Here is a 278,682-nt window from a genome sequence, read left to right on the forward strand (position 1 = left end):
AGCCTGGGAACAAGGCGTCAGCTTCTGCCAGGAGGGGAATGACCCAGGGGGGGCGATTTCCCCGGGCCCTGGGGGGGCTCCTGCCAGGGGTGAGGTTTAAATCGGGTGGGTTCCTTCTGGACCAGCTGCCCTGGGTCAAACAGGCGGGAACTGGGCCGGGGGGGCGGGGGCATTGGGGCTGTTTGCAGCCCGGGATCGTCTCACGAAGCGATGGAGGTGGGAGCAGGACGCGCGGCGCGGGCTGGTGGGGCTGCGAGCCCCCGACGTTGGCGCTGAATAAAGTCGCGCCCATGTAAGAAGCTGTTGACCTAAATTAATGTGTCCAGTACGTCTGGCTCCCAGTTCCCCTGCTCTAACCACTAGGCCCCACTCCCCTCCCAGAGCCGGGGAGAGAACCCAGGAGTCCTGGCTCCCAGCCCCCCCTTCTCTCACCACCAGCCCCCACTCCCCTCCCAGAGCCGGGGAGAGAACCCAGGAGTCCTGGCTCCCAGCCCCCCCCTTCTCTCACCACCAGCCCCCACTCCCCTCCCAGAGCCGGGGAGAGAACCCAGGAGTCCTGGCTCCCAGCCCCCCCCTGCTCTAACCCCCCAGCCCCCACTCCCCTCCCAGAGCTGGGGATGGAACCCAGGAGTCCGGGCCCCTCCCCTCCCCCCTCCCTTGGCCCTTGGGCCGGAAGCCTGAAGCACGCCAGGAACCGGCCGCGTTAGGCGGGTGGTGCTCAGAGGCTCATTTCCTGACCCCCCTCCCCGGTGCGAGTCGCACCAGCCCTGCAGCCGCTCTCCTGTGCCCTCACCCCCGGCAGGCATGGCCCCAGGCCCCCTGCTCTGGACGCTGGCGCTGATTGCAGGTGAGCGGGGAGGGAGGGGGCGCGAGGCTGGGACGGGGGGATTTGAACCCACAGCCCAGACAGACCGAGCGGGGCGCATGGGGCACTGGCCAGCCGGGTCTCCGTGGGCACCGAGGGCCAGGGGGGGTCTGTGGGCAGAGAGATGCTGTACGGGCCGGGTGGGTGGGCACGTCGACCCATCCATCCCTATGTATCCAGGGCCCTGCACCCGCCCTGCCTATCCCCAGCCCCTGTGCAGCGCTGCCCGCGGGCCGGGATGAATGTACCACTCGCGGCGAGCGTGAACTGGAGCGGTCCGGGCCATGGGGCATCGCTCCGAGCCGGTCCTGGCGGGCACCGGCAGAGCCAGCCACGTGTGCATGGGCCCCATCCCTGGGGTCGCTGGATGGGGCCTGCAAGGGGTGATCGCCTCGAAACCAGGGGTTCTCACCCTTTTCCTGCCCGAGCCCCCCACAACATGCCCGGCAATTGTCCAGGGCCCCACGCCAAGGGGGACCCGCAAAGCTACATCGATCAGGCTTTGGTTTCGGCGCCAGCCGGCTCGGGGCCCCGGGCATCAGTCCTGGCTTTCTGCCCTGGGCCGGCCTGGCTGGGGGGCCCCCTGAAACCTGCTCGGACCCCTGGTTGGGAACGGCTGCTCGGAACTAACCTGGCCGATCCAGGCATCAAGTGAACGATTCGGCCTCCGAAACGCAAGTGATTCAATAATGAACGTGGCCCATTTCTCAGCGAGCGGCTCTGTCAGTCTCACACCTGAATTCATCTGATACTGTCCGGAGCCGTTCTATTTTCACAGCTAAGGCCAGGAAATAACGATACACGATTTAACGACTGAGCCCAGTTAACGATTACATTTTCACAGCTAAGCCCACGAAATGGTTGCAAGTTCTGAATGAAACCGGGAAAATTATTTCAAAATTCATGTAATTTACTTCATGAGCTTTTCTTACGACCGGCCTCATCCAATTGTGGCGATTTCTTTGTTACTAGGACGTTACGGCAAAGTATTTAAATCAACCCAAAATTCTTGCAATTTCTTTGAGCGAATCCGAGCGATTTATTTGTTTGCCCTTTCCAAATTCTTGCCATGTCTTCAAAGAATTAATCCTAGAAACTGATAGAAATTGATTAAATTAATCAGAGTAATTTGAGGAAGTTTAGGAGGTAATCCTGGATCATTCTTCCATATTTAAATATTAATTATCTTGCAATATTTAAATATTAATCCCAGCCAACTCTGGTAATTTAAAATATAATTCCAGCAAATTAATTCACCATTTGAGTAACCCTAATAAACTCTTTTTCTTTACAATTTAATTGCTGCTAATAAAGATAATTTATTTGGTTATTTCTTGAAAATTACTGCAAAGTCCACTGATTTTTTGCGGTTCCTTTAAAATATAATCCCAGTTTGAAATAATCTTGCTGAAATATTGCAAACTATTTAAGAGTTCATCCCACTGAATAATTACAATCTCTTTAAGAGTAAAGTCAGGAATTTGTTGCAATTTATTTCAGAGTTAATGGTACTAAATTATTATTTAATAGTTAATTAAACTCAATGATCACAGTCTGGTTCCTAGTAAATGGATGCAGTTCTTTGTAATTACTAGCCGAGTATTGCAATGGATTTGAGATTCTCAGCAGAATTATTGCAATGTCTTTAAACCAAATCCTGAAACAATTGTTGCAGTTTAAAAAAATCACAGTAAATTATTGCAATTTCTTAAAAACTATAATCCCAGCAATTTATTTGCAAAGTCCTTTAACATTAATCTCAACACAGCAATTGCAATTCAATACATTAATCCGAGGATGTTGTGAGAACGTATCTGTTACTCCCTGGAAATGGCTGCAGCAGATTTAAAATCGAATTCAAGCGAACGATACCAATTTATTTCCGAGTCAAAGGCACAAAATGATTGCAATGGCATCGTTAATCCTGCGAACTGTTGAAATTTAGTTAAATAATAATCCCAGGGCAACTATTTCAATGTCCTTAAAAATCATTGTAGTAAATTGTTGTGATGCATTTCAGAATGAAACCCAGAAGATTAGAAATTAATTCCAGGGAATGTGTCTGTTAATCCCATCAGATTATGGTAATCCTTTTAAAATGAAACTGTAGGAAAAATAGAAGTTTCTTAAAGCTAATCCATGGGTCCTTTCAAAATTAGCCCCAGAAGTTTATCATTTAATCCAAGGAAATTGTGGGAATTAGATTGATAACCTCATTCGATCATTGAAATTCCTTTAATATTTAATCCAAGGAAAATACTGTTTTCTTTACAAACGTAGCCCAGTTAATCGTGTGAAAGCAGCTCAGAATTCAGCCCCGTACATTCTTGCAAGAGGTTTAAGATTCATCCCAGCTGTGAATCATAACCGATTTCAGACTCAGAGGCACTCAGTTATTGCCCCATGTGTGACTATCGCGTCAGCAAACGCCTGGAATTTCTTTGCAATGTAACCGTGTTACAATCCGATCCCTGACACTAAACCGACCGGGGTCTGGGCGTGATAGGTCCTGGGTCTCACGCGCTTTTCCACATTTGCTTTGTGTGGAAAAGTACAAAGGCCAAGGACCCAAACGGAAAGGAAACGAGACTCGAACTGTAGAAAACGAAGAAAATATGAAAGAAGGGAATGGGGAATTGTTCCGTGAGGGGATGAGAGAAACCGGCGAGTGTTTCCTATCTGTGCATCAGTCAGAAATATGTAGAGTGTTGGAAAAGGTGATAGATAGATAGATAGATAGATAGATAGATAGATAGATAGATAGATAGATAGATAGATAGATAGAGGGGGTGGCTGGGGATAGATAGATAGATAGTGGGGATGGATGGATGGATGGATGGAGGCTGTGTGGGGATGGATGGATGGATGGATGGAGGGGGTGTCGGGATGGATGGATAGATAGATACATAGTGGGGGTGGATAGATGGAGGGATGTGTGGGGATGGATAGATAGATAGATAGAAGGGGTGGCTGTGGATGGATGATGATGATGGGGGTGGATGGGGATAGAGAGATAGATGGATGGATGGATGGGTGGATGGGGATGGATAGATGATGATGATGATGATGATGATGGGGGTGGATGGGGATAGAGAGATGGTGGGCGGGGGAGGAGGGGGCTCGGGTGGATCCAGCTACTGAAGCCAGCCGACGCATCGTACGAATTACGTGGCGGTTTCTCTCAGCAGGAGAATCACCATTTCACAAGCTGGTTTTGACTCAGGTTTGAGGCCGGTTTGGAGCCAGAGGCTGGGACTGGCCGGCCGGGGCTGGAGCCCTCGATAATCGCCCGGTTCTGTTCATTGCGGGGCCTGCCACAGACAGGCCATCAGGCTGACGTGGTCTGGCCGACATATGGCCCCGTGCCCCATTCCCTGCCCCCCGAGCCAGCCAGTTCCCGCCCTGGGGCAGATGGGAGCCGGTGCCCCCAGAGGGGACAGGTCCGTGCCCCATTCCCCGCCCTCCTGAACCAGGCAGTCCCTGCCCTGTGCCCCATTCCCTGCCCCCCAAGCCAGCCAGTCCCCGCCCTGGGGCCGGGTGGGAGCCGGCGCCCCCAGAGGGGACAGGCCCCTGCCCCATTCCCCACCCCCCTGAGCCAGTCCCCGCCCTGGGGCCGGGTGGGAGCCGGCGCCTCCCAGAGGGGACAGGCCCCTGCCCGACTCCAGGGCTGATTTCCCTCTGTCCCGTCTCTTTGCCAGGCTGCTGGGCGCAGGGCCTGTGGGTCTCCCAGCCCGGCTCCGTGCAGGGCACCGAGGGCGGCTCCGTCACCCTGCCCTGCTCCTACAACAGCACCCGGGAGCCCCGGCTGGGCAGCTACACCTGGGTGAAGGAGGTGGCGGGCGCCCGGCTGGAGCTGAGCGACGGGACCCAGGAGTTCAGGGGCCGGGTGAGCCGGGCCCAGGACCGCAGCTTCCTGCGGGAGCGGAGAGCCGACGTGGAGCTGCGGGACCTGAGACCCTACGACACCGGGACCTACCGCTGCCTGGTGAAGATCCCCACCCTGGGCGAGGGGGCGGGGAATGGGACGTGGGTCCAGGTGCTGAAAGCGGGTGAGTCCGGGCAGCCCAGGACGCCTGGGTTCCCTCCCCAGCGGTGGGAGGGGAGTGGGGGCTGGTGGGTTAGAGCGGGGGGGCTGGGAGCCAGGACTCCTGGGTTCTCTCCCCGGCTCTGGGACGGGAGTGGGGCCTAGTGGTTAGAACAGGGGGGGCTGGGAGCCAGGACGCCTGGGTTCTCTCCCCAGCGCTGGGAGGGGAGTGGGGGCTGGTGGGTTAGAACAGGGGGGGCTGGGAGCCAGGACTCCTGGGTTCTCTCCCCCGCCCACATAGTATTAATTTCCTACAATCCCTTTCTCCTCCCTTCTAACCCGTTCAGAGCCCACGGACGTGAAGCCCGACGGATTCGTCCTCTTGTGGCTTTTCCTGCGTGGGCTGATCTGCACCTTTGGCCTCGCCGCCGGCGCCCTGGGGACCAGCTTGTGCTACCAGAGGAAACGTGAGTGACCAGATCCCCCCCGCTCTGCCGGTGCCCCTCACTACCAACCTGCAGCCCCTGCTAGCCCAGCCCTGCCCCCCCCCAGCCCTGCCGGTGCCCCTCACTCCCGACCCGCAGCCCCCTGCCCCCCCCCCTTTCTGCCGGTGCCCCTCACTCCCGACCCGCAGCCCCTGCTAGCCCAGCCCTGCCCCCCCAGCTCTGCCGGTGCCCCTCACTCCCGACCCGCAGCCCCTGCCAGCCCGGCCCTGCCCCCCCAGCTCTGCCGGTGCCCCTCACTCCCGACCCGCAGCCCCTGCCAGCCCAGCCCTGACCCCCCCAGCTCTGCCGGTGCCCCTCACTCCTGACCCGCAGCCCCCGCCAGCCCAGCCCTGCCCCCCCCAGCTCTGCCGGTGCCCCTCACTCCCGACCCACAGCCCCTGCTAGCCCAGCCCTGGGCTCCCCCCAAGCTCTGCCGGTGTGCCTCACTCCCGACCCGCAGCCCCCGCCAGCCCAGCCCTGACCCCCCCAGCTCTGCCGGTGTCCCTCACTCCCGACCCGCAGCCCCCTGTCCCCCCTGCTCTGCCGGTGCCCCTCAGTCTCGACCCGCAGCCCCCTGCCCCCTCCCGCTCTGCCGGTGCCCCTCACTCCCGACCCGCAGCCCCCTGCCCCCCCCCGCTCTGCCGGTGCCCCTCACTCCCGACCCGCAGCCCCCTGCCCCCCCCAGCTCTGCCGGTGCCCCTCACTCTCGACCCGCAGCCCCCTGCCCCCTCCCGCTCTGCCGGTGCCCCTCACTCCCGACCCGCAGCCCCCTGCCCCCCCGCTCTGCCGGTGCCCCTCACTCCCGACCCGCAGCCCCCTGCCCCCCCCAGCTCTGCCGGTGCCCCTCACTCCCGACCCGCAGCCCCCTGGGCTCCCCCCGCTCTGCCAGTGCCCCTCACTCTCGACCCGCAGCCCCCTGGGCTCCCCCCCCACTGCCGGTGCCCCTCACTCCCGACCCGCAGCCTCTGCCAGCCCAGCCCTGGGGTCCCCCACAGCTCTGCTGATGGTATCAGATACTTTACTGGATGCCAGGTTGGGGAGACGCTGTTTTCCACCCCACTTATTTGAGCCCTTCACTTTTCTCTCTCCTTTTTCTTGTCCTAGTGTCCCGGAGGAGACAGAGACGAGTCAGGGAGCGTCAGTCCAAAGCCCAGCTGCGAATGTGAATGTTCATGTCCCCTGCTCTAACTACTAGCCCGTACTGCCCTCGCAGAGCCAGGAGAGAACCCAGGAGTCCTGGCTCCCAGCCCCCCCTGCTCTAACCCACCAGCCCCCACTCCCCTCCCAGAGCCAGGGAGAGAACCCAGTAGTCCTGGTTCCCAGCCCCCCCTGCTCTAACCCACCAGCCTCCACTCCCCTGCCCAGCGCTCCCCTGCACACATAACCAACAATTGCAAGTTTGGGCCCTTTTCTTCACGCCCCAGCTCCAGGAGTCCCGGGGACCTGGGCTCTGGGTTAAAGATGTGTCTCTTTTCTCCCTGTCCCGGCCGGGGAGAATGGCTGGAAATGGTGACCCCGAAACGCTGAGAGAAACCCAACGGGCAGTTGAAAGGAAACGTCTGGATTTGTGGACGTCTCGCTTTCCCCCGCCCGCCCTGCTCGCGTTCGTTTCCAGCCAGTCTCCTCCTGCCTCCTGTTCTTTTCCCAGACAATCGTGGGGCCTGTGACAGGTTGGGTCACAGAGGCCCCCTTGGGACCGTATCAGATTTCACCTCTGAGCCCGTTTCCCCAGCCAGCCTGGGACTCCAGAACCCTGCCCTGTTGGGCCAGACACGCCAGCCTGCTGGAACCGCGACCCAGGTCTGGGCCGCACCCAAACCTGCAGACTGTAACCAAAAACTGCTCAGCAAGTCCCCTGTCTCCAGCACCCACCCAGCTCCCAGTGGGGTCCAAACCCCAAATCAACCCGTTTTACTCTGTATAAAGCGTATACAGGGTAAACTCATGAATTGTCTGCGCTCTGTAACACTGATAGAGAGATCTACCCAGCAGTTTGCTCCCCCAGGGATTAATCACTTACTCTGGGATAATTAATAAGCAAAAGTGATTTATTAAGTATAAAAAGTAGAGATCTTTTGCATGAAGCATCTTCCAGTTACGTTATATTCACACTCATGAGCATATTTTCATAAGGTCACATGGAGTGCGACGTCACACCCGCTTCCTGAACTGCCTGCCAGAGACCTGGACACTGCCCATGGCAGAGGCAGTGTACCTACAATTCCTCTCTGGGCCCCCCTCTGGGGCAGACACTCCTGTGTCCCCCAAAAGGGAAAGCGACCCTGATCCCGCTGTGGGCTCGCAGCTACCAGCTATGACAGACCCGTCACTGGCCAGCAAAATCCCCCCCTTTCACTCAGGTTGGGTTTGCTTCCAGCTAGAGTCCTTGGGGTCCGTTCCCACCGCAGGGGTCACCAGGACCCCAACTGCCAGCTCCAGGATACATGTCTCTGTGCCCCTCTCCCACTGCATTACAGCCAGGTCATGCTTCTGGGTCCCCGTTTGTGCTTGTCTCGGGGCCTCAATTGCTTTGTCTTTCAAGTCCAGGGTTTGCTGGTGGGCAGCCCCTTGTCTGGCTGCTTCTGCCTCCAGGGCAGCGTTTTCCCGGGCAAATGGCACATCAGTTTCTGTTTGTTTCCCCCTGAGACCGTCACTCGATGGGCTGGGATACCCCAGAGACCCCCCCATGCCAGAACAGGCCCCTCCACTCCTGTCTCGCTGCGTTAGACACTCCAGCCAGCTCCAGCACAGACAGAGGTTGCGCCACACCCCTCTGCACTTCACTGAAACTGAGATGCACTCGGCTCAGGGGCCTCTCAGTTAGCAGAGACTTTCCCAGGCCCAGTGTTCAGCCGTCCTGGGCAATTTGCAACTTGCACAGTTTTAGCTTCTTCTGCTCTTCACTCTTATTTATTTCGCTTGCTTTTCTGTCCCTATTTCCCTTACCCGAAATAAGCAAACAGAAAATAACAAACCGGTAACCACTTTGTCTGTTCTCCAGCCAGCACGCTTAATGCTCACGTAACATCACTACCAGCATTTCAAAGCAATCAGTGCACTGACCCTGCTCGCTGCCCCCCTGTGACGGGTTCGGACACAGAGACCCCCCCTTGGGAGCGTCACCTGACGTGCTGAATTCACCTCTGAGCCCGTTTCCCTGCCAGCCTGGGACTCCAGAGCCCTGCCCTGTTGAGCCAGACACGCCAGCCTGCTGCAACCGCGACCCAGGTCTGGGCTGCCCCCAAACCTGCAGACTGTAACCAAAAACTGCTCAGCAAGTCCCCTGTCTCCAGCACCCACCCAGCTCCCAGTGGGGTCCAAACCCCAAATCAACCCGTTTTACTCTGTATAAAGCGTATACAGGGTAAACTCATGAATTGTCCACCCGCTATAACGCTGATAGAGATATGCCCAGCGGTTTGCTCCCCCAGGGATTAATCACTTGCTCTGGGTTCATTAAGTCACAGAAGCATAACAAGTAGGATTTAAGTGGTTCCAAGGAATAACAGCCAGAACAAAGTAAATTACCAACCAAAATAAAACAAAACACACAAGTCTGAGCCTAACACAGTAGGAAACTAAATGCAGGTAAATCTCCCCCTCAGAGATGTTCCAATAGCTTCTTTCACAGACTAGACTCCTTCCTAGCCTGGGCCCGTCCCTTCCCCGGGGACAGCCCTTGTTCCAGCTCAGGTGGTAACTCGGGGATTTCTCATGACTGGCCCCTCTTTGTCCTGCTCCAGCCCCTTTGATAGCTTTGGCCCAAGGCGGGAATCCTGTGTCTCTGGGCCCCACCCCTCCTTCTAAATGGAAACGCCCCAGGTTCAAGATGGCTTCCAGTACCAGGTGACATGGTCACATGTCCTGGGAGACCCCAGCGTTCATTCCTCCCAGCCTGACTCACAGGGAGGCCTGCCTGCAAACAGAGCCATCCACAGTCAATTGTCCTGGCTGATGGGAGCCATCAAGATTCCAAACCACCATTAATGGTGTGACGAACTGGGACTGTTCTTACTGTGATCTGTAAGTGCTGACAGGGGAGTGTGGCTAGGATGGTCTCCATTGGGGGATGGGAGAATGACTGAAGGGAAATACCTGAGCCTGTAACATGAGAACCCAGGAGGGGGCTGGGGCGAGGTGACACCTTTGCCCGGGAAACTGAACAAAGGCTGTGGGAGGGGTCGCTGAAGGCAGACTCGGGGGAAGCTGGCTGGTGAGGTGGCTGGAGGCAGGGAGGGCTCTGACCTCTGGAGGGGGGCTGGGGTGCCCGAGGACCCCAAGATGGACCTAACTGAGGGGTATCCTGTTGTCTGTGCCTGCACGACCTGTCTCGGACTGTATTCCCATCGTCTAAATAAACCTTCTGCTTTACTGGCTGGCTGAGAGTCATGGTGAATCGCAGGAAGCCGGGGGTGCAGGGCCCTGAGTTCCCCCTTACTCCGTGACAACTGGTGGCAGCGGTGGGATCTACTGCACCCCGTGGACGGCGCTTCCTGCAGTAAGTGACTGGGGAGAAGTAAAACGAAGGGGGATTGACGGGGACCAGGCGTGCTGAGGAGTCAGAGAGAGACGGTTATCACCCCTGGGAGTGTGTGACCAGCGAGAAGGACTTTTGCAGTAACAGGGTCCCCCGGGGGATCGCAGCGAGTGGTCCCAGGGGCGGAGGAGTCTGCAGCTCGACCCTGGCAGAGAGGTGGTGACCTCGAGAAGGGCTGGCACACTAGGGGTCTCCCTGGAGACTGTGGGGAGCGGTGAGCACACAGGCCTGTGAGTGGCCAGCAGGAAGATGTATGCCAAGCGGCTTAAGAGCGACCTGGTGGAGCTGTGCAAGCAGAGGGGGGTGCGCATTGGGAAGCTCACCAAAGAACAGCTCATTGCCCAGCTGGAGAAGGGAGATCGCTCGAATGAACTGATCCCTGTCTCTGAGGGAAGCAGCCTGGCAGATGCAGCGCAGGCCCCAGTGTCTGTCCCATCTGGGAGTGGTCAGCCGGCTGCTGAGGGCTTCCCGAGACCCCTCCTTCCTATGCCTAGGGGAAGGGTGGGGAGGAGCCCAGCAAATACCGAGGGCGCAGGGACCCCCCCGGCCAGCAGGGGATCCTCCCGGCAACGCTCGCCGGCCAGCAGGGGATCCTCCCGGCCACGCGCATCCGTGGAGCGGAATGGGCTGGAATGGGAGATAGAGCTAAAACTGAGAGAGCTGGAGGATCGTGAACACCAGAGACAGCATGAACGGGAGGAGAAAGAGAAACTGAGGCAGCATGAACGGGAGGAGAATGAGAGACAGAGGCTTCATGAACTGGAGCTGGCGAGGACGAGGGGCCGCGAGCCCCCGGCTGCGGTGAGTGAGGGGGGACCCAGGACTGCACGAAGCTTTGATAAGTGCATCCTGGCCCCACGCAAGGAGGGGGAGGACATGGATGACTTCCTGGATGCCTTTGAGACGGCCTGCGAGCTGCACCAGGTTGATCCTGCAGACAAACTCCGGGCTCTCACCCCCTTACTGGACCCCAAAGCCTTGGCCTTGTACCGCCAACTAGAAGAGGCGGAAAAAGGGGACTATGAACTATTCAAAAAGGCCCTGCTACGTGAGTTTGGGCTGACTTCTGAGATGTACCGGGAAAGGTTCCGGAGTCAGGATAAAACCCCGGAGATCTCATATCTGCAACTAGCCGTCCGCATGGAAGGATACGCCAGCAAGTGGGCTGCTGGGGCCCAGACAAAGGAGGACCTGGTTAAACTGCTGGTACTGGAGCAACTGTATGAGCGGTGCCCATCCGACCTGAGGCTGTGGTTGGTGGACAAAAAGCCAGAGAACCCGCGACATGCAGGCCGGCTGGCCGATGAGTTTGTAAAGAGCCGGTCAGGGGCTGGCAGGGAGGAGTCCCAAAGGAACAGTCCCACCTCAACGCAGAGCGAGAGTCACCATGGGCCATCCCAGCGGGAAAATGCGGAGAAACCCCACCAAAGGGGAAGATCCAGCGTCAGGTCCATCCAACCCACTCGAGGGGACCCCTGGGACATGGTCTGCTATCACTGTGACCAAAGAGGTCACATACGGGCCCAGTGCCCCAGGCTCAGGGACAGACTGAGCAGACCAAACCCACAGAGGGTTGACTGGGTAGAGACCCAGCCGGGTGAGAGGCAGTACTCCCAGGGAAGGGGGGCTGGCAGAGTACCACCTGCTAAGGAGGGAGGAGAGCTCCAGGCCTGCTCCTCTGCGGGGCGGGATGCTCCAGACTCAGGGTTTTTGGTTTATACGGTGGGCGCGGGGCGGTCCCTCCGGAAAGAGTACCTCGTTCCCCTGGAGGTGGATGGGAGGAAGGTCGATGGATACTGGGATACGGGCGCAGAGGTGACGCTGGCCCGGCCCGAGGTGGTGCCCCCAGATCAGGTGGTGCCCAACACCTACCTGACCCTGACGGGGGTGGGCGGGACACCAGTCAAAGTGCCCGTGGCGAGGGTACACCTGAAGTGGGGGGCCAAGGAGGGCCCCAAGGATGTGGGGGTACACCCGTATTTGCCCACTGAGGTGTTGATGGGGGGGGACCTGGAGGACTGGTCAAGCAACCCACCAAGTGCACTGGTTGTGACCCGCAGTCAGAGCCGGCGAGGGGCACTGCGCCCTGGCCTTGGGGAGGGTGCCTTGCCCGAGGCGCAGGACCCTAACCTGGTGGGGAGGGAACGCCCAGGGACACGGCTCAGGGAGGCTGCGGCCTCAGACCCAGCCGGCAAGAGAGAGCAGGTGGCCATCCCTGTCCCAGCTGCTGAGTTCCAGGCCGAGGTGCAGAAAGATCCCTCCTTACGGAAGATAAGGGACCTGGCCGACCTCAGTGCGGTACAGACCATGGGGAGAGGTGGCCGGAAAAGGTTCCTGTGGGAGAAGGGGTTCCTGTACCGAGAATGGGCTCCCCCAGGGAAAATGGAGTCAGGGGGGATCAGGAGGCAGCTGGTGGTACCCCAGAAGTATCGCCGCCAGCTGCTGTACCGGGCCCATGACACCCCCCTCTCAGGGCACCAGGGAACCTGGCGTACCCAGCAGAGGCTGCTACGGAGCTTTTACTGGCCTGGGGTCTTTGTTACTGTCCGGCAGTACTGCCGATCCTGTGACCCCTGTCAGAGGGGGAGGAAGGCCCGGGACAAGGGGAAACCGGCTTTAGGACCCTTGCCCAGCATAGAGGAGCCTTTCCAGAGGGTGGCCAAGGTTAAAAGGGGGGTTCTGAACCAAGAGAGCCCGAAGCACAGACCTCCAGACTGGAGCGCTGGGAGAAGACCCCAGCCCAGTTGGAACCCCAGGGGTATTGGGGTGGGAAAAGGGCACAGGCCGCATAACTCTTCCCACATGCGAACTGCGAATGCCCTCGAGCACCCCCGACCTAAGGGGGGGCGTGAAACTGGAGGGGCCTGGTGTAATTCTCACCCACGAATGGGAGGGATGCTGGGGCATCCATGGGAACGGGGGTAGGTTCGAACTTCCCCGGGTCACTGGCTAAAGTGACCCCGCTCAGTTCGGTCTCGAAGGGGGGAGATGTGACGAACTGGGACTGTTCTTACTGTGGTCTGTGAGTGCTGACAGGGGGGTGTGGCTGGGATGGTCTCCATTGGGGGATGGGAGAATGACCGAAGGGAAATACCTGAGCCTGTAACATGAGAACCCAGGAGGGGGCTGGGGCGAGGTGACACCTTTGCCCGGGAAACTGAACAAAGGCTGTGGGAGGGGTCGCTGAAGGCAGACTCTGGGAAGCTGGCTGGTGAGGTGGCTGGAGGCAGGGAGGGCTCTGACCTCTGGAGGGGGCTGGGGTGTCCGAGGACCCCAAGATGGACCTAACTGAGGGGGTCCTGTTGTCTGTGCCTGCACGACCTGTCTCGGACTGTATTCCCGTCGTCTAAATAAACCTTCTGCTTTACTGGCTGGCTGAGAGTCATGGTGAATCGCAGGAAGCCGGGGGTGCAGGGCCCTGAGTTCCCCCTTACTCCGTGACAAATGGCCCACACTTTATATAATTACAATAGGCCCTCAGAGTTATATTTCATATTCCTAGTTTCAGATACACAAGTGATACATTTATACAAATAGGATGATCACACTCAGTAGATGATAAGCTTTGTAATGATACCTTACAAGAGACCTTTCGCATGAAGCATATTCCAGTGATGTCGTATTCACGCTCATTAGCATATTTGCATAACATCATACGGAGGGCAACGTCTCAGGGCCATCCCGGGTTGCGATTTCCCCCGGCCAATCCACTGACTTTTCAATCCCTGGACTGGCAACTTTCCCAGCCAAGCTGGTGCTTTCCCCAGGCGCTGGTTTTTGAAGCCAGTCTCATGGTATTTTGGGGCCCTGAGGCCACCCGGAGCCGGACGCCAGCCACTTCATCGCTCCCTGGTTTCAACTTGCTACGTTTCTCTGCACCCGGCTGCTTGGCGAGGAGCCGAATAAAGGCTGATTCTGCTGGAAACAGAAATCTTCATTTCAGTCAGCGCCGCTACGGCTCCTGGATCCCTTCAATGACATCCTGTAGGGCCTACAATAATACCAGGCAGAGCTGCCGAAGGTTCACTCAGATGGGGGCCCTGGAACGGGTGAAAGGGACCCACAAACACACACAAGGGCAAGGGGAAGTGGGAGGGGGCTGGGAATCAGGACTCCTGGGTTCTCTCCCCAGACCTGGGAGGGGAGTGGGGTCTAGTAGTTAGATTGGGGGGGCTGGGAGCCAGGACTCCTGGGTTCTCTCCCTGGCTCTGGGAGGGGAGTGGGAGGCTGGTGGGTTAGAGCAGGGGGGACTGGGAGCCAGGACTCCTGGGTTCTGTTCCATTTGCTTGTTGTGAGGCCGACGAGGGAGGTGCTGTAGCCAGGAAGTTGCGGGGTTGTTTTGCAGAAGGAAGGAGACGTGTATTTCACAACCAGCAGATTCTCAAGGAAGGACGGACCCCAGCCATGGGGATGGGGGATGGGGGCTTGGGTCAACCCTCTGCTGGGAACAGAACCCAGGAGTCCTGGCACTCCTCTTCCCTCCCCCCTCTCTAACCACTAGTCCTCTCTTCCCTCCCAGCGTGGGGCGAGAACCCAGGAGTTCTAGCGCTCTGCAGCCCCACTACACTCGGTTGCTCAATCCCCCGGAGCCCGGCTTGGGGGGACGAACCCCGAGCCCCATTCCCTGCCCCTCAAGGCCGGCCACGCCCCTGGGTGGGGAGCAGGGCCCCTGGGGCTGTGGGTAGATTTCACAGCTCAGCAGCGGAAATTTTGCCTCTGCCAGGCTCTCCCTTGGGGGCACCAAAGCTACCCCTCCCACTTCCCCTCCACCTGGGGAGAGAACCCAGGCGTCCAGGCTCCCAGCCCCCACTCCCCTCCCAGAGCCAGCGAGAGAACCCAGGCGTCCAGGCTCCCAGCCCCCACTCCCCTCCCAGAGCCAGCGAGAGAACCCAGGCGTCCTGGCTCCCAGCCCGCCCTGCTCTAACCCACCAGCCCCCACTCCCCTCCCAGGGCCGGGGAGAGAACCCAGGCGTCCTGGCTCCCAGCCCGCCCCGCCTCCCAGTGCTGGGCAGAGAACCCAGGCGTCCGGGTTCCCAGCCCGCCCCCCTGCTGACCCTGCAGCCCTCGAGAGCGGATACAGCTGCCTCATGAGCTTCTGGTTTTAACACTTGGGGGTTTCCGGGGCTGGGGAGCTGGTAGCAGAAGTTCCCCCCCCCCCCATGCGCAGGACGCGCAGCCCGCGGGGGAAGACGGACGGACGCTGCTGGGGGCACCGCTCACCGAGCCTGGGGCCGGCTGCTGGGTTGGCAGGGGCAGGTGAGTGCCCCCGGGCCGGGGGTGGGAAGGGAGCAGAGGGGGGCGGGGGGCTGGAGACGGCCGAGGGGTTGGAGGGAGGGATGGATAGATCGATGGGGGGGGGGGAGGGTTGAGAGAGATTAAAACCAACTGTCCATCCCGCCCTGCCACAGAGCTAGGGTACCTTCGTCCCCCACCCCTGTCTATCTCCCCCCTTCCCCTCCATCCCCTCTCCCCCATCCATCCCCCCTCCCATCCCCTCTCCCCCCTCCATCCCCCTCCCATCCCCTCCCCGTCTATCCCCCCTCCCATCCCCCTTCATCTCTATCCCCCCATTCCATTCAGCCATCCCACATTTCCCCCCGATCCATCTACCCCTTCCTCCCTCCTTCCATCCCCACCCCCTCCATCCATTCATCCATCTACCCCTTCCTCCATCCATCCAACCCCACCCCCTCCATCCATCTACCCATCTACCCCTTCCTCCATCCATCCATCCCCACCCCCTCCCTCCCTCCATCAATCTACCCCTTCCTCCATCCATCCATCCCCTCCCCCTGCATCCATCTACCCATCTACCCCTTCCTCCCTCCATCCATCCCCACCCCCCATCCATCCATCCATCTACCCCTTCCTCCATCCATCCATCCCCACCCCCTCCATCCATCTACCCATCTGACCCTTCCTCCATCCATCCTTCCCCACCCACTTCATCCATTCATCCATCTACCCCTTCCTCCATCCATCCATCCCCACCCCCTCCCTCCCTCCATCAATCTACCCCATGCTCCATCCATCCATCCCCTCCCCCTCCCTCCCTCCATCTACCCCTTCCTCCATCAATCCATCCCCTCCCCCTCCCTCCCTCCCTCCATCTACCCCTTCTTCCATCCATCCATCCATCCCCACCCCCTCCCTCCCCATCCATCTACCCCTTCCTCGATCCATCCATCCCCACCGCCTCCCTCCCTCCCTCCATCAATCTACCCCTTCCTCCATCCATCCATCCCCACCCCCTCCCTCCCTTCCTTCATCCATCTACCCCTTCCTCCATCCATCCATCCCCACCCCATCCATCTACCCCTTCCTCAATCCATCCATCCACACCAATTTCCTCCCTCCCTCCCTTCCTCCATCCATCTACCCCTTCCTCCATCCATCCATCCCAACCCCCTCCCTCCATCCACCCATCTACCCCTTCCTCCATCCATCTATCCCCACCCCCTCCCTCCCTCCAACTACCCCTTCCTCCATCCATCCATCCGCACCCCCTCCATCCATCCATCTACCCCTTCCTCCATGCATCCATCCGCACCCCCTGTCTCCATTCACACCCCTCACCCCTCGAGTTACCTATCCCCGCACAGACCCTTCTATCCATCCACACCCTCTGGTCCCCACTGGTTTGAAATGGCTGAAGTGCGGGTGCCTCGCCCGTGCCCCGTGCTATGGTGTGAGACCCTCGGGACATGGCCCCGAGGGTCAGAGTCTCTCACGGGGTGGGGGGTGTTCATGGGGCCTAGTGATGTAGCACAGGGGGGCTGGGAGCTGGGACTCCTGGGTTCTCTCTCCGGCTCTGGTAGGGGAGTGGGGACTGGTGGGTTAGAGCAGGGGGGGCTGGGAGCCAGGACTCCTGGGTTCTCTCCCCGGCTCTGGGAAGGGGGTGGGGGCTGGTGGGTTGGAGCAGGGGGTGCTGGGAGCCAGGACTCCTGGGTTCTGTCCTGGCTCTGGGAGGGGGGTGGGGGCTGGTGGGTAGAGCAGGGTGGCTGGTAGCCAGGACTTCTCCCCGGCTCTGGGAGGGGAGTGGGGGCTCGTGGGTTAGAGCAGTGGGGCTGGGAGCCAGGACTCCTGGGTTTTCTCCCTGTGCTTCCAGTCTGTGAGCTGTCTCCCTTCTCTGGCCTTAGAGTCCTGGATTCAGCTGCTGAAATGGGATGTTCCTGTACAATTGGGAACTTGCAGCCAGGTACGAATCTCCCCACGTAACCCACCCGGTCAGGAGGGGGGTGATCCCAGCCCGGGGACCCTGTGGCTGGACGTCCCGTGGGTGGAGGACGGGGGGATGGGAGCTGGGTTGGAAATGAGGCTCCATCCTGTCATCCGGGAGAGTCATCCACGTCATTTCCCACCCAAACGGGGGGACAGGTTTTCGACCAGTGGTAATTTGTGGGGGGCAGGTCTGTGTGAGAAATGTCAATTCAGCGACAGCTGAATATCACTGAATCTGCCTCGGTGGTGCCCAAATTCTTCATTTTGGGGGTGTCTGTGTGTGCGAAGACTCCCTGATGCTCAGAAAAACTCAGAACGGGGCCGGGCAAAACGTCCTCCAGGGCTGGAGGGACCACGGGCGGTCGTCACGGGACCGAGCCAACCTAGACCTGGTCCTTAACCGCCTGGGACAGGGATCCCACGTCCCGCCTGTGGACGCCGATTCCAGAGCTGAACGGCCCCGAGACCTGGAAAGTTTGGCCTTATTTCCAGCATCAGACAGCTGCTGGTCTCTAATCATCAGACAGCTGCTGGTCTCTATTAATGAAACAGCTGCTGGTCTCTAGTCATCAAACAGCTGCTGGTCTCTATTAATGAAACAGCTGCTGGTCTCTATTCATCAGACAGCTGCTGGTCTCTATTAATGAAACAGCTGCTGGTCTCTATTCATCAGACAGCTGCTGGTCTCTATTAATGAAACAGCTGCTGGTCTCTAGTCATCAGACAGCTGCTGGTCTCTATTCATCAAACAGCTGCTGGTCTCTATTACGTTCCCGGGTGTCGTCCTTTGCCTTGACTGAATTTCACAGTGTTGAATCCAGCCCCAGCTCCAGTTTCTCACGGTGGTTTTGGCCGCTCCTCCTGCCAGCCCCTCCTGGTGGCGTGGCAGCTGCAGATTTGACCAGCCAGGCCCTGGCCCCCAGCGCAGGTCCGGGGGGCAGCCGGGGGGACGGGAGCCGGGGGGCCCAGCACTGACCGCCTGTCTGGCGTTTGGTAGGTGGCAACTGCTGCATCCCGCTTTGGGGAGTCGCCATCGCGGCAGCCGGGGGGTTTGTCATGCTGGTTCTGATCCTGGTGCTGTCCGTCTGCCTGTGCCGGGTCCGGAGACGAGGTGAGTGGGGCTTGGCGGGTTAGAGCCAGGGGGGGCTGGGAGCCAGGACTCCTGGGTTCTCTCCCCAGCTCTGGGAGGGGAGTGGGGGATGGTGGGTTAGAGCAGGGGGGCTGGGAGCCAGGACTCCTGGGTTCTCTCCCCGGCTCTGGTAGCGGAGTGGAGACTTACAATGTTCTCCTTCTGTTACAGCAAAGAAGCTGGTGGCTTGGAAGGTGAGTAAGAGACAGGAGTGGGGGGCACCGGCTGACCTGTGCTGGGGGTGGGGGAGAGCCCAGGGCTGGGCTGGCGGGGGCTGCGGGTCGGGAGTGAGGGGCACTGGCAGAGCGGGGGGGGGGGGCAGGGCTGGGCTGGCAGGGGCTGTGGGTCGGGAGTGAGGGGCACCGGCAGAGCTGGGGGGGGGGGGCAGGGTTGGGCTAGCAGGGGCTGCGGGTCGGGAGTGAGGGGCACTGGCAGAGCTGAGGGGGGGAGCAGGGCTGGGCTGGCAGGGGGCTGCAGGTCGGGAGTGAGGGGCACTGGCCGAGCTGGGGGGGAGCCGAGGGGGCTGCGGGTTAGGAGTGAGGGGCACCGGCAGGGCTGGAGGGGGCAGGGCTGGGCTGGCAGGGGCTGCGAGTCGGGAGTGAGGGGCACTGGCAGGGCTGGGGGGGGGGCAGGGCTGGGCTGGCAAGGGCTGCGAGTCGGGAGTGTGGGGCGCCGGCAGGACTGGGGTAGCAGGGGGCTGCGAGTCGGGAGTGAGGGGCGCCGGCAGGGCTGGGGTAGCAGGGGGCTGCGAGTCGGGAGTGAGGGGCGCCGGCAGGGCTGGGATAGCAGGGGGCTGCGAGTCGGGAGTGAGGGGCGCCGGCAGGGCTGGGGTAGCAGGGGGCTGCGAGTCGGGAGTGAGGGGCGCTGGCAGGGCTGGGATAGCAGGGGGCTGCGAGTCGGGAGTGAGGGGCGCCGGCAGGGCTGGGGTAGCAGGGGGCTGCGAGTCGGGAGTGAGGGGCGCCGGCAGGGCTGGGGTAGCAGGGGGCTGCGAGTCGGGAGTGAGGGGCGCTGCTCATTATTAACCCCTTGCGTTGCCCGTTCCCCCCTTCCAGGGCGGCACCGAGCTGGAGGAGCACCCCGACGTGCATTATGCCTCCCTGCAGAATTTGGCCTCAGCCCAGGTCGGGGAGCAGCAGCCAGAGCCCCCTGGCCCCCACAACACGGACTACGCCACCGTGGCCGAAGTGAAGGGGCTGGGGGAGGAGTGTGGGGAAGGGGAGGGCTGGCCGGACGGGGGCGCGGACCCTGGGGAGCTTGTGCAGGACCCCCAGGAAGGGGTGGCCACCAACTGAGCCATATTGGAGGGAGTGGGGCAAGGGGGAGCAGGAGGGGGGTCCCCGATAATGGAGGTGGGGGGGAGGTACCTGGTCACCAATAATCATCACACACTGGGAGATAATAGATACCCCAGGACTGGCTCTTATGTGGGTCTGGGCAGCGCTGGCACAGGGAGGCCCCACTCGCGGTTGGGGGGGGTCTGTGTCTGTACTGAGGGGCAGGGGAGGGGGTTATGGGTCTGAGATCAGGGTAGGGCTGGGGGGCAGGGGAGGGGGCTATGGGGCTGGGATTGGGGTGGATCTGGGTGTCAGGGGGTGAGGCTGGCGGGTAGGGGAGGGGCAGGGGAAGGAGTTATGGGGCTGGGATCGGGGTGGAACTGTGGGGCCAGGGGGTGACGCTGGTCGGTAGGGGAGGGGCACGGGAAGGAGTTATGGGGCTGGGATCGGGGTGGAGCTGGGGGGCCAGGGGGTGACGCTGGCGGGTAGGGGAGGGGCACGGGAAGGAGTTATGGGGCTGGGATCAGGGTGGAGCTGGGGGGCAGGAGAGGGGGCTGGGACGTTGCACTCCATATGAATTTATTCAAATATGCTAATGAGTGTGCCTATGACGTCACTGGAATATGCGTCACACGAAAGGTCTCTCGTACGGTATCATTGCCAAGGTTGTAACGTGCTGCGTGTGGGCCGCTCACGTGTTCGCAGGTTATGTCTGTGTCTGGAGTTAGGAGAATAAGGTACAAACTTGTATCACGGATGTAAACATGTTACGTGGGTCCATTAAGGGGGCTCCACAATCGATGACCTGTAAATGGACCTGTTCACTTGCAAACCTCCCGGGTACGTGGGGCCCGGCCCGCAGGAAGGGGGGCTGGGGTCTCGCAGGACCCTTCCTGACACCTCTCTGGAGGTGAGATTTACCCGTGTTCAGTTTCTTCATGTGTTAGGCTCAGACTTGTGTGTTTTGTTTTATTTTGCTTGGTGACTTACTTTGTTCTGGCTGTTATTACTTGGAACCAATTAAATTCTACTTGTTATACTTCATAAAATCACTTTTGCTTATAAAATAACCCAGAGTAAGTGATTAATCCCTGGGGGAGCAAACAGCTGGGCATATCACTCCATGAGTGTTATAGAGGGCGGATAATTCATGAGTTTACCCTGTATACCAGGCCTGCACAACTCGTAAAGCGGCGAGGGTCATATTACTCCAAAGAAAACAGCTGAGGGCTGGAACCCCCCCCCGGCCCCGCTGAACCCCCCCAGCACCGCGCAGCTCCCCGAAACACAACACCCCCCGCCCCACAGAGACAACCCCCCCAGCGCCGCTGAAACACTCCCCCCAATGCCACCCAGCCCCCCTGAAACAACCCCTCCCCCCCAGCGCCGCCCGCCCCACAGAAACAAACCCTCCTTCCCCTGTGGGCCACACAGTGAGCCCACCTACTCACCCCCCGCGGGCCGCACAATGAGCCGACGCGGGCCGCATGCGGCCCCTGGGCCGCATGTTGTGCATACTTCATACAGAGTTGCGACGAAGTGGGTTTATTCATCTCTTTATGCTGCATGTGAGTCTTCCTGTCCTATACTAATATGGGGTGTGCCTCAGTTTCCCTGTGTGCTGCACCAATACTTCAGTGGTGGGAATTGGGGGTGTGAGTTTGCCGAGGCCCTGGGGCAGGTGAGGCTGCCCAGCTGTTTGCACCTGTGTGACCTGAGACCCAGGAGGGGTGTGTGACCAGGTGACACCATTTGCCCGGGAAGGGAGACAAAGAGAAGGAGCAGGAGCAAAGGGGTGTGTGGGAGGTGGGGTGGCTGGAAGCTGTCTGTCTGCGTAGGGGCGACTGGAAGAGGGGGGAGTCCAGGGCGTCTGGCCCAGGACTCCCCAAGTCGGACTTGGCTGAAAGTCACTGATTTCTGTGCCTACACCATGTTCCTGTCCACTAATAAACCTTCTGTGTCCCCGGCTGGCTGAGAGTCACGTCTGACTGCGGAATTGGGGGGCAGGACCCTATGGCTTCCCCACGACCCCGCCTGGGTGGACTCACTGTGGGAAGCGCATGGTGGGGCAGGGGATGCTGAATGCTCCGGGGTCAGACCCAGAAAGGTCGAAGACGTGGAAGCTTCTTGCCCTGGAGACAGTCTGCTCCGAGAGAGGAGGCTCCCCAGAGTCCTGCCTGGCTTCGTAGGGAGCAGTTCCAGAGCATCGCCCGGGGACTCCGTGACAACTGGTGCCAGCGGTGGGATAAACTGCACCCCGTGGATGGAGCATCCTGCAGTAAGTGAGTGGGGAGCAGTAGAACGCAGGGGGATTGGCGAGAGACGGGCACGCTGGAGGCTCAGAGAGGTGCGGTTCCAGGAGGCGGAGGGGCCTATGGCTTAACCCCGAGAGAGTGGACCCCCGAGAAGGGCTGTCGCACTGAAGCGGTTCCTCCCAGGGCCCGTGGGGAGCGGAGAGCACAGGCCTGTGAGTCCGTGACCACGTGGGAACAGCGTGGAGACGGCCTATAACCATCTCCTTGAGAAGGACGTTGTAGAGCTGTGCAGAGAGAGGGTGGCGCGTTGGAAAGCTCTCCAAGGCACAGCTGATTGCCCAGTGGGAAGGGGAGGATCGCGCCAAAGAGCCGGATCCTGACCCAACTGGGGCCGCGAGAGAGGCTGGGGGCAGCCAGGCAGCCCCAGGACCCACCTACCCGACCAGCAGGAGATCTTCACGGCCCAGTTCCCCGTTGGTGGAGCTGAGAGAGTTGGAGTTGGAAATGGAGCTGAAACTGAAGGCGCTGGAGGACCGTGTGAAGGAATGGCAGGACCAGGAGAAGGAACGACAGGACCAGGAGAAGGAACGGGATGACCGTGCGAAGGAATGGGACGACCGTGTGAAGGAACAGCAGGACCAGGAGAAGGAACGGGAGGACCAGGAGAAGGAACGGGAGGACCATGCGAAGGAACAGGAGGACCGTGCGAAGGAACGGCAGGACCGTGCGAAGGAACGGCAGGACCGGGAGAGGCAGAGGCAGCATGAACTGGCGATGGTGGAGCTGAGAAGCAGAGAGACCCCTACCGTGGTGTAGCGCCCCGCTCCACCTGGTTACCTCCTTTAATGCCAATCCGCGTACAGGTTTTGATGGACAGGTCTGGGTTCTTTTGGATCCCGCCACCCACTCGGCAGGGTGTATCTTCTTTCTTTTTTTCTATGAAATTATTTGGCGGTGCCTCCACCCCCCTCGCTCCTTCCTGGCAGGGTCACCAGGGCAGCTTGGGTGGAAAATTCTAACCACAGGGTAACCCCCACTTACTTGCCAGATAGTTGGAGGCTTCCAAGAAATAACACAAACACATAAAAATGCAGTCAACACAATAATTATATTAAACAGGAGACAAATACAACATAACAGGGGAAAACACTATTTTTAGGGTCACCGGTGCCCACACTGAAAATACCCGTGACCTGATGTAGCAAATGGAAGATGAGTGTCCTCTTGGTACGCGTACTTTGCTGGGGCCCGTGATGACCGATGACCACGATCTCTTCTCTGCAGTGGTTTAGCCGTGTGGCTGGCTGGGTTCAGTACAGCCCAAAGGAACCACAAGTGGGAGGAGGTGGTGAATCCCTCCACAGGTGTAATACCCTCGCTGTACGTGGAAACCCTGAAGCGTAAACCGGACCAGGGTAAAGCCTTTGAGTTGACCAGCAAGTGGGACGCCAGCAACCACTTCCTCGCCGGGGGCGGCTTCACCCGTTTTGCAGGGTGAACCACCCGTTTTGGTGGTTCATCCACCGTGCCCGGCTTAACTGCGTTCCGCTCAACGGAGCCATCCGCCACGGGAACCGAGACAAGCGTTGCAGGAAGTGCGGCTACCCCAACGAGACCCTGCCCCACGTCCTGTGCAGCTGCAAACCCCACTCCAGAGCCTGGCAGCTGCACCACTACGCCATCCAGAACCGCCTGGTGAAAGCCATCGCGCCACGCCTGGGGGAGATCTCCGTGAACTGCACCATCGCCGGTACCGACAGCCAGCTACGACCTGACGTGGTTGTCACCAACGAGGCCCAGAAAAAGATCATCCTCGTCGATGTCACGGTCTCCTTTGAGAACAGGACTCCGGCATTTTGCGAAGCCTGAGCTCGTAAGCTGGAAAAGTACGCCCCCCGGCTGACACCCTGAGAGCGAAGGGCTACGAGGTGCAGATGGACGCCCTGATTGTCGGAGCCCTGGGCGCCTGGGACCCCTGCAACGAGCGTGTGCTGCGGACCTGCGGGATCAGTCGACGCTACGCACGTCTCATGCGGCGCCTCATGGTCTCAGACGCCATCCGATGGTCCAGGGACATCTACATCGAGCACATCACCGGCCACCGACAGTACCAGGAGGCGTGAGCCCGAGTGACATCGTTCTCCCACTACGAGAAAGGGACCAAGTGACCTTCTCCGTTGGATCATATGAACTGGAATCATAAACTCCCTAAACATTAAAACTCACCAAATGAGGGTCAATCCATCCTCATCATCATATCCACTCATTATACTCCACACCCGAACATAGCCACTCTATGAACATCATACCCTCCTATCTCAATGTCTGTACTTTGACCCATCAACCTTTTACCCCCAATCGGGGATATTGCAGATTATGTATTCCTCATGCCACCTGATCTTAAACCAAACTTTGCACCCTTGATAATCTGTACGTTATTCCCTGATAACCAGAAACGTCTATGCTCAAACTCTGTTCACTATTATTTTTTTTAACATCATCTTAATAAAATTTTTAAACATGCAGCAGGTTATAAAACCCCCAACCCCTCACTCCCTGGCTCGAGGACACAGTACAGGGAGTAGGGGGTCCCCAACACAAATTCCCTGACTGACTGACTAACAGATGGTGCACTCACAACCTCCATGAATGATCCTCAGGTTGGAAGATGACGCTGGGCTCCTCGGTCACTGCAGAGGGGCTGCTGTCTGCCGGCCGGGATCCTCCTCAGGCAGGAGTCAGGCGGCGTCGGTCCCAGGATTCCCCTCACCACAAAGGGGTGCCGGGCTCAAGGTGCAGGTTACACAACTACACTAACATCCAAACGGTCGCCTCCTAGCCCAGCGTCCAGACACACTCCCAGCCGGCAGCAGCCCTGGACTAGCAGCCGGAGCAGAGCTGCCCATGTGGGGACTGGTCTCCCCTAGGGAGCTGGAGGCGAACCCAGCCTGGCTGGGGAAGTTTCCCAGCAAACGCTACAAATTGGGAATCATCCGTGGGGAAGGAAAACCCAGCTGAGGGATCGGCTGTCCGGTCCCTAGAGGCCAGTTCTCAGGGGGAACCCGGCATGCAGGCCTGGGACTCCCCAGCTCCCCACACAGCCGGTCCTGCCCCTGCCCTGGCTGGCTCCAGACTGACTCCAAAATGGCTTCTCCCCTTTCCTGACCTCCCTGGGAAGGCATCGCACTCCCTGTTGGTTGCCGGGCAGACTCTGAGTTTGCCTTGGCTCCCCCTCCCTGAGCTGCCAGCAGACAGAGCCCCAGGAATCAGGTTACAGGGGTGAGTGGGGATGGGCCCAGGGGGGCTAAGCCCGCAGGGGACGCCGATATCGAAGTGCTGCCTCAGTGTAAGGACGGGGACGACATAGCCGCCTCCCTCACGGCTGTTGAGAAGGCTGCACCATGCACCAGGATAACCCACAGGCTTCGGCATCTCACCCCCTTTCTGGGTCCCAAGGCCAGAGATGTTCAGCCAGACGGATGGGGGGGAGCAGGGGGCTATGCGCTGCTCACACAGGCCCCACTGCGCAGGTTGGAGCTGACCCCGAGGCGTACAGGAAATGGCTCCGGGGTGTGCAGAAGACCCAGGGGGTGATGTATCCGGAACTGGCCGCGCTGATGGGGGAAACACCCGCAAGTGGGTGAATGGGGCCGGGGCCCAGGCCAAGGAGGACGTGATTGACCAGATGGGGCTGGAGCGACTATCTCAACTCTGCCCCCTGAGCTGAGGATGTGGCTGGTGGACAAGAGGCCGAAGGACCTGTGCTGGGTGGGGCGGCTGGCTGGCGAGTTTGGAGACGGAGGGTCGGGCTATGGAGTCCCAGGGGGACAGGCCCACAGCAGTGCAGAAGGGGGGTCATCCAGGGGCTCCCCTGAAGGGAGTCTCAGATAAATCCCTCGCGAGAGGCACAGCCCGCACCCGAGCCGACCGACCGGCCCCAGGGGACCAACGGGGCCTGAGGTGTCATTACTGTGGGCAGAGGGGCCACAAGCGCAGGGCCAGGAGCAAACCGAGGCCTCACAGGGTAACTGGGTGGGGGCCCAGCCGGAGGAGGGGCTGCCCCCCAGGCGGTGGGGCTGGGAGCTTAGCCATGGCCCAAGAGCGAGGCGTCTCCCAGGCCAGCTCTGGACTCAAAGTTCTCCGTTTACAGGGTGGGCGCGGGGCCGCCCCTGAGGACCGAGTGCCTCGTTCCCCTGGAGGTGGATGGGAAGCAGGTCACTGGATACTGGGACACGGGCGCGGAGGTGACGCTGGCCCGGCCCAACGTGGTGGCCCCAGACTGGGTGGTGCCCAACACCTCCCTGACCCTGACGGGCGAGTGCGGGCCCCTGTTTAAGGTACCCGTGGCGAGGGTGCATCTGAAATGGGGGGCCAAGGAGGGCCCCAAGACGTGGGGGGGCACGATCAGTTGCCGACTGAGGTGCTGATGGGGGGTGACCTGGCAGATTGGCCAGGCAGCCCCCTAGAGCGCCCTAGTCATCACCCGTAGCCAGGGCCAGCGAAAGGCACTCTGCCCTGACACGGGGGCGGTGCCATGCTGGGGGCGCAGGTCCCTACCCCGGCGGGAAAGGAGCCACTGGGGACACGACTTGGGGGGCTGCAGCCTCGGATCCCGCCACTGAGAGGGAGCAGGTCCCCATCCCTTCCCCAGCCGCTGGGTCCAGGCCGAGCTGCAGAAGGATCCCTCCTTGGAGAAGCTGAGGGGACTTGCTGGCCACGGCACGGTGAAACCCCTGGGGGAAGGCTGCCGGGAGAGAGTCCTGGGGGAGGAGGGGTTCCTGTACCGGGAATGGGCTCCCCAAGGGGAAGTGGAGTCGTGGGGGATCGGGAGGCAGCTGGTGGTGCCCCGGAAGTATCACCGCCAGCTGCTGTACCTGGCCCACGATGTCCCTCTCTCGGGACACCAGGGGCTCCAGCGCCCCAGGCAGAGGCTGCCACGTAACTTTTCCTGGCCCGGGGTCTTTGATGCCGTCCGCCAATACTGCAGGTCCTGCGACCCCTGCCAGTGGGTGGGGAAGGCCCGGGACAAGGGGAAAGTGGCTTTGAGACTCCTGCCCATCATAGAGGAGCCTTTCCAGAAGGTGGCCATGGACATAGTGGGGCCCCTCAGCAAGACGACCCGGTCGGGGAAGATATACATCCTGGTGGTGGTAGATTTTGCTACTCGCTACCCAGGGGCAGTGGCCTTGTCCTCTATCGAGGCAGACACCGTGGCAGACGCGCTGTTGACCGTTTTCACCAGAGTGGGGGTCCCCAGCGAGGTCCTTACAAACCGGGGCTCCAATTTCATGTCAGCTCTGCTCCGGTGCTTGTGGGAGAGGTGTGGGGTCCGACACACCTGAGCCTCGGCGTACAACCCTCAGTCCAACGGGCTGGTGGAGAGGTTCAATGGGACCCTAAAGATGATGCTGAAAACCTTTATGGACCAGCACCTGCAGGACTGGGACCAGTATTTACCCCACCTGCTGTTCGCGTACCGGGAAGTGCCCCGGGAATCCGCCGGGTTCTCCCTGTTCGAGTTGCTGTACGGGAGGGGAGTTGGGGCCCCTGGACGTGATGCGGGACGAATGGGAGGGGAAGGCCTCCCCCGATGGAGAATCAGGGGTGCAGTATGTCCTGACTCTCCGGGAAAAGCTCACAGAGCTCATGCCCTTGGCCGGGGAGAATCTAGGTCTGGTACGGCCGCCCAGCGCGTGCCCGTTCCTATGGCACCGGGGACCAGGTGATGCTCCTCATCCCCGTGAGGAAGAACAAGCGACCGGCTGCCACGGACGGGCCCGTTAAGGTCACCCAGCAGCTGAATGAGGTGAACTGTGTGGTGGAGCTGTGTAACCGGCTCACAGCCGCCGGGTGACCATGTCAGCACGGTGAAGCCGTACTGGGACAGGGAGAAGTTGGTGCTGGCGTGTGGGGCCAGTGGGGGGAGCAGGGAGAGGATCCCCTGAGACAGGGGCCGGCCCTTTGCTGGGATCAGTTCCCCTCTCCGAGCCGCTAACCCCGGCCCGGCGGGCGGAGATACGAGGGGCACCGGGTCCCCTCTCCGAGCCGCCAACCCCGGCCCGGCGGGCGGAGATCCGAGGGGCGCCGGGTCCCCTCTCCGAGCCGCTAACCCCGGCCCGGCGGGCGGAGATCCGAGGGGCGCGGGGTCCCCTCTCCGAGCCGCTAACCCCGGCCCGGCGGGCGGAGATCCGAGGGGCGCCGGGTCCGCTCTCCGAGCCGCCAACCCCGGCCCGGCGGGCGGAGATCCGAGGGGCGCCGGGTCCCCTCTCCGACCCGCTAACCCCGGCCCGGCGGGCGGAGATCCGAGGGGCGCCGGGTCCCCTCTCCGAGCCGCTAACCCCGGCCCGGCGGGCGGAGATCCGAGGGGCACCGGGTCCCCTCTCCGAGCCGCTAACCCCGGCCCGGCCGGCGGAGATCCGAGGGGCGCCGGGTCCCCTCTCCGAGCCGCTAACCCCGGCCCGGCGGGCGGAGATCCGAGGGGCGCCGGGTCCCCTCTCCGAGCCGCTAACCCCGGCCCGGCGGGCGGAGATCCGAGGGGCGCCGGGTCCCCTCTCCGAGCCGCTAACCCCGGCCCGGCGGGCGGAGATCCGAGGGGCGCGGGTCCCCTCTCTGAGCCGCCAACCCCGGCCCGGCGGGCGGAGATCCGAGGGGCGCCAGGTCCCCTCTCCGAGCCGCTAACCCCGGCCCGGCGGGCGGAGATCCGAGGGGCGCCGGGTCCCCTCTCCGAGCCGCCGACCCCGGCCCGGCGGGCGGAGATCCGAGGGGCGCCGGGTCAGTGGTTCTCCCGCCGGCCTGGGCTGTCCACCAGGGGGAGACAGGAGCCCACTCTCCGGTAAGAGCTCCCAGCTTCGGGATTACGACATGGCCGCAGGTCAGCGTCAGTAGTTGCCGGGCAGAGTCAGCCGGGGCTGCACAAGGGAGCGAGGAAAACGGGCGGGGCGGTGGCGCGAGGCGTCAACGGCCACTGAGAGCGCGACAGGGGAGGGGCCAACTGTCACCTGAGCGAGGGGTCGGGGGAGGGGCCAACTGTCACCCTGCTTGGGCTGTCCAGCTCCGAGCACTTCTCCCACCTAGGGGACGGAGGAAGGGCCTGGGGTCAGGCTGCAGGGCTCGCCCGGCACCTGCAATGGCCCCATGGGCGTCCGGGGGCACCGCTACCCCCCAGTGCAGATGCTGGCAGAGCAGGACACACAGCCAAGAGCCTGGGGCCCAAACCCCTTTGTGCTGGGGGTGCGGGAGGACGTGTGTCTGGGGGGTGGTCGGGTGGGTCCCAGGGGAAGGTTCGGGGCTGGCAGAAGTTCTGAAGCCCAACCCCACAAACGGCCGTGTCCCGGCTCCCCCGGTTTGGTGCCTTGGCCCTGGGTCTGGGAGGACCCGTTTGGAGTGTCTGCCCCCCGGGTCCCACTCTGCCTTCAGGGGGAGCCACATGGCTTCCGTGCCCTTGGGTCAAACCTGGGAGCCGTTAGCACCCCTGCCCCACACTGTGAGCGTCCGGCAGCGAGTCCCCCCGGGCTGGGAACCTCCCAGAGACGTGTACCCCAAAGGGGGTGATGCCGCCCCAGTGTGGGCAGGGACTCAGGCAGCCTGTCACAGCGGGCGGGTTCATGAGGCGATTGGCACACGGCCTAGGAAGCCCTTGGGCCAGCCCAGAGAAATGGGGTACAGCAGAGTTCCTTTGGGGGTCTCCCAGCCCCAGCCAAACCATGTGGACCCCTTGGCTCCCGCTCTGGGCCCCTTTGTACCCTGTACCCCCTTTGTCTCTAGTTCCCGGGTGAGCTCACCCCCCACCTGGCCCCTCCTCAGTCCGTGTTCGTGGCCAGGGGAATGTGGCGCAGCTCCCTGGCTGAGAGGCAGGAACTCGACACGCTCTGGGCCGTTGGGCCTCTTCCAAGAGTAAACGGCCATTTCCCCCCCACCTAGTGAACAATGCAGCATATAGGGGAAACTGAGGCACACGCGGTATTACAGACAATTCCCACCCCGTCCCACCCTCCCGCTCCCATCCCATCCTGACGGGTGCAGTGTGACCATCCAGCGCGTTGGAGGGAGCTGGGCAGGTGGTGCCATTGGGGGAGGCTGGGTCTGGGCGGCGGACACGGACCACGCTCCACAAAGGGGCACAGACCAGACCCCATGGGGAGGAATTCTGGTCACTAACATCAGAGCAGAGCTGGCACCGCAGGAGGGTAAAGGCCCTGCCAGCCCAGCCCCTCCCCTCCCCTGCATTGCAGCCAGTGCACCCTAATAGGAAAGGCCGGGGGGCCCATTCCTCACCCCGCTGAGCTGCCAGTCCCCCCACCCTGGGGTGCATCAGAGCTGGAGCCCCCTGGAGAGTAACGGCCCCACATCCCAGTCTCCCATGGATGGTCCCCCTGAACCCTGCCTGTGGCCTGGTCTACACTTAATGCTTATCCCCGCAGAGCTCTGGGAGTCAGGGGTGTGACCCCACACCTCAGCACAAAGCTGTGTTGCCAAGCCCCCGTCAGGGTTCCCTCCCCACTCTGAACTCTGGGGTACAGATGTGGGGACTTGCATGAAAGACCCCCTAAGCTTATATTCTACCATCTTAGGTTAAAAACTTCCCCAAGGCACAAATTCCTTCCCTTGTCCTTGGATGGTATTGCTGCCACCAACAAGTGATTTACACAAAAATTCAGGGAAGGGTCACTTGGAGCCCTGTCCCCGCAAAATATCCCCCCAAGTCCCTTCGCCCCCTTTCCTGGGGAGGCTTGAGAATAATATACCAACCAATTGCCTTTAATGTAAGTACAAACCAGACCCTTTATCTTTAGGACACTAAAATCAATCAGGTTCTTAAAAGAAGAACTTTATTTAAAGAAAAAGTAAAGGAATCACACCTGCAAAATCAGGATGGAACGTAACTTTACAGGGTAATAAAAAGATTTAAAACACAGAGGACTCCCCTCTGGGCTCAGCTTCACAGTTACAAAAAACAGGAATAAAATTACCTCTTAGCATGGGGAAAATTCACAAGCTAAAACAAAAGATAACCTAACGCATTTCTTTGCCCTTATTTACAAGTTTTGTAATCTTAGATGAATCATTTCAGGTATGTTTTCAGGAGATGTCCCTGCCTGGTCTCTCCCTCCATCCGGACAGGGAACAAAGAGAGCACAAACAAAACCTCCCCGCCCAGATTTGAAAGTATCTTCTTTCCTTATTGGTCCTTTTAGTCAGGTGCCAACCAGGTTATTTTAGCTTCTTAACCCCTTACAGGTAAGGATTCAGTACAGCTGCCCAGGAGGGATTTTATGCTCCCCTTAGCTGTATGTTTATGACACCCCCCATGTGCACACAGCCGTTCTGCAGAACAGGGCATGTGTGGACCGGGCGAGTGCCGTGTGGGGAGGTGCTGTCCGCACATTGGGGATAGACCCCTCCTGGCAGCGCTGCGTCCACACTGGGCTGCCGGCAGAGCCGCACCGCTCGGGCCCTGCCATGCAGACACAGCCCACGGCAGCGGGTGTCTGGATGGGAATTTGTCCCTCTCTGGGCTGCTGTTCTACCTGGTAACAGGCTGGTGTCACGTTATTGACTTGAACTGGGACCATATAGAACATGGTTGCAACCAAGGTCCTGTAGTGGCACCAAATCTTGTATAAAGGGAGTCAAATAAGGTGTCTAAGACAAGGTTATGGTTTGCTGGTTGTGATTATGCCGTCTGTATGTGTGTATCATTTTTGTAGTTGAAGTTATGAATATTGGCTCTATCCTGTCTGTATTTCAAACTTGTGCTATGCTTCTGGGGAAGACCCCAGACAAGCTGGTGTCAGCTCGGCCTAGCCTGCTTGATGGCCCATTAAGGACCATCAACTACAACTGACCCATTGAGAGAAGGCAGATACACCTTGTGACTCAGCAAAGAATGCAGGGACTGGCCCATGTGACTCCAGACTCCATTTTGCTGTAATTTTCCACAGTAAGAACAAAGAGGTGTCCTTACACCTGGAAGAGACTATAAAAGGCTGATGCCTCATCTCCATCTTGTCTTCAATCCTGCTTCTTACCTCTGGAGGGACTTTGCTACAAACTGAAGCTCTACTCAAAGGACTGATGACCCATCCCAGCTGGGGATGTTCCAGAGACTTGATTTGAACCTGCAGTTTATTCTATCTCTGCTACAAGCCTGAACCAAGAACTTGGCCATTACTGGATGTCATTGATTCCATTTAACCAATTCTAACTCTCATCTCTATCTTTTTCCCTTTATGAATAAACCTTTAGATTTTAGATTCTAAAGGATTGGCAACAGCGTGATTTGTGGGTAAGATCTGATTTATGTATTGACCTGGGTCTGGGGCTTGGTCCTTTGGGATCGAGAGAACCTTTTTTCTTTTACTGGGGTATTGGTTTTCATAACCATTTGTCCCCATGACGAGTGGCACAGGTGGTGATACTGGGAAACTGGGGTGTCTGAGGGAATTGCTTGTGTGACTTGTGGTTAGCCAGTGGGGTAAAACCAAAGTCCTCTCTGTCTGGCTGGTTTGGTTTGCCTTGCTGTGCATAGAAACCCCAGCCTTGGGCTGTGACTGCCCTGTTTTAAGCAATTTGTCCTGAATTGGCACTCTCAGTTGTGTCCCGCCAGAACCAGCATCATTACAGCTGGTCAGCGCACTCACCGCTGCTCTAACTGGCCAGATCCCACTCCCCTCCTACACTGGGAACAGAACCCAGGAGTCCTGGCTCCCAGCCCCGCTGCTCTAACCCACTGGACCCCAGCCCGGTCCCAGAGCTGGGATAGAACCCAGGAGTCCTGAATAGCCCCTCCCCCCACTCGAACCCACTTCCCCTTCCGAGCCAGGACTATTATTGTTGCTGTATTACCGCAGGGCCGAGGAGCCCGGTCGTGCCCAGGACCCCCTTGTGCTCGGTGCTGCAGAGACGCAGAACAAAAAGACAGAACCTACCCCGGGAGCCCGGGTCCCTCACCCCCAGCTCTGGGGGGGCCCTGCCCCCAGGAGCTCTCAGCCCAGCCCAGCCAGCGGCTTGGAGCGGCCTCCCCGGCGCCCCGCGGGCCGTAGTGTTATCAGGGCTCCGTGTGGGTAGCTGGGCCTATGTCCCACGGGCAACCCGCTTGCTACCCGGGCACCCCAGCTCAGCCTGGACACCCTGCCAGGACCCTCCTGGGTCCCACGCCCCCACCCGCACCCATCGCCTTTGTGTATGTAGCTCGGCCTGACTCCTGCACCCAGGCCTGGCTCCTACAGCCCCGGGGGCCCGCTGGGCAGCCCCTCCCTGAAGGATTTATTGAACGGCACAGGCCAGCGCCGGCTCCCTGCGGATCCTGGATCCCAGCGATCCCACAGCGCCCCCAAGTGTCCAACGTGCCCCCAACGTCCCAGAGGGAGGCGAATCCCACCCCCCACCCCGATCTCCCAGGGCCCCGATCCAGTCCTGCCTTCGGGGCCCTCAGCTCTGGAGCTGGGCACACACCCAGCCCTGAGTTCCATGTCCCCAGGAGAGGGGCCGATCCCCACACTGGGGCCGGTGCCGCCCCCTCAGGGACTGGACTCCCCTGGTCTAACGTCCTGGTAGCCCCTGGAAGGAGAGAGCAGAGGGGATGGGTTAGGGGGTATAACAGCCTCACCCCCCACCCCTACCCCAGAGAGGGGAGGACTCACCTGCGTCTGCTCCGCCACAGCACCACGGCCACGGCGGCTACGGCCACAACCCCCAGGGTGATGCCCACGGCCAGGCCGGGGCCCCAGGGCCTGCTCTGCTCTGTAAAACAGGGGGTGCCGTGCTGGGAACGGGGACAGGAGTGTGGGCCCTGTTCCCTCAACGAACCCCTGCATTCCTCCCCATACTCTCTACCCCCACCCCACTGCCCTCAGTCCCCCATCCTGTTCCCTCTGCCTCCCCCGCAGTCCCCCCTGCACCTCCCACCCCAACCCACTGCCCTCAGCCCCCCGCCCTGTTCCATCAGTCTCCCCCACAGTTCCACCCCTTCTCCCCCCACCTTCCCACCCCCTCAGCTTTCCCCCACTCTAGTCCTGCTCCCCCATCCCAGTCTTGTCCCGTTCCCCTCAGCTCCTCCATCCTGCTCCCCCTGATCAATCTCCACACCCCCACCCACCCCCTCTGCCTCCCTCCGCCCCAATCCCGCTGCCTGGACCCACCCCCGTCCCACTCAGGATGTGCAGGAAAAGCCCCCAGAGACCACGACCCCCCCCGCCCCCCGGGGACGTGCACCTACCCCAGGGGATCAGCAGGCTCCGGCCCCCCAGGCTGCTGTGCTGCACCCGGCAGGCGTAGCTGTGCCCGGCGCTCGGCCCCACGGCCAGGGAGCTGCGCAGCTGGTAGGTCAGGTCCGCGTTGGGCAGGATCCCGCTGGAGTTCAGCCGCCCGCCCGGCCCCACCTCCTCCCCGTCCTGCAGCCAGGCCACGCGGACGGGCCGGGGGTAGAAACCGGTGACCCGGCAAACCAGCAGTACCGGCGCGGGGGTCCCGGCTGGGGGAGGCGATCGGGCAAACACCACGGCGACCGGCCGCTCTGAGACAGGAGGAGAGAGACGGGGCGGGGGAGAGGGGACGATTCAGCCTGAGCCTCAGGGACTCACTAGCCAAGCCCAGCTCCATTCCCCGGGGTCAGGCGTTGGCTGTCCTGGCCAGATCCTGCAGTTACCGTTGGTGACTGAATCCCTCTTCACTTCCTGTCCTAAACTGCTGTGCAGTGCGGCTATGAAATGGCTACTGTGCTCCACCCCAGCTATAGCTGCATTTGTACACCAGGGAAGGGGTCCCTGGATAAACAGCCCCAACCCAGAGGTGGCTGCATATCAGTACCAGGTGAGGGATCTTTGTATAAACAGCAAACGCACCCTACCCCAGAGGTGGCTGCATCTCCGCGAGTGGTGTCCAGCCTCACCTTGTCTCTCCAGAGACTCTTTCCCATACTGGACAAAGCTCTTGATCAGATTGACACATGTTCTCAGGAGAAACTGAATCACGCTGGCTGCGCCTTTATCCTGGTTGAGAACGTCCTGGGCGTAGAGCGCCAGCTTGTCCCCCTGCCGAGCGACCCATTTGCCTGTGTCCGCGTCGAAGCTGATGAAGTCCTCGCCGTTCACTCCAGCGTCACAAAATCGCCTCGAGGTGCCATTGGGGGGCAGCTCGCAGCGGAGGGAGCCCTGGGTAACAAAGGGGTCTGGAACAGGAAGGGCAGGGGGATGAGGACGGGCGTGCGGAGGTCCCAGGAGGGGGCAGAAACAGGGGGGAGTAAAGACATAACGTCAGGTGCAATGAGGATGTTGGGCCACATGACGGTGGCAGGATTGTGGGGCGGCCCTGGCTGGAGTTAGGGGTAAGTTGCAGTTTCTGTTTAAAGCTGATTTTTCACGGGCATAGTCAGATTGGCTTGAAAATCGCTGTGTTACATCGGGGCCTGAGGCAGAGTTTGTGGTGCAAATTTGGGGCCCCTTGGTCACAGGGTTGCTGAGATACAACCCCCCCCCCCAAATGACCTGCTTTCAAAGGCTCAGGGTACGTGTCAGGAAAGACCAGGAGTCTCGGCTCAGGGAGTGGGACGTGGGGCCTTTCCCCTCTAGGAAGTGCAGGCTACAATCTGGCCCCAGAGCTGGGTGGAGAATGGGACACGGGTGTTTCCCCTCTGGGGGACGCCGGCTCCAATCAGCCAAAGGGCCAGGGACTGGCTGTCTTGCCCCCAATGACACACTCAGTGGCTGTGGTGAGTGTGTTAGTTCTCAGCACCCCGGGTGGGTGGGGGGAGGGATCCCCTCAGACCGCTCCATACTCACAGCCCTTTCCCTGCTGCTGGGCTACTGTGTTCACAGTCCGGCTGAAGCTGAACAGGGAGTGATGGATCAGCAGCTCCAGGTCCTGCCACTGCTTCGGGGTCAGGCCCTGCTGGGCCCAGGGCTGCAGGAAGCGGATCTCGCAGGTGCTGCAGTCCAGGGAGTGGGTCTCCAGGTCGCCCAGCAGGGCCATCCCCTGCATGTCCGTGGAGCTGGCGTTGTGGAAGACGTCGATGTGGAGCAGCCGGAGGATGACAGACGCTGGTGGGAGAGGAGGGGAGGCTGGGGCAGGGGCAGGAAACAAGTGGAGGACAAAGCGGGTGGGGAGAGAGATTCATGAGTCTCTGTCCTGTTTACAATCCTGCACTACGGGGTCTCCCTGCTGATCCCTAGCCTGCCTCCCCCGACCTACTCCCCCAGCCAGGGTCACTAGCCCAGCGTGGCCCTAGTATTACACCATCCCCACGCATCCCTGGTAGCAAAATCAGCAGGGGGGGTCCCCACTTACCAGCCAGGGCCCCCCATGCCCAGGGGAGGAGCAGCAGAGGGAGCAGCATCCCGGCAGGGGAAGGGGGATCCGGGCTCTGGCGGGCGTCAGGGCAGCGGGACGAGGGGCCCAGGATCCGCAGGCGCTTTCAGCCTGCACGCCGCTCAGACCGCCAACTTCTCTCTTTGTCTGTGTTTCCTCAGCTCTGTGCCCGCAGCTGCCAGCCGAGGCCGTCCCTAGTCATTGTGGTGCCCTACGCAGTCCCCTTGTGGGGGGCTGGCCCCACGACTCTGCAGGGGGGAGGGGCTGTGCCCAAGGTCTGTGGGGGGCAGGAGCAGGCTTGGGGGGCGGGGGGAAACGAGCTGGCGGAGCGGGTTGGGGCTGGGTCGCTCCACTTCCTGCCACCTGGGGAGTGCAGGGCGCGCCCGACCCCTGCTGCAGTCCCCAGGGACGTAGCTCGGGGGCAGGGGTGGAGTGGGGGTGGGGCTGGGGTGGAGCAGGGGTGGGAAGAGGCGGGGCGGGGGCAGAGCAGGGGCGGGGGCAGCTTTCGTGGGCGGCTCAGCCGGCCGGGAGATCGGGCTGGCCGCTGGAGGAGCACGCAGCCGTGCAGGACACCAGGAAATTAGGGGCAATGTGGTGCCCCAACTTTCCTGGTACCCTACGCAGCTGCGTGGTTTGGGTTTGGGTAAGGACGGCCCTGCTGCCAGCCCCGAGTCAATGAGGGCAGAGTGAGTCGGGGAGCGGGGGCAGCGCGGGAGGGGGATCCCCGGCAGCGGGATCAGAACCAGGCCCTGTCCCCGGCAGACTCTTCGTGTGTCCACACTGGCACCAACCCCCCGCCCCGAAGGACATGAGTGTCACCGAGGAAAAGTGCCGGTGTGACCAGCGCTCCTGTCGGCCAAGCCGCTGCCACTCAGGGGGGTGGAGGTTTTTTCTCGACAAATAGCAACTACACTGGACCCCCACCGGCCTCCGGCCCCAGCCCTGCCTCCCCCTGCGGGGGGCTGGCACCTGCGCTCTCCGCTCGCCCCCTCCACACCCCAAATGGGACAAAGGCTCTTCTGGACGCCCGGGACAGGGCTTTAAAAAGGGACGGTCACGGCGACCACGGGACGTCTGGTCACCCTAGTGCCGGGGAGAGCCCCCTGCTGACCCCAGACCGACCCCGGCTACCTCCTCCGCACCCCCTGCTGTTCTCACCCTCCCCCTTCTGCCCCCTGCTTCCCCCTCCTGCCCTCGCCCCCTGCTGCTCTCACCCTCCCCCTCCTACCCCCTGCTTCCCCCTCCTGCCCTCGCCCCCTGCTGCTCTCCCCCTCCCCCTCCTGCCCTCCTGCTCTCCCCCTCCCCCTCCTGCCCTTACCCCTGCTGCTCTCCCCCTCCCACTCCTGCCCTCGCCCCCTGCTGCGCTCACCCTCCCCCTTCTGCCCCCTGCTTCCCCATCTTGCCCTTGCCCCCTGCTGCTCTCACCCTGCCCCTCCCCCTTCTGCCTCCTGCTACCACCGCCCCCTGCTGCTCTCCCCCTCCCCCTCCTGCCCTCGCCCCTTCCTGCTCTCACCCCGCCCCCTCCTGCCCTCGCCCCCTGCTGCTCTCACCCCGCCCCCTCCTGCCCCCTGCTTCCCCCTCCTGCCCTCACCCCGCCCCTAATGCCCCACCTGCTCCCACCCCACCCCTAGCTGCCCCACCCCCTCCTGCCCTCACCCCGCCCCCCAGCACCACCCTGGGGCCATGGGGAGCCCTGACTGCCCGGGCAGAGCCGGGGGCCGAATACACTCTCGGACAGACCAGGCAGGGGCCCGGGGCTCGAACTCGTGGCTAGTGTCCTCCAGCCTCCTTGTTCCCCGCCCAGCGCTGCTCCCTTAGCCACGCCCATCCAGTAGGGCAGCCAATGGGAGGCGCCTCTGCATCCCAGCGTCACTAGTTGCCGGGCAAAGTCAGGTGGGGCTGCACGAGGAAGGGAGGAAAAGAGGCGGAAAACGGGCGGTGGCGCGAGGCGGAAAATGGCCACTGAGAGCACGACAGGGGAGGGGCCAACTTGCACAGTGGGGGGAGGCTGGGTTGTTGTTGTAGGGTCGCTGGGGAGCGCTGGGCTGTGGACAGGCTGGGTGGTTATTGTAGGGTCACTGGGGAGTGCTGGGCTGTGGACAGGCTGGGTTGTTATTGTAGGGTTGCTGGGGAGCGCTGGGGCTGTGGACAGGCTGGGTTGTTATTGTAGGGTCGCTGGGGAGCGCTGGGCTGTGGACAGGCTGGGTGGTTATTGTAGGGTTGCTGGGGAGCGCTGGGCTGTGGACAGGCTGGGTGGTTATTGTAGGGTCGCTGGGGAGCGCTGGGGCTGTGGACAGGCTGGGTGGTTATTGTAGGGTTGCTGGGGAGCGCTGGGCTGTGAACAGGCTGGGTGGTTATTGTAGGGTTGCTGGGGAGCGCTGGGGCTGTGGACAGGCTGGGTTGTTATTGTAGGGTTGCTGGGGAGCGCTGGGGCTGTGGACAGGCTGGGTGGTTATTGTAGGGTTGCTGGGGAGCGCTGGGCTATAGACAGGCTGGGTTGTTATTGTAGGGTTGCCGGGGAGCGCTGGGGCTGTGGACAAGCTGGGTTGTTATAGGGTTGCTGGGGAGCGCTGGGGCTGTGGACGGGCTGGGTTGTTATTGTAGGGTTGCTGGGGAGCGCTGGGGCTGTGAACAGGCTGGGTTGTTATTGTAGGGTCACTGGGGAGTGCTGGGCTGTGGACAGGCTGGGTTGTTATTGTAGGGTCACTGGGGAGTGCTGGGCTGTGGACAGGCTGGGTTGTTATTGTAGGGTTGCTGGGGAGCGCTGGGGCTGTGGACAGGCTGGGTGGTTATTGTAGGGTTGCTGGGGAGCGCTGGGGCTGTGGACAGGCTGGATTGTTATTGTAGGGTTGCTGGGGAGCGCTGGGCTATAGACAGGCTGGGTTGTTATTGTAGGGTTGCTGGGGAGCGCTGGGCTGTGAACAGGCTGGGTGGTTATTGTAGGGTTGCTGGGGAGCGCTGGGGCTGTGGACGGTCTGGGTTGTTATTGTAGGGTTGCTGGGGAGCGCTGGGGCTGTGGACAGGCTGGGTTGTTATTGTAGGGTTGCTGGGGAGCGCTGGGGCTGTGGACAGGCTGGGTGGTTATTGTAGGGTTGCTGGGGAGCGCTGGGGCTGTGGACAGGCTGGGTTGTTATTGTAGGGTTGCTGGGGAGCGCTGGGGCTGTGGACAGGCTGGGTGGTTATTGTAGGGTTGCTGGGGAGCGCTGGGCTGCGGACGGGCTGTGTTGTTATTGTAAGGTTGCCGGGGAGTACTGGGCTGTGGACGGGCTGGGTTGTTATTGTAGGGTCGCTGGGGAGCGCTGGGGCTGTGGACAGGCTGGGTTGTTATTGTAGGGTTGCTGGGGAGCGCTGGGCTGTGGACAGGCTGGGTGGTTATTGTAGGGTTGCTGGGGAGCGCTGGGCTGTGGACAGGCTGGGTGGTTATTGTAGGGTTGCTGGGGAGTGCTGGGCTGTGGACAGGCTGGGTTGTTATTGTAGGGTCGCTGGGGAGCGCTGGGCTGTGGACAGGCTGGGTTGGTATTGTAGGGTTGCTGGGGAGCGCTCGGGCTGCGGACAGGCTGGGTGGTTATTGTAGGGTCGCTGGGGAGCGCTGGGCTGTGGACAGGCTGGGTGGTTATTGTAGGGTCGCTGGGGAGCGCTGGGCTGTGGACAGGCTGGGTGGTTATTGTAGGGTTGCTGGGGAGTGCTGGGCTGTGGACAGGCTGGGTTGTTATTGTAGGGTTGCTGGGGAGTGCTGGGCTGTGCACAGGCTGGGTTGTTATTGTAGGGTCGCTGGGGAGCGCTGGGCTGTGGACAGGCTGGGTGGTTATTGTAGGGTCGCTGGGGAGCGCTGGGCTGTGGACAGGCTGGGTGGTTATTGTAGGGTTGCTGAACCTACCCACGGAGTCCGGGTCCCTCACCCCCAGCTCTGGGGAGGCCCTGCCCCCAGGAGCTCTCAGCCCAGCCCAGCCAGCGACTTGGAGCAGCCTCCCCAGCGCCCCGCGGGCCGTAGTGTTGTCCGGGCTCCGTGTGGGTAGCTGGGCCTGTGTCCCACGGGCAACCCGCTTGCGACGCGGGCACCCCAGCTTAGCCTGGACACCCTGTCAGGGCCCTCCTGGGTCCCACGCCCCCACTGTGACGGGTTCGGTCACAGAAACCCCCCTGGGAGCGTCACCTGACGTGCTGAATTCACCTCTGAGCCCGTTTCCCTGCCAGCCTTGGACTCCAGAGCCCTGCCCTGTTGGGCCAGACACGCCAGCCTGCTGCAACCGCAACCCAGGTCTGGGCTGCCCCCAAACCTGCAGACTGTAACCAAAAACTGCTCAGCAAGTCCCCTGTCTCCAGCACCCACCCAGCTCCCAGTGGGGTCCAAACCCCAAATCAACCCGTTTTACTCTGTATAAAGCGTATACAGAGTAAATGCATAAACTGTCCACCCGCTATAACGCTGATAGAGAGATGCCCAGCGGTTTGCTCCCCCAGGGATTAATCCCTTGCTCTGGGTCAATTAATAAGCAAAAGTGATTTTACGAAGTATAACAAGTAGGATTTAAGTGGGTCCAAGTAACAGCAGCCAGAACAAAGTAAGTCACCAAGCAAAATAAAACAAAGTGTTCTCATAACTGGCCCCCCTTTGTCCTGCTCCACCCCCTATGATAGCTTCGGCCCAAGGCGGGAATCCTGTGTCTCTGGGTCCCACCCCTCCTTCTCAATGGCAAAGCCCCAGGTTGAAGATGGCTTCCAGTACCAGGTGACATGGTCCCATGTCCGGTCACACTTCATGCCCCACTGGCTGCACGCGGGGACACGGGAAGGCTTGGAGTAAACGGAGCCGTTTGCCACCAATTGTCCTGGTTGATGGGAGCCAGCAAGATTCCAAGCCCCCGTTAACGGCCCCCACTTTGCATAACTCCAATAGGAGCCCGGAGTTATAGTCCATATTCCTAGTTACAGATACAAGACTGACACATTCACACCAATGCGACGCCCACACACAGCAGATTAGAAGCTTTGTGACGATTCTTACAAGAGACCTGGATCCCAGCGATCCCACAGCGCCCCCAAGTGTCCAACGCCCCCTGAACGTCCCAGAGGGAGGAGAATCCCACCCCCCACCCCAGGCCCCGATCCTCCAGCGCTTTGATCCAGATCGGCCCTCGGGGGACCCTCAGCTCTGGAGCCAGGCACGGATCCAGCACCAAGGTCCGTGCCCCAGGAGAGGGGCCGATCCCCACGCCCGGGCCGGTGCCGCCCCCTCAGGGACTGGACTCCCCTGGTCTAACGTCCTGGTAGCCCCTGGAAGGAGAGAGCAGAGGGGATGGGTTAGGGGGTGCAACAGCCTCACCCCCCTCCCCTACCCCAGAGAGGGGAGGACTCACCTGCATCTGCTCCGCCACAGCACCACGGCCACGGCAGCTACGGCCACAACCCCCAGGGTGATGCCCACAACCAGGCCGGGGCCCCAGGGTCTGCTCTGCTCTGTAAAACAGGGGGTGCCGTGCTGGGGACTGGAGTGTGGGCCCTGTTCCCTCAACCAACCCCTGCATTCCCCCCCATACTCCCTACCCCCACCCCACTGCCCTCAGCCCCCCATCCTGTTCCCTATGCCTCCCCCACAGTCCCCCCTGTACCCTCCACTACCAACCCACTGCCCTGAGCCCCCCACCCTGACCCTCTTCCCTCAGCCTCCCCTACAGTACTCTCTGCTCCTCCCAGCCTGACCCACAGCCCTCAGCCCCTCCAGTCCTGTCCCCTCAGCCTCTCCCAAATTCCCACCCCTTTTCCCCCACCTTCCCACCCCCTCAGCTTCCCCCCACTCTAGTCCTGCCCCCCCATCCCAGTCTTGTCCCGTTCCCCTCAGTTCCTCCATCCTGCACCTCCGATCCATCTCCACACCCCCACCCACCCCTCTGCCTCCCTCCGCCCCAATCCCGCTGCCTGGACCCACCCCCGTCCCACTCAGGACGTGCAGGAAAAGCCCCCAGAGACCACGACCCCCCCCCCCCCCCCGGGGACGTGCACCTACCCCAGGGGATCAGCAGGCTCCGGCCCCCCAGGCTGCTGTGCTGCACCCGGCAGGCGTAGCTGTGCCCGGCGCCCGGCCCCACGGCCAGGGAGCTGCGCAGCTGGTAGGTCAGGTCCGCGTTGGGCAGGATCCCGCTGGAGTTCAGCCGCCCGCCCGGCCCCACCTCCTCCCCGTCCTGCAGCCAGGCCACGCGGACGGGCCGGGGGTAGAAACCGGTGACCCGGCAAACCAGCAGTACCGGCGCGGGGGTCCCGGCTGGGGGAGGCGATCGGGCAAACACCACGGCGACCGGCCGCTCTGAGACAGGAGGAGAGAGACGGGGCGGGGGAGAGGGGACAATTCAGCCTGAGCCTCAGGGACTCACTAGCCAAACCCAGCTCCATTCCCCGGGGTCAGGCGTTAGCCCCGCTGTCCTGGCCAGATCCTGCAGTTACCGTTGGTGACTGAATCCCTCTTCACTTCCTGTCCTAAACTGCTGTGCAGTGCGGCTATGAAATGGCTACTGTGCTCCACCCCAGCTATAGCTGCATTTGTACACCAGGGAAGGGGTCCCTGGATAACCAGCCCCTGTGCCCCACACTAGAAGTGGCTGCATCTCACAGCTGGGCGAAGGATCCCCATGTAAATAACTCCCATGCCCCACCCCAGAGGTGGCTGCATCTCTGCGAGCGGGGAGTGGTGTCCAGCCTCACCTTGCCTCTCCAGAGACTCTTTCCCATGCTGGACAAAGCTCTTGAGCTCACTGACACACATTCTTAGGAGAAACTGAATCTTGCTGGCTGTGCCCTTATCCCGGTTGAGAAGGTCCCGGGCGTAGAGCGCCAGCTTGTCCCCCTGCCGAGCGACCCATTTGCCTGTGTCCGCGTTGAAGCTGATGAAGTCCTCGCCGTTCCCTGCAGTATCATAGAATCCCCTCGAGGTGCCATTGGGGTGCAGCTCGCAGCCGAGGGAGCCCTGGGTAACAAAGGGGTCTGGAACAGGAAGGGCAGGGGGATGAGGACGGGCATCCGGAGGTCCCAGGAGGGGGCAGAAACAGGGGGGAGTAAAGACATAACATCAGGTGCCATGAGGATGTTGGTCCACACGACGGCGGCAGGATTGTGGGGCGGCCCTGGCTGGAGTTAGGGGTACGTTGCAGTTTCTGTTTAAAGCTGATTTTTCTCGGGCATAGTGACATTGGCTTGAAAATTGCTGCGTTACATCGGGGCCTGAGGCAGAGTTTGTGGTGCAAATTAGGGGTCCCTTGGTCACAGGGTTGCTGAGATACAACCCCCCCCCAAATGACCTGCTTTCAAAGAGTCAGGGTACATGTCAGGAAAGACCAGGACCCTCGGCTCAGGGAGTGGGGCGCGGGGCTTTCCCCTCTAGGAAGTTCAGGCTACAATCTGGCCCCAGACCTGGCTGGCTGACTCTGGGGTGGAGAATGGGACACGGGTGTTTCCCCTCTGGGGGACGCCGGCTCCAATCAGCCAAAGGGCCAGGGACTGGCTGTCTTGCCCCCAGTGACACACTCAGTGGCTGTGGTGAGTGTGTCAGTTCTCAGCACCCCGGGTGGGTGCGGGGAGGGATCCCCTCAGACCGCTCCATACTCACAGCCCTTTCCCTGCTGCTGGGCTATTGTGTTCACTTTAAGGTTGAAGTTGAACAGGTAGCGATGGATCAGCAGCTCCAGGTCCTGCCACTGCTTCGGGGTCAGGCCCTGCTGGGCCCAGGGCTGCAGGAAGCGGATCTCGCAGGTGCCGCAGTCCATGGAGTGGGTCTCCAGGTCGCCCAGCAGGGCCATGCCCTGTGTGTCCGTGGAGCTGGCGTTGTGGAAGACGGCGATGTAGATCACCCGGAGGGTGACAGACGCTGGTGGGAGAGGAGGGGAGGCTGGGGCAGGGGGCAGGAAACAAGTGGAGGACAAAGCGGGTGGGGAGAGAGATTAATGAGTCTCTTTCCTGTTTACAATCCTGCACTACGGGGTCTCCCTGCTGATCCCTAACCTGCCTCCCCCGTCCTACTCCCCCAGCCAGGGTCACTAGCCCAGCGTGGTACTTCCCCACCATGGCCCTAGTATTATACCATCCCCACGCATCCCCAGTAGGAAAAATGGTGGGGGGTCCCCACTTACCAGCCAGGGCCCCCCATGCCCAGGGGAGGAGCAGCAGAGGGAGCAGCATCCCGGCAGGGGAAGGGGGATCCAGGCTCTGGCGGGCGTCAGGGCAGCGGGATGAGGGGCCCAGAATCCCAATATGCTTAGTTCCTCCGCGGCCAACACCCCTCTGCCAACTTCTCTCTTTGTCTGTGTTTCCTCAGCTCTGTGCCCACAACTGCCAGCCCCGAGCCAATGAGGGCAGAGTGAGTCGGGGAGCGGGGGCAGCGCGGGAGGGGGATCCCCGGCAGCGGGAGCAGAACCAGGCCCTGTCCCCGGCAGACTCTGGGTGTGTCCACAGTGGCACTGTCACGGAGTGTGGGGGGACACAGGGCCCTGCACCCCCAGCTTCCTGTGATTCACCATGACTCTCAGCCAGCCAGTAAAGCAGAAGGTTTATTTAGACGACAGGAATACAGTCCAAGACAGGTCTTGCAGGCACAGACAACAGGACCCCCTCAGTTAGGTCCATCTTGGGGTCCCTGGGCACCCTAGCCCCCTTGGGAGGTCAGAGCCCCGTCTGCCTCCCACCCATGTCACTAGCCAGCTCCCGAAGAACTCCCCTCAGCGACCCCTGGCCTGGCCCTTAACCCCTTCCTGGGTTCTCATGTGACATGCTCAGGTATTCTCTGTGGGTCAGTCTCCCATCCCCCAATGCAGACTATCCCAGCCACACTCCCCTGTCAGCATTCACAGACCGCAGTAAGAACAGTCCCAGTTCGTCACATCTCCCCCCTTTGAGACCGAACTGAGCGGGGTCACTTCAGCCAGTGACCCGGGAAAGTTCGAACCTACCCCCGTTCCCATGGATGCCCCCGCATCCCTCCCATTCCTTGGTGAGAATTACACCAGGCCCCTCCAGTTTCACGCCCCCCCTTAGGTCGGGTGTGCTCGATGGCACTTGTAGTTCGCATGTGGGAAGGGTTATGCAGCCTGTGCCCTTTTCCCACCCCAATACCCCTGGGGTTCCAACTGGGCTGGGGTCTTCTCCCAGCGCTCCAGTCTGGGGGGAGGGATAGCTCAGTGGTTTGAGCATTGGCCTGCTAAACCCAGGGTTGTGAGTTCAATCCTTGAGGGGGCCACTTAGGGATCTGGGGCAAAAATCAGTACTTGGTCCTGCTAGTGAAGGCAGGGGGCTGGACTCGATGACCTTTCAAGGTCCCTTCCAGTTCTAGGAGATGGGATATCTCCATTAATTAAAAAAAAAAAAAAAAAAAAAAAGTCTGTGCTTCGGGCTCTCTTGGTTCAGAGCCCCCCTTTTTACCTTGGCCACCCTCTGGAAAGGCTCCTCTATGCTGGGCAAGGGTCCTAAAGCCGTTTTCCCCTTGTCCCGGGCCTTCCTCCCCCTCTGACAGGGGTCACAGGATCGGCAGTACTGCCGGACAGTAACAAAGACCCCAGGCCAGTAAAAGCTCCGTAGCAGCCTCTGCTGGGTACGCCAGGTTCCCTGGTGCCCTGAGAGGGGAATGTCATGGGCCCGGTACAGCAGCTGGTGGCGATACTTCTGGGGTACCACCAGCTGCCTCCTGATCCCCCCTGACTCCATTTTCCCTGGGGGAGCCCATTCTCGGTACAGGAACCCCTTCTCCCACAGGAACCTTTTCCGGCCGCCTCTCCCCATGGTCTGTACCGCACCGAGGTCGGCCAGGTCCCTTATCTTCCGTAAGGAGGGATCTTTCTGCACCTCGGCCTGGAACTCAGCAGCTGGGACAGGGATGGCCACCTGCTCTCTCTCGCCGGCTGGGTCTGAAGCTGCAGCCTCCCTGAGCCGTGTCCCTGGGCATTCCCTCCCCACCAGGTTAGGGTCCTGCGCCTCGGGCAAGGCACCCTCCACAAGGCCAGGGCGCAGTGCCCCTCGCCGGCTCTGACTGCGGGTCACAACCAGTGCACTTGGTGGGTTGCTTGGCCAGTCCTCTAGGTCCCCCCCATCAACACCTCAGTGGGCAAATACGGGTGTACCCCCACATCCTTGGGGCCCTCCTTGGCCCCCCACTTCAGGTGCACCCTTGCCACAGGAACCTTGAATGGGGTTCCACCCACCCCCGTCAGGGTCAGGTAGGTGTTGGGCACCACCCGATCTGGGGCCACCACCTCGGGCTGGGCCAGCATTACCTCTGCGCCCGTATCCCAGTATCCATTGACCTTCCTCCCATCCACCTCCAGGGGAACAAGGTACTCGCTCCACAGGGACCGCCCCGCGCCCACCGTATAAACCAAAAACCCTGAGTCTGGAGCATCCAGCCCCCCAGAGGAGCTGGCCTGGAGCTCTCCTCCTTCCTTAGCAGGTGGTACTCTGCCAGCCCCCCTAGCCTGGGAGTGCTGCCTCTCGCCCGGCTGGGTCTCTACCCAGTCAACCCTCTGTGGGTTCGGTCTGCTCAGTCTGTCCCTGAGCCCAGGGCACTGGGCCCTTATGTGGCCTCTCTGGCCACAGTGATAGCAGCCCATGTCCCATGGGTCCCCTCGAGTAGGTCGGATGGACCTGACGCTGGATGTTCCCCTTTGATGGGGGTTTCCTGTATTTTCCCGCTGGGAGGTCCCATGGTAACTCTCTCTCTGCGTTGTGGTGGGACTGCTCCTTTGGGACTCCTCCCTGTTATTCCCTGACCGGCTCTTTACAAACTCATCGGCCAGCCGGGCTGCATGTCGCGGGTTCTCCGGTTTTTTGTCCACCAACCACAGCCTCAGGTCAGATGGGCACCGTTCATACAGTTGCTCCAGCACCAGCAGTTTAACCAGGTCCTCCTTCGTCTGGGCCCCATCAGCCCACTTGCTGGCGTATCCCTCCATGCGGACGGCTAGTTGCAGATATGAGATCTCAGGGGTTTTATCCTGACTTCGGAACCTCTCCCGGTACATCTCCGGAGTCAGCCCAAACTCACGTAGCAGGGCCTTTTTGAATAGTTCATAGTCCCCTTTCTCCACCTCTTCCAGTTGGCGGTACAATGCCACGGCTTTGGGGTCCGGTAAGGGGGTGAGGACCCGGAGTCTGTCTGCAGGATCAACCTGGTGCAGCTCTCAGGCCGTCTCAAAGGCATCCAGGAAGTCATCCATGTCCTCCCCCTCCTTGCGTGGGGCCAGGATGCACTTATCAAAGCTCCGTGCAGTCCTGGGTCCCCCCTCACTCACCGCAGCCGGGGGCTCGCGGCCCCTCGTCCTCGCCAGCTCCAGTTCATGAAGCCTCAGCCTCTGTCTCTCTTCATGCTGCCTGTGTCTCTCATTCTCCTCCTGTTCATGTTGCCTCTGTTTCTCACGATCCTCCCGTTCCTGCTGCCTCAGTTTCTCTTCATGCTGTCTCTGGTGTTCACGATCCTCCAGCTCTCTCAGTTTTAGCTCTTTCTCCCATTCCAGCCCATTCCGCTCCACGGATGCTGCGCGTGGCCGGGAGGATCCCCTGCTGGCCGGCGAGCATCGCTGGGAGGATCCCCTGCTGGCCGGGGGGGTCCCTGCGCCCTCGGTATTTGCTGGGCTCCTCCCCACCCTTCCCCTAGGCATAGGAAGGAGGGGTCTCGGGAAGCCCTCAGCAGCCGGCTGACCACTCCCAGCTGGGACAGACACTGGGGCCTGCGCTGCATTTGCCAGGCTGCTTCCCTCAGAGACAGGGATCAGTTCATTGGAGCGATCTCCCTTCTCCAGCTGGGCAATGAGCTGTTCTTTGGTGAGCTTCCCAATGCGCACCCCCCTCTGCTTGCACAGCTCCACCAGGTCGCTCTTAAGCCGCTTGGCATCCATCTTCCTGCTGGCCACTCACAGGCCTGTGTGCTCACCGCTCCCCACAGTCTCCAGGGAGACCCCTAGTGTGCCAGCCCTTCTCCAGGTCACCACCTCTCTGCCAGGGTCGAGCTGCAGACTCCTCCGCCCCTGGGACCGCTCGCTGCAATCCCCCGGGGGACCCTGTTACTGCAAAAGTCCTTCTCGCTGGTCACACACTCCCAGGGGTGATAACCGTCTCTCTCTGACTCTTCAGCACGCCTGGTCCCCGTCAATCCCCCTTCGTTTTACTGCTCCCCAGTCACTTACTGCAGGAAGCGCCGTCCACGGGGTGCAGTAGATCCCACCGCTGCCACCAGTTGTCACGGAGTGTGGGGGGACACATGGCCCTGCACCCCCGGCTTCCTGCGATTCACCGTGACTCTCAGCCAGCCAGTAAAGCAGAAGGTTTATTTAGATGACAGGAATACAGTCCAAGACAGGTCTTGCAGGCACAGACAACAGGATCCCCCCCAGTTAGGTCCATCTTGGGGTCCCTGGGCACCCTAGCCCCCCTGGGAGGTCAGAGCCCCGTCTGCCTCCCAGCCATGTCACTAGCCAGCTCCCGAAGAACTCCCCTCAGCGACCTCCCCACAGCCTTTGTTCAGTTTCCCCGGCCCAGGTGTCACCTGGCCAGGCCCTTAACCCCTTCCTGGGTTCTCATGTGACATGCTCAGGTATTCTCCGTGGGTCAGTCTCCCATCCCCCAATGCAGACTATCCCAGCCACACTCCCCTGTCAGCATTCACAGACCACAGTAAGAACAGTCCCAGTTCCTCACAGGCACCAACCCCTCCCCCCCACCGAAGGACATGAGTGTCACCGAGGAAAAGTGCCGGTGTGACCAGCGTTCCTGCCGGCCAAGCCGCTGCTGCTCAGGGGGGTGGACGTTTTTTGTGGACAAACAGCAGCTACACTGCACGCCCCCCCCCCGAACTCCCAGCCCCAGCCCCGCCTTCCCCTGCGGGGGGCTGGCACCTGCACTCTCCGCTCCCCCCCCCGCACCCTAAATGGGACAAAGGCTCTTCTGGACGCCCGGGACAGGACGGTCATGGCAAAAACGGGATGTATGGTCTCCCTAGTGCCAGGGGAGAGCCCCCTGCTGCCCCCACCCCGCCCCCTGCAGCACAGCCCCCAGTGCCGCCCTGGGGCAATGGGGCAGCCCTGACTGCCCGGGCAGAGCCCCCTGCTGCCCCCCGCCCCACACCCTGCAGCACAGCTCCTAGCGCCGCCCTGGGGCAATGGGGCAGCCCTGACTGCCCGGGTGTAATAGTAGGATTTTATGTTTGTATTTTGTATAATTCTGTATCTGAGCTGATTTCAAGGCAGTAACAGACCTTTGAGGGTCACCACTTTTTTGTAGGCTTAGCATTCTAAAAGAAGTAAAAGAATGCCGGGATTGTTTTCCTCTGCATTGCAACTTGATGTTCTTGTTCAAAATGCTCTGTGCAAATCAATTCTGTGTTGGGTGTGAATGAGCAATGTGTGGGTTAAGAGATCCGTGTGAAGGCCATCGCTGAACCAGATGTACGAGGGAGGAACCGGAGACAGACGCAAGGGCGCCAGGAGGCTGCAACACGGCCCTATTGACATGTCAGAGGAGGGCAGATTGACGACTCTAAAGATGAGAGGCACCTATCAATGGGGACGAGAGAGCTGTGATCAAACCCAGCCTGGGGTAACTCCCCGAGAGACTCGATGAAGGAACAAGATAAAGGATGAGAAGGACAATCTAAGAAAACAAGCCCCCGTCAAACAACAGTTGATTACATCATGACGCTGCAAAACTCATTGGTCCCAATAAAAAAGAGTCACTATATAAACAGGGGGCCTTGCCATGAAACGTTGGGTTCGTCCTGCCAAGACTTCCCCGGAGCATCGCGTCTCGACCGACAGAACCCAGCTCCTCCCTACCCATAATCAACCTGGCTGGCCACTAGATCGATCCGCACTCTGGCCTGGTAACTAGAACATCGACTGGCGGGACAGCGCGTGTGTGTGTAATTAAATGCATATGCTAATTGTTGTATCTTCAATCAACGCGGCATCTTGCTTTTTCTTATAAGCTTCTTATAAGCATAACATTTTGGGTGGAGAACTGTGAAAGGGGGAAGACATGCACTGTGATTGGTGAAAATACCGCTACATACTGCTAAAAGGTATCCCATCCGTATCAAGTGATCCATCATTCAGGGGTGCACACCGCCAGTCGTAGAAGTGCCGGGCAATCGGGGAGGATTAGAGTCCTCACTCTGACCCGTCTGTCGGGGAAAACTATACAGATAAGATAGATACAAACTGTCTCAGTGTATACACCCCCGGTCGGGGAGGATTAGAGTCCTCACTCTGACCCGTCTGTTGGGGAAAAATTGCATAGGTGAATATACCCTCAGTCGTAGCAGGATCGAGCCCCAAAGGTGGGGGGCTTAGCGTTCCCCCTCCTCTCTGTCAGGCAGAGTTTTTAGTGGGTTTAGACTTTTTGTGTCGTTTAAGGCCCAGCACAAGCGTGGGTGAATAAGGAGTAGATTTCTGTGAGATCTCACCTGGAAGGATGTAGGAGTGTGGGACTGTAGCGGGGTGGCTACCCGCTCCAGCCCTGACAGGGTTAAAACCAGCCCGGGGCAGGGCCGGCTCCAGGCACCAGACAAGAAAGCACGTGCCTGGGGCGGCACATTGTAAGGGGCGGCGTTCCGGCCAATCTTGGGGCGGCACATTCCTGGTTTTTCTTTTTTTTGCTTTGGCAGCCCCCGCGACCCCCGGCTGGCTCCCCACGCTCTACAGTCCCAGCCCAGCCCTGCAGGGGCATGGACCCCGGCCCGGGGGGGCAGGAACTAGCGATCCCCGGGCTCCCCAGGACGTGCCACTCCCCGCCACCTGCACCGGCCTCCGCTCCCGCGCCGCTCTGAGCCCGGCCCGGCCCAGCCCAGCCGCCTTTAAAGGAGCGGCTGAGCCAGCACCTCCTGCAGCCCCCGGGGGCTCTGCCGGCCTGGCCGGGAGAGGCACCCCAAGGCCGCAGGGGGGAGCCCCTCTCGCCCACGGGCGGAGCGGGTGGGCGCCGCCCTTCACCCCCCTGCGAGCCCCCTTAGCCGCCCTCCACATGCTCCCTGCTTGGGGCGGCAAAAAAGCTAGAGGTGGCTAAAGCCCAGCTATAGAGAGACGCAGCAGGTCCAGCCCAACCTTGCCTGTGAGGAGTGGCGTATGCTGCAGTCTGCCCCAGGGCGTGGGGCTAGAGGGTGACTGGCAGTGGCCGTACACTGAGGCGAGGTGGGGGTTCCCCGGGGGGGTGGAGACCCTGAGACGGAGGGGTTCTGCAAGGGGGGCAGAAACCCAGTGAAGGGGCACCGGGGTCCTGGGAGGGACACGGGGGCCAGAGTGAGGTAAGGTGGATCACCGGCCTGCAGAGGGCGCTCCTGGCTGGAAAATGAGCTAATTCCCGAGGAAGACCAGCAGGGGGCGCCGTAGGGGTGAGCCCAACTCCTTACAGGGACATTGTTGTGATTTCACAATTTTAAGAAAAATGTTGAAGAAAAGGGAGCAGGAGGGGTGGGGGCTACTTGAGGAGCCCACTCTCCTTGGGACAAAGCCCATGCCCACGGGAAGGGGCGGTTCGGCGAGGAAAGCAGGATCGGGCCGAGGCAGGCAACAGATAGAGTTTGGGAGCCCTGAGTGGCAGTAAGTACGGGCTGGGGACACTACTGGGAATGGTGAAATCTGAGCTGATGGAGGTGACAAACCTGGTCTGCAGTATAAGAAGGGAAACCGAGGTACACCACCTCCTGAATGTAATAACTGAATAGTGAGATCATTTCCCCTAAATCCTTAAAAGGTAGAAGCCATTGAAACCTGGCCTGCCTCGAAACAAAAACACCGGAAAGTCGGGGGGTAAGTCCTCCCTTTTGCCTGCAATCAGCAACGTATTTGTAAAAGAAAGGGATGTTTTAAGCAAAAATCTGCCACCCCAAAAGGGGTAGAAACATGTTCATTTTGTCTTTCAAAAAATCCGAAAAAGCAGCTAAAAAGCAACCCAGAATATCATGGATCTACTGTCGCAACAAAAATTGCGTTTGATGTTTTGTCTTGTTGCTAGCATTGTTGTCAAGGCCGGCTCCAGGCACCAGCCTGGCAAGCAGGTGCTTGGGGCGGCCGCTCCGGAGAGGGGCGGCACGTCCAGCTATTCGGCGGCAATTCGGCGGACGGTCCCTCACTCCCGCTCGGAGCGAAGGACCTCCCGCCGAATTGCCGCCACAGAGCGCGATCGCGGCTTTTGTTTGTTTGTTTGTTTGGGGTTTTCTTTGGCTGCTTGGGGCGGCCAGAACCCTGGAGCCGGCCCTGATTGTTGTATATTGTGTTACAAAAAACAAAACAAAATAAACCCTACTGCATTAGGCAAAAAACAATTAATAAGCATTTTAACTGGATTTACAGACCCAACGTTGCAGAAGGGCGGAGGACAAGGAACGCCAGTCTGTTACCAGGGAAACCTCCTCAGGTACAGACACCATATTAGGAGGGATTGGTTTTAAAGCAGGAATTATAAATACTATAAAGTTGGAGGTAATTAAAAATAAGTTTCTTATCACAACTGCAAAATTGTCTCATTCCCAAGCAGGCAGATCCTTGGGAAATACAACTGCCTTGGCCAGAGGACGCACTGAGATACGAATGCTTAGTTTAGTGTCACTTGAACATGACAAGTTTTGGGTGATATCTGGGAATGTTCGGGTATCAACGCATCTTTTAAAACAACAAAAAGAGTCCTTGTTTAACACCTACAAATATAAATGGATGCAATATGTTTCCAGCATGGTTAAGCCTAATTTGTTCTTAGGTAAAATTATTGTTAAAATTGCTCACCAACAGTCTGTGGAGACAGAAATATAAAAAATGAGCCCGCTCCCAAAATTGACCATGGGGTCCTGTTGGTTACCTCAGGTTATGGGTCAGTGCGCTAAAAAACAAAGAAATGATTGGACACCCTTGGGTGTTGTCACGGAGTAAGGGGGGACTCAGGGCCCTGCACCCCTGGCTTCCTGAGATTCACCATGACTCTCAGCCAGCCAGAAAAGCAGAAGGTTTATTTAGACGACGGGAATACAGTCCGAGACAGGTCTTGCAGGCACAGACAACAGGATACCCCTCAGTTAGGTCCATCTTGGGGTCCTCGGGCACCCTAGCTCCCCTGGGAGGTCAGAGCCCCGTCTGCCTCCCAGCCATGGTCACTAGCCAGCTCCCCAGCCTCTGCCTTCAGCGACCCCTCCCACAGCCTTTGTTCAGTTTCCCGGGCAAAGGTGTCACCTCGCCCCAGCCCCCTCCTGGGTTCTCAGGTTACAGGCTCAGGTATTTCCCTTCAGTCATTCTCCCATCCCCCAATGCAGACCATCCTAGCCACACTCCCCTGTCAGCACTTACAGATCACAGTAAGAACAGTCCCAGTTCGTCACATCTCCCCCCTTCGAGACCGAACTGAGCGGGGTCACTTTAGCCAGTGACCCGGGGAAGTTCGAACCTACCCCCGTTCCCATGGATGCCCCAGCATCCCTCCCATTCCTTGGTGAGAATTACACCAGGCCCCTCCAGTTTCACGCCCCCCCTTAGGTCGGGGGTGCTCGAGGGCATTCGCAGTTCGCATGTGGGAAGGGTTATGCGGCCTGTGCCCTTTTCCCACCCCAGTACCCCTGGGGTTCCAACTGGGCTGCGGTCTTCTCCCAGCGCTCCCGTCTGGAGGTCTGTGCTTCGGGCTCTCTTGGTTCAGAGCCCCCCTTTTTACCCTGGCCGCCCTCTGGAAAGGCTCCTCTATGCTGGGCAAGGGTCCTAAAGCCGTTTTCCCCTTGTCCCGGGCCTTCCTTCCCCTCTGACAGGGGTCACAGGATCGGCAGTACTGCCGGACAGTAACAAAGACCCCAGGCCAGTAAAAGCTCCGTAGCAGCCTCTGCTGGGTACGCCAGGTTCCCTGGTGCCCTGAGAGGGGGGTGTCATGGGCCCGGTACAGCAGCTGGCGCCGATACTTCTGGGGTACCACCAGCTGCCTCCTGAACCCCCCTGACTCCATTTTCCCTGGGGGAGCCCATTCTCGGTACAGGAACCCCTTCTCCCACAGGAACCTTTTCCGGCCACCTCTCCCCATGGTCTGTACCGCACCGAGGTCGGCCAGGTCCCTTATCTTCCGTAAGGAGGGGTCTTTCTGCACCTCGGCCTGGAACTCAGCAGCTGGGACAGGGATGGCCACCTGCTCTCTCTTGCCGGCTGGGTCTGAGGCCGCAGCCTCCCTGAGCCGTGTCCCTGGGTGTTCCCTCCCCACCAGGTTAGGGTCCTGCGCCTCGGGCAAGGCACCCTCCCCAAGGCCAGGGCGCAGTGCCCCTCGCCGGCTCTGACTGCGGGTCACAACCAGTGCACTTGGTGGGTTGCTTGACCAGTCCTCCAGGTCCCCCCCCATCAACACCTCAGTGGGCAAATACGGGTGTACCCCCACATCCTTGGGGCCCTCCTTGGCCCCCCACTTCAGGTGTACCCTCGCCACGGGCACTTTGACTGGTGTCCCGCCCACCCCCGTCAGGGTCAGGTAGGTGTTGGGCACCACCTGATCTGCGGCCACCACCTCGGGCCGGGCCAGCGTCACCTCTGCGCCCGTATCCCAGTATCCATCGACCTTCCTCCCATCCACCTCCAGGGGAACGAGGTACTCTTTCCGGAGGGACCGCCCCGCGCCCACCGTATAAACCAAAAACCCTGAGTCTGGAGCATCCCGCCCCGCAGAGGAGCAGGCCTGGAGCTCTCCTCCCTCCTTAGCAGGTGGTACTCTGCCAGCCCCCCTTCCCTGGGAGTGCTGCCTCTCGCCCGGCTGGGTCTCTACCCAGTCAACCCTCTGTGGGTTTGGTCTGCTCAGTCTGTCCCTGAGCCTGGGGCACTGGGCCCGTATGTGACCTCTTTGGTCACAGTGATAGCAGACCATGTCCCAGGGGTCCCCTCGAGTGGGTTGGATGGACCTGACGCTGGATCTTCCCCTTTGGTGGGGTTTCTCCGTATTTTCCCGCTGGGATGGCCCATGGTGACTCTCGCTCTGCGTTGTGGAGGGACTGTTCCTTTGGGACTCCTCCCTGCCAGCCCCTGACCGGCTCTTCACAAACTCATCGGCCAGCCGGCCTGCATGTCGCGGGTTCTCTGGCTTTTTGTCCACCAACCACAGCCTCAGGTTGGATGGGCACCGCTCATACAGTTGCTCCAGTACCAGCAGTTTAACCAGGTCCTCCTTTGTCTGGGCCCCAGCAGCCCACTTGCTGGTGTATCCTTCCATGCGAACGGCTAGTTGCAGATATGAGATCTCCGGGGTTTTATCCTGACTCCGGAACCTTTCCCGGTACATCTCAGAAGTCAGCCCAAACTCACGTAGCAGGGCCTTTTTGAATAGTTCATAGTCCCCTTTTTCCGCCTCTTCCAGTTGGCGGTACAAGGCCAAGGCTTTGGGGTCCAGTAAGGGGGTGAGAACCCGGAGTTTGTCTGCAGGATCAACCTGGTGCAGCTCGCAGGCCGTCTCAAAGGCCTCCAGGAAGTCATCCATGTCCTCCCCCTCCTTACGTGGGGCCAGGATGCACTTATCAAAGCTTCGTGCAGTCCTGGGTCCCCCCTCACTCACCGCAGCCGGGGGCTCGCGGCCCTTCAGCCTCGCCAGCTCCAGTTCATGATGCCTCAGCCTCTCTCTCTCTTCATGCTGCCTTTGTCTCTCATTCTCCTCCCGTTCATGCTGCCTCAGTTTCTCTTCATGCTGTCTCTGGTGTTCACGATCCTCCAGCTCTCTCAGTTTTAGCTCTTTCTCCCATTCCAGCCCATTCCGCTCCACGGATGCTGCGCGTCGCCGGGAGGATCCCCTGGTGGCCGGGGGGGTCACGGCGCCCTCGGTATCTGCTGGGCTCCTCCCCACCCTTCCCCTAGGCATAGGAGGGAGGGGTCTCGGGAAGCCCTCAGCAGCCGGCTGACCACTCCCAGATGGGACAGACACTGGGGCCTGCGCTGCATCTGCCAGGCTGCTTCCCTCAGAGACAGGGATTAGTTCATTCGCGCGATCTCCCTTCTCCAGCTGGGCAATGAGCTGTTCTTTGGTGAGCTTCCCAATGTGCACCCCCCTCTGCTTGCACAGCTCCACCAGGTCGCTCTTAAGCCGCTTGGCATACATCTTCCTGCTGGCCACTCACAGGCCTGTGTGCTCACCGCTCCCCACAGTCTCCAGGGAGACCCCGAGTGTGCCAGCCCTTCTCGAGGTCACCACCTCTCTGCCAGGGTCGAGCTGCAGACTCCTCCGCCCCTGGGACCACTCGCTGCGATCCCCCGGGGGACCCTGTTACTGCAAAAGTCCTTCTCGCTGGTCACACACTCCCAGGGGTGATAACCGTCTCTCTCTGACTCCTCAGCACGCCTGGTCCCCGTCAATCCCCCTTCGTTTTACTGCTCCCCAGTCACTTACTGCAGGAAGTGCCGTCCACGGGGTGCAGTAGATCCCACCGCTGCCACCAGTTGTCACGGAGTAAGGGGGGACTCAGGGCCCTGCACCCCTGGCTTCCTGCGATTCACCATGACTCTCAGCCAGCCAGTAAAGCAGAAGGTTTATTTAGACGACGGGAATACAGTCCGAGACAGGTCGTGCAGGCACAGACAACAGGATACCCCTCAGTTAGGTCCATCTTGGGGTCCTCGGGCACCCCAGGCCCCCTCCAGAGGCCAGAGCTCTCCCTGCCTCCAGCCACCTCACCAGCCAGCTTCCCAGAGTCTCTGCCTTCAGCGACCCCTCCCACAGCCTTTGTTCAGTTTCCCGGGCAAAGGTGTCACCTCGCCCCAGCCCCCTCCTGGGTTCTCAGGTTACAGGCTCAGGTATTTCCCTTCAGTCATTCTCCCATCCCCCAATGGAGACCATCCCAGCCACACTCCCCTGTCAGCACTTACAGATCACAGTAAGAACAGTCCCAGTTCGTCACAGGTGTCCAGAGTGAAACCCTCAGAAATGGGTGTGCTTGTCCCTACCTGTCACCACGAAACCATGTAGCAAAGATACCTTATTGGAAACGTGTGTAAAACAAACTAAAAAATGTAACGCGTGTTTAGTACAACGGACAATGTGCATGTGCTACATTGGGAGAAACAGTATTTGGGGACGATGCAAGTATCAGCCAACCCCCAGTGGCTGAATGTAGCTGTAATGCCCGTGTATTATACACTAGCAATCACACGTACTATTTACCAAAGATGGAAGAAGCACAGACCACTGTAACCGCCACCCCGGTTAATTTCTCTGTTACTCTTGGCCTGGATTGGCGCCATCTAACTGATCACTTGTCAGAAAGGTGACTCCGTTTTTCCAACCGCCACAGAGGGATATCGGGAACGTGTCATTCAAATCTTACATGCCAATGGAGACATGCTAAAAATGGCTAGGTCTGAAAAAGACCTGACTGCCGATCCCTGGGACGACATTTTTACAGGCTGGCCCCTGCCCTCTAAGGGCATATTGTCTATTGTGTTTCACCCATTACTAGTTGTGTTAATATTGTCCAGTGTTTGCTTGCTAGGAACGTGTTGTATGTGCTGTTGGACAAAAAGAAAGTTTGTTAATTTACAACCACAAGCTCAAATGGCCTCTCAGTAGATTGCTATCAAAGAGTTGTATCAAATATGACCCACTCAGGGCTTGTTCTTGAGGGGTCCAAAGGGGGACATGTAGTAGTAGGATCTTATGTTTGTGTTTTGTATAATTCTGTATCTAGCTGATTGCAAGGCAGTAACAGACCTTTCAGGGTCACCACTTTGTTGCAGGTTTAGCATTGCTGTGAATGCTTTCCTCTGCATTGCAACTTGATGTTCCTGTTAACAATGTTCTGTGTAAATCCATTCTGTGTTGGGGGTGAATGAGGAATGTGTCTTTAAAAGATAAGTGTGAAGGCCATCGAAGGAAGCAGGGGTGGGGGAGGACCAATCTGGGCTAAGGGGGGCATTGGGCTGGTGAATGCGGGGAGGGGGGCAGCCAGGAGGTAGGACGGGGCTCAGGGAAGGCAGTGAGGTGTAAACAGGACCAGACCTCGGACCGGCTAAAGGGTCCCAGAGCTGGAGCAGGGGGTGGGCCAGGGTCACCTGCCAGGCACTCGGGGAGTGGCACCGTGGGGCAGCGAATGGGGAGACAGTCCAGGATGGCTGGAGACACCCTGGGGTGCCCGCGGTGGGGTAGGGGGAGTGAACACAGGTGACCTTGCCCAGGGCCGAGCGACGAGAAGCAGAGCCAGCGCGAGGGGGCTGATAGAGACGGGCTCGGAGCCCCTGTCCCTGCGCTCGGAGCTGTACGCAGAGCCAGCTGCAGTCAAGACCCAACTGCCCACAGTCCCGCCTGGCGTCTAGCTCTGAGCCCCTGGGGAGTCGCTGGGGGGAGGCCGGACCCCCGGCTGCTCTCGGGCCCAGCCGGCCCCTGCGCAGTTGCTGGGGGTGGCGGGGCCGTGGGGCAGAAGGTCAGTTTGGGGGATCCTTTCTGCTCAGAGCCACCAGGGGCCGACGGGGGCCAGTCAATCTGTTCGGGACAATGGGGCCGTGAGCCAGCAGATGGCGCCAGTGTATAACTCTGCCGGTGCCCCTCACTCCCGACCCGCAGCCCCCGCCAGCCCAGCCCTGCCCCCCCCCAGCTCTGCCGGTGCCCCTCACTCCCGACCCACAGCCCCCGCCAGCCCAGCCCTGCCCCCCCCAGCTCTGCCGGTGCCCCTCACTCCCGACCCACAGCCCCCGCCAGCCCAGCCCTGCCCCCCCCAGCTCTGCCGGTGCCCCTCACTCCCGACCCACAGCCCCTGCTAGCCCAGCCCTGGCCCCCCCCTGCTCTGCCGGTGCCCCTCACTCCCGACCCGCAGCCCCTGCCAGCCCAGCCCTGGGCCCCTCCCAGCTCTGCCGGTGCCCCTCACTCCCGACCCACAGCCCCTGCCAGCCCAGCCCTGGGCCCCTCCCAGCTCTGCCGGTGCCCCTCACTCCCGACCCGCAGCCCCTGCCAGCCCAGCCCTGCCCCCCCCAGCTCTGCCGGTGCCCCTCACTCCCGACCCGCAGCCCCTGCTAGCCCAGCCCTGGCCCCGCCCTGCTCTGCCGGTGCCCCTCACTCCCGACCCACAGCCCCTGCCAGCCCAGCCCTGCCCCCCCAGCTCTGCCGGTGCCCCTCACTCCCGACCCACAGCCCCTGCCAGCCCAGCCCTGCCCCCCCCCGCTCTGCCGGTGCCCCTCACTCCCGACCCGCAGCCCCTGCTAGCCCAGCCCTGCCCCCCCCAGCTCTGCCGGTGCCCCTCACTCCCGACCCGCAGCCCCTGCTAGCCCAGCCCTGCCCCCCCCAGCTCTGCCGGTGCCCCTCACTCCCGACCCGCAGCCCCTGCTAGCCCAGCCCTGCCCCCCCCCCTGCTCTGCCGGTGCCCCTCACTCCCGACCCGCAGCCCCCCATGAGGCCCCATGGTTAGAGCAGGAGGGGCTGGGAGCCAGGACTCCTGGGTTCTCTCCCCAGCTCTGGCAGGGGAGTGGGGGCTGGTGGGTGAGAGCAGGAGGGGCTGGGAGCCAGGACTCCTGGGTTCTCTCCCCAGCTCTGGGAGGGGAGTGGGGGCTGGTGGGATAGAGCAGCGGGGGCTGGGAGCCAGGACTCCTGGGTTCTCTCCCCAGCTCTGGGAGGGGAGTGGGGTCTAGTGGTTAGAGTAGGGGGGCTGGGAGCCAGGACTCTTGGGTTCTCTCCCCAGCTCTGGGAGGAGTGTGGGGGCTGGTGGGATAGAGCAGGGGGGGCTGGGAGCCAGGACTCTTGGGTTCTCTCCCCAGCTCTGGGAGGGATGTGGGGGCTGGTGGGATAGAGCAGGGGGGGGCTGGGAGCCAGGATTCCTGGGTTCTCTCCCCAGCTCAGGGAGGGGAGTGGGGCTTCATCATTAGAGCGGGGGTGGGGGCTGGGAGCCCGGATGCCTGGGTTCACCTGCCCTGGAAACAGAAAGCAGTGAGTTATGTCATTCCAGTGAAAGGGGTTTTCACCTGAACCCGGCTCCCTTTGAGTCACCAGGCGCTGGGGGAAAGTCTCCCCCGCCCCAGCCCTGACCCAGTTTCTGAGGCCTCGGTTCTGGGGTGGGGGAAACTGGAGGAATCGAGCAATTGGGGGGGCAGAATCTCACTCTGCTTCTGCTCCCTGCCCTGGTGTGGGACTCAGCCCGGCGCTGCCCCCTGCTGGTGGATCTGCACTGAGCGGGGTGCTAGAGGCTGTGCGGCAGGGGGCGGGGCGGGGGGGCAGCAGGGGGCTCTGCCCGGGCAGTCAGGGCTCCCCATTGCCCCAAGGCGGCGCTAGGGGCTGTGCGGCAGGGGGCGGGGCGGGGGGCAGCAGGGGGCTCTGCCCGGGCAGTCAGGGCTCCCCATGGCCCCAGGGCGGCACTAGGGGCTGGGCTGCAGGGAGCGGGGCAGGGGCACCGGGGGCTCTGCCCGGGCAGTCAGGGCTCCCCATTGCCCCAGGGCGGCGCTAGGGGCTGTACTGCAGGGGGCGGGGCGGGGGGCAGCAGGGGGCTCTCCCCGGGCAGTCAGGGCTCCCCATTGCCCCAGGGCGGCGCTAGGGGCTGTGCTGCAGGGAGTGGGGCGGGGGCAGCAGGGGGCTCTGTCCGGGCAGTCAGGGCTCCCCATGGCCCCAGGGTGGCGCTAGGGGCTGGGCTGCAGGGTGTGGGGCGGGGGCACCGGGGGCTCTGCCCGGGCAGTCAGGGCTCCCCATGGCCCCAGGGCGGCGCTAGGGGCTGGGCTGCAGGGAGTGGGGCGGGGGGCAGCAGGGGGCTCTGCCCGGGCAGTCAGGGCTCCCCATGGCCCCAGGGCGGCGCTAGGGGCTGGGCTGCAGGGGGCGGGGGCAGCAGGGGGCTCGGGCAATCAGGGCTGGCCCAAATCTTTACCTTCCTAAAATACCAGATCCAAGATTCCCACTTTGCTTTCTGTCCCCAGCTGTTCATATTGGGCAGCAAACCAGCCCACGCGCCCCACCCCAGAGCCAGCCGCATCTCAGTACTGATCAAGGGGGCCTTGTATAACCAGCCTTCGCGGCTCACCCCAGTCAGCCGCATCTCAGTGCCGGCCGAGGGGTCCCCGTATAACCCCCTCCCGCAGCCCCCCCCGAGCCAGCCGTTCACCTATAACAGCGGCTCATTTGGGGAGGGGGGGCGACTGAGGCATTCGGAGAAGCTTTTAGGATTGTGAATTCCCCCTGCCCGCTTACCCAGAAGCCTGAGTGAATCCGGGAGCAAGAGATGTGTAACCGCAGCGCTTCCCGCAGGCCCCCCCCAGTCACCCCACACCCCCTGGACTGGGGGTGTACAGAGGAGGTGAGATGGAGTTTGCTTCTAGGTACCATGTCCGGGGGAGGGAGGGGGGCTGGGAGGCAGCGGGGGATTTCGGGGCGCGTGCACGGCGCAGGAAGTGGCAGAGACAATTCAGTTCATCAGTTTCAGAGTCGGCAGATTAGAGAGAGAGAAAAAACCGCCAGGGAGATAAACTGGCCACAAGCCAGCAGAGAGTTGCTGACACATGGGGCCTGGTCTCTGAGCCAGCCGGGGCCTGCCATGGGGCCGGATCGGCGCCCCCTAGAGGGGACAGGCCCCAGCCCCATTCCCCGCCCCCCTGAGCCAGCCTGTCCCCACCCTGGGGCCGGATGGGAGCTGGCGTCCCTGGCAGGACAGGCCCATGTCCCATTCCCTGCCCCCCTGCCCCAGCCAGTCCCCGCCCTGGGGCCGGATCAGGGCCGGTATCCCCAAAAAACGTCTCCGGGCTGAGTCAGCCCAATTCTCCATGGGGCCCAGCCCCAGCCCCAGCGTGGGGGGTGCTAGCCACACGCCCCGGGAGAGCAGCCGTGAGTGGAAGCGACGGCCGCGTTTTTGTTCCACCCGCCCGGCTGCTGCGCTCAGGGAGTTTTCCTACCGGGGTGTGTGTGAAATAGAACCCAGGAGTCCTGACACACGTATTACCCCCCCCCCCCCCGGCTGTAGCCACTAGGCCTTGTTCCCCTCCCAGAACCTGGGAGAACCCAGGAGTCCTGGCTCGCAGCTCCCCTGCTCTAAGCACTAGGCCCCACTCCCCTCCCAGAGCTGGGGAGAGAACCCAGGAGTCCTGGCCCCCAGCCCCCTCCCCCTTTCACCTGCTCCCTGTGTTGTGTTGTGGCGTGTTGCGTTACTGGGCGGCGTGGTTGTGTTTTGCCGCGTTGCGTTGTGTTTTCGGACAGCGGCGTGATCCCGCGCCGGAGACAGAAGGGTTGTGCGGCAGGGGGGTTGTGTTGGGCGGCTGTTCATTGTTGCTGTGAAGCATGGTTGTGTTGCACTGTGGTTTGTCCCTGTCTTGTGTTGACGGCGCGTTGTGTCTTGTTGCGTTGGGCTGGGTTGTGAGCCAGCGTTGCCCTGTTGCACTGTTTTGTCGTTGTGTTGCATTGTGTTGCCATATGGCGTGCGTGGCATTCCTGTGTGACGTGGTGTGTCGTGGGGGGTTGGGTTGGCTGGCTGTGGGGAGTTGTGTAAAGCCGGTTGTACGTGTGTCAGCCCCACGTTTCCGGCCCCACGGCGTGGAAGGAGCCATGATGCAGGCATGATACGGTCTGGGCTGGGGGTGAGGAGGCCAAAGTGACGAAGGCTGAACCCGGCCTGGGGGTCACGTCCGCTCGCTGGGCTTCCCAGCAGCAACCCACAAGCCCTGACCCACTTTCAGGGCCAAGTCAGAGCAGGGGGGGCTGGGAACCAGGACTCCGGGGTTCTCCCCGGCTCTGGGAGGGGAGTGGGGCTGGTGGTTAAAGCAGGGGGGCTGGGAGCCAGGACTCCTGGGTTCTCCCTGGCTCTGGGAGGGGAACAAGGCCTAGTGGTTACAGGGGGTGGGGTGCTTGTGTCAGGACTCCTGGGTTCTATTTCACACACACCCCAGTAGGAAAACTCCCTGAGCGCAGCAGCCGGGTGGGTGGAACAGAAATGCGGCCGTCGCTTCCACCCGCGGCTGCTATTCTGGGGCATGTGGCTAGCACCCCCCACGCTGGGGCTAGGGGCACCCGGAGCGGGGACAGGGCGCCACGGGGAATTGGGCTGACTCAGCCTGGAGTCGTGAATCTACTTTTCTTTGGGGCACCAGCCCCGATCCGGTCCCAGGGTGGGGACTGGCTGGCTCAGAGGGGTGGGGAACGGGGCAGGGGCCTGTCCCCTCTAGGGGGCACCGGCTCCCACCCAGCCCCAGGGCGGCGGGGCTGCGGTGGGGAAGCCCCACATTTCCGGCCCCACGGCGCGCAAGGAGCCATGACGCAGGCAGGGAGCTGGGTCCCTCCGGGAATCCAGCCCCCAACCCCGCCCAGAGCACCCCGGACACGGGCTGCGGCTGGGGGTGAGGGTGAGGAGGCCAAAGTGACGAAGGCTGAACCCGGCCTGGGGGTCACGTCCGCTCGCTGGGCTTCCCAGCAGCAACCCACAAGCCCTGACCCACTTTCAAGGCCAGGTTAGAGCAGGGGGGGCTGGGAGCCAGGACTCCTGGGTTCTCTCCCTGGCTCGGGGAGGAGAGTGGGGGCTGGTGGTTACAGCGGGGTGTGTGTGTGTGTGTGAGGACTCCTGGGTTCTCTCCTGGCTCTGGGAGGGGAGTGGGGGCTGGGGGTTAGAGCAGGGGGGGCTGGGAGCCAGGACTCCTGGGTTCTCTGTGCGGGGGGTCGGAGTCCCTGTGCCAGGTCTCTGGGGGCGGGGGCAGCGCCGCGGCGGAGCGAGAGGAAAGCGGAACTGACCCACTTTCGATGCTGCGAGCGCCATGCGGGTAAAAAGCTCCGAGCAGTTTCCACGAGCCGGGGGAAGCCCCGAGAGGAACCTCCATCGGCAGAAAGCCGGGAGCGGCCCCCGAGCCGGGGGGGCAGCGGGAGCGGGCCCGGGGCCTCTGCCAGTGCCCCTCACTCCCGACCCGCAGCCCCTGCCAGCCCAGCCCTGCCCCCCCAGCTCTGCCAGTGCCCCTCACTCCCGACCCGCAGCCCCTGCCAGCCCAGCCCTGCCCCCCCAGCTCTGCCGGTGCCCCTCACTCCCGACCCGCAGCCCCTGCTAGCCCAGCCCTGGGCCCCCCAGCTCTGCCGGTGCCCCTCACTCCCGACCCGCAGCCCCCTGCTAGCCCAGCCCTGCCCCCCAGCTCTGCCGGTGCCCCTCACTCCCGACCCGCCGCCCCTGCTGGCCCCTCCTGGGGCTCCCCCACACCCACGCTTCCACCTCGGCACCAAAACTGAAACCAGCGGTTTGGTAACTTTGGCTTCTCCACACATATCTGTGGAAATCTTCAAGCTGAGCAATACAATGAGTAGCACAACCCCAGGGCAGAGATCTGAGTGGGGGCGGGGGCCCAGGGCTGGGCTAGCAGGGGCTGCGGGTCGGGAGTGAGGGGCACCGGCAGAGCTGGGGGGGGGCAGGGCTGGGCTGGCAGGGGCTGCGGGTCGGGAGTGAGGGGCACTGGCAGAGCTGGGGGGGGCAGGGCTGGGCTAGGAGGAGGCTGTGGGTCGGGAGTGAGGGGCACCGGCAGAGCTGGGGGGGGGGCAGGGCTGGGCTGGCAGGGGCTGCGGGTCAGGAGTGAGGGGCACCGGGGGAGGTGGGGGGGGGCAGGGCTGGGCTGGCAGGGGCTGTGGGTCAGGTCTGAGGGGCACCGGCAGAGCTGGGGGGGTCAGGGCTGGGCTGGCAGGGGCTGCGGGTCGGGAGTGAGGGGCACCGGCAGAGCTGGGGGGGCAGGGCTGGGCTGGCAGGGGCTGCGGGTCGCGAGTGAGGGGCACTGGCAGAGCTGGGGGGGGGGGCAGGGCTGGGCTAGCAGGGGCTGCGGGTCGGGAGTGAGGGGCACCGGCAGAGCTGGGGGGAGCCCAGGGCTGGGCTAGCGGGGGCTGCGGGTCGGGAGTGAGGGGCACCGGCAGAGCTGGGGGGGGGGCTGGGCTGGGCTGGCAGGGGCTGCGGGTCAGGAGTGAGGGGCACCGGCAGAGCTGGGGGGGGCAGGGCTGGGCTGGCAGGGTTGTGGGTCAGGTCTGAGGGGCACCGGCAGAGCTGGGGGGGCAGGGCTGGGCTGGCAGGGGCTGCGGGTCGGGAGTGAGGGGCACCGGCAGAGCTGGGGGGGCAGGGCTGGGCTGGCAGGGGCTGCAGGTCGGAAGTGAGGGGCACCGGCAGAGCTGGGGGGGGCAGGGCTGGGCTGGCAGAGGGCTGCGGGTCGGGAGTGAGGGACACCGGCAGAGCTGGGACAGACAGGCAGACACACACGTGGTTTGGTCCCGGGGAGACGCTGCGTGGGGGGAACTGGGGAATTCCCATCCTGGCCTGGCCCTGCCCAGAGCCTGGGTTTCTCCCCACTGTTGTTTTCATTGGGCGATTGTTATTGTAGGGTCTCTCTGGGGCCCCCTCGGACTGGCTTCTTGTGGTGTCTACGGGGGCGGTTTGTTATTGGAGGGGTTTCCCCTGGCTCCAGGCACCTGGGGAGGGTGGGGGCCCCCGGCGGCTGACGGGGGGGACGTCCCAGGTCCTTGTGCCCTGCGGTGGGGGTGGGAATCGGAGCCGCAGCCCCCCAGCGATGTCGTGTCCCAGGACAGACACAGACCGACTCAGAGTCCAACAGCCGCCCCCCGCAGCTGGAGCAGATCGAGCCCCGTCCTGCCAGTGGCCCCCCAGCCTCGCACACCTGCCCCACCCCCGCAGCTACGCCCCCACCTCCCGCCACTGCCCCAGCCTCCTGCTGCCCCCGGCCCCCGGCGGGGAGCGCGGCAGGGGAGGGCGCCGAGCCCGGCCGTGGCCCCACTCTCCCCGGCCGGCCAGAGCGCCGCCCCCCTCCAGGTGCTGCCCCAAGCACCTGCTTGGTCGGCTGATGCCTGGAGCCGGCCCTGCCCCCACCTCCCTGCCTCTCCCCCCTTCTGTGGGGAGCCATCTATGAGTGACCCCCCACCCCTCCCCCTGCGCCTACCCCCCCCGAACTCCCTCCCCCCGCCCAGCTCAGCAGGGCCTGGCTGGAGATTCCCTAGTTGCAGATGAGACAAATCTCTGGATGCTCAGGCCGGGGGGAGCCCGGACAGGCCTGTGGGGGCGGCCGGGATCGGGGGGGGGGGGTTCCCCTGGGAGATGCCACATAGCAACTCCGGGCTTCCCCAGCGCCTGGTGCCCCTCACTCCTGACCCGCAGCCCCTGCCAGCCCAGCCCTGCCCCCCCCACTCTGCTGGTGCCCCTCACTCCTGACCCCCAGCCCCCTGCTAGCCCAGCCTGGGCTCCCCCCAGCTCTGCCAGTGTCCCTCACTCCCGACCCACAGCCCCTGCTAGCCCAGCCCTGCCGGTGCCCCTCACTCCCGACCCGCAGCCCCCTGCCAGCCCAGCCCTGCTCCCCCCCACTCTGCTGGTGCCCCTCACTCCTGACCCCCAGCCCCCTGCTAGCCCAGCCTGGGCTCCCCCCCAGCTCTGCCAGTGTCCCTCACTCCCGACCCACAGCCCCTGCTAGCCCAGCCCTGCCGGTGCCCCTCACTCCCGACCCGCAGCCCCTGCCAGCCCAGCCCTGCTCCCCCCCACTCTGCTGGTGCCCCTCACTCCTGACCCCCAGCCCCCTGCTAGCCCAGCCTGGGCTCCCCCCCAGCTCTGCCAGTGTCCCTCACTCCCGACCCACAGCCCCTGCTAGCCCAGCCCTGCCGGTGCCCCTCACTCCCGGCCCGCAGCCCCCTGCCAGCCCAGCCCTGCTCCCCCCAGCCCTGCCGGTGCCCCTCACTCCCGACCTGCAGCCCCTGCGAGCCCAGCCCTGCCCCCCCAGCTCTGCCGCTGCCCCTCACTCCCGACCCGTAGCCCCTGCCAGCCCAGCCCTGCGTTCCCCAACTCCCCCTTCCCATACCCTGTACAGTTCTGGGGAACAGTAGGGGGTGGTTTTGGGGTGGGGGATGGGGCGGATGTGAAGGGGGCAGGTGCATTTGGGGGACACAACTTCTCTTGACACATGTCAGCCACTAAAGCAAAAGGGGAAGGAAATATGTAGCCTCAAGACCCAAAAATAACCCAGGGCCTTCCGCTGGGTTGGTACAATAGAACCCAGGAGTCCTGGCTCCCAGCCCCCCTCCTCTCCCAGAGCTGGGGATAGAACCCAGGAGTCCTGGCTCCCAGCCCCCCTGCTCTAACCCACCAGCCCCATTCCCCTCCCAGAGGCAGGAGAGAACCCAGGAGTCCTGGTTCCCAGTCCCCCGCCCCCACTCTAACCACTAGACCCCACTCCCTTCCCAGAGCTGGGGACAGCACCCCTGAATCCGAACTCCCATGCATTAACCACTCATCCCCACTCCTTCCCTAGCACACCCAACCCATGGCCCGGGCCTTCTTAAAATACCAGCCTGGATTTCCCAGAGGATGTGACTCAGTGGGTTGGGTGAGGCAAGAAGAGGGTTATTTGCCAAGGACTAAATTTAGCGTCCTTAGAAAGCAAGGAGTGGGTCGGGAGCACCCGGAGACGTGAGCCAAGAGTCATCCGCCTACAGCTTTGATTGGGAGGAGATCAGACCTGCCTAGCACGGAACGGTCTGGGCTGGTTGTCTAGGGTCGTTGGGTGAGGGGAGATTAGAGGCTGGAAGGACCATGAATGGTGAAGACCGGTCCTCTACGATAGAATCAGAGAATTGTAGGCCTGGAAGGGACCTCGAGAGGTCGTCTGGTCCAGACCCCTGCACTCATGGCAGGACTAAATATTATCTAGACCTTCCCTGACAGATGTGTGTCTAACCTGCTCTTCAAAATCCCCAATGACGGAGATTCCACCACCTCCCTAGGCAATTTATTCCAGTGCTTAACCACCCTGACAGGAAGTTTTTCTTAATGTCCAACCTAAACCTAATTTAAGCCCATTGCTTCTTGGCCTGTCCTCAGACGTTAACGAGAACAATTTACCTCCCTTCTCCTTGTAATGACCTTTATGTACTTGAAAACTGTTCTCATGTCCCCTCTCAGTCTTCTCTTCTCCAGACTAAACAAACCCAGATCTTTCAATCTTCCCTCACAGCTCATGGTTTCTAGACCTTTCATCATTTTTGTTGTTCTTCTCTGGACTTTCTCCAATTTGTCCACATCCTTCCTGAAATGTGGCGCCCAGAACTGGACACAATACTCCAGCTGAGGCCGTATCAGCGGGGTGTAGAGGGGAAGAATTACTTCTCGTGTTTTGCTTACAACACTCCTGCTAATGCAGCCCAGAATGATCTTCACTTTTTTTTGCAAGCGTTAGCATATTTAGCTTGTGATCCACTCTGACCCCCAGATCCATTTCCACAGTACTCCTTCCTAGGCAGTCATTTCCCATTGTGTGTGTAACTGATTGTTCCTTCCTAAGTGGAGAACTTTGCATTTGCCCGTATTGAATTTCATCCTATTTACTTCAGACCATTTCTCCAGTTTGTCCAGATCATTTTGAATTTTAATCCTATCCTCCAAAGCACTTGCAACCCCTCCCAGCTCGGTATCATCCACAAATGTTATCAGTGTCCTCGCTATGCCATTATCTAAATCATTGATGAAGATATTGAACAGAACTGGACCCAGAACCGACCCATGTGGGACCCCACTCGTTATGCCCTTCCAGTATGACTGTGAACCGCTGATAACTACTCTCTGGGAACGGTTTTCCAACCAGTTTGGAAAAGAGACGACTAAGTGGGGATATGATAGAGGTCCATAAAATCATGACTGGTGTGGAGAAAGTGAATAAAGAAGTATTATTTACTTCTTCTCATAACACAAGAACTAGGGGTCACCCAATGAAATTAATAGGCAGCAGGTTTAAAACAAACATAAGGAAGTATTTTTTCACACAGCGCACAATCAGTCTGTGGAACTCATTGCCAGGGGATGTTGTAAAGACCAAGACTATAACAGGGTTCAAAAAGAGCTAGATAGATTCACGGAGGACAGGTCCATCAATGGCTCTTAGCCAGGCTGGGCAGGGACGGTGTCTCTAGCCTCTGTTTGCCAGAAGCTGGGAGCAGCATCACTTGATGATTCCCTGGTCTGTTCATTCCCTCTGGGGCACCTGGCCTTGGTCGCTGTCGGAAGACAGGATACTGGGCTGGATGGACCTTTGCTCTGACCCAGTCTGGCCATTCTTATGTGTCTGCAAATTGATTGGTTGACTATTTGCTCCATTATCTTAGAATCATAGGACCTCAAGAGGTCAATCTTGCCGGGTACTGAAGTTGAGCTGAATGGTCAAGGAGGAGAGGGACATAGAGAGCCCCTGCTCCGTGTCTCTTCTCCAGGGATGACATTAGAGCATAGCAGAGAGTAGGGGATATTGGGTAGAGGAAGCCATTTGTGTGGAACAGGCCAGATACCGCCTGTGTATTCTAGATGAATCATAGAATATCAGGGTTGGAAGGGTCCTCAGGAGGTATCTAGTCCAACCCCCTGCTCAAAGCAGGGCTAGACAGACAGATTTCTGCCCCAGATCCCTAAATGGCCCCCTCAAGGATTGAACTCACAACCCTGGGTTTAGCAGGTCAATGCTCAAACCACTGAGCTATCCCTCCCCCTATTCATCTTGAAAGAGACACAAGTCCAGTTCAAATCTCCGTTTCCAAGGTTTATTGGTTGGCCTGTTTCACAGGCCATTTCAAACAAAAGACAAACAGCTTTTTTTTTCTCCCCCCTTCCCTCCCCGCACAGGGGGAATAAACACACAATAAATAACCACAATAAATAAAATAAACCACAATACACAAGATCAAACCAGGAGGGGCGAGAGATTCGGCCTGGCAAACATTTGACGAGTTCGACGCGTGAGCCCCACCCCCAGCATGTGACATTTTAACATAAAACATTTGAAATCCCCAAAGAGACGTGAGCTCAGGGACTCGAGAGAAAACTGTATCGCAGATACAGATATCTCTTCCCCTCACAATGAGAACATCATTCCCTTGAGTAACCCAGGAGTCCTGGCTCCCACCCCCCTGCTCTAACCACTGGACCCCACTCCCCTCCCAGAGCCGGGAGAGAACCCAGGAGTCCTGGCGGTGTGTAATATACATCCATAGAGCCAGCTAGGGTCATGTATACACCGTATACATAAAGGCCAGTGCATAGTCTAGCCACCACAAAGCACTCGCAGCAACATGGCAGGTTGGTGTGAGGTTGTGTTGCTGCCAAGAGTAACACAATGTCACACCCTCCGCCAGCTTGATTTGGAGGATGGCTGTCTTGTTGGAAAGAAGACTTTGTGACACTCTGTACACACAAACACACACACACACACATTCTCCGAAAATCTGGGTGTTTTGTAAACATACAAACTCCCAGAATTGCTAAAAATCGGTGTGGGTTTGTGTCAAACATCCACAGGCAACATCTGTGTGTGTGTGTGTGTGTGTGTGTGTGTGTGTGTGTGTGTGTGTGTGTGTGTGTGTACACAAAATTGTCTATTATCTGCGGCTTGTGATACAAACACACCAACATTGTCTGCAGTTTTGTGGGTCTATGTGTAGACACACCCACTACCCCTTTCTGATGTGTATATAGAATCTTAGAATTTGTGGATGGACACACACACACACACAATGGCCTATACTTGTCGTAGGTGTGTACAACACACACAAAAATCTCTCCGTGCACCAGCACAGCTTTGTTAACCCCAATAAATATAAATACATAAATAAATAAATTATTAGCCACAATAATTAACAATAATAACCATAAAAATAATACAATATTAGTTAACACAACATTTTTGTAGGTCAGCATCTCTGACCCGGTACATTATTCTCTTGGCAGGTTCTTGTTTGGTCCTACCAAGATGAAACCCAAAGCCCCATCCTGACTGCCACAGACAGGCCAAGTCTAGAGAGATTGTCGTCCGCTCTGGTCCCTAGAGGTGGGCACGTCTGTGGCCACATGGGGCATATTGGCAGAGAGGCATAAAGGATGTCCACAGAGGTCTTCCGATCATCTCTGATAGTCAGTTTGATGTGGTGGGATGCGGGGTGGTAGTCTTGGCTTTGGAGGCCAGTTGGGTAGGAGGGTTGAAGGGTTGACCAAGGATGGAAGATGGTGGGTTGACCAAGGATGGAGGATGCGTTGGCCAAGGATGGAAGATGGTGGATCATTATTGGGGAGCTCCTAATTCCAATGCAATCACCCCAAAATACACCTGCCCATTGCTGTCCAGATCTAAATATTGGGCCGAGTCGATTTCAGAGGAGATTTCATCGCCTTTCATCAACTGGAAGACAGCTCCTTGGTAGATGGACTCGAACCACACCCCCTCCTCATTCTTGGCTGCCTTGGACCCCTCGCAGAACGACTTGATGGCCATCAGCAAGGGAACGTTTTCTGGGTACTCAACGGAGTAGCGCAAGATGGTATGCCGGAGAGGAATGGACTCCTCCGGACATTTGTGTCCCTTGAAGACCACCTGGGAGTAGATGAAGTAGAGGCCGTCGGACGGGACCACCAACTTGTTGTTTACCAGCGCCATCCCGTTCTGCATCATGGTGTGTGCAACTTTGTCAGTCCAGATCAGCTCTTTGGAGTCACTGGATGCTGGGAGGGACAGAAGAAGGCAGACATGGTCAAACCCTACCTGGATTGTCTCCTATGATCAATCTACCCAGGCTTCGGCCTACATCATCCCCCAAAATGGGGCCACCAGCCCTTGATAACTCTTGGTCCTAACCCTAGTCTCTCCCCTGTAGTCAGTCTACCCAGGCTTTGCCCTCCAACACAATACAGTGATGGCGTGCCTAATCCTTGACAACACTAGGCCAAAACCTAGAGGAATTGTCCCCCTGCTCTCTGGCATCTCCTGGACTTCGGCCTACAACGTCCATGTAACCCAAATCTTTGGCCTCCATCACCCCAAAAGATGGGGCCCTTCCCCTCTACGTTTACGAGCAGATGTGCACTGGTGTCTGTGGAAATGTGTGCTCGTGTATGGGTGTGTCTTTGTGGAAGTCTTTGTTTGTCTGTTGCCTGCCTCAGACATAGAAACCCCCAACCACAAGTATCTCCCCCGCCCCCATAGGGCCCAGTTCCTCAAACCCTCCCCGATCCCAGCTGTAAATTCCTCTTACCTACGACGTGGGCAGCTGGCTTTTTCAGCGACTGGGCCTGCAACTTCATCGTCATAGGATCTGCTTCAGAAAAAACAAATGGACGGTCAGACCGATCTTCCCTTGTTCACCAGCCCTCCCCACACCTCTCCTGGCCAATGACCCTGTCTTCTCTAGATCAGCTTCAGAGAGCCCCGGCTCAGCGGGAAGGCTGGGGAGCCAGGCTTTGAACCCATAACCTTACAGTCCCTAGGTTGGGGAATCTCTGATCTCCTCCCGCTAGGTCACTACAATGCAGGGAAGAGGAGAACCGGGATAGAATTGTGTTGGGAAGATGGACAGATTTTGGTGGGAATGGGTCAGGTTATCTTTGCTCCGTATGTTCTAGTCTCCCAACATTTAGTTGCTCTCCATGTTTTGGAGGAGCGGAGCCACCTTCTCGAAGCTTTGGGGAGGTCAATAAGCTCTCGAGGACGATCACCGTCTGCGGAGGCTCAACATCTGGAGCGAGATCCCAGATGTGGCCAGAGTGAGCTGAGATTTGCAGGGCGATGTTTTTCCCAAAGGGGCTAGCAGGATTGTCTGTTTCCATTCCCCTTCACCATGTCAGAAACACCTTCGATGGCCGTGATTTTTCAGGGAAATCCTGAGCCGGCAGCCTCGGAAAAAACCCGGAGGCATCTCGGGTCAGGCAACAGGACAAAACAATGGAGACCAGTTGCAATTTGCTAGCCCTTTTGGGAAGATGACTGAGGGCCAGTAAATAGATCTGTGATAAATCTGGCAAGAGAAATTTCATCTGGGGAGGGGAGATTCGGCTTAGAGGCTGCTATTATCAGAGGGCTAATGTTGGAAAATAAACCTCGGGAAATACTTACTAAGTTGTGTGTGGCCCGAACTCCTGGGTTCTTTGGGATCCTGGCAAAGAGAGAGAGAGGAGAGTTGAGTACAGAGGTTACAAAGTCAAAGCAGGAGTGTGTGTCAGGTGCTGTGTGTACCACGCTCTGCGAGAAGCAGAGCTGTTCACATCATTACACACCGCACAGGCAGCGGACGAGACCGGCCAGACAAAACATAGCCCAGGGAGCCAGGCACATGCAAGTGAAACGAGAAATACAGACAGCACAAAACACACGCCCAGACGAAAACACTGTCCCCAGATATATACACGGCGTCTAGGCAAAACACACACCTGGAAAGACAGACAGACAAAACCCACAACCGACGCGTTCGTAGGCAAACGGGCAGAGAAATACAAAGAGACACACAACTCCACGCAGCCCAGACTGCAATGGTGTGGTTAAAACCACACAAACGCCCCCGGCCACGAAGACACACATGCACGCACACAAGCGTCCGAGCCACACACGTGTGGACAAACCACAGACACACACATCAAAGTGCACACTGAGCCACAGGCGGGGAGTTGAAACCCACCCACATACCAAGACACACGCCAGCAGACACACAATCAGAGTCGGATGGCCACAGATCATGGCTCGGGGGGGTTACTCCCCCACCCCGGCGTTGCGGCTCACCTGGCTGATCAAGGGCCCCCCGTTTCTGAAATGCAGCAGAGCGAAGACGGCCGTGGCTCCCACCAGCAGCAGGAAGGAGCAGATGCTGAGGCATTTCCAGCGGCCGTCGGCGGGCCGCGACTCCCGCACCACGATAACGCCCCCCTTCTCGATGTCGCAGACCAGACTTTCGGTGCTCATGGCTGTGGGTTTGGCTGGGCTCGGGGCAGGGATCTCCAGGGTTAGTTTCCCGCTGGGCGAAGTTAGCAGCTGGCGCTGGGCAAATTCCCGGGATTTCAGTGACGCCGGCAGGCGGATGGAGCCGATTTCCCCGGATCGAAGGGGTGAATTTAGCTGGTTTCCCTGGGCAAATTCAGCCGATTCCACGGGACGAATTCGGTTGTGAGACAGGCGACCGTGGGGAATTTCACCTGAGCTGCCGGGTGACTCGAGTTGATTTCCCTGGAGCGGAGCGACGAATGGGTGCGGATTTCACCCTCCGAATTCAGTCAGTTTCCCCGGCGTGGAGCTTGGTTGTGCCTCGGTTTCCCCGCCCTTTGCGTGGCCGGCTCTTCCCAGCAGTTCTTGTCCTGGGGTGATTGATGAGTGGAGAAGCGTGGCAGCCTCGAGGTGTCGGCTCCTATTTATACGCCTGCCGCCTGCGCTTCGGAGCCGCCCGGCCCGCCTCCCCCATGACACGGGAGGAAATTTTCAAGCCCTGAAGCCTCCGCCCACAGAGAAGGAAGGAAAAACGAGAGAGTCGGTGATGGCGAAAGGCGGGAAGAGGAAAGAGCCCGAAATAGAAGGCGTCAAAAGCAGAAGTGGGACCAGCGAGTGGAACTGTGGTTTTGGGGAGCGGGGAGGAGTGAATCCAGCTCTGGAGAGGGCGGGGGGAGCCCCCCGGGGATACCGGGGTCCCCACCTCCCACGCCGCCACGCGGGGACCTGCCGGTCTGGCCGTCTCTGTCTGGGGGGGTCAGATGATGGACTTGGGGGGTCAGGCGTGGGGGGGCTGGCTGCCCCCCCATTGAGGCAACGGGGGTGGGAAAGGGGTGAGAGTGAGGGGCCTTGAGAAGGGTGTGTGTGGGGTGTGTGTCTGTGTCCGGTTGTGAGTGCCTGTCTGGTTGGGTGTGGGTCACTGTGTGTCTGTCTAGTTGTGTGCAGGGCCGTGTGTAGTTGTGTGTGTATGCAGTTGTGTGAGTCTCCGTGGGTGTCTTGTATGTGGGTCTGTGTGTGTGTGTGTAGTTGTGCACGGATCGCTGTGTGTGTGTGTGGCTAGTTGTGCGTGGGTCTGTGTGTGTGTAGTTATGCATGGATCTTGTGTGTGGGGGTAGTTGTGTGGGTCACTGTGTGTCTAGTTGTGTGGGAGTCTCTGTGTGTGTCCAATTGTGTGTGGGTCTGTGTGTGTGTGTGTTGGTGTGTGTGTGGTTGGGCGTGGGTCACTGTGTGTGCAGTTGTGTGTGTGCCATTGTGTGTGTTTGTGTAGTGGTGCATGGATCTTGTGTGTGTGTGTAGTTGTGCATGGGTCTCTGTGTGATTGTCTAGTTGTGTGTGGGTCTGGGTGTAGTTGTGTAGTTGTGCATGGAGCTCTGTGAGTGTGTAGTTTGTGTGTGTGTGTAGTTCTGCATGGGTCTGTTTGTGTGTAGGTGTGTGTGTGTCTGTAGTTGTGTGTGGGTCTGTGTGTGTGTAGGTGTGCATGGGTCTGTGTGTGTGTGTAGTTGTGGTTGTGTGTGTGTGTGTGTGTGTGTACCTGTGATAAATCTGGGGCTGATCAGCTCGGGGGGAACCCTCCAGATCCCCCCCCAGCCCTAGAGATGAGACTGGGTGGATCTAACCCACATGCCGCTCCGGGAGCCGGGGTCTCCCCTTGGGGTTATCTGGGGGGCTGGCTCTCAAGGCTGGCACATGTGGGGGGCTCTGTACTGGGGGACCCCTAAACTCCATGACACGGGTGGAAATTCGAAATGCCTTTGGCCGGACGTCTCACCGCCTCGCCCTCCCCGGGAGATCTTAGGAAGCTCAGATCTTAGTATCAGCAAATTTGGGGGCTGTCAGGTGTGTGTGGGGGGGACAATGCCAGACAACCCCAAAACCACTAGGGGCTGTGTCTACATCGCTCCGCTGACCCCCACCCCTGGCTGGGGGGTCATTATGTGGGGGCTTAAATTTTAGCACTAGCAAATTTTGGGGGTGTGGGGTGGGAGGAGAGATTGGGGTGATTGTGGGATGGCGAGCCCCCTAAATGTAACAGCTGGGTAGCGAGGGGGTCAGACTTCTGGGGGTGAGTGTAGGGTGGGAGGAGAGATTGGGGTATAGATGCCCCTACCCCGGTCCCCCAAGCGATCCATCGACAGGCAGAGCTTGTGGGCGAACAACCTGAGACATAGTCAGAAGCTGGGGGGCAGCGGTGGGATCCGGAGGGATGGGAGCAGGGAGGGAGCAGGGTTTGGGGGGGCCTGTTTCCCAAGCCCCCCCCCCCCCCCGCCCAAGCCTCCCCCCCCCACTGGAAAATCCGAGAGCCTGAAAGTTCAGGCCTCGTGAAGCAAGAGTCCCACTTGGAGTTTTCAGCCACTTTCTTCTGCTTTCGCTTCCACCGCCAGGAGACGAAGTCAAAACGGCCTTTTGCGATGCGCTTCGGTTTTGGTTCTGCCTTGTCCCCACATGTCCCGTTCCCTGCCCCCCTGAGCCAGCCAGTCCCCCCCTGGGGCCAGGGGGGAGCCGGCGCCTCCTAGAGGGGAGAGACCCTGGGCCCCATTCCCTGCCCCCTTGAGCCAGCCAGTCCCTGTCCCCCTGAGCCAGCCAGTCCCCCCCTGGGGCCAGGGGGGAGCCGGCGCCTCCTAGAGGGGAGAGACCCTGGGCCCCATTCCCTGCCCCCTTGAGCCAGCCAGTCCCTGTCCCCCTGAGCCAGCCAGTCCCTGCCCTGGGGCCGGGTGGAGCCGGCGCCCCCTAGAGGGGAGAGACCCTGGGCCCCAGTCCCTGTCCCCCTGAGCCAGCCAGTCCCTGCCCTGGGGCCGGGTGGAGCCGGCGCCCCCTAGAGGGGAGAGACCCTGGGCCCCAGTCCCTGTCCCCCTGAGCCAGCCAGTCCCTGTCCTGGGGCCGGGTGGAGCCGGCGCCCCCTAGAGGGGAGACCCCATTGCAATGGCAGAGAGGAGCCGGCTGGAACCAGGCCCCGGCTCAGCCCAGGCCCCGGCTGGCTCGGTCGGTCGCTCTGCCAAAGCTGAGTCGGAGCTGCCCCCTGCTGGCTGCGCTGGGGAATGGCAGGACTCGGCTCTGGGGATCCCTGGGTGGTTTGTCTTTGCCCCAGGGGATGCCGGCCCCACGGCGCCCCTGCCCCCCACCCGGTCAGGCGGGCAGACAGACAGCGCTAGCCACCCCCACACCCCTCTTCTAGCTATAGGGGTATCTATACATCCCTCCGTCCCTCCCTCCCTCCATCCACTCACCTCCACACTCCTCCGTCCATCCCTCACCCCGCTGTCCCTCTGTCCCTCCCTTCATCCTCACACTCCTCCATCCATCCATCCATCCATCCCTCCATCCATCCCTCACCCCGCTGTCCCTCTGTCCCTCCATCCACTCACCCCCCACACTCCTCCATCCCTCCATCCATCCCTCCATCACCCCACTGTCCCTCTGTCCCTCCCTCCATCCCCACACTCCTCCCTCCATCCATCCATCCCTCACCCCCGCTGTCCCTCTGTCCCTCCATCCACTCACCCCCACACTCCTCCATCCATCCATCTATCCCTCACCCCGCTGTCCCTCCGTCCCTCCATCCACTCACCCCCCCCACACTCCTCCGTCCATCCATCCATCCATCCATCCATCCATCCATCCATCCATCCACTCACCTCCACACTCCTCCGTCCATCCCTCACCCCGCTGTCCCTCTGTCCCTCCCTTCATCCTCACACTCCTCCATCCATCCATCTATCCATCCATCCCTCACCCCGCTGTCCCTCTGTCCCTCCATCCACTCACCCCCCACACTCCTCCATCCCTCCATCCATCCCTCCATCACCCCACTGTCCCTCTGTCCCTCCCTCCATCCCCACACTCCTCCATCCATCCATCCATCCCTCACCCCCGCTGTCCCTCTGTCCCTCCATCCACTCACCCCCACACTCCTCCATCCCTCCATCCATCCATCCCTCACCCCGCTGTCCCTCCGTCCCTCCATCCACTCACCCCCCACACTCCTCCATTCATCCGTCCATCACCCTGATGTCCCTCCGTCCCTCCCTCCATCCACTCACCCCCACACTCCTCCTTCCCTCCATCCATCCCTCACCCCGCTGTCCCCCCGTCCCTCCCCCTCTGGCTCTGGCCAGACTCTGAGGTGACCCCTTCGCCTCCATGGAGAACACGCTTGGCTGGCATGTGCCCTAGGCCCTGGCACATCCCCCCACCCGGGGGTCCCACGAAGCTGCTGGCGAGCAGAGGCCTGGGTGGTGTGGAGCCTGGGGGGGGGGAGGGAAGCCTGGGGGTCGATACCCCCTGGGTCCTGGGGCTGGGTTTGCAGCCGCTCGGGGCCAGCGCCCCCCACTGGTGCTCCGATTGCGGGGGACGGGCGGCAGGTTGGCCAAGGCCTAGACAGCCCCGTCCGCCGGGCCCCCCGCGATCCCCACCCCAGGGCCAGTCACCCGAGCGGCCGCTCCCGGGGGGAGAACCAGGGGCCGGGCAGAGACAAAGCCAGGAAGCCGGCGCACGAGTTGGCCGCAGCGACACCGGCTGCCCGCTCGGGTGAGGGAGGTTCAGCGAGCGGGACGGGTCCTTGGACGAGCCGGTGCGCTCGACAGGGCCGACCGGGCAAGGGGCGGGCGTCTGGCACTGCTGGGGTTGCCAGCCCTGCCTCGGGATGGTCCGGGCGTCTCTGGCCGTTCCAGGAGAGCACGGTGGGGATGAAACCTCTGGGAATGCGTCCAGCCAAAACTGGCCCCGCGCCAGCGCCTGGGCCAGGAACTGAAAGCGGAAAACGCCGTAAAAACCCTGGGGAGGTTTCCAAAGAGCCCCCGGCGAGATTCGCGACCGAGAGAGAGAGAGAAAGAAAGACGATGGGGCTGGCGGGAGGGGAGCTGCTGTCACACCCTGCAGATGGGGGGCACAAGGGGGTGCTCCGGAAGGGGAGAGGCAGCCCTGGGATCCCCCCCTGGATTACGGAGCCTGGCGGGAAGCCGAGGGGCATCAGTTGCTGTCCTGGGGGGCGAAGGATGCTTGGGCTGGTCAAACCCGAGGGGGGGCCCTCGCGCTGGGCCGGGACGGGAAGGGCGCCGGGCCCCAGCGGGTCTGGTGGGGCTTTGAGACCCCAGAAGGGGGTATGATACAGTGATCTGCCGGGGGTGGGGAGAGTCACAAAGAGGGACCCCCCCTGAGTCCCGGGGGCGGGGGGGCAGTGCCGGGAAAGGACACCTGAGAGCTCATGCCCAGACTCAGCCACAAGGGGGCGCCGGGGCGGAGGAGAGTATTATTTACTCCTCATGATGCATGAACTAGGGGTCACCCAATGAGATTAACGGGCAGCAGGTTTAACACCAATGAAAGGACGTATTTCTTTACACAACGGACCGTTAACCTGTGGAACTCCTTGCCACAGGATGTTGTGAAGGCCAAGACTAGACCAGGGTTCAAAAAAGAACTAGATAAGTTCATGGCGGATCGGTCCATCAATGGCTATTAGCCAGGCTGGGCAGGGATGGTGGCCCCGGCCTCTGTTTGCCAGACGCTGGGACTGGACGACGAGAGATGGATCATTCGATAACTGCCCTGTTCGGTTCATTCCCGCTGGGGCACCTGGCATTGGCCGCTGTCAGAGACAGGACACGGGGCTACACGGACCTTTGGTCTGACCCAGTCTGGCCGCTCTGATGTTCTTATGCCTGCCCTCAGCACCTTGCTGAGGAGGTCGGTGTTGTTGCACCAGTGGGGAAACTCAGGCACGGTGGGGCGGCGAACCCAGGCGTCCGGGGCGGGGGTATCCCAAACTAAAGCGCTGTCCACTAGGATGACCTTGATCTTGTCAGAGCTGGGGGCTGTCTCAGCCCAGGGGAGCCCTGCCCCCTTTTGGGGGGGCTGTCCCAGTCAGGGAACCCCTCCCTCCCATTTAGGGGGTGTGTCCTAACCTTAGGGAGCCCCGCCCAATTGAGAGGTGTGTCCCAGCTGAGCCAGTCAGATCCACCCCCCCTTTACAAGCCCCTCCCCCAATCTCCCCCAACCCCCTCACCATTTGTGGGATGCGAGCAGGGGAGGGGATTTGAACCTTTGGGGCACAGAGAAACGAGATGAAAACACCACGGAGCCCAGTCGCGAGTCCGGCTTTAATTCATTGACATAAATAAATACATTCGTGGGCGGCCGAGCTGCCCCCCATCATAAATAAATAATTTACAACACATTCCCATAAATAAATAGCGCTGCCTCCCCCGCCCCCCGCCTTGTCCCCCATTTCCCCGATCCACAGCCCCTCCGCTGGGGGTGGGGCCTAGACTTGGGCACCCCCTGGAACAGAGAGATGTACCCCAGTAACTTTGGGGGGGTCACCTGCCCCCTGAAAACTCTCAGGCAGGTCTCATGTCAGTGGGGCTGCTCCAGCTCCAAGAGGGGGAGCTTTGGATGAAAACACGTTTTTTGGGGTGCTGGGGGGGCCCCGAAGAAGCTGTACCCCAGAATTCTCTCTCTAACAATGTGTGGGGGTGTTGCATTCACCCACACACCCCAAATCCAGGAGGACATTATGATCACCTAGCAAGGGGCACCCCTATAATTTGGTGTCTATTCCCAGAACCCCCCCCCAAAATTTGTCTGTGTTTTCACTCAATTAGTGTCACTGTGGCCCCACTTTTGAAGGGGAACAGCTGCAAGAAACTATCCTGAGTCCCCCCAGATCTCACCTACACCCCAAATCTCAGCTCCACCGCTTAATTAAATCAAAAGGGACCCCAATAAAGTTGGGGTGTCTAATCCTGAACCCCTCCAAAAACTCAGCTGCTTCCCCCTTCTACTGGGGGTGGGGTTAATACAGTCACCCCAGATGGCAGAACAGCCTATAAACTAAAATCGAGGGACACCCCGATAATTTAGGGGTACGGCTGACCCCCCAAATATTCTGAGGATTCCCCATTAATAGAACGGCTATTAAAATCCCCCCAAATCCTAGTGCACCAAGAGCATTAAATGGGGTGCGTGTGTGCAGAAAGTTTGGGGGTACATTAACTGGAACCCCCTAATATTTTGAGGATCCTCTTAAACCCCATGGCTGTTCTTACACCTCCAACCCCACATTGCAGAACACTGACCCCAGGGGTGCCCCATCAATAAGTGCACACTAATCATTTTGGGGTACAGCAAAGTGAAACCCTCCAAAGACGCCCCCAGCAGCTCCAGCCCACCCTCAGCGCATAAGGGGGACCCCACCCCAAAACCCAGCAGGCGCGTCACAGGGCAAACGCCCCGAACGACAAGGTGCCCTGGTCGGACAGCAGATGCGCCTCCCCCTCCGTCTGCGTGGACAGCCGGTCCCCCTCCTGCAGGGCAAACGCTGCCCCCTGGTGGAGGGAGCGGTACCAGGAGCCCCCCCCGGAGCAGGCCGTTTTGTGGGCGCTCAGGATGGGGACGTCTCGGGGGTAGGTGTCGGAGAAGAGCAGCACGCGGTGCGCCAGGACCAGGGGCTCGTCCCCCGCGGGGCAGGCGGCCCCCAGGAAGGACGCCTGGAAGTAGACGAAATACATGCCGGAGGCCGGCACCACCAGCGAGTCATTGGCCAGGCGGAAGCCGCCCCGGGTGAAGGAGGCGTCGACGTCGCTTCGCCAGCGGAGCCGCTCGCCGGAGGGGCCGGGGTGCCCTGCGAGGAGAGGGGAGAGAAAGGGGAGGTGGGTTTCAAACCAGCGGCCGAAGGGTTCACCCGCCTGGCGGGCGGATCAGGACGCAAACAGCCGAGAAAAAACAGATATTGAGGGGGGGGAACATTGTTTCTACCACTGTTGTAACCGGCACCCGCAGGGCGGCCTGATTCCGGCCTCCGCCAGCAGAGGGCGGCGGAGAGGGGCCCTCTTGGGGCGTAGAGCAGCGGAGGGAGCGTCCCCCAAGTCCAGCGACTCACCTACGAGATGGGCGGCGGGCGCGTGGGTCCGGTCGGCGCGGTGCCCCAGGGCGGTCCAGGGGGCGACTGTTGGGAAAGACAGAGACGGATCATTGCCATGGCCGAGGACAGGCCAGGGGGAGGGGGGCAGAGCCGGACGCCTGGGTTCCCTGGAATGCATTCCAGACAAGAGTCCAGTTTGGGGGTGGCCTGGGGGGGGAGTTACTTACCGGCGTCTTCAGAACCTCTGACCCCCCGTCCAGCCTCATCTTCCACCTGCAAATGAGGGGGGATACTAGGATGAAGCTCTGCCGGTGCCCCTCACTCCCGACCCGCAGCCCCTGCCAGCCCAGCCCTGCCCCCCCGCCCAGCTCTGCCGGTGCCCCTCACTCCCGACCCGCAGCCCCTGCTAGCCCAGCCCTGCCCCCCACCACTCTGCCGGTGCCCCTCACTCCCGACCCGCAGCCCCTGCCAGCCCAGCCCTGCCCCCCCGCCCAGCTCTGCCGGTGCCCCTCACTCCCGACCCGCAGCCCCTGCCAGCCCAGCCCTGCCCCCCCCCCCAGCCCTGCCGGTGCCCCTCACTCCTGACCCGCAGCCCCTGCTAGCCAAGCCCTGCCCCCCCCCCTGCTCTGCCGGTGCCCCTCACTCCCGACCCGCAGCCCCTGCCGGCCCAGCCCTGGGCCCCCCCCAGCTCTGCCGGTGCCCCTCACTCCCGACCCGCAGCCCCTGCCGGCCCAGCCCTGCCCCCCCCCCTGCTCTGCCGGTGCCCCTCACTCCCGACCCGCAGCCCCCTGCCCCCCCCCCACTCTGCCGGTGCCCCTCACTCCCGACCCGCAGCCCCTGCCAGCCCAGCCCTGCCCTCCCCCCAGCTCTGCCGGTGCCCCTCACTCCCGACCCGCAGCCCCTGCCGGCCCAGCCCTGCCGGTGCCCCTCACTCCCGCCCCGCAGCCCCTGCCGGCCCAGCCCTGCCCCCCTCACCTGTCTGTGGGAGTACCCGTAGAGCACTGTGCCCAGCAGCGCCCCCAGCAGGAGAAAGCAGGCGCCGCGAAGCAGATGCCAGCAGAGATCCCTGTGGCTCTGGGGCCCCAGCTGCAGCAGGAGGGGCCCGGCCTGCTCTGACTGGGGCTGCATTGGTGGGGGGCTGAGCTGGGAGCCGGGGGGCTGGGGGGAGAGCGGAGCCGGCAGAGCTTGTGGCTGAGGCACGGCGGCCGGAGGAGCCTGTGATGAGGCAGCTGCCTGGCTCGGCTCTTTATAGGGGAAGGAGGCCTCAGGCGAGCTGAGGTCACCGGGGGAACCCCGGCGTTCGGGGAACAGGCACGGATGTAACCTCGCAAGAGAGACAAAAACAGAGAGAGAGAGAGAGAGAGACTGATTCACGTCCTCCAGCCCCAGGCCTCAGACACACAGACGGGTGTGTGTGTGTGTGTGTGTGTGTGTGTGTGTGTGTGTGTGCCTGGGGGAGAGAGCGATAGATGGGGGGGGGGGAGTGTCTGGGGATAGATAGATAGATAGATAGATAGATAGATAGATAGATAGAGAGGGGTGGTGGCTGGGGATAGATAGATAGATATATAGATGGAAGGGGGTGGATGGGGATGGATGGATAGATATAGATAGATAGATAGATAGATAGATAGATAGATAGATAGATAGATGGGGTGGATGTGGATGGATGGATGGAGGGTGTGTGGGGATGGATGGATGGATGGATAGTGGGATGGATGGATGGATGGATGGATGGATGGATGGATGGATGGATGGATGGAGGGGGTGTGTGGGGATGGATAGATAGAGTGGATGGATGGATAGTGGGGGTGGATGGATGGATGGATGGATGGAGGGGTTGTGTGGGGATGGATGGATGGATGGAGGGGGTGTTGGGATGGCTGGATAGATAGATAGATAGTGGGGGTGGATGGATGGATGGATGGATGGAGGGGTTGTGTGGGGATGGATGGATAGGTCGATGTGTGTGGGGATAAATCGATTTCTAATCCATGCACTCTATTACAAGCTCTGGGAGGAGGGTGGGGTGTAGGGGTGAGAGCAGGGGGCTGGGAGCCAGGACTCCTGGGTTCTCTTTCAGCTCTGGGAGGGGAGGGGTGACAGGTCAGCTAGGGAGCTGCCTGCCCTCCTGTCCAGGAGAAGCCCTGTTTCCCCTTTCGTTTGGTCCCCCAATCCGCGAGTGTCCAGAAATCGGCAGGCGATGCCAGGACAGCCACTGCCCAGGGCCGGGCACCCCGGGCCTGAGACGCGGGTCGCACGGCCCGGCTCGGGAGACGCAGCGGCTCCAACTGTGCATTCTTTGGGGCTCAGACCCCCTGTGATCCCCTTGGGGCGTCGGGACCCCCAGTGTCACAAGGGGGCCTAGGCATCATTAAACCCCAGCCGGGGCTGGGTCTCGGGGCTCCCTGTATAACTCGCCCCCGTGGCCCACCCCAGAGCCAGCTGCATCTCAGCACAGGGTGAGGGGTCCCCGGGTAACCAGCCCCCCATGCCCCGCCCCAGAGCTAGCTGCATCTCAGCACTGGGTGAGGGGTCCCTGGCTAACCAGCCCCCCGCCCCAGAGCCGGCCGTGAGGGGAAGCGGAAGCCGGGGGTCCCTGGGTAACCGGCCCCCCGCCCCGCCCCAGAGCCGGCTGTGAGGGGAAGCGGAGGCCGGGGGTCCCCGGGTAACCGGCTCCCCGCCCCGCCCCAGAGCCGGCTGTGAGGGGAAGCGGAGGCCGGGGGTCCCCGGGTAACCGGCCCCCCGCCCCGCCCCAGAGCCGGCTGTGAGGGGAAGCGGAGGCCGGGGGTCCCCGGGTAACCGGCCCCCCGCCCCGCCCCAGAGCCGGCTGTGAGGGGAAGTGGGGGCTGGGGGTCCCCGGGTAACCGGCCCCCCACCCCCCCCAGAGCTGGCCATGAGGGGAAGTGGGGGCTGGGGGTCCCCGGGTAACCAGCCCCCCGCTCCGCCCCAGAGCCGTCCGTGAAGGGAAGTGGGGGCTGGGGGTCCCCGGATAACCGGCCCCCCGCCCCGCCCCAGAGCCGGCTGTGAGGGGAAACAGAGGCTGGGGGTCCCCGGGTAACCGGCCCCCTGCCCCACCCCAGAGCTGGCCGTGAGGGGAAGTGGGGGCTGGGGGTCCCTGGGTAACCAGCCCCCCGCCCCGCCCCAGAGCCGGCCGTGATGGGAAGCGGGGGCCGGGGGTCCCCGGGTAACCAGCCCCCCGCCCCGCTCCAGAGCCGGCTGTGAGGGGAAACAGAGGCTGGGGGTCCCCGGGTAACCGGCCCCCTGCCCCACCCCAGAGCTGGCCGTGAGGGGAAGCGGGGGCCGGGGGTCCCCGGGTAACCGGCCCTCTGCCCCACCCCAGAGCCGGCCGTGAGGGGAAGCGGGGGCCGGGTGTCCCCGGGTAACCAGACCAGATTCTGAATCAAGGTCCCGACCACTCGGTCTTGGCTGGGCCCCAGGGTGCGTGTCTGGAGCTGTGTGTGTGGGGGGGGATGGACAGCCTGGGGGGGCGGCCGGGGGGCAGTCTGGGGCTGTGTGTGTGTGTGGGGGGGTGGACAGCCTGGGGGGGTGGCCGGGGGGCAGTCTGGAGCTGTGTGTGTGTGGGGGGGGTGGACAGCCTGGGGGGGGCGGCTGGGGGGCAGTCTGGGGCTGTGTGTGTGTGTGTGGGGCAGACAGCCCTGGGGGGGGGAACAGCTGGGGGGGGCAACCCAGCCTCCCAGCCCCCTCCCACCCAGTGAGCCCCCGCCCCGCTCTACAGGGACCCTCAGGTGGGACCCACAACAGCCCCACCACATACACATCAACTCACACACAATCACGCACCCCCCAGGCACACACACGCAGATGCACAACACACACAGAGAACACACTGGGCCACAGCACAGACCAACACAACACACAACACACACACAAACTCATACACCCACAGAGCACACGCCACACCCCACACACAGACACAATACACACACACAACACACACAGAGAGAACACACCATGCCCCCACACACCACACCACACCACATGCATACAAACTCCCACACACCCAGCACACACATTCACACACAAACCCATGCACACAGAGAGAACACACCACATAACACACAGAGCACACACACAGAGCCAGAACACACACACACACACACACAGAACATACCTCACCACAACACACCACACACAGAGCACACACACTCACACAAACTCATACACACACAGAGCACACGCCACCCCACACACAGACACAAGACACACACACAAACAAGACTCACAGAGAGAACACACTGTGCCACACCACACCACACACACCACACCACACAACATGCATACAAACTCATACACATCCAGCACACACACACACACACACACACACACACAGAACAAACCACACAACACACACACACCCATAGGGAACATACACACACACCCCACAGAGAACACCCCCCCACACCCGTTCCCCACACACACCACAGAGAACACACACACACATACACACTCTCACACACCTCTAGAGAACACACACAGACCCCCCCATGTCCCCAGTGACTCTCAATTTGGGGGGGGTCCCTGTGGGTGCAGGTGAGGCCGCCCCCCCCAGCTCCCCGACCCGCAGCCCCCCCCCCAACCTCTCTCTCTCTCTCTCTCCATCTGGGCCCGTTTCCTTCCCTCCTTCCTCCCTTCCCGTAACTCAGCCGGGCCGGGGCCGGGCTGGGGCAGATTCTGTGTAACCCCCCCCCCCCCCCCCCCCCGCACCCCCCCTGCCGCCCCCGCACCCCCTGAATTCCCCTGGTGCCGCCTTTCTTTGAAAGGGAAAGCGGTTGAGGTGAAGAAGGGAAGGAAACAGTCACAGCGAAAGGGGCGGGCGGTTAACCGGCGGGGGGGGGGGGGGCGGTTGGACGGGTGCCCGTGGCACGAGGAGCCCAGAGGCCACGGCGGGCGGGCAGAATCCCCGACTCTCTGCGGGCACAAGCATGGGGGTGAACCCGGGCAGACCCGTGTGTGCAAGGGGGGGTTTACTGGTGTGCAAATGGGCGGGGGTGAGGTTTAACCGGGTAGGGTTCTGTCGCACACGTGCAAACCCGGAAAAGCGTGCAAGGTTTGTTCCTGTGCCATGGTGGCTCACACACGTGCGAGCACAGGGCAAAGATGTGTGTGCAAAGGGTAAAGCGTGTGAGAGTCTTTCACCTGCAATGGTGGCTTGCACATGTGCAAGCGTAATGCAAAAGCACATGTGTGCACGGTTCTGGACAATGCCACAGTGGATTTCTCAAGCCTCGTGCAAGGGTTGAGCCGTGCAAGCTTTACACTGTGACCGGTCCCTCTGCCGGCAACGTCGAGCTTCACTCGTGCGTGTGCAAACACAGGGGGCAAAGCGTGCCCAGGCAGGCGGGCCTGCTACAGCCCGTGGGCCTGGCCGTTTCATGCACACGGCTGGGCATTCAGCATCCGCAGCCAGGGCTCCGGGCGTGTGGGAGGGCTGGGAAGGTGCCCGCATGTGGGTGCTTTACAGGAACACGAGGGGCTGTTTGCTGGTGAACACTGGTGAATTTTGGGTGTGCAAAGACAGGTGTGCAGGGCGTGCAAAGGGAACGGGGACTACGCGCTGAGGGGGTCTCTGTCTGGGCCAAAGCATGCGTGCAAAAGGCGAGGTTCAGCCATGCAAATGGTGCTTCGCCGGCCGTGCGACGTGGGGTCACGTGAAGGGCATTTCCATCAGTGCAAATGGTGCATTGACACTGGTGCAAAATCAGGTTCCCCCCAGTGTGTATCACATCCCGCTCAGCTAGCATGTGTTCAGCACGCACTAAGAAGGCAGATTGTCACGGGGCGGGGGGCAGGGGACAGCCCCCCCCAAACTCACCTCCTGCAATCACAGCCACCATCGGCTTCCCCCCTTTCCCGTCCCTTCCCCCTCTGAGGTTCGCCCACCGCGCCAGAGAACCAGTCCCCGTCAGACTACTCCAAGCACAGCTCCCCCAAGCATCTTATGCAAGACCGTCTCCCACCCACCAAACCCGCATCCTGTCCCTCTCCGAAAATCAGCAGCCTGCCGCACGGCAACCAACCAGCCCCCTCCAACCGATGCCCTCAGCCCCGGCCCCACTGTGCTGCAGCCGGTGGCTTTTCTCGGGAACCCGCTCGGGCAGCGCTGACCCTGTTGTTGTTCCCCTCAACGCCCCCGCCGTCTCGGCCCCCCACAAGATGGGACTCGCTGTAGGTTACGTGACTTACGGGAACCCACCACAAGCTGCACTTGGCCTGCGCAGAGCTGACCCCAGATGGGCACCGGAGATAGGGCAGGTTGCAGAGCTCGGTCCAAGGAGCGGATGGGGGTCCAACCACATCCCCCGGACGAGCCGAAGGCGACCTAGAGGAGAGGAAGTGATTGCAAACCACACCTGACCTGGATAGCGCCAACCTCAGCTGGTCCCCGACCATCCGTCACCAGGAGAACGCGGCTTGCGAAATCGCCCCAGGTGCCCTCATTTGAACAACGGGGAGAACAAGTCAGAGCAGTTCGGCCGCTGCCCCGTGACCGCAATTCAGGCTGGGAAACCGGAGACGGCTCCGAGAAGAGCCGGGAGAACGATCACAGGCTTGGAAAGCAGAAGCTCCGTCCAGTTGAACAAAGCGACTGATAAGGGGGCGACGTGATCCCAGCCTAGAAGTGCCCACACGGGGAGCAGCTGCGTGATCACAGGCTCTGCGATCGAGCAGCCAAAGCCCCAGCCATTGGCTGGAAGTCACCACTAGAGAAGTTCAGCCGTCGGTTTTTAACAGAGAGGGGGAATGAACAATTCCCCGAGGGCCGCGGTGCTGTTTCCATCCTAACTCAAGCCGGGCTGGTTTCCTCAAAGATCTGCTCTCGCTTGAGTAGGCCTGAATTCAGGGAAATCCTAGGGCCTGCGTTATTCCGGAGGTCAGAATAACCTGACCTCCGGAATAACGGTCCTGTCCGGGCGTAGAGTCTATGAATTCTTATTTGCAGGAGCGCTCGGAGCGCCGATCCCAGGCCAGGCTACAGCGTAGCCGTCAAAACAAAGGCCCGTTTGTTAGCGGTAGAGAAGAAAGTCTCCGCTGTTCCCGCACGTGGAAGAAATAGGAGACGTTTAATCCCAGGTTTGGTTGGGATCTAGTGTTCGGAAGTTGTTTCAGATCAAAGCAGGACTGGCAATGCCCCATCCCATGGTCTCCGGGGCGGGGGGTGGTGGGATAAGTCTACGTAGCTTATGGAAAGCCACCAGACACCTAAGTAAGGTTCAGCAAGCTCCACTCCAGAGATCGCATCTGTGTAACTCACCTTGAAAGCAACCTGGGCCCGGACAGCCCTGCTTTGGAAATGTTCACCCCAGACAGGAGATGTGGGGAGCTCAGATGTTTGTACCCTCGGGGGACCCACCACAAAACAAACCTAGCCATAGGCGGCTCTGCTCCAGAGGGGTCCCCAGAGATCAGTCAGACAAGGTGGTTTGGTCCACATAGCTTCAGGGAACCCGCCACAAACGCGAGCTAGACCCAACGAAGGGGCAAGTCACAGAGCAGGGTTGGGTGCAACCTCTGGGGAGAGGGGAAGGGTCATGATCTCCTGGCAGATCTGGACCAACTACTGTTTCACCTGCTGTTCTAATTGGCAGCCGCAGCCGGTAGGAATCAGGCCGGAAGAGGCCTCTCCTAGGGGACCCCAGGCTGCGAGCTGCTGTGGGAAGAGGACTCAGCAGGGTGGAGGATGGGAGGGTTGGTGACGTCTGCTGGCACGGAGAGATCTTGGCTCATCAGGGAGTCTATCGGGTGAGGTAACCGGGTTGCATAACCTGCGGCGTCTCTTCCAAAACCAGCGGGGATATTTTTGGCTCTGGGATGCAGTGGGGTCACTTCTGCTTCCGGCTCCGGGGGCTGAGAGGTGCAAGAGAAAAATCTCCGACCGATGAGAGGGGTGGAAACAAATGTATCATGGAATTTACGTCCTGACCCACAGGCCCCAGCTCTGCCGGTGCCCCTCACTATCGACCCGCAGCTCCCGCCAGCCCAGCCGTGCCCCCCCCAGCTCTGCCGGTGCCCCTCACTCCCGACGCGCAGCCCCTGGCAGCCCAGCCCTGCTCCCCCCAGCACTGCCGGTGCCCCTCACTCGCGACCTGCAGCCCCCGCTAGCCCAGCCCTGCGCCCCCCAAGCTCTGCCGGTGCCCCTCACTCGCGAGCCGCAGCCCCCGCTAGCCCAGCCCTGCCCCCCCCCCAGCGCTGCCGGTGCCCCTCACTCCCGACCCGCAGCCCCCTGATATCCCAGCCCTGGGCTCCCCCCCAGCTCTGCCGGTGCCCCTCACTCGCGACCCGCAGCCCCCACTAGCCCAGCCCTGCCCCCCGCAAGCTCTGCCGGTGCCCCTCACTCGCGAGCCGCAGCCCCCGCTAGCCCAGCCCTGCCCCCCCCCACGCTGCCAGTGCCCCTCACTCCCGACCCGCAGCCCCCTGATATCCCAGCCCTGGGCTCCCCCCCAGCTCTGCCGGTGCCCCTCACTCCCGACCCGCAGCCCCTGCCAGCCCAGCCCTGCCCCCCCCAGCTCTGCCGGTGCCCCTCACTCCCGACCCGCAGTCCCTGCCAGCCCAGCCCGGGGCTCCCCACCCCCAGGTCAGTGCAGGAACGGTTGCAGCCGTTGGCAGGGGTGACTCACAGGCCGGGCTGGGAGGTAAGGCGGGAAAGCCCTTGCTGAGGATGCGGTTTGGGGTGAAAGGAACCAGGCCCCAAGTGGGGACAGAAATAGAGGCAGACGTTTCACTTTGTGTCTATGCAAAGCAGCCCAGGCTCAGGGGACAGCACAGAGGAGAATCTCCTGCTTTCAGATCCCCCATCTCTGACCTCCCCCGGATCAGACCCACGGGCCCATCTACCCTGGTCTCCCGCCACCTCCCTCCCACCCCGGGTCAGACCCACGGGCCCATCTACCCTGGTCTCCCGCCTCCTCCCTCCCACCCCGTGTCAGACCCACGGGCCCATCTACCCTGGTCTCCCGCCTCCTCCCTCCCACCCCGGATCAGACCCACGGGCCCATCTACCCTGGTCTCCCGCCTCCTCCCTCCCACCCCGGATCAGACCCACGGGCCCATCTACCCTGGTCTCCTGCCTCCTCCCTCCCACCCCGGATCAGACCCACGGGCCCATCTACCCTGGTATCCCGCCTCCTCGCTCCCACCCCGGGTCCGACCCTGGACCCATCTACCCTGGTATCCCGCCTCCTCGCTCCCACACCAGGTGAGACCCACGGGCCCATCTACCCTGGTCTCCCGCCTCCTCCCTCCCACCCCGGGTCAGACCCTGGGCCCATCTACCCTGGTATCCAGCCTCCTCCCTCCCACCCCGGGTCAGACCCACGGGCCCATCTACCCTGGTATCCCGCCTCCTCCCTCCCACCCCGGGTCAGACCCTGGGCCCATCTACCCTGGTATCCCGCCTCCTCCCTCCCACCCCGGGTCAGACCCCGTGCCCATCTACCCTGGTATCCGGCCTCCTCCTTCCCACACCGGGTAAGACCCACGGGCCCATCTACCCTGGTCTCCCGCCTCCTCCCTCCCACCCCAGGTCAGACCCACGGGCGCATCTACCCTGGTATCCTGCCTCCTCCCTCCCACCCCGGGTCAGACTCATGGGCCCATCTACCCTGGTCTCCCGCCTCCTCCCTCCCACCCCGGGTCAGACTCATGGGCCCATCTACCCTGGTCTCCCGCCTCCTCCCTCCCACCCCGGGTCAGACCCATCTACCCTGGTCTCCCGCCTCCTCCCTCCCACCCCGGATCAGACCCACGGGCCCATCTACCCTGGTCTCCCGCCTCCTCCCTCCCACCCCGGATCAGACCCATGGGCCCATCTACCCTGGTCTCCTGCCTCCTCCCTCCCACCCCGGATCAGACCCACGGGCCCATCTACCCTGGTATCCCGCCTCCTCGCTCCCACCCCGGGTCCGACCCTGGACCCATCTACCCTGGTATCCCGCCTCCTCGCTCCCACACCGGGTGAGACCCACGGGCCCATCTACCCTGGTATCCCGCCTCCTCGCTCCCACACCGGGTGAGACCCACGGGCCCATCTACCCTGGTCTCCCGCCTCCTCCCTCCCACCCCGGATCAGACCCATGGGCCCATCTACCCTGGTCTCCTGCCTCCTCCCTCCCACCCCGGATCAGACCCACGGGCCCATCTACCCTGGTATCCCGCCTCCTCGCTCCCACCCCGGGTCCGACCCTGGACCCATCTACCCTGGTATCCCGCCTCCTCGCTCCCACACCGGGTGAGACCCACGGGCCCATCTACCCTGGTATCCCGCCTCCTCGCTCCCACACCGGGTGAGACCCACGGGCCCATCTACCCTGGTCTCCCGCCTCCTCCCTCCCACCCCGGGTCAGACCCATGGGCCCATCTACCCTGGTATCCCGCCTCCTCGCTCCCACACCGGGTGAGACCCACGGGCCCATCTACCCTGGTATCCCGCCTCCTCGCTCCCACACCGGGTGAGACCCATGGGCCCATCTACCCTGGTATCCCGCCTCCCCCAGTGAAAAGCGGAGGTTGATCTCTGTTATAGGCCGGCTGGAAATGTTGGTCTCTGCTGCCACCCCGTGGCCAGTCCGCAGAACTGCAACTTACACTGCGCGCATGCGCGTTCAGATCCCGGGCAGGAGCGTGTCACCCCCCGGCCCCATTGCCCCAGGGCGGCGCTAGGGGCCGCTTGGTGGGTGGAGCGGGGCGCGGGCAGGAGGGGGCGGTGGGGGCACTAGGCTGTGGGGGGCGTGGGGGCAGCAGAGGGGAGCGGGGGGCACTGGACTGTGGGGGGCAGGGGGGCAGCAGAGGGGAGCGGGGGGCACTGGGCTGTGGGTGGCAGGGGTGGGGTGCAGCGGGGGGAGCCCAGCAGGGGGCGCTGGACTGTGGGGGGCGGGGGGGCAGCAGAGGGGAGCGGGGAGCTCTGGGCTGTGGGTGGCAGGGGTGGGGTGCAGCGGGGGGAGCCCAGCAGGGGGCGCTGGACTGTGGGGGGCAGGGGGGCAGCAGAGGGGAGCGGGGGGCACTGGGCTGTGGGTGGCAGGGGTGGGGTGCAGCGGGGGGAGCCCAGCAGGGGGTGCTGGACTGTGGGGGGCAGGGGGGCAGCAGAGGGGAGCGGGGGGCACTGGGCTGTGGGGGGCAGGGGCAGCAGAGGGGAGCGGGGGGCACTGGGCTGTGGGTGGCAGGGGGGCAGCAGAGGGGAGCGGGGGGCACTAGGCTGTGGGTGGCGGGGGGGCAGCAGGGGGGAGCGGGGAGCTCTGTGCTGTGGGTGGCAGGGGTGGGGTGCAGTGGGGGGAGCCCAGCAGGGGGCGCTGGACTGTGGGGGGCGTGGGGGCAGCAGAGGGGAGCGGGGGGCACTGGGCTGTGGGGGGCGGGGGGGCAGCAGAGGGGAGCGGGGGGCACTGGGCTGTGGGTGGCAGGGGTGGGGTGCAGCGGGGGGAGCCCAGCAGGGGGTGCTGGACTGTGGGGGGCAGGGGGGCAGCAGAGGGGAGCGGGGGGCACTGGGCTGTGGGGGGCAGGGGCAGCGGGGGGGAACCCAGCAGGGGGCGCTGGACTGTGGGGGGCGGGGGGGCAGCAGAGGGGAGCGGGGGCCACTGGACTGTGGGGGGCAGGGGGTGGCGGGGGGCAGCAGGGAGAGCCCAGCAGGGGGTGCTGGGCTGTGTGGGGTTTGGCAGGGGGCGGCGGGGGGCAGCGGGGGGAGCCCAGCAGGGGGCGCTGGGCTGTAGGGGGGCAGCAGAGGGGAGCGGGGGGCACTGGGCTGTGGGGAGCAGGGGCGGGGGCAGCGGGGGGAGCCCAGCAGGGGGCGCTGGGCTGTGGGGGGGCAGCAGGGGGGAGCGCAGGGCACTGGGCTGTGGGGGGCAGGGGCCAGGGCAGGGGGCAGCGGGCAGCGGGGGGAGCCCAGCAGGGGCGCTGTGCCCGGGCCAGCCGGTTGCCTCGCTGGGCGCTGTGACAAGGACAGTAACACGAGTGGGGCACAAAGTTTTTTATTACAATATCACACAATAAATAAACCAAACGCTGACGATAAATATGGGGTGAAGGAGCTGGACGTGTCCTAAGCCAGTGACTGTGCACAGGGGCCGGATTAATTGTGCTTCACGCACACACACACACACACACACGCACACGCACGCACAGACTCCTCTTTCCCCCGGGGGAACGACTCGGCCCAGGGCACCAGCAGCCGGCCAATAAATACATAAATAGATAAATAGACAATTCATTGCTTAGAGAAACCCGCGAACGCCGCCGTCCTGTGTGCAGCTCGGGTCGTTATTAACGGTCATCAATTATCATCAGCCAGAGAAGCAAGACAACCCAGTGGCCGGCAAATTAGTCTCCCATCCGCCTGCACAAACCAGCCAGGCCCCGCTGAGCATTGGGGTCTGGCTCCCCTCCACTGACTCAAACAGCCCAGAGCCTGCTCAACTCAACCCCCACGTCTCCCTCCCCTCACAAGCCCCCAAACAGCCCAGTCCCTGCTGAGCATGGGGGGGGTCTCAGGTCTCCCCTCTGTTCTCAGAACAGGCCCCCCCCGCTTAGCTTTAAAAGCCCAACAAGCGTGTAGTGTTCTAAGCCACAAAGGTAACTTCCACTACATTAACCCTCTGGCAGCTGGAAGGTTTCCGAGCCGCTAATGCGCAAGGAAAGCTGTTTCTAAGTCTTTGGCGGGAGAGCTGGAGGGTGGTAGGGGGCAGCATTGGGGGTCAGAGCTTTAGGGGGGCTTAGGGAGGACTAGGAAGAGTCAGGAGGCTATGGGGGCAGAGGAACCCCCCACCCCCAAAGCTCACACCTCCATCCCGGACGTGTCCACCACCACCTTGACGTAGAGGGTGTCATCTTTGAGGTAGTTTTGGAGCTGTCCGTGGGGGGCAAAGAGGGGGCTCCCGCTAGCCACGTTGAGCTGGCCCCGGGGCTGCTGGAAGGACGTGCTACAGGGGTCAGGGGCGAACGTCTCCCTCACGGCCGGCCTCCGCCGCCAGGGATCCAGGAGGTAGAAGGTGACCTTGCAGAGGAAAGGCCAAGGCAGGAGATCATCATAGGGCCCCTTGGCCAAGGCCATGAACAGCGAGAGGTGGGTCCCCTGGCCGGCCCCATCCCCGTCTGGGTAGAGCCGGAGGCAGAGCCGGTAGCCGAAGGGGTGGGTGGCGAAGACCGAGGAATACATGGACGCTCTCCTCCCGGCCTTGGCGTCCCCCAGCAGCTTGGAGAACCCTTGGAGCTTCCAGACCAGGGTCCCGTCGGCGCTGGCCAGCTCCGGGGACGTTGCCACGGCCCCCCGAGCCCCATGGGAACAGCCGGACAGCTCCGTGGAGATCCCCGGGGACGGCTGGTCCTGGAGGCACCGACGCCGCAGAGCTTCCATGGCACCGGCCTGGCTCTGCAGCTCCCGGCGCAAGGACGTCACCATAACCTCCAGCTGCTGTATCCGCCGCTGGAGCTCCGGGGACGGGGCGTCCTGGGGGAGGAAGGGAGAGGGGTCAGCTCCCATCTGGCTCCTGCCCTGCACATCTGGCTGCAAACTGCTTCCCCCCAGGCTGCCCATCTGGCTATCCCCAAAACATCTGGCCACAAGCTTCCACCTCCCCTTCCCCATCTCCCCCCCCCACGTAATCATCAGCCTACATGATCCTCCCCTCTCCACATCTGGCTACCAGGCCTCCTCCTTCCCCCTGCACATCTGGTGGCTGCCTTGTGACTCACCATCGCGTGGGGTTCCGGGTCCTTGGGAGCTGACTTCTCCTCCGGGCCGGGACTCACCGCCGGGGGGCAGAGGTGCTCCTGCAGCAGGGGAGAGGAGGGGGTTAGAGGATGGGGGGTGCCGGGAGGGGGCAGCAGGGCAGGATGAGGCTGGCCCGGGGGAGGGGAGAGGCAGGGGGGCCAGGGGGTAGAAGGGGCAAATTGGGGGGGGGTTAAGGGGACTCCAGCGAGGGCCGTGGGGGTCAGAGGGGATGGAGTCTGGAGGGGGCAGCAGTGGGGGGTGCCATGGGAGGGGGGAGAGTCTAGGGGGTTTAGAGGGGTTAGTGATGGGAGATGGGGCGGAGTGAGGTTAAAAAGGGGAACTGGCCCTTTAAGAGCTCCAGCCTGCCATTCCCAGGGACGGCCACCAGAGGGCAGACCTACACCATCAATCCAGCCCCAGAGCAGACATAGGACTGGCTGGCTCAGGGGGGCGGGGAATGGGGCAGGGGCCTGTCCCCTCTAGGGGGCGCTGGCTCCGATCTGGCCCCAGGGCAGGGACTGGCTGGCTCAGGGGGGCAGGGAATGGGGCAGGGGCCTGTCCCCTCTAGGGGGCGCCGGCTCCCATCTGGCCCCAGGGCAGGGACTGGCTGGCTCAGGGGGGCAGGGAATGGGGCAGGGGCCTGTCCCCTCTAGGGGGCGCCGGCTCCCATCTGGCCCCAGGGCAGGGACTGGCTGGCTCAGGGGGGCAGGGAATGGGGCAGGGGCCTGTCCCCTCTAGGGGGCGCCGGCTCCCACCCGGCCCCAGGGCAGGGACTGGCTGGCTCAGGGGGGTGGGGAATGGGGCAGGGGCCTGTCCCCTCTAGGGGGCGCCGGCTCCCATCTGGCCCCAGGGCAGGGACTGGCTGGCTCAGGGGGGCAGGGAATGGGGCAGGGGCCTGTCCCCTCTAGGGGGCGCCGGCTCCCATCTGGCCCCAGGGCAGGGACTGGCTGGCTCAGGGGGGCAGGGAATGGGGCAGGGGCCTGTCCCCTCTAGGGGGCGCCGGCTCCCATCTGGCCCCAGGGCAGGGACTGGCTGGCTCAGGGGGGCAGGGAATGGGGCAGGGGCCTGTCCCCTCTAGGGGGCGCCGGCTCCCACCCGGCCCCAGGGCAGGGACTGGCTGGCTCAGGGGGGTGGGGAATGGGGCAGGGGCCTGTCCCCTCTAGGGGGCGCCGGCTCCCATCTGGCCCCAGGGCAGGGACTGGCTGGCTCAGGGGGGCAGGGAATGGGGCAGGGGCCTGTCCCCTCTAGGGGGCGCCGGCTCCCATCTGGCCCCAGGGCAGGGACTGGCTGGCTCAGGGGGGCAGGGAATGGGGCAGGGGCCTGTCCCCTCTAGGGGGCGCCGGCTCCCATCTGGCCCCAGGGCAGGGACTGGCTGGCTCAGGGGGGCAGGGAATGGGGCAGGGGCCTGTCCCCTCTAGGGGGCGCCGGCTCCCATCTGGCCCCAGGGCAGGGACTGGCTGGCTCAGGGGGGCAGGGAATGGGGCAGGGGCCTGTCCCCTCTAGGGGGCGCCGGCTCCCATCTGGCCCCAGGGCAGGGACTGGCTGGCTCAGGGGGGCGGGGAATGGGGCAGGGGCCTGTCCCCTCTAGGGGGCGCCGGCTCCCATCTGGCCCCAGGGCAGGGACTGGCTGGCTCAGGGGGGCAGGGAATGGGGCAGGGGCCTGTCCCCTCTAGGGGGCGCCGGCTCCCATCTGGCCCCAGGGCAGGGACTGGCTGGCTCAGGGGGGCAGGGAATGGGGCAGGGGCCTGTCCCCTCTAGGGGGCGCCGGCTCCCATCTGGCCCCAGGGCAGGGACTGGCTGGCTCAGGGGGGCAGGGAATGGGGCAGGGGCCTGTCCCCTCTAGGGGGCGCCGGCTCCCATCTGGCCCCAGGGCAGGGACTGGCTGGCTCAGGGGGGCAGGGAATGGGGCAGGGGCCTGTCCCCTCTAGGGGGCGCCGGCTGCCATCCGGCCCCAGGGCAGGGACTGGCCTGGATCAGGGGGGCAGGAATGGGGCAGGGGCCTGTCCCCTCTGGGGTGCGCAGGCCCTGATCTGGTCCCGGGGAGTGTCTGTGTCCCGGGTTCTTACCAGGTAGGACGCCAGGGTCCCCGTCCAGCTGCAGCTGGCTCTGGGGCAGGTCACGGCCGTGCTGAGAGCGTCTTTCTCGGCTGCTCGGTCCTTGTAAAACTGAGGATGGAGAGAAAGGAGAAATAAATGAGTGAATCCACGGCGCTGCCGGTGCCCCTCACTCCCGACCCACAGCCCCCTGCTAGCCCAGCCCTGCCCTCCCCCAGCTCTGCCGGTGCCCCTCACTCCCGACCCACAGCCCCCTGCTAGCCCAGCCCTGCCCTCCCCCAGCTCTGCTGGTGCCCCTCACTCCCGACCCACAGCCCCTGCCAGCCCAGCCCTGCCCCCCCCAGCTCTGCCGGTGCCCCTCACTCCCGACCCACAGCCCCTGCCAGCCCAGCCCTCGGCCCCCCAGCTCTGCCGGTGCCCCTCACTCCCGACCCACAGCCCATGCCAGCCCAGCCCTCGGCCCCCCAGCTCTGCCGGTGCCCCTCACTCCCGACCCACAGCCCCTGCCAGCCCAGCCCTCGGCCCCCCAGCTCTGCCGGTGCCCCTCACTCCCGACCCACAGCCCATGCCAGCCCAGCCCTCGGCCCCCCAGCTCTGCCGGTGCCCCTCACTCCCGACCCACAGCCCCTGCCAGCCCAGCCCTCGGCCCCCCAGCTCTGCCGGTGCCCCTCACTCCCGACCCACAGCCCCCAGCATTTTCCGGGTGACACTCACCTGGTTGGGGCTCAGTCTCTTGTTACAAATGCAGCAGGTCACCTTGTCTGTGTCCCTGTAAAGAGACAAATCCCGTCATCAGAGTTCAGCGCAGCCCTGCCCCACACGCTGTCACACGGGGCACGGCTGCTTACATACATGTCAGAGACAGACCCTCTCCTGGTGCCCCTCACTCCCGCCCCGCAGCCCCTGCTAGCCCAGCCCTGCCCCCCAGCTCTGCCAGTGCCCCTCACTCCCGACCCACAGCCCCTGCTAGCCCAGCCCTGCCCCCCCCTGCTCTGCCGGTGCCCCTTACTCCCGCCCTGCAGCCCCCTGCTAGCCCAGCCCTGCCCCCCAGCCCTGCCGGTGCCCCTCACTCCTGCCCCGCAGCCCCCCCCTGCTCTGCCAGTGCCCCTCACTCCCGACCCGCAGCCCCTGGCACTCACCCCAGCAGTCGCTGCACGCAGGCGGCACAGTACCGATGGCCACACTCTGTCTGCCGGGGCCGGATGAGCAGGAAGCCACAAGCCGAGCAGAGCAAGCCGGAGCCACGGGCCGGATCCACAGGCTTGAGGCCTGCCCCGAACTTCACCATGGTGCCCCCTGGGCTGTGTGGCTGGGCGCTGGGACTGGGAGACATCTGCTCGGGGCGGGACGGGTTCGGGGTTTATATGGCACCGGACTCGGGGCTGGGGCGGGAATTCCTGCCTGTGAGTCACCCTGTCCCAGCCCAGCTGTGATGTGAGAACAACGCCAGAGCCTTCCTCTTGGGTCATCCTGACGGGGAGTGAGGGGTGTGACGGGGGTGTGTGCAGGAGAGCCGGGGTGGGGAGAGAGCAAGAAAACAAACAAAGACATCAGACGAAAGAATGAATAAAAGAAATGGGAAAAGGAAAGAAAATGGACAGAAGAAAGAAAGCAAAAGGGAAATTCAAGGATAGAAAGAAAACCATGATAAAATGGAGGAAAGAAAGAAAAAATGGACAGAAAGAAGGACAGAAAAAATGGATAAAAATAGAAATAACGTGGGTGCAAAAGCAAAGGGGATAGAAAAAAAGGATAGAAAGAAAAACATGAGTTAAGGAACAAGGGGAGGAAAGAACAAACGTCGGAATGAATGAGGGAATGAAAGGATGGGAGAAGAAAGGAAAGTGACAAAGGCTAGGTCTACACTACCCGCCTGAATCGGCGGGTAGAAATCGATCTCTCGGGGATCGAATTATCGCGTCTCGTCGGGACGCGACAATCGATCCCCGAATCGACGCTCTTACTCCACCAGCGAAGGTGGGAGTAAGCGCCGTCGACGGGGAGCCGCGGAGGTCGATTTTGCCGCCGTCCTCACAGCGGGGTAAGTCGGCTCCGATACGTCGAATTCAGCTACGCTATTCGCGTAGCTGAATTTGTGTATCTTAAAGCGACCCCCCCCGTAGCGAAGACCTGCTCAAAGAGTGAATGAAGGAATAACCGAACGAGCGGGGGCACAGATGAGGGAACGAAGGGCTGAATGAAAAAAGAAAGAGGGAGGGAAAAAGGCGGGAAAGAAAAAAGGAGCCAGAGGATGAAGGCGGGAAAGGAAAGGAAGGAAGGAGTCAGTGAAAAAAGAAAAGAACGCGCGAATGCGTGAAGGAAAGCAATCGGATGAAGAAAACTGAACGAGGAACTGACGAAGGATGAACAGACGAGGGAAGGAGACAGAACGAGGCAATGGAGGAGAGACCGACGGGAATGCGGACGCCAGACGGCACAGGGATGGACGACCAAGGAAGGGTGGCGGGAAGAGAGAACTGCAGAAAGGACACGGGCAGGGTCGTCCGGTGCCAGCCGGGCAGGGCTGGGAGCTTGGTCGAGCCCGGGAACAACCCTCCACGTCAGGCCACTCCCCAGAGACACTCGCACAGGGACAGTGTCCGTGTGGGGTCCTGAGGGGATGGGGGCTCGGTGCCCCTCACTCCCGACCTGCAGCCCCTGCCAGCCCAGCCCTGGGCTTCTCCCCCAGCTCATTGGGGGACATTCCCCAGAGACGCTCATGGCCTCCCCTCCCCCTGGTCTCAGGCCACTCTGTGCCCGTTCCTGGACGCGGGGAGCCTGCGTCAGTGCCCAGGCGCCTGCATCATCCCCGGCCGGGCGGCGATTCAGGGCCCTTACACAAGACACGAGACATTCACTTCCCCCCACAGCTTCCGAGGTCACACGAGGGAGGAAACCGCAGGACCCGGCCTGCCCCCTCCCCCAGCTCTGCCGGTGCCCCTCACTCCTGACCCGCAGCCCCTGCTAGCCCAGCCCTGCCCCCTCCAGCTCTGCCGGTGCCCCTCACTCCCGACCCGCAGCCCCTGCCAGCCCAGCCCTGGGCTTCCCCAGCTTTGTGGGTTTGCTGAGGGCTGCTCCCTTCGTCACACGCCTGGGAACTGGAGGCCGGGCTCTGCCCGCAGGCCCAGTGCCAGCTCCTAGTTACCAAACACGGAGAACAACATATTGAGCAAGAGCAGCAGAGAGGCGGCTTCCGGAGTGGGAAGCAGATGGCGGGGAGGGGAAGGGCATGTTTTGTTCTTGGGGAAAGGAATTGTGGCTGGGAGCCAGGGAGAGAACCCAGGAGTCCTGGCTCCCAGCCCCCCCTGCTCTGACCCACCAGCCCCCACTCCCCTCCCAGAGCCGGGGAGAGAACCCAGGAGTCCTGGCTCCCAGCCCCCCCTGCTCTGACCCACCAGCCCCCACTCCCCTCCCAGAGCCGGGGAGAGAACCCAGGAGTCCTGGCTCAATACAATAACCGAAGCTTTATTGACACAGCTGCGTTGCGTTATTTGACTGCCTCAGCCAGTCTGTTGAGTTCCTGGGACAGCGCCGTGACCGTGGCCAGGACCCGGCACCGATCCAGCTCCGCCAGTCGGCCCCCGCAGCGCTGGGCGAATTTGTCCGGGTGCCACAGGGCCTGCTGGCGGCGCAGCTGGCGGCGGTAGGCGCCCGCGTCCGAGGGATCCGTGCCCAGCATGGCCACTGCAGCCATCTCGGCCACGGTGCCCGTGGGGCTGGGCCACGGGATGTCCCCGTAGCGCAGGGGGCGGGTGGCGTCGGAGGTGAAGACACGGGCGCAGCCCTCCTGGTAGCGCTGCCGCTTGGCTTCCCGCAGCTCCTCCTTCTTGGTGCGGGCGCGTTCCTGGTACAGACGAGACTCTTCCTCCAGGGGGCGCTGGGAGGTGTGGCGGGAGGGCTGCGCGGCTCCGTGGGTGGGGACCTGAGGGCCAGGCCCCGCCCTCTGGTGGCCAGGCCCCGCCCCCTGGCGGCCTTTCCGTCTGTATTCCCGTGCCATGCGCTCGGCCCACTCCTCGTAGGGTTCTGGGTCCGGGTGGGCCGTACAGAAATCCTCTGGGGTTGGGGGGAGAGACGAGGAGGGTGGTGTCAGGTGAGAATTTCCCCTGTAGGGGGCACCAGGGCTAATCTGACACTGCCTGGCTCAGGGGGGTGGGGAATGAGACATGGGGCCTGCCCCATCTAGGGGGTGCCGGCTCCCACTCGGCCCCAGGGCAGGGACTGGCTGGCTCAGGGAGGTGGGGGATGGAGTACGGGGCCTGTCCCCTCTCGGGGGGGCCAGCGGCCATGCAGGGTCCCTACCTTCGTAGCGCCAGATCTCCTGGTATTCATCTTGGCATTCCCCGAAGAGCTTCTGGCACCATTCCCAGTCCCTGTCCCGCTCCCCGTCGCTCTCTTCGGATCCCTCCGGGGGCTGCGGAGAGTCATTGGGCATCAGAGAACCCCTGAGGAGCAGGGTGGGCTGGAAGGGACATCGCCGTCACACCTGGCCCCCGTGCTGAGGCAGGGCCCAGCCCACCTACACCAGCCCTGACAGGGGTTTGGCCAACCTGGTCTTAAACCTCCCGTGACGGGGATCCCACAACCCGCCCGTGGACGCCGACTCCAGAGCTCAATTCCTAATAGCTAAAGGAAAGTGCCTTTGCTGCGGATTAAGCCCGTTACGTCTTGTCCTGCCTTCAGTGGCGTGGGGAACAACTGAGACCCGGTCCCTTTACTCTAGCCCTGAAGGTATCTGCAGACTGTTCTCAGGTTCCCCCCTCACTCATCTTTTCTCCCCACTAAACGTGCCCCGTTTCCTAACCTTTCCCCCTAGGTCAGGCGTTCTAACCCTTCGCTCGCTTTTGTTGCTCTTCTCTGACCTCTTGCCAATTTGGGGGGTGGCCCCCAGAACTGGAGCCAGGACCCGAGTTGGGGCCTCGCCCGTGCCAAGCAGAGCAGGACATTTCCCTCCCATGTATTACACACGACACTCCGGTTAACACACCCCTGCATAAGAACACGAGAACGGCCAGACTGGGTCAGACCAAAGGTCCATCCAGCCCAGTGTCCTGTCTGCCGACCGCGGCCAATGCCAGGTGCCCCAGAGGGAGTGAACGGAGCAGGGAATCATCCGGTGATCCACCCCATCGCCCCGTTCCCAGCTTCTGGCAAACAGAACGATGTCAGCGTTTTGATTTCCTTTGTTACCCATTCTGACGTCTACGCCTTTTCTCTTGTACTCGCTTCAAATCTATTGTTCTGCAGCTAATTAACTCCTGTTACTGTTTTCTCTAAACCGGCGTGGATTTTGATCGCAGTTTTGGGGGATCTCCACTTCGGATCACAAGGCTGGTGCGTGATCATTGGAATGATGGACTGATTATGGGCTTACCCTGTCCAGGAGGGCACTGACCAGAGCAAGACGCGCGTTTCTGGGGAGCAAGGCTGGGACTGAGGGATATGCAGGTGTCGCCGTGTATGTAATTCAGGGCGTAGCACTCACGTACTCAGCTGGGAGTGAGTTTACGTGCTAGTGGCAGTGCGTAAGCAGACCCCGGAGGGCCGGCTCTTCCCCAGCAAAGCCGTGTAAAAGGCATCACGAGCTGGACAGCTAAAGGGACACAAATCAAGATGTATCACTCCCCTCTAACCAGCAATGATGGAAATTAGGTTGGTTGGGCATGATTTGTTCTTGAGAAATCCACCCTGGCTGCTCCTAATAATCTATTATCCTCTCGGTGCTTAGTTACAAACTGATAGTTTAATAATCTGTTCTGGTATCTTTCCAAGGATTGAAATTAGGTGACTGATGAGTAATTCCCTGGTTTGTCTGTGCTCCTCTTTTTAAAAAAAGGTACATTTGTCCTTCTCCGGGCCTCTGGGACCTCCATTGTCCTCCGGGAATTCGTGAAGATCATTTCTTATGGTTCCGAGATTGCATCAGCTAGTTCCTTAAGCACCCTACGATGAATTTCATCAAGTCCTGCCAACTTCAATACATCAAACTTAGCTAAATAGCCTTTCACCTGTTCTTTCCCTATTTCGGCTTGCGCTCCTTGTTAATATTAAGAACATAAGCACAGCCAGACTGGGTCAGACCAAAGGTCCATCTAGCCCAGTATCCTGTCTCCGACAGTGGCCAATGCCAGGTGCCCCAGAGGGAATGAACAGAACAGGGAATCATCAAGTGATCCTGCCCCTGTTGGCTGCTCCCAGCTTCTGGCAAACAGAGACTAGGGACACCATCCCTGCCCAGCCTGGCTAACAGCCATTGATGGACGTATCCGCCATGACCTTACCTAGTTCTTTTTTGAACCCTGTGATAGCCTTGACCTTCACAACATCCTCTGGCAAGGAGTTCCGCGGGTTGACTGTGTGTTGTGTGAAGAAATACTTTTGTTTGTTTTAAACCTGCTGCCTATTAATTTCATTGGGTGACCCCTAGTTCTTGTGTTATGAGAAGGAGTAAATAACACTTCCTTATCTACTTTCTCCACACCAGTCATGATTTTATAGACCTCTGTCATATCCCCCCGTAGTCGTCTCTTTTCCAAGCTGAAAAGTCCCAGTCTTATTAATCTCTCCTCTGTTACCTGTCAGCTCTGTGTTCTTGGGGAACCAGGGTGCAGGATCCAACCTGTGTGACTCACAAATGACACCCTGCCCACCCCCCCCCCCAGCCTCTGCTTGAACCAAAGCTGATCAGAAAAAGACTTACAAAAAGCAATGAGAAGGCCGTGGGAGACACACCTAAACCCCTCTGGACAAGGGTGACAGGATTAAGGAAATTCCCTGAGCCTCATTTGCATTGGAGATAGGACAGGGAGGCATCCCCATTAGCATACAGATTGGAGAACAGAGATCCCAAGGCAAGAACCGCACTGAACTCTGGGACCAGAGAAACAGGGAAGCAATGCACCATGGGGGATCTCTGCTCCAGATGTTAATGAACCCACATCTGCACACACCCAGTCAGCAGTTATCAGACCAATTCTAGTAATGAATCCTTGATTGGTATCCAAAACAGTGACGCTCCCTAACTGCATTGTGGGCTCCCTCCAAGGAACACCGCCCACAGCCAGGAACCAGCAGCTCCCATGTCTAGCCTGAACAAAACAACGTTGGGATCCTCCCTTGTTTACCCATAAACAAATCTCCTGTTCTCCCTGGAACCCTGGTTCTTTCCCTACGAAAACCCCCACCCACGCTCCAGTCAGCGCTCTGATGCCTGGATCCAAAGTCTGCCTCAGTTCCACTGGGACTTCATCTTCTCCTGACTGATTGTGCTGGGGGCTCTGCCTGGCTCCAGCACGCCGGACCCTCAGCTACCACCACCACCGGGGCCCCCCGATCGATTCCAGCTTCACGGAGTGGTGAGAACCCAGCTCTCGCTCTCTAGGTGTAGCCTTCTGGCCCGGACTTGTGGGATCAGTTCTAGTTTTCTGAACCTGACTTTTATAATCCAATGGCAGTTGGATTTAATATTATCACTGTTTTGTTTGTTCGGTTCCTCTGTGGTTATTACCTGGCAATAAATAACGTTCATGGTTAAGCGGTTGCTTCTCTCTCTCTCTCTCTCTATCCCCCCCTCGTGGGTGTTTTTTGGCTTCCTCATTCGCTCTGCAGCAACGCTCCTCGTACCTCAGCTAAAAGATCCCTGCAGCGCCCCAAAATCCGGTGGGGTTTGCTCATCCAGTGGGTTACCGCCACAGCAATGTGAAAGTGGGGATAGGGACGTGCTGAACCTGGGGCATAGGAGGGTGGCAGCTTGGAGGTGCTGTTTGACCCAGCCTGCTGAGTCCAGGGACATATAAGGGGTCATCTTGGGAGTGCTGATTAATCCGTTCCTCTCAGACACGCTCTATTAGTGTGTGCGTGTGTTCGTCTGATTCCGGGGCTGGAAGACCCCAGCCCGGGGGAACTGAGGTCCTGCAGCACAGCTCCACTGGGAGGGGACTTGCAGAAGTCGAGCTCCGTATGAGAACACGTGACACAAGCAGTACGTTGATAGAATTACAGAACCCCACCCCCATCCCCAGAAGAGTAACCCTAATAAATGAGCAGACCCCAAAGTAACGGGCAAATCTAGTAACAACCCCCCACTGAGTCTCCCCACCCGGTTCCCTGCAGCACAGACCCCCCAGCACTGCCCTAGGGCACTGGGGCCAGCCCTGACTGACAGGGGAGAGCGCCTCCTACCGAGCCCCAAGCCGGCTCCTTACAGCACAGCACCCCAGATCGGTACCTGCTCCTCCGTCATGGGCCCCATCAGGTTCCCAGGCGTCTCCCCGGCCCGGTTCCGGATCCCCATGGCCCGAGGGCAGTGGCTCTGCAGGGTGGCAAAGAGGACTTTGTACACTGGGGAGGGAGAACAGGAGAGGTTAATGGTGCCCCCTGGACGGGGAAAATGCCATCCTGGACGCCTGGGTCCCCAGCCCCCACCGTGGTCTACAGCCCCCAGACTCCCACTCCTGGATTTTCCATTCCACGTCCAGGTCTCTCCCCGTTTCTTGGGGCTGGGAACTCAGTGGTACAACCTAGTGGCCAGAGACCCACACTACAGGTTGCATCTGAAAGTAGGGTTACCATATTTCAGCAAGCAAAAAAGAGGATGGGAGGAGCCCAGCCCTAGCCCCGCCCCCATCCTGCCCAAGCCCCGCCCCTGCCCCTCCCACTTCCTACCCCCCTCAGAACCCCCAACCCTCCCCCCGCTCCTTGTCCCCTGACTGCCCCCTCCTGGGACCCCTGCCCCTAACTGTACCTCAGGACTCCACCCCCTACCTAAGCCTCCCTGCCTCTTGTCCCCTGACTGCCCCCTCCTGAGACCCTCCCCCCATCCTAACTGGCCCCCTAGGACCCTACCCCCTACCTGTACCCTGACTGCCCCAACCCTTATCCACACCCACACCCCCAGACAGACCCCTGGGACTCCCACGCCCCATCCAACCACTCCCCACCCCCTGACAGCCCCCCCCAGAACTCCCGACCCATCTAAACCCCTCTGCTCCCTGTCCCCTGACTGCTCCGATCCCTCTCCCCGCTCCTTGTCCCCTGACTGCCCCCTCCTGGGACCCCTGCTCCTAACTGCCCCCCAGAACCCCACCCCCTACCTAAGCCTCCCTGTTCCTTGTCCCCTAACTGCCCCCTCCTAAGACCCCCCCCCAAATGCCCCCCAGGACTCTACCCCCTACCTGTACCCTGACTGCCCAAAACTTTATCCACCCCCCCAGAAAGCCCCCCCCCATCTCTTGACTGCCCCCTCCAGAACCTCCCTGCCCCTTCTCCGACCCCCTGGCCCCCTTGTTGTTGGCCTTCGCCTAACGTCTCTGTGAACTTGCTCAGGAACGGCCTGAGCCGCTGGGCAGCAGTGGGGGAGGAGCTCCAGACTGCCGGAGGCGATCTGCCAATGCAGGGAGGGAGGGAGTGATCTCTGCTGCAGGGGAAGCGGAGGAGGGGCTCTCTCTGGCTGTCGGAGCCCCATGTAAGTGGCACCATCCGGCCGGCTGCCCTGTTAGCCGCGCGCGCTCTGCATGGGGGGGGCGGGGGGGGGGGGGAAGTCCGGACATTTACAAATTCCCCCGGACGCTATTTTTAGCTCAAAAAGCCGGACATGTCCGGGGAAATCCGGACGAATGGTAACCCTACTGAAAGAAGAGTGGGGTTTAGTGGATTAGAGCAGGGAGGCTGTGGACCAGGACTCCTGGGTTCTCTCCCCGGCTCTGGGAGGGGAGTGGAGTCTAGTGGTTAGAGCAGGGGGCTGAGAGCCAGGACTCCTGGGTTCTATCCCTGGTGCCCATTGCCTCCCCCCAGTGGTATCCTCAAAGCCCTGCAGCCCAGGGGTGAGGCCTAGGTTCAAATCCCTTTCCTCTGGCCGGGATTTAAAGGGCCGGTGCTCACCGCTCTTGCCCTTGCGGGCGGCCTGCCGGGCGGCGTGGTGCAGGGCCGTGTCTCCTTGCCGGTCCTGGAGGGCGGGGTTGGCTCCGTGGCCCAGCAGGATCTGGGCGGCAATGGGGTCTCGGTGGGCACAGGCATAGTGCAGGGGGGGACGGCCCTTGTGCCCCCCTGGCTGGTCCAGGTCCAACATCTCCCGGTGGCGGGTGAGGAGCGAGCGCAGCCGGCGGTGCCGGCCAGACTCCACGTAGCGCCAGAGGCGGCGCTGGTGCCGCGAGGCCATAGGGATGGGCCTGTGTGCTGGAGGGGCAGATGGGGTTAGAGACACCTGGACTGGTATCGGAGATGCTGATCACCCCACATCCCCCTTGCTGACCCAAGACTCCTCCATCATCCTTTCTGCCCTCCCCCTGCCCCCAGATCCCCTGCCGACCCCTAGATCCCCCATGTCCCCGTAGCCCATCCCTGCCCCCCAGATCCCGTGTCCCCACTGCTCATTCCTGCCCCCCAGAGCCACCATGTTCCCCTTGCCCATCCCTGCCCCCCAGATCCCCCTGCTGACCCCGAGATCCTCCATGTCCCCGTAGCCCATCCCTGCCCCCCAGATCCCGTGTCCCCATTGCTCATCCCTGCCCCCCAGAGCCACCATGTTCCCCTTGCCCTCCCCCTGCCCCCAGATCCCTCTGCTGACCCCTAGATCCCCCATGTCCCCGTAGCCCATCCCTGCCCCCCAGATCCCCTGCCGACCCCTAGATCCCCCATGTCCCCGTAGCCCATCCCTGCCCCCCAGATCCCCTGCCGACCCCTAGATCCCCCATGTCCCCGTAGCCCATCCCTGCCCCCCAGATCCCCTGCCGACCCCTAGATCCCCCATGTCCCCGTAGCCCATCTCTGCCCCCCAGATCCCCTGCCGACCCCTAGATCCCCCATGTCCCCGTAGCCCATCTCTGCCCCCCAGATCCCCTGCCGACCCCTAGATCCCCCATGTCCCCGTAGCCCATCCCTGCCCCCAGATCCCGTGTTCTCATTACTCATCCCTGCCCCACAGAATACCCTGCTGACCCCCAGACCCGTCATGCCCCCTTGCCCATCCCTGCCCCCAGATCCCCCCAGCCAACCCCCAGAGCCCCCGGGCACCCCTCCTCTTCCTCCCAGCCCCCCGCCCCCATCCTCCCCCCGGCCCCCGGGGCCGCGATACCCACCCGGGGCCGCTGGCCGGGGGGTGTTAATCGATGGTTGAGCGCGACACCCGAGGGGGAAGGGGAAAAAGCGCGGACCGGAAGTGGGGCAGACGGAAGGGCAGAAGCGGGACGGAAGTGACCTCATTCCGCCCGATGTGGCGAGGGAGGGAGGGGTTTGTCCGCCGTGGGGGCCGATGAGTTGTTCACCTGGCAACAAAGGGGGGAGGGCGGGGAATGGGAAACCGGGGGGGGGGGGGAGGCAAGCGCGGCCGGAAGTGAAGCGGAAGTGGAGTCACGCCGCCTGCCACAATGGGGCGTTTACCCAGAGACTTGGTGCAATGCCCTATAGGGTCCCGTTGGGAAACAGGAGGCCGCAAGGGAAGGTTCCGGGGTGTGTTTGGTTCTGCAGGGGTTAAATAGCTCCAAGGGGAGAAAGCGTGTGTGTGTGTGGGGGGGGGGGGGGGGGGAGGGGGGGGGGAGGGAGACGTAGACGGAAGCAAGTACAGGAAGTGGGCCCAAGGCAGGGCGGAAGTGGACCAGATATGGCGTCTGGACTATAGCCATAGACAACTTGCCCGCAGTTGGGTGCAACGCTCTCGAAGGTCGGCATGGGAAACACGAGGGGGAGGGTTCTGGGGTGTGGTGGGTCCCGCAGGATTTAATGGGGGGCGGGTGAAACTGGGATTAACGCTTCAAAGGGAGGGGAGACAGCGGAAATGGATCTCAGTGAGGGCGGAAGCACACCGGAAGTGGCATCAACCCCACTAATATAAAGAAGGACTTGCCCATAGTTCTTAATGGGGTCCGGGTGGGAAACAGGAACCGCGTTGGAAGGTTCCGGGGTGTTTAGGGCTGGTATCAGAAAGGGAGTGAAAATAACAGGAGTACTTGTGGCACCTTAGAGACTAACAAAAGGGAGTGAGTCCCCTTCCCCAGGTCAGGTACGATGGGGAGGTGATAGGTGAGGAGGGGAGAAAAGTGGGGGAGGGACAAAATTCCCACAAAAATGATAAATACCCAAAGGGAAAAAATCAGAGACCAATTTCCCACCCGTGTTTCAATTACGTCTCTACATTGTTGGTCAATTTTCCCCAGTGATTTTTATTTAGTTCCTTCTTTTTCTCTCTTTTCCCCTTCTTCCTGCACTCATCATTTAAAAAACAACATTTGCATGGTGGACAAAATTCCAATTTTCAGGGGAAAAAACATTTTCAGAAAAATTTTTTTTTTCATGAAATGTGTGTGTGTGGGGGTGAGGAGAGAGAAGTGTCCCAATTTTCAGGGATAAAATGACATATTTTCACTGGGGGAAAAAATGATGTTCTAAAACAAAATATCAATTCTTTAGGAAAATAACAATTTTTTCATGGGGAAAAAGGTTGCGTTTCTAAAAAGCAAATTTTAAAAAATCATTGTAAGATTTTGGAACATCACTAGGGGACTGAAGAGAAGAGGGAAGTGATGGAGAAAAGGAAAAGTTTTTACCCAACACATTTTTTTCAAAAAAGTCTGAAAATAGACAATTTTTCACACAAAGAAATGATTTAATTTTTAAACAAACAAACAAACAAACAAAAAACTTTCTTTGAGCAACTCCAGCCTGCTGGAGCTGTCACGTTGGTCACTCAGACCGATTCCACCGCCCACACGATGCTGAGGTGGGCTAGCGTTTCTCTTCATGCTCAGTTAGGAAGAGGGACCAGACGCTGCATTAATTACCCCCACCTGGTCATGCTCCATAGGGAGGCGCTGCAATCACTCCAGAGAGGCCAGGGAAATAATGCACTGGGACGTGATATAGTTATACTTCAGGAGGCCCCGGAGAAGGCGTTTCCTGAGGGTAAGACCATGCCCTAGTACATTATTCCCTGCTGTAGAGAGGGCTAGATGGGTTTTGTTGGGGTTCACATGGACCTTCACGCCCATAATTTTCTTCTGCTGTCCCACAAACCCTGTGAGGGTCTCCTCCTGTGGGGAATTCCCTTGTGGCTGCGTGGCGCTGAGTGTGAGGGACTCAGGTGGTGCTGGGTGCGGAGGGACTCAGCGCCGCTGGGCGTGGTTGGATGTGTGTTCCCCGCGTCCTGGGGTCTGGACTGTAATCTCTGCGTAGTGCAGGCTCTCGCTCTCCACGGCCTCCCGGCTGCCCTGGCCCTGTGTTGGACAGACACACAGTGAGGATCCCATCACCCCAGATCTGGTTTCCTAATTCTGGCCAATTAAGGCAGCTCCCAGGGAGCAAATCCCACAGTGTTACTCCAGATTGGAGGGGTTGGGAACCAGGACTCCTGGGTTCTCTCCCAGCTCTGGGAGGGAAGGGGGGGCTGGGAGCCAGGATTCCTGGGTTCTCTCCCCAGCTCTGGGAGGGGAGTGGGGTCTAGTGAGGGCTGGGACCCAGGACTCCTCCTGGGTTCTCTTCCCTCACTGTATTGTACCAGTCTTTATTGGCACCCAGAGACCAGACCCAAGCACAGGCTGGAACAAGGCCCAGCCTGCATTGTCTCACCTTCGGCTGCCGCCGGCGGGGCTGCGAGTGGGGCGGCGCTGCGAAAGAAGGGAGAAGAAAGGAACGTTAAAACAGAGGAGTGAGAGAGAGAGTCTGGGGTGAAGACGGAAGCTGCAGAGATCTAGGGACGGGGGAAGAAGGATGTGGGGGGGGGATGGATATATGGACAGACAGCCCAGCATGGACCACAGCGGACAGACGGCCACTAAGGTGTGTTCAGTAGCAGAGGCCCTGGCACATGGGGCCAGGAGGTTAGCGGGGGGAAGGCTCCGGTTTCGTACCTCGGCGTCTCTTCAGGAGGAGGGTGGCCACCAGGCCAATGATGAGAAGGAGCCCCAGGGCGATGGCGACCTGGTACAGGAGCTCCTGGGTGCAGCTCCCTGAGGGGGCTGGTACTTTATCTGGGTGATGGAGAGGAGTGTTAGGGGATTCTCAGCCCCTTGAGCCAGCCAGTCCCCTGCCCTGGGGCTGGAGAGGGGGAAGGCCCCATGCCCCCATTCCCCACCTCACCTGTGTCACTCTGGTTTCTCCCCATCACCTGCAGCTCGGTGCCCGCTCCCTTCCGGCTCTCTCCCTGGTGGATGCTGATGTGACACTGATAGAGACCAGAGTCCCGCTGCTCCAGCTCCAACACGGTCAGCCTGGCCTCCCCTTTCCGGAGCAGATCCAGGTGGGACACACTGAGCCGCCCACTGTAGAAGGGATGGGCAGAATCCAGTTCGACTCCCTCTCCAGGCCCTCTGGTCCAGGTCGCTTTGGCCATGCTGCCCTGTCTGTTCTCGAAGGAGCAGTTGAGTGTCGCGGTCTCGCCAGGGGACGCTAGGAGGACAGCGGGGCTCTGAAGGACTGTGAGACCTTCATGAACCAGGGCAATAAACATTATAGCAGCAAAGGAAAACTACGACGAGTGGTATCAAGACACGCCCCAGCCGCCCGAAACCTTAGCAGCACGGAGATAAGAAGCTAAGGGGAAAGAATTGTGTGTTCCTGTCCACCTTGCTACTGCTCACAACACTGTCGATAACACACTGCACAGGGCTTTCACTTCCACCTCCAACAGATACCCAATATCAGCACTGCTATGTGCACAACAGATGCTCACAGAGACGTTAGACATAAAATCACTCAGGACAGGTAAGTCCAAGGCAGACTTCACAGAGTTGCAAATGGATCTCACTAGACTGGGCGACGAAATGGCAGATGAAGCTCAAAGGTGATAAATGCAAAGTCAGGCCCACTGGGAAACATAATCCCAACTACACATATAAAATGATGGGGTCTAATTTAGCTGTTACAGCGCAAAGAGATCATGGATACTTCTTTGAAAACATCCTCTCAATGTGCAGCGGCAGACAAAAAGCAAACAGGATGGTAAGAACTGTTAGAAAAGGAAGAAATAATAAAATGGAAAATATCATAATGCCACTAAATGAATCCAGGGTACGCCCACAACTTGAATAGTATGTGCAGTTCTGGTCACCCCATCTCAAAAAAAGATACATTAGAATTGGAAAAGGTACAGAAAAAGGCAACAAAAATGATTAGGGGTGTGGAACAGCTTCCGTATGAGGAGAGATTAAAAACACTGGGACTGATCAGCTTAGAAAAGAGACGAGTAAGGGGGGGGAATATGATAGAGGTCTATAAAGAATGGTGTGGAGAAAATGACTATGGAAGTATTAATGACCACTTCACATAACACAAGAACCAGGGGTCACCCGACGAAATTAACAGGCAGCAGGTTTAAAATAAGCAAAATGAAGTACTTCTTCACACAACACACAGTCAACCTGTGACACTCATTGCCGGGGGATGTTGTGAAGGCCAAAAGTATCACTGAGCTAAAAAAGGAATTAGATAAGTTCCTGGAGGATAGGTCCATCAATGGCGAGATGGTCAGGGATGGAACCCCATGCTCTGGGTGTCTCTAAATCTCTGACTGCCAGAAGCAGGGACTGGACAACAGGGATGGATCACTTGATGATTACCCTGTTCTGTACATTCTCTCTGAAGCATCTGGCACTGGCCACTGTCAGAGACAGGATACTGGGCTAGATGAACTAGGCTAGATGGACCAGTATAGCCATTTTTATGTTCTTGCAGGAGGATTGCGAGTCACACAACTTCATTTCCTAGAATTCAGAATCCTAAGACACAAAACCCCCAAAACTGAGAGAGAGAAAAGAGGCTGCTCCCTAAGGCAGAGAGGAACAACTCACCCCACATTAGTTTAGGCTGGGTCTCTGCAGACTGACTCTGATCACATGGAGACCCCTCGGCTGCAGGCAGTTTTAAGTACACCACAAACACATGCCTCGACTTTATACAATTTGTGCTCCAAGCTACAGCAGGTGGAAATGTTTCCCGATGGAACGTTTGTCCCTTGGAAAATGCCGTTTCATTGAGATGACGACAACTTGTTTAGCAATGGGGTGGGTGGCACGAAAAAGCATTTTGATAGGGTCGAAAGGGAATGGTTTGATTTTTCAATTTCCAAATTTATTTGCTGTTATATTATTAAAAAAGAGTCAAAATTGAAATGAAAAACTTCAGTTTTATGGAAATAGAATACGTCTGGTTGACCTGAAATGTCATATCCGTATCTTTCCATCCATACATGCACCGATCCTCCACCCCTGGATTCATAGCTATCTATCCATCCCTAGTTCTCTATCTATAGATAGACAGGATCTTGGCTGGACGATAGCTAGCTAGATACAGATGCCCAGGGATGGAGTATGGATGGATAGATATTAATTTAGGGGTGGTGTGGATGGGTACATAGATAGAAATATAGATAAGAAGGATCTAGGGGGAGGGATGAATGGCTGGATGGACAGATAGAAATGGATATAGGAATGGAATAGATAGACGGAAGAACAGATGGGGGTGGATCTAGAGGTGGAGGATGGATGGACAGATAGAGAAGCATCTAGGGATGGGGTAGATTGTTGCCTTATTTTAGAGGATGATATATTATTGCAGACTCGCCAATTGATCTGACCAGAAGATAACAAGGTTTTTGTCCCAGAATCAGGCCTCCCAGAATTAAATACCATGAGTTCAATATCTTGTAAGGACCTTCGAGGCGGATGACAAGGACACGCAGGCTGAGGAGAAAATGCAGCCATAGAGACTTATTAAAATAAGTGAAAAAGCTACCAAAGCTCCAAAAGGGAATAACATAGCTCTGGGGGGACCTGTCTCATCAGCCTTTACCAAAGCTTCCTAGATTAGCACCCTCACACGGGCACCTGGTGGTAAGAGACAATGGACCAGCCTTGTCCCTGGCCTGCCAAATGGGTCCGACGATGCTCGAGACTGAGGGTGAACAATAGAACTGAAGGGTCAGATGCTGAGTAGCGAAGTTGATAATAGACAGTGGAGAAACTCAAAAGCTGAAGAAGACGAAGCTGCCTGCACATGGTGGGTTGCCCTCCTATAGGATCTCAGCAATATCTTGAATATTCATGCTAGTACCCAACCTTCTGTGGCCAAATCTAACTTCCTCACCCACATAATACTGGGGTGCACTTATTCTATAGGCTAGTGTAGTCACACATGTTAATGCCAATTGGCTCATTCTCAAACCTGTTATTTCTTTCCCAATCTGGTTTCCGGTTGTTACTTCCACATTCCTGCCGTGTCCTGTGTGGAGTCCCAAGTTTCTTAGATAAACATGTCTAGTTCCCCAAAATCTAAAAGGGTATCGGTTAGGCCATATATCTGAGCCTAAGCTCACCAGCCCACTTAACCATACAGATGCTCACTTGCTGAAGCTAAAGATACAGGATATAGGCCTGTAGGTCCCATTACAGCCAAACAAAATAAAGTTATCCAATGCAAACATACAAGGCAAATATACCAAGCAAACCAATAAATAAATGCAGAAAATAATAAAGCAAGCTAGCAGGTTAGCCCTCTGGCCTACAAGGTAGACAGACAGAGATGAATCTAGGGGTGGGGTAGGTGGACAGAAGGACAGAGATGGATCTAGGCAAGGGGCAGATGTAAGGAAGGACAGACAGAAATGGATCTAGGGATGGGGCAGATGGACAGAAGGACAGACAGAGATGGATCTAGGCATGGGGCAGATGGACAGAAGGACAGACAGAGATGGATCTAGGCATGAGGCAGATGGACAGAAGGACAGACAGAGATGGATCTAGGCATGAGGCAGATGGACAGAAGGACAGACAGAGATGGATCTAGAGATGGGGTAGGTGGCTGGATGAACATGCTAAATTACTACCTGCTGCCCAGGTGGGGATGAAGAGGAGGATGCAGAGGACGGGGCTCAGGGCTGGCAGCTGCTCCATGGTCCCCGCTCTCTGGGCGGCTCCGTGGGTCCAGCTCAGCTCAGCTGAGTATCCCCCAGAAGCATTAGCCCCAGGGGGCGGTGGAAAGTTTTGTGGTCAGCGCCTCTGAGATGGCTGCAGCGAGAGGCGGGGAACAAGGGCCGGATGTGTGTGTGTGTGTGTTTGAGCATGTGCTGTTCACTGTGTGAGGGACAGGCTGGTGTGTGTGTGTGTGTGTGTATGTGTGTGTGTGCATGCATCCCACTGCCCCCTAGAATCAGCTGCATTCCTTTGTGTCTCCTAGTCCGTGTACTGCGTATGACTGAGGAGGATTTCCCTTACTTAGACTGGGGCAGTTGGGGTGTTTAGAGCTGGGGCATCTGGTCTGATGCCCCGCCCGGCTGCCCTGGCGCAGGGGGCAGCACAGCAGCAGCTGGCATCTCCTGGAGCATCCTAGCTTGGTGGTGGTCCCCAGGAGCAGCTCCCCGGCCAGGGCTGCATCCTACACTGGGCCACAAATCCCTGCTCTGCTCTCAAACCAGGGGGGCCGACGGGCGTGAATTCCCACCCTGGGTCGGCGATCCGGCCCTGTCAACTTTCCATGTCTTTTTCATCGGCTCTGTCACAAGACATTTCTAACCAGACATTGTTCTGAGCGCCACAACCTTGAATGGTTGGCCAATAGCTACACCACACCGCTGGCTAGCGATATTCGGAAGAGCTGTCAGGTTGCAGGTAGTTGTGATGGGGATTTGGGGTAATTTGGAGTCATTATCTGTCCGAAACAACCCCACCAAATTGTACGTGTGGCTGCGGGTGGGTAAAATCTTCCCCATCAGCAGCTGCATTTCAGTCACCCCCCTTGGGGTCGCCTCCCATCTCCCTTTATCTCCAGGAAGTCATATTTTCTTGGATGACTTATCTCCGCTGGCTGAGACATGCCAATGTGCCATCGCTCCCACCCACCACCGCGCCAATCTCCCCCAGTTCGGGTGGCCAATTTTGGTTGGACGTATTCCTGGAGATTCCATCCCATGACATAACCCTTAATTAAAGATTAACCCTGAATTGCTGGAGACTCCAGGACAATGGTGGAAGATTGGCAACCCTAGGCCTCAGATGACAGCCTGGTTGTGGACAGGGGTGGGCGCAGAAGGGATGGCGCCTAGCGACTCAGAGTGAAGGTGTCCGGTGGTAGGTGGGCTCCCGGGAAGGGGTCTGAGAGTGGAGGGGCAGATGGGGCGGTTGTGTTGAGGGGCTTTCTTGGGGTGTTGTTTTGTCCACTGACCCTGGTCTTTCACGACCTGCTTTGGGTGTTAAATTTGACAAGGGGTGCTTGTGAATCTATCTGCAGCTGTGGGGAGAGAGTGAGGAGAGGTGGAGCTGGGGGGAGGGCTGGGTGTCAGGACTCCTGGGTTCTATCGTAGGTCTGGTTAAGTGTGGTCTAGCAGAAAAAGACTCCCAGCCCCCCTGACTCTAACCCACTAGTCCCCATTCCCCTCCCAGAGCTGGGAGAGAACCCAGGAGTCCAGACCCTTTGCCATCCTTCAGTTCAGGTCTGTGCACAGCCTGGCACGACAGGGCCCCCGATCTTTCTCGGGGGGAGGGCCCATGAGGGGGGCGTCCATTTGTTACTGGTACTTTCTGCAGTTTCTGTGGTGGGCTGAAACGTCACCTTCACCCCTGCGCGTCGTGGTGAGAAACAGGAAATTCAGCATCTTGCACGGCTGCAGATTTTGCAAAGGTGGCAGCAGTTGGGGCTGGGGAGGGGGTGAGTTACAATCAGCTACAGAAGTATCGGAGTCGGGGGCACATACGATGCATAAATAAGTGACCACGGTTTCCGTCCCGTGAGCCGGAGTCGATCTCCAGGCGCTCAGCTTGCACTGCCAAAAATGCTTCTAGCTCTCACAGGATTTGAGCCTGAAGGGGAAGCTAACATAAATTGTGGTGAATCAAAATTCTAGTGAAACCCTCCAGTGCCACTGGGTTATGGCCCCATCCCGGAGCCATTCACGTTTCTTATTCCTCAGGCAGACAAGAAATCCCAGGACCACGAAGACCAACCCCAGCACGGAGCCCCCAACCTCAGCCAGCATCTTGGCCCTGGGAGATTCAGTCTGTGCTTCTGTGAAAACAAGAGCACAGGTGGTTCGGGCTCAGCCCAGCTTCTCCTTCCCTTTGTCACGTCCCCGCTCTCTGCTCCTGGGGTGGGGATGGGGATCTGACCCAGGCCCATCCCCTGAGGGGACTCCACAGAGATAGGGGTGCCCTGCGGGCTCAGGGGTTGCCCCACACTCAGAGGCTCTTACCCCAGTGCACGGTGAGGGGGCCCCACAGGCTGATGTGCTCCATCTGGCAGGTGTAGACGTCCCAGCGCCGGGGGGTCATCGCCAGTATCACCAGGATCTGGAAGGTCCAGTCTCTGTTGTGGAGCAGCTCCGTGGACACCGCCCCGGCCGTCTGTTCCTGCCCATTCACGAACCGTTTCATTTCAACCCCTGAGAGGTAAAACCCCATCACGGAGCAAACCAGGAGGTCAGGGTGGGGCTGGGACCCCTATTTCATAGGGGAAACGCCCATGGGGACAGAGACAGGAATTGTCTAACTCTCTGGGCCCGGGGAGTTGGGGTCTTGGGACCAGGGTGTGCTCCTACCCCTGTGGCCCCGCCTGTCTCTATGTCCCACCCTCACCCTCCGTCTGATCACAAATCAGGACCATAGAAAAGAGGGAGCTTGGCCGGGGAGAGCTCCGGGAACAGACAGTGATGCACAGTGGGGGGCCCCAATAGGCCCTGAGGGGAGGTTGCAGCTGTTCCATGCAAATGGGAATAAATAAATAATGGTTATTTTCATTGATTGAGCAGGATCTCCACCCTCTCCCCAGAAATGGGGATAGAACCCAGGAGTCCTGGCTCCCAACACCCCTGCTCAAACCCTCTTCCCCTTGGCTGCTCCTCCCTGAAGGGTTTATTGAATGGCCCAGGCCAGCGGTGGCTCCCTGCGGATCCTGGATCCCAGCGACAGGGCCGCCCAGAGGATTCAGGGGGCCTGGGGCAAAGCAATTTTGGGGGCCCCTTCCATAAAAAAAAGTTGCAATACTATAGTAACATGTATTTGGAAATGTAAAAAAAACCCAGTGAAATACATTCAAAAAATAATTTTTAATAATTTGAAAATACACGAAATACATTATTTAAAAACATTAAATGCTTTAATGGTATGTAGACATTTGCAATTACATAATGCTTCTTATGAAATAGTTTTTTTACAAATTGTTCTGAACATTAATTATACAGCTGGAAATTTTTTCCTCGCTTTCATTTTGGCGAAGTCATTAATAATGTCATCAAAACTTATGTCTTTGGCCATTTCATATTCTATGCTCAAAGTGAGCAAATGGTTCAGCCTTTCTTCCCTGTTGGCTGAACGCAAATGATTTTTAATCAATGTTAGTTTACTAAATGCATGCTCTCCCAGTGCTACTGACACTGGCAACACTGTTAGTAGGCGTAAACAAATACAAATCTGAGGAAACACATTTTCCAACCCTTTTTTGAAGAGAGCATTAAGAAGTGTAAGTGCAGAGGTTATATGTCCATCAACTCTTAAGTTGGAATCTTCTTTTATTTTGTAAAAGATTCTAAGTTCCTCTTTAAGATCTTCTCTCTGGAGGTCTTTTGGATACGCTGTGGCCAAAGCGTCAACAACATTTTCTATAGAAGATTCATCCACTTTATCTGGTGGACACAAAATGGGTGAAAATAAATTTGAGACTTCAGCCATTCTTTCGCCAAGACCTCCTAGCTCTGATAGAAGCAAATCCATTGTCGGGAAGAACACCTGTGCTTTGAACTGAATATCGGGAGAGTCAAAGGTATAGTCTGCATCCCCTGTGTCGTCAAAGAATCGCTTGTTCTTCCGGATCCTTGAGTCACTTTTCATTTTTGGGTCAATGCTTAGGCTTGAAGTGACTTGTTTGGCTTCTTCAAAAAAAATTGGCCAAGAATCTTTCATTGTTCGAATTTCCTTGACCAAGTTGCTCACGTGTTTAGCTCCCTCTTCCATTGTTAATTTGGCGCTTTGTAGGACCTTGTTCTTATCATCAATACACTGAAGCACTTTAAACCATATTGTAGTAAGAAGTACAAATTCAAATGACTTAAGCCACTTAATCAAACAGTCAACATCTGCCTGGATTTCGGGAGGTAAATGAAGCTCCTCTTCAATTTTAATTAAACTTTCCAGCACGCCTGTGTGATTTTTGATTAGGGGGCGAACAGCATCAACTCTTGCACTCCACCCAGTTTTAGATACAGAGTGAAGAGATATATTTGTAGTTGTCTGCAAAATTTTCCATCTTGCAGGGCTAAGAGCAAATACTTTATAGAGTTTCTGAACATTTCCAAAATATGTTTTTACCTCTACACTGGTTTCCATAGCGTGGGTGCCACAGAGGTTCAGCGTGTGAGCGCTGCATGGAGAAAAATAGGCTTGGGTATTTTCTTCCAAAATTCTTGTTTTTACTCCCTGAAATTTTCTGACATGTTAGAGGCATTGTCATATCCCTGTCCTCTGCACCAAATAGTTCTATTTAAAAGTCACATTCTTTTAAAAACCTCTTTATCTGTTCTGCTATATCTGCGCCAGTCTTCTTTTCAAAAGCTACTAGTTTAACAAATCTTTCATGCACATCCCAATTTCCATTTTTTTCCATCACATATCTGAGAATAAAAACTAACTGCTCTGTGTGTGAAACATCAGGTGTACCATCAACAACAATGCTGAAAGATCAGGCTTTTCTTACCTCTTCAAGAATAGAGTTTAAAACTTTCTCCCCACATAGTTTCAAGAACTCATTCTGACTACGCCATGACAGGTAGTGAGCCTGCATTCTTCGACCAGACTCTGCATTGAGCTACCATCTCTAGATGTTGTTTCACCTCACTATTGTACCTGTCCACAAGCTTCAGTGTTGGCAAGAAAAACGCACAGTCGTCATAATCAACAGTAGAATGGCTACCACAAAATGGCAGATTATTCTTTGCTACGAAAAGAATTATGTCGTAATACTGCATCAATGCCTCTTTTATCACTGAGTGTCTGAAATAATTCCTTCCACTTAATGTAATTGCTCAAATGTAAAGCGTTTTCTTCATGACTCTTGATTTTCTCGTAAATCTTTTTCCAATTATCAGCAATTCCACCTTCGACAAATTTTGAATGATGTAATTGGTTAGTTTGAGTTTCACTTCTGTAGAGACTGCAGGGAAAACAAAATATTGCTGCAGCATCTTTACTCCACACCATCCAGTCTCTTTCAATACATTCGCCATTACTCCGATGTTTGGAAAAAACTGTTATCAGCAATTTCCTGCCAAAAGAATCACATGGAAAGTTTTTGGGCTTATGCGGTGGACCCTTCAATACAATAACAGCTCTTTTCTTTATATCTAGGTACTTCCAAGAGGCTGGGTCATTACTGCACAACTCTTCTTCCTCATTCCCATCTACAGCAGCAGGACTAGTCGACTGTACCAGTTTCTCAGCTATAGCAGTGTTACCACTGTGTTCTCCATTGTCTAGCCAAAGAGGCTGGATTTCCTTCTCTTCCTCTGCAACAACCATAACATTGTTTTCTGAATGTGGTAATATTTTGGATTCCTCACACACCGCCTTTTCTTTTCTTGGATTGTGCCTGAAGAAATTTGTGAAGTTATTTTTCCCTTTTCTTCTTGTGTCTGTCTAGCTTTCTTCTGCTTTCTCTTCTCAAATCCTGAAAGATATGTACGTTTCATTTTTCTAACCCCTATGATCATTGACTATGTGATGATACCTGCAAACAAATTAATTCCCTTGGTATCTTTCATTTTTTTAGGTAGCGTGATGCTGTACCCCATAATGCTTTATGGGAATATGACATCACTGGAATATGATCAACTGAAACTATCTATGCTACATATGCTATGTAACATATCTATATAAAGGTTATGATCTACTGAATCTATTAATCCTATCTGCATGCATGTATCATTTTTGTATTCCAAGTTGTAAATATTGGCTGTGTACTGGCTTGATTTCTAAATAACCTTAGTAGAGCATTTGGTCAGTTCCTAGAGAAAGGAACGTTGAAGTTAAGTACCTAATCAAGAGACACTTAAAGAACAATGAATCTTGGAAAGCTCCAATTCACATAAGAAGTCTACTTGAGGACGTTTAAGATAGCATAAACAATGGATGCCTCAGACATTCTCTTGGGGGCCCCTGCGGAGCCTGAGGCAAATTGCCCCACTTGCCCCCTCCCTCTGGGTGGCCCTGCCCAGCGATCCCACAGCGTCCCCAAGTGTCCAACGTGCCCCGAACGTCCCAGAGGGAGGAGAATCCCACCCCCCACCCTGGGCCCAGATCTCCCAGCGATTTGATTCAGACCGGCCCTCACAGAGCCGGGCACAGATCCAGCCCCAAGGTCCATGTCTCCAGGAGAGGGGCCGATCTCCACGCCTGGGCCGGTTCCGCCCCCTCAGGGACTGGACTCCCCTGGTCTAACGTCCTGACAGCCCCTGGAAGGAGAGAGCAGAGGGGATGGGTTAGGGGGTGTAACGGCCCCACCCCCACCCCAGAGAGGGGAGGACTCACCTGCGTCTGCTCCGCCACAGCACCACGGCCACAGCGGCTACGGCCACAACCCCCAGGGTGATGCCCACGACCAGGCCGGGGCCCCAGTGCCTGCTGTGCTCTGTAAAACAGGGGGGAAGGTGGGTGCCATGCTCAGAACGTGGACAGCAGTAAGGACCCTGTTCCCTCTGCCTCCCTCGCAGTCCCCCCGTACCTCCCACCCTGAACCCATCACCCTCAGCCCCCCATGCTGTTCCATCAGCCTCCCCCACAGTCTCCCCTGTGCCCCCCAACCCACTGCCCTCAGCCTTGCCCTACCCCAAGTCTTCCTTCAGCCTCCCCATCATCCCACCCCAATCGCTCCCCCTGCTGTCCCACCCCTCAACTTCCCCCCATTCCAGTCCTGCTCCCCTCTGTCTCATCCCCTCCAGACCCCTTCCCATCTCCCCAGCCCCCCGACCCTCCCCCGCCCCACTCCACACAGCTCTGTCTACCCTGTCCCATTCATGCTCCCCTCAGCCCCCACTCTGCTCCCCCCATCCCAGTCTTCTCCCCCTCAGTTCCTCCACCCTGCTTCCCCTGGTCCATCCCCACACACCCACCGACACCCTTGACCTCCCTCCGTCCAAATCCCACTTCCTGGACCCAACCCCGTCCCACTCCAGAGATCACGACCGCACCCAGACACCCCGGAGACGTGCACCTACCCCAGGGGATCAGCAGGCTCCGGCCCCCCAGGCTGCTGTGCTGCACCCGGCAGGCGTAGCTGTGCCCGGCGCCCGGCCCCACGGCCAGGGAGCTGCGCAGCTGGTAGGTCAGGTCCGCGTTGGGCAGGATCCCGCTGGAGTTCAGCCACCAGCCCGGCCCCACCTCCTCCCCGTCCTGCAGCCAGGCCACGCGGATGGGCCGGGGGTAGAAACCGGTGACCCGGCAAACCAGCAGTAATGGCGCGGGGGTCCCGGCTGGGGGAGGCGCTCGGGCAAACACCACGGCGACCGGCCGCTCTGAGACAGGAGGGAGAGAGACGGGGCGGGGGAGAGGGGACGATTCAGTCTGAGCCTCAGGGACTCACTAGCCAAGCCCAGCTCCATTCCCCGGGGTCAGGCGTTGGCCCCGCTGTCCTGGCCAGACCTCAATTCTGCCCCCTGCAGTTATCAGTGGTGACGGAATCCCCTTCACTTCCTGTCTTAAACTGCTGTGCAGTGCGGCTGTGAAATGGCTACTGTGCTCCACCCCAGTTATAGCTGCATTTGTACACCAGGCAAGGGGTCCCTGGATAACCAGCCCCTGTGCCCCACACCAGAGGTGGCTGCACCTCACAGCTAGGCGAGGGTTCCCCATGTAAATAGCTCCCATGCCCCAACGCACAGGTGGCTGCATCTCCGCGAGCGGGGAGTGGTGTCCAGCCTCACCTTGCCTCTCCAGAGACTCTTTCCCATGCTGGACAGAGCTCTTGAGCTGACTGACACACGTCATTCTCAGGACAAACTGAAGCTTGATGGCCACAACTTTGTTGCAGTTAAGAATCTCCTGGGCTTTGAGAGTCAGTTTATCCCCCCGGCGAGTGACCCATTTGCCGCTGTCCGTGTCAAAGCTGACAAAGTCCTCGCCGTTCATCCCAGCATCACAGAATCGCCTCGAGGTGCCATTGGGGAGGAGCTCGCAGCCAATGGAGAACTGGGTAACAAAGGGGTCTGGAATAGGAAGGGCAGGGGGATGAGGACAGGCCGTCCAGAGGTCACCGGGACAGTGTGTGTGTGTGGGGAAATAAAGGCATAATGTCAGGTGCAATGAGGACGTTTGGCCACAAGATGGTGGTGGGATTGTGGGGCAGCCCTGGCTCGAGGTCAGGGTACGTTGCAGGTTCTGTTTAAAGCTGATTTTTCAAAGTGTTCTAATGTCCACATGCATAGTTGGATTGGCTCGACAATCACTGTGAGACATCGGGGTATGAGGCAGAGTTTGTGGTGCAAACTTGGAGTCACTTTATCAGGGGGATCCTGAGATAGAGACCCCGTCCCAAATAAATGCTTAATTATTTAGAACATTATTTGTGATGCTCTAGAGAAAACCGTAGCCCTGAGCCTCAATACACTTACACCCCTGGGCTCCCCTGAGCTCGGCTCTGCACCGGTAGCAAGGACACGTTTGGCTTCCCAAGGTTACAAAAGTCCCTGGGCCTTGGTTCTGTCTGTGGAGCAGGACGCCGGGCAGTGGCACCTCTGCGCACAGACAGTTCACACCTCTGCGAGGGATTCTTTCCTAAGCAGCGACTCAGGGTGTGACACACCGAGTCACACACTCGCTCAGCGGGAGAGGCTGCAACCTCGGAGCCCCGGAAGAATCCGTCTAAGCCCTGTCACCAAGCGGTGCCTGCGGCTGTGAGCTGTGATCACACGGCCGGCTGTCACTCTGTCGTGAAATGCACCTGCCCAGGCAGATTGCCGTGAAACTAGCTCTCCTCCAGCAAGGTGCAGGGGAGACTTTGTGGTGCAAATTTGGGGGCAGGTGGTTAAGGGGTGCCTGAGAGAAAGTCTCGCCCAGGACCTGCTTTTAGTGCTCCAGCAGGAGCGGCGACAGGGTTTTTGGCGCCCTAGGCCGGGGTCCTTCCGTGCTCCCGGTTGTCGGCGGCAATTCTGCAGCGGGTCCCGGAGCGAGTGAAGGACCCGCTGCAGAATTGCCACCAAAGACCTGGAGCGCGGAAGGACCCCCGCCACCGAATTGCCGCCGAGGGCGGCAAAATGCCGCCCCCCCCAAATCCTGGTGCCCTAGGCCCTGTGCTCCAGCATCAGACACCCAGCGCAGACCCTGGGCTGAGCCGCTGAGCAGAGCCGTGCTGGGTTCTCTCCCATCCCCTGGGGCAGCGCTGGCTGGGAGGGTGGGGGAGGCATTAGCTCAGCTCTGCGTTTCCTGCCCATGTGCCAGTTTTCACGGTTCAGGCAGGACAGGTGGCACCTTGGGCAGCCTCCCCCCTCCTTTCCACTTCCCCCTCCTTTGACAAAGGCCTTTGGTAGGGCACATGGTCGTGAAAGACCATGAGCCTAGGGTCAGGGGCTGGGACATGGGGCCTTTCCCCTCTAGGGTGCACAGGCTACAATCCGGCCCCAGAGCGGGGGACTGGCTCAGTGGGGTGGAGAATGGGATACGGGGCCTTTCCCTCTAGGAGACTCTGGCTCCATTCAGCCTAAGGGCCAGGGACTGGATGTGTTGCCCCCAATCCACCCTGTCAGGACACACTCAGTTGCTGCTGTGAGTGTGTCAGATCTCAGCTCCCCGGTGGGTGCAGGAAGGGACCCCTCAGACTGCGCCATACTCACAGCCCTCTCCTTCATCCTCAACCAGATCGTTCACCATACGGATGAATTTGGACAGATTGTTATAGATGAACTCCTGCAGATCCTGCCACTGCTTCGGGGTCAGGCCCTGCTGGGCCCAGGGCTGCAGGAAGCGGATCTCGCAGGTGCTGCAGTCCAGGGAGTGGGTCTCCAGGTCGCCCAGCAGGGCCGTCCACTCCATGTCCGTGGAGCTGGCGTTGTGGAAGGTGATGGTTTGGAGCAGCCGGAGGGTGAGAGACCCTGTGGGGACAGGAGGGGAGGCTGTGGGGAGGGGAGAGAAAACATATGGAGGATAAAGCAGGTGGGGAGAGAGATAAATGAGTCTGTCTCCTTAAAGCTCCCTGCTGACCCCTAAGCCGCCTCCCCGCTCCTCCTACACCCCCGGCAAGGGTTACTAGCCCAGCGTGGTGCTGCCCCATCCTGGCATTACACCCCCCCACCCTCCCAGTAGCAAAAAGGGAGGGGGGGTCCCCTCTTACCGGCCAGAGACCCCCATGCCCAGGGCAAGAGCAGCAGAGGGAGCAGCATCCCGGCAGGGGAAAACGGGCTCAGGAAGACGACAGGGCAGCGGGACAAGGGGTCCAGGATGCCAATGCGCTTTCAGTTCCGCCGCAGCCCACATCCCTCTGCCAACTTCTCCTTTTGTCTGTCTCTGCTCAGCTCTGTGCCCGCAGCTGCCAGCCCCGAGCCAATGAGGGCAGAGTGAGTCGGGGAGCGGGGGCAGCGCGGGAGGGGGTCCCCGGCAGCAAGAGCAGAACCAGGGCCTGTCCCGACGCCTAGGGTCAGTGTATGTGAGATGCCCCACCTCCATCTCCTCCAGCTTGGGTACCGCTGCTCCTAGCAGAGCCCCTAGCGCCGCCCTGGGGCAATGGGGAGCCCTGACTGCCCGGGGACAGCGCCCCCTGCTCAGGCCAGATTCACCCACAGACAAACCAGGCAGGGACCTAGCCACTGAATTGGTGGGAGGTGGTCCCAAAATTACAGGCAAGCGTCCCCCTCCTCACCCTGCCCAGGGGCTCTGCCTGCCCCCAGCTGCCCCCTCCGACCTGGCACTGCACCCCGAACCTGGCCTGGCGTGGGGGGGGGGGAGACTTGGGGGAGGGGTGGAAAGCAAACCCGCCCCCCCTCACCCCGCAGCAGGGTCCTGTCCCGTGGGGCTGGGCCTGGCTCCCCCTGCAGGGGCTGCACCTGAGTGACGGGGGGAGATGGGGGAGAAGGGGGAAGAGACAGAACAGAAGGGAGGGCAGAACCCCCCCCAACTGCCCCCTCATCCCTGTGTCCCAATGGCCCCTCCCCCTCCCTATAGCCCCTCCCTCTCCCAATGGCCCCTCCCCCTCCCTATAGCCCCCTCCATCCTAATGGCCCCTCCCCCTCCTTGCCCCTTCCTCTCCCAATAGCCCCTCCCTCTCCATCCCAATAGCTCCTCCCTCTCCCAGTGGCCCCTCCCTTCCAATGGCCCCTCCCCCTCCCTGCCCGCTTTCCTATTAGCCACACTCCTGCTCCCTGCCCCTCCCTCCCTCCCGCTCCTTAGCCCCTCCCACTCCTTGGCCCCGCCTCCTTATCCTCCTCCCCGGCCCATGCTGCTCCCAGGCTCCTCCCTTTCCCTCCCTGGGCTCGGGCGGGACAGCCAATCAGAAGGAGCCATCCTTTCTGAGTGTCACTAGTTGCCAGGCAGAGTCAGCTGGGGCGGCAAGAGGGAGGATTCGCGGCTATAAAAAAGGGCGGGAAACGGGCGGGGAAGCGCCGCGAGGCGACAACGGCCGCTGAGAGCGCGAGCGGGGAAGGGCCACCTGCCCCCTGAGGGCGGAGGGGGCGGGACCAACTGTCACATGAGGGAGGGGGAGGGACCAACTGTCCCCTAGAGGATAGGAGGGGGCAGGCCAACTGTCACCTGAGGGGGCAGGGCCAACTGTATCCTGAGGGACAGGAGGGGGGCCAACTGTCACCTGAGGGAGTGAGAGGGGCCAACTGTCAGCTGAGGGTTAGGAGCCCCCCGTTCTAACCACCTGGCCCCACTCCCCTGCCAGAAGCAGGGAGAGAACCCAGGAGTCCGGGCTCTGAGCAGCCCCTGTTCTAACCACCTGGCCCCACTCCCCTCCCAGAGCCCGGGGAGAGAACCCAGGAGTCCTGGCTCCCAGCCCCCATTCCCCTCCCAGAGCCGGGGAGAGAACCCAAGAGTCCTGGCTCCCAGCCCCTCGCCCCACCCCGTGCTCAAACCTTCTCAGCCCCGCTCTTCCCCTAGCTGTGGGACAGAGAACCCAGGAGTCCAGATCCCTGTGCCATTGCTCAGTTAGGGTCTGGGCAGAGCCTGGCATAACAAGGGCGCTGATCTGGGCTGCACCTGGCACCACAGGGGCCCCGATATTTTTCAGGGGATCTGTGTAGCGCCCGGGGGCCCCTCCATTTGCTATGGCTGCAGTTTCTGTGGCTCGGGGCTCTGTCTGCACTTGAGCTCCTGGCGAGAAACAGGAAATTCAGCAGCGTTCACGGCCACAGCTTTTGCAAAGGCAGCAGCACGTAGGGTGGGGTGTGATTTACAATCAGCGACAGAAGTGTCGGAGTCAGGGCCGTGTGCAACACACAAATCTGACCACGGTTTCCGTCCCGCGAGCCGGAGTTGATCTCCAGGCGCTCAGCTTGCAGTGCCAAAAAATACTTATAGCCTTCAGGAGTGCAAAGAAATTTCTCCAAACCAGGGCGGGTGGGACCCACACCTGAGTCTGCAGAGACCCCGAGCTGGTCGCTCTGAGAGGGGGGATGAACTTTAAGCAGATCTGAGATAACAAGGATTGGGACCAAAGGATCTTTTGTACAATTTCAAGCCTTCTTTGACAAGTTGGAATCCCGGGGAACCATAGGTAATTAGGGCAACTTTGAAACAGGTTCATCACTGGTACTTAGCTATTTTAGTCTGCAGAAGAGAAGAGTGAGGGGGGATTTGATAGCAGCCTTCAATTACCTGAAAGGGGGTTCCAAAGAGGATGGAGCTAGGCTGTTCTCAGTGATGGCAGATGACAGCACAAGGAGCAATGGTCTCAAGTTGCAGTGGGGGAGGTCTAGGTTGCATATTAGGAAACACTATTTCACTAGGAGGGTGGTGAAGCACTGGAGTGGGTTACCTAGGGAGGTGGTGGAATCTCCTTCCTTAGAGGTTTTTAAGGCCCGGCTTGACAAAGCCTTGGCTGGGATGATTTACTTGGGGATTGGTCCTGCTTTGAGCAGGGGATTGGACTAGATGACCTCCTGAGGTCTCTTCCAACCCTAATCTTCTATGATTCTATACGAATTAACATAAGGCATGTTCCTCCACCACTTCAAAGAGAGATGAATACCGAGATATCCCATGTTTACAATTCATTTAAATGCTAAGATGTTCTTTTGATCTCTGAATTATCAGAATACATCATAGACAAGGACTGTTGATTACATTGTTCACCACTACCGGTATATATGTAAATACACAAAACCACAAACATTATCTTCACATATGTCTTTAAGGGTTGAATTTGAGTAATTTATTTTGCAGGATGCTTAACCCTTTCTGGCCAAGCGTCACAGCTGGAATGGCTTGTTTTGATCCAACTGCTTAAAATGTTTCATTTCCAAACAGAACCTGTTTTAGAACTTTACATTCCCCCCAAATTTCCAATTTCTCACCCATATGTCCCGGTTCAGAAGAAAAACAAGTGTTAAAAAATAGATGGAAAGTCTATTTTTTAAACATCTGAACTGGGAACACTTGAAATTCCATCCAAGATCCTTGCTCGTGAACAGCATTATTTTCCAGCCTCCTATCACCTTCTCTACTGCAATCTCTCCTCCCACAGGAGTCTCACTCTACAATGTTTTTGAAACAAACACATCTGCACTGGGAAAAAAGTCAGAAGCCTTAAAAAACTCTCCCCATTGTTTCCACTAGAAATTTCCTCTTAGCAAGGTGTGTCGTACATTCACAAGACATATATATTTCCTAGTGCAAAATGTTTATTTAAATAACATTGAAATATTTGTAAGGAAAAGAAAATATGTTCCATAAATGTAACTACGACTGGGGTGGAGCATATCAGTGAGCTATTACATATAGGTATAAACATACACACATACACAAATATATATATATATATATAAACACACAAACACAACTTTTTGTCCACAAGGAAAAACATTATTTTCCATAATGATTTTTTCTGAAAATATTGTTTGTAAAGAGAAACATCTTCCCCAAAGTATTTTCCTTTTTAAAATGATATCGTTTTTGTCAACAAGACTAGTTCACAAAGATATTTTTTCTGTTCAAAGCTCTTTCTGCACTGGAAGAACATTTCCCAGCAGACAGCTTTCATTAAAAATGCTTCATTTAAAACACATTGAAATAACATTTTATCACAAGTTATTGTTCCCCAGAAATGTTTGATTTGACAGAACCGTTGTGACGGTGCTGCCCGTGGGAGCCAGCTGAGGTCACTCAATCAGTGTGAACTGCAAACCAAACGGGACAGACAAACCCCAAAAGCTGGTGGATATTCCAATACTTAGATTTACCAAGCTAGCACAAAACAGCTTCTACAGTACCTCACTGGTTACTCAGAAGTCCAATCAACGCAGTTCCCTTAAAGTACCCAGCCTCAGGCCTCCGTCCAGACACACGTCAGATATGATGATGATTACTGAAAATCTTACTTCATCATATAAAAGAAAAGGTTCTTCCAATCCCAAAGGATCAGCCACATACCCAGGTTCAATTATAACTTAGATCTTACCCAAAATACACGCTATAGTAAATTCTTATTAACTAAGCTAAAATTTATTAAAAAAGAAAAGGGAGAGAGTGTTGGTTAAAAGATCAATATACAGACAGACTTGAATTCAATTCTTGAGGTTCAGATACATAGCAGAGGTGAGCTTGTAGTTGCCAAAAGTCCTTTTAGATATAGTCCATAGGTTATAGTCCAATGTCCATATTCAAGGTGACTCCAGTCAGTGACTAGGGATCTCAATCTTTGTGGCTTAAGGTTTCCCCCTCTTGAAATCCAAAGCAGATCTGAGATGAAGTAGGATCATGTCCCAGGGTTCTTATATATTTCCAGCAGCCTTTCGGCCTGAGAAAACAATAGGGTTCTCTCAAACATCCTGGCAATTAGCACAGGGTAATTTATCCATTAAACAGTTCAGATACAGGTTACCCTAACCTTCAAAGAGACATAGAGACAATAATACTATTTCAGTCAAGTATCATCACAAATGTTAATATTCCTTTTTTGATCTTTGAATTTAAAACTATAGCAATAGACAAGACTTGTTTGCTTACATCACAAGCCCTGAGCAAACATCTACCCTTTTACCTCTAACAATGCAGACTTACATTTCAAAGCTCTGTTCATTTACATATCTTCCTAACCAGTTCGACAGTTCACCCATGGGTCAGGTCAGTCTGAGTTAATTAACTCATTCTGGCCCTGTCACCTTTCAATGAAATATTATTTTACACTCATAACGTCACAACTGTGTCTAAATAAGCCAAGGAAAAAGTTGGGGCCAGATCTCAGCTGGTGTCAAATGGCTACGCCTGCACTGGCCTCATTGGGGTCGGTAATGAGAGTCTGTAAATCAGTTCCATTGACGTCAGAAGAGCTACAGACGATAGACACCAACTAGGGGTCTGGCCCCATTGACTCCGATGGACCTATGGCTGATTGACACAAGCTGGGGCTCTGGTCCCATTGCTTCCAATGGATCTACAACCCATTGACCCCGTTTGCTGACTGCTTCTCCTGCGCAATCTCTCTGCCTCCTTCTGCTGCTGCGTTCTCCTTGGGTTTCTGTGTCTTCTCCCTCTGCTGCTGGATAGGACAGGACACGACACTCTCCTGCTGCTCCGTCAGCTCTCCATTCGGTTGTTGGACAGATGGGCCACTCAGGGAAGCTTCTCTGTTTTTTTCCCTTCTCTTCACCGTCCATTTGCTCTCCACTTACCCCTTGGCTGTCTGCTGACACACTGACTTTTATATTGACCCATCAAGACTTTCTTGAGCATGACAACTGCCCACATTCCAAACGGTCCCTTCTATTTTCAGTCTGCCACCATTGTTTACCTCAGAGTTATGATCTGCTGACCTTTCCCCTACTTTGGTTTTCCTGCAAATTCTATTTTTAGAGCTATGTGACCTGCAGCTTCAAATAGAGGAGTGACTCTTGCTAACTTAAAATGGAAGCCAGGGATACAAAATGGAGTCTGGGGAATTTCTCTGGTATCAGCATCATCCACTCAGGATTTTGACCTGCAAGTTATTGCACATTGTTTCTCACATTTAGGCAAAAAGGGAAGCAGCTTAGAGGGTAGCATAAGTAAGTCTCAAAATTCAGGCTCAGGAGTTCATCATTTTCTGGTGCATTTCTCAAGTGAGTTTGGTCTCCATATTTTTCAAAGGTAAAGTGTATTTGTTTCATGACTAGAGAGGAACTGACAGATTTGCGAACACTTCAGCTGTGTCTGTAACAACCTGACGTTCCAGGAGAGGAGAAGTGGAGGGGAGGCCAGGAGGCCACAACTGTAGCTCAGAATTTGAAAGGTCTGACTCAGATGTATGGGAAGCCAGGGACTGGGATTGGCTCCGCACTTCCTGGATGTGGGCTGAGAGATGGGCAGGAAGTTCCTCGGTCACTAGAAAACTGGATTTGAGCCTGAAGGGGAAGCTAACGTACATTGTGGTGAATCAACATTCAAGTGAAACCCTCCAGTGCCACTGGGTCATGGCCCCACTGGGGACTCATTTCCTGGGGCTGCCGGCCCCATCCCTAAGCCATTCACCTTTCTTATTCCTCAGGCAGACGAGCAATCCCAGGACCATGAAGACCAACCCCAGCATGGAGCCCCCGACCGCAGCCACCATCTTGCCCTGGCAGAGTCAGTCTGTGCTTCTGTGAAAACAAGAGCACGGGTGATTCGGGCTCAGCCCAGCTTCTCCTTCCCTTTGTCACGTCTCCGCTCTCTGCCCCCGGGGTCTGGATGGGGATCTGACACAGGCCCATTCCCTGAGGGGACTCCACAGAACTAGGGGTGCCCTGTGGGCACAGGGGTTGCCCCACACTCAGAGGCTCTTACCCCAGTGAACAGTGAGGGGGCCCTGCAGGCTGATGTGCTCCACCTGGCAGGTGTAGACGTCCCTGCACCGGGGGGTCATCGCCAGCATCACCAGGATCTGGAAGATCCAGTCTTCGTTGTGGAGCAGCTCCGTGGAACCACCCCGGCCGTCTGCTCTTGCCTGTTCTCGAACCACTTGATTTCAATCCCCGAGAGGTAAAACCCCGTCATGGAGGGAAGTCCTAGAGCTGGGCACAGATCCAGCCCCGAGGTCCATGTCCCCAGGAGAACCCCATGCCTGGGCCGGTGCCGCCCCCTCAGGCTCTGGAGTCAGCAATGCCCCTGGAATTAGAGAGCAGAGGGGATGGGTTATGGGGTTTTAACGGCCCCACCCCCACCGCAGAGCAGGAGAGGACTCACCTGCGTCTGCGGACTCATCTGCATCACCAATGTGGCGAGGGGCGGTTTGTCCACCATGGGCGCCGACTCGCCTTGGGGAGGGAGGGTCCCGGAATCGATGAATCGATGAGTCGTTCACCTGGCAACAAATGGGGGAGGGCGGGGAATGGAAACCGGAAGGGGAGGCAAGCGAGGGCCGGAAGTGAAGTGGAATATTGGCTCTATATAAATCCATGGGATGCCCACACCTTGAATACTGCATGCAGATGTGGTCTCCCCATCTCAAAAAAGATAGATTGGAATTGGAAAAGGTTCAGAAAAAGGCAACAAAAATGATGAGAGGTATGGAATGGCTGCCGTATGAGGAGAGATTAATAAGACTGGGACTTTTCAGCTTGGAAAAGAGGCAACTAAGGGGGGATATGATAGAGGTCTATAAAATCATGAGTGGTATAGAGAAAGTAAATTTACTCCTTCTCATAATACAAGAACATGGGGCCACCAAATGAAATTAATAGGTAGCGGGTTTAAAACAAACACAAGAAAGTATTTTTTCATGCAATGCACTGTCAACCTGTGGAACTCCTTGCCAGAGGCTGTTGTGAAGGCCAAGACTATAATGGGGTTCAAAAGGGAGCTAGATAGATTCATGGCAGATCGGTCCATCAATGGCTGTTAGCCAGGCTGTGCAGGGACGGTGTCCCTAGTCTCTGTTTGCCAGAAGCTGGGAATGGGCGTCAGGGGATGGATCACTTGATGATTCCCTGTTCTGTTCATTCCCTCTGGGACACCTGGCATTGGCCACTGTTGGAAGACAGGACACTGGGCTAGACGGACCTTTGGTCTGACCCAGTATGGACGCTTTTATGTTCTTATGTAAGTGGCCACAATAAGGCATTTGTCCTCAGTTTTGATGCAATGTCCTACAGGAAACAGGAAGCTGCACAGGAAAGTTCCAGGGTGTGTTTGGTTCTTCAGGGGTTAAATCGCTCCAAGGAGAGCAGGTGGGAGGGGACGGAAGCAAGTACAGGAAGTGGGCCCAAGGCAGGGCGGAAGTGGACCAGATATGGCGTCTGGACTATAGCCATAGACAACTTGCCCGCAGTTGGGTGCAACGCTCTCGAAGGTCGGCATGGGAAACACGAGGGGGAGGGTTCTCGGGTGTGGTGGGTCCCTCAGGATTTAAAAGGGGGCGGGTGAAACTGGGATTAACACTTCAAAGGGAGGGGGAGACAGCGGAGGTGGATCTCAGTGAGGGCAGAAGGAAACTGGAAGTTGCATCAACCCTTCTAACATAAACGAAGGACTTCCCCAGGTCAGAGACGATGGGGAGGTGATAGGTGGGGAGGGGAGAAAAGTCGGCGGGGAGGGAGAGGGAGTGACAAAAATCCCACAAAAATGATAAATACCCAAAGGGAAACAATCAGAGACCAATTTCCAACCCGTGTTTCAATTACGTCTCTACATTGTTGGTCAATTTTCCCCAGTGATTTTTATTTAGTTCCTTCTTTTTCTCTCTTTTCCCCTTCTTCCCGCACTCATAATTAAAAAAAAAAAAACATTTGCATGGTGGACAAAATTCCTTTCAGGGGAAAAAAGATTTTCAGAAAAAAATTTAAATTTTCATGAAAAAAATATTGTTTTTTTTTTTTTGTGGGGTGGGGAAGTGTCCCAATTTTCAGGGATAAAATGACACATTTTCATTGGGAAAAAAATGATGTTCTAAAAAAAAAAATCAATTCTTTAGGAAAATAACATTTTTTTTTTCATGGGGAAAAAGGTTGATTTTCTGAAAAGAAATTTTTAAAAAATGGTGGTAAGATTTTGGAACATCACTAGGGGACTGAAGAGAAGAGGGAAGTGATGGAGAAAAGGAAAAGTTTTTACCCAACACATTTTTTAAAAAAAGTCTGAAAACAGACAATTTTTCACACAAAGAAATTATTTAATTAAAAAACAAACAAACAAAAAACTTTCTTTGAGCAACTCCAGCCTGCTGGAGCTGTCACGTTGGTCACTCAGACCGATTCCACCGCCCACACGATGCTGAGGTGGGCTAGCGTTTCTCTTCGAGCTCAGTTAGGAAGAGAGACCAGACGCTGCATTAATTACCCCCACCTGGTCATGCTCCATAGGGAGGTGTTGCAATCACTCCAGAGAGGACAGGGAAATAACGCACTGGGACGTGACATAGTTATACTTCAGGAGGCCCCGGAGAAGGCATTTCCTGAGGGTAAGACCATGCCCTAGTAGATTATTCCCTGCCGTAGAGAGGGCTAGTTGGGTTTTGTTGGGGTTCACATGGACCTTCATGCCGATAGTTTTCTTCTGATGTCCCTCAAACCCTTTGAGGGTCTCCTCCTGTCGGGAATTCCCTCATGGCTGCGTGGCGCTGAGTGTGAGGGACTCAGGTGGTGCTGGGTGCGGAGGGACTCAGCGCCGCTGGGCGTGGTTGGATGTGTGTTCCCTGCGTCCTGGGGTCTGGACTGTAATCTCTGCGTAGTGCAGGCTCTCGCTCTCCACGGCCTCCCAGCTGCCCTGGCCCTGTGTTGGACAGACACACAGTGCGGACGCCGTCACCCCAGATCTGGTCTCTTAATTCTGGCCAATCTAGGCAGCTCCCAGGGAGCAAATCCCACCGTGTTACCCCAGATTAGAGGGGTTGGGAACCAGGACTCCGGGGTTCTTTCCGAGTTCTGGGAGGGGAGTGGGGTCTAGTGGGGTAGAGCTGGGGGCTCGGAGCCAGGACTCCTGGGTTCTATCCCCAGTTCTGGGAAGGGAGTGGGGGCTGGTGGGGGCTGGGAGCAAGACTCCTGGGTTCTCTCCCCAGCTCTGGGAGGGGAGTGGGTTCTAGTGGGGTCTGGAAGCCAGGACTCCTAGGTTCTCTCCCTTCACTGTATTGTACCAGTCTTTATTGGCATTCGGAGACCAGACCCAAGCACTGGCTGGAACCGGGCCCAGCCTGCATTGTCTCACCTTCGGCTGCCGCCGGCGGGGCTGCGAGTGGGGTGGCGCTGCAGAAGAAGGGAGAAGAAAGGAACGTTAAAACGGAGGAGTGAGAGAGAGAGTCTGGGGTGAAGAGGGAAGCTGCAGAGATCTAGGGACGGGGGGAGAAGGAGGGCGAAGAAAGGACGGGGTGGGGGTGTGGATATATGGACAGACAGCCCAGCATGGACCACAGCGGACAGATGGCCGCTCGGGTGTGTTCAGTAGCAGAGGCCCTGGCCCATGGGGCCCAGGAGGTTAGCGGGGGAAGGCTCCGGTTTAGTACCTCGGCGTCTCTTCAGGAGGAGGGTGGCCACCAGGCCAAGGAATAGAAGGAGCCCCAGGGCGATGGCGACCTGGTACAGGAGCTCCCGGGAGCAGCACCCTGCGGGAGCAGGTTCTTCACCTGGGCGATGGAGAGGAGCGTTAGGAGATTCTCAGCCCCTTGAGCCAGACAGTTCCCTGACCTGGGGCTGGAGGTGGGAAGGCGCCGTGCCCCCATTCCCCACCTCACCTGTGTCACTCTGGTTTCTCCCCGTCACCTGCAGCTCGGTGCCTGCTCCCGTCCCGCTCTCTCCCTGGTGGATGCTGATGTGACACTGATAGAGACCAGAGTCCCGCTGCTCCAGCTCCGACAGGGTCAGTGTGGCCTTCCCTTTCTGGAGCAGATCCAGGTGGGACACATTGAGCCGCCCACTGTAGAAGGGATGGGCAGAATCCAGCACGACTCCAGGCGCTCTGGTCCAAGTCGCTCTGGCCATGCTGCCCTGTCTGTTCTCGAAGGAGCAGTTGAGTGTCGCGGTCTCGCCAGGGGACGCTTGGAGGACAGCGGGGCTCTGAAGGACTGTGAGACCTTCGTGAACCAGGGCAATAAACATTATAGCAGCGAAGGAAAACTACGACGAGTGGTATCAAGACACGCCCCAGCCGCCCGAAACCTTAGCAGCACGGAGATAAGAAGCTAAGGGGAAAGAATTGTGTGTTCCTGTCCACCTTGCTACTGCTCACAACACTGTCGATAACACACTGCACAGGGCTTTCACTTCCCCTTCCAACAGATACCCCACATCAGCACTGCTATGTGCACGGCAGATGCTCACGGAGAGGTTAGACGTAAAATCACTCAGGACAGTTACGTCCAAGACAGACTGTGCAGAGTTTCAAAGGGATCTCACTAGACTGGGTGACGAAATGGCAGATGAAACTCAAAGGTGCTAAATGCAAAGTCAGGCCCACTGGGAAACATATAAAATGATGGGGTCTAACTTAGCTGTTACATCTCAAAGAGATCATGGATACTTTGAAAACATCCGCTCAATGTGCAGCGGCTGTCAAAAAAAGCGAACAGGATGTTAGGAACCATTAGGAAAGGAACAGATAATAAAATGGAAAATATCATAATGCCACTAAATAAATCCAGGGTACGCCCACACCTTGAATAGTGTGTGCAGTTCTGGTCACCCCATCTCAAAAAAAGATACATTAGAATTGGAAAAGGTACGGAAAAAGGCAACAAAAATGATTAGGGGCATGGAACAGCTTCCATATGAGGAGAGATTAAAACACTGGGACTGATCAGCTTAAAAAAGAGATGAGTAAAGGGGGGAATATGATAGAGGTCTATAAAGAATGGTGTGGAGAAAATGACTAGGGAAGTATTAACTACCACTTCACATAACACAAGAACCAAGGGTCACTCGATTAAATTAACAGGCAGCAGGTTTAAAACAAGCAAAAAGAAGTACTTCTTCACACAACACACAGTCAACCTGTGAAACTCATTGCCAGGGGATGTTGTGAAGGCCAAAAATATAACTGAGCTCAAAAAGGAATTAGATAAGTTCCTGGAGGATAGATCCATCAATGGCCAAGATGGTCAGGGATGGAACCCCATGCTCTGGGTGTCTCTAAACCTCTGACTGCCAGAAGCAGGGACTGGACGACAGGGGATGGATCACTTAATGATTGCCCTGTTCTGTTCATTCTCTCTGAAGCATCTGGCACTGGCCACAGTAGGAAGACAGGATACCGGGCTAGATGGACCATTGGTCTGACCCAGTATGGCCGTTCTTATGTTCTTGCAGGAGGACTGCAAGTCACACTACTAGAGAAAAGAGGCTGCTCCCTAAGGCAGAACGGAACAACTCACCCCACATTAGTTTAGGCTGGGTCTCTGCAGACTGACTCTGATCACATGGAGACCCCTAGGCTGCAGGCAGGCCCAGGAGACCCTCTTACAAATTAAAGTGGCAGCTTGTCAGTTGAACAGTTTTAAGTACACCACAAACACATGCCTTGACTTTATACAATTTGTGCTCCAAGCTACAGCAGGTGGAAATGTTTCCCGATGGAACGTTTGTCCCTTGGAAAATGCCGTTTCATTGAGATGACGACAACTTGTTTAGCAATGGGGTGGGTGGCACGAAAAAGCGTTTTGATAGGGTCGAAAGGGAATGGTTTGATTTTTCAATTTCCAAATTTATTTGCTGTTATATTATTTAAAAAAGAGTCAAAATTGAAATGAAATGCTTCTGTTTTATGGAAACAGAATACATCTGGTTAACCTGAAATGACATATCCCCGTATCTATCCATCCATCCATACATGCACCTATCCTCCACCCCTAGATCCATTGCTATCTATCCATCCCTAGCTCTCTGTCTATAGATAGACAGGACTTTGACTGGACGATAGCTAGCTAGATACAGATGCCCTAGGGATGGGGTATGGATGGATAGATATTAATTTAGGGGTGGTATGGATGGGTACATAGATAGAAATATAGATAAGAAGGATCTAGGGGGAGGGATGAATGGCTGGATGGACAGATAGAGATGAATTTAGGGGTGGAAGATGTCTGGATGGACAGATAGAAATGGATCTAGGAATGGGGTAGATAGACGGAAGAACAGATGGGGGTGGATCAAGGGATGGGGTAGATGGACATATAGAGAAGCATCTAGGAATGGGGTAGATGGTTGCCTGATTTTAGAGGATGGTATATTATTGTAGACTCGCCAATTGATCTGACCAGAAGATAACAAGGTTTTTGTCCCAGAATCAGGCCTCCCAGAATTAAATACCATGAGTTCAATATCTTGTAAGGACCTTCGAGGTGGATGACAAGGACACGCAGGCTGAGGAGAAATTGCAGCCATAGAGACTTACTAAAATAAGTGAAAAAGCTACCAAAGCCCCAAAAGAGAATAACATAGCTCTGGGGGGACCTGTCTCATCAGCCTTTACCAAAGCTTCCTAGATTAGCACCCTCACACGGGCACCTGGTGGTAAGAGACAATGGACCAGCCTTGTCCCTGGCCTGCCAAATGGGTCCGACGATGCTCGAGACTGAGGGTGAACAATAGAACTGAAGGGTCAGATGCTGAGTAGCGAAGTTGAGAATAGACAGTGGAGAAACTCAAAAGCTGAAGAAGACAAAGCTGCCTGCACATGGTGGGTTGCCCTCCTATAGGATCTCAGCAATATCTTGAATATTCATGCTAGTACCCAACCTTCTGTGCCCAAATCTAACTTCCTCAGCCACATAATATTGGGGTGCACTTATTCTATAGGCTAGTGTAGTCACACATGTTAGGATCTCAGCAATATCTTGAATATTCATAGATTCATAGATTCTAGGACTGGAAGGGACCTCGAGAGGTCATCGAGTCCAGTCCCCTGCCCGCATGGCAGGACCAAATACTGTCTAGACCATCCCTGATAGACATTTATCTAACCTACTCTTAAATATCTCCAGAGATGGAGATTCCACAACCTCCCTAGGCAATTTATTCCAGTGTTTAACCACCCTGACAGTTAGGAACTTTTTCCTAATGTCCAACCTAGACCTCCCTTGCTGCAGTTTAAACCCATTGCTTCTTGTTCTATCCTTAGAGGCTAAGGTGAACAAGTTTTCTCCCTCCTCCTTATGACACCCTTTTAAATACCTGAAAACTGCTATCATGTCCCCTCTCAGTCTTCTCTTTTCCAAACTAAACAAACCCAATTCTTTCAGCCTTCCTTCATAGGTCATGTTCTCAAGACCTTTAATCATTCTTGTTGCTCTTCTCTGGACCCTTTCCAATTTCTCCCCATCTTTTTTGAAATGCGGTGCCCAGAACTGGACACAATACTCCAGCTGAGGCCTAACCAGAGCAGAGTAGAGCGGAAGAATGACTTCTCGTGTCTTACTCACAACACACCTGTTAATACATCCCAGAATCATGTTTGATTTTTTTGCAACAGCATCACACTGTTGACTCATATTTAGCTTGTGGTCCACTATAACCCCTAGATCCCTTTCTGCCGTACTCCTTCCTAGACAGTCTCTTCCCATTCTGTATGTGTGAAACTGAATGGGAAGAGTACTAGTACCCAACCTTCTGTGCCCAAATCTAATTTCCTCACCCACATAATACTGGGGTGCACTTATTCTATAGGCTAGTGTAGTCACACATGTTAATGCCAATTGGCTCATTCTCAAACCTGTTATTTCTTTCCCAATCTGGTTTCCGGTCGTTACTTCCACATTCCTGCCGTGTCCTGTGTGGAGTCCCGAGTTTCTTATATAAACATATTTAGTTCCCCAAAATCTAAAAGGGTATCGGTTAGGCCATATATCTGAGCCTAAGCTCACCAGCCCACTTAACCATACAGATGCTCACTTGCTGAAGCTAAACATACAGGATACAGGCCTGTAGGACCTGTTACAGCCAAACATAATAACATAATCCAATGCAAACATACAAGGCAAATATACCAAAGCAAACCAATAAATAAAGGCAGAACATAATAAAGCAAGCTAGCAGGTTAGCCCTCTGGCCTACAAGGTGGACTGACAGAGATGGATCTAGGGATGAGGCAGATGAACAGAAGGACAGACAGAGATGGATCTAGGGATGGGGCAGATGAACAGAAGGACAGACAGAGATGGATCTAGGCGTGGGGCAGATGGACAGAAGGACAGACAGAGATGGATCTAGGCGTGGGGCAGATGGACAGAAGGACAGACAGAGATGGATCTAGGTGTGGGGCAGATGGACAGAAGGACAGACAGAGATGGATCTAGGCATGGGGCAGATGGACAGAAGGACAGACAGAGATGGATCTAGGGATGGAGCAGATGGACAGAAGGACAGACAGAGATGGATCTAGGGATGGGGCAGATGGACAGAAGGACAGACAGAGATGGATCTAGGGATGGGGCAGATGGACAGAAGGACAGACAGAGATGGATCTAGGGATGGAGCAGATGGACAGAAGGACAGACACAGATGGATCTAGGGATGGAGCAGATGGACAGAAGGACAGACAGAGCTGGATCTAGGTGTGGGGCAGATGGACAGAAGGACAGACAGAGATGGATCTAGGGATGGAGCAGATGGACAGAAGGACAGACACAGATGGATCTAGGCGTGGGGCAGATGGACAGAAGGACAGAGATGGATCTAGAGATGGAGTAGGTGGCTGGATGAACACGTTAAATTAGTACCTGCTCCCCAGGTGGGGATGAAGAGGAGGATGCAGAGGACAGGGCTCAGGGCTGGCAGCTGCTCCATGGTCCCCGCACTCTGGGCGGCTCCGTGGGTCCAGCTCAGCTCAGCTTCAGCATCCTCCGCAAGCGTCAACCCCAGGGGGCGGTGGAAAGTTTTGTGGTCAGCACCTCTGAGATGGCTGCAGCGAGAGGCCGGGGATGCGGGCCGGATGGGTATGTGTGTGTGTGTGTGTGTGTGTGTTTGAGCATGTGCTATTCACTGTGTTAGGGACTGGCTGGTGTGTGTGTGTGCGCGTGAATCTCACTGCCCCCTAGAATCAGCCGCATTAATCTGTGTCTCCTAGCCCCTGTACTGCGTATGACTGCGGAGGATTCCCCTTATTTAGACTGGGACAGTTGGGGTGTTTAGAGCTGGGGCATCTGGTCTGATGCCCCGCCCGGCTGCCCTGGCGCAGGGGGCAGCACAGCAGCAGCTGGCATCTCCTGGAGCATCCTGCCTTGGTGGTGGTCCCCAGGAGCAGCTCCAGGGCCAGGACTGTGTCCTACACTGGGCCACAAATCCCTGCTCTGCTCTCAAACCAGGGGGGCCGACGGGCGTGAATTCCCACCCTGGGTCGGCGATCCGGCCCTGTCAACTTTCCATGTCTTTTTCATCGGCTCTGTCACAAGACATTTCTAACCAGACATTGTCCTTAGCCCCACCACCTTGAATGGTTGGCCAATAGCTACACCACACCGCTGGCTAGCGATATTCGGAGGAGCTGTCATGTTGCAGGTAGTTGTGATGGGGATTTGGGGTAATTTGGAGTCATTATCTGTCCAAAACGACCCCGCCAAATTGTATCTGCGGCTGCAGGTGGGTAAAATCTTCCCCGTCAGCAACTGCATTTCAGTCACCCCCCCTGGAGCCGGCCCCCATCTCCCTTTATCTCCGGGAAGTCATATTTTCTTGGATGACCTGATCTCCGCTGGCTGAGACATGCCAATGTGCCATCGCTCCCACCCACCACCGCGCCAATTACCCCCAGCTCGGGTGGCCAATTTTGGTTGGACGTATTCCTGGAGATTCCATCCCAGGACATAACCCTTAATTAAAGATTAACCCTGAATTGCTGGAGACTCCAGGACAATGGTGGAAGATTGGCAACCGTAGGCCTCAGATGACAGCCTGGTTGTGGACAGGGGTGGGCGCAGAAGGGATGGCGCCTAGCGACTCAGAGTGAAGGCGTCGGGTGGTACGTGGGCTCCCGGGAAGGGGTCTGAGAGTGGAGGGGCAGACGGGGCGGTTGTGTTGAGGGGCTTTTGTGGGGTGTTGTTTTGTCCACTGACCCTGGTCGTTTCACGACCTGCTTTGGGTGTTAAATTTGACAAGGGGTGCTTGTGAATCTATCTGCAGCTGTGGGGAGAGAGTGAGGAGAGGTGGAGCTGGGGGAAGGGCTGGGAGTCAGGACTCCTGGGTTCTATCGTAGGTCTGGTTAAGTGTGGTCTAGCAGAAAAAGACTCCCAGCCCCCTGACTCTAACCCACTAGTCCCCACTCCCCTCCCAGAGCTGGGAGAGAACCCAGGAGTCCAGACCCTTTGCCATCCTTCAGTTCAGGTCTGTGCACAGCCTGGCACGACAGGGGCCCTGATCTTTCTCGGGGGGAGGGCCCATGAGGGGGGCGTCCATTTGTTACTGGTACTTTCTGCAGTTTCTGTGGTGAGCTGAAACATGCCAAGTTGCTCGGGGCTCTGTCTTCACGTTCACCCCTGCGCCTCGTGGTGGGAAACAGGAAATTCAGAATCTTGCACGGCCGCAGCTTTTGCAAAGGTGGCAGCAGGTGGGGCTGGGGGAGGGGGTGAGTTACAATCAGCTACAGAAGTGTCGGAGTTGGGGGCACATACGATGCACAAATAACTGACCACGGTTTCCGTCCTGTGAGCCGGAATCGATCTCCAGGCGCTCAACTTGCAGTGCCAAAAATGCTTTTAGCCCTCATGGGTGCAAAGAAATCTCTCCAGCCAGGGGCGGGTGGGACCCACGCCTGAGTCTGCAGAGAGCCTGAGCCGATCCGCTCTGAGAGGGGGGAGCTGCCTCGTGTGTGATCCAGGCAGTGATGGGAGTGGGCTGGCTCGGGGGGAGGGGGGGAGGGTCTAACCTGCTACAATTTTACTTTCCACCCAAATTTCCAATTTCTCATCTTTTTCAGGAGAAAAACATTCACAAGACATATATATATTTCCGAGTGCAAAGAAAAGAAAATATGTTCCATAAATTGAACTACCAATGGGGTGAAGCTTGACAGGTATTTTTATATATAAACATTATTTTTCTCAAGAAAAATAATTATTTCCCATAAATGCAGCTAGCACTGGGGTGGAGCATAGCGTGTCAGCTATTATATATAGATGTAAACACACACACACACACACACATATACGCAAATACACACACACACTTTTTGTCCACATAAAACACATCATTTACCATGATTTTTTTCTGAAAATATTTTTGCTAAAGAGAAACATTGTTCCCAAAGTATTTTCCTTTTTAATATGATATTGTTTTTGTCAACAAGAATAGTTCACAAAGATATTTTTTCTGTTGAAAGGCATTTCTGCACGGAAAGAACATTTCCCAGGACAGAGTTTCCATTAAAAATGCTTTATTTAAAACATATTAAAATAACATTTTATCACAAGCTCTTGTGCTCCAGAAATGTTTGACTGGATAGAACTGTTTTTAAATAAGCTAAGGGAAAACCTCTGGGCCAGATCCCAGCCGGTGTCAAGCGGCCGCGCCTGCACTGAGCTCAGTGGGGCCAGGTACTGAGCTTCTGGAAATCCGTTCCATTGAAGTCAGAAGTGCTACAGCCGACTGATCCCAGCAGGGATCTGGCCCCATTGTCTTGGAGGGAGCTATGGCCAATTGACTCCCTTGCCGCTTGTTTCTCCTGCGCTCGCTCTCGCCCCTGCTGTGTTCTCCTTGGGTTTGTGCGTCTTCTCCCTCTGCTGCTGGACAGGACAGGACACTCTCCTGCTGCTCCGTCAGCTCTCCATTCGGCTGTCGGACGCATGGACCGCTCAGGGAAGCTTCTCTCTGCTTTTCTCTCCTTCTCCTCACCGTCCACTCGCTCTCCACCTACCCCTTGGCTGTCTGCTGACACACGGGCTTTTATACCGACCTGTCAGGACTTTCTTGCGCATGACAACGGCCCTCATTCCAAACGGTCCGTTCTAATTTTAGCCTGCAGCCGTTGTTTACCTCAGAGTTATGATCTGCTGACCTTTCCCCTACTTTGGTTTTCCCGCCAATTCGATTTTTTAGTGCTATGGGATCTGCAGCTTCAAATGAGGGCCTGACTCTTGCTTAATTAAAATGGAAGCCAGGGATACACAATGGAGTCTGGGGAATTTCTCTGGTATCAGCATCATCCACTCAGGTGTTTGACCTACAAGTTATTGCACGTTGTTTCTCACGTTTAGCAAAAAGGGAAGCAGCTTAGACGGTAGCATAAATAAGTCTCAAAATTCAGGGTCAAGAGTTCATCAGTTTCTGGTGTGTTTCTCAAGTGAGTTTGGTCTCCATATTTTTCAAAGGGGAAGTGTATTTGTTTCATGACTAGAGAGGAACTGACTGATTTGCGAACACTTCAGCTGTGTCTGTAACAACCTGAGGTTCCAGGAGAGGAGAAGTGGAGGGGAGGCCAGGAGGCCACAGCTATAGCTCAGAGTTTGAAAGGTCTGACTCAGATGTATTGGAAGCCAGGGGCTGGGATTGGCTCCGCACTTCCTGGACGTGGGCTGAGAGATGGGCAGGAAGTTCCTCAGTCACTAGAAAACTGGATTTGAGCCTGAAGGGGAAGCTAACGTACATTGTGGTGAATCAAAATTCTAGTGAAACCCTCCAGTGCCACTGGGTCATGGCCCCACTGGGGACTCATTTCCTGGGGCTGCCGGCCCCATCCCGGAGCCATTCACCTTTCTTATTCCTCAGGCAGACGAGCAATCCCAGGACCATGAAGACCAACCCCAGCACGGAGCCCCCGACCGCAGCCACCATCTTGCCCTGGCAGAGTCAGTCTGTACTTCTGTGAAAACAAGAGCACAGGTGGTTCGGGCTCAGCCCAGCTTCTCCTTCCCTTTGTCACGTCCTCGCTCTCTGCCCCCGGGGTGGGGATGGGGATCTGACCCAGGCCCATCCCCTGAGGGGACTCCACAGAGATAGGGGTGCCCTGTGGGCTGAGGGGTTGCCCCACACTCAGAGGCTCTTACCCCAGTGCACGGTGAGGGGGCCCCGCAGGCTGATGTGCGCCACCTGGCAGGTGTAGACGTCCCAGCGCCGGGGGGTCATCGCCAGTATCACCAGGATCTGGAAGGTCCAGTCTCTGTTGTGGAGCAGCTCCATGGACACCACCCCGGCCGTCTGCTCCTGCCTGTTCTCGAACCACTTGATTTCAATCCCTGAGCGGTAAAACCCCGTCACGGGGTCCCTCACACCCAGATCTGAAGGGTCCCTGCCCCCAGGAGCTCTCAGCCCAGCCCAGCCAGAAACTTGGAGCGGCCTCCCCGGTGCCCCATGGGCCAGAGTGTTGTCAGGGCTCCGTGTGGGTAGCTGGCCCTATGTCCCACGGGGAACCCACTTGCTTCCCGGGCACCCCAGCTCCGCCTGGATGCCCTGCCAGGGCCCTCCTGGTTCCCATGCGCCCCCACCCACGCCCACCCCCTTTGTGTACGTAGCTGTGTCTGACCCCTGCACCCAGACCCTGGCTCCTACAGCCCCCGGTGGGGTCCACTGGGCAGCCCCTTCCTGAAGGGTTTATTGAATGGAAGAGGCTCCCTGCGGATCCTGGACCCCAGCGATTCCACAGTGCCCCAAGTGTCCAACGTGCCCCCAACGTCCCAGAGGGAGGAGAATCCCACCCCCCATCCCGGGCCCCGATCTCTCAGGGCCCCGATCCAGTCCTGGGGCCCTGAGCTCTGGAGTCGGGCACAGATCCAGCCCCAAGGTCCGTGTCCCCAGGAGAGGGGCCGATCCCCACGCCCGGGCCGGTGATGCCCCCTCAGGGACTGGACTCCCCTGGTCCAACATCCTGGTAGCCCCTGGAAGGAGAGAGCAGAGGGGATGGGTTATGGGGTGTAACGGTCCCCCACCCCCACCCCAGAGAGGGAGAGGACTCACCTGTGTCTGCTCCGCCACAGCACCACGGCCACGGCGGCTATGGCCACAACCCCCAGGGTGATGCCCACGACCAGGCCGGGGCCCCAGGGCCTGCTCTGCTCTGTAAAACAGGGGTGCCGTGCTGGGAACGGGGACAGGAGTGTGGGCCCTGTTCCATCAGCCTCCCCCGCAGCCCCCTTCTGCTCTCCCCACCCCCGACCCACTGCCTGCAGCCCCCCACCCTGACCCTGTTCCTTCAACATCCCCCGCAGTCTGCTCCCCTCTGTCTCATCCCCTCCAGACCCCTTCCCATCTCCCCAACCCCCCGACCCTCCCCAGCCCAGCCCCATTGTCTCCCCTGCCCCACTCCACACAGCTCTCTCTACCCTGTCCCATTCAGGCTCCCCTCAGCCCCTACCCTGCTCCCCCCATGCCAGTCGGATCCCCTTCAGTTCCTCCACCCTGCTTCCCCCGGTCCATCCCCACACCCGCCGAAACCCTCGACCTCCCTCCGCCCCAATCCCACTGTCTGGACCCATCCCTGTCTCACTGAGGACGTGCAGGAAAAGCCCCCAGAGACCACGACCCCCCCCCCCCCCCCGGGACGTGCACCTACCCCAGGGGATCAGCAGGCTCCGGCCCCCCAGGCTGCTGTGCTGCACCCGGCAGGCGTAGCTGTGCCCGGCGCCCGGCCCCACGGCCAGGGAGCTGCGCAGCTGGTAGGTCAGGTCCGCGTTGGGCAGGATCCCGCTGGAGTTCAGCCACCAGCCCGGCCCCACCTCCTCCCCGTCCTGCAGCCAGGCCACGCGGACGGGCCGGGGGTAGAAACCGGTGACCCGGCAAACCAGCAGTACCGGCGCGGGGATCCTGGCTGGGGGAGGCGCTCGGGCAAACACCACGGCGACCGGCCGCTCTGAGACAGGAGGAGAGAGACGGGGCAGGGGAGAGGGGACGGTTCAGCCTGAGCCTCAGGGACTCACTAGCCAAGCCCAGCTCCATTCCCCGGGGTCAGGCGTTGGCCCCGCTGTCCTGGCCAGATCCTGCAGTTACCGTTGGTGACTGAATCCCTCTTCACTTCCTGTCCTAAACTGCTGTGCAGTGCGGCCATGAAATGGCTACTGTGCTGCACCCCAGATATAGCTGCATTTGTACACCAGGCAAGGGGGCCCTGTATAACGAGCCCCCTGCCCCAACCCAGAGGTGGCTGCATCTCCGCGAGCGGGGAGTGGTGTCCAGCCTCACCTTGCCTCTCCAGAGACTCTTTCCCATGCTGGACAAAGCTCTTGATCTGATTGGCACACGTCATTCTCAGGAGAAACTGAAGCGTGATGGCCACAACCTGGTTGTAGTTAAGGATCTCCTCGGCTTTGAGAGTCAGTTTATCCCCCCGGCGAGCGACCCATTTGCCGCTGTCCGTGTCAAAGCTGACAAAGTCCTCGCCGTTCATCCCAGCATCACAGAATCGCCTCGAGGTGCCATTGGGGTGGAGCTCGCAGCCCTCGGTGAACTGGATAACAAAGGGGTCTGGAACAGGAAGGGCAGGGGGTCACCGGAACGGGGGGAGAGGGCAGAAAGAGGGAGACGGGGAGGGGGAGGAAATAAAGGCATAATGTCAGGTGCAATGAGGACGTTTGGCCACAAGATGGTGGTGGGATCGTGGGGAGACCCTGGCTCGAGGTCAGGGTACGTTGCAGGTTCTGTTTAAAGCTGATTTTTCAGTGTTCTAACGTCCACATGCATACTCGGATTGGCTCGACAATCGCTGTGAGACATCCAGGCCTGAGGTGCAAACTTGGGGTCACTTTATCAGGGGGATCCGGAGATAGAGACCCCGTCCCAAATAAATGCTTAATTATTTAGAACGTTATTTGTGATGCTCTAGAGAAAACTGTGGCCCTGAGCCTCAATACACTTACACCCCTGGGCTCCCCTGAGCTCGGCTCTGCACCGGTAGCAAGGACACGTTTGGCTTCCCAAGGTTACAAAAGTCCCCAGGCCTTGGTTCTGTCTGTGGAGCGGGACGCCGGGCAGTGGCACCTCTGCGCACAGACAGTTCACACCTCTGCGAGGGATTCTTTCCTAAGCAGCGACTCAGGGTGTGACACACCGAGTCACACACTCGCTCAGCGGGAGAGGCTGCAACCTCGGAGCCCCGGGAGGACCCATCCAAGCCCTGTCACCGAGCGGTGCCTGCGGCTGTGAGCTGTGATCACACAGCCGGCTGTCACTCTGTCGTGAAACGCACCTGCCCAGGCAGATTGCCCTGAAACTAGCTCTGCCCCAGCAAGGTGCAGGGGAGACGTTGTGGGGCAAATTTGGGGGCAGGTGGTTAAGGGGTTCCTGAGAGAAAGTCTCGCCCAAGGACCTGCTTTTAGTGCTCCAGCATCAGACACCCAGCGCAGACCCTGGGCTGAGCCGCTGAGCAGAGCCGTGCTGGGTTCTGTCGCATGCCCTGGGGCAGCGCTCGCTGGGAGGGTGGGGGAGGCATTAGCTCAGCTCTGCATTTCCTGCCCATGTGTCAGTTTTCATGGTTCAGGCAGCACAGGTGGCACCTTGAGCAGCCTCCCCCCTCCTTTCCACTTCCCCCTCCTTCGACAAAGGCCTTGGGTAGGGCACATGGTCGTGAAAGACCATGAGCCTAGGGTCGGGGCTGGGACATGGGGCCTTTCCCCTCTAGGGCGCACAGGCTACAATCCGGCCCCAGAGTGGGGGACTGGCTCAGTGGGGTGGAGAATGGGATGCGGGGCCTTTCCCCTCTAGGGGACGCTGGCTCCATTCAGCCTAAGGGCCAGGGACTGGCTGTGTTGCCCCCGATCCACCCTGTCAGGACACACTCAGTTGCTGCTGTGAGCGTGTCAGTTCTCAGCTCCCCAGTGGGTGCGGGAAGGGACCCCTCAGACTGCACCATACTCACAGCCCTCTCCTTCATCCTCAACCAGATCGTTCACCATACGGATGAAGTTGGACAGATTGTTATAGATCAACTTCTCCAGGTCCTGCCACTGCTTCAGGGTCAGGCCCTGCTGGGCCCAGGGCTGCAGGAAGCGGATCTCGCAGGTGCTGCAGTCCAGGGAGTGGGTCTCCAGGTCGCCCAGCAGGGCCGTCCCCTCCATGTCCGTGGAGCTGGCGTTGTGGAAGATGATGGTTTGGAGCAGCCGGAGGGTGAGAGACCCTGTGGGGACAGGAGGGGAGGCTGTGGGGAGGGGAGAGAAAACATATGGAGAATAAAGCAGGTGGGGAGAGAGATTAATGAGTTTGTCTCCTTAACGCTCCCTGCTGACCCCTAAGCCGCCTCCCCCCTCCTCCTACACCCCCGGCAAGGATCACTAGCCCAGCGTGGTGCTGCCCCATCCTGGCATTACATCACCCCCCCCCCCCCAGTAGCAAAAAAGTCAGGGGGGTCCCCACTTACCGTCCAGAGCCCCCCATGCCCAGGGCAGGAGCAGCAGAGGGAGCAGCATCCCGGCAGGGGAAAACGGGCTTAGGCAGACGTCAGGGCAGCGGGACGAGGGGCCCAGAGCTGCACACATGTGCTCTTGGTTCCTCCCAGGGCGCGAACCTCTCTGCCAACTTCTCCCTTTGTCTGTGTCTGCTCAGCTCTGTCCCCGCAGCTGCCAGCCCCGAGCCAATGAGGGCAGAGTGAGTCGGGGAGCGGGGGCAGTGCGGGAGGGGATCCCCGGCAGCAAGAGCAGAACCAGGGCCTGTCCCGACTCCCAGTGTGTGTGACACGCCCCCTCCATCTCCTTCAGCCTGGGGTACCGCTGCTCCCAGCACAGCTCCTAGCGCCGCCCTGGGGCCATGGGGAGCCCTGACTGCCCGGGCAGAGCCCCCTGCTGCCCCCCACCCCGCCCCCTGCAGCACAGCCCCTAGCGCCGCCCTGGGGCCATGGGGAGCCCTGACTGCCCGGGCAGAGCCCCCTGCTGCCCCCCACCCCGCCCCCTGCAGCACAGCCCCTAGCGCCGCCCTGGGGCAATGGGGAGCCCTGACTGCCCAGGGAGAGCCCCCTGCTGCCCCCCGCCCTGCTCCCTGAAGCACAGCCCCTAGCGCCGCCCTGGGGCCATGGGGAGCCCTGACTGCCCGGGGAGAGCCCCCCCGCTCAGGCCAGATTCACCCACAGACAAACCAGGCAGGGACCTAGGCCCCGAATTGGTGGGGGGTGGCCCCAAAATTACAGGTCAGCGTCCCCCTCCTCACCCTGCCCAGGGGCTCCGCCTGCCCCCAGCTGCCCCCTCTGACCTGGCACCGCACCCCAAACCTGGCCTGGTGCAGTGTGTGTGGGGGGGGAGACTTGGGGGGGTGGAAAGCAAACCTGCCCAACCCCCACCCCGCAGCGGGGTCCTGTCCCGTGGGGCTGGGCCTGGCCCCCCCCGCAGGGGCTGCACCTGAGTGACGGGGGGAGATGGGGGAGAAGGGGGACGAGACAGAACAGAAGGGAGGGCAGAGCCCCCCCCCACTGCCCCCTCATCCCTGTGTCCCAATGGCCCCTCCCCCTCCCTATAGCCCCTCCCCCTCCTTGCCCCTCCCTCTCCCAATAGCCCGTTCCCCTCCTTGCTCCTCCCTCTCCCAATAGCCCCGCCCCCTCCCTATAGCCCCTTCCCTCCTAACAGCCCCTCCCCCTCCATCCCAATAGCTCCCCCCTCTCCCTGTCTGCATTCCTATTAGCCACACTCCTGCTCCCTAGCCCCTCCCACTCTGTGGCCCCGCCTCCTTATTCTCCTCCCCGGCCCCTGCCGCTCCCAGGCTCCGCCCTCTCCATCAATAGCTCGGGCGGGACCGCCAATCAGAAGGAGGCGTCGTGTTTGAGCGTCACTAGTTGCTGGGCTGACTCAGCCGCGGCGGCCCTAGCGAGAACTCGCGGAGATAAAAAAGGGCGGGAAACGGGCGGGGAAGTGTCGCGAGGCGCCAACGGCCGCTGAGAGCGCGAGCGGGGGGAGGGGGCGGGACCAACTGTCACCTGAGGGGCAGGAGCCAAATGTCACCTGAAGGGGGAGGGGCATGAGCCCACTATCAGCTGAGGGGGCGGGGCCAACTGTCACTTGGAGTCCGGGCTCTGAGCACCCCCTGTTCTAACCCCTAGACCCCACTCCCTTCCCAGAGCAAGGGAGAGAACCCAGGAGTCCGGGCTCCCAGCCCCCACTCCCTTCCCAGAGCAGGGGAGAGAACCCAGGAGTCCGGGCTCCCAGCCCCTCACCCCCCCCCACTCAAACGTTCTCAACCCCACTCTTCCGCTAGCCGTGGGGCAGAGAACCCAGGAGTCCAGATCCCTGTGCCATTGCTCAGTTAGGGTCTGGGCAGAGCCTGGCATAACAAGAGCGCTGATCTGGGCTGCACCTGGCACCACAGGGGCCCCGATATTTTGCAGGGGATCTGTGTAGCACCCCGGGGCCCCTCCATTTGCTATGGCTGCAGTTTCTGTGGCTCGGGGCTCTGTCTGCACTTGAGCTCCTGGCGAGAAACAGGAAATTCAGCAACGTTCACGGCCACAGCTTTTGCAAAGGCAGCAGCAGACGGGGTGGGGGGTGATTTACAATCAGCGACAGAAGTGTCGGAGTTGGGGCCATGTGCGACGCACAAACAACTGACCACGGTTTCCGTCCCATGAGCCGGAGGCGATCTCCAGGCACTCAGCTTGCAGAGCCAAAAATACTTCTAGCCCTCACGAGAGCAAAGAAATTTCTCCAAACCGGGGCGGGTGGGACCCACGCCTGAGTCTGCAGAGAGCTTGAGCTGGTCACTCTGAGAGGGGGGAGCTTCCCCGACTGTGATCCAGGCAGTGATGGGGGTGGGCTGGCTCTGGGGGGCTATAACCTGCTAGAGTTAGGGAGAGAACCCAGGAATCCGAGCTACCACCCTCCTCTGCTCTAACCACTAGATCCCACTCCCCTCCCCGTGTATGTGCAGCACAAAGCACATGGCTTCCTTCTGAAAATGTAACTCTCACCGGCTCGAGCTGCAATCCTAAGACCTGGGAAAGTTTTAGTGCCCTCGTGTGGGCACCCTCATTCTGCCCCCATCCACCCCAATGAGCCAGTCCCCCTGCTCTGGGGCCAGATTGTAGCCTGTGCACCCTAGAGGGGAAAGGCTCCATGTTGCAGCCCCTGACCGTAGGCTCATGGTCTTTCATGTCCATGTGCCCGACCAAAGGTCTTTGTCAGAGGAGGGGGAAGGCTGCTCATGGTGCCACCTGACCTGTCCTACCTGAACGTTGAAAACTGACCCCTCTAGGAAGCATGAAACACCCAACACAAGAATGGGATACGCAGGAAATGCAGAGCTAAGATAATGCCTCCCCCACTGTTAGAGGAAAGGACAGAAAGGCAAAGAAATGTATGTGGGTGTGACGGGTTGAATCACAGACACCCCCCCCGGGAGCTGCCAACTGATGTGCCAAGACTACTTCTGCTCCTGCTTTCCCTGTCAGCTCGGGACCCCAGCACCCTGACTTGCTGAGCCAGACACGCCCGTCTGCTCCGACACAGACCCAGGGTGTGAATTACTTGCCCCAAAGCTGCAGACTTAACTGAAAGCAGCTTACAGAAGTGTTCTTGTCTTTAACACTCAGATGCCCAACTCCCAATAGGGTCCAAACCCCAAATAAATCTGTTTTACCCTGTATAAAGCTTATACAAGGTAAATTCATAAATTGTCCGCCCTCTATAACACTGATAGAGAGATATGCAGAACTGTTTGCCCACCCAGGTATTAATACATACTCTGGGTTAATTAATAAGTAAAAAGTGATTTTGTTAAATACAGAAAGTAGGATTTAAGTGGTTTCAAGTAGTAACAGACAGAACAAAGTAAGTCACCAAGCAAAATAAAATAAAATGCGCAAATCTATGTCTAATCAAACTGAATACAGATAATCTCACCCTCAGAGATGCTTCAGTAAGTTTTTTCCTCAGACTGGACACCTTCCAGGCCTGGGCACAATCCTTTCCCCTGGTACAGCTCTTGTTCCAGCTCAGGTGGTAGCTAGGGGATTCCTCATTATGGCTCCTCTCTTTGTTCTGTTCCACCCATTTATATATCTTTTGCATAAGGCGGGAATCCTTTGTCCCTCTCTGGGTTCCCACCCCTCCTTCTCAATGGAAAGATACCAGCTTAAAGATGGATTCCAGTTCAGGTGACATGATCACATGTCACTGTAAGACTTCAAGCCTTCATTCCTCCCAGCCTGAGTCACAGGAAGGCCTGCCTGCAAACAGAGTCATCCACAGTCAATTGTCCTGGTTGATGGGAGCCATCAAGATTCCAAACCACCATTAATGGCCCACACTTTGCATAATTACAATAGGCTCTCAGAGTTATATTTCATATTTCTGGTTTCAGATACACAAGTGATACATTTATACAAATAGGACGACCACACTCAGTAGATTATAAGCTTTGTAATGATACCTTACAAGAGACCTTTTGCATGAAGCATATTCCAGTTACATTATATTCACTCATTAGCATATATCTATAAAATCATAGAGAGTGCAACGTCACAGTGGGATAAGGCGAGAGATTCCTATGCTTCCTGTTTCCTTAGATCCCTATCCAGCATCTGTCATCCGGTAGGTTTGATCTTCCCATGAAGGGTCCCTCCCACCTTGACTAACAAGGAGGCAGTCGTGATAAGGTGAAAAACAAATGAAGTGTATTGAGGGATTGGTGCACCCAATGGGGCAAAGAAAAGGAGGGAGTAAACAGTCAAATTATGCAATACGGTGATTCCCCCAAATTACCCCCATAAACAGGACAGCAGCTGAAGGTGGAGGATGGTAAGTGGGACGTGACTGGCTGGCCTTCTCTTCTCCTTGCAGGTGATGGCAGAGTAGAAACAGAGCTGTGGAAGGAAAACCCGAGCCCCCTTCTACCACTAGGATGGGGAGGTGAGTGCAAGTCAGACCCTCACTGTCACTCAGATGGACAGCACCTGAGCAGGAAACCCCAGAGAAGGAGCAGAAAACCCCTTCTGGGAAACCCTGTGGAAAAGGGGGTAAAAACCAGTTCCATCCAGAAGTTGTTTACCCCTTCTGAGGAGAAATAAAAGGCGGGAACACTGTGATCAGCTGGATCACATGGGCACAAACTCCATTTGAAAATCAACATGGGATCCTGAAATTATACAAAACATACAAAATGGACATAACCCAACAATCACCCTCCCAGCCAGCGCTGCCCCAGGGGATGGGACAGAACCCAGCACGCCTCCTCAGCTGCTCAGCCCAGGGTCTGCGCTGGGTGTCTGATGCTGGAGCACTAAAAGCAGGTCCTCGGGGGAGACTTTCTCTCAGAAACCCCTTACCCACCTGCCCTGCCCCCAAATTTGCACCACAAAGGCTCTCCTGCACCTTGCTGGGGGAGAGCTAGTTTCACGGCAATCTGCCTGGGCAGGTGCATTTCACGACAGAGTGACAGCCGGCCGTGTGATCACAGCTCACAGCCGCAGGCACCGCTCGGTGACAGGGCTTGGACAGATGCTCCTGGGGCTCAGAGAGGTTGCAGCCTCTCCCGCTCTCCCGTGTTACTCCGTGTGTCACGCCCTGAGCCCCCTGACGAAGTGATCCCAAGTTTGCACCACAAATTCTGCCTCAGGCCCCGATGTCTCGCAGCAGTTTTCGAGCCAATCGGATTTTGCATGTGGCTCTTAGAGCACAAATCAGCTTTAAACAGTAACTGGAACCTGTCCTGCACTTCATCCGGGGCTGCCCCTCAACCCCACTGCCATCTGGTGACCGAACATCCTCATTGCACCTAACATCTCTCTATTTCCGCCCTAGCCCCGGTGACCTCCAGACGGTCTGTCCTCATCCCCCCTGACCTTCCTCTTCCAGACCCCTTCGTTACCCAGGTCTCCTGAAAACAACTTGTGTCAATAAGACAAAGAGCTTTGTCTGCTACGGGAAAGAGTCACTGGAGAAGCAACACTACTCCCCACTCTCTCATATGTAGCTCCCTCTGGGATGGGGTAGGAGGCTATTTATAGAGGGATCTCTTGCCTGGTGTACAAATGCAGTCATATCTGGGGTGGAGCGATTTCATGGCCGCACTGCACAGCAGTTTAGGACACGAAGTGAAGGGGATTCCCTCACCACTGGTAACTGCAGGATCTGGCCAGGACAGCGGGGCCAACGCCTGACCCCGGGGAATGGAGCTGGGCTTGGCTAGTGAGTCCCTGAGGCTCAGGCTGAACCATCCCCTCTCCCCCGCCCCGTCTCTCTCCTCCTGTCTCAGAGCGGCCGGTCGCCGTGGTGTTTGCCGGAGCGCCTCCCCCAGCCGGGACCCCCGCGCCGTTACTGCTGGTTTGCCGGGTCACCGGTTTCTACCCCCGGCCCGTCTGCGTGGCCTGGCTGCAGGACGGGGAGGAGGTGGGGCCGGGCGGGCGGCTGAACTCCAGCGGGATCCTGCCCAACGCGGACCTGACCTACCAGCTGCGCAGCTCCCTGGCCGTGGGGCCGGGCGCCGGGCACAGCTACGCCTGCCGGGTGCAGCACAGCAGCCTGGGGGGCCGGAGCCTGCTGATCCCCTGGGGTAGGTGCACGTCCCGGGGGGGGGGGCGGTGTCGTGGTCTCTGGGGGCTTTTCCTGCACGTCCCGAGTGGGACGGGGGTGGGTCCAGCTAGGCAGTGGGATTGGGGCGGAGGGAGGTCGAGGGTGTCAGTGGGTGTGTGGGGACGGACTGGGAGAAGCAGGGTGGCGGAACTGAGGGGGACAGGACTGGGACGGGGGAGCAGGGGGAGACTGCGGGGGAGATCTGGGGTAGGGCAAGGCTGAGGGCAGTGGGGTCGGGGTGCGGGGAGCAGCGGGGACTGCAGCCGATGTTGAGGGAACAGGGTCAGGGTGGGCAGCACCGAGCACAAGGGGGTCTTGGGCATGACCGGGCTCCTCAGCCCTGCGGTAACACAGCGATAATAACAGTCCTGGCTGGGGAGGGGAAGTGGATTTGAGCAGGGGGGCTGGGAGCCAGGGCTCTGACCTGCCCGGTTTCCTCTTTTAAATAAATAAATAAATGGAGATATCCTATCTCCTAGAACTGACCTTGAAAGGTCATCGAGTCCAGCCCCTGCCTTCACTAGCAGGACCAAGTACTGATTTTGCCCCAGATCCCTAAGTGGCCCCCTCAAGGATTGAGCTCACAACCCTGGGTCTAGCAGGCCAATGCTCAAACCACTGAGCTATCCCTCCCCCCAGTCCTGCTTTGTGATCAGACAGAGGGTGGGGGTGGGACATAGTGACAGGTGGGGTCAGAGGGGTGGGAGCAGACCCTGGTCCCAAGACGGGGTTTTAATCAAGTGGTTCTTGAACAGGCAGGAACAGACGGCCGGGGTGGTGTCCACAGAGCTGCTCCACAACGGAGACTGGACCTTCCAGATCCTGGTGATACTGGCGATGACCCCCCGTCGCAGGGACGTCTACACCTGCCAGGTGGAGCACATCAGCCTGCGGGGCCCCCTCATCGTGCACTGGGATAAGAGCCCCTGAGTGTGGGGCAAGGCCTGAGCCCGCAGGGGCACCCCTAGCTCTGTGGAGCCCCCTCAGGGGATGGGCCTGAGTCAGATCCCCATCCCCACCCCAGGGGCAGAGAGCGGGGACGTGACAAAGGGAAGGAGAAGCTGGGCTGAGCCCGGACCACCCGTGCTCTTGTTTTCACAGAAGCACAGACTGACTCTCCCAGGCGCAAGATGGTGGCTGGCGTCGGGGGCTCCGTGCTGGGGTTGGTCTTCATGGGCCTGGGATTGCTCGTCTGCCTGAGGAATAAGAAAGGTGAATGGCTCAGGGATGGGGCCGGCAGCCCCAGGAAATGAGTCCCCAGTGGGGCCATAACCCAGTGGCACTGGAGGGTTTCACTAGAATTTTGATTCACCACAATTTACGTTAGCTTCCCCTTCAGGCTCAAATTCAGTTTTGTAGTGACCGAGGAACTTCCTGCCCATCTCTCAGCCCACGTCCAGGAAGTGCGGAGCCAATCCCAGCCCCTGGCTTCCCATACATCTGAGTCAGACCGTTCAAACTCTGAGCTACAGCTGTGGCCTCCTGGCCTCCCCTCCACTTCTCCTCTCCTGGAACCTCAGGTTGTTACAGACACAGCTGAAGTGTTCGCAAATCAGTCAGTTCCTCTCTAGTCATGAAACAAATACACTTCCCCTTTGAAAAATATGGAGACCAAACTCACTTGAGAAACGCACCAGAAACTGATGAACTCTTGACCCTGAATTTTGAGACTTATTTATTGTACCCTCTAAGCTGCTTCCCTTTTTGCTAAACGTGAGAAACAACGTGCAATAACTTGTAGGTCAAACACCTGAGTGGATGATGCTGATACCAGAGAAATTCCCCAGACTCCATTTTGTATCCCTGGCTTCCATTTTAATTAAGCAAGAGTCAGGCCCTCATTTGAAGCTGCAGATCCCATAGCACTAAAAAATCGAATTGGCGGGAAAACCAAAGTAGGGGAAAGGTCAGCAGATCATAACTCTGAGGTAAACAACGGCTGCAGGCTAAAATTAGAACGGACCGTTTGGAATGTGGGCAGTTGTCGTGCAAGAAAGTCCTGACAGGTCGGTATAAAAGCCCGTGTGTCAGCAGACAGCCAAGGGGTAGGTGGAGAGCGAGTGGACGGTGAGGAGAAGGAGAGAAAAGCAGAGAGAAGCTTCCCTGAGCGGTCCATGCATCCGACAGCCGAATGGAGAGCTGACGGAGCAGCAGGAGAGTGTCCTGTCCTGTCCAGCAGCAGAGGGAGAAGACACAGAAACCCAAGGAGAACACAGCAGAGGCGAGAGCGAGCGCAGGAGAAACAAGCGGCAAGGGAGTCAATTGGCCATAGCTCCCTCCAAGACAATGGGGCCAGATCTCTGCTGGGATCAGTCGGCCGTAGCACTTCTGCCTTCAATGGAACGGATTTCCAGAAGCTCAGTACCTGGCCCCACTGAGCTCAGTGCAGGCGCGGCCGCTTGACACCGGCTGGGATCTGGCCCAGAGGTTTTCCCTTAGCTTATTTTAAAACGGTTCTATCCAGTCAAACATTTCTGGAGCACAAGAGCTTGTGATAAAATGTTATTTCAAAATGTTTTAAATAAAGCATTTTTAATGAAAACTCTGTCCCGGGAAATGTTATTTCCATTCAGAAATAGCTTTCAACGAAAAAATATCTTTGTGAACTAGTCTTGTTGACAAAAACGGTATCATTTTAAAAAGGAAAATACGTTGGGGGGAAATGTTTCTCTTTAGCAAAAATATTTTCAGAAAAAAATCATTATGGAAAATGATGTGTTTTCCTGTGGACAAAAAGTGTGTGTGTGTATTTGCGTATATGTGTGTGTGTGTTTACATCTATATATAATAGCTGACACAGTATGCTCCACCCCAGTGCTAGCTGCATTTATGGAACATATTTTCTTTTCCTTACATAAATATCAATGTTATTGAAAAACATATCTGCACTCGTAAATATATCTATGTCTTGTGACTGTATGACACACCTTGCTAAGAGGAAAGTTCTAGCAGAAAGAAAGGGGTGAGTTTCTTCAGGTGTCTGACATTTTCCCAGTGCAAATGTGTTTGTTTTGAAAACACTGTAGGTCTAGACTCGGTGTAGGAGGAGAGATTAAAACAGAGAAGAGGAGTTGATGGAAGGCTAGAAAATAAGGCTGTTCACCCCGTCTCAAACTACACGAGAAAGGGATGTTGGGTGGAATTTAAAGCACTCCCAGTTCAGAAGTTCAGAAAACAAATTTTCCATCAATATTTTAACACTTGTTTTTCTCCTGAAAAAGGTGAGAAATTGGAAATTTGGGTGGAAAGTAAAATTCTAGGAGGTTAGACCCCCCCCCCCCCCCGAGCCAGCCCACTCCCATCACTGCCTGGATCACACATGGGGCAGCCCCCCCCTCTCAGAGCAATTGTCTCAGGCTCTCTGCAGACTCAGGCATGGGTCCCACCAGCCCCTGGTTAGAGAGATTTCTTTGCACCTGTGAGAGCTAGAAGCATTTTTGGCTCTGCAAGCTGAGCGCCTGGAGATCGACTCCAGCTCATGGGACGGAAACCGTGGTCAGTTATTTGTGCGTCGCACGTGCCCCCAACTCCGACACTTCTGTAGCTGATTATAACTCACCCCTGGTCCCCCCTCCCCCCAGCCCCACCTGCTGCCACCTTTGCAAAAGCTGCGGCCGTGCAAGATGCTGAATTTCCTGTTTCTCACCACGACGTGCAGGGGTGAACGTGAAGACAGAGCCGCGAGCAACTCGGCATGTTTCAGCCCACCACAGAAACTGCAGAAAGTACCAGTAACAAATGGACCCCCCACCCCCACTACTATAACCTACTATAGAACCCAGGAGTCCTGACTCCCAGCCCTCCCCCCAGCTCCACCTCTCCTCACTCTCTCCCCACAGCGGCAGTGTGACGGTGCTGCCCGTGGGAGCCAGCTGAGGTCACTCAATCAGGGTGAACTGCAAACAAAACGGGGCAGACAAACCCCAAACGCTGGTGGATATTCCAATACTTAGATTTACCAAGCCAGCCCAAAACAGCTTCTGTAGTACCTCACTGGTTACTCAGAATTCCAAATAATGCAGTTCCCTTAAAGTGCCCAGCCTCAGGCCTCCATCCAGACACACACGTTAGATATGATGATGATTTCTGAAAATCTTATCTCATCATATAAGAGAAAAGGTCCTTCCAATCCCAAAGGATCAGCCACACTCCCAGGTCCAATTATAACTTAGATCTTACCCAAAATACACGCTCATAGCCAATTCTTACTAACTAAACTAAAATTTATTAACAGGAAAAGAGAGAGAGTGTTGGTTAAAAGATCAATATACAGACTTGAATTCAATTCTTGAGGTTCAGATATATATCAGAGATGAGTTTGTAGTTGTGAAAAGTCCTTTTAGAAATAGTCCATAGGTTATAGTCCAATGTCCATATTCAGGGTGACTCCAGTCAGTGACTGGGGATCTCAATTCTTATGGCTCAGGGTTTCCCCTTCTTGAAACCCAAAGCAGATCTGAGATAAAACAGGATGGTGTCCCAGGGTTTTTAGACATTTTCCAGAGCCTCTTGGCCTGAGAGAATAAGCTTAATCTTCTGTCTCCCAACTATCCTGGCAATTAGCACAGGGTAATTTATCCATTAAACAGTTCAGATACAGGTTACCACAACCTTCAAAGAGACCTAGAGACAATAATACTATTTCACTCAAGTGTCATCATAAATGTTAATATTCCTGTTTTGATCTTTGAATTAAAGCTATAGCAATAGACAAGACTTGTTTGCTTACATCCCAAGACCTGAGCAAACATCTATCTTTCTACCTCTAACAATGCCGGCTGCATATCAAAGCTCTATTCATTTACAGATCTTCCTAACCAGTCTCTAAAGTTGGGCCATGCGTCAGGTCAGCCTGTGAGTTAATTAACTCTTTCTGGCCCTGTCACCTTTCAATGAGATATTATATTACACTCATAACGTCACACCTCCAACGCAAAATTGGTGCAGGAAGGGATGACACAAACATCGCTGAGTGCATCCCAAGAGCTCCCCATCCTTGGTTCTGTTTTACTACAGCTAGTACTGGGTTAGAAGCCGTATCAGTGTATAACACAAACGGTTTATCCAAGTCATGTTCAATAACATGATTTAATCTCTTTATAAACTCAAGGTAAAACTTGGTTAGAACAATAGTGGATTGGATCTGCTCTTGCAGCATGGTTCCTGTATGTCTCACGTGGTCTTGCCAAGAGCTAAAGAAAATAGCTACTTCATCCATACAAGCTCTGGCAAACGTTTGTAACCCAATTACCCTTAAGTCAATGTAGATGTTAATGTTGTCCACAGTGTAGGAATCTTGGCATTTGGCCGTGAAAGCAATGTGGTAGTGTGCCTCAGATTCTCTTCTTATACAGCACATCAGGTCTGAACGTCTTTTCTCCTGTGAAAAGTTCCAATACTGTTTACAGGCATTAACAGTGCAACATTAGCATTACAAGCCCTTCTAACATAAAGTGTGTTCTTATGTATTACTTTTAACATATTTAAGAGATTTTCCAAAAGATTAGGCCCATTGTACATTTTTACAGTTTTTGGTAATAGCAACACATTAGTTACAAAAACCACCATTAGCAATAACAACAAATGTATAGCGAGTGTCCATTTATAATTATTGTTGTCATGTCACACCTTTGGCCCAATACCATTGGGGTTTTGGCATTTTAGGGTTAACCTGTGGCTTCCCTTTGCAAAATTAAATTCTCTCTTTCCTCCTTGTCCTGCAGGATCAAACCCTGATTTCTCTTGCTTAACAGAATTCACTGGGTGATTGGCTGTGCTCTCTGTGCTAACAGCTATTAGCAAGTCTTTCTTCCCCCAGTCAGTCAGGTAATTTGCATCAACACAGACACTAGCTTTTAGATTCTCAGCTGCTACCAATTTTAAGGCTGGACTCTGTCTTAAAGAGATACCATCCATTTTTACTAGCATGTTAGATGCCAGGTTCTGTTGTCCTTTCATTACCAACCTCGGCTTCCACATGGAATCAGATGTTAAGTCCACTGAGAAACTACATATCCAAAAAACAGGAGTACTTGTGGCACCTTAGAGACTAACAAATTTATTAGAGCATAAGCTTTCGTGGGCTACAACCCACTTCTTCGGATGCATAAGTGGGTTGTAGCCCACGAAAGCTTATGCTCTAATAAATTTGTTAGTCTCTAAGGTGCCACAAGTACTCCTGTTCTTTTTGCGGATACAGACTAACACGGCTGCTACTCTGATACATATCCAAAGTGTCTAGAGATGAGAGCGTACCTGCCATCCCCTGCATTCTCGAGAGATTAACTACACAGCTGTTCTGCTCTGCCCACTGAGCTACCCAGTCTTCCCTCTGAACCCGAGACACAGACTGTTCAGTCACAGAATCTACATGGAGATATTCCTGTTCCAACACCATTGTCTTCCCAACAAGCTGGCCAAACACAGCCACTTGGTCATAGGGCTGTTTGAATTCCTTAACAGCTTTTACTCCATCTGAGACCTTCTCAGAGCGATCCACACTGGATCTTCCAAAAGGAAAGTCAGTGGATCCATTCACCACAGAACATTTCTGGCTGTTAGGAACTGAAATTTCTTGATTAATTTCAGAGTGGTAGCCGTGTTAGTCTGTATCAGCAAAAAGAGGGAGGAGTACTTGTGGCACCTTAGAGACCAACATAAATTACTCCTCGATCTTTTTTCTTAATTAAATCACTTTCACGCCCTTCAGCTACAGCAAACTGCTTGCACAGATTACCCTGAGGATTCCTTTCCCTAGGAGCTTCTCTAGGCAACAATTCACCCCTCACAGAAATTCTGCCCTTACCCTCTTCACCTAGGGCTTGCTCTAAAGGAACACTTCCCTGAGCAACAACAGACTCTTTCTGGGTCTTATTTACATGCAGGATCACCTTTGGCCCATCAGGCGGATTTCCACACAATCCCCTTTCAGGCAAACTCAGACTCACTAGATAAAAGGTTAGAAACATTCTCCTTCCCTTCGCCACACACAAGCTCATTAATCTTTTCCTTCTTGCTACAAGTTTCCCAACTGTCAGTAGGTAACACAATCAAATCACCTTCATGCTCTCCTTGTGCCCTGACTAGGGTATCACCCTGATCAGACAGAGTTGCTACACCCTTTCCCAGTGACACATTAGCAACAGGCAAAATACAAGCACCAGAATTGTTTGGTCCCTGGGATTTTGCCATGACAGTAACTGGATGCAACCTAGTCACAGTGCCATTCTCCCCAGCAGACACAAACTTGGGACCATTCCTGGGCTTTAGTTGAATCCAGAACCAACTCTGGCATTATTCTCAGCCATCACAGGGTGAAAGGCCCCTTCTGTCTGCTCCACTGACAAAGAAGAGCTGGAGACACCTTCCCCTTTACCAGACACACAGCTTGGGATCTCATTTCCCTTGTCCCAGCACACAGGGCTGTTCACAGACAACTGTTTGGAGACGGGGGTAGCTCCTTGCATAGGCAAGTCAATACCCCTAACAGACACAGGCACATTTCCTTCACTGTCACAATTCTCCACACAGGTAACAGGTAAGGTATAGGGACACTTATCTTCCACTATCCTTGCCTCACAAACTGCTGATTAGACAAAACCATCAGCTCACAAGGCTATCTAGGCTCATTCAAACTTTTCTTATTCTTCTCTCCCTTGTCTGGATCTAATTCCAGATTTACAGATGTTCAGAAACTTCATTCACAGCCAAACAGCTCTTCTGCAAAGACAAACTTTTGGAGAAACCCTCCATAGACACAACCTCAGGATTAATCCACCCTGTGCCTGGTTTATGTTAACATGACTGAACATAGCTTTAATATCATTTCCAATTGTAAGATCCTTAGGGATTGTGTTTTTCACTCCCACAACCATGGTGCCCTCAAATCCCTTCCATCTCAGGTGGATTTTAGCCACAGGCACCCTGACAAAATACTCAGATAAGGCTACAACAATTACACTTTCACTTGGCAAATACTCTTCCTCCCTGACAAGACTTGCTTTAACCAAAGTAACATCTGCTGCGTTGTCCCTCCATGCCATACCCCTCACTCCATTCACTTCTGCACTGCTAATAAACTCTGTATTATTTTCCCCATATTTAGCTGTAATATGAGTTTTAAGGTTAAATTCTTCAGAGACCACAGAAACAGCATTTGCACACAGGGCCCCTGCACTGGGCTGTGTGCGGCTTGCCGTGAGTTTATAACAACAGGATTAGCATTTACTGGGTTTGGGGTTTTATTTTTTACAGTTGGACACTCTGGTTTGATGTGCCCAGGTGTACCACACAAATGACAGACCACTTGTTTCCCCTTGGAGTAGGAGTTTTTCTGCTCCGGGCCCCCATGAGCTCCTTTATAAGAGTCAGGGCCAGTTTTACTTTTAAATCCTTCCCTCCTCTTGAACGGGGGCGAATGGTGATTAGCTTTCCCATGGGATTTCCACCTTCCCGAGCCCTATTTTGGGTATGGGCAGCCGCAATTTCTGCAGCCGGTAGGACTGACTCAGGGTACGTCTATACCCAGCCGCTAGTTCGGCGGCTGGAAATCGAACTTCTGGGTTCGACTTATCGCGTCTTGTCTGGACGAGATAAGTCGAACCTGGAAGTGCTCGCCATCGACTGCGGTACTCCAGCTAGACGAGAGGAGTACCGCGGAGTCGACGGGGGAGCCTGCCTGCCGCGTCTGGACCGAGGTAAGTTCGAACTAAGATACTTCGAACTTCAGCTACGTTATTCACGTAGCTGAAGTTGCGTACCTTAGTTCGAATTGGGGGGTAAGTGTAGACCAAGCCTCAGGGTCCCTATCACACACAGCTGCTCTCACATGGTCAGGCACAATGTCTAAGAATTGTTCCAAAGTTATTAAATCCAGCAGTTTTTCAAAACTCCCATGTGCCTTTGCTCCCATAACCCACGTTTTAACAAAACCCATCAGCTTATGGGCACATTCCACAAAAGTACTATCATTAGACATGCTACATTTCCTAAATTTAACTCTGTAAGAATCAGGAGTAACCTTGAACTGCCTTAACACAGAATCTTTAAACCACTCATAATCCAAGGCTTCCTGTTCCCCCGATTCATTAAATACCTCCCTGGCTTTTCCAGTCAGTCTGGTCAGCAGGACAGGCATTTGCTGATCATCCGGGATCTGGTACAGATTGCAGAGGCATTCAAAGGTAGACAAAAACTCCTCTATATCCTCAGTATCATTGTAAATGGGACACATCCTCCGGTTTTTCTCGTGCTGGTGAGGAAGTGGAGTACCAGGTGGGGATGACTTTCTCCGGTCTTCCATTACTTGGAGCAGAAGTTGGTGAGCCTTCTCCTCTGCAGCCAACAGCTCCATGCGTCCCCTACGAGCCCTTTCTTCTCTCTCATCAGCCTCCTTCTTTCTTTTATCAGCTTCTTTCTCTCTCTCAGCAGCTTCTCTTTCTAACTCCGCGATCTTTTGCTTTTCCAGCAATCGAAGAGCTGCTAGTTTCTGTTCATGCTTCAGTTGCAGTTTATTTGCTGCCTTTTGCATTCGAATGGCTTCTGCAGCTTCTGTAGTATCAGGTAAGGGCTGTGCTCCTGCCTCCTGATCACTGGCCATTAACAGACTTCTCAGTTCTTGATTTGTAGCTTTCTTTCTAAAGCTTATCCCCTTTTCTGAACTCAAATCTTCCAGGGCTTTTTTTTGTCAAGGCTTCATGTGCTCTTTGCTCACCCATTGCAACTGCTCTTTAACCAACCAAACTCTCAATATCAAAATTCAAATTTGGATAGCGTGGGGTTCTGACCCAAAACTTAACTCTCCTGGTTCTGCAAAAAGAACAGGAGTACTTGTGGCACCTTAGAGACTAACAAATTTATTAGAGCATAAGCTTTCGTGGGCTACAACCCACTTCTTCTCCTGGTTCTGTGGATCCTTGTACAACTACGCCACTGTGACAATGGTGCCCGTGGGAGCCAGCTCAATTAGGGTGAACTGCAAACAGAACGGGGCAGACAAATCCCAGAAGCTGGTGGATATTCCAATACTTAGATTTACCAAACCAGCACAAAACAGCTTCTACAGTACCTCACTGGTTACTCAGAAGTCCAAACAACGCAGTTCCCTTAAAGTGCCCAGCCTCAGGCCTCCATCCAGCCACACATGTCAGATATGATGATGATTACTGAAAATCTTATCTCAATATATAAAAGAAAAGGTTCTTCCAACCCCAAAGGATCAGCCACATACCCAGCTCCAATTATAACTTAGATCTTATGCAAAATACACGCTATAGTCAATTCTTATTAACTAAACTAAAATTTATTAAAAAGGAAAAGAGAGAGAGAGTTGGTTAAAAGATCAATATACAGACAGACTTGAATTCAATTCTTGAGGTTCAGACACAGCAGAGATGAGCTTGTAGTTGCCAAAAGTCCTTTTAGAAATAGTCCATAGGCTATAGTCCAATGTCCATATTCAAGGTGACTCCAGTCAATGACTGGGGATCTCAATTCTTATGGCTCAGGGTTTCCCCTTCTTGAAACCCAAAGCAGACCTGAGATAAAACAGGATGGAGCCCCAGGGTTTTTAGACATTTTCCAGAGCCTCTTAGCCTGAGAGAATAAGCTTAATCTTCTGTCTCCCAACCATCCTGGCAATTAGCACAGGGTAATTTATCCATTAAACAGTTCAGATACAGGTTACCACAACCTTCAAAGAGACATAGAGACAATAATACTATTTCACTCAAGTGTCATCATAAATGTTAATATTCCTGTTTTGATCTTTGAGTTAAAGCTATAGCAATAGACAAGACTTGTTTGCTTACATCACAAGACCTGAGAAAACATCTACCCTTCTATCTTTAACAATGCAGGCTGCATTTCAAAGCTTTATTCATTTACATATCTTTCTAACCCATCTCTAAAGTTCAGCCATGGGTCAAGTCAGTCTGTGAGTTAATTAACTCTTTCTGGCCCTGTCACCTTTCAATGGGATATTATATTACACTCATAACATCACATGCAGATAGATCCGGTAGCTTTCCCCATCGGTAGAAATTCACAAGCACCTCTTGTCAAATTTAACACCCAAAGCAGGTCGTGAAACGACCAGGGTCAGTGGACAAAACAACACCCCACAAAAGCCCCTCAACACAACCGCCCCGTCTGCCCCTCCACTCTCAGACCCCTTCCCGAGAGCCCACCTACCACCCGACACCTTCACTCTGAGTCGCTAGGCGCCATCCCTTCTGCGCCCACCCCTGTCCACAACCAGGCTGTCATCTGAGGCCTACGGTTGCCAATCTTCCACCATTGTCCTGGAGTCTCCAGCAATTCAGGGTTAATCTTTAATTAAGGGTTATGTCATGGGATGGAATCTCCAGGAATACGTCCAACCAAAATTGGCCACCCGAGCTGGGGGTGATTGGCGCGGCGGTGGGTGGGAGCGATGGCACATTGGCATGTGTCAGCCAGTGGAGATAAGGTCAGCCAAAAAAACATGACTTCCTGGAGATAAAGGGAGATGGGAGGCGACCCCAAGGGGGGGTGACTGAAATGCAGCTGCTGATGGGGAAGATTTTACCCACCCGCAGCCACACGTACAATTTGGTGGGGTCGTTTCAGACAGATAATGGCTTCAAATTACCCCAAATCCCCATCACAACTACCTGCAACCTGACAGCTCCTCCGAATATCACTAGCCAGCGGTGTGGTGTAGCTATTGGCCAACCATTCAAGGTTGTGGCGCTCAGAACAATGTCTGGTTAGAAATGTCTTGTGACAGAGCCGATGAAAAAGACATGGAAAGTTGACAGGGCCGGATCGCCGACCCAGGGTGGGAATTCACGCCCGTCGGCCCCCCTGGTTTGAGAGCAGAGCAGGGATTTGTGGCCCAGTGTAGGACGCAGCCCTGGCCGGGGAGCTGCTCCTGGGGACCACCACCAAGCCAGGATGCTCCAGGAGATGCCAGCTGCTGCTGTGCTGCCCCCTGCGCCAGGGCAGCCGGGCGGGGCATCAGACCAGATGCCTCAGCTCTAAACACCCCAACTGCCCCAGTCTAAATAAGGGGAATCCTCCTCAGTCACACGCAGTACAGGGGCTAGGAGACACAGATGAATGATTCTAGGGGGCAGTGGGATGCGTGCACACACACACACACACCAGCCAGTCCCTCACACAGTGAATAGCACATGCTCAGACACACACACACACACATACCCATCTGGCCCTCGTCCCCGGCCTCTCGCTGCAGCCATCTCAGAGGCACTGACCACAAAACTTTCCACTGCTCTCTGGGGCTGACGCTTGCGGAGGATGCTGAAGCTGAGCTGAGGTGGCCGCACGGAGCCGCCCAGAGTGTGGGGACCATGGAGCTGCTGCCAGCCCTGAGCCCCGTCCTCTGCATCCTCCTCTTCATCTCCACCTGAGCAGGTACTAATTTAACATGTTCATCCAGCCACCTACCCCATCTCTAGATCCATCTCTGTCTCTCCTTCAGTCCATCTGCCCCATCCCTAGATCCATCTCTGTCTGTCCTTCAGTCCATCTGCCCCACCCCTAGATTCATCTCTGTCTGTCCACCTTGTAGGCCAGAGGGCTAACCTGCTGGCTTGCTTTATTATGTTCTGCCTTTATTTATTGGTTTGCTTGGTATATTTGCCTTGTACATTTGCATTGGATTATGTTATTATGTTTGGCTGTAACGGGACCTACAGGCCTGTATCCTGTATGTTTAGTTTCAGCAAGTGAGCATCTGTATGGTTAAGTGGGCTCATGAGCTTAGGCTCAGATATATGGCCTAACCGATACCCTTTTAGATTTTGGGGAACTAAACATGTTTATCTAAGAAACTCGGGACTTCACGGTAACCACACGGGACACCACAGGAATGTGGAAGTAATGACCAGAAACCAGTTTGGGTAAGAAATAACAGGTTTGAGAATGAGCCGATTGGCATTAACATGTGTGAATACCCTAGTCTATAGAATAAGTGCACCCCAGTATTATATGGGTGAGAACGTTAGATTTGGGCACAGAAGGTTGGGTACTAGAAAGAATATTCAAGATATTGCTGAGATCCTATAGGAGGGCAACCCACCGTGTGCAGCCAGCTTCGTCTTCTTCAGCTTTTGAGTTTCTCCACTGTCTATTCTCAACTTCGCTACTCAGCATCTGACCCTTCAGTTCTATTGCTCACCCTCAGTCTCGAGCATCGTCGGACCCATTTGGCAGGCCAGGGATAGGCTGGTCTGTTGTCTCTTACCACCAGGTGCCCGTGTGAGGGTGCTAATCTAGGAAGCTTTGGTAAAGGCTGAGGAGACAGGTCCCCCCAGAGCTGTGTTATTCCCTTGTGGAGCTTTGGTAGCTTTTTCACTTATTTTAATAAGTCTCTATGGCTCCATTTTCCCCTCAGCCTGCGTGTCCTTGTCATCCGCCTCGAAGGTCCTTACAAGATATTGAACTCACAGCCTAGTCCATCTAGCTCAGTATCCCGTCTCTGACAGTGGCCAGTGCCAAATGCTTCAGAGAGAATGAACAGAACAGGGCAATCATCAAGTGATCCATCCCCTGTCGTCCAGTCCCTGCTTCTGGCAGTCAGAGGTTTAGAGACACCCAGAGCATGGGGTTGCATCCCTGACCATCTTGGCCATTGATGGATCTATCCTCCAGGAACTTATCTCATTCCTTTTTGATCTCAGTTATATTTTTGGCCTTCACAACATCCCCTGGCAATGAGTTTCACAGGTTGACTGTGTGTTGTGTGAAGAAGTACTTCTTTTTGCTTGTTTTAAACCTGCTGCCTGTTAATTTCATTGCGTGACCCCTGGTTCTTGTGTTATGTGAAGTGGTAATTAATACTTCCCTAGTCATTTTCTCCACACCATTCTTTATAGTCCTCTATCATATTCCCCCCCTTACTCATCTCTTTCTGAAGCTGATCAGTCCCAGTGTTTTTAATCTCTCCCCATATGGAAGCTGTTCCATGCCCCTAATCATTTTTGTTGCCTTTTTCCGTACCTTTTCCAGTTCTAATGTATCTTTTTTTGAGATGGGGTGACCAGAACTGCACGTACTATTCAAGGTGTGGACGTACCCTGGATTTATTTAGTGGCATTATCATATTTTCCATCTTATTATCTGTTCGTTTCCTAATGGTTCCTACCATCCTGTTTGATTTTTTTGACTTCCGCTGCACATTGAGCGGATGTTTTCAAAGAACTATCCATGATCTCTTTGAGATGTAACAGCTAAATTAGACCCCATCATTTTATATGTGTAGTTGGGATTATGTTTCCCAGTGGGCATGACTTTGCATTTAGCACCTTTGAGTTTCATCTGCCATTTCGCTGCCTAGTCTAGTGAGATCCCTTTGCAACTCGTCGCAGTCTGTCTTGGACTTAACTGTCCTGAGTGATTTTACAGCTAGTGTCTCTATGAGCATCTACCGTGCACATAGCAGTGCTGATGTGGGGTATCTGTTGGAGGGGGAAGTGAAAGTCCTGTGCAGTGTGTTATTGACAGTGTTGTTAGCAATAGCAAGATGGACAGGAATGCACAATTCTTTCCCCTTAGCTTCTTATCTCTGTGCTGCTAAAGTTTCGGGCGGCTGGGGTGTGTCTCACTACCACTCGTCGTAGTTTTCCTTTCCTGCTATAATGTTTATTGCCCTGGTTCACGAAGGTCTCACAGTCCTTCAGAGCCCCGCTGTCCTCCTAGCGTCCCCTGGCGAGACCGCGACACTCAACTACTCCTTCGAGAACAGACAGGGCAGCATGGCCAGAGCGACTTGGACCAGAGCGCCTGGAGTCGTGCTGGATTCTGCCCATCCCTTCTACAGCGGGCGGCTCAATGTGTCCCACCTGGATCTGCTCCAGAAAGGAGAAGCCATGGTGACCCTGTCGGAGCTGGAGCAGTGGGACTCTGGTCTCTATCAGTGTCACATCAGCATCCACCAGGGAGAGAGCGGGACGGGAGTGAGCACTGAGCTGCAGGTGACAGGGAGAAACCAGAGTGACACAGGTGAGGTGGGGAATGGGAACACGGGATCTTCCCCCTCTCCGGCCCCAGGGCAGGGGACTGGCTGGCTCGGGAGGTGGGAAAAGGTCATGGAGCCTGTCCCCTCTATGGGGCGTTGGTCCAGGAATCTCCTAACCCCTCATTTCTATTGTCTAGGGGATGCAGGGGGACGTGAGCTCTGTCGGGACTCGGGGACTCTCTTTTACCGAGCCGTCATCTCCCTGTCGCTCGTCGTTCTCTTCTCCCTGGGAATTATCCTCAGCCTGCGGCCTTGGAACGGTACCGGCTCCGCGCGGGTTCCGCCTTCACTTCCTGTCCCAAACGGTTGCATGGCATCGCTGTGTGGGCTGGTAACCAGCCCCTGCCCCACCCCAGAGCCAGCTCCATCTCAGCACCGGGCAAGGGGTCCCTGTATAAACAGCCCCTGCATCCCACCCCAGAGGGGCCGTGTCTCAGCGCTGGGTGAGGGGACCCTGTATAAACAGCCCCCACGTTCTACCCCAGAGGTGGCTGCGTTTCATCCCTGGTGGAATCAGTCTCTCTCTGGTATTTGTAGGGCTCCATGCCCGTAGCATTTCCCCCCAGTATGTTCAGTGACGCTCTCGTCCTGTTTCCCAGGTGTCCCCGTGGATCCCGCGGTGGCTGCTGGCTCCAAGCCGCCCCCAGCACCAGGGCAGGTGACGCTGATTTAGTCGCTCACGGGGGCTGGTCACCGGCAGGATTTTCCCAGCTCTTGGGTCAGAAGCTGTCAGACTTCGCTGGACTCTGAACCACCTGCCGGGGGCTTCTGTAGGGCTGGGGCTTCTCCGCTCTCTTCTGCTTCTGTCTGTGGGTTGATCGGCCCCGGGAACCGAGCGAAGGGGCCATGCAGCAGCAAAGGGGGTGTGGGAACTTTGTCGCCCCCTAGTGGCCGCTGCCGTTATAGTTTTCCTTGGTACAGGAAATGGCCTGTGGCTCTGGGCGTTGGGCTTCTGGGGTGGGTGGGTCTAGGGAGGGGAATGTGCACCCTGCAGGGCTGCTGGTGTGATCCCAGCTGGGGTCCATCAGCCATAGCTCCACTGGAATAAACTCAGAAACACCTGTTCACACCAGCTGTGGATCTGTCCTGTATGTCTTGGGTCTGACAATAACATTAAAGAAAAGTATTTCTCAAGATTCATTCCTTGTGGGACAATATTTTTCCATTTACAAATCAAAATTAAATTCTGCAATGGAGTAAGCTGTAATAGAAAACAAAATTCTAAAGAAAACATTTCTCTATAAAGCAGATAAAATCGGTCTGGAGCATGTTTGGTTTTTTAGAAGGAATAGGCCGATTGCAAGAGATACGTGTTGCAAAAAATGAATATACCTCAGTATGTGAAAATAAAATATATTAAGCAAAAATTCCTTCATGTAAACTAATGTTATTCCTCATGAAAAAATATCACAGAGCGGGTAAGGAGCATGACCCAAGATGAGACAATGAACTGAGGACTGAACCCAGGAGTCCTGGCTCCCAGCCCCCCATCCTCCCTTGCTCTAACCACTAGACCCCACTTCCCTCCCAGCAGGGGCCAGAGCAATGCACAAACACACCCCCCCATCCGGCCCTCCTCCCCGGCCTCTTGCTGCAGCCATCTCAGACGCGCAGGCCACAAAACTTTCCACCGCCCCCCCCAGAGGTGACATTTCCGGAGGAGGCTGAGGCTGAGCTGAGCTGGGCTGCGGAGCCGCCCAGAGTGCGGGGACCATGGAGCCGCTGCGAGCCCTGAGCACCGTCCTCTGCGTCGTCCTCCTCATCCCCACCTGGGGAGCAGGTATGTCGGCAAATCGAGGCTAATTTAATCTGTCCAGCTGCCCCACCCCTAGATCTATCTCTGTCTGTCCTTCTGTCCATCTGCCCCACCCCTAGATCCATCTCTGTCTGTCCTTCTGTCCATCTGCCACAATACTAGATCCATCTCTGTCTGTCCTTCTGTCCATCTGCCCCATGCCTAGATCCATCTCTGTCTGTCCTTCTGTCCATCTGCCACAATACTAGATCCATCTCTGTCTGTCCTTCTGTCCATCTGCCCCATGCCTAGATCCATCTCTGTCTGTCCTTCTGTCCATCTGCCACAATACTAGATCCATCTCTGTCTGTCCTTCTGTCCATCTGCCCCATGCCTAGATCCATCTCTGTCTGTCCTTCTGTCCACCTGCCCCATCCCTAGATCCATCTCTGTCTGTCCTTCTGTCCATCTGCCCCACCCATAAATCCATCTCTGTCTGTCCTTCCGTCCATCTATCCCACCCCTAAAACCATCTCTGTCTGTCCTTCTGTCCAGCTGCCCCACCCCTAGATCTATCTCTGTCTGTCCTTCCGTCCATCTATCCCACCCCTAAAACCATCTCTGTCTGTCCTTCTGTCCAGCTGCCCCACCCCTAGATCTATCTCTGTCTGTCCTTCTGTCCATCTGCCCCATGCCTAGATCCATCTCTGTCTGTCCTTCTGTCCACCTGCCCCATCCCTAGATCCATCTCTGTCTGTCCTTCTGTCCATCTGCCCCAGCCATAGATCTATCTCTGTCTGTCCTTCTGTCCAGCTGCCCCACCCCTAGATCTATCTCTGTCTGTCCTTCTGTCCATCTGCCACAATACTAGATCCATCTCTGTCTGTCCTTCTGTCCATCTGCCCCATGCCTAGATCCATCTCTGTCTGTCCTTCTGTCCATCTGCCACAATACTAGATCCATCTCTGTCTGTCCTTCTGTCCATCTGCCCCATGCCTAGATCCATCTCTGTCTGTTTTCTGTCCATCTGCCACAATACTAGATCCATCTCTGTCTGTCCTTCTGTCCACCTGCCCCATCCCTAGATCCATCTCTGTCTGTCCTTCTGTCCATCTACCCCACCCCTAGATCCATCTCTGTCTGTCCTTCTGTCCATCTGCCCCACCCATAAATCCATCTCTGTCTGTCCATCTGTCCATCTGCCCCACACCTAGATGCATCTCTGTCTGTCCTTCTGTCCATCTGCCCCACCCCTAGATCTATCTCTGTCTGTCCTTCTGTCCATCTGCCCCACCCCTAGATCTATCTCTGTCTGTCCTTCTGTCCATCTGCCACAATACTAGATCCATCTCTGTCTGTCCTTCTGTCCATCTGCCCCATCCCTAGATCCATCTCTGTCTGTCCTGTCCACCTACCCCACCCCTAGATCCATCTCTGTCTGTACTTCTGTCCACCTACCCCATCCCTAGATCCATCTCTGTCTGTCCATCTGCCCCATGACTAGATCCATCTCTGTCTGTCCTTCTGTCCATCTGCCCCACCCCTAGATCCATCTCTGTCTGTCCTTCTGTCCATCTGCCCCACCCCTAGATCTATCTCTGTCTGTCCTTCTGTCCATCTGCCACAATACTAGATCCATCTCTGTCTGTCCTTCTGTCCATCTGCCCCACCCCTAGATCCATCTCTGTCTGTCCTGTCCACCTACCCCACTCCTAGATCCATCTCTGTCTGTCCTTCTGTCCACCTACCCCATCCCTAGATCCATCTCTGTCTGTCCATCTGCCCCATGACTAGATCCATCTCTGTCTGTCCTGTCCACCTACCCCACCCTTAGATCCATCTCTGTCTGTCCTTCAGTCCACCTACCCCACCCCTAGATCCATCTCTCTGTCCATCTGTCCTCCTACCCCACTCCACTATATTCAGCCCTATCTGTCTTTATACCCTATTCCTAGATCCATCTCTGTCTACCCATTCATCCCTACCCCTACATCCATCTCATCTATCTTCTTATCTATGTACCCATCCATCCCACCCCAAAAATATCCATCCATCCATCCATCCATCCATCCATCCATATAGATCTAGGGGTGGAGGATGCGTGCATGGATGCATAGATTGATATAGATGTGTCATATCAGATCAGTGAAAAGTATTCTGTTTCCATAAAACAAATATTTCATTTCAATACTGACTCTTCTTAATAATATAAAATCAAATAAGTCTGGAAATGCAAAATCAAATCATTCCCTTTTGACCCTATCAAAACGCTTTCTCTCCCCCATTTTTAAACTAATTGTCATCCTTCCAATGAGACGGCTTTTCCCAAGAGAAAAATGTTCCATCAGGAAAAATTCTGACCCCCTCTAGTTTGAAGCACAAATTGTATAAAGTGGAGGCATGTGTCTGTGGTGTATTTAAAACGGTTAAAATGACAAGCTGCCACTTTAATTTGCTAGGGGGTTTCCTGGTCCTTGTAAGGGGGAAGCCGTTCCATACCCCTAATGGTTTTTGTTGCCCTTCTCTGTGCCTTTTGCAAGTCTAATGTATCTGTTTTTGATTTGAGGCGACCAAAACTGCACGCAGTATTCAAGGTGTGGGCGTACCCTGGATTTATATAGAGGCAATAGGATATTTTGTCTTATTCTCTCTCCCTTTCCTAATGGATGCTAACAGTCTGGTGACTTTTTTCACTGCTGTTGCACATTGAGTGGATGTTTGCAGAGAACTACCCACAACGACTCCAAGGTCTCTCTTGAGTGGTAGCAGCTAATTTAGACCCCACCATTTTGTGTGTCTAGTTGGGATTCTGTTTTCCAATGTTCATGACTTTGCATTTCCCACCAGTGAGTTTCATCGGCCATTTTGTTGCCCAGTCACCCAGGTTAGCGAAATCGCTTTGTAATTCCTCGCAGTCTGCTTTGGACGTAACTGTCCTGAGTGATTTTACGTCTAACGTCTCTGTGAGCATCTGCCATGCACATAGCAGTGTTGATGTTGGGTATCTGTTGGAGGTGGACGTGAAAGCCCTGTGCAGTGTGTTATCGACAGTGTTGTGAGCAGTAGCAAGGTGGACAGGAACGCACAATTCTTTCCCCTTAGCTTCTTATCTCCGTGCTGCTAAGGTTTCGGGCGGCTGGGGTGTGTCTCGATACCACTCGTCGTAGTTTTCCTTCGCTGCTATAATGTTTATTGCCCTGTTTCACGAAGGTCTCACAGTCCTTCAGAGCCCCGCTGTCCTCCGAGCGTCCCCTGGCGAGACTGTGACACTCAGCTGCTCCTTCGAGAACAGACAGGGCAGCGTCGCCAAAGCAACCTGGACCAGATCGCCCGGAGTCGTGCTGGATTCTGCCCATCCCTTCTACAGTGGCCGGCTAAATATGTCCCACCGGGATCTGCTCCAGAAAAGGGAGGCCATGCTGACCCTGTCGGAGCTGGAGCAGCGGGACTCTGGTCTCTATCAGTGTCAGATCAAGTTCTACCGGGGAGAGAGCGGGACAGGAGCAGGCACCGAGCTGCGGGTGACGGGGAGAAACCAGAGTGACACAGGTGAGGTGGGGAATGGGGCAAGGGGCCTTCCCCCTCTCCGGCCCCAGGGCAGGGGACTGGCTGGCTCGGGAGGTGGGAAAAGGTCATGGAGCCTGTCCCCTCTATGGGGCGTTGGTCCAGGAATCTCCTAACCCCTCATTTCTATTGTCCAGGGGCTCCAGGGGGACGTGAGCTCTGTCGGGACTCGGGGCCCCTCTTTTACCGAGCCGTCATCTCCCTGTCGCTCGTCGTTCTCTTCTCCCTGGGAATCATCATCAGCCTGTGGCCTTGTAACGGTACCGGCTCCGCGCGGGTTCCGCCTTCAGTTCCTGTCCCAAACGGTTACATGGCATTGCTGTGTGGGCTGGTAACCAGCCCCTGCCCCACCCCAGAGCCAGCTGCATCTCAGCACCAGGCAAGGGGTCCCTGTATAAACAGCCCCTGCGCCCCACTGCAGAGGGGCTGTGTCTCAGTGATGGGTGACGGGTCACTGTATAAACAGCCCCCACGTTCTATCCCAGAGGTGGCTGCATTTCATCCCTGGTGGTATCAGTCTCTCTCTGATATTTATAGGGCTCCATCCCCGTAGCGTTTCCCCCCAGTATGTTCAGTGACGCTCTCGTTCTGTTTCCCAGGCGTCCCCGTGGATCCCGCGGTGGGGGCTGGCTCCAAGCCGCCCCCGGCACCGGGGCAGGTGACGCTGATTTAGCCGCTCAGGGGGCCTATCACTGGCAGGATTTTCCCAGCTCCAGGTTCAGAAGCCGTCAGACATCGCTGGATTCTGAGCCACCTGCCGGGGGCTTCTGTAGGGCTGGGGCTTCTCCGCTCTCCTCTGCTTCTGTCTGTGGGTTGATCGGCCCCGGGAACCGAGCGAAGGGGCCATGCAGAGGCAATAGGAGCGTGGGAGCTTTGTCGCCCCCTAGTGGCCGCTGCCATTATAGTTCTCCTTGGTACAGGAAATGGCCTGTGGCTCTGGACGTCGGGCTCCTGGGTGTGGGTGGGTCTGGGGAGGGGAACGTGCACCCTGCAGGGCTGCTGGTGTGATCCCAGCTGGGGTCCATCAGCCATAGCTCCACTGGAATAAACTCAGAAACACCTGTTCACACCAGCTGTGGATCTGTCCTGTATGTCTTGGGTCTGACAATAACATTAAAGAAAAGTATTTCTCAAGATTCATTCCTTGTGGGACAATATTTTTCCATTTACAAATCAAAATTAAATGCTGTAATGGAGTAAGCTGTAATAGAAAACAAAATTCTAAAGAAAACATTTCTCTATAAAGCAGATAAAAACTGTCTGGAGCATGTTTGGTTTTTTAGAAGGAATAGGCTGATTGCAAGAGATACGTGTTGCAAAAAATGAATATACCTCAGTATGTGAAAATAAAATATATTAAGCAAAAATTCCTTCATGTAAACTAATGTTATTCCTCATGAAAAAATATCACAGAGCGGGTAAGGAGCATGACCCAAGATGAGACAATGAACTGAGGACTGAACCCAGGAGTCCTGGCTCCCAGCCCCCGTCTCCACTTGCTCTAACCACTAGACCCCACTTCCCTCCCAGCAGGGGCCAGAGCAATGCACATACACACACCCCCATCCGGCCCTCCTCCCCGGCCTCTTGCTGCAGCCATCTCAGACGCACAGGCCACAAAACGTTCCACCGGCCCCCCCAGAGGTGACATTTCCGGAGGATGCTGAGGCTGAGATGAGCTGGGCTGCGGAGCCGCCCAGAGTGCGGGGACCATGGAGCAGCTGCCAGCCCTGAGCCCCGTCCTCTGCGTCGTCCTCCTCATCCCCACCTGGGGAGCAGGTATGTCGGCAAATCGAGGCTAATTTAATCTGTCCACCTGCCCCATCCCTAGATCCATCTCTGTCTGTCCTTCTGTCCATCTGCCCCATGCCTAGATCCATCTCTGTCTGTCCTTCTGTCCACCTGCCCCACACCTAGGTCCATCTCTGTCTGTCCATCTGTCCATCTGCCCCACCCCTAGATCCATCTCTGTCTGTCCTTCTGTCCATCTGCCCCACCCCTAGATCCATCTCTGTCTGTCCTTCTGTCCGTCTGCCCCACGCCTAGATCCATCTCTGTCTGTCCTTCTGTCCATCTGCCCCACCCCTAGATCCATCTCTGTCTGTCCTTCTGCCCCATCCCTAGATCCATCTCTGTCTGTCCTTCTGTCCATCTACCCCACCCCTAGATCCATCTCTGTCTGTCCTTCTGTCCATCTGCCCCACCCCTAGATCCATCTCTGTCTGTCCTTCTGTCCATCTGCCCCACCCATAAATCCATCTCTGTCTGTCCTTCTGTCCAGCTGCCCCACCCCTAGATCCATCTCTGTCTGTCCTTCTGTTCATCTGCCCCACCCCTAGATCCATCTCTGTCTGTCCTTCTGTCCAGCTGCCCCACCCCTAGATCCATCTCTGTCTGTCCTTCTGCCCCATCCCTAGATCCATCTCTGTCTGTCCTTCTGTCCATCTGCCCCATGCCTAGATCCATCTCTGTCTGTCCTTCTGTCCACCTGCCCCATCCCTAGATCCATCTCTGTCTGTCCTTCTGTCCATCTACCCCACCCCTAGATCCATCTCTGTCTGTCCTTCTGTCCATCTGCCCCACCCATAAATCCATCTCTGTCTGTCCTTCTGTCCAGCTGCCCCATCCCTAGATCCATCTCTGTCTGTCCTTCTGTCCAGCTGCCCCACCCCTAGATCTATCTCTGTCTGTCCTTCTGTCCATCTGCCCCATGCCTAGATCCATCTCTGTCTGTCCTTCTGTCCACCTGCCCCATCCCTAGATCCATCTCTGTCTGTCCTTCTGTCCATCTGCCCCATCCCTAGATCCATCTCTGTCTGTCCTTCTGTCCATCTACCCCACCCCTAGATCCATCTCTGTCTGTCCTTCTGTCCAGCTGCCTCACCCGTAGATCCATCTCTGTCTGTACTTCTGTCCATCTGCCCCATGCATAGATCCATCTCTGTCTGTCCTTCTGTCCATCTGCCCCACGCCTAGATCCATCTCTGTCTGTCCTTCCGTCCATCTGCCCCATGCCTAGATCCATCTCTGTCTGTCCATCTGTCCATCTACCCCACCCCTAGATCCATCTCTGTCTGTCCTTCTGTCCATCTGCCCCACCCCTAGATCCATCTCTGTCTGTCCTTCTGCCCCATCCCTAGATCCATCTCTGTCTGTCCTTCTGTCCATCTGCCCCACCCCTAGATCCATCTCTGTCTGTCCTTCTGTCCATCTGCCCCACGCCTAGATCCATCTCTGTCTGTCCTTCTGTCCATCTACCCCACCCCTAGATCCATCTCTGTCTGTCCTTCTGTCCATCTGCTCCATCCCTAGATCCATCTCTGTCTGTCCTTCTGTCCATCTGCCCCACCCATAAATCCATCTCTGTCTGTCCTTCTGTCCATCTGCCCCATCCCTAGATCCATCTCTGTCTGTCCTTCTGTCCATCTACCCCACCCCTAGATCCATCTCTGTCTGTCCTTCTGTCCAGCTGCCTCACCCGTAGATCCATCTCTGTCTGTACTTCTGTCCATCTGCCCCATGCATAGATCCATCTCTGTCTGTCCTTCTGTCCATCTGCCCCACGCCTAGATCCATCTCTGTCTGTCCTTCCGTCCATCTGCCCCATGCCTAGATCCATCTCTGTCTGTCCATCTGTCCATCTACCCCACCCCTAGATCCATCTCTGTCTGTCCTTCTGTCCATCTGCCCCACACCTAGATCCATCTCTGTCTGTCCATCTGTCCATCTACCCCACCCCTAGATCCATCTCTGTCTGTCCTTCTGTCCATCTGCCCCACGCCTAGATCCATCTCTGTCTGTCCTTCTGTCCATCTACCCCACCCCTAGATCCATCTCTGTCTGTCCTTCTGTCCATCTGCCCCACGCCTAGATCCATCTCTGTCTGTCCTTCTGCCCCATCCCTAGATCCATCTCTGTCTGTCCTTCTGTCCATCTGCCCCACCCCTAGATCCATCTCTGTCTGTCCTTCTGCCCCATCCCTAGATCCATCTCTGTCTGTCCTTCTGTCCATCTACCCCACCCCTAGATCCATCTCTGTCTGTCCTTCTGCCCCATCCCTAGATCCATCTCTGTCTGTCCTTCTGTCCATCTGCCCCACCCCTAGATCCATCTCTGTCTGTCCTTCTGCCCCATCCCTAGATCCATCTCTGTCTGTCCTTCTGTCCATCTACCCCACCCCTAGATCCATCTCTGTCTGTCCTTCTGTCCATCTGCCCCACGCCTAGATCCATCTCTGTCTGTCCTTCTGTCCACCTGCCCCATCCCTAGATCCATCTCTGTCTGTCCTTCTGTCCATCTACCCCACCCCTAGATCCATCTCTGTCTGTCCTTCTGTCCATCTGCCCCACCCATAAATCCATCTCTGTCTGTCCTTCTGTCCAGCTGCCCCACCCGTAGATCCATCTCTGTCTGTCCTTCTGTCCATGTACCCCACCCCTAGATCCATCTCTGTCTGTCCTTCTGTCCATCTGCCCCATCCCTAGATCCATCTCTATCTGTCCTTCTGTCCATCTGCCCCACCCCTAGGTCCACCTCTGTCTGTCCTTCTGTCCATCTGCCCCATGCATAGATCCATCTCTGTCTGTCCTGTCCAGGTGCCCCATGCATAGATCCATCTCTGTCTGTCCTTCTGTCCATCTGCCCCACCCCTAGATCCATCTCTGTCTGTCCTTCTGTCCACCTGCCCCACACCTAGGTCCACCTCTGTCTGTCCTTCTGTCCATCTGCCCCATGCATAGATCCATCTCTGTCTGTCCTGTCCAGGTGCCCCATGCATAGATCCATCTCTGTCTGTCCTTCTGTCCATCTGCCCCACCCCTAGATCCATCTCTGTCTGTCCTTCTGTCCGTCTGCCCCACGCCTAGATCCATCTCTGTCTGTCCTTCTGTCCATGTGACCCACCTCTTGATCCATCTCTGTCTGTCCTTCTGTCCATCTACCCCACCCCTAGATCCATCTCTGTCTGTCCATCTGTCCATCTACCCCACCCCTAGATCCATCTCTGTCTGTCCTTCTGTCCATCTGCCCCACGCCTAGATCCATCTCTGTCTGTCCTTCTGTCCATCTACCCCACCCCTAGATCCATCTCTGTCTGTCCTTCTGCCCCATCCCTAGATCCATCTCTGTCTGTCCTTCTGTCCATCTGCCCCACCCCTAGATCCATCTCTGTCTGTCCTTCTGCCCCATCCCTAGATCCATCTCTGTCTGTCCTTCTGTCCATCTACCCCACCCCTAGATCCATCTCTGTCTGTCCTTCTGCCCCATCCCTAGATCCATCTCTGTCTGTCCTTCTGTCCATCTGCCCCACCCCTAGATCCATCTCTGTCTGTCCTTCTGCCCCATCCCTAGATCCATCTCTGTCTGTCCTTCTGTCCATCTACCCCACCCCTAGATCCATCTCTGTCTGTCCTTCTGTCCATCTGCCCCACGCCTAGATCCATCTCTGTCTGTCCTTCTGTCCACCTGCCCCATCCCTAGATCCATCTCTGTCTGTCCTTCTGTCCATCTACCCCACCCCTAGATCCATCTCTGTCTGTCCTTCTGTCCATCTGCCCCACCCATAAATCCATCTCTGTCTGTCCTTCTGTCCAGCTGCCCCACCCGTAGATCCATCTCTGTCTGTCCTTCTGTCCATGTACCCCACCCCTAGATCCATCTCTGTCTGTCCTTCTGTCCATCTGCCCCATCCCTAGATCCATCTCTATCTGTCCTTCTGTCCATCTGCCCCACCCCTAGGTCCACCTCTGTCTGTCCTTCTGTCCACCTGCCCCACACCTAGGTCCACCTCTGTCTGTCCTTCTGTCCATCTGCCCCATGCATAGATCCATCTCTGTCTGTCCTGTCCAGGTGCCCCATGCATAGATCCATCTCTGTCTGTCCTTCTGTCCATCTGCCCCACCCCTAGATCCATCTCTGTCTGTCCTTCTGTCCACCTGCCCCACACCTAGGTCCACCTCTGTCTGTCCTTCTGTCCATCTGCCCCATGCATAGATCCATCTCTGTCTGTCCTGTCCAGGTGCCCCATGCATAGATCCATCTCTGTCTGTCCTTCTGTCCATCTGCCCCACCCCTAGATCCATCTCTGTCTGTCCTTCTGTCCATGTGACCCACCTCTTGATCCATCTCTGTCTGTCCTTCTGTCCATCTACCCCACCCCTAGATCCATCTCTGTCTGTCCTTCTGTCCATCTGCCCCACCCATAAATCCATCTCTGTCTGTCCTTCTGTCCAGCTGCCCCACCCGTAGATCCATCTCTGTCTGTCCTTCTGTTCATCTGCCTCATCCCTAGATCCACCTCTGTCTGTCCTTCTGTCCATCTGCCCCATGCATAGATCCATCTCTGTCTGTCCTGTCCAGGTGCCCCATGCATAGATCCATCTCTGTCTGTCCTTCTGTCCATCTGCCCCACCCCTAGATCCATCTCTGTCTGTCCTTCTGTCCATCTGCCCCATCCCTAGATCCATCTCTATCTGTCCTTCTGTCCATCTGCCCCACCCCTAGATCCACCTCTGTCTGTCCTTCTGTCCATCTGCCCCATGCATAGATCCATCTCTGTCTGTCCTGTCCAGGTGCCCCATGCCTAGATCCATCTCTGTCTGTCCTTCTGTCCATCTGCCCCACCCCTAGATCCATCTCTGTCTGTCCTTCTGTCCGTCTGCCCCACGCCTAGATCCATCTCTGTCTGTCCTTCTGTCCATGTGACCCACCTCTTGATCCATCTGTCTGTCCTTCTGTCCATCAGCCCCATGCATAGATCTAACTCTGTCTGTCCTGTTCACTTACCCCACCCCTAGATCCATCTCTGCCTGTCCATCTGTCCTTCTACTCCACTCCACTATATTCAGCCCTATCTGTCCATATACCCTATTTCTAGATCCATCTCTGTCTACCCATTCATCCCCACCCCTATGTCCATCTCATCTATCTTTTTATCTATGTACCCATCCATCCCACCCCCAAAATAATATCTATCCATCCATCCATCCATCCATCCATCCATCCATCCATCCATCCATCCATATAGATCTAGGGGTGGAGGATGCGTGCATGGATGCATAGATAGATATGGATGTGTCATATCAGGTCAGTGAAAAGTATTCTGTTTCCATAAGACAAATATTTCATTCCAATATTGACTTCTCTTAATAATATAAAATCAAATAAGTCTGGAAATGCAAAATCAAATCATTTCTTTTTGACCATATCAAACCGCGTTCTCTCCCCCATTTTTAAACCAATTGTCATCCTTTCGATGAGACGGCTTTTCCCAAGAGAAAAACGTTCTGTCAAGAAAAATTCTGACCCCCTCTAGTTTGAAGCACAAATTGTATAAAGTGGAGGCATGTGTCTGTGGTGTATTTAAAATGGTTAAAATGACAAGCTGCCACTTTAATTTGTAAGGGGGTTTTCTGGTCCTTGTAAGGGGGAAGCCGTTCCATACCCCTAATAGTTTTTGTTGCCCTTCTCTGTAACTTTTGCAAATCTAATGCATCCTTTTTTGATTTGAGGCGACCAAAACTGCACGCAGTATTCAAGGTGTGGGCGTACCCTGGATTTATATAGAGGCAATAGGATATTTTGTGTCTTATTCTCTCTCCCTTTCCTAATGGATGCTAACAGTCTGGTGACTTTTTTCACTGCTGCTGCACATTGAGTGGATGTTTGCAGAGAACTATCCACAACGACTCCAAGGTCTCTCTTGAGTGGTAGCAGCTCATTTAGACCCCACCATTTTGTGTGTCTAGTTGGGATTCTGTTTTCCAATGTTCATGACTTTGCATTTCCCACCAGTGAGTTTCATCGGCCATTTTGTTGCCCAGTCACCCAGGTTAGCGAAATCGCTTTGTAATTCCTCGCAGTCTGCTTTGGACGTAACTGTCCTGAGTGATTTTACGTCTAACGTCTCTGTGAGCATCTGCCGTGCACATAGCAGTGCTGATGTTGGGTCTCTGCTGGAGGGGGAAGTGAAAGCCCTGTGCAGTGTGTTATCGACAGTGTTGTGAGCAGTAGCAAGGTGGACAGGAACACACAATTCTTTCCCCTTAGCTTCTTATCTCCGTGCTGCTAAGGTTTCGGGCGGCTGGGGCGTGTCTCGATACCACTCGTCGTAGTTTTCCTTCGCTGCTATAATGTTTATTGCCCTGTTTCACGAAGGTCTCACAGTCCTTCAGAGCCCCGCTGTCCTCCAAGCGTCCCCCGGCAAGACTGTGACACTCAGCTGCTCCTTCGAGAACAGACAGGGTAGCGTGGCCAAAGCAACCTGGACCAGATCGCCCGGAGTCGTGCTGGATTCTGCCCATCCCTTCTACAGTGGCCGGCTAAATATGTCCCACCGGGATCTGCTCCAGAAAAGGGAGGCCATGCTGACCCTGTCGGAGCTGGAGCAGCGGGACTCTGGTCTCTACCAGTGTCAGATCAAGTTCTACCGGGGAGAGAGCGGGACGGGAGCAGGCACCGAGCTGCGGGTGACGGGGAGAAACCAGAGTGACACAGGTGAGGTGGTGAATGGGAGTACGGGGCCTTCCCCCTCTCCGGCCCCAGGGCAGGGAACTGACTGGCTCAAGGGGCTGAGAATCCTCTAACGCTCCTCTCCATCGCCCAGGTGAAAAACCTGCCCCCGCAGGGAGCTGTTCCCGGGAGCTCCTGTACCAGGTCGCCATCGCCCTGGGGCTCCTTCTCATCATTGGCCTGGCGGCCACCCTCCTCCTGAAAAGACGCCGAGGTACCAAACCGGAGCCTTCCCCCCACTAACCTCCTGGGCCCCATGGGCCAGGGCCTCTGCTACTGAACACACCCGAGCGGCCATCTGTCCGCTGTGGTCCATGCTGGGCTGTCTGTCCATATATCCATTCCCCCACCACATCCTTTCTTCTCCCTCTTTTTTCCCCTGTCCCTAGATCTCTGCAGCTTCCCTCTTCACCCCAGACTCTCTCTCACACTCCTCCGTTTTAACGTTCCTTTCTTCTCCCTTCTTCCGCAGCGCCGCCCCACTCGCAGCCCCGCTGGCGGCAGCCGAAGGTGAGACAATGCAGGCTGGGCCCGGTTCCAGCCAGTGCTTGGGTCTGGTCTCCGGGTGCCAATAAGGACTGGTACAATACAGTGAGGGGAGAGAACCCAGGAGTCCTGGCTCCCAGCTCCCACTAGACCCCACTCCCCTCCCAGAGCTGGGGAGAGAACCCAGGAGTCCTGGCTCCCAGCCTCCCTACTCCAACCACTAGCTCCTACTCCCCTCCCAGAGCTGGGAGAGAACCCAGGAGTCCTGGCTCCCAACCCCTCCAATCTGGGGTAACACGGTGGGATTTGCTCCCTGGGAGCTGCCTAGATTGGCCAGAATTAAGAGACCAGATCTGGGGTGACGGCGTCCTCACTGTGTGTCTGTCCAACACAGGGCCAGGGCAGCCGGGAGGCTGCGGAGAGCGAGAGCCTGCACTACGCAGAGATTAAAATCCAGACCCCAGGACGCAGGGAACACACGTCCAACCACGCCCAGCAACGCTGAGTCCCTCCGCACCCAGCACTACCTGAGTCCCTCACACTCAGCGCCACACAGCCACGAGGGAATTCCCCACAGGAGGAGACCCTCACAGGGTTTGAGGGACAGCAGAAGAAAACTATCGGCGTGAAGGTCCATGTGAACCCCAACAAAACCCAACTAGCCCTCTCTACGGCAGGGAATAATCTACTAGGGCATGGTCTTACCCTCAGGAAATGCCTTCTCCGGGGCCTCCTGAAGTATAACTATATCACGTCCCAGTGCGTTATTTCCCTGGCCTCTCTGGAGTGATTGCAACACCTCCCTATGGAGCATCACCAGGTGGGGGTAATTAACGCAGCGTCTGGTCCCTCTTCCTAACTGAGCTCGAAGAGAAACGCTAGCCCACCTCAGCATCGTGTGGGCGGTGGAATCGGTCTGAGTGACCAACGTGACAGCTCCAGCAGGCTGGAGTTGCTCAAAGAAAGTTTTGTTGTTGTTTAAAAATTAAATAATTTATTTGTGTGAAAAATTGTCTGTTTTCAGACTTTTTTGAAAAAATGTGTTGGGTAAAGACTTTTGCTTTTCTCCATCACTTCCCTCTTCTCTTCAGTCGCCTAGTCATGTTCCAAACTCTTACAATGATTTTTTAAAATTTGCTTTTCAGAAAATCAACCTTTTTCCCCATGAAAAAAATATTTTCCTGAAAATTTGATATTTTGTTTTGTGCAAAAATTTAGGATAGAATGTTAAAGATATATATATATATATTTTTTTCCCAATGAAAATGTGTCATTTTATCCCTGAAAATTGGGACACTTCCCTCCCTTCCCCACCCCCAAAAAACCTATATTTTTTTTCATTAAAAATTTTGTTTTTTCTAAAAATCTTTTCTCCCGTGAAAATTGGAATTTTGTCCCCCATACAAATGTTATTTTTTTTAAATGATGAGTGCGGGAAGAAGGGAAAAAGACAGAAAAAGAAGGAACTAAATAAAAATCACTTGGGAAAATCCACCAACAATGTAGAGACGTAATTGAAACACGGGTGGGAAATTGGTCTCTGATTTTTTCCCTTTGGGTATTTATCAATTTTGTGGGATTTTTGTCCCTCACCCTTTCCCCCCACTCTCCACCTATCACCTCCTCATCGTACCTGACCTGGTGAAGGGGACTCACTCCCTTTCTGATACCAGCCCCAAACACACCCCAGAACCTTCCAACGCAGATCCTGATTCCCACCTGGACCCCATTAAGGAACTATGGGCAAGTCCTTCGTTTATGTTAGAGGGTGTAGCGGTGCCTGCGCCCGGCCCCTCCACAAACTCAGTCGGAGACCGCTCCAGAGTACCTGCACCAGTGCTGTTTTATTGTTCGTGCCTATTCCCACCACCTACTATTTACATATCTTACAGACCAACACCCTGGGAGACCGCTAGCTTCTCTGCTAGCAAGGATCTAGAGCTCCTTGCTCCTCCCTTTCCTGTCCCCCCCCCCCCGCTTCCTCCCAGCCAGCTTTATATAGCAGGCTGGCCACTCAGGTCTGCAGGTGCATCCCCTCAGGTGATGGGCGTGGCCTCCCCGGCCAGTCCCAACCCATTCCCCTTTTAACAGGGAGCTGGGCTGACAGGGGCCTGGCCTGGATCTCCTAGCCAGCGCCCTGTTACAGAGGGGAGCCACTTCCGGTTTGCTTCCGCCCTCACTCAGATCCACCTCCGCTGTCCCCCCCTCCCTTTGAAGCGTTAATCCCAGTTTCACCCGCCTCCTTTTAAATCCTGAGGGACCCACCACACCCCAGAACCCTCCCCCTCGTGTTTCCCATGCCGACCTTCGAGAGCGTTGCACCCAAGTGCGGGCAAGTCGTCTATGGCTATAGTCCTGACGCCATATCTGGTCCACTTCCGCCCTGCCTTGGGCCCACTTCCTGTACTTGCTTCTGTCCCCCCCACCTGCTCTCCTTGGAGCGATTTAACCCCTGAAGAACCAAACACACCCTGGAACTTTCCCGTGCGGCCTCCTATTTCCTGTAGGACATTGCATCAAAACTGAGGGCAAACACCCCATTGTGGAAGGCGGCGTGAGGCCGCTTCCGCTTCACTTCTGCCCCTCGCTTATCTTCCGGTTTCCCATTCCCCGCCCTCCCCCATTTGTTGCCAGGTGAACGACTCATCGATTCAGGGACCCTCCCTCCCCCCAGGCAAGTTGGCCCCCACGGTGGACGAACCCCTCCCTCGCCCTTGCTATCTGGTCACCCTAGCCGGCGCATTCGGCTCTGTGAATACGGCCCCTGCCTAAGGACACTGCAGCGCGCTGGGTGTGCGGGAGCCGACCTGCTCTTACCTGCTGTCCTGGGCGGGGGAGGTGAAGCTGTCGCTTGGGGAGGCCAGCTCCCCAGCCCACCTGTGGCCCCACCCATACCCCACCCCTGCTCTGCCCCAGGCCCTGCCCTCACTCTGCCCAGGCCCCGCCCTCTCTCCACTGTTTCCCTCCCGCACCCTGCTCACCCCCTTCCAGGCAAATCCCTGAACCCAAATGAAGCAAATGAGATTTGAAAAAACCTCTCATCTGCGATTTCTTTCTAAAGAAAATGGAGCATGTTTTCCACTGCATGCCAGATGGTGAAGACTGGACATGCAGAAGGTACCTAATTAAAAGGACTAAACTTGGGAATAAAATATGTCAGTCACGGGGTTTTTGATATACCCTGAAGTTTGTCAGAGATTTATTTGCAAAAACTTTGTAGTAAGGGTGAGTCAGCTGTCCTGCTGAATACAACATTAAATATTATGGAATACATGATGCAGCTCTTCTCTGTTTTACATTTTCATAATCAGTATTTCTAAGCTGATTTTATATTTTAAATGTACTCGTAAGCCTTCATAAAGTCACCATTACAGATTACCACCTATTTAACTCACTGAAACAAAGACATTGTTTTAAATTAATCAGTCACAGAGGTTTAGTGTGTTCAGAACAATGTTCATTGCTTTTAGAAAAAGGGACAATAATTTACTGTGTGGGATCTCCATAACAATAGACGTGTTTATGAAATGTCACCAACTTTAAAAAAGATGTTTCCAAAGATTTTAGGCATAACAAAGGATTTTATATCTTACTAAGGTACTGATTTTGCTGCAGGGTTCTCTTAAAACTAGTTAATCAAATAGAAGTAAAGAAAGGGAAACTCATTTGTCCAACTATCTGGCAGGAAAGGGGTGTTGTCCCTTTAAGGGCTCTCTTCGACACGGGGGTGAAGGGAGAAGAGGATGGACAGGAAGACTTTGGAAGCAAGGTTTTTGTATTATAGTCATTAAAATTAAAATGTGTATTTTAGATCAGGGTGGTCTTTTGAAGGATTTATTTAAAAAACTGTATGTCTGAAGATCCAAGCATTTAAGGATGAAGATGAATACTCAGATTGTGCATCTAAAAATCTATGCCAGGATTTTTGAGAGATATGATTTTATAATCTTCAGCAACACACTAATAAAATATTTTTAAAGCAAATTTTAAACTAAGGTCCTGTAGACTAACATGTTCTGAGTAAAAATGTTATTAAAGTGAATGTTTAAAATTAAATATACCCGAGTTAAGAGGGAAGGTACTGTACATGTGGGGTCAGGCTTGGGTTATGAGGGATTACAGGTATCGGTTGCAAGGGTGAAGAGATACATACATATCACATAACCAGCATAGACCCAGGTTGGGGTGCCAGGGTTTTTAAAGTGTCAGTGGATAAGTGGGCTCGGGTACGCCACCCATGGAATGAATAAGGAGTCCAAGTCAGTATCGGTGTAGCGGATAAGTACATGGGTTGGGTGCGTCCGACAGTACATCCCTGGGGGCTGGCAAATGCCTGTGAAATGGCTTCATCACCACTTGAATGGCTCTTTCACAGTTTCAGGGTTGTGCTAATAGGTCTGGCAGGCTGGAGGCTTTTTCACTTTTAAGTACTGGATCCCCTCCGAAGGAAGACTCACCAGGCTGCAGCAGGCTGTGGTGGAGCCGGCGGGAAGGGTCAGAACAGGGATAGGAAGAGGTGGGAGGGAAGACACTAAGACCCAGGGGTGCCCCAAATTTTCGGGTGCATATGCTGCGTATGCCTAAGGACAGCCCTGGGAGGGATAGATACTGTGGGGAGAAGGATAGAGGGACAGATATAGTCGAGGGAAGGATGGATGGATGGATAGAGGGAAGGATGGGTGGACGGATACTGCGCAGGGGTGAATAGATAACAGAGGGAGGGTGGATGGATTAGTTTAGATAGAGGGGGATGTAAGGGGATGGCTAGATATGGCTGTGGAGATGGGGAGGGAAGGACAAATGGACCTGGGGGAGTAGACAGACTGACCCCCAGGCTAGCATGCCAGGATTTGCTGACTTACCTGCTGCCCAGGTGGGGATGAGGAGGACAATGCAGAGGACGAGGCTCAGGGCTGGCAGCTGCTCCATGGTCCCCGCTGTCTTGGGCGGCTTTGCGGAGGGCTTTCACCCTCTCCCCTGGTTCTTGTCACGCAGACAGAAAGCAGAAGACCAGAAGTCCGAAGTGCAGACAATGCGATGTTTACTGGGGTTAGTTTCCAAGCAAGAATATTCTGAAGCCCTTCACACCAGTCGGGCTTATCTCTATACGCTGGTAGAGTCTGTTCCGCTGCGTCCGCCTTCCCAGCTCTGACGCTGTGGAGCGTTTACCCCCATCCCCCTTCCTGGCTCCGATACTGCAGAGCCTTGCCTGTGTCCCTGTTCCCTATTCCCGTTAGCAAGCACGATGCCAATTTCCCTTCTCCCCACTTCCTGTTTGACCCCAGTTTATATAGTAATCTTCTCAGCTATACCTTAACCAATCATTTTACTGAAATTTACCTAACCAATCCTCACATATTGTAACATAATTCTCCAACCCATTATATCCCACTACCTTAATTAACTGACACCTAGCAAAATTAATTATACAGCAGACAAACCATTAGAGAACCAGACAGATTAACAATAGAAAAGTGGGGGCCATAAAGATAAAGCGGTACAGAAATGAGGGTTTCACAACCACAACCATTGATCAGTGAGTTCTTGCCAGAGAGGAGGCTATCAGACTAAGTTTTCCTTAACCATCTGAAGATCTGTTTCTTTCCCTGGTGGTGATGGGGACTATCAGGACAGGCTTGTCTTCCTAACACCCCAATAGCACCTTAGTTCAGTGTGACGGGTTTGGGGTGTGAGGATGGGACCGGTCGCTTCCCGGCTCATGGCTGCCCCTGCTGCTTAGCCAAAGGCCTTAGCCTAAGAACCAGGCCTCAGACTCTCCTAGTGAGAGAAGGCCCTTACACAGGCAGACAGTGATTTTGATTCTTTGTTTTCATACCCCTGTAACTAGCTAAGTGATAAAAATACACCGATGTTCTTAAAGCCTAGGCCTGTGCAGGCAGCCTGAATATCTCTATTCTAACACAGCTCACCTCAGCCTCTGCATCCCCCGGAAGCATCAGCCTCCGAGGGCCGGTGGAAACGTTTGTGGTCAGCACCTCTGATATGGGCCGGATAAGGGGGGGGAGGAGAGTTAGGTGTTTGTCTGTGCTATTAAAGGTGACAGGGGCCTGTGTACGTATCTGTGACCATGTGCACCCCCTGCTGGCATGGATCAGCCCCGCTCCTCCGTGTGTCCTGGACCCCAGACCGCCCACAGCTGCGGGGGATTCCCCTCCACTCAGAGCTGGAGTGGCCTGTGAATTGGGAACAGGGGGAACGGGGTCCCCCCACCTCCCCATAGCTCCCCATCAGCCCTGGGATGTAGCAGAAGGACAGCTGGCCTGTCTGTAAGGTAGACGGGTTTGGCCCCGTGTGCTTTATTGGGGTGGGAGGTGGATGGAAGAGGGTGGAACAGGGCAGGATGGATGGATCGATCCGTCCTCAGCGCCTTTGCTGTGTCTGTCAGCAATTCATCCTGTCCATCTGTCTGCGGAGAAGGCCTGTCTCCATCCGTCCACCCATTGCTCTGTTCATCCATCCGTCATTGTCCATCTGTCTGCGGAGAAGTCCCCGTCTGCATCCGTCCACCCATGACTCCATCCATCCATCGCTCTGTGGTAGGGCCCTCCATCCACCTGTCTACCCATCGCTCTGTCCATCCATCCATCACTCTGTCCATCTGTCTGTGGTAGGGCTCTCTATCCAGCTAGCCAGCCACCGCTCGGTACATCTGTATGTGGAGAAGGTCTTCCCTCCATCCGTCCACCCATCGCTCCATCCATCCACCTGTCTGTGGTAGGGCCCTCTGTCCGTCCGTCCATCCATCCATCCGTCAGTAATACACTCTATTTGTCTATAGCTCTGTCCCCCCCCGTAATACGCTCTCTCTCTTCATCCCACACATCCCATTTTCCCTTTGCACCCCCGCCACCTCCAGCTCCCCCCGAGCACTGATCTCCGCCCTGACAGTGGAAACCCCCCAGTGATCCTGTCACCGACACGTAGCTCCCGACTGCCCCTGGGATAGCTGATCTCCTCCAGCGGTCCCTGGAGCCAGCAGCTCCCTCTGGGATCCACTGGGGGATGATTTTGGGGCAGTGAGAGGGGAATGGGACCCATGGAGCTATAAGGACACCATCACCACTGGGGCACCCCAGCCCTACAGCCAGCGGCTGCATCAGAGAGGCCAAGAGCCCCGGGGATGCAGAAATGAGCCCGTCCTGCTGCTGAACTCAACACCCCTGGTCACTTTTGCTTTCACACCCACCTGTGCACAGGCCCAGTGAGCTCCTGGCTGCAGGCGCCTCCCCCTCGCCAGCCACAAGAGTTTCCATTGCACGCCCGCGCTGCTCACTCCGGAGCAGCCGTTACTTGTCGTCCCTGGGTCCCATCTGCTCGACAGTCCCGGTCTGTGACTCCTGGGGCGGCTCGCAGCCCGCGGAGAGCATGGGGCGGCTGCCGGCCCCTAGCATCATCTGCTTCCTCGTCTTCCTCGTCCCCGCAATAGCAGCTGGTGAGACAAGCTCAGATTTATGGGGTGGATGGAGAGAGAACCCAGGAGTCCTGGCTCCTAGCCCCTCCCTGCTCCAACCCACCAGCCCCCACTCCCCTTCCATATGGGTATGGAGAGATGGTCTCAGAATACATAGACAGCTGAGGATGGCTAGATGGATGGATGGAAAGGGAGCGAGATGGAGTGGGGTGTTTGGGGATGGATGGATAAGGAGAAAGGGAAGGGGTGGATGGGGATGGATGGATAACTAGAGAGATGGAGGGGGTGTTTGAGGACGGATGGATGGATAGGGAGAGAGGTGGATGGGGATGGATGGATATATAGGGGAATACGCGCAGGGGTTGTATGGGGATGGATAGGTTTATTCTAGAGGACTGTCTGGTCTACCATTGTTAAGGTTTAGACCAGCTTTCTCTTTAAAGATTGACTCTCCTAAGTGCCCTAAAGTCCACACAGTTACTTGCATTGCCTTGAAATGCGGTGTGCTTCCCGGGGCTGCAGGCTGGGATTCGTGGGTAGCGGGGTGTGGAGGGGAATGGGTGGTGCAGTTAGCGGTGGATGCATGGATAGATGGACAGAACTGAGCATGGATGGAGGGAGGGACAAATAATTGAGGACAGAGGGATGGACAAAGCTGAGGGTGGATGAATGGAGGGAGAGATGGATGGAGCTGAAGACAGATGGACAGAGCTGAGGGTGGATGGATGGTGGGAGAGATGGATGGAAGGATGGATGGAGCTGAAGACAGATGGATGGATGGACGGAGCTGAGGGTAGATGGATGGCTAGGTGGAGTTGAGGACAGACAGATGGGCGGATGGATGGATGGACGGACAGGTGGACGGACGGAGATAAGGTCAGATGGGTGGATGGATGAGAGAGCTGAGGATGAATGGATGGTTGGACGGACAGGGCTGAGCATGGGTGGGTGAGTGGATGGACAGACGAACAGATGGATCTGAGGATGGCTGGATGGGGCAGGCAATATACAAGTGGATGGATGGCAGACGGAGAGAGCTGTGGACGGGTGGCTGGACAGCTGGACAGAGCTGAGGATGGACGGATGGACAGAGCCGATGGTGGACGGATGGAAAGTGCTGAGGACAGACGGGTCTCGGGCTGGGTAGAGCGATCGAGCGATAGATGATAGACAGACAAACTCTGCTGCGGGAAGGCGAGGGGGATGGACAGACGCAGCCAGCGCCCCGTGACAGCAGCGCAGTCCCTGCCCTGTGTCCGTCACGTGGCTCGTTCTGCTCCCTGCAGGTCTCGGGGTTCAGCAGCTGCCCCCCACGGCGAGCGTCCCAGCTGGGGGCAGTGTCACCCTGAGCTGCACCTTCCACAGCCGCAACCGGACCGGGACACAAGTCACCTGGGCCAGGGGCTCCCGGGAGGCCATCATGCTGGATCCCTCCCACCCCTTCTACCAGGGGCGGCTGGCCGAGAGCCAGCGGGACCAGCAGGGCTGGGCGGAGGCTACGGTGACCCTGTCGGAGCTGATGGAGAGGGACTCAGGTCTCTACCGCTGCTACATCACCCACCTGCAGAGCGAGCAGGGGAAGGGCACCGGGACCATCCTGACTGTGACGGGCAGAGGTGACTTGGGGGGCTTGGGACTCGGGTCCTTTCCCTCTAGGGAGCATTGGCTCCGATCCGGCCCCAGGGCATGGACTGGCTGGTTCAGGGGGGCGGGGAATGGGACATGGGGCTTTTCCCCTCTAGGGGATGCCGGCTCTGATCTGACCGAGGATGGGGGACTGGCTGACTCAGTGGGGCAGGGAATGGGGCACAGGGCCTGTCCCCTCTAGGGAGCATTGGCTCCAATCCGGCCCCAAGGCGGGGGACGGGCTGGCTCAGGGAGCGGGGAATGGGACATGGGGCTGGCTGCAATCTGGAGTGGAGATCAGGAATATCTGAGCGACGCTCATGCTGTGAGGGGTGTCAGTTTTAAATTAAACAATCTCCTGGCCGATTCGAGGCGGCTTTTCTGCCGAGTTATCGCTGGCTGCAGCTCTGGTCTGTCTCACATCATAAGAACATAAGAAAGGCTGTACCGGGTCAGACCAAAGGTCCATCTAGCCCAGTATCCTGTCTGCCGACAGTGGCCAATGCCAGGTGCCCCAGAGGGAGTGAACCTAACAGGTAATGATCAAGTGATCTCTCTCCTGCCATCCATCTCCACCCTCTGACAAACAGAGGCTAGAGACACCATCCCTGCCCATCCTGGCTAATAGCCATTAATGGACTTAACCTCCATGAATTTATCCAGTTCTCTTTTAAAGGCTGTTATAGTCCTAGCCTTCACAACCTCCTCAGGCAAGGAGTTCCACAAGTTGACTGTGCGCTGTGTGAAGAAGAACTTCCTTTTCTTTGTTTTAAACCTGCAGCCCATTAATTTCATTTGGTGACCCCCAGTTCTTGTATTATGGGAATAAGTAAATAACTTTTCCTATCTACTTTCTCCACATCACTCATGATTTTATATACCTCTATCATATCCCCGCCTAGTCTCCTCTTTTCCAAGCTGAAGAATCCTAGTCTCTTTAATCTCTCCTCATAGGGGACCCGTTCCAAACTCCTAATCATTTTAGTTGCCCTTTTCTGAACCTTTTCTAGTGCCAGTATATCTTTTTTGAGATGAGGAGACCCCATCTATACGCAGTATTCGAGATGTGGGCGTACCATCGATTTATATAAGGGCAATAATATATTCTCCGTCTTATTCTCTATTCCCTTTTTAATGATTCCTAACATCCTGTTTGCTTTTTTGACCGCCTCTGCACACTGCGTGGACATTTTCAGAGAACTATCCACGATGACGCCAAGATCTTTTTCCTGACTCGTTGTAGCTAAATTAGCCCCCATCATGTTGTATGTATAGTTGGGGTTATTTTTTCCAATGTGCATTACTTTACATTTATCCACATTAAATTTCATTTGCCATTTTGTTGCCCAATCACTTAGTTTTGTGAGATCTTTTTGAAGTTCTTCACAGTCTGCTTTGGTCCTAACTATCTTGAGCAGTTTAGTATCATCTGCAAACTTTGCCACCTCACTGTTTACCCCTTTCTCCAGATCATTTATGACATCCTGTTAGCACCTCAGGGGGAGAGAGGTGGTTAGAAACCCAGACCCCCACTTCTCCCGAGAGCCACCGTGCACTCAGAGACGTCTCTCTCTCTCTCTGTTCTGTCGCTATTGTCCCGGGTTGGCTCTGAGCCCTTTGGCCTGCTGCAGGTGAGGTTATGATCCGGCCCCAGTGACTCACTGCGGGAAGATCAGACTCATACTGGCACCTGTCAAGGGCATTGCAATAGGCGCCGGTGGAGACTGGGGGAGTTTTCTTGCAGTGTTTGTTGAAGAGGAAGTTGGTTGCTTAATGCAGGAGTGAGTGAGGGACACACAACCCCAGAGCCAGAGACACAGAGAGGCACACGCAGGTCCAGAAATCAGACACCCACAGCCCCATAGACACGCAGCCGCCGACCCAGAGAGAGACCAGAACGGCCCCGTGACCCACACGGCCCCATCATGCTCTCTGCTGCACCAGTCACTTGAGATTCTCTCCCCTTGGTCCCATGTATGAATGGAGGTTGCTGGCCATTAGCCCAGACCCCAGGAGAGCAGCTGGCCACTAACACGCTGCACCAACCTAACCGGACCCGCCTCTGTGGCCTCTATTTGGGAGCAACTCCACAGACTTAACTGGGGTCACTCCAGAGTCACTGAGATCAGAATCCAGACTGACTCCACTGGGGTCAAAAAAACAAGGAGTCATGTGGCACCTTAAGGACTAACAGATTTATTTCGGCATAAGCTTTCGTGGGTAAAAAACCTCACTTCTTAAGATGCAAATAAATCTGTTAGTCTTTAAGGTGCCACCGGACTCCTCCTGTTTTTGTGGATACAGACTAACACGGCTACCCCGATACTTGACTCCATTGGGGTCAGTGGGCTCACTCTGGATTCACACCAGAGATCAGTATATGGCTCCGATTCCCTTGGCATCAGTGGGGTCACTCTGGAGTCACACTGGAGTAATGGAGACCAGAATCCAGTCTGGACTCCATTCACTGCAATGGAGTTACTACAGATTCACTTTGGGAGCTCTGAGATCAGAATCCAGCCCTGACTCCATTAGCATCAGTGGAGTCACTCTGCATTCACACTGGTACGGTACCAATGAGATCAGAAGCCAGTTCCACAACGAAATACACCAGAAATGGCTTCCTATGGCTCTTCCCAGGAGAGATTCTTGCCACTGGAAACATTAACATCCTTCCTTTTATTTAGACGACAGAAAGGAAATGAAGCAGGACACCAGCACAGAACTCACCATCTACAGAGCCACGATTGCTCTGGCAGGCGTCAGCATCATCATCTTAGTTACCGCCCTCCTGCTGCGCAGACGCACAGGTATTTACTGCTCCTTCCGCGCTCACTCCATCTGCCCGTTCTTCCGGCGTTCAAAATGTACTTCTCTTCCGTCCTACTGGTGCAAGGGGGAACGGGAGCCTCCGATCTACATTCTCCAGTCCTCTGTTCAGTTTGTACACCTCTATTCATCTCTTCCAACAATAACCCATGCCTCCTCCTTTCCTCCCCAGCAGCCTCCACAGACACCCAACAGCAGCAGCTGGCAAAGGTGAGACCATTAACATTGGAGCCTGAGTTTAACTGGGTGGTGGTGTCAGTTTCAAGACAGTGCTGACGCGCGGTCCATGTGACTCTGGTAGAAACCTGAGCAACGGAACACGGGAGAGCGTTAGGGGTGCTTTAGCCCTTAAATATTACAGTAACGGAAGCTGCAAAAGAGTACCAGGTTATCTATCATCTAGATCAGTGGTTTTCAACACCGAGGGCTTCAGTGGGTGCATCGATTCATCTAGATATTTGCATAGGTTTACAACAGGCTACATAAAAAGCACCAACAAAGTCCATACAAACTAAAATTTCACACAGTGACTTGTTTATATGGCTCTATACACTCTACACTGAAATGTAACTACAATATTTATATTCCAATTGATTTATTTTAGAATTATATGGTAAAAATGAGAAAGGCGGCAATTTTTCAGTAACAGAGTGGCTGTGACACTTTTGTATTTTGATGTCTGATTTTGTAAACTAGTAGTTTTTAAGTGAGGTGAAACTTGGGGAATGCGAGACAAATCAGACTCGTGAAAGGGGTACAGTAGTCTGGAAAGGTTGAGAACCACTGATCTAGACAGACAGACGTGCACATGGGGATCGGCAGACATGTACGTACAGATCAGCGTGCACAAAGATAGGTGAATAGGTCGAATCTCAACTCGCAGTCCCTCTGCTATTCCAGCCCTGGGCTCTCTTCTCCGCACACAGCTCTGCCGACCTGTATCCGCTTGGGGGGTCCCTCTGGGGGCTGAGTCACACCGGCGTGGGGCTATGTGTGCTGGGGACAATAGCACACGCAGATCCTCCAACACACAGCCAGGGGGTCTCCATTTTACCCACTTCCCCCTTAAATGCACTCACGGGGCTGGAAAGACGGCAGTGGGAGATGGAGCCCGGGTGACTTGATTTGTGTCTTCAACAGGGGCATAGCAGAGCTGGTGGTAACGCGAGCGAGGGTCTGCACTACGCCGAGATCACATTCAAGTCTCCGGCTCGCACAGAATACGCCTCTGTCTGGACCCAGCAGCTCTGAAGAGTCAGATCTGACTGTGCAGCAAAGGGAGACGCAGGGAACAGCAGGAGATCCCTTCATCACACAACCTTGGAGGCATCTCCCAGGGTTAGTGCTAGCTTAGTCCATGGGCTGGGCCTTTTGCTTCTGGACAGTCACTTACAGATGACTGCAGTGATAGATGTGTGAGGCTGTGGGCCAGATCCTCAGCTGGTGTCAATCGGCCGTTACTCCATCGGTGTTGATGGGGCTAGTTCCCCAGCTGGTGTGAACTGGTGTCACTCCTCTCAGCAGGAGGGGAGGTATAGTTCAGCCCAGGAGCCTGGCCCACAGAAAAGGAGGCATCCAAACTTCAAAGTGGTGCCCCATGGGAGTTGTAATTCAGGTGCCTCATTCTCTACGGGGCAGGCTCCTTGGAAGAACTACGTCTCCCATGATGCACCACGTTCTCCTCTCTCGATGAGGGGAGGGTGTTATAGGAGTCCCTAGCAGTGATGCATCATAGGAGATACAGTCTGGCCCAAAAAGAACGAGGCCCTGGAGTGACAACTCCTACACGGCCCTGCTTTGAATCAAAACTGTTCGGTTTTTGAGATTTCGCCACAACGTTGAAATTCTCCACAGAAAATAGTCACTGTGCGTGTAAAATCTATTTGTTGAAATTTTCAGTGGGGGAAAAAAAATCCTTTTCTCCAGCCAACTCTGAACCTGAGATTCCAGTTTTTCCTGCTGCCTCTTCCTGCAAAGAATAAAGCTGATCAGGGGAAAGACGTTTCTAGGTCACGCCCCACTTGACGGTGTCCGGTGGGTGCTATGGACAGGAACAAAGTCAGCAAACGAAGGGCACTGAGTGATCCTCGGGGGGGGGGGGGGTGTACTAGTGTCCTTGGGGGAGAGGACAGGGCCTCGGGGAGCGGGGCAGGTCTGACTCTTGGGGGTGCAGGGCTGGGGATCTGGGGGGCAGAGGGCTCGGGGGGTGGCTGGCTGGGATCCTGAGGGGCGGGGCTAGGTCCCTGGGAGGGAGGGGGTCTAGGGGGTCTAGGTCCCTGGGGGGGGGGGAGGTCTAGGTCCCTGAGGGGCGGGGCTAGGTTCCTGGGAGGGAGTCTGGGGGGACTAGGTCCCTGGGGTGGGGGGTAGGGCTGGGTCCCTGGGGGGCAGGAGGCCCTCGGGGCGGGGCTAAGGGTCTCAGGGGTAGGGCTGGGACCCAAAGGGGCGGGCTAGATCCTGGAGGGCGGGGCTAGATCCGAGGGGCGGGGCTAGGTCCCTGGGGCCGTTAGAACGCGCCGGGGCGCTGGAGGCGGAGAGCATGTTTTACGCACGCGCATTGAGGAATAAACCCTGTGAGAGGGACGGGCTAGACGCATGCGCACTGAAACGCAGTGAAATCGAACGAGTGGGCACTCGTGCCGCCGACTGGGGAGGGAACCGAAACTGAAAGCGGACGCATGCGCACCACACGTGCCCCAACCTAGGGGTTAGCACAGCGCATGCGTGCGTATCCCGCCCCCAACTACCCCTCTCTCGCCTCCTAACGGCCACTGCCTGGCAGCGCGAGGCGCCTGTTCCCGCCACCTTCTCCAGTCGCTCCGGCCGTTTAACTAATTTGCATATTTCCCAGCATGCCGTTCCCCCTCAAACCCCGCCGAATAGCGTCTTTTTACCCCATTTCAGTCACAGAATTCACCCCCCAAAATTAAAAATAGTAAACTGGCAATCACTATGTGATGTTACCCAAATCTCACTTCAGGAAATAACACTATTTTAGCTCACCCTGACCTCGAAATATAGTTGAAATATACCTAGGAATTAAGGGCTAATTAACATATTCATAATTAGTCTTTAGGGGACTAGTTAGTTTACTAATACGACATGCTTGGTGCTAATTAACATTCTGGCGGTGGATGAGCAAAACGGGCGCCATAGAGTACAGCAGAGCCAGCAACTGGTGCTGCCCCCCAGTGCCAAGGGGGAGGTGGACCCTCCAGTGCTGAACGATCAGCCCCCCAATGGAAAGGGGGCAGGAGGGAGCTGACCCTCCCGTGCAAAGAAGGAGCAGGGGGCACCGACCCAGCAATGCAAGGGCGGGGGAGGAGGGAGTTGATCCCCCAGTGGAAATGGGGGGAAGGTGGCACAGACCCTCCAGTGATGAACAATCTGCCCCTGTGCAAAGAGGGGAGGGGGCAGGGGGTGATGGTGTCCTTACCGCTCTGTGGGTCCCAGACCCCTCTCACTGCCCCGTAATGATCCCCCAGTGGATCCCAGAGGGAGCTGCTGGCTCCAGGGACCGCCCGAGGAGATCAGGTATCCCAGGGGCAGCTGGGAACTAGGTGTGAGCAGCAGGACCATCAAGGGGTTTCCACTGTCAGGGGGGAGATCAGTGCTCGGGAGGTGTTGGGGTGCAAAGGGAAAATGGGGTGTGTGGCAGTGTTCCCTCTAATTTTTCCCATCAGTGCGGAATTAATTTTGTTATGCGCACCAATATGGAGGTGATGTACAGTGTGACAAAGCACCTCCATATTCGTGTACATAAAATTCATGTGGCAAGGGAGGGTGGGTCTGAGGGGTTCAGAGTATGGGAGGGGGCTCAGGGCTGGGGCAGAGGGTTGGGGTGCAGGGGGGTGAGGGTTCCGGCTGGGGGTGCGGGCTCTGGGGTGGGGCCACAGATGAGGGGCTCAGGGCTGGGGCAGAGGGTTGGGGTGCAGGGGGGTGAGGGTTCCGGCTGGGGGTGCGGGCTCTGGGGTGGGGCCAGAGATGAGGGGCTCAGGGCTGGGGCAGAGGGTTGGGATGCAGGGGGGTGAGGGTTCCGGCTGGGGGTGCGGGCTCTGGGGTGGGGCCAGAGATGAGGGGCTCAGGGCTGGGGCAGAGGGTTGGACAATGCAGCTGGATGAAGAGAGAGCGAGAAGCGTATGTGGGGATGTAAAGTTCCATGAGAGGGTAAGGGTCACGATGGGACACTTGCCTGGCAATAAATCATGGCCTTATGTAAGGCCCCCTGGTGGTTATATAAGATGAGGCCTTATGTAAGGAACAATTGAACCAATCGGTGTGGGGCTATACATGTGGTGAGCACATGATTCTCCTTCTTGTCCAATCGGTGGATGGGTGATTGTAGCCTAATTGTGTTATGTAATGTTTAGAAAGACTATAAAAGAAAGCTTGTAATAAACAGACTCAGAGTTCAGCTTGCAACCACATTGGTCGTGTGCTTTATCCGCTCCCCACAAATGGTGACCCCGACGTGATTCCCCATCGGAACCCCACAAATGGTGACCCCGACGTGATTCGGCTTGGACATCGAGGCAGCCGATTAAAGCCTAAGAAAGAAAAGGAAGGTACTGAAGATGAAAATGAGGAAACTTGCTATAAAAGAAAGCTTGTAATAAACAGACTCAGAGTTCAGCTTGCAACCACATTGGTCGTGTGCTTTATCCGCTCCCCACAAATGGTGACCCCGACGTGATTCCCCATCGGAACCCCACAAATGGTGACCCCGACGTGATTCGGCTTGGACATCGAGGCAGCCGATTAAAGCCTAAGAAAGAAAAGGAAGGTACTGAAGATGAAAATGAGGAAACTTGCAAAAGCAATAATGCAGAGAGGAAGAAGAAGAAGAAAAAGCATGAGAGGAATAATACAGCTCGGGTGGAAATAAATGGAAATGGTAATCATAATGAAGAAGAAAAACAAACACATATAAAGAAACAAAAACTTAAACATGCAGAAGAACCTTACACCAGAACAAAAAGAATGAAATATATAAAAACATCTGCAGCCACAGAAACTGAAAAAAGTGAGGATGCAGCCATGGAAACTAAAGAAATTGGGGATGCAAATAAACCTGTCCAAATTCTCCTATCACGTATGCAAACACAGCCGACTGAAGCGTTCGGTGAGAAAAGGTGGAGGTGGCAGCCGCGGCAGGAGGTACCGGAGGATACCGGCTCCTGGTCGTCCGAGAGAGACGTTCGTGAGCTCACAGGTGAGCGGCTGCATTCGATGACAGCCGCGGCAGGAGGTACCGGAGGATACCGGCTCCTGGTTGTCCGAGAGAGACGTTCGTGAGCTCACAGGTGAGCGGCTGCATTCAATGGCAGCCGCGGCAGGAGGTACCGGAGGATACCGGCTCCTGGTCGTCCGAGAGAGACGTTCGTGAGCTCACAGGTGAGCGGCTGCATTCGATGACAGCCGCGGCAGGAGGTACCGGAGGATACCGGCTCCTGGTCGTCCGAGAGAGACGTTCGTGAGCTCACAGGTGAGCGGCTGCATTCCATAAAATGGGCTCTGCTTTGTCTGCAGAGGAGGAGACGGTGCATGATTTTATTACGCATCGCTGAAAAAAAGGGAGAGAAGCTTCCCTCTGACGCTTTGTCCCGTTTACTGAGGTGGGGACAAAGACGCGGGTTTTTGTTATACCAGCAACTTCAATAGAAAATTTTAATGAAGTGTATCTTGTAACAAATTTAATGGGTGCTGACTTGAATAACATTGTAAAGTGCCAGAAGCTAACAGATGACCATATACAGTTTCTCATCTACCAGTTACTTAGGGGTAAGACTGTGAATTAAGGATTTTAGACTTTCACCAACCCGTTTGCCCCGAAGCCTCCGGCATACTCATCCGATGTTTCCACCCTGCGACATGCTTCGAACAATATCCCGGGCGGCTCGGGCCCCCCGGACCCCGTAAGGCGTTGGCACGGACTTATTAGGGAAGCCCATATAGATGGGAAATTTGCGCCTGAGGCTTATCCAGTAGTGACACCGGACCTGCACTTATTGTTTGTCACAGCCTAGACACCTAATGATGCTGTACTTCCTTATTTAAGAAAAAGGGGGGAGGTGTGGGGATGTAAAGTTCCATGAGAGGGTAAGGGTCACGATGGGACACTTGCCTGGCAATAAATCATGGCCTTATGTAAGGCCCCCTGGTGGTTATATAAGATGAGGCCTTATGTAACGCCCCCTGGTGGTTATATAAGATGAGGCCTTATGTAAGGCCCCCTGGTGGTTATATAAGATGAGGCCTTATGTAAGGAACAATTGAACCAATCGGTGTGGGGCTATACATGTGGTGAGCACATGATTCTCCTTCTTGTCCAATCGGTGGATGGGTGAGTGTAGCCTAATTGTGTTGTGTAATGTTTAGAAAGACTATAAAAGAAAGCTTGTAATAAACAGATTCAGAGTTCAGCTTGCAACCACATTGGTCGTGTGCTTTATCCGCTCCGCATGGGACCCCACAGCGTATTTCAGGGGGGCGGTGGGGGCGGGGACAGAGCTATAGAGAGTGTATTACAGATGGATGGATGGATCTACAGACAGAGGGCCCTACCACAGACAGATAGACAGAGTGATGGGTGGATGGGTAGAGGGAGGGTCTTCTCTGCACACAGATGGAGAGAGCCCCTGCTGCCCCCACCCTGCTCCCTGCAGCACAGCCCCTAGCGCCGCCCTGGGGCAGCCCAGACTGCCCGGGGAGAGCCCCTTGCTGCCCCCCACCCCGCTCCCTGGAGCACAGCCCCTAGCACCACCCTGGGGCAATGGGGCAGCCCAGACTACCTGGGGAGAGCCCCCCGCTCAGGGCCAGATTCACCCAAAGACAAACCAGGCTCGCACCTATGCCCCGAATTGGTGGGGGGTGGCCAGCGTCCTCCTCACCCTGCCCAGGGGCTCCGCCTGCCCACAGCTGCCTGCTCCGACCTGGCCCCATACCCAAAACCTGGCCTGGCGCGGGGGGGGGGGGGGTGTGACTTGGGGGGGTGGAAAGGAAACCCACCCCCCCTCACCCCGCAGCAGGGTCCTGTCCCGTGGGGCTGGGCCTGGCTCCCCCCGCAGGGGCTGCACCTGAGTGATGGGGGGAGATGGGGAGATGGGGGGAAGGGGGAAGAGACAGAACAGAAGGGAGGGCAGAGCCCCCCCCCAACTGCCCCCTCATCCCTGTGTCCCAATGGCCCCTCCCCCTCCCTATAGCCCCTCCCTCTCCCAATGGCCCCTCCCCCTCCCATTAGTGTCTCCCCCACTGAATAGCTCCTCCCTGCTAATGGCCCCTCCCCCATTAGCCCCACCCATCCCCCAATAGCCCCTCCCCCTCTCTGCCTGCTTTCCTATTAGCCTCCCTCCCTGCCCCTCCCTCCCGCTCCTTAGCCCCTCCCACTCTGTGGCCCCGCCTCCTTATTCTCTTCCCAGCCCAGGTCCCTGCCGCTCCCAGGCTCTGCCCTTTCCCTCGCTCACTTGGGCGGGACAGCCAATCAGGAGGCGGCGCCGAGTGTCCTTGTCACCGGTTGCCAGTGGGAGGGAGCAGCAGAAAACGGGCGGGGAAGTGGTCGCTGAGAGCATGAGGGCAGAGGGGCCAACTGTCACCTGAACGGAGGGGGAGGGGCCAACTGTCACCTGAAGGACGGCGAGGGGGTGGGGCCAACTGTCAGGGTTGATTGACACCCGGCCCCCGACCCTGGGTTCCTGCTGGTGCCCGGATCACCTGAGGCCGTGGGTCTGAGCAGGGTCGGCAGGTGAGCGTAGGGCAGCTCCCAGCCCCCCCCTTCTCTAACCAATAGGCCCCACTCCCCTCCCAGAGCCAGGGAGAGAACCCAGGAGTCCTGGCTCCCCGCGCCCCCTGTTCTAACCTTCTCAACCCCACTCCTCTCCTGGATTTGAGTCCAGAACCTTTTGTCATTATTCAGTTCAGGTCTGTGCTGAGCCGGCAGGAAAAGGGCCCCAGTTTTGGTTGCGGGGGAGGGGGGGGGAAATCTGGGCAGCACCTGGCACAACGGGGTCCCTGATGTTGGTCAGAGGGGTCTGTGCAGTGCCCGGTTCCATGGGGGTGAGGGTGGAGCTCCTTTTGCTACTGTGGTACTCGCTGCAGTTTCTGTGGCAGGCCGGAGCGCGCCGAGTGGCTCGGGGCTCTGTCTGCACTTGAGCTCCTGCGAGTCGTGGTGAGAAACAGGAAATTCAGCATTGTGCGAGGCCGCAGCTTGTGCAAAGGCAGCAGCAGGTGGGGCGGGGGGTGATTTACAACCAGCTACAGAAGTGTCGGAGTTGGGGCCGCGTGCGACGCACAAACAACTGACCACGGTTTCCGTTCACGAGCTGGAGTCGATCTCCAGGCGCTCAGCTTGCAGGGCCAAAAATGCTTCTAGCCCTCATGGGTGCAAAGAAATTTCTCCAACCAGGGGCGGGTGAGACCCATGCCAGAGTCTGCAGAGACCGTGAGCTGGTCGCTCTGAGAGGGGGGAGCTGCCCCAAGCGTGATCCAGGCAGTGATGGGGGTGGGCTGGCTCAGGGGTGCTCTAACCCACCAGACTCCACTCTGCTCCGAGAGCTGTGGAGAGAACCCAGGAGTCCTAGCTCCCAGTGTCCCCTGAACCCACAAGACCCCACTTGCCTCTCCCTGTACATGCAGTGCTAAGCACGTGGGTGTCACCCTCTGGCGAGCAAAAAGGGCCAATTCCAGTTTGATTTTCTGGGGTTCCTTCAGAAAATGTAACTCTCCCCAGCTTGAGGCCCATCCCGAGACCAGTTCACAAAGATTTATTCTGTCAAAGCCTCTGGGCCGGATCCCAGCTGGTGTCAAGCGGCCACGCCTCCACTGACCTCAATGGGGTCAGATACCGAGCGTCTGGCAATCCGTTCCACTGAAGTCAGAAAAACATCAGACGATTGACACCACTTCGGGTCTGGCCCTAGATATCTCTGAACAATGATCACACCAGCAGCCCTGCAGGGTGCACATTCCCCTTCCCGGACCCACCCACACCCAGGAGCCCGACGCCCAGAGCCACAGGCCATTTCCTGTACCGAGGAGAACTATAACGGCAGCGGCCACTAGGGGGCGACAAAGCTCCCACGCTCCCATTGCTGCTGCTCAGCCCCTTCTGCTCGCTCCCCGGGGCTGCTCGACAGGGGTGCCATTGGGGGGGGGGGTAGGGGAACTCCTGCCCCCCCGAGTTTTTGCTCAGTCAATAAGAACGCAGAGGTGTATCTGGCAGAGCCAATAGCAGGGCTGGGTGCCTGGGGGGAAGGAAGCTCTGGGCTTAGGTGGGAAGATGCTTGGTGCAGATTTCAGCATGATCTGCCCCTCACCTTCCCATGTGGACCTGTTACAAAGGCAGGAGCCAGCCCCTTGTGACACCGCGAGACACAGGGCTGCTCAGGTGGGGGCTGCTGCCCCCGGCACGTTCAGGGGATCATTATCCCCACAGACAGCCCAGCTTTGGACGTTTCAGGCTGCAAGAGCCGCGCTGCAGAGTGACCCACTGAGATCTTTCCCTGCTGTCAAGAAACAAGCGTGAGCTGCCACCACCACAAATAGTGTTCAAATGACACTGACAACTTCCCCATTTCCCCCACTCTCTAATTCTGCAGGGAATGGCCGTGCCCCAGCGTGGTCATTTAGTCATATGTGGCTGGGGGAGTCTTTCCTTTGCCTGCAATGGGCTTTGGGTCAGGTCCCTGGGCTGTGACACAGAAATACCGACTCCTCTGTGAATGCCGGGATCTTACCAAATCTCCCCAGGGTGGGGCTGCACTGTTCTAGGACCTTTTCCCAGATACCTTTTGAGGTGCTGCTGCCCCTCGACTGCTGCCCTCAAGGAGACATTTCGCAGCTGTCTTCTATATCTCCTTCTCGTCCGGCTGGTAAATATTCTTAGCTTCTGTTGTACTTTAACATTTCTGAGGGCACGGCCGAGTCTCACAGACTTGAGTAGCATCGGTGCATTTCATTGTGGTGCTGTTTACTCTCACCAATCCTTACAGCAACACACTAGAAACCTCCGTCCTACTTAATGCTTTGTATGTATCATCACTGTTTGTATAAACCTTCCGTGCACAGAAACCCCAGCCAATCTGAACAGTTTGTAAGATTCGGCTGCCAAATCTTGTTCGTTATAGGTCCATGCTGCTAATATCCAGCCTTTAATTCTACTCTATGATAGTGATTCTTTCTAAAGGTACAGACCAATCTGTTCATAAAAAAACCCCTTTGTTTCAATAAACAGATTGGGCTAACGTGGGGCTAGCTTTTAAGTGACTGGAAATCTGAGAAATCTGGCACTCCGATTCTGCCCAGCCTGCTCCTACAAATCCTATAATCTGTCACCTCATGGCGCTCTTCACTTCAGCAGGAAATGTATTAGCTCACGGTGCCAGTTTCCTGAGTTGAAACGGGCCCCCGCGTGTACACACACACTGCTGGAGGTTGCAAGAATTCCGTTTTTTCAGATGTGGTTTTCTGTTCTAAATGTACACGTCATCTGAAAATTACTGGGTGTTTGTATATTTTTTTCTTTCTTTATACAGAAATTAGCTGACAGGAGCACTGGGTCTAATTTCTAAGTTATTATCTGCAAAAACCCCCATGCCTGGGAAACAGAATGAAAGCGTCACTGAATCTACTGGGCGGAGAGGCAGGGGGAGGGGGAGGAAATGCTACAGGGATGGAGCCCTATAAATACCAGCGAGAAAGAGAGAGCGAGATACTGATTCCACCAGGGAATGGGTCAAAAATGAACGACCCAACCATGGAGCAGCCCTGGACTGGCTGTTTGGATGTTCAATCCAGTCTAGTTTATGCTGGCTCCACATTTCCTGTTTGCGGTGCGCTAAAGATGCATGAGGTGGGGGATCTTCAGGCGGGAGGGACGGACGGACAGACACTGTGGGTGGGAGGGATGGATAGAGACCGCAGAGAAATGGGGAGATACTGCAGAAGGAAGGGTGGGTTAGACTGGATAGACGGGTGTGCATGGGGCTAGGGGTGGGGCTAGAGGAAAGGATGGATACAGATCTAGGGATGGAGGTGGCAGACAGATGTATAGATAGATAGGTATGGATGCTGTAGGGATGGAGGATGGATGGATAAATAGCCATAAATGAAGTGGTGGGGTGGGATGAATAGATAGATAAGGATCTAGACTGAGAGAACAGATACAGCTGGATCTAGGGGTGGGGCAGGTGGATAGATGGACAGACAGAGATGGATCTAGGGGTGGGGTAGATGGATGGATGGACAGAGATGGATCTAGGGGTGTGGTAGATGGATGGTCAGACAGAGGCCTGGTCCACACTAACCCCCCACTTCGGACTAAGGTACGCAAATTCAGCTACGTTAATAACGTAGCTGAATTCGAAGTACCTTAGTCTGAACTTACCGCGGGTCCAGACGCTGCAGGCAGGCTCCCCCGTCGATGCCGCGTACTCCTCTCGCTGAGCTGGAGTACCGGTGTCGACGGCGAGCACTTCCGGGATCGATCCCAGAAGATCGATCGCTTACATCCGGACCAGGAAGTAAGTATAGACGTACCCAGAGATGGATCTAGGGGTGAGGTAGATGGATGGATGGACAGAGATGGATCTAGGGGTGGGGTAGATGGATGGATGGACAGACAGAGATGGATCTAGGTGTGGGGCAGATGGACAGGAGGACAGGCAGAGATGGATCTAGGGGTGGGGCAGGTGGACAGAAGGACAGACAGAGATGGATCTAGGGGTGGGGTAGATGGATGGATGGACAGACAGAGATGGATCTAGGGATGGGGCAGGTGGGCAGATTAAATTAGGCAGGATTTGCCGACATACCTGCTCCCCAGGTGGGGATGAAGAGGAGGATGCAGAGGATGGTGCTCAGGGCTCGCAGCGGCTCCATGGTCCCCGCTCTCTGGGCGACTCCGCAGCCCAGCTCAGCTCAGCTCAGCCTCCTCTGGAAATGTCACCTCTGGGGGGGCCGGTGGAACGTTTTGTGGTCAGAGCTTGTGAGATGGCTGCAGTGATAGACCAGGTACAAGGGACGGATGGCAGGTAGCGGGGTGTGCTATGCCCTGTGTGAGGGGCTGGCTGGTGCGTGTGCGTAGCTGCGTCCCACTGGGAGGGAAGTGGGGTGTAATGGTTAAGCGGGGAAGGGGGTCAGTCTGGGAGCCAGGACTCCTCGCTTCTCTCCCTGGCTCTGAAACGGGAGTGGGGGCTAGTGGGTACAATGGTGCTGGGAGCCAGGACTCCTGGGTTCTGTCCTCAGTTCATTGCCACATCCCGGGCCATGTTCCTTCCCCTCTCTGTCATTTATTTTCCACGAGGAATAACATGATTTTGAATAAAGGAATTTTTGCCTTATAGATTTTATTTCCACACATTGACATATATTTATTTTTTGCAACACGTTTCTCTTTCAATCAGCAAATTCCTTCTAACAAATCAAGCCTGCTCCAGACAGTTTTTTCCTGTATAAACCAGGTAGGTTTTCTCTAGAATTCAGTTTTCTCTGGCAGCTGACTCCGTTACAGCGTGTAATTTAGATTTGTAAATGGAAAAATATTGTCCCACGAGGAATGAATCTGGAGAAATATTTAATTTTCTTTACTGTTCTTCTCATACCCAAGATGTACAGGCCAGACCCACAGACAGAAGCAGAGGAGAGCGGAGAAGCCCTGGCCCGGCAGGAGCCCCCGGCAGGTGGCTCAGAGTCCAGCAAAGTCTGACAGCTTCTGAACCTGGAGCTGGGAAAATCCTGCCAGTGACCAGCCCCCGTGAGCAGCTAAATCAGAGATACCAGCCCCGGTGCTGGGGGTGGCTTGGAGCCAGCCCCCACCGCGTGATCCACGGGGACACCTGGGAAACAGAATGAGAGCATCACTGAACATACTGGGGGGAAATGCTACGGGGATGGAGCCCTACAAATACCAGAGAAAGACTGATTCCACCAGGGATGAAATGCAGCCACCTCTGGGGTAGAACGTGGGGGCTGGTTATACAGTGACCCTTCACGCAGCGCTGAGACACGGCCCCTCTGGGGTGGGGTGCAGGGGCTGGTTACGTGGGGACCCCTTGCCCGGTGCTGAGAAGCAGCTGGCTCTGGGGTGGGGCAGTGGCTGGTTACGTGGGGATCCCTCACACAGTGCTGAGAAGCAGCTAGTTCTGGGGTGGGGCAGGGGCTGGTTATCAGCCCACACAGCAATGCCATGTAACCGTTTGGGACAGGAAGTGAAGGCGGAACCCGCACGGAGCCGGTACCGTTCCAAGGCTGCAGGCTGAGGATGATTCCCAGGGAGAAGAGAACGACGAGCGACAGGGAGATGACGGCTCGGTAAAAGAGAGTCCCCGAGTCCCGACAGAGCTCACGTCCCCCTGCATCCCCTAGACAATAGAAATGAGGGGTTAGGAGATTCCTGGGATGATGCCCCCTAGAGGGGACAGGCCCCTTGCCCCATTCCCTGCCCCCCTGACTCTCACCAGTCGCACTCTGGTGTCTCCGCATCACTCTCAGCTCGGTGCCTCCTCCCATCCCTGTCTCCCCACGGTCGAGTTCGATGCAGCACTGATAGAGAGCAGAGTCCCGCTCCTGCAGCTCAGCGAGGGTCAGCGTCGCCTTCCCCTGTCTGTGCTCGTCCATCCTGGACACACGGAGCCGCCCCCGGTAGAAGGGGTGGCTAGAATCCAGCTCCAGATCCTCTGCGGATCCCCTGAGCCAAATTATCTTGGCTCTGCTGCCATTTCTGTTCTGGAAGGTGCAGCTCAGGGTCACGTTCTCCCCGGTTGTCATGTGGAGGGACCTGGGCTCCTGGGAAACTCCCAGACCAGCTAGGGAAGAGAGAGAACCCGCATCATACACCGGGCGGCAGGACAGACCCGTCCTGGCCTTTAGAGAGAGCAGCAGCCATTGTATTCCTGTGTGCAGAGCTAAACCTTCACCTCTCGCTAGCTTAGTATCAGTGTCTGTCTCTCTGTTCCCTGATTCTCCTTCATTCATCCATCCTCTGACCCTAGGTCCATCCATTCTCCAGTTCTGGAGCTATCCATCCATCCTGCTACCTATCCACCCTCTTTTTCTAGAGCCACCTTTGACTTAGCACCCCATAAGGCTTTATGGAAATATGCTTATGAATGTATATGTGACATACCTGGAATATGTTTTGTGCTACATATGCCATGTAACATATCTCTGCAAAGGTTATGATCCACTGAATCTATTCAGCCTATTTGTATGCACGGGTCATTTTTGTATTCGAAGTTATGAATATTAGCTGTGTACTTGTTTGATTTTAAGTAGCCTCAGTAAGGCATTTGGTCAGCTGCTTAAGAAAGGAATTGGCAAGTTAAGTGCCCAATCAAGAAACACTTAACGGACAATGGAAGACTCCAATCCACATAAGAAGTCTACCTGGGGACGTTCAAGGTAGCATGTGAACAATGGCGGCCACCTGTAAAGTCCTGAGTCATGCATGGACACGTGACTGGCCCAGGTGACTCCAAAACTCCATCTTGTAGCTGGGTTTCTACACAGGGGGAGGGAGGGGTGTCCACCCGCAAGAGAGGAACTATATAAAGTCCTGGGAGACCCCTCCATTTTGTCTTCAGCTGGCTCAAGAGACAGCCTCTCCACCCCCAAAGGCAACCTGAAAGAAACTGGCACAAAGGGCAGTAACCACAGGAGTGTGAGTGATTGCTGGACCCAGACTAGAAGGAGGCTAGTTTGTAAAAGAAGCTTACTGGAACATCTCTGAGGGTGAGATTCCATCTGTGATCACTTTCCTATGGTATTAGGCTTAGATTTGCGTGTTTTATTTTATTTTGCTTGGTAATTCACTTTGTTCTGTCTGTTATTACTTGGAACCACTTAAATCCTACTTTTTGTATTTAATAAAATCACTTTTTTACTTATTAATTAACCCAGAGTATGTGTTAATACCTGGGGGAAGGGGGGGAAACAGCTGTGTATATCTCTCTATCAGTGTTATAGAGGGTGAACAATTTATGAGTTTACCCTGTATAAGGGTAAAACGGATTTATTGGGGGTTTGGATCCCATTGGGAGCTGGGCATCTGAGCGTTGGAGACAGGAACACTTCTTAAGCTGTTTTCAGTTAAGCCTGCAGCTTCTGGGGGACGTTGTTCAGACCTGGGTCTGTGTTTGTAGCAGGCTGGCGTGTCTGGCTCGAACCAGGCAGGGCACTGAAGTCCCGAGCTGCCAGGGAAAACGGGCTCAGAGGTAGTCTCAGCACATCAGTTGGCAGTTCCCAGGGGGTTTTCTGTGATCCAACCCGTCACACCACATCTGTCAATTCAGCCATCCAGCCTCCCTTTCTATCCCTCCTGCCCTCCATCCGCACTGCTCTATCTATTCCCAGAGAAGAGCTGCAATGCTGGAGACTGGATAAATCCAGTCATTTGTTCACCCCAACAAGAGCCGTTACCCTGAACGCCGTGGCAAACTCACCTGGTTTCTGGGTGGACACTCCAACATTTGGGACCAGCGCTCTCTTGCAGCCGGATGGAATTTCTGCAACAGCTTCGTTTGAATTAAAAGTAAGAGAAGAATTTAGTGCAGTCAATGCACAAATGAATGACCCAACCACCCAGCAGCCCCGAGTTGGCTGTTCTGGGAACAGAGCTCACGTCCCCCTGGGACTCTAGACAAGAGAAATGAGGGGCTAGGAGATTCATGGGCTGGCACCTCCTAGAGGGGAAATTCCCCATTCCCCACTCCCGAGCCAGCCAGTCCCCACCCTGGGCCCAGATGAGAGCTGATGCCCCCTAGAAGGAAAGGCCCCGTGTCCCAAGCCCCCCAAGTCACCTCTGCCCATCACAGTCAGGATGGTCCCGGTGCCCTTCCCCTGCTCGCCCTGCGGGTAGGTGATGTAGCAGCGGTAGAGACCCGAGTCCCTCTCCATCAGCTCCGACAGGGTCACCATGGCCTCCACCTGGCCCTGCTGGTCCCGCTGGCTCTCGGCCAGCCGCCCCTGGTAGAAGGGGTGGGCAGGGTCCAGCACGACGGCCTCCCGGGAGCCCCTGGCCCAGGTGACTTGTGTCCCGGTCTGGTTGAGGATGTGGAAGGTGCAGCTCAGGGTGACGCTGCTGCCAGCCGGGACGCTCGCCGTGGGGGGCAGCTGCTGAACCCCGAGACCTGCAGGGAGCAGAACAAGCCACGTGAGGGACACAGGGCAGGGACTGCGCTGCTGTCATGGGGCGCTGGCTGCGTCCGTCTATCCGTCCCCCTCGCCTTCCTGCAGCAGAGTTTGTCTGTCTATCATCTATCGCTTGATCGCTCTACCCAGCCCGAGACCCATCTGTCCTCAGCACTTTCCATCCATCCACCATCGGCTCCGTCTATCCGTCTGTCCTCAGCTCTGTCCAGCCACCCACCCGTCCACAGCCTCATCCGTCCGTCCATCGATTCATCCTCAGCTCTCTCATCTGTCCTTATCTCCATCTGTCCACCCAACCGTCCATCCATCCAGTCTGTCTGTCCTCAGCTCCACCTATCCATCCATCCATCCTCAGCTCTGTCCACCTGTCAACTCCATCCATCCATCCATCTCTCCCATCATCCATCCACCTTCAGCTTTGTCCATCCTTCCGTCCTCAGTTATTTGTCCTTCCCTCCATCCATGCTCAGTTCTGTCCATCTATCCATGCATCCACCGCTAACCTGCACCATCCATTCCCCTCCACACCCCGCTACCCACTAATCCCAGCCTGCAGCCCCGGGAAGCACACCGCATTTCAAGACAATGCAAGTAACTGTGTGGACTTTAGGGCACTTAGGAGAGTCAATCTTTAAAGAGAAAGCTGGTCTGAACCTTAACAATGGTAGGCCAGACAGTCCTCTAAAAGAAACCTATCCATCCCTGTACAACCCCTGCAAGTATCCCCCATCTATCCATCCATCCCCTATCCATCCATCCTCATACACCTCTCTCCCTATCCATCCATCCACCCCCAAACACCCCCTCCATCTCTCTCATTATCCAGCCATCTGCCCCAAAACACCCCCTCCCTCCCTCCTTTCCTCCCTCCCTATCTACCCCCTAAACACCCCTCCCCTTTCTCCCTTTCCATCCATCCATCTAGCCATCCTCAGCTGCCTATGTATTCTGAGACCATCTCTCCATACCCCTATGGGAGGGGAGTGGGGGTGGGTTAGAGCGGGGGGGTGGGGAGTCCAGCACTCCTGGGTTCTATCTCCATTCCCCCCATAAATCTAAGCTTGTCTCACCAGCTGCTATGGAGGGGACGAGGAAGACGATGAAGCAGATGATGCTAGGGGCCGGCAGCCGCCCCATGCTCTTCGCGGGCTGCGAGCCGCCCCAGGAGTCACAGACCGGGACTGTCGATCAGATGGGACCCAGGGTCGGCAAGTAACGGCTGCTCCGGAGCGAGCAGCCCGGGCGCGTGATGGAAACTCTTGTGGCTGGCGAGGGGGAGGCGCCTGCTCAGATACCAGGCAGCCAGGAGGTCACTGGGCCTGTGGGCAGGTGAGTGTGAAAGTGAAACTGACCAGGGGTGTTGCGTTCAGCAGCAGGACGGGTTCATTTCTGCATCCCCAGGGCCCTCGGCCTCTTTGACGCAGCTGCTGGCCGTAGGGCTGGGGCGCTCAGGTGGTGACGGTGTCCTTACCGCTCTGTGGGTCCCAGCCCCCTCTCACTGCCCCCAAATGACCCCCCAGTGGATCCCAGAGGGAGCTGCTGGCTCCAGGGACCACCAGAGGAGATCAGCTATCCCAGGGGCAGCCGGGAGCTAGGTGTCGGTGACAGGATCATCGCGGGGTTTCCACTGTCAGGGAAGAGATCAGTGCTCGGGTAGAGCTGAAGGTGACAGGAGTGCAGAGGGAAAACAGGATCTGAGGGATGGAGAGAGCGAGCGAATTACAGGGAGGAGGACACAGAGCTATAGCCAAATAGAGAGTGTATTACAGATGGATGGATAGATGCAGGGCCTTACCTGGTGAGGCCACATCTGGAGTACTGTGTCCAGTTTTGGGCTCCCCACTACAGAAAGGATGTGGACAAATTGGAGAGAGTCCAGTGGAGGGCAATGAAAATGATTAGGGCACTGGGGCACTTGACTTACAAGAAGAGGCTGAGGGAACTGGGGTTATTTAGTCTGCAGAAGAGAAGAGTGAGGGGGGATTTGATAGCTGCTTTCAACTACCTGAAGGGGGTTCTAAAGAGGATGGAGCTCGGCTGTTCTCAGTGGTGGCAGATGACGGAACAAGGAGCAATAGTCTCAAGTTGCAGTGGGGGAGGTCTAGGTTGGATATTAGGAAACACTATTTCACTAGGAGGGTGGTGAAGCACTGGAATGCGTTACCTAGGGAGGTGGTGGAATCTCCATCCTTAGAGGTTTTTAAGGCCCGGCTTGACAAAGCCTTGGCTGGGATGATTTAGTTGGGGTTGGTCCTGCTTTGAGCAGGGGATTGGACTAGATGACCTCCTGAGGTCTCTTCCAACCCTAATATTCTATGATTCTAGCTACAGACTGATCCATGGATGGACGGACAGAGGGCCCTACCACAGACAGATGGACAGAGTGAAGGATGGATGGACGGATGGATGGGTGGATGCAGACAGGGCCTTCTCCACAGACAGATGGACAGAATGAATTACTGACAGACAGACCAAAGGCACTGAGGATGGATCGATCCATCCATCCTGCCCCATTCCACCCTCTTCCATCCACCTCTTCCCGCCAGTAAAACACACAGGGCCAAACCCACCTACCTTATAGACAGGCCAGCTGTCCCTGTGCTGCCTCCCAGGGCAGACGGGGAGGCCTGCTCCTGATTCACAGGCCACCCCAGCTTTGAGTAGAGGGGAATCCCCCACAGCTGTGGGCGGTCTGGGGTCCAGGACACAAGGAGGAGCGGGGCTGATCCATGCCAGCAGGGGGCGCACATGCTCACAGACACGTACACAGGCCCCTGTTACGTTTAATAGCACAGACACACACCTAACTCTCCTCCCCCCCTTATCCGGCCCATCTCAGAGGTGCTGACCACAAACGCTTCCACCGGCCCTCGTAGGCTGACACTTCCGGGGGATGCAGAGGCTGAGCTGAGCGGGCCCTGCGGAGCCGCCCAGAGAGCAGGGACCATGGAGCAGCTGCCAGCCCTGAGCCCCGTCCTCTGCATTGTCCTCCTCATCCCCACCTGGGCAGCAGGTAAGTCAGCAAATCTTGGCTAGCTAACCTGGGGGTTGGTCTGTCTACTACCCCAGGTCCATCTGTCCATCCCTCCCCGTCCCCATAGCCATATCTAGCCATCCCCATACATCCCCATCCAGCTCATCTAATCCATCCATCCTTCTTCTGCAGTATCCCTCCAGCTTTCCGTTATCTATCCATCCACCCATCCTTCCCTCTATCTACCCATCCTTCTGTTAGCTCTCCATCCATCCTTCCCTCGACAGTATCTGTCCCTCCATCCTTCCCCCCACAGTATCTATCCCTCCCTCCCTCCTCGAGATGTCTCTAATCTCTTGCTCCCCACACAAATCTTTAGCACGCTGCAAACAGAAAATGTGGAGCAGGGTAAACTAGACTGGATTTAACATGGGATTAGCCAACCCAGGGCTGCTGTGCAGACTGGATCGTTCATTTCCTTACTGAAGGTCTCACGAGTGGAGAGTGCGAGTTAGGAGATCCCACTCTGTGCTGATCTACCCAGAATACAACATGTTACAGCCCCCGGCTCTTCTAGTTCAAGCTGTAGCAACTTGTGCTTTTAGATGTTGAGGTCCCCAGTTCAATCCGCAGCATGTTAGCCAAGGTGGCGGCCATCAGAAATGCACTAAACTCTTCTCATGGACTTTAAAGGCAAAAGGTACCTTCCCGATTCCCTACTCTGACCTCCTGCACATAGCAAGCTACAGAACCTCACCCACCCACACCTGTTTTTTCATTCAAAAGAAGCTGTCGCAGAAATTCCAGTTGGTTGCAAGAGAGCGCCGAACCCAAATGTGGGAGCATCCGGCCAGGAACCAGGTGAGTTTCCTGCGCAATTCAGGGATATGGTTCTTGATAAGGTGAACACATTACTGGATTTATCCAGCATCTAGGATTGCAGATCTTCCCTGGAGATAGAAAAATCGATGTTGATCTAGGGAACGAGGGACAAAAATGGAGAACAGATGTGAATTGAGAGACATGGGTCTAGGAATGAAAGGTTGGATGGACGGCTCTAGGACTGGAGAATGGCTGGATGGGTCTATGGCTGGATGGATCTATAGATGGATAGAGCTAGGATGGATAATGGATGGATGGATCTAGGGTCGAAGAATGGATGAATCAAGGAGAATCCAGGAACAGAGAGACAGACACCGCTACTAAACTAGCGAGAGGTGAAGGTTTAGCTCTGCACACAAGAACACAGCGGCTGCTGCTCTCTCTAAAGGGCAGGACGGGTCTCTCCTGCCGCACGGTGCTGCCCGGTGTATGATGCGGGTTCTCTCTCTTCCCTAGCTGATCTGAGAGTTTCCCAGGAGCCCAAGTCCCTCAACGCAACAGCCGGGGAGAGCGTGACCCTGAGCTGCTCCTTCCAGAGCAGAAATGGCAGTAGAGCCAAGGTGCTTTGGCTCAGGGGATCTGGAGAAGACGTGGTGCTGGATGCTAGCCACCCCTTCTACCGGGGGCGGCTCCATGTGTCCAGTCTGGATGAGATCAGTAAGGGGAATGCGACGCTGACCCTGTCTAAACTGGACAAGAGAGACTCTGGCCTCTATCAGTGCTGCATCGAAATCCAGAATGAGACGACAGGGATGGGAGGAGGCACAGATCTAAGAGTGATGAGGAGAAACCAGAGTGCGACTGGTAAGAGTCGGGGGGGGGACACACGCGGGACCTGTCCCCTCTAGGAGGCACTGGTGCCAATCCGGTCCCAAGGTCGGGGACAGGCTGGCTCTGGGAGCAGGGAATGGGAGATGAGGCTGGCTCCAAGCAGGAGTGGAGATCAGGAATATCTGACCGACGCTCATGCTGTGGGGGGTGGGGTGGGGATGGGGGGGTCAGGTTTATGTTAAACAATCTCCCGGCCGATTCGAGGCGGCTTTTCTGCCGAGTTGTCACTGGCTGCAGCTCTGGTCTGTCTCACATCCTGTCAGTGCCTCGGGGTGAGAGAGGTGGTCAGAAACCCAGACCCCCACTTCTCCCGAGAGCCATCGTGCACTCAGAGACGTCTCTCTCTGTTCTGTCGCTATTGTCCCGGGCTGGCTCTGAGCCCTTTGGCCTGCTGCAGGTGAGGTTATGACCCGGCCCTGCTGACTCACTGCGGGAAGATCAGACTCCTACTGGCAGCTGCGAAGGGCTTTGCAATAGGCGCCGGTGGAGACTGGGGAAGTTTTCTTGCAGTGTTTGTTGAAGAGGAAGTTGGTTGCTTAATGCAGGGATGAGTGAGGGACACACAACCCCAGAGCCAGAGACACAGAGAGGCACACACAGGTCCAGAAATCAGCCACCCACAGCCCCATAGACACGCAGCCGCCGACCCAGAGAGAGACCAGAACGGCCCCGTGACCCACACGGCCCCACCACGCTCTCTGCTGCACCAGTCACTTGAGATTCTCTCCCACTGGTCCCACGTATGAATGGAGGTTGCCGGCCATTAGCCCAGACCCCAGGAGGGCAGCTGGCCACTAACACGCTGCACCAACCCGACCGGACCCACCTCTGTGGCCTCTATTTGGGAGCAACTCCACAGACTTAACTGGGGTCACTCCAGAGTCACTGAGATCAGAATCCGGACGGACTCCATTGGTGTCAGTGGGCTCACTCTGGATTCACACCAGAATCACTGAGATCAGTATACGGCCCTCAGTCCTTTGGCATCAGTGGGGTCAGTCCAGATTTACATCAGACTCACAGAGATCAGAATCCAGCCCTGACTCTGCTGACATCCATGGGGTTGCTCTGGCTTCACACTGGGATCATGGAGAACAGAATCCAGACTGGACTCCATTCACTGCCATGGAGTTACTCCAGATTTACTTTGGGAGCTCTGAGATCAGAATCCAACCCTGACTCCACTACCAGAGTCACTCTGCATTCACACTGGTACGGTACCAATGAGATCAGAATCCAGTGCTACAACAAAATACACATAGAAATAGAAATGGCTTCCTATGGCTCTTCCCAGGATTCTTGCCACTGGAAACATTAACATCCTTCCTTTTATTTAGACGATAGAAAGGAATTGAAGCAGGACACCAGCACAGAACTCACCATCTACAGAGCCACGATTGCTCTGGCAGGCGTCAGCATCATCATCTTAGTTACCGCCCTCCTGCTGCGCAGACGCACAGGTATTTACTGCTCCTTCCGCCCTCACTCCATCTGCCCATTCTTTCGGCGTTCAAAATGTACTTCTCTTCCGTCCTACTGGTGCAAGGGGGAACGGGAGCCTCCGATCTACATTCTCCAGTCTTCTGTTTCGTTCGCACACCTCCAGTCATCTCTTCCAACAGTAACCCATGTCTCCTCCTTTCCTCCCCAGCAGCCTCCCCAGACACCCAACAGCAGCAGCCGGCAAAGGTGAGACCATTGGAGCCTGAGTTTAACTGGGTGGTGGTGTCAGTTTCAAGACAGTGCTGAAGCATGGTCCGTGTGACTGTGGTAGAAACCTGACCAACAGAACACGGGAGAGGGTTAGGGGTGCTTTAGCCGTTAAATATCACAATAACGGAAGCTGCAAAAGTACCAGATTATCTATCATCTAGACCAGTGGTTTTCAGCACCGAGGTCTTCAGTGGGTGCATCAATTCATTTAGATATTTGCATAGGTTTACAACAGGCTATATAAAAAATACCAGTAAAGTCAGTACAAACCTAAAATTTCATACAGACAGTTTCTTGTTTATACTGCTCCATACACTCTACACTGAAATGTAACTACAATATTTATATTCCAATTGATTTATTTTAGAATTATATGGTAAAAATGAGAAAGGCAGCAATTTCCCAGTAATAGTGTGGCTGTGACACTTTTGTATTTTGATGTCTGATTTTGTAAGCCAGAAGTTTTTAAGTGAGGTGAAACTTGGGGAATACGAGACAAATCAGACTCCTGAAAGGGGTACAGTAGTCTGGAAAGGTTGAGAACCACTGATCTAGACAGACAGACGTGCACATGGGGATAGGCAGACATGTACGTACATACAGATCAGGGTGCAGAAAGACAGGTGGACAGATAGAATCTCAACTCGCAGCCCCTCTGCTATTCCAGCCCTGGGCTCCCTTCTCTGCACACAGTCTGCCGGTGCCTCTCAATCCCGACCTGTAGCCACTTGGAGGGGTCCCTCTGGGGGCTGAGTCACACCGGCATGGGGCTGTGTGTGCTGGGAACAATAGCACACATGAATCCCCCAACACACAGCCAGGGGTCTCCATTTTACCCACTTCCCCCTTAAATGCACCCACGGGGCTGGAAAGACGGCAGCGGGAGATGGAGCCTGGGTGACTTGATTTGTGTCTTCAACAGGGGCACAGCAGAGCTGGTGGTAACGCGAGCGAGGGTCTGCACTACGCCGAGATCACGTTCAAGTCTCCGGCTCGCACAGAATACGCCTCCATCCAGACCCAGCGGCTCTGAAGAGTCAGATCTGACTGTGCAGCAAAGGGAGACGCAGGGAACGGCAGGAGATCCCTTCATCACACAACCTTGGAGACATCTCCGAGGGTTAGTGCTAGCTTAGTCCATGGGCTGAGCCTTTTGCTTCAGGACAGTTACTTACAGATGACTGTGGTGATAGATGTGTGAGGCTGTGGGCCAGATCCCCAGCTTGTGTCAATTGGCTGTTGGTCTGGGGGTGCTGATGGGGCTAGATCCCCAGCTGGTGTGAATTCGTGTCACTCCTCTCAGCAGGAGGGGAGGTACAGTTCAGCCCAGGAGCCTGGTCCACAGAAAAGGAGGGATCCAAACTTCAAAGTGGTGCCCCATGGGAGTTGTAACTCAGGTACCACATTCTCTATGGGGCATGCTCCTTGGAAGAACTACATCTCCCATGATGCACCACGTTCTGCTCTCTCAATGAGGGGAGGGTGTTATAGGAGTCCCTAGCAGTGATGCATCATAGAAGATATACTCTGGCCCAAAGAGAACAAGGCTCTGGAATGACAACTCCTACACGACCCTGCTTTGAATCAAAATAGTTCACTTTTTGAGATTTTGCCATAAAGTTGAAATTCTCCACAGAAAATACTCAATGAGAGTGTAAAATCTATTTGTTGAAATTTTCTGTGGAAAAAAAATAATCCTTTTCTGCAGCCAATTCTGAATCTGAGATTACATTTTTTTTTTCTGCTGCCTCTTTCTTGAAAGAATAAAACAGACCAGCGGAAAGATGTTTCTACGTCACGACCAACTTGATGGTTTCTTGCGGGTGTTATATATTGCCATGTAGTGGGCTGTGAGTGAAGGAGTTTCTGCGTCTTTATCAAACACAAAATCAAACAGACTGAGAATGTGAGATCAGGGTTTGTGAACGAAGCAGAGGAAACAGCAGCAAGAAAAAGCATCTGGACGCAAGGAAATAAAAGGCCCGTTTTGTTGACTTTACAAAAAAAAGAAAGGGCTGGATGCTGATCTCAGTGACCCTGAGCTAAATCCAAAGTGACCCCACTGATGTCAATGGAGCCAGGGCCAGGTTCTGCCCTCATTGAATCCACAGTGACACCACCTGAGTTAATGGAGTCAGGGACACATGGGGTAAATTTGGAATGTAATGGGAGTCAGGGCTGGAGTCTGATCTTAGAGTAATTAGGAAATCCAGATCTCTTTGAAAGGAGTAATTATTAGAGACATAAAACAACTAGTGAGGGACCATATTTATTCTCTCTCAAAGATTTCAGATCAAACAGAATCCTGACAACAAGTGAGGAGATTAGTTGCTCCCCCTCCCGATCAGTCAATGCAGCAAAATCCGCAGAGATCCAAAAGTCCTGCTGGCGTCTTTTCCCACCCAAATATCTCACTGCTTTCTAAGTGGAAGGGAGAACAGAACACAGGCCACATTCCCATCATTGGATCGTCTCCTCTTGGGTTACAGGAGCGAGAGCTTCTGCACGTTGCTCTGGTCAGCAGATCTGGCGTTCTAAGACCCTTAGGAGTGCAGAGATGTGTCTCTTCCCTGATCACAAGTGGCCCTTTAAGAAAAGTGATGTCATATCATTCTGCCAATCCAGGAATCCAATAGGCCGAATGCTTTAAAGAGCTGTAGGCTCACTGGTTAACGGTACAGCGATGCCACTGAGATGCCCCCGGTTAATGGTCAACATTGTGTCAGGGGTTGGCGTCCAACCAGTCAAGGAAGTCAATTGGCTGAACATTTTCAAGGACCGTGCACTTATTAGTTAATGGTGCACCACAGAGATGACATCACAGGTTAAAGGTCAACGCTCATGTAGACATGAGGGATCTGATTGGCTAAACAGTTTCAGGTTTGTTGGTTAACGGTACAGATGTCAGAAGTACCACAGGTTGAAGTTCCCGGAAGGTTCCCCATCTGGTTAATCCAACGGTTTTAGAGTTATTGATTAGTCACTGGGGGTTAAAGGTCAGAGTTCATGTAGACGCACCATCCCGGCAATTAAAATAGCTGAATGGTTATAGGAGCTACTGATCATGAAAGGTTCAAGGTCAAAGTTCATGAAGGTGCACCATCCAAGCAATTCCAGTAGCCCAATGACTATAGGGGCTCTTGATCCCAAGAGTTCAAAGGTCAAGGTTCATGTAGGTGCGGAGGTCACGCTCCCAGGCCTTTGCTTTGGCCTCTCTGCGACGGGCCTCTCTCTTCCCCACTGTAGCTGCCCGCTCTGTCCTAGGCTGCTGCTCCTTGGGCCGCGCCACAGCACTGGGATCGTTGGCGTTGAAGTGGGTGACCTTGGGCCGGAGGTCGCTACGGAAGCCCAGGCCCTTCTGGTCCCTCTTGAGGACGGTCTGGACGGGGAATTTACGGCCGGTGCCCTCAGGCCCCAGCCCGGCCTCGCAGTCCCAGCCCCCCTTGACCATGAGCTGGAAGCCGACGTTGCTCTCGGGGATGTGGTAGCGGGTTGGAGGGAGCGGGTCGCGCCGGTTGAAGAGGTGGGCAGTGGAGCGTTCATGGAGCTCCACACTATCTTCGCTGTAATGTGTCTGGCAGACGGCACAGTATTTTCTCTCCACTGGAGTCCTCCTGATGGGGAGACAATGGGGTCAGCCGCTTCCAGGATGAGCATATTGGTTGACTCAGGGAGATGGGGAATAGGACATGGGGCCTTTCCCCTTTAGGGGCCGCTGGTTCCCATCCAGCCCCACGGTGGGGGAACTGGCTGGTTCAGGCATGAGGGGAATGAGATATGGGGCCTTTCCTCTCTAGAGGGTGCTGGCTCCGATCCAGCCCCAGGGTGGGGGGACTGGCTGGGTACAGGGCAGGGGAACAGAAGACTCACCTGGCCATCCTCTCCTCTGGCTGAACCGTTTCACGCTCCTGTAGGATCCTCACCACGTCCTGGTGCCCGGCTTCCTCAGCTAGGTCCACCGCGTCCCGCCCCTGCGACTCGCACACTCCCACCCATGCGGCTCCCCGGGTCAGCAGGTACCTCACGGCTTCCCCCCGGCCTGCGTAAGCGGCACACATCACCGCCGTCCAATAGTAACCATCCCGGTAGTTCACATCGCACCCCTCCCTCTCCAGCAGCCGCCGCAGGGTCCCCATGTCGCCCTCCTGGGCCGATCTCAGCAGGAGGTTCCCCCTACGAGGGTCCGTCTGCCCTGGCTGGGCGATGGGGGGCTCAGGCACCCCCGGGCGCCTCAGTGGGGCCTTGCGTTTCCGTGGGAGACTGGAGCTCTCGCCCGAGGCCAGGAGACTCTCGTAGAAGCTCCGAGCTTCCTCGCCCTCCACGTCCCCCTCCTTTTCCCGGCGGTTGGCAGGGGAGCCGGCCCGTTTCCGGAGGTGCCCATCCTTCCAGCAGTCCGATTGCTCCCGGGCACGGGTGAAGGTGATGAGCTGGGGGCCGTGGTTCATGGCTGGCGATGGAGACGGGGGATGGAGGTGGGTTACAGGGCGGGATCAGCCTGTTGGGGGGCAGGAACAAAGTCAGCAAATGAAGGGCACTGAGTGGTGATCCTCATAGGGGGCACTAGCATCCTCGGGGTAACAGAGGACAGGGCCACGGGGGTGGGGGCAGGTCTGGCTCTTGGGGGTGCAGGGCTTGGGAGGGTGGGAGATGGGACCAGGGGTCTCTGGGGGCCAGGGTTATGTCCCTACAGGGGTGGGGCAGGGGCCCTAGGGGGTGGAGCCGGGGTCATGGGGGGCAGGGGGAGGGCCGAGGCTAGGACCATAGGGGAGGGCAGGGAGAGGGGTGGGGCTAGGTCCATGGGGGGAAGGGCTGGACACTGAGGGACGGGGCTAGGTCCCTAGGGTGGGGGCAGGGCCCTGGGGGGCGGGGTTAAGTGTCTGGGTGAGGGAGGAGGGCTGTGACCCTGAGGGGCGGGGCCAAGCCCTTTGGGGCAGGGCTAGGTCTCTGGGGGGCAGGGCTAGCTCCCTGGGGTGGTGGGGGGCACGGTTAAGTGTCTGGGGGGCGGGGGGAAGGGCTGTGAGTCTGAGGGGCGGGGCTAGGTCCCTGGGGCGGTGGGGGGCGGGGTTAAGTGTCTGGGGGGCGGGGGGAAGGACTGTGAGTCTGAGGGGCGGGGCTAGGTCCCTGGGGCGCTGTGGGGCGGGGTTAAGTGTCTGGGGGGCGGGGGGAAGGTCTGTGACCCGAAGGGGCGGGGCTAGGTCCCTGGGGGGCGGGGGGAAGGCCTGTGACCCTGAGGGGCGGGGCTAGGCACTTAGGGGCGGGGCTAGGTCCCTGGGGCGCTGTGGGGCGGGGCTGGGACCCTGGGGCGGTGGGGGGCGGGGTTAAGTGTCTGGGGGGGCGGGGGGAAGGTCTGTGACCCGAAGGGGCGGGGCTAGGTCCCTGGGGGGCGGGGGGAAGGCCTGTGACCCTGAGGGGCGGGGCTAGGCACTTAGGGGCGGGGCTAGGTCCCTGGGGCGGTGGGGGGCGGGGCTGGAACCCGGCCCCGGCCTTGACCAAACTCCCGCTCCCCTTGGCTTTCACCCATAAGCTTCTGGGGCCCGACTCACCATAGAGACGCCGCAGGCCGGAGCAGCGCGCCGCCGCCACCAGGCGGAGAGGTGACGCATGCGCATTAGAAGGCGCCGGAGGCGCACGCGCGTTAGGCGCCGCCGCGGCAGTGGCGCGTGAGGACGGACGCCGGTCAGAGAGCAGCGCGCAGCCGCCGGGTTCTGCTCTCGACATGCGCATTGGGAGTCGGGAGGCCGCGAGGGATTTGGATGCGCATGCTCAATAGGGAAGGAGGCTCGGACGTCCTCCTGCGGGGTAGTTACTCTGGGCAACGAATGGCGGTCATCGCGCATGCGTATTAAGCGCCCCCGAAGTGGCGACTGCCCACGCGCAGTGTGCAACGGAGGGAAAAGCAGTTTTTACTCATGCGCACTCAGGAATCATCCCTGTGAGGGAGGGTCTAGACGCATGCGCACTGGGACACAGAGAAACAAAGGGAGTGGGCGCACGTGCCGCTGACTGCAAAGGGAACCGAAACTGAAATCAGGCGCATGCGCGCCCCGCGCGCCCCCAACCCGGGGGTTAGCACAGCGCATGCGTCCGTATCCCGCCCCCAACTGCCCCTCTCACGTCCCCTAACGGCCACTGTCTGGCAGCGCGAGGCGCCTGTCCCCGGCACGTTCTCCAGTCGCTGCGGCCGTTTAACTAATTTGCATATTTCCCAGCATGCCGTTTCCCCTCCAACCCCGCCAGATAGCGTCATTTTTACCCCATTTCAATGAAAATTTAACTAAAAAAAAAAATTAAAAGTATTTACAGACCATAACTATGTGACGTTACCCAAATTTCACTTCAGTAACTAAGAATATTTTATCTCACCCTAATCTCGATATATACTCGAAATATACCTAGGCATTAAGTTCTAATTAACATATTCATAATTAATCTTTTGGGGACTAGTTAGTTTATAATAGGAGATGCTTGGTGCTAATTAACATTCTGGCGGCGGATGAGCACAACGGGCGCCATGGAGTACAGCAGGGCCGGCAACCGGCGGAGCAGCAGCAGCGTCAGAGACGGTACAATAAGGCGGAGGGGTTCAGGAGGCCACGCCTACTAGTTGTGGAGGCCACACCCCCTAGGGGTCTAGACCGCGCCCATTCATTGTGCAGGCCACACCCCTTTTGGCAGGCCCCGCCCATCCCAGTAGAGGACACACCCTCATTGGAATTAGACCACACCCAATTATGTACATGCCTTTGAGAGGCCACGCCCCTCTTGGATTAGGCCACGCCCATTTCTGATGGCTCCCAGTCCCACCCTGCTGTGACCTGCTAGACCCCACTCCCCTCCCAGTGCTAGGATAGAACCCAGGAGTCCGGGCCCTCTCCCCCCACATGTGTCTGTGTTGTAGTTCTCTGGTCTCCTGTTCCTATGAGCCCCAGTGGGGCACCTCCCATGATGCTCCACGCCCCTTCCCTGCCCCCTCCTCTGAGTTTTGTAGTTTCACAGTGTCCAAATCCCCTTTCACTCCAGGCAGCTACAGGACTACAATTCCCATGGTGCCTTGCGGCTACACCGCCCGATTGTGGTTCCCCCCTCCCCCCGGGACACTTTGTATCATGGCGGTTGTAGTTTGATGGAGTCCAAAGCCCCATTCATCCCAATGGAGCTCTGGGAACGCAGGCACTACAACTCCCATAATGCCTTGCGGCACACCACTGCGTCACTCAGACCCCCTTCCTGCCTTGGGAGGGATGTAGTTCTCGGGGACCCTGCTGCCCATGGAACCCTATGAGGCCAATGCAGCCCGTGGACTACCAGTCCCATGCTGCCTTGCGGCACCGCCCCCGCAGCGGGGCCTCTCCCCTTTGCACCACTCCCGGGGATGTAGTTCCGCGGGGCCCCGCTCACCAGTCATCCCAATGAGCCTCGGGTCGGTGGAGAACTACATCTCCCGCCATGCCGCGCGGCCTCCCATCATTCCCCGCCCCTCGCCCCCCGCGTGTCTTCCCACTGTGCATTGTGGGAGCGGCAGTTCCCGGGCGGCCCCGCTCCCGTCTTCTCCTATGGGGAGCCTCCGGCTGTAAAACTACATCCCCCGTGATGCCCCGCGCGCCGGCGCGTCTGCGCGCTGGGGGACAAGCGGGGCGGCCGGGGCCTGTGCGCGTTGGGCACCGCTTGCTGCTGAACGGGAGCTGAGACCCCGGGGGTGAGTGGGGCGCGGCCCCCCCGTGCAAAGGGGGCGGGGGATCTGCCCTAGTGCGTGGGGGGCTGGGGGACAGCTTCCCTCCCATGCAAAAGGGGGATCAGCCCTAGTGCGTGGGGGGCTGGGGGCAGCTTCCCTCCCATGCAAAAGGGGGATCAGCCCTAGCGCGTGGGGGGCTGGGGGGCAGCTTCCCTCCCATGCAAAAGGGGGATCAGCCCTAGCGCGTGGGGGGCTGGGGGGCAGCTTCCCTCCCATGCAAAAGGGGGATCAGCCCTAGCGCGTGGGGGGCTGGGGGGCAGCTTCCCTCCCATGCAAAAGGGGGATCAGCCCTAGCGCGTGGGGGGCTGGGGGGCAGCTTCCCTCCCATGCAAAAGGGGGATCAGCCCTAGCGCGTGGGGGGCTGGGGGGCAGCTTCCCTCCCATGCAAAAGGGGGATCAGCCCTAGCGCGTGGGGGGCTGGGGGGCAGCTTCCCTCCCATGCAAAAGGGGGATCAGCCCTAGCGCGTGGGGGGCTGGGGGGCAGCTTCCCTCCCATGCAAAAGGGGGATCAGCCCTAGTGCGTGGGGGGCTGGGGGGCGGACCCTCCTGTGCTGAACGATCTGTCCCTAGTGCAAGGGGGGGGGGAGGAGGGAGCTGACCCTCCAGGGTGGAGGGGGCAGGGGGATTTGCACCCCAGTGCAACGTGGGGGAGCGTTTACCCCTCACCTCCGCCTGGGCAGTAGTTGGGAACGAGCTGGGGGGTGCAACGGGGGAAAGGGCCATTCACCTCCCCCACCTCGGGAGGGGCGGGGTGACTTACCCCCCAGTGCCGTGTGGGGGAACCACGGGCCGGTGATTCCCCCCTTCCCCCATTGCTATCCGGAAGGTGGGGGGGAGGGTCATGGGGGGGCAGGGGTTCCCTCTACTGCACAGCCAGGGGGGACCCCCTTGTCCAGGGGTGGATGGTTTAGAGAGCCCCCCCTTGTGGCTGGGAATGGGGAGTTCCCAGCCTGTGGATGAAAGAGGAAGGGGTGCCCCGTCGTTCCTGAGCCAGTGGTAATTTTCTATGTTGATTCGGGGGGTCAGAGAGAGGTGTATAATTGACCCCCGTGCCCCACCCCAGAGCCAGCCACATCTCAGCGCCGGGCAAGGGGTCCCTGTATAACCGACTCCCTTCCCTTCCCCAGAGCCAGCTACATCTCTGTAAGAGGTGAGGGGTCCCTGTATAACTGGCCCACCCCAGAACCAGCTGTGTCTTGGCGCCAGGCAAGAGTTTCCCATATAACTGACCCCTGTTGCGCCCCACCCCAGAGCTAGCCGCATCTCAGTGCTGGGTGAGGGGTCCCTGTATAACTAGCCCCCTGCCCCACCCCAGAGAGGGCGCATCTCAGCAGTGGCTGGGAGACATTGTACTGTCTGTGCTGGGAGCTTGCGTGAGTGTTGGCTTGTGGGGCTGCAGGCTGAGCCCCCCCCCACGCTCATCACACAAGCGAGCAGGGCTTTGGCACGGGCTGGGCTGATGCCGCCTCTCTCTGCAGAGGACGGGAAGATGAGCAGCTCTGAAGAAGTGTCCTGGATTTCCTGGTTCTGTGGCCTGCGTGGAAATGAATTCTTCTGTGAGGTGAGCGGCGGGGCTGGGAGTCAGGACTCCTGGGTTCTGTCCCTGGCTCTGGGAGCGGACGGGGCTGGGAGCCAGGACTCCTGGGTTCTGTCCCCGGCTCTGGGAGGGAGGGGGCTGGGAGTCAGGACTCCTGGGTTCTGTCCCCGGCTCGGAGAGGGGAGGGGGCTGGGAGCCAGGACTCCTGGGTTCTGTCCCCGGCTCTGGGAGCGGACAGGGCTGGGAGCCAGGACTCCTGGGTTCTCTCCTGGCTGTGGGAGGGGAGTCTAGTGGTCTGCGGGGGTGGGGGGGTGCACCCGGACTCCTGGGTTCTCATCCTGTCTCTCTCCCCCCCCAGGTGGACGAGGATTACATCCAGGACAAGTTTAACCTGACGGGGCTGAATGAGCAGGTCCCCCATTATCGCCAGGCGCTCGACATGATCCTCGACTTGGAGCCAGGTGCCGGGGGGGGGGTCCCAGGGCTGACGTGGGGAGGGGTCCCTGTCTGAGCCCCCTGGCCCCATCAGCTCCCCGCCTGCTTTGCGTGTGGCCTTTGTCTCCTTCCTTGTGGGCATTGCCCCCCACCCCACCGAATGGGCCAGCCCCAAACCTGGCACGCTTGGCACCTGCCCTTCGTACAACTGACAGGCCAGGCTGCGTGTGGCACGGTTGTGTGTGCGGCAGGGTGTGTGTGTGCGCATGTCTTGCACAAGCATGGAGGACAGGTGTGTGTGTGTGTCCATTGCATGGTCATGTGTCTCTTGCACAAGCGTAGAGGACGGGTGTGCATGGAGGACAGGGTTGTGTGTTTATCGCAGAGTTGTGTCTTGCACAAGTGTGGAGGAGGGGTGTGTGTGGGTCCATCGCATGGTTGTTTGTGGACAACAGATGCACGTGACACACCTGGATCTGAGCCCCTTGTCCCTTCTTGCACAACCGTGAGGGCGTGAATTGCTTGTGCCTGCCCTTTGCACAACAACAGGGGTCTGACTCGTGTATAGCTGCCCCTTCACGCGTGTGCAAGGAGCCCCAGCTTGCACGTTTCACACTGGGGGGGGCTCAACGGAGGGCTCATCATGACCCCCTCACTGGGCAGTGGTTGCCCTCACACCCGGCCAGTTGTGCGAAAGCGGCATGGGTGTCTCAGCCATGCGATGGGCTGGGCTCGGGGGTGTCCGTTGCCTGAATCGCTGGGACTGGGGGCCCACCCTCTCCCGCCTCTCCCTTCCACTTTAATATGGCCAAATATAAGCCCGTGTGACCAGGAATAAAGCCCTCCGGCCAATGGGGGTCCTGGGGGAGAATCAGCTGAACAGAAGCTCCCCGCGTGACGTGGGCGAATGCGAGGCTGGGACGGAGATCCGTAGGTTTCAAGGCCAGAAGAGTCATTGATTCAGCGACTCCAGCGTTCGAAGGGACCATGGTGCTCAGCTCACCTGCCCTCCCGGATCACGCAGGCGGAGCCCAATGATTCCCAGCGCGGATCTGTTAGAAAAACAGCCCGGCTTGACGGGAAAATGGCTGGCGGTGGAGAATCGCCCACGACCCCAGCTCTTGTGCCGATGGTTCATTACGCTCCTGGGACAAATCTATGCTGGATATAAACAGGGGAATCGCAAGGTTCTTTTCCCTCCGGTGCGACCGCTGCTAGGATCCTGCGTCCGGTTCTGGTGGCTGCAGTTCCAGAAAGGAGGGTGATCGATGGCGAGGGGCTGGACAAGAACCATGAGAATGAATAAAGGATTGGAGAACAGAGATTCCAGGAGCTCACTCTGTTGAGCTTTAAAGCCCCCCGCGAGAATATTTTTTTAATCTCACTCTGACTTGCAATACCCACTCCCACCTGCTCCCGCATTGGTTCTTACGTTTCTATCCCGCTTCCACCTGCAAAAACCTTAGATCCTGCAAATCCTGCGAGCGAGACAGATTTCCCCCATGCTACCAAAACCAAACCCCCCCACGGTCATTCAATACGGAATTCAGACACAATTTTTACCTCTAAAAGAATAAAACAAATTGTGCTTAAGTCATGTTAAAAAAAAACAACTTTAACTCCTGTTATAACAGACCTCAAATCTTATTATCTGTCACTTAAATAAAGGTTTTAACATTTAAATTTAAAAAACCTTTTTTTAAAAAGCCACTTGCTTTATGCTGCTGAAATTCTATTTATGACCAACTGTTGGCGTGTGTAGATCGCACGGCACCTCAAACCAAATTGCGCCACTTTTTTGCCATAAGTGCAGATTTTTTTTAATGCTTATAAAAAGTAAGTTTAAAAAAAATCCGGGAGTTTTTTGAAACCACGTTAGCACCGTTTTTAGTCTATTGAAATGTATGATTCAAGTTATTTATATGTCGGGATTATTATGGCTTTTTGAAAAACATTTACCAGGAAAACTGCTCCCAGCGCTAGAGTTTTTGGTCAAAATAAATCATAAAAAGCTCAAACTAAGTAGCTAAATGTGCGTTTTTGTTTTCCTTCAAATTCCCGCGGTCTGGTATTTTTGCCCATCCAATCCTGCCCGCAACAAAGTCCATTTGCCCCTCTCCTGCTATTATGGCAGCAGGTCCTGCGGGATCCCAGCCCTGCTGCCGGGCTCTGCCTCACAGAGGGAAGGGGAAGGGGTGATTTGATCCTGTCTGGACGTGCCCCCGCGGAGGATAGATTTGGCAGTGGCTCTCCGATCTAGCAGACGGGGATCCCATGGGCAGAGGCGGACGGATGCTAGATGAATTCAGAGGGGAAGTAACATGCGTGTTGTAGGCACTGAGGAGGATTAAGCAGGGGGACGATTTGCGATGGGTCGGGGTGGATGTACGGTCGCTGGTGATGTTTAAATCCAGAGGGGCTGGTTTTTCTCTCCGATCCGCCGTAGGAATTAATTCCGGGCAGTCGTTGTGGTCAGACTGTACGGTTGGGCGGGGGTGACCCTGAGCGCCCAGCGTTCCCCCCCCCCCCCTCCTGTCTCTCTCACACAACCCCTTTCCTTGCAGACGAGGAGCTGGAGGACAACCCCAACCAGAGCGACCTGATTGAACAGGCAGCAGAGATGCTGTATGGGCTGATCCACGCCCGGTACATCCTCACCAACCGCGGCATCGCCCAGATGGTGAGTGCCAGCCCCCCGCCCCTCTAAGCCAGCCAGTCCCTGCCCTGGGGCTGGATGGGAGTCAGCGCCCCCTAGAAGGGACAGGCCCCTGCCCCATGCCCCATTCCCCACTCCCCCGAGACAGCTAGTCCCTGCCCTGGGGCCGGATGGGAGCCGGCGCCCCCTAGAGGGGACAGGCCCCTGCCCCCTTCCCCGCCCCCCGAGCCAGCCAGTCCCCGTCCTGGGGCTGGGTGGGAGCTGGCGCCCCCTAGAGGAGGGAGGTCCCATTCCCAGCCCAGTGTCTCATCCTTTCTCTCTTTTCTTCCCAGCTTGAGAAGTACCAGCAGGGAGACTTCGGCTACTGTCCTCGTGTCTATTGTGAAAACCAGCCCATGCTGCCCATTGGTAAGTGCAGGAGGGGAGTGGGGCCTAGTGGTTAGAGCAGGAGGGGCTGGGAGCCAGGACTCCTGGGTTCTCTCCCGGCTCTGGGAGGGGAGTGGGTCCCAGTATTTAGAGCGGGGGGGGGGCTGGGAGCCAGGACTCCTGGGTTCTCTCCCGGCTCTGGGAGGCGAGTGGGGTCTCGTGGTTAGAGCAGGGGGGGCTGGGAGCCAGGACTCCTGGGTTCTCTCCCTGGCTCTGGGAGGGGAGTGGGGTCTCGTGGTTAGAGCAGGGGGGGCTGGGAGCCAGGACTCCTGGGTTCTCTCCCTGACTCTGGGAGGTGAGTGGGGCCCAGTGGTTAGAGCTGGGGGGTGGGAGGAACACTGGGAGGCAGGACTTCTGGGTTCTCCCTGACCTCTCTCCCTCCCCCCAGGCCTGTCTGACATCCCCGGTGAGGCCATGGTGAAGCTCTACTGCCCCAAGTGCATGGACGTCTACACCCCCAAGTCCTCCCGCCACCACCACACGGACGGTGCCTACTTCGGGACCGGCTTCCCCCACATGCTCTTCATGGTGCACCCCGAGTACAGGCCCAAGCGGCCAGCCAATCAGTTCGTCCCCAGGTGAGCTGCCACCTGCCGCCATTGGCCAGGGCAGAGTCCGGTCCCAGCGGGTCGGGGAATCCAGCTCCGGGTTTTCTCCCCGTCCTGATGGGCTAGAGCCCAAGTCCGTACCGGGGAGGGCCAGCTCCACTTCTTCCCTCCCCTGGCAGGCTGTGGCTAGAGTCCGTTCCAGTGGACTCTGGATCCGCCTCCAGCTCTTCCATCTCCTCCTGGAGAGCTGTATCTGGCAGCCCATTCCAGTGGATCCAGATATCCAGGTCTTCCATCCATCCCCCTGGGGTCTTGGCCCCCAATCCGGCTCCTCCTTCCTGCCCCACATGGGCCAGTTCCCAGAATCCATTCCAGCTGGGCACACGGATCTGGCTCCAGGTTTTCTCCTCCCTCCCCCATTGTGGCTGCGGCTGGACTCCGTTCCAGGGGGATCTAGCTCCTGTATTTCCCCCCGCTACTGATTGTAGCTGGGCTCCATTCCAGGGTGCATATGGGAATCTGGTTCCATGTCTTCCTTCTCCCATGCACAAACTGGGGCTGCAGCTAGAGTTAATGCCCTTGAGCACAACTATGCCAGTTCTGGCTCTTCCTCCTCATACAGATGACCGTTGACTCTGGAACCTACTGATGTCCCCACAAACACCAGCTTGGCAGAAATCCATGGCGGCTGCCTGGGGCTGTGGTGGGGGGCTTGTGGGCATGGCTGGGGCTTGGGTAACCCCCACCGCTTACTCCCAAATGTTAACCCCTTCCTCTCCTTTTGGTAGGCTCTACGGCTTTAAGATCCACCCCATGGCGTATCAGCTGCAACTGCAGGCTGCCAGCAACTTCAAGAGCCCTGTCAAAACCATCCGCTGATCCTCCGCCTGGATGCCTGGGTCCCCATCTCCTAAGCCAGCCCCTTTCCCTCCATTTCCCCCTGGGACAGGGCCACTTCGGTTTGATTTTTTTTGGGGTCCCCTTGGACTGGTCTGAGTCCCCCCCTCCCTGCTTTCCTCTTATCGAGTCTGATTTTAGTTGCCTTTGGTGCATTTAAATTAATATTTCGTTCTCAGAAAAACACACATAAAACTCAGAAAAAGTTCAGAAGTATTCTTGTTTCTTTTTTCAAAAATACATCGTGGAAGATTTGGTTCTCAGCTGTGAAAGTGGGGTCCAGTGGGTTAGAGCAGGGGTGGGGAGGGCTGGGAGCCTGGATTTCTGGGTTCTATCCCATCTCTGGGAGGGGAGTGGGGGCTAGTGGTTAGAGCAGGAGGGGCTGGGAGCCAGGACTCCTGGGTTCTGCCCACAACCTGTGCTCTGCAGCTGTTCCCTGGCCCTAGCCCGTTCGCTCTGGCTGCTGGGGTCGCTGTATCTGGTGTTCTTCCATTGGGCCCATGTCCGGCTGTCCTCACCCTTGGCCTGACCCTCACTGGGGAAGGGTAGCTGGGGAGTCCAGGGGCTATTTGAAAGCCCTGGGGGTGGGTGGTGTGGGGGGGGCTTGCCCCCTCCACTAAGGGGGAGGAGCTACTGAGCCCAGCTTTCAGCTGAACAGTGGGGACAAGGGAAGAGAAAACAGGTGTGGGGGTGAGGTTGAGGCTCATAGTGAGGGCTCCAGAGGGGAACAAGTATCAGAGGGGTAGCCGTGTTAGTCTGGATCTGTAAAAAGTGACAGAGTCCTGTGGCACCTTATAGACTAACAGATGTATTGGAGCATGAGCTTTTGTGGGTGAATGCCCACTTCGCCAGACGCATGTGGTGGAAATTTCCAGGGGCAGGTATAAATATGCAGGCAAGAATCAGTCAGGAGATAACGAGGTTAGTTCAATCAGGGAGGGTGAGGTCCTCTGCTAGCAGTTGAGGTGTGAACACCAAGGGAGGAGAAACTGCTTTTGTAGTTGGATAGCCAGTCACAGTCTGTTTAATCCTGAGCGGATGGGGTCAAATTTGCTCAGGAGATTCTCTTTGGAGTCTGGTCCTGAAGTGTTTTTGCTGCAGGATGGCTACCTTTACATCTGCTAGTGTGTGTCCAGGGAGGGTGAAGTGTTCTCCTACAGGTTTTTGTATATTACCATTCCTAATATCTGACTTGTGTTCACTTATCCTTTTACGTAGGGACTGTCCAATTTAGCCGATGTACATAGCAGAGGGGCATTGCTAGCACATGGCATACATTACACTGGGGACAGAGCAGAGACCCCCATGCTCTGCCCCAAGGCAGGACTATGCCAGGGAGTGGAAATAGACCCCCCTGCTCACAGATCTCCCCCCCGTTCCCTTGAGGGGAGGGGGGTGTATCTTGGCTGACACAGAGTGGAGGCTGATGAGATCCTGTGGCTTGGGGGCAGGGGGCCATCCTGGCTGGGGTGTGCCAGGCTGAAGTGGGGTGGGGAGAAGTGGAAGGTTCTCCCTCTGCTGCAGAAAGGGCAGGGGATGTACCTGGGCCACAGCTCTGCAGAGGAGCCCCCAGCTGCTAGCCCCATGGCACCATCAGGGAGCCCAGGCTGGCCCACTGGGGTCCCTCACCCACCTGGGGCAGCAGCAGGTCCTGCTGCTCTGTGTCAGGGCAGGACACGAGGACAGGGTGGAGTTCACATGTGTAGAGCTGGTTCCTGGATGCAGTTTGGGGGCAGCTGGTGGGGCAGGGGCAGGCAGTGAGTGGCCTCCCACAGGGCCCTGCCCTGGCAGCTGCTGGGTGAATGGTCTCTACACAGGGCCCTGTGCTAAGGGGCTGCTGGGGAGGCCTGTGGGCAGGTCTGACCCCCTGGGTGTCTGGTGCCCACCTCATACAGAAGGGAGGGGACCCTGTTTCTATGGGGCTCCCTGCATTTCAGCCCCTGCCCCATCCCTTCCACAGCAGCTGGGTGAGTCCTGCTGTTTCCCCTGCATACAAACCCCTACAGCCCCCTGCTAGCCCAGCCCCAGACTCCCCCTGCCCCCACAGCTCCATTGGGGCCCCTCACTCCTGTACCCAGCCAAACAGCCCTCAAGGAAAGTGGGCAGTGGTGGGCCTGTCTGCACTAACCACTGGACCCCATTCTGCTCCCAGAGCTGCGAAGGGGATTCATGCAGCTTGGCTCCCAGCCTCCCCCCCACTCCCCTCCCAGAGTCCGAGAGAGAACACAGGAGTCCTGGCTCCCAGCCCCACACCCACCCCAGGACAGCAGGTCCTGGGACACTTGTTCCTTATCCCAGTAGTTTTGTGCCCTGGATGTTCTGAGCTGGGGATGGAAGTAGGGGGTTGGGAACACCACTATCTATGGGCCATGTAAGGACTGGGAAGAGAGGGGTGTGGGATAGGTGGATAGATAGAGGCATCTGTGGGGGTGGGAGAACCAGAAAGGGGGATGGATCCCATTTGGGGACCCCCCAAGTTCCCACCATCTGCAGAAATGCAGGGATCCCCATGAGTGAACCCAGACACCCCAACAGCAGGGACTCTCAGGCCATTTATTAAGGGACATCCAGGCACCACCTCTGAGAAGGAAGTGTAGATCTCCAGAGGCAAAGTTTCAACTCACAGGATAGTTCCCTCTTGGGATGTTGGAGATCTCCAATACTAGGAGTCACGTCAGCAGAGCCATGACCCATTCACACCAGCTGGGGACCCTGTCTCAGCCCATCATCGGGAAGACCCCACCCATGCAAAGACAGACACCAAATCCACATCCAGTTGACAGATATTCAAGCTTTATTCGAGGGCCCCTGAATGACACCCAGGTAGCCTGGCAAATGCTAAAACCAAAAAGGAAGTTTACACGGGGTTAAGATCTGTTGCAGCAGAAGTAGGGGCTCATTTGGGGTACGTCCAATGTCCACCCAGGGAAGCGATTACAGCTATCAGACTCCATCCCAAAGGGAGTGAAGATAGAGGCTAAGACCGAGGTCGCTGGAGAGGGCTACAGCGATGAATACACTGGTGTAAGTCAGGATTAACCCTGTTTTCAGTGGAAACAAGGTCAGGATCCAGTCCTGAAAAGGCACCAGTTGTGGTTAGACAGGGCTGAATCCTGACCAAGAACCCCAGCCTGAATCCAGAGCGAGTCCACCATCGTCAAAGGAGGCAATCCTTAAGTCACATCAACTTTTGAGTCGGTATTGGTTGACCTCTCACTGAGAGAAGGTCAAACTCCACCAACGCCAGCAAAGCTCAGAGCAGAATCCGGGTCATTGCCTGTAACCCCCAAGACCCATTAGAATTATACTCAATATCTCTCACCCATGAATGTCTTCCACAATGGAACAAAAATGGTTTCTACTTTCTGGGGGAAGGGGGAATCTGGGACAGTTTGCTTGTGAGTCTCTTCCACAATTAAACCATTCTGTTCATTGTACTTGGCTTGTCGAAGATCTAACCCCCCCAGTAGCTAATACATCTTCTTCACCATCTCCAAGAGTGGTCCAGCCGGGATGTAGTTGACCATCTCCGCCACGGTCTTCACGATGTTCCTGCTGAAGACTCTGGCCACAGCAGTGTCCCATCGGGGCATTTTGATGTTGTACTGGACTTGCCCTTCCACATGAAAGATGGATATTTCATTCTCCTGCGTGCCGGACACGAAGACCAGCACCGTGGTCTCGCTTTGGATGGTCATCCTGGCGTTCTGCTGGACACAAAGCGGCTCCTGGGAGAACTCGCTCAGCGCTAGATTGAAACAGGCCTTGAGCTCCTCGGTCAGCCGCTTCCGGGACTCCAGACGCGTCCGGACCTGGAGAAGCCGCTCGATGCTCAGGGGTTCTGGGAGGGTGGATTTAACCACACACCCACCCATGGGTCATCCCCTGACCTTCGCTGGGACTTGATCACAGGAGACTAATACAATCTACAAAGGAAGGAAATTGGGGTTAGTTCCCTGGAGACCTGGGTTCACACCCATCCCCCCCTCACAAGTGAGATGAGTTTTCATTTGGTCTCAGCTTAGTTCGGTTAGTAGACCTAGTTGAAATAAACTGGAAACTGAGTAGACTGTCTTGTGACATGGATGCTGCTGAGTTCAACATAATTTCTGGTCTCCACTTAGACTACTCAGGGGGGGCTGGGAGCCAGGACTCCTGGGTTCTATCCCTGGGCCTTCCACTGACTATCTAAACATCCCATTTTACATATGGAGGGGGGGGGGGGGAGATCCTTGACCAAGGTGGTGGGTGTTTTAAGATTTCCCAAGGGAATGCACCATTGTGTGGTGTTTAAGTCACCACCCTTGAGACTTCCAAGTGGGTCAGGAACAGGCGTCAGAACCTGGTGACTAGGGGTGGGCCCGAAATGGTTTTCCAATCCAAGAAACATTTGAGATGTCAAGAAAAATTCGCTATTCTGCACTGGGATTGAGGTGAGCCCTTGCCGAGTCCTCTGTGTAAAACCAGAGAGAGGCACCTGGTACGGACCCATCCCCTTATTTTGACTAAAAACTCCCATCATGGACCCAAGTAATCTTCCCAACGAAGCGGTCTTTGGCCCTGCCCCCTTCTGGCAGAATGTTTCAGTTTCCACTAACTTTTGGGGGTCAAAATTCCCAGCCCGTCCTGCTCACTGTCCCTGCCCTTCCCATACTGCTGGGGTAGGGGGGTTAAAGTCCTGCTCCAGCTATGTGGAAGAAAGCTACTGGCTCCTCCCCTAGGTAGAGTTTCTCCAAGGTCACTAAGGGTTACGTCTACATTGCAGTGCCAGCCCGCTGCACCGAATTGGAGTGCCCGGGTCGATTCGCTTGGGCTCAGAGCTACACGTGTGTAGACATTAGGGCTCAGGCTAGAGCCAGGCCCACCCCACAGGGTTTGAGCCCAGGTCTAGCCCGAGCCTGAACATCTACACTGCAATCTTATAGCCCCCAGCCCAAGCCCCAGTCAGCTGACCCAGGCCAGCCAGGCGCTTTCATTGCCATGTAGACATACCCATGTTCAGATACTGCCCCTCCACTCCAGGCTGTTCATACTCAGCCAGAACCCCTGAACTTTCCCCATTACTCCCACACACTCTTGTTTGCCACTTAGCATGAAACCAGGGGTCAGATCCTCCCCCACACCCTAGGGATCAGCCCCCCCTTTAACCAGCTGATTTACTTAGATTAACAGCAATTCAGGGCATGGACTATCCCTGCACAGTACAGCAGGTCCTGCAAGCTCCCTGATCCCCACATGTGCTTTCCTCTAACCTACTAGCCCCCCTCCCCATCCCAGAGCCAGGGAGAGAACCCAGGCATCCTGGCTCCCAGCCCCCCTGCTCTAACCACTAGACCCCACTCCCCTCCCAAAGTCAGGGAGAGAACCCAGGAGTCCTAGCTCAGTTGATGTACCCCCCAGACATAGCTATCCTACAGCAGTAGGTTCCACAGATTATTAAAAACACTCATTAAGACACATTGGAAAGTTAAAGCATTCCTAGGAAAAAGAACTAAAAGTTACAAGGGTTAAATAACAAAAACAAGGCTATAAGGCCCCCCCAAATCCTAGCCCCTGTTTAACTCCTTACCAGGTCAGGGGACTCCCCGGTGTGTTCCAGCCAAAAGAAAACCCAGCCAGCACATATTCCTCCAGCCACACAAACACACACAGCAATACAATAGAAACAGCCCCACTTGTGTCCTTTTTATAAGCAAGTAGCTCCCAAGGCAGGCTGGGAGTTGGGAGCTAGGAATGCTGGGAATTGTAGTTTCTCATCAGTTTGCAAAAGGCCCCATTTCTGATTGGCCAGGGAACGAAAGGGGTCCGGGCCCTAGACACCACCTATCTAATACATTGGTCTTTTCTGCTCTTCCCTAGCTGGGATATGAGCTCCACTGTGATTGGCCCAGCCCACCCAGACAGCTGGGTCTCAAGGTTCCACTGGCCCCACCCCTCTTCTCTCTGATTGGTCAGTGCTTTAGAGCTTGGGGTGCCTGATTGGTCCCAAGGGGGGCATCCCAGCTATTTAAAGCTCATGGTTGGGTTATACCCCTATGGTGGTTGGAGCTGTGTGTGGTGTTGTGTTGTCTCTGGAGTAGCTGCAATGGAGTGTGTGAGTTGTGGGAGCAGAGGGGTGGGATGGGAGCTGTGGGAAGAGATTGATAGATATGTAAGGCAGGAGGCCTGGGGGTAGGGGGTTGCTGGGTACTGGGGGTATCTTTAATTCCTCTCGCTGGGGGTGGGGGGGCTGGTTGACCCCTAGTCTTGCCCCTGCATCGGGGGGGGGGGGGGGGAGTTGAGTCTGTCTCCTGGTAACCAAGCCCCACCTGGTGACTGGGAAGCTGTGACATCCCTGTGGTTAGGGGAGAGCCTCATGTTTGAGGGGGCAGGTGTAGTAGGCTGGAGGGGTCACAGCTTTGTCACCTGCAACCCTGTGTGAAATTCATTTTCCTTGTCTGCTCCCCCATCTAGTGCCCCCTAGAGGGGACAGGCCCCATTCCTTGTCCCCCTGAGCTAGCCAGCCCCTGCCCTAGGGCTGGATGGGAGCTAGTGCCCCCTAGAAGGGACAGGCCCCAAACCCTATGCCGAGCCAGCCAGTCCCATGCCCTAGGGCTGGATTGGGGTCTGTGCCCCATTCCCTGCCCCCTGTGGGGAGGGGTGGTGGGGGAGTTACTGGGGCATGCTCACCTCCCCCTTCCCCCACCCCCAGGGGATGGTTCTGACCCACTTGAAGGTCCAGCCCGGTGAGTGCATCGCCGTGAAGGGGACAGTGCCGCCAGATGCCAAGAGGTGAGTGTGGGCTGACAGGCGTGGGGAGGGAAGGGTTAACCTGATCCCTGGGGGATGATGCTGGGGTCCCCTGCCCCCAACAGCACAGTGGGGAGTCTCTGGGACCCCAGGATGGGGCTCAGCCCCCCACAGGGGGCAGCACCTCCCTGCAGGCCCCTCACCCGCTGGGTCTGCATCATCTCAGCTCCCCTGAATCCTCCAGGGTCCCCTGCCTCTGCCCTGACCCCCTTCAGGGGAGCTGTGGGGATGGGGTGTGTGCCAGTGGGCTCCCCCATGGGATAGGGGGCTGGTCTCCTCAGGACTGACCCCTGGGATGTCCATGGCCCCAGCACCTTCTCTGTGGGGCTGGCTCTCAGTCCCCTGCATGGGATGAGCTCAGTGGGACAGAGCCCCACCGACTGGGGGGCCTGGGCTGCAGGGGGGCTGGGGCTGGCGTTGGTCCCCTGATGCTCCTCTCCACCCCAGGAAGGGGCTGGAGGGTAGCAGAGAGGATGCTGGGAAAGCTGCACCATAGTCTGGTGCCTTGTGGGAAGCTCCCAGGTGATGCCCAGCCGGTGACCCGGCTGCTGGGAAACTTTCCCACAAAGCAGCAGGGCTGTGGCTTTCTCCCAGGGGATTCTGGGAGACTAGCCTGTGACCCAGAGCCTGTGGGGGTGATGGCAGGGGATGCTGGGGAATTCCCATGATGCAACGCATGTCACTGCAGGGGGCTCCATGATGCAGCACTGTCCCAGAGGATGCTGCGAAGCTTCCCACAATGCACCAGTGCAATAAATTGAGCAGAGGGAATTCTGGGAGATTCTCCCATGGTGCAGGGCAGCAGGGGGTGATGGGGAATTTCCCATCCCCTGTGTGGCAGAGGGGTGACTGGAGGCTTCCCACAATGCAAAGCAAGTGGCTGCCCCTGTTTGGGGGGTGGGGGAAAGCTGCCTGGCCCAGATGGCGGGGGGGGGGGGGGGGGGTCCCAGCCTGTCTCTCTCTCCTCCAGCTTTGCCCTGAACATGGGTCGGGCCGGCTCGGACCTGGCCCTTCACTTCAACCCCCGGTTCGAGAGCCACGGCGACGCCCGTATCATCATCTGCAACTCGCTGCAGGGCGGGGAGTGGGGGGAGGAGCAGCGGGAGCCGGACTTCCCCTTCCAGCCGGGGCAGGATACCAAGGTGAGGGGGGCACTGCCTAGGGGAAGATCCCAGCTCCACCTCTGTGGGGTGTGTGTGTGTGAGAGAATCTTGAGCTCCTCTGGGGTGAGCACAACCACCTTCTCTCCTAGCTAGGGTAGAGTGATGGGCACTGTCCAGGGGAAGATGACAGCTCCCATTCATGATGTGATGGGCAGGGCATTGTGGGCTGGGGGGAGAAGGCTACCCTCAGAGAGGGATCTACCATCTCTGGGGGACTGTGGGGCACTGTGTGGGGAAGATCGCAGCCACCCATCTCGAGCAGATGAGTCTATTGCTAATGGGGATGTCTCTAGTCCTTGTTGGGATCAGGGGAGGGGGGTGTAAGGTTGGGATGATATTTAACCCTGTAGGGGGCAGGTGTCTCTGGCTCCACCCCTCACCCTCTGGCTCCTCCCCCAGATCTGCATCTCCTTTGACGCCCAGGAGCTGACGGTGGCGCTGCCGGGGGAGCAGCAGCTGAAGTTCCCCAACAGGCTGGGGCTGGAGGCCATCGAATTCTTCTCAGTAGAGGGAGACTTCAGGGTCAAGTCCATCAAGTTCAAGTAGCTCCTCCCCTTCCCCATGGCTCCACCCCCTCCATGGGGGGTTAAAATCTACCAATAAACATGAATCTGCTTGTCACCCTGTGCTGTCCCTGGGCTCGTTATTCACCCCAGTGCAGCCTGGGAGCTGGGATTGGGGCCTGGCCCACGGGAGCTGGCTGGGTGGAGCCAGGCAGGCAGGGGGCGCTAGACCCTGGGGGGGTGTGTGTGTGTGTGTGTGGGGGGGGATTCTCCTTTGGGGACACAGATCCCTCTGGGATTCATACAGGGGATGGGGGGGGAATCTAGGGGTGCAATACTGGAACATTGCCTCGTGGTTGGGAGCCAGGACTCCTGGGTTCCATCCCCAGCTCTGGGAGGGGAGTGGGGTCTAGTGGGATACAGGGTGGGGTGGCTGGGAGCCAGGACTCCTGGGTTCTCTCCCTGCCATGGCAGGGGAAACCTCTCTGGAGGGAGAGGACAGGGGGTGTCGCACCATTTTTCACCTTCTCTTCCACTTTGAATTATTTTTATCTTGACCGTCTTTCTGGCTAGTAGCCGCGTGAGGCGAAAGGTCCCATTTCCCCCTTACCCTAGAGCCAGCTGCTGGCCCCATCCTGGGGCCAGATTAGAGCTAGGCCACCTATGGGGGAACAGGTCCCATTGCCTAAACCAGCTGTTCTCACGCTGGGGTCCGTGGGCCCAGGGGGTCCATGGACACTGCACAGGGGTCTGCAAAATAGTAGCGGCGGGGGGAAACCTCACTGCTCACATGTGTTCAGAGCAGATGCATGGGAGGTGGGGGTGTCATCCCCTACATTTGTGCCTTCCATTTGGCCCTGGTGGTGATGGGGGGGCAGAGCAGGGGTGTCCCCTGGGTGAGCTTTGGGTGACCAGACAGCAAGTGTGAAAAATCAGGATGGGGGTGGAGGTAATAGGAGCCTAGAGAAGAAAAAGACCCCAAAATTGGGACTGTCCCTATAAAATCAGGACGTGTGGTCCCCCTAGGCTAGCTGCTGCCTGCTCCTGGAGTCCATGGCTTTGAGGCCACCTCTTAAGGCTGTGGCAGGGGCGATGGGAGAGAATATCTTCTGCAGGGATGCTGGAATTTTTGGTGGGCCGCCCAGACAGACTGGATCATCGGCTGAGGTGAGTCGGGAGGCTGGAGGTGGTGCTCCCTCCCCAAGCTCTCAAATGTTTGGGGGGGGTGGAGAGGAACATTTGAGGGGAAGCAGGGAGCTTGATCAATGTGGGATGAATCCATTTCAGAATGAAAGTCTCCGGGTGAATTCGCGCTGCCTGCACCGCTGCTTTTGTTGGGGAAACTTGTGCTGGTGAGAGGTGTTCCCCCTCCCCTCTGACCAACATAACGTTTTACTGATCAATGGGCTAGTGTAGACATAGCTTTAGTAAATGCTGGTTAACTTTTCTGGATGGCCCCCTGCAGACAAAGCCTGAGGTAAATGTACTCAGGCCTCCTCAGGGGCAGATTGTAGTTTTTTTTTTATTATGAAACAAGCCACTAGAAGAACTTTTAAATAAAGAGAAATAATTTACAGGGTTTTACAAAAGCACAGAGGGAATATTCCACATCCACCACCCATGCACAATACCCCAACGCTTTCATTGTATCTATCCCAACACCCCATTCCACGGGCTAACAACCACACACGTACAGGCATGGGGCTCAAACCATTAACCGTAGGCATCCCTGAAACTGGTCCCCTGAGTGTTAGTATTTTCTACAGTGGGCTGCTCTGCCTCCCACCCGCTGCTAAGCTTGTCCCTTTGCTCTCACAGCTATTGGGCGGAACACAACATGCAGCTATGATGTGAACTTTTCCCGCTGCTTCCAGCGTGTCCCTTAAACAGCGTCATCTGCCCATCAGGCGGCCCAATGCACTCACCCGCCATCCAGCAGCTACCAGGGTGATAGTGAAATGTTTCTTCTTTCTGTCCACACGGCCTGCATGTGGCCTCATTAATCAGGGTATCTGAGGGGAACCCAGCTCTCACAGAATAACGGGATCAACCTCCATGCAATTAATGTCCATAGTGTTCTAGAGGCAAACAGTTCTTCCTCTGTTAATTTAAAGAGCACCGAGTGTCAACAAATCCTATCAGCAGGGACCCTCCCAAACCACCCTGCCTGTCAGTCTTTGGCGCACCGTGGAGAAATATCACTTTGTGTTTATAAATTCTGTGCCCTGGTTGGGAGGAGGGCAAATGACAGGCACATGGCTCCCATCAGATGTCCTGACACAGTTTGGGAACCCCATGTGTGCAAAGTCATCAGTGATTTCCTGAGCGTTACCCAGCATCGTGACCTGGTTGGCCAGCACCTTGTCAATAGCACAGCCGACCTGTGTGAGCATGGCCCCAAGAGTTGATCTCCCCGTGCCGAATTGGTTGGCTACAGACCAGTAACGTTGTGGGATGGCCAACTTCCAGAGGGCAGCGGTGAGCCATTTCTCCATGTGTGTGGGCACCGCATGTCGCTACATGTTGCTGAAGCTCCGGAGTCAGTTCTGCACGGAGCTCAGAAGAGGTAACCTTCCCCAGCCGGAGATTGTCTCACCACTGCTGGGTCGGCCCAGCCCTGCAGAACCGTCCTCTCCACCGACCTACGCTGGGTTCCCGGGCCCAGAAACAGCGCTGAACACTGTGTAGCTGATCCAGGAACTGGTCATCCAGTTCCAACAGCTCAGTATTGTCCTCTGCCTCCTGCTGCCACCAACACAGTGCGGTCTCTGCTGTAGAATATTCTCCTGCTCCGGCATCATCTGCTCGGTGGTGCAATGGGCGAAGTCCAAGGCCAAATTGTCCAGCTTGACTGCTGTAATACAGACCAAGCTACCTCTGTGTACTGGCGGTTGTCCCATGGCAGAGTGGAGCAGTGTTGGATCCAGGCTGGCTGGCAGCAGGTTGACAATGGTGGAAGCCCAGGGTGAAAGGAACCACGGGGGTGCAGACAGTGGAAACCTGGGACTTTAAAAAAACAACAACATTTGAACCCACCTGGCTTCCCACGATTCACAGCAAAAACAATCCCAGGATGCTTGCTGCTCAGGAGTGAAGCAAAGGACCTGGGATGTCCCTGGAGGACGCTATGCCGTCAGTGCATAGCAAATGGCCGCTGTGTGTTCCCATGATATGAACTGAAAATGGAACGGGAATGGGCCGCGTGTGGGCACGTGATTGCATCCTGCAAGTTACCCGACATGCATCAAAGAACTTTGGATTACAGGCCCCATGTAAACGCATATTTAGTCCCTGCTAGACACTTTGCAGTTCCTGAGAAGTCTAGCAATCCATGGCCAACATCCTGACACCTGAACCGTGTACTGGATTCTCCCCTCTTCACCTTCACACATGGTGATTAAATTCTCCCCCTGCCCGGAGACAAACTCCAGCTTCTCCCCGCTCCACCGGATCAGCAGCCTGGCGTTCTCCTGCACGCACCGGGGCTCCTGGCAGAAACCCTGCCAGGCTCGGTCAAAACAGGCCCTCAGGGCATCAGTGTCTCCCTCACAGCATCCCAGTTCACTCCACACTCTCTGTAGGGTGTCAGCGCTCAGTGACGGCCGGCGGTCGCGTAGCTGAGCCAGGTACACAGGCACTGGGATCTTCACAACACGGTACTGGGCTTTCCCATCCCTATAGCTCACGGAGATCTCACATTCCCCCTCCCCCGAGAGGAACTGCAGCTCCCCCCCGCCCCACCGGATCAGCAGCCTGGCGTTCCCCTGCACATTCTGGGGCTCCCGGCAGAACCCCTCCCAGGCACACTGAAAGCAGGCTCTAAGATTCTCTCTCTCCCCCTTACAGGACCCCAGTTTGTTGCACGCACTCCGTAGGGTGTCGGCGCTCAGTGGTTCTGGGTGGGTGCGTAACCGAGCCAGGTACATGTCCAGGGGGAGCTCCCTGACCTCGTATTGGGGTGTCCCGTCCCTATAGCACACACAGATCTCACACTGCCCCTCCCCCGACAGGAACTCCAGGCTCCCCCCACCCCACTGGACCAGCAGCCTGGCGTTCCCCTGCACACACGGGGGCTCCTGTCTGAACCCCTCCCAGGCGCGGTGAAAACAGGCTCTAAGATCATCTCTGTCCCCACTACAGGACATCAGTTTGTCCCGCAGTCTCCGTAGGGTGTCGGCGCTCAGTGGTTCTGGGTGGGTGCGTAACCGAGCCACGTACATGTGCACAGGGAGCTTCCCAATATCGTACTGGGGTCTCCCGTCCCTACAGTGCACGAAGATCTCACACTGCCCCTCCCCGGACAGGAACTCCAGGCTGCCCCCGTCCCAGCGGATCAGCAGCCTGGCGTTCTCCTGCACACACCGGGGCTCCCGTCTGAACTCCACCCAGGCTCTGCGAAAACAGGCCCTCAGCACAGCAGTGTCTCCCCGACAGAGACCCAGCTCAGTGTAAAATTTGAGTAGGTTGTCAGCAGTGAGTGGGTCCTGGCGGGAACGTAACCGGGCCACGTACAAGTGCACTGGGAGAGTCTTAACATGAAAATGATAACGGGGATTTCCTTCATGATAGGATACAGAGATCTCATACTGCCCCTCCCCCGACAGGAACTGCAGCTTCCCCCCACCCCACCGGATCCCCATCTTGGCGTTCTCCTGAACACACGGGGGCTCCCGGCTGAACTGGGAAATGGCCTCCCCAAAGCAGCCGCTCAGCTCCTCACCCAGCGCCCCCCAGTGCCCCAGTCTGACCCGCACCCTCGCTAGGTCTACAACGCTCAGTGGCTCTGGGCTGGCGTGTGACCAAGTCACTGGCCTGTCCCCTCCCAGCTCTGTGATGTGATACTGGGGTTCCCCATCGGCGAGGAGCACCGAGATCTCACACTGCCCCTGGCCAGAGATGAACTCCAGCTCCTCCCCGTCCCAGAGGATCAGCAGCCTGGCGTTCTCCTGCACACACGGGGGCTCCCATCTGAACCCCTCCCAGGCTGTGTACAAGCAGTCCCTCAGCACAGCAGTCTCTCCCCGACAGAGACCCAGCTCAGTGTGAAATTTGACTAGGTTGTCAGCAGTGAGCGGGTCCTTGCGGGAACGTAACCGGGCCACATACAAGTGCCCTGGGAGATCCTCAACATGGAGAGAATAATGGGGATTTCCTTCCTGATAGGAAACAGAGAATGTGTACTGCCCCTCCCCCGACAGGAACTGCAGCTTCCCCCCACCCCACCGGATCCCCATCTTGGCGTTCCCCTGCACACACGGGGGCTCCCGGCTGAACTGGGAAATGGCCTCCCCAAAGCAGCCGCTCAGCTCCTCACCCAGCGCCCCCCAGCGCCCCAGTCTGTCCTGCACCCTCGCTAGGTCTGTGACGCTCAGCGGTTCTGGGCTGGCGTGTGACCATGTCACTGGCCTGTCCCCTCCCAGCTCTGTGATGTGATACTGGGGTTCCCCATCAGCGAGGAGCACCGAGATCTCACACTGCCCCTGGCCAGAGACAAACTCCAGCTTCCCCCCACCCCACTGGATCAGCAGCCTGGCGTTCTCCTGCACACACCGGGGCTCCCGACTGAACTGGGAAATGGCCTCCACAAAGCAGCTGCTCAGCTCCTCACCCAGCGCCCCCCAGTGCCCCAGTCTGACCCGCACCCTCGCTAGGTCTACAACGCTCAGCGGCTCTGGGTTGGCATGTGACCAAGTCACTGGCCTGTCCCCTCCCAGCTCTGTGATGTGATACTGGGGTTCCCCATCGGCGAGGAGCACCGAGATCTCACACTGCCCATGGCCAGAGATGAACTCCAGCTCCCCCCTGCCCCAGCGGATCAGCAGCCTGGCGTTCTCCTGCACACACCGGGGCTCCTGGCTGAACCCCCACCAGGCACAGAGAAAACAGGCTCTCAGGGCGTCAGTGTCTCTATCACAGGACCACAGTTCACTCAATACTCTCTGTAGGGTGTCAGTGCTCAGTGACTGTCGGTGGGCGCGTAGCCGAGCCAGGTACACAGGCACTGGGATCTTCACAGCATGGTACTGGGGTCCGCGGTCCCCATAGCGCACGGAGATCTCACATTCCCCCTTCCCTGAGGTGAACTGGAGCTGCCTCCTGCCCCACTGGACCAGCAGCTTGGCGTTCTCCTGCACATCCTGGGGCTCCTGGCTGAACCCCTCCCAGGCGCAGTGAAAACAGGCTCTAAGATCATCTCTGTCCTCCTTACAGCACCCCAGTTTGCTCCAGACGCGCCACAGGGTGTCGACGCTCAGTGGTTCTGGGCGGGTACATAACCGATCTAGGTGCATGTGCATGGGGAGCTCCCCAATATCGTACTGGGGTCTCCCGTCCCTGTAGCGCACGGAGATCTCACATTCCCCCTTCCCTGAGGTGAACTGGAGCTGCCTCCTGCCCCACTGGACCAGCAGCCTGGCGTTCTCCTGCACACATGGGGGCTCCCGGCTGAACTGGGAAATGGCCTCCCCAAAGCAGCCGCTCAGCTCTTCACCCAGCGCCCCCCAGGACTCCAGTGTGTTTTGAACGCTCTTCAGGTTATTGATGCTCAGCGGTTCTGGGTGCGAGTGCGTCCAAGACACAAACACATCCCAGGTTTTCTCTGTAATGTGGTACTGGGGCTCCCCGGCGCTGCAGGACACGCTGATCTCACACTGCCCCTGCCCGGCGATGAACTCCAGCTCCCCCCCGTCCCAGCAGATCAGCAGCCTGGCGTTCTCCTGCACACACAGGGGCTCCCGGCAGAACCTCTCCAGGGCGAGGTCCAGGCAGCTGCCTAGCTCCTCGCCCAGCTCCCCGCATCGCTCCAGTCCGTCCCGCGCTCCCTGCAGGGTTGCCATGCTCAGCGGCTGGGGGCGGGCGCGTAACCTGGCCAGACACACGTCCCCCGTGGGCTCAGTGACATGGCACCAGGGCTCCCCATCTGTGTCACACACGCGCCTCTCACACTCCCCCTCCCCTGAGGTGAGGGTCAGCTCCACCCGCTGGCTTGGGATGGCTGTCCGGCTGCTGCCCCGCACACCTGGGCGTTTTCTGCGGGACTCACACAGGCCCCGATCCAAAGAGCTGCTCTGAGGTTTGGCCTTTTCCTCCCACATCTTCACTCTTGGCTGCACAGTCAGTTGTTTTTCTTCATTCTCCATTTCCGGAGCCTGAACCATGGCCCAGCCTGTGACTTGTACATTATCCTAGTCTTCTCCCCTCTCTGTCCATGGAGACGCACCCCTGCCACGGGCCCGAGATCCGGGTCATAGTTTGGTTTTGTGTTGCGCTTAGTGGGGCTCTAAGTCAGAGTCCTGGACAGCGGGGCTGAAATGGGCTCTCAGCTGATCTGTCTCGTCCCCCTGGGATTGCAGCTTCCAGCAGGTTCTCAGGGCGGAGCAGATGCAGGTCTCATAGATTCAGTTCGGTCCTTCTGGAGCGTCCTCCTCCCAAGGGCTCCGCTCAGCTCCTCTCCGGCCCTGCTCCAGCAGGTCCTGAGGAGAAAACAGGAGAACATAAGGGCTGGTCAGGGGGGTGAGTCTGGAGTCTCCCAGAGCTGTAGGGCTCAGCCCGAGGCAATGGCTCCCGTGGAGCAGACACAGGAGAGAAGTTTTAATGGCACCAGGCCGGGTGTCCAACATGCAACCCGGGACCAGATCCAGCCTTCGCTCTGCGTTTACGTGGCTGCACGACATGTTCAGCTTGTGCAGGATTTGGGAGCGGGGGCAGCAAAGGGACGAGGGGCTGTGACGCTGAGTGTCACCATGTCTGACTTCCAGGTGTCTGGCAGATCACTGCCATTCACCGCGCCTGAGTTCAGCACCTGGGCTCCTATACAACGAATGGGGAGAGCCAGGCACCCGAGACTTTGATTCATACAAAAGCCAGCAGGTTAGATAGGGGGATACGTAAGCCAGCCTGTCAAAATCTGCCCCTTCATTGTTACATACAGGCCACATCCTGCCATTGACCTGAGCGGGAGACCTGCTGTGCATTGTGGGAAGTGCGTAGTTCAGAATATAAACCCCAGCCCACGGATCACAGCCCTAGAGGGAACCCGGCCCGGTGCCGTGAATGAGTCTGACACCCCTGCCACAAACGCTCTCACTTGTGTGAGAACATCTCACCCCACAGTGTCTCCTTCTGTTCTTCATCTCCTGTCCTCCTCCCATGTGGTCTGAACCTTTCTATATCCCCGTACGTGTGTCTCTGCTGCCTGAGCCCCTCTCCCCCCGCCACCTACACACGCTTCCCTGCTAGCTCTGTCACCTGCATTCTCTCCTCATCTTCCTACACACCAGCTGTTTAGCAAAGGGGCCTCAATACACACAGCACCCGTGGATGGGTCTCTGAAAGGCTGGGCCACTGGGAGGAGAGGGGGGGAGAGGGCTGCAGGTTTAAATCCAGGAGCAGTGGGTTCAAGGGGGTGAGGGGTCTCTAAAGCAGGTGGGTTTGGGGAAGGGAGTCCCTGTCCTGTCCTCCTTGAGCAGAGCAGGTGGAAGAAAGGATGCGACATGCAGAGTTCTCCTGTGATAAATGGGCCTGAAATAAGAAACGCTGAAGGGAAAAGGTACGAACGAGAGACAGAAAGACGGGAGTTAGTCCAAACAAAAAGGCCCCCCCCGATATAATTCAAGGATGGTGTTAAAATTGTGCCTGGTAAATGAGAAAATGTGGGTCCGGAAATTAATGAACCAAAATTGGTGGTTTGGGTATTAGGCCTAATGGGCGGACAAAAAAATGAGGGGATGGGCTACTCCTCCCATCACTCCCTTTTTGGGTCCTTGAAGAGAGAGACTTTGGGGGGGAAATACAGAAGAACAGATGGAGGCTGTCATCATCATGGCTACCGACCCCACCCTTTCCTGGGATCTTGGGCCTTCACCATCCTGATCCTGAGAAATGTTCTGACCAGACCAGGCCAGAGAGGCTGATCCAGATGACACCACCACCCTTTAACGCTTTTTACCTTTTCTTCTTTGTCTATTAAGAAAGGTTAAAAGGATTTTTAATGGGGTGTTTGCCATGGGACTAAGCAGGCTGAGGTCTCCGTAGACCAAACTCTGAACCTTGTTTAACTCTGGACAGGGGCTGGGTTATTAAAAAACCTTTGGACCCTCTGCTCCTTCTAAATTAATTCCACAGGCCCCCACCCCCAGAATGTGGAGCACTTGAGAGCCCTGGTCGTCCTCTCCCCGTCTACATGCTTCCCTGCCACTTGGTTCCTTTCTCCTTGTTCCCTTGGATCTAGCACCCAATACCCTGCTTTCAATTGTTTTCACCCCGAAAGCCTGCACAGGGGTTTGCCAGACTCTCAGTCCTCCAGAGTGCAGAGATGTCGTTCTAATTAGACACAGCACATGGTAAGGGCGGCTGAAATGTGTGACAGGTTCATACACAGGGGTCATGATGAAAAGTCGATTAGAGAAACATACAAAAAAATTATGGGAATTAGGGGGAATTATGTTTTCTAAGAAGATCAGTAAAATTACTTGGAAATTTTAGACTGTATTAAAGTTAAATACTATTGTATTTGCTGTCAAATAGTAGTATTGCTGGTTTAAAAAATTGCCAGTGGTTTCATATAAAAGAGAGAAGAAGTTATGTGGTTTGCTGGTACATGCTGACCCTATTGGCTATGTAAAACCAGAACATTTTATCTAATCCTACTCCTTGGAATTTCTCCTTATCGTGTAGTTATTGCATCCATATGATTCAAAGTACAAATTTCAACCATCCCTTACCTGGCAGAAGGATTTCCATTGGCAGGGGGATAACATGTGATCCTTTCCTAATTACACAGATGAAACATACTTTTGCATTGTATGTAGTAGAGACTACCTGACCTTTGCTATGGAGAATTGCTGACCATCACTCTGCCGTTAGGAAGGGCAGGACCATCTGCCCTATTGCTGGTCATTTTATAGATCGAAACCATTCTGTTAGTCACTTAGGATTTAGGGGGGTTGAGTATAATTTTATATCAAACAGAGGAGGAGAGAGAACTAACAAACTTCATCAAAGGGAGATGATTTAAATTTAAAAAACTTGTCACTTCTTGGACCGTAGGAATTCCCAGATGGGATCAGACCTGTGGTCCATGTTGCCCAGTGCCCTGTGTGACGGAGCAGGGAGCGGGGCAGATTTGACCTGGGAATGTTGCAGGGGGGTTGCATTGGGGATGGGGGACTTCCCTTGAAGGAAGCTACCTGAGCTGTAACCTGAGCCATGAGGGGGGTTGGGAGAAATAACACCTTCTGCCCCGGAGACTGAACAAAGGAGAGGAGGAGCAGAGGGGAGGGGGAGAAAGCTGCTGGAGGAGTTTTGGTTTGGTTTCAGTTTGGGCTGGGTGGTGCAACGCAGGGAACCCCAAGCTGGGGTCTAAGCTCCCTAAACCCCCAAGAAGGACTTGATTGCGGGGTTCTGGTTGTACCTACACGCTCTGCTTGGGACTGTGTTCCTGTCATCTAATAAACCTTCTGTTTTACTGGCTGGCTGAGAGTCACGGTGAATCCCAGGAAGAGGGGTGCAGGGTCCTGACTCCCCCACACTCCGTGACAACTGGTGGCAGCGGCGGGATCTACTGCACCCCGTGGACGGCGCGTCCTGCAGTAAGTGACCGGGGAACAGTAAAACAAAGGGTGATTGACGGGGACCAGGTGGGCTGAAGAGTTAGAGAGAGATGGTTTCAGGGGGCGATTCACCCCGGGAGTGTGTGACCAGCGAGAAGGACTTTTGCAGTAACAGGGTCCCCCGGGGGATCGCAGCGAGTGGTCCCGGGGGCGGAGGAGTCTGCAGCTCGACCCTGGCAGAGAGGTGGTGACCTCGAGAAGGGCTGGCACACTAGGGGTCTCCCTGGAAACTGTGGGGAGCGGTGAGCACACAGGCCTGTGAGTGGCCGGCAGGAAGATGGATGCCAAGCGGCTTAAGAGCGACCTGGTGGAGCTGTGCAAGCAGAGGGGGCTGCGCAGTGGGAGGCTCACCAAAGAACAGCTCATTGCCCAGCTGGAGAAGGGAGATCGCGCGAATGAACTGATCCCTGTCTCTGAGGGAAGCAGCCTGGCAGATGCAGCGCAGGCCCCAGTGTCTGTCCCATCTGGGAGTGGTCAGCCGGCTGCTGAGGGCTTCCCGAGACCCCTCCTTCCTATGCCTAGGGGAAGGGTGGGGAGGAGCCCAGCAAATACCGAGGGCGCCGTGACCCCCCCGGCCAGCAGGGGATCCTCCCGGCCACGCTCGCCATCCGTGGAGCGGAACTGGCTGGAATGGGAGAAAGAGCTAAAACTGAGAGAGCTGGAGGATCGTGAACAACAGAGACAGCATGAACGGGAGGAGAGAGAGAAACAGAGGCAGCATGAAGAGAGACAGTGTCAGCATGAACTGGAGCTGGCGAGGCTGAAGGACCGCGAGCCCCCGGCTGCGGTGAGTGAGGGGGGACCCAGGACTGCACGGAGCTTTGATAAGTGCATCCTGGCCCCACGTAAGGAGGGGGAGGACATGGATGACTTCCTGGATGCCTTTGAGATAGCCTGCGAGCTGCACCAGGTTGATCCTGTGGACAGACTCCGGGTTCTCACCCCCTTATTGAACCCCAAAGCCGTGGCATTGTACCGCCAACTGGAAGAGGTGGAGAAAGGGGACTACAAACTATTCGAAAAGGCCCTGCTACATGAGTTTGGGCTGACTCCTGAGATGTACCGGGAGAGGTTCCGAAGTCAGGATAAAACCCCTGAGATCTCATATCTGCAACTAGCCGTCTGCATGGAGGGATACGCCAGCAAGTGGGCAGATGGGGCCCAGACAAAGGAGGACCTGGTTAAACTGCTGGTACTGGAGCAACTGTATGAGCGGTTGTGATGAACTGGGACTGTTCTTAATGTGGTCTTTGAATGCTGAGTGGGGAGTGTTGGCTGGGAAGGCAGGGGAGTGTGGCTAAGACGGTCTGCATTGGGGGATGGGAGACTGGCCTTGAGGGAAGACACCAGAGCATGTAACGTGAGAACCCAGGAAGGGGTTAGAGGCCAGGTGACACCTTTGCCTGGGAAACTGAACAAAGGCTGTGGGAGGGGTCGCTGAAGGGAGAGTTTCAGGAGCTGGCTGGTGATATGGCTGGGAGGCAGACGGGGCTCTGACCTCCCAAGGGGGCTGTGGGGCCCTGGGACCCCAAGATGGACCTAACTGGGGGGGATCCTGTTGTCTGTGCCTTCAAGACCTGTCTTGGACTGTGTTCCTGTCGTCTAAATAAACCTTCTGCTTTACTGGCTGGCTGAGAGTCATGGTGAATCGCAGGAAGCCAGGGGTGCAGGGCCTTGTGTCCCCCCACACTCCAAGACAACTGGTGGCAGAGGTGGGATCTACTGCACCCCGTGGACGGCGCTTCCTGCAGTAAGTGACTGGGGAGCAGTAAAATGAAGGGGGATCGACGGGGACCAGGTGGGCTGAAGAATCAGAGAGAGACGGTTTCAGGGGGTGATTAACCCCTGGGAGTGTGTGACCAGTGAGAAGGACTGTTGCAGTAACAGGGTCCCCTGGGGGATCACAGCGAGCGGTCCCGGGGCGGAGGAGTCTGCAGCTCGACCCTGGCAGAGAGGTGGTGACCTGAAGAAGGGTTGGCACACTAGGGGTCCCCCTGGAACGGTGGAAAGCGGAGAGCACAGGCCGGCGAGTGGCCAGCAGGAGGATGTATGCTAAACGCCTTAAGAGCGACCTGGTGGAGCTGTGCAGGCAGAGGGGGCTGCGCATTGGGAGGTCCACCAAAGCACAGCTCATTGCCCAGCTGGAGGAGAGGGATCGCTTGGAGGAACCGAGCCCTGTGCCTGAGGGAAGCCGCCCGGCGGATGCAGCGTGGACCCCCGGGGCCTGACATGGCTGGGAGGGGGCAGACTGCTGCCGAGGACATCCCGAGACCCGGCCTACCTGTGCCTAGGGGAGGGGTTGGGGGAAGCCCAGCGAATACCGAGGGCACCGTGACCCCGGCGGCCAGCAGGGGATCGTCCTGGTGGAGCTCCCTGTCCCGGGAGCGGATGCAACTGGAATGTGACAGGGAGATGAGACTGAAAGAGTTCGAGTTAAGGCAGCAAGAACTGAAGCAGGAATGGGAAGAGAAGGAGAAACAACGTCAGCATGAGGAGAAACAACGTCAGCATGAGCGGGACCAACGTCAGCATGAGCTGGAACTGGCCAGGCTGAGGAGCAGTGGGGCCCCAGCTGCGGTGAGCGAGGGGGGACCCAAGACTGCAAAGAGCTTTGATAAGTGCTTCCTGGCCCAGCGTAAAGAAGGGGAGGACATGGATACCTTCCTGACGGCCTCTGAGAATACCTGTGAGCTGCTCCAGGTTGACCCTGCAGACAGGCTCCAGTTTCTCATCCCCACACTGGACTCCACAGCCAGGGAGGTGTACAGCCGACTGAAAGGGGCGGAGACAGGGGACTACAAACTGTTCAGAAAGGCCCTGCTCTGCGAGTTTGGGCTGACCCCTGAGATGTACCGGAAAAGGTTCCGGAGTCAGCGTAAAACCCGTGAGGTCACATACCTACAACTAGCCAACCGGGCGCAGGGGTATGCCCGCAAGTGGACAGCTGGGGCCCAAACTAAAGAAGACCTGCTTGACTTATTCGTACTGGAGCACGCGTATGAGCAGTGCCCATCCGACCTGAGGCGATGGTTGATGGACCAAAAGCCAGAGAACCCGCAGCACGCAGGCCAGTTGGCCGACGAGTTTGTGAACGTTGGGGCAGGGGATAACAGGGAGGAGTCCCAAAGGAACAGTCCCACCACAACGCAGAGAGAGAGTCACCATGGGACCTCCCAGTGGGGAAATACAGAAAACCCCCACCAAAGGGGAACATCCAGCGTCAGGGCCATCCAACTCACTCGAGGGGACCCACGGGACATGGGCTGCTATCACTGTGGCCAGAGAGGCCACATACGGGCCCAGTGCCCCAGGCTCAGGGACAGACTGAGCAGACCGAACCCACAGAGGGTTGACTGGGTAGAGACCCAGCCGGGCGAGAGGAAGCATTCCCAGGGAACGGGGGCTGGTAGAGTACCACCTGCTAAGGAGGGAGGAGAGCTCCAGGCTAGCTCCTCTGGGGGGCTGGATGCTCCAGACTCAGGGTTTTTGGTTTATACGGTGGGCGCGGGGCTGTCCCTCCGGAGAGAGTACCTTGTTCCCCTGGAGGTGGATGGAAGGAAGGTCAATGGATACTGGGATACGGGCACAGAGGTGACGCTGGCCCGGCCCGAGGTGGTGGCCCCCGATCAGGTGGTGCCCGACACCTACCTGACCCTGACGGGGGTGGGTGGGACGCCAGTCAAAGTGCCCATGGCGAGGGTACACCTGAAGTGGGGGGCCAAGGAGGGCCCCAAGGACGTGGGGGTACACCCGTATTTGCCCACTGAGGTGTTGATGGGGGGAGACCTGGAGGACTGGCCAAGCAACCCCCAGGGTGCCCTGGTCGTGACCCGCAGTCAGAGCCGGCGAGGGGCACTGCGCCCTGACCTTGGGGAGGGTGCCTTGCCCGAGGCGCAGGACCCTAACCTGGGGGGGAGGGAACGCCCAGGGACACGGCTCAGGGAGGCTGCAGCTTCAGACCCAGCCGGCGGGAGGGAGCAGGTGGCCATCCCTGTCCCAGCGGCTGAGTTCCAGGCCGAGTTGCAGAAAGATCCCTCCTTGCGGAAGATAAGGGACATGGCCGACCTCGGTGCGGTACAGACCATGGGGAGAGGTGGCCAGAAAAGGTTCCTGTGGGAGAAGGGGTTCCTGTACCGAGAATGGGCTCCCCCAGGGAAAATGGAGTCAGGGGGGATCAGGAGGCAGCTGGTGGTACCCCTGAAGTATCGCCGCCAGCTGCTGTACCGGGCCCATGACATTCCCCTCTCAGGGCACCAGGGAACCTGGCGTACCCAGCAGAGGCTGCTACGGAGCTTTTACTGGCCTGGGGTCTTTACCAACGTCCGACAGTACTGCCGATCCTGTGACCCCTGTCAGAGGGGGAGGAAGGCCCGGGACAAGGGGAAAACGGCTTTAGGACCCTTGCCCAGCATAGAGGAGCCTTTCCAGAGGGTGGCCAAGGTTAAAAGGGGGGCTCTGAACCAAGAGAGCCCGAATCACAGACCTCCAGACTGGAACGCTGGGAGAAGACCCCAGTCCAGTTGGAACCCCAGGGGCATTGGGGTGGGAAAAGGGCACAGGCCGCATAAACCTTCCCACATGCGAACTGTGAGTGCCATCGAGCACCCCCGACCTAAGGGGGGGCGTGAAACTGGAGGGGCCTGGTGTAATTCTCACCAAGGAATGGGAGGGATGCTGGGGCATCCACGGCAACGGGGGTAGGTTCGAACTTCCCCGGGTCACTGGCTAAAGTGACCCCGCTCAGTTCGGTCTCGAAGGGGGGAGAGATGTGATGAACTGGGACTCTTCTTACTGTGGTCTGTGAATGCTGACAGGGGAGTGTGGCTGGGATGGTCTGCATTGGGGGATGGGAGTCTGACCTACGGAGAATACCTGAGCTTGTAACATGAGAACCCAGGAAGGGGTTAGAGGCCAGGTGACACCTTTGCCCGGGAAACTGAACAAAGGCTGTGGGAGGGGTCGCTGAAGGGAGAGTTGGAGGAGCTGGCTGGTGGAATGGCTGGGAGGCAGACGGGGCTCTGACCTCCCAAGGGGGCTGTGGTGCCCTGGGACCCCAAGATGGACCTAACTGGGGGGGATCCTGTTGTCTGTGCCTGCAAGACCTGTCTTGGACTGTGTTCCTGTCGTCTAAATAAACCTTCTGCTTTACTGGCTGTCTGAGAGTCATGGTGAATCGCAGGAAACCGGGGGTGCAGGGCCTTGTGTCCCCCCACACTGCGAGACAGCGGTGCCCATCCGACCTAAGGCTGTGGTTGAGGGACAAAAAGCCAGAGAACCCGTGACACGCAGGGCGGCTGGCCGATGAATTTGTGAAGAGCTGGTCAGGGGGTGGCAGGGAGGAGTCCCAAAGGAACAGGCCCGCCGCGATGCAGAGAGAGAGTCACCCAGGGACCTCCCAAAGGGGGAATATGGGGAATCCCCTCCCAAGGGGACAACCGACCGGCTCGAGGGGACCCACGGGACATGAGCTGCTATTACTGCGGCCGAAGAGGCCACATTCGGGCCCAGTGCCCCAAGCTCAAGGACAGACTGAGCAGACCAAACCCGCACCGGGTTAACTTGGTAGAGCCCAGACGGACGAGGGGCAGGCTTCTCACGCAAGGGGGGCTGACAGCTTATCAACTGCTCAAGAGAGCGAAGGGCCCCAGGTCAGCTTCTCTGGGGGGCCGGATGCTCTGGACTCAAAGTTCTCCATTTACAGGGTGGGCACGGGGCTGTCCCTGCGGAGCGAGTGCCTTGTTCCCATGGAGGTGGATGGGAGGAAAGTTTATGGAACCAGGGAGAATCTGGCCCGAGCCCAGAGGAAGCAGAAGGTCTGGTATGACCGCACAGCACGGGCCCGCGCCTTCGCCACCGGGGATCAGGTGATGGTCCTCATCCCCGTGAGGAAAAACAAACTCCAGGCCACCTGGGAAGGGCCCTTCAAGGTTGTCAAGCAACTAAATGAGGTAAACTATGTGATGGAGCTGTCGAACCGGGCACACCACCGCCGGGTGTACCATGTGAATATGATGAGCCATATTACGACAGGGGAAATGTGGTGTTGGCTGTGTGTGGACATTGGGAGGAGCAGGGAGATGACCCTTTAGTAGATCTATTCCCTGGGACAAGAGCTGGTTTCCCCCTGGAAGCAATTCCCCTCTCTGATCAGCTGACCCCGGCCCAGCAAGCTGAGATCGGAGGGGTGCTGCATCTGTACCGACAGCTGTTTTCCAACCAACCTGGACGCACTAATCTGACTGTCCACCGGGTGCAGACAGGATCGCACCCGCCTATAAGATGCTCCCCCTTCCGAGTCACAGGGAAAACTGCTCAGGACCTGGAAAGAGAGGTCGGGGACATGCTGGCTTTGGGGTGATCCAGCCATCTTCCAGCCCTTGGGCCTCGCCGGTGGTGCTGGTCCCCAAAAAGGACGGGTCGATCCGGTTCTGTGTGGACTATCGGAAGCTCAATGCCATCACTGTAGCCGATGCCTACCCCATGCCCAGGCCTGACGAGCTCCTAGACAAGCTGGGAGGCGCTCGGTACCTGACCACCATGGATCTTACAAAAGGCTACTGGCAAGTGCCGCTGGATGCAGATGCCAGGCTGAAATCGGCCTTCATCACCCCTCTGGGGCTCTATTTGTTCCTGACCCTGCCTTTCGGCCTCAAGGGAGCAACGGCCACCTTCCAGCGCCTGGTGGATCAGCTACTGAGGGGGATGGAGAGTTTTGCCATGGCGTATATTGACGACATCTGCGTCTTTAGCCAGACCTGGGAGGACCACATGTCCCAAGTCAAACAAGTGCTGGACTGACTCCAGGAGGCCGGGCTGACCGTAAAACCTGAGAAGTGCAAGATGGGGATGGCTGAGGTATCCTACCTAGGCCACCGGGTGGGGAGCGGCTGCCTAAAGCCGGAACCAGCCAAAGTGGAGGTGATCAGAGACTGGCCCGCTCCCCAAACCAAAAAGCAGGTCCAAGCCTTTATTGGGATGGCGGGGTACTATCGAAGGTTCGTGCCCCACTTTAGCTCCATAGCCGCCCCCATCACTGAGCTGTGCAAGAAGGGGAAGCCAGACAAGGTGGTCTGGACCGGGGAGTGCCAGAAAGCGCTCCGGGCGCTGAAGGAGGCTCTGGTCAGTGGCCCAGTTCTGGCAAACCCAGACTTTGACAAGCCCTTTATGGTGTTCAACGACGCCACAGACACGGGATTGGGGGCAGTGTTAATGCAGGAAGATGAAAAGGGGGAGAGACACCCCATCGTGTACCTGAGCAAGAAGTTGCTACCCCGGGAGCAGAACTACGCGGCCATTGAGAAGGAATGCCTGGCCATGGTGTGGGCCCTCAAGAAACTAGAGCCATATCTCTTTGGGCGACACTTCACCGTGCACACCGGCCACTCTCCCCTGACCTGGCTGCACCAGATGAAAGGAGCCAACGCCGAGCTCCTGAGGTGGAGCCTGCTCCTGCAGGATTATGACATGGACGTGGTCCATGTGAAGGGAAGTGCCAACCTGATAGCGGATGCGTTGTCCCGGAGAGGGGGCCCTGAACTTCCCCAGGTCACTGGGCAGAGTGACCCCGCTCAGTTCAGTCTCGAAGGGGGGAGAGATGTGACGGAGCAGGGAGTGGGGCAGATTTGACCTGGGAATGTTGCAGGGGGGTTGCATTGGGGATGGGGGACTTCCCTTGAAGGAAGCTACCTGAGCTGTAACCTGAGCCAGGAGGGGGGTTGGGAGAAATAACACCTTCTGCCTGGGAGACTGAACAAAGGAGAGGAGGAGCTGGGGGGAGGGGGAAGAGAGGAGCAGCTGGAGGAGTTTTGGTTTGGTTTCAGTTTGGGCTGGGTGGTGCAACGCAAGGAACCCCAAGGTGGGGTCTAAGCTCCCTAAACCCCCCAGAAGGACTTGATTGAGGGGTTCTGGTTGTACCTACACGCTCTGCTCGGGACTGTATTCCTGTCATCTAATAAACCTTCTGTGTTACTGGCTGGCTGAGAGTCACGGTGAATCTCAGGAAGAGGGGTGCAGGGTCCTGACTCCCCCACACTCTGTGACACCCTGTCCCTGAGGTGAGAAACTCCAAAGTTAGCTGGGACCCTGTAGTGGGGTGGTAACCCCGCTCCGGTCCAGAGCGGGCTGTGGCTGGAGAAAGCAGCTTTTAGGCTGAGCTGATTGGGGGAAGTGGCTACAGCTGGGGCCACGCCCCAAACAGACTCAGCTGACCCTATAAAGGCCAGGGCAGCCAGAAACTTTGCAATCTTTCTCTGAGTGTAAAGAGAGAGAAGGGCCTGGCTGTAGCAATCTAGGGCTAGTGTACCTGAGTGGAGCAGGGCTGGGGAAAGGCTGGGGAGCTCCAGTCTGGATAGCGTCAGGCTGTGGCCTAGCGGAAGGCCAAGGGGTACTGGGGGTTGCAGAGGGCAGCCCAGGGCTAGGCCAAGGCAGCAGGTCCAAACCCTCCTTGCCAGTGATGAGTGGCCTATACTGCAGTCTGCCCCAGGGACCGGGGCTAGTTGGTGACTGACAGTGGCCTAGTGCTGAGGCAAGGTGGGGATAGTGGGTGGGGGCTCCCCTGGGAGGGGAGACCTAGCGTGTGGGTACTGCCAGGGGACAGCACCCAGAGCAAGGGGCACCGGGGTCCTGGGAGGGACACGGGAGCCGAGAAGGAGAGGACAGGTGGATCACCGGCCTGCAGAGGGCGCTCCAGAGGCTGGAGAGCTAATTCCCTGGATGACCAGCAGGAGGTGCCGCAGGGGTGAGTCTGGACCCTCTTATAGACCCTAACAGCCCCTCAGTCCCAGCTGGCAGAGAGTTCAGTCACATAACAGCAACTCCAATCAGACCTGACAAACGCACCCAAACATCCTTAACGCTGCCCTTTGTGTCACTCTCCTTAGAACAACTGAAAACAGCAAATAATCCTATCCTTATAGAAACACCTCACACAATGCAAGTCACCAACACAACCTTAACTCTGCCCTCTAGTTGTTATTGTTAATCGGCTAATTGTGCACGAAATAACTAACCTCCCTTCCCAAACTAGAGTCCTCCTCCTTCACATCTTCCTCTATCTCAGGGGTTCTCAAATCTTTTTTTCTAGGATCCCCTTTGAAAATATTTCAGGCTGCGATGAACCCCCCCGAAAGTGATGAACCCCCATAACATGCCACCCTTATTTCTGCGCTGCTGCTGGTGGTGGCACTGCCTTCAGAGCTGGGCATCCAATTATCATCCACTGCTTTTGTGGCCCTACCCCCCCCACAATAGTCTTGCAACTGCCTTTTGGGCTGGGACTCCCAGTTTGAGAAACACTGCTCTATCTGTTCTTCCTTGCTGAAGCCAGATCAGAAAACACATGTAGTGTCTCTAGGCCAAACTCATTTTATCCAAGCTATGAATGGGCACAAAAGTGTTTGGAAACTTTTTGAAACTCTAGAAGAGCTTTTTCCTGGATCCCCTGAATCTCAGTACTGCCTTGTCTGTTTCACCTCAAATTTTCCAGAAACATTCTCCCCTTCTAGAAACCCTTTCTGCCACTTTTCAGGCAGATTGGTTATGTTCTAGTGAAGTTAGAGAGGACACAACTGACCTGAAATTGAAATGAGAGAATTTCATTTCATGTTTTAACAACCACTGCTGAAGGGGGAGGATTTACTTATCATATCCTTCCACTGTGAAATGTACCTCTTAGCCCTAGAATGAGAGAAAAGAGTGGGGCAAAGGGTCAAAACACCCTATCACCTGGATCCATGCTGGCTGGGGCAAGAGGGGAAACACATGGCCGAGGATATCTGAATGGCCTGTTATTCCTGCCCTGGGGACTGTGATTCCAGGTGGAGGGGAAAATGATGCAAATTACTGGGAGAAGAGAAATTCCTCATGGGATCCCAGTAGGGTGACCAGACGTCCCGATTTTATCGGGACTGTCCCGATATTTGCTTCTTTGTCCCGTGTCCCGACCAATTCGGCCCACGCCGCCCACCCGGCCCCTGCCCGCTCCGCGCTGCCCCCGCCCGGACCCACCGCGTGCCGCATATGCCCATGGCGGGCTGGGGGGCGGGAGGCTCCGCGGGGAGGGCAGCGCGCGCAGCTGGGGCCTGCTAATGCCCCCGGCCCCTTTTAAACGCCCCCCCCTTTTTTGCTCCGCCCCCCCCTTTTTTTTTGCTTCCTTCTGCCCCCCCCCCCCCCCGGCCCGATATTTTATACTGCTGATCTGGTCACCCTAGATCCCGGGGTAGGAATCCCCTCCTACCCCTATAAAATCTCCCATTGGGACAATGGGCTCTCCTCCGAGCCCCTTCCCCTCCCAGACCCTTGCAGCTCAGCTCAGGGATTGGTTATTATTTATGTAGCCACAAAACCCTCTGGTAACTCGCAGTGACGTCTGCTGAGCTCTGTTCCCAGCCAGGCTAAACCATGTCACCCCCTTACTAAAAACACCCAAACAACTATGGGCATCACAAGCTAAGGTGACAATCCTAATGTTCTGCGCCCAAACAGCCTTAACTCTGCCCCTGCAACAAAATGTGCCCAACTACTACGGGACAACACCTAAACCAACCTTTACCGTCTACCCTAAAACTGTCTCTCCTAACTGACATAAACACTTTAATCCCTCCTCTTCTCCCAAAGTCAAAGTTATTCATTTAAAAAAAACAGTTAATATTGTTAAGTGACAACAAGATACCTAAACTGCTAAAATGAAGATGCATCAACACAGCTGTGTGTCGGGGAAGCCCAGGTCTGGACTAGCAGTGCCTGCAGGTTGGGATTGAGAGGCACCAGCGGAACTGTGCGGGGAGGCCAGGGCTGGGCTGGCAGGGGGATGTGGATTGGGATTGAGGAGCACTGGCAGAGCAGAGGAGTGGGCGTGGGGAGCCCAGGACTGGGATAGCAGGGGGCACTAGGTTGGGATTAAGGGGTACCAGCAGAATTGAGGATTGTGGGGAAGCCCAGTGTTGGGATAGCTCGTTGGGATTGAGGCACATCAGCAAAGCTGCGGGGAGGACTAGCGGGGAGGACAGACATAAAAGGGCAAGAGAGACCATGGGATTTAAAGAGAAATGAGGGGGACCTCAAAGGCAGAGAGAGATGGGAACACTGTAAGGAAGAGAGGGGTGGGAGAACCCCTTTACCACAAGCTGGGAAGGGAGAGGAGAAGAAGCCCCCGAAAATGCCGAGGGGTGGGGAGAGACTCATGGTTTCGGGAGTGGGGACAGCTATTCCATACTCGGTGCTGGACACAGCAGAGGGGCCTCCCGCAAGATCCCATGGGGAACAAGAAACTCCTCAGTGGTGGGGACAGTTGGTGGGGCTGGGGGACCAGGGGTGGATCAATTCCCATCTCCTAAAGCCAGCGCCTCGCCCCACTCTCTGAAAACCTTGGGTGAAATCCTGGGAATTTTCCCACTGACTTCAGTGGGGCCCGGATTTCATCCTTTTCCACATAGGAGAGGGAACAAGAGACAGGAACACAGAGAGAAAGACCCTGAGACAAGGTCACCTACTTACCGGCTTTGGGAGAATTTCAAGAAACCCTGAAATCTCCCCGATTCCTTCGTCTCTTTTAGTGATCGGCCGACTGGCTCCGCTCTGGCCCCAAATTCACCATTATCCTCATGACATGTCTTGGTTCCCAAATGGCACTGGAGCCTTTTCCTGATCCGCACAGACTTTGAGCTCAGGTTAGAGCTGCCCTTCGCCCGCAGCTGGGCTGGGTGGGGAGAGACACACGGTGGAGGACCGAGGGCCTTTCGCCTGCTCTGATACACCTCCCCTGCGGACTTTGATTCTAGGTGGAGGGGATAGAGATAAACAAATGACTGGGAGAAGAGACACCTCATGGGAGCTTGGCCCAGCAGTCCTGGATTTCCCATGCTGATGTGTCCCAGTTCAGATGCTGGCTCCAGCCCCTGCCCCCAGCTGGGATTAGCTGTTGTTAATTAACATGTACCCCGTCATGTACCCCTTGCACCAACCATCACTTTGCCCGCACAGCTCGTTAGCTTAGAATGAAGGTTGATAAATGCCATTCAGAGCCATGCTAAACCCTCCCACCCGTCCCAAACACCCAGACATCTCTGCTCCTGTGGAGAGCCCCCAGGGGCCAGTCCCTGCCCAGCTCACCGTCAAGCTGGAGATCCCGGCGCAGAGCGGGGTTTTATAGCAATGCTGCTCTTCCAGCGTGTGGCCATCCGGGGGCTGTGTTCCCACAGCTGGGCCCATCACCTGCTTCTTGCAATGCACAGTGGCCTGCCCACCCCGCCCTGAGCTGGGGAGAGGGGAAGCAGGGACCCATGTCCGGGATTCTCTAAGAAACAGGGGAGAAACAGACTCAGATGGGCCTGGGGTGCTGGGAAAGGGGTGCAGAAGAACTAGGCTGGGATAGGCAATTATTGTTGTCAAGGTCCAAATTTCTTGGTCAAGGAACAGTGAAGGTCCAGACTCCACAGAAACATTTTCCATGCCGCCATAACAATAATGATACTAATAAGTAAATAAAAATATTTTGTGGTGTGTTCAAAAGTGTCTGGTGGTCCAGATTTGGCCCACAGTCCGCCTATTGACTCCCCCTGAATGAGGCAGTGTGAGGAAGAGTAGTGGGATGAAAGAGAAGAGGCCATGTAATCTACTGTGTCAGTGTATTCCAGGCGCCATGGAAACCAAACTAGGCCACAGGGAATCCAGGTACCATGGAAACCAGGCCTCAGAGAAACCAGGTGCCATGGAAACCAGGTCTCTGAGAAACGAGGTGTCATGGAAACCAGGCCTCTGAGAAACCTGGTGCCATGGAAACCAAGTTGTACGGAAACTGGGCTTCAATGACAACGCAAGCCTCAGGGAAACAGGCCTACAAAGAAGCCAGGTGCCATGGAAACGAGATCTCAGGGAAACTGGGCTTCAAAGAAAACAGGCTGTGTAGAAACCAGGCCTCAGAAACCAGGTTTCAACGACTGCAGCCCTCTGGGAAATTGGGTGCCATGGAAACCAAGCCATAGGGAAACCAGGCTACAAAGAAACCTGGCATCAGGGAAACTGGTACCATAGAAACCAGGCTTCAGGGAAAGGGGGTAACAGAGAAAATTATTGCCCCAAAAGGCCATCAAAACACCAGGGCCCAGGGAAAGCAGCTCATGGCGTCAGCAGCCCTGACAGTGAGTCTGTTTTTATTATTATTTTACAGCAAATAAGGTGCCAGGCACTGTAGATAATTCCCAGGGGGACCCAGTAGCTGATCTCCTCCCTCAGCAAGTGATTTCACAGGACATGGGCTGGTTGGGCAGACCCTCTATGGGGTGCTGGTGTGGCCGCCCTGACTGTGAATGGGCGGCCTGCTGGGGAGCCCTTTGTTCCCGTGTAGGCGAGTGGAATATCCTGCTTTGGGTTCAGTGTTGAGTCTGACTTTGCTGAATATTCGTAGACATGCTGGGTTAAATTCTGATGACATTTATACCAGCGTAAATCTAGAGTAACTCCAGAGTCCAACGTTTTGTATCCATATGATGAACCTGAGTCCCCGCGGTGTGACTCTGGTTTTACACCGGTATAACTCCTCTGATTTACACCGGAATCTGGTGTAAACCTGGAGTAACACAGTAGCAAATCTGGCCCTGTGTTTGGGTCTGTGTCTGATCGCTGATACATGAAGGGTCCTAATGACAACGGCAGCTAACATTCCCCCATGAGCCTCTACACCCACCGCCTCCCAGGACTCCTGCCTCTCCCACCCCGCTCCTTACCCCTGCCAGCGAGTCTTGGGTCCCTCCCACTTCCCATCCCTCAGCACCAGGAGACAACGCCGTGGGTTCAGAAGGGCCCGGCCTGCAGAGCAGGACCCAGGTGCTGGCTGTGCTCCCAGCCATGTGATGTGTGCAGTAGTGACAAGATCACTGTGCAGCCAGACGTGTGCACAGCTTACAGGGAACGCTGCTCTGGGCACCTCCTAGCAGGGCTCAGCGGGAGTGCGAGGTGCGGGTGCCTTTCCCAGGCACGTCCCCCGCAGCCATGCTCAGTCTGACAACCACCCTGGCAGAAATCTGTGGGGGCACATGACCCTGTATGCCACCCCTCCCCCATCGTCTCTGTGCACGGGGCTGACAGGGCTCCTGCTCTGAGCCCTGGGTGCCTGGGCTCCCCTGTCAGCCTCACGGGGCTGAAACAAAAAAATCCTGACATTTAAGAGTTCTGTCGCGAGATCATGAGTGAGGCTTAATTTCCCTCAGAAATCATGTCTCTCGTGAAAACTTCCCGAGAGTTGGCATGGCAGCTAAGGCCTCAGTGAATCCAGTCGTCATGTCGGGCAGTGAACAGGCCTAAGGGCCACCAGTCCCAGTGAACCCAGTCGCCATGGAAACCAGGCCAGTCTGTGATTTGAGTTTTTATTTGTGTCATAAGCCATCATGTGCTGAGCTGTTGGTAACAATACAGGACCCGCCCGGGGACCAGTCGCTACCTCCCCTGTCAGGAGCCGTGATGCTGTCGGACCAGGGCTGGTTGGGCTGACTCTATGGGGCGGCTGGTTCACCAGCCCTGGCCGGGAATGGGAGGTGTCCAAGGCAGCTCTTTGCTCCTGCCCAGGGCCGGCTCTAGGCACCAGCAAAGCAAGCAGTTGCTTGGGGCGGCAGATTTGCAGGGGTGCAAGAATCCAGCGTGGGAGCTGAGAACCAACAGGGAGCCCTGGGAGCTGTAGTTCCTTGGTTAGCTCCCTGCCTATAGAGCCAGCCCTGGAGCAGGGAAAGAACTACATTTCCCAGCATTCCCTCGGCCGCAATTAACAGGAAAGGGAGGGGGAAGGAATGTAGAACTGAAACCTCATGCTGCAGCTTGCTGTGAATGGTAGGGACAGAGCCAGCTCTAGGTTTTTTGCCGCCCCCCACCCCTGCCCTGGGCTTCCCCACACCCCCATGTTGCCCCAGCCCTGAACTCTCCCCTGCCCGCACCCCCTGCTGCCCCAGCTCTGGCCCCCACCTGCACTCCCCTGCTGCCCCAGCTCTGGCCCCCACCTGCACCCCCTGCTGCCCCAGCCCTGGGCTCTCCCCCCACCCGTATCTCCTGCCACCCCAGCCCTGGGCTCTTCTCCCCCCCCGCACCCGCACCCCCTGCCGCCCCAGCTCTGGCCCCCACCCGCACCCCCTGCTGCCCCAGCCCTGGGCTCTCCCCCCACCCGCATCTCCTGCCACCCCAGCCCTGGGCTCTTCCCCCCACCCCCCACCCGTATCTCCTGCCACCCCAGCCCTGGGCTCTTCTCCCCCCCCCCGCACCCGCACCCCCTGCCGCCCCAGCTCTGGCCCCCACCTGCACCTCCTGCCGCCCCAGCCCTGGGCTCTTCCCCCCCCTGCACCCACACCTCCTGCTGCCCCAGCCCTGGGCTCTCCCCCAGAGAAAATTGGGTGGACTAAATGGACAGTGCTAGGGTTACCATATTGCAGTCCTGGAAAAAGAGGACACTCCAAGGGGCCCCGGCCCTGCCCCAAACTCCGCCCCCTCCCCTGAACGCTCCGCCCGCTGCTCCTCCCCTTCCCCTGCTTCCCGCGAATCAAATGTTTGTGGGAAGCCTGAGGCAGGCAGGCAGATAGCAGGTAAGCTAGGAGGGCGGCGGCGGCGGGGGGTGCAAGGAGGCGCGGCGCAGTCCAGCCCCCCCGGCTGAGCGGCTCCCTCCGGCGGCTGGCCAAGAGGCTCTTGCCCCAGCGGCTCCGGGCTGTTCCTCACTGCCTCAGCTGCAGCTCCTGAAGCCCTGGATCGCAGGCTCTCCTCCCATATGCTTTTCTATAGTCCAAGCTTTGCCTGCAGAGAAGCTGACTATGGGGGTTGCGGGGGGAGCTATGGTGCCAAGCACCCCCCCGCTGAGCCCCCCAGGTGGGGGGTGAGGTGACACCCCCACATGCCCCGGGCTGGGCCGAGCCCGGGTCCGTGTCCCTTTAAGAGCGGGGCTGGGCTGAGCCGAGCCGGCGGGGGGTGGCTCCGCTCCCCACTGCAGGCTGATGCCAGAGCCTGGGCTGAGAGCCCCGCTCGTCTCCTGCACCAGCTCCGGGCAGGGCTTTGCTGTGGCTCCCCCAGGGCCGGGCTGCCCCACGGTAGGGGCGGGTTGCTTGAGGCAGGGCAGGACCCGGTGGCGCCGAGGGCTGAACAGGCCCGGCAGGGGGCTGCTGGAGGGGGGAAGCTGGGGAAGGGGTGGCACGGCCTCAACCCCCTGGGGCTGCCTGCCCCGCGGAGGAGGCAGAGGGGCGCAAGCTGCACCAGGACTCCAAACCCCCGGGGCAGGGGATCTGGGGCCAGCCCGGGGAGGCAGGAGCAGCCCCGGGGGTGCTGGGCGCGTGCAGGGCAGAGCCCCGGGAGAGCCCCAGCCCCGCGGCGGGCAGTGCTGCAGAGGAGCCCGCGCCCCGCAGCGGGCGAGAGGAGCCCCAGGCAGGGGGAGCTGGGCCGCCCGCACCCACCTCTCGCGGCCGCTCCATGCTGCTCCTGGTACTGCTTTCCGCCAGCGTGGCTGCCCTGTCAGCCGCTTTTGGGTCTTTAAATAGCCGTCCGGGGGGGAATTTGTAAAAAGCTAAAAATGTCCGGGATTTCCCCCCTGACGGCTATTTAAAGACCCAAAAGCCGGACATGTCCGGGGAAACCCGGACGTATGGTAACCCTAGACAGTGCACCTCTCTATCTGAAGCCTAGCAAGGGAGACCCCACTAGAATTTAAAATGAAAAGTAAGGGAGGGGTGGCTCTCCTAGAGGACTTGGGCAGCTTTAGATACAGTACCAGGCACGTAGGAGGATTTCCACTTCTGAGCCATGGAAACAGAAATTGACTTTTCTTTTCCAGCTAATATTCAGAAAGGGAATCTAGCACCTGCCTTCCAGATTTGAACACCCTCAAAATTCAGGAGTGCTCAAGCTCAATTTGGGCAGCTGTTACTTCATTTCTCCCAAATCAAATATACTGATCCACTGTAACTTGCTGTAGAAAAAGTAGAATAAATTGAGCAAGAAATGCTTCCCAGTGGTTATTAGGACTGAAATTGCTATCTTCAACAGCCATTGCGTTTTTTTTTTTTTTTTTTTTTAAGTTTTAGTTTTATTTGTTTAAAAGGAAGACAGTGATATTGCATTGGCAAATTCCCCATAGAAACAAAGAGTGGAACAAAAGTATAATAAAGGCACCTCAACTTTTCCTCATTTATGTAGGACAGTCTCATAATATGCATCCAGATATCCTTCAATCACACAAGCTGAAAATTGTTCCACTTTACTGCAGTTCTGTAACCATATGGGAACCAATCCTGTCTGTGTTCTGTGCACATCCAAAATTCCTGCTGAATGACCCGCCCTGGGAGCGAGTTACCAGTGACCCAGGGCTGGGGCGGCAGGAGGGTGCAGTTGTGGGGGGGAGAACCCAGGGCTGGGGTGGGGGGCAGCCAAAAATTTTTTTGCTTGGGGCAGCAAAAGACCTTGAGCCGGCCCTGCTCCTGCCACAGCAAGGACCCAGCCAGCTTCGGGGCCACGGCTTTGTGCAACACTCAGGGTAGCCCCAATCTCCACATGCACCGCAGGGAACAAAGATCCCGTTGGCGTTCTGTATTGTTATTATCGATAGCCTGGGGAACCCACAGATCCCCCACAAACCAGGTCCCGTGGCGCTCGGTGCTGTACAAACATACATTAACAGACAGTCCCTGCCCTGACGAGCCTACATCTAAGACATGACGTCACATGTGGGTGCAACAAAGAAACAGGTGGCTGGAGGAGGGTGAGAGGGGCAGGACCATGTTTTTACAGAGACTAGCTCTGTGCACAACTTGTAGGGAAATGAGGTTTTGTAGTTGGTTGGTGATTTTTGTGGGAGATCTTGTATGTTTTACAAGGTGTAAGATGATGGGACACTCTGTTGATGTGTGAGGCATCAATACCCAGGTAAAGCCGAGATTAGAGTATTCAAACCACAATGTGGTGCTGTTTTATACCCCTTGTAACTGTAGTTTGGCAGCAGATTGACCCCAGGGGAATCATAATTGCATTAAACGGGAAATGGATGATAAATACACCCCCTGTTCTAGGAGATACCGGCTATTCCAGCTCTGATCAACAGGGGGCAGCAGGAATTCCAATACATTCAGGAATTCACAGATTCATTCCAATTAATTTTATTAACTAAAAAGATGAATTACAAAGGGAGGAATATAGCCCAGTGTCAGGGATTCTCTGTCTATATTAAAAGCCATTTACCTTCTGCTACTAGTAACAGCTGAGATTATTAAAATCGAAAGCATTTCCACAATCCAGTGGATTTCCTCCCTGTTTGCTTTTCAAATTCCCTCCAGTTTAGATAATGTTCATTTTCACTCACTGTTCCCCTGAGGTTCCCACGCACTAGCACAATGTTGAAATGTCCCGGCTGCAAACAGTAAAAAGAAAGTTTTGAATTCAAATAATAAAATGTTTTGATGGAGTTAAAAATCCCAACAACATTTGTGGAAATATTTCTGTTTATTCCATAGGAAAAAATATGTTAAGGAAACACAGTTAGAACTTCAAAAATCCCAAGACCAAAGTTAAGGTTGTCTGCGTAACCATAACTCTGTCCCTTTGTACTTGTGCATTCCAGTACAATCTGTAATTACAAGATCACATACTTGTTCTTAAATGTATAAAGCTAAGATACACTGTAATAACACACAGCATCTGTACATTTAAACCACTTTACAGAGCTAGATCAGTAACTATGTTCATCTCCGTATTACAGTTCTGAAGGGATTTGCCTAAAGTCAGAGGAAAAGCTGGGAACAGAACCCAGCAGTCCTGGCTCCCAGTCTTCTAGACAAAATATCAGACATTTCTTGACCTGAAACCTTAGCTACACCTGTGAACATTTCTCCACCGGTTAATGGAGCCCTAAATTCTGACCTGTTTTAGGGGATGGGTTACTGGTTCGTAGATTTGTTGAGACTCCCAGAAACCAGACCCCATCATATCCTATAATACAGTACGATCTGCGGTATTGGCATTTTATTCTGGTTAGCATGAGAGGAACATCTAAGCCTGCAGCGCAATCTGCTGCCAGAGCATCTTGAAGGAGCTCATGTGTTTGCAGAAGATCAAAGGTGCCCCTAACTTGTTAGATTTGCCCTGGTTGTCCACGTGCCCTGGCTGTCCAGAGAGGGGGGAGCAATTCTCCATTTCTGCTGAGGCAGAACTTTGTAGCTCTTCTGTTTTGGTCAACAGGCTTCAGTATTTCCAGCAGGTTTCTCCTCCAGAGATTATCTAGTTTTACTTTGAGCTCCATGTTAAATAAAACTAAGAACTGCCTTGGCTTTTGCACATTTAAAATAAATTACAGAAAAATAAACCTTTACATTTTATTTACATGCTTGTGCATTTATATCAGGCCATGTTCAATGGAACAACCAAAACATGTCCATGGAAACCCTAAGTCACGCTGTGATCTTGTTGATTTTCCAAACTCCTTGTCTGTTGCAACTTCTGTTATGTCTGGTTTAAATTTCTAGCCTAGGTTGAACCATGGCTAGGATCAAAAGCTTGTAGAGGCTAGACTAAACATTTTAAATGGTGTCAGTTAACTGCCAATCACTCCACTCAAGTTAGAAGAAGACTAAAAGTTCTAGGCCAGGTCTACACTACAGACCAATCATGGTATAACTACGTTGCTTTGACCTCAGCCGCCATGTAGACAGTGCATGTCAAAGGGAAAGCGTCTCCCATCGACACAGCTCCCACCTCTCAGGGAGGTGGATGAACTGCACAGAGAGGAGACGCTCTCCTAACAGCACAGTAGCATCTTCACTAGAGCGCTACAGCAGCTGTACATGAAGACAAGCCCCATGTCTAGACAAAGCCTTGTGAGATATCCCTATAAGGCACCAAGGGCAAATGAAATGACATAACCCACCCCAGTGCAAAGCAAGCCAGCAGAGGCAGAATGAGGGACAAAGAAACCCAGGACAGTCGGGATGACCCTGAGCCATAAAACTGGACAATTTGCAGTGTGTACCGAGCAGCCTTGTAGCTTTCCTAGGACAGCTGCCTCAGAAAAGGTTAGTCCTGGGAAAACTGGACAGGTGGCAACCCTACGGCAGAATTAGGTTCACATTTTATCATTTACAGCAAAGTTTCTGGAAGATAACATAAGGAATGGGTGTGAGGGGTCTGTGTGAATGTGCAACAGTCACCTGCCTCCCCCACACCTCCTCATGGCCAGGGTGGTGCTACAGCAGCCTGCCTCAGTTTCCCTTCTTCCTGGGTTCCTCAATAGACTTCACAGACTTCTCCGCGCAGACACCTTCCTTAGGCGCTGGGTTTATCAATATGACAGCTGCGCACAAAACTCAAAGTCCCATAATAAAGTCAACCAAGTCAAACTCAGTTCCTGGCTTTTAGCAGACCCCTCCCAACCCTACCTTGTTCCCCTGCTGTCTCCAACTCCCCTGCAGCCTTCTGCTCTTCATAGTCCAGAAGACCTTTCCAACTCTCTGCAGCTCCCCCTGCCCCAGCATCCTCTCTGGCTCTTTATGGACACCAGCTGCCCTCTATCCGGCCTCATCAAGTGGGTATTAATGCGGCACAAGTGGACAGGATCAGTTTCGTCTTAAAGGGCCCAGCCCACCCTGTGGCAGAGGAGAAGGTGGAAAGTCCTGAATAGAGTGACACAAGGGATGAATTTGTTCCACCCCTGACTTTCACTCAGTCAACAGCCCTTTCTGTGAGTGACACCAGTTCAGACCTTTCACAGGCACGTCCTGTGGTGTAATTCACGCCCCCAGTCGTATCCCTTCTGAGCCTGGCCCTGGGTCTCTGGACAACACTCTACCTACGTTTCTATTGAAAAAGTCGAGCTATCCGCTCCCACCATTCCAACTCCTTGACTGTGTATTGGATCTCCCCCTTCCTGCCCCTACACACCTTGATTTCATTCTCCCCTTTCCCCGATGTGAATTCCAAAGTCACCTGATCGCACTGGACGGTTAACTTGGAGTTGTTTTGAATGGAAATGGGCTCCGAACAGAATCCATCCCGGGCTCGCTGTAAACAGGCTCTCAGGGCTTCGGTGTCTCCCTCACAGAACTGCAGTTCATTGCACACACGCAGCAAAATATCAGAACTCAATGGTGGTGGGTTGGCACGTAACCGATCCAGGTACATGTGTATTGGGAGCTGCCCAACATCATACTGAAGTCTCCCGTCCCTGTAGCACACGGAGATCTCGCACAATCCTTCCCCCGACAGGAACTCCAGGCTCCCCCCGTACCAGCACAGCCTCAGCCTGGCGTTCTCCTGCACGCACGGGGGCTCCCGGCTGAACTGGGAAATGGCCTCCCCAAAGCAGCCGCTCAGCTCCTCGCCCAGCGCCCGCCAGCGCCCCAGTCTGTCCTGCACCCTCGCTAGGTCTGCGACGCTCAGCGGCTCTGGGCTGGAGTGTGACCAAGTCACTGACCTGTCCCCTCCCAGCTCTGTGATGTGATACTGGGGTTCCCCATCGGCAAGGAGCACCGAGAACTCACACTGCCCCCGGCCGGAGACAAACTCCAGCTCCTGCCCATCGCACCGGATCAGCAGCCTGGCGTTCTCCTGCACACGCCGGGGCTCCTGAACGAATTGGTCCAAGGCTTGGCAAACACAGGCCCTTAGGGTACTGGTGTAGCCCTGACAGGACAACAGTTTTCTCAACACTCTCCACAGGGTGTTGGCGCTCAGTGGTTCTGGGCGGGCGTGTAACCGATCTAGGTACATGTGCACGGGGAGCTCGCCAACCTTGTACTGGGGTCTCCCGTCTCTGTAATGCACAGAGATCTCACATTCCCCCTCCCCTGAAAGAAATTTCAGTCTCCCCTTTTCCGAACAGAGCTTCATCCTGGCGTTCCCCTGCACACACGGTGGCTCCTGGCTGAACTGGGAAATGGCCTCCCCAAAGCAGCCGCTCAGCTCCTCGCCCAGCGCCCCCCAGTGCCCCAGTCTGTCCCGCACCCTCGCTAGGTCTGCGACACTCAGCGGTTCTGGGCTGGCGTGTGACCAAGTCACTGGCCTGTCCCCTCCCAACTCTGTGATGTGATACTGGGGTTCCCCATCGGCGAGGAGCACCGAGATCTCACACTGCCCCTGGCCAGAGATGAACTCCAGCTCCTCCCAGTTGTCACAGCCTGGCTGGTGCGTGTTGCTCACAGGCTGACAGTCAAACTGATCCCCTGATCTCAGGCCAGGAAGGAATTCACCGAGGTCAGGTTGGCAGGAACATTGTTGGTTTTCTGCCTCCCTCTGCAGTGTTGGGCTGGGATGATCTGGGATGTCTCACATTAATCAATTCCCTGCCATTGCAGGGCCGTGGGTCTCCCCCATTCTATGCCCCGGTGTGTGCAGGAGTGGATGCGCCCCACTGGGGGGGATCTGGAGGAGCAGCGAGACTGGGGGGGAGCAAAGGGGCAAAGCAGGGAGAGGACAGAGAGAAGGGGAGCACGTAAAGGGCCGATGGGTGGGCAGCAGAGGCGACATGTAACCGGCTGCCGCCTGGCGCCTGCCCACACTCACCAGCCACCGGAGCGTGCAACGAGCAGCCAGCGCTGGCCAAAAATGGGACAGGGCCCGGCTGGCTGATAGCCAGCACGCAGCAGGGGCTGCACTGATGGACCAGCAGGGGGAGCGGCCAGCCCTGAGCACTGCATCTTTGCCCCGCCACCAGCCTTGCACATCCACCCCCATCATCAGCCACTGGTCCCCCCCACTCACCGCTGATGGGTGGTCAGCTGGCGAGTAGGGATCCAGCCAGCAGCAGGACCACCAGTACTGGTGGGGGAGACAGAAAATATGGGACAATTTGCCCATTTTTAAGAAAAAGTCAGGACACCTGCAGGAGGGCTAAGATACCGGACCGTCCCTTTAAAAATGGGACATCTGGTCACCCTAAGCATGCCCTGCTGTACTCAATCAAATGCCTTCCAGACGGAGAGATGTAAAGAGGAGAGACAGTTGGATTTAAGGAAGAAGAGAAATTGGGGGGGATCTCGGAAAAAGAGAAAGATGAGAAATCCCTGGGGATTGAGAATGAGAAATGAGAGAAATCTCCAGCCCCAGGAAGAGAGTCGGGAAGGTTCCTGCCTCACAAGAACGGCAGAGGTGAAGGGACATGGTTAAAATGCAGGGGGGTTGGGGACTGAAACCAAGTCCTGTCTCTGAAGTAGCAGGATCTCCAGTAACAACTCCACGCAGAAGGAGCTTTAGTCGAGGCAGACGGTAGAGCTGGAGGATTGAAGGATTTAGGAGAAAACATCCCCGAGTTTGCAGAACCGTCCCAAGTCTACAACAGCATCAGGTTGGGGTTAAAACAATGTAAATTCCCCAGGATGAGTTCACACACACAGACCCCACTCCCTCGTTAGCAGTTAGCAGGCTGGAACAGCAGGGGGATGTGGGTCTGGATTGCCGGGCATCAGCCAAGCTCTGGGGGGAGCCCAGGGCAAGGATAGGGATTGAGGGGCACCAGGCAAATTCCTTAGAATGAGCAGACACCCCATTCCCCCCACTCCACTTACCGTCAACACCTGCACATGCCTATCCCATTTCTTAAAGTCCTTTCTGTGTCGGTACCTGTCCCCTTGAGAGACCAGAAAGAGAGAGAGACAAACCCAGGGATGGTATTGTTGTCTACTTACAGGATTTTGGGGGCTCCAGATCAGAACCCTGAAATCTCCCCGATTCCATCTCTCTCTTCCAGGCTGCGAATGGCCGATGGGCCCCACTGTCACCCTGAATCCGCCATCATCTCACGAAACTTTCAGTTTCCCAAATATGCCAGAGCCCGGCTGGGGAGAGTCTAGCTGGAGCTGGGGCTGGGCATTTTTTAATCAGCCTGGACTTTGAGCTTGGATTTGACCTGCTCTGTGTTAAATTAGCTTTTAGGTGACCAAGTGCCAATCACAACCTGATTAAACCATCACACACCTCAGTAACAACACCCCTAAACCAAACACACCAGGTGTCACCCGCTAAAAGGGGATAGGAGTTTAAATCCCAATTTCAAAAGGGAAAGGGATACCTTTGTGGATGTGGGCCCGGGCCCATAATTCCCTTTTGAAAATGAGATTTAAGCTCCTAAATCTGTAGGTGTTGTAATGCTGAGCTCAGCAAGGCCTAAATACTTTTACAGAGGTGGGCCTTGGGTTACTTAATTGCTTATTTTGATTTTTCAAACATTCCTCCCCCCCCCCCGCATAACTAATCCAGCCGGTTGTTCGATAGCTTCTAAACAATTTTCACCCTTTCTCCTCTTCTTGTCAAGGAGTTGTTAGTTTCCTCTGACCACAAAACATGATGTTATGTCTAGTCGGATTACTTTAGCACTTAGGTTTCACTTGTTATCTTTTCTGGGAGTAGGCACTTTTCCCTGTGCTCGTACCAGGCTGAGTCATTAATGCTGGAGCTGGTGGTGACAGCGTAGTTAAGGGTGCGTTTTGCTTTTCAGTTTGGCAGTCTTAACTCTTTATTTTGTAAAAATCTCAGGAAAGTGGCAAAAAGCAGATCCGAGCGTGCAATCTTTGAGGACCATTTGGACTTTGCATGATGCTTTGATGGGTTGGCACCAAAAGAATAATTAGCTTTCTGTGGTCATGTTGGGCGTTTTTTCACTGGAATGTCTCATTTTTCCCTTTGCAAGAAATCTAAAACGTCTGGACTCTGTGATTTTATCCACAAGCACAATGACACACAAACACATACAACCTTATACACAAGGCCACACTTGCACAACCATAACCCCTTTTATAGGCAATACATACACCACTTAACAAAGCCACATGCAACCTACATGCAACCATTTACCTGTTTCAGTTAAGTATGTGAGTAGTTCTAGGAAACGACTCATGTGCGTAAGTCATTGGCTGGATTGGGGTCATAGAGAAACAAACTCTGTAACAAAACCAACCCCAGCAGGGATCAATGAACGCTGGACCTTGTGGCTTGTATGTTACCTTGTGGCAGTGCTCACTGGAGATAAATACTACTTCCTGAGCCCTGCTCCAAGGCTTTGTCCAGGCCGGGAATCACAGTCGAGTATCGGCCAGGCTTAGCTAATTCCTGTTAGCTGATCCCGACCTAATCTTGTCCTTTTTCCTAGACAAGACAAGGCCAAACTAAGGGACCTTAGCACGCAAATTCTCCTATGGGCAGGTGATTCTATAATTGTTTATTAGAGGGCTTCCTGCACTGTCCTCTGATTTCAGTGGTACACACCTTGTTTGTAGACCAGACACCCGGCTACAGGGCCCCTGAACTGACGCAAGAGGGTGGTTCCTCTGCTCCTACTTTGGGGATTGAAATGAGTATTGACTTTGTGCTTGCCCACTGCAGAGGGGCGAGGTGCACCCAGGATACAACCAGTGTCCATGTGTGACGGAGTGTCCACACCCAATGCTGGGCTCAAAGGGGATAGTCCCTCCAGACTTGCAGATCATGCTCCAGCTGGAGAGAAAGCTTACCCGGATCAGAAAGGGGAGGAAGACAGGCCAAAGGCTTAGCTGCCCGTTCTATGTCTTTTTGTAGGGTTATCATATGTCAGAGTTTTCCCAGACATTGCCTCTTTTTTTGAGTGTCCTTTCTGTCCTATGCTGGGTCCTGGGCTTGCTCCAGCTGCCCTGACACCGTGACAGGGAGCGACACTGCCCCCCACCTCAAGTGAGTGCCCCTGCTGCAGGTACCCCCTCCAGCACCCCTGAATGTACCCCCAGCTCCCCCTCCCTGCCTCAAACTCCTGCCCCAGCTCCCCCCCTTTCCCTCACCACCCCCAGCCCCCTCCCCCTACAGCAGTATCCTCTTTTGGGGAACCTGAACTATGGTAGCCCTATTTTTTGTAAGAGGGGGTCAGTCCTGCTATTGCAGGG

The 278,682-nt window shown here is 56.8% G+C and overlaps 13 protein-coding genes and 1 long non-coding RNA gene across 14 annotated transcripts; 4 read left to right on the forward strand and 10 right to left on the reverse strand.

The window, feature by feature from the left end:
- Positions 1 to 33,309: 33,309 nt before the first annotated feature.
- LOC135888293 (antigen-presenting glycoprotein CD1d-like) lies at positions 33,310 to 36,143 on the reverse strand. The gene is made up of 6 exons (XM_065416103.1): positions 36,074 to 36,143; positions 35,569 to 35,847; positions 34,680 to 34,958; positions 34,008 to 34,304; positions 33,433 to 33,532; positions 33,310 to 33,349 (listed from the first exon to the last, which is right to left on the reverse strand). The coding sequence occupies exons 1-6, from the start codon at positions 36,120 to 36,122 to the stop codon at positions 33,310 to 33,312; spliced, it is 1,044 nt and encodes a 347-aa protein (XP_065272175.1). The 5' UTR covers positions 36,123 to 36,143.
- A 5,185-nt stretch (positions 36,144 to 41,328) lies between these two features.
- Positions 41,329 to 117,780, reverse strand: LOC135888055 (antigen-presenting glycoprotein CD1d-like). Its single transcript, XM_065415871.1, is given in 6 exon segments — positions 41,329 to 41,368; positions 41,452 to 41,551; positions 42,099 to 42,395; positions 42,791 to 43,069; positions 43,692 to 43,970; positions 117,522 to 117,780. Coding segments are annotated over 6 exon segments (1,251 nt in total). The 5' UTR covers positions 117,778 to 117,780.
- Positions 71,047 to 73,710, reverse strand: TNF (tumor necrosis factor). The gene is made up of 4 exons (XM_065415811.1): positions 73,531 to 73,710; positions 72,871 to 72,910; positions 72,014 to 72,076; positions 71,047 to 71,483 (listed from the first exon to the last, which is right to left on the reverse strand). The coding sequence occupies exons 1-4, from the start codon at positions 73,708 to 73,710 to the stop codon at positions 71,047 to 71,049; spliced, it is 720 nt and encodes a 239-aa protein (XP_065271883.1).
- Positions 80,940 to 82,714, reverse strand: LOC135888063 (lymphotoxin-alpha-like). Its single transcript, XM_065415876.1, has 4 exons — positions 82,562 to 82,714; positions 81,814 to 81,859; positions 81,605 to 81,670; positions 80,940 to 81,346 (listed from the first exon to the last, which is right to left on the reverse strand). The coding sequence occupies exons 1-4, from the start codon at positions 82,712 to 82,714 to the stop codon at positions 80,940 to 80,942; spliced, it is 672 nt and encodes a 223-aa protein (XP_065271948.1).
- LOC135887795 (TNF receptor-associated factor 2-like) lies at positions 94,368 to 98,690 on the reverse strand. The gene is made up of 5 exons (XM_065415555.1): positions 98,497 to 98,690; positions 98,072 to 98,126; positions 97,370 to 97,468; positions 95,285 to 95,362; positions 94,368 to 95,039 (listed from the first exon to the last, which is right to left on the reverse strand). Exons 1-5 carry the CDS (start codon positions 98,688 to 98,690, stop codon positions 94,368 to 94,370), a joined length of 1,098 nt encoding a protein of 365 aa, XP_065271627.1.
- On the reverse strand, positions 100,806 to 108,553 carry NFKBIL1 (NFKB inhibitor like 1). Its single transcript, XM_065416143.1, is given in 6 exon segments — positions 100,806 to 101,410; positions 101,657 to 101,768; positions 105,582 to 105,694; positions 107,234 to 107,527; positions 108,426 to 108,489; positions 108,491 to 108,553. Coding segments are annotated over 6 exon segments (1,212 nt in total). The 3' UTR covers positions 100,806 to 100,844.
- Positions 117,781 to 121,729: 3,949 nt separating the features above from the next.
- On the reverse strand, positions 121,730 to 125,687 carry LOC135888250 (antigen-presenting glycoprotein CD1d2-like). The gene is made up of 6 exons (XM_065416061.1): positions 125,639 to 125,687; positions 125,142 to 125,420; positions 123,237 to 123,518; positions 122,532 to 122,828; positions 121,846 to 121,945; positions 121,730 to 121,769 (listed from the first exon to the last, which is right to left on the reverse strand). Exons 1-6 carry the CDS (start codon positions 125,685 to 125,687, stop codon positions 121,730 to 121,732), a joined length of 1,047 nt encoding a protein of 348 aa, XP_065272133.1.
- A 20,473-nt stretch (positions 125,688 to 146,160) lies between these two features.
- Positions 146,161 to 149,788, reverse strand: LOC135888279 (antigen-presenting glycoprotein CD1d-like). Its single transcript, XM_065416086.1, has 6 exons — positions 149,671 to 149,788; positions 149,173 to 149,451; positions 147,501 to 147,782; positions 146,875 to 147,171; positions 146,280 to 146,379; positions 146,161 to 146,200 (listed from the first exon to the last, which is right to left on the reverse strand). Exons 1-6 carry the CDS (start codon positions 149,786 to 149,788, stop codon positions 146,161 to 146,163), a joined length of 1,116 nt encoding a protein of 371 aa, XP_065272158.1.
- Positions 149,789 to 155,397: 5,609 nt separating this feature from the next.
- On the forward strand, positions 155,398 to 159,464 carry LOC135888122 (HLA class II histocompatibility antigen, DQ beta 2 chain-like). The gene is made up of 5 exons (XM_065415928.1): positions 155,398 to 155,416; positions 155,484 to 155,617; positions 156,560 to 156,722; positions 156,902 to 157,012; positions 159,382 to 159,464. Exons 1-5 carry the CDS (start codon positions 155,398 to 155,400, stop codon positions 159,462 to 159,464), a joined length of 510 nt encoding a protein of 169 aa, XP_065272000.1.
- A 13,068-nt stretch (positions 159,465 to 172,532) lies between these two features.
- Positions 172,533 to 176,791, forward strand: LOC135888123 (natural cytotoxicity triggering receptor 3-like). The gene is made up of 4 exons (XM_065415929.1): positions 172,533 to 172,599; positions 175,765 to 176,103; positions 176,256 to 176,378; positions 176,718 to 176,791. Exons 1-4 carry the CDS (start codon positions 172,533 to 172,535, stop codon positions 176,789 to 176,791), a joined length of 603 nt encoding a protein of 200 aa, XP_065272001.1.
- A 20,114-nt stretch (positions 176,792 to 196,905) lies between these two features.
- Positions 196,906 to 219,400, reverse strand: LOC135887926 (uncharacterized). The gene is made up of 3 exons (XR_010561833.1): positions 219,207 to 219,400; positions 198,079 to 198,551; positions 196,906 to 197,304 (listed from the first exon to the last, which is right to left on the reverse strand). It is a non-coding gene; the product is annotated as an uncharacterized LOC135887926 (long non-coding RNA).
- Positions 219,401 to 221,794: 2,394 nt separating this feature from the next.
- Positions 221,795 to 223,984, reverse strand: GPANK1 (G-patch domain and ankyrin repeats 1). Its single transcript, XM_065415748.1, has 2 exons — positions 223,410 to 223,984; positions 221,795 to 223,153 (listed from the first exon to the last, which is right to left on the reverse strand). The coding sequence occupies exons 1-2, from the start codon at positions 223,982 to 223,984 to the stop codon at positions 222,694 to 222,696; spliced, it is 1,035 nt and encodes a 344-aa protein (XP_065271820.1). The 3' UTR covers positions 221,795 to 222,693.
- Positions 223,985 to 227,145: 3,161 nt separating this feature from the next.
- Positions 227,146 to 233,977, forward strand: CSNK2B (casein kinase 2 beta). Its single transcript, XM_065415596.1, has 7 exons — positions 227,146 to 227,235; positions 228,750 to 228,832; positions 229,167 to 229,269; positions 231,808 to 231,923; positions 232,232 to 232,307; positions 232,714 to 232,903; positions 233,662 to 233,977. The coding sequence occupies exons 2-7, from the start codon at positions 228,761 to 228,763 to the stop codon at positions 233,750 to 233,752; spliced, it is 648 nt and encodes a 215-aa protein (XP_065271668.1). The 5' UTR covers positions 227,146 to 227,235; positions 228,750 to 228,760; the 3' UTR covers positions 233,753 to 233,977.
- A 5,878-nt stretch (positions 233,978 to 239,855) lies between these two features.
- LOC135888272 (galectin-1-like) lies at positions 239,856 to 242,268 on the forward strand. The gene is made up of 4 exons (XM_065416080.1): positions 239,856 to 239,864; positions 240,462 to 240,541; positions 241,530 to 241,701; positions 242,122 to 242,268. Exons 1-4 carry the CDS (start codon positions 239,856 to 239,858, stop codon positions 242,266 to 242,268), a joined length of 408 nt encoding a protein of 135 aa, XP_065272152.1.
- The last annotated feature ends 36,414 nt before the right edge of the window (positions 242,269 to 278,682 follow it).

The sequence above is a fragment of the Emys orbicularis genome, chromosome 13 (genome assembly GCF_028017835.1).
Source record: "Emys orbicularis isolate rEmyOrb1 chromosome 13, rEmyOrb1.hap1, whole genome shotgun sequence".
NCBI classification, from domain to species: domain Eukaryota; kingdom Metazoa; phylum Chordata; order Testudines; family Emydidae; genus Emys; species Emys orbicularis.

Coding starts and splice junctions, on each gene's coding strand:
- CSNK2B (XM_065415596.1), top strand. CDS start 228,761: ATGAGCAGCTCTGAAGAAGTGTCCTGGATTTCCTGGTTCTGTGGCCTG. Junction 228,833..229,166: donor GAAATGAATTCTTCTGTGAG/GTGAGCGGCGGG, acceptor CTCCCCCCCCAG/GTGGACGAGGATTACATCCA. Junction 232,904..233,661: donor GCCAATCAGTTCGTCCCCAG/GTGAGCTGCCAC, acceptor TCCTTTTGGTAG/GCTCTACGGCTTTAAGATCC.
- LOC135888122 (XM_065415928.1), top strand. Junction 155,618..156,559: donor GGCTGCAGGACGGGGAGGAG/GTGGGGCCGGGC, acceptor TTGAACAGGCAG/GAACAGACGGCCGGGGTGGT. Junction 156,723..156,901: donor CATCGTGCACTGGGATAAGA/GCCCCTGAGTGT, acceptor TTGTTTTCACAG/AAGCACAGACTGACTCTCCC.
- GPANK1 (XM_065415748.1), bottom strand. CDS start 223,984: ATGAACCACGGCCCCCAGCTCATCACCTTCACCCGTGCCCGGGAGCAA. Junction 223,154..223,409: donor CCAGAGGAGAGGATGGCCAG/GTGAGTCTTCTG, acceptor TCTCCCCATCAG/GAGGACTCCAGTGGAGAGAA.
- LOC135888272 (XM_065416080.1), top strand. Junction 240,542..241,529: donor GTGCCGCCAGATGCCAAGAG/GTGAGTGTGGGC, acceptor TCTCTCCTCCAG/CTTTGCCCTGAACATGGGTC. Junction 241,702..242,121: donor AGCCGGGGCAGGATACCAAG/GTGAGGGGGGCA, acceptor CTCCTCCCCCAG/ATCTGCATCTCCTTTGACGC.
- LOC135888063 (XM_065415876.1), bottom strand. CDS start 82,714: ATGCAGCCCCAGTCAGAGCAGGCCGGGCCCCTCCTGCTGCAGCTGGGG. Junction 81,671..81,813: donor CAGAGGTTCTGAAGACGCCG/GTAAGTAACTCC, acceptor CTTTCCCAACAG/TCGCCCCCTGGACCGCCCTG. Junction 81,347..81,604: donor GCCCGCCGCCCATCTCGTAG/GTGAGTCGCTGG, acceptor CTCTCCTCGCAG/GGCACCCCGGCCCCTCCGGC.
- LOC135887795 (XM_065415555.1), bottom strand. CDS start 98,690: ATGTCTCCCAGTCCCAGCGCCCAGCCACACAGCCCAGGGGGCACCATG. Junction 98,127..98,496: donor TGCGTGCAGCGACTGCTGGG/GTGAGTGCCAGG, acceptor GTCTCTTTACAG/GGACACAGACAAGGTGACCT. Junction 95,363..97,369: donor GGACCCTGGCGTCCTACCTG/GTAAGAACCCGG, acceptor CCCCTGCTGCAG/GAGCACCTCTGCCCCCCGGC.
- LOC135888250 (XM_065416061.1), bottom strand. CDS start 125,687: ATGCTGCTCCCTCTGCTGCTCTTGCCCTGGGCATGGGGGTCTCTGGCC. Junction 123,519..125,141: donor TGAGGATGAAGGAGAGGGCT/GTGAGTATGGCG, acceptor TTCCTATTCCAG/ACCCCTTTGTTACCCAGTTC. Junction 121,770..121,845: donor CTGTGGCGGAGCAGACGCAG/GTGAGTCCTCCC, acceptor CTCTCCTTCCAG/GGGCTGTCAGGACGTTAGAC.
- LOC135888293 (XM_065416103.1), bottom strand. CDS start 36,122: ATGCTGCTCCCTCTGCTGCTCCTCCCCTGGGCATGGGGGGCCCTGGCT. Junction 34,959..35,568: donor CCAGCAGCAGGGAAAGGGCT/GTGAGTATGGAG, acceptor TTCCTGTTCCAG/ACCCCTTTGTTACCCAGGGC. Junction 34,305..34,679: donor AGAGTCTCTGGAGAGACAAG/GTGAGGCTGGAC, acceptor CTCCTGTCTCAG/AGCGGCCGGTCGCCGTGGTG.
- LOC135888279 (XM_065416086.1), bottom strand. CDS start 149,788: ATGTGTGCAGCTCTGGGCCCCTCGTCCCGCTGCCCTGACGTCTGCCTA. Junction 147,783..149,172: donor TGAGGATGAAGGAGAGGGCT/GTGAGTATGGTG, acceptor TTCCTGTTCCAG/ACCCCTTTGTTATCCAGTTC. Junction 147,172..147,500: donor AGAGTCTCTGGAGAGGCAAG/GTGAGGCTGGAC, acceptor CTCCTGTCTCAG/AGCGGCCGGTCGCCGTGGTG.
- LOC135888123 (XM_065415929.1), top strand. CDS start 172,533: ATGGAGCCGCTGCGAGCCCTGAGCACCGTCCTCTGCGTCGTCCTCCTC. Junction 176,104..176,255: donor GAGAAACCAGAGTGACACAG/GTGAGGTGGGGA, acceptor TCTATTGTCCAG/GGGCTCCAGGGGGACGTGAG. Junction 176,379..176,717: donor CAGCCTGTGGCCTTGTAACG/GTACCGGCTCCG, acceptor TCTGTTTCCCAG/GCGTCCCCGTGGATCCCGCG.
- TNF (XM_065415811.1), bottom strand. CDS start 73,710: ATGAGCACCGAAAGTCTGGTCTGCGACATCGAGAAGGGGGGCGTTATC. Junction 72,911..73,530: donor GGGGGCCCTTGATCAGCCAG/GTGAGCCGCAAC, acceptor TCTCTTTGCCAG/GATCCCAAAGAACCCAGGAG. Junction 71,484..72,013: donor GCCAGCTGCCCACGTCGTAG/GTAAGAGGAATT, acceptor TGTCCCTCCCAG/CATCCAGTGACTCCAAAGAG.